This window comes from Bacillus rossius, chromosome 1, assembly GCF_032445375.1.
Source record: "Bacillus rossius redtenbacheri isolate Brsri chromosome 1, Brsri_v3, whole genome shotgun sequence".
In the NCBI taxonomy this organism is placed as follows: domain Eukaryota; kingdom Metazoa; phylum Arthropoda; class Insecta; order Phasmatodea; family Bacillidae; genus Bacillus; species Bacillus rossius.
In genome coordinates this window covers 268,405,773-268,632,902 of record NC_086330.1, presented here as the reverse complement: position 1 = coordinate 268,632,902, position 227,130 = coordinate 268,405,773, and the positions used below count along the sequence as shown (strand labels likewise).

Sequence of the window (227,130 nt, the reverse complement as noted above, 5' to 3'; positions counted from 1 at the left end):
CGTTATTTTGAAGTGTTAATAATGTCGGATCAATACGAACAGTTTATTTATTCATATTCGAAAATTCAAATATTTACTCAGGCCTAGTGCACACATATGCAATTAAAAATTCACCACTGTACACAAAAGAATAAAACATAAAAAACAAGTAACTACCAGTCATTCTGGATTACGATCAATACTTAGATGCATGCGAACATAAATAACAAAACATAAGGCTAAAACTATTTATATAAAAACATTGTGGTTACTCTTCGATAAGGAGATAATGCTACCAAAATTGAAATAAGATTTTGCACAAGTGCCATTTTAAAATAAATTACTAAATTTATTAAACTCAAAATGCTACAACAAAGGACACACTGAGAAAAACACACAATATAAAATACTGATCACAGTTTGTCTTGGCCTCTGTCAAAGAAAGTCTCCAGAGTTGCCCCCACAATACAGTTGACCAAGCTTTGTCATTCAATGCAACAGGCATCCTCAAAGCAACACTGGCCTGGTTCCACTTCGACACATCAAGCCAAGATAATATAAAACACTTTTCAATATTTACCTAAGAAATGGCAAATATATCTTGCACACTAAAATCCACATTTTTGATGAGAACAAACTATTCTGTATACACACACACATACAGAGAGAGAACCCTATTATGACATTCATGAAAAGATAAAAAATAAATATTTTGAGACTTTACTTCAATCACCATGTTGAGTTATTGGCATTATTGCATTCTTGCATCATGTTTGTTTTATTTCAATTTTAAAATTACTTTCTCAGTGGAGTTCTCTTTTATGCCAGATACATTATATGAAATATGAAATATATCTTTGTAACAATCTGGAATATGTGTGTGTGTGGCGGGGGGGTGGGGGGGGGGGGGAGAGAGAGAGAGAGAGAGAGAGAGAGAGAGAGAGAGAGAGAGAGAGAGAGAGAGAGAGAGAGAGAGATCCAAAATGATGAGTGAAGCTGAACATAAAAATCTTACAAACAGAAATGTTAGCAGTTCCACGAACAGAGCACCTCATGAAACACAGAGACTCCAAAGCCAAGACATGCACTTAAGCGCTTAACTGAAAAAAATTGAAGAATAAAAAATTGTGACTACAGGTCAGGAGTCACGAGAATGTAAGAAAGCTGGAGAAATTTCAAGGAAGTCATAAAAAAAAGCTCCAAAATAAACAGTAATGGTGCTGGATTGGCACATTCATTCAATTATTTTATCTATTTAGTATTATTAAGTTTAATTTTACTGTGGTCTATACATAAAATTGTTCCTGTATATAAAAGATGTTATTAAAAAGACTCTAAAAAAAAAAAATCTTGAAATTAGTTTATGAGGTATTTGTATATTCCTTGAACGAAGAGCAGCAAGTTTTAATGACATAAAAATTCACACTGAAAATTCTTCACTTTTTAGTAACTTTTGTGACCCAGGAAACATATTTCTATAAAAAACAGTAAGATATGTGCAAATGTCAGGTTTTTTTATAGTTTGGATCCATTTACAATATAAATATCAAAATATTCTTGAAACTCAAATATCAAAAATACAACTATGCATAAAAGAAGTATGAGTTCAAATTTGGAGGGATTAAACTGCAGTGGTTAAAAACTGCTTCATTTCAGGGTGGCCACATTATGAAAAGTCTAATAAAATCTTCTCATGATAGTATTTCGATAAGGAAAATCATTCCCTGCATTCACGCAGCCTGTGAAAGCATTACTTTTTTTTTATAGATGGTATGGTAGTGCATAACAAAATCATACACACAAAATGTAGGCAAGGATCTGTTTTAACCAGACCAACCATAGGAATGGTAGAGGCTGTATTTTATTTCTTTCAGAAAATTGCAAAATAAGTTAATTATTTTTTTTAAAAAATTTGTGCATGGAGTCCATACACAACAGAGGTGAAACTTCTTGCATATTATATTATTAGGTATCAGAAACACAATTCTCTTTCGCTGAGGTTGCAGTAAATAAAATGTAATTATGTGAGCACTAAATTATGCCGTGTAAATATGCAAGTGGGAAAGTAAGCTGTGTCATTTATACCTCTTCCCCTGCCGTCTCCTCCATCAGTTGCATAAAATGTACCACGTACCTAACTATTCCCCTCCTGCAATCGCAATCTTCGTAACGCTTGAAAACTGTAGCAAAAATGTTTCACTTAAAAAAAAGTCAGGGATATTTTATTACAGATTTGTGTGGACATTAGCTACATTGCAGATTGTTCCACAGTCTGAACTAAGGTGGTTCTGCTGTTACCTGTGCACCTTTTAATACAAAGTATGGCTAGTTAACATTGAGACCATCCATTTATGTATTGAATCTAGGTATCCACGCATTTATATTATGTAAACACTTACACAAAGTAACTGCAACAACTTCTCTTCACATTGGATCTAATCAAATATTCATCATCCAATTTGTTGCAGGAATAGAAAAATTATCAATGAGTAAAAACCTGAAAATTTAACATTATTACAAAGGCTAGAATGTATTAGTGATGGTCTGATAATGAAAACACCAGATTCCGATACGCATAATATTTTATCAATCCGATAACCGATAACCAATATTTTTTATTGTTTTAAAAAAATTGGTCACTAAATGCACTGAAAAAACTAGTGCCAATGTATTTCTTACAACTAATGTGTCAAACAAATTTAAAGAGCTCTTGAAAAATCTATTTTCATCATTTTCATGTTTCCATTGTAAGCTCTCAACTCTGAAAACTTTACTGGACTGCATATATGTCTGGTAAATAGCATTTATAGATAAGATTTTATTACTAGTATTTTTAATATTTTCTCACCATACATTACTGTTTACAAAATATCTGAACATCAATGGTATAGTTAAAACTAAGAAACAATTTGTTGGGACACTATATTTTGTCTATTTAGATCACTATGATACTATTTGTGCATATTAGTATAAAATTCATTCGTTTAGTAAAATAAATAAATCTACATACGCCAAGGTAAATTCAAAAAGAGAGGAGCCATTTTGTTAGAGAGAAAGAGAAAAGCAGCAAGAAAGATAGAGGGATATAGAAAAAATAATAGGGGGTTGGGGGAATAATCATTTTCCGGTTGGAAGGAACAGCTGAATAAAATTGTATCATGTACTAGCTGTACCGTGCCACGCTTCGCTGTGGCACATTGTGATTGAATAGTTGAGAAATAAGAAACAAAACAAAGACTACATTTCATATAAGTTTAATTTTGCAATACTTGTGGATATACAATATTTTTTGTTTTTCCACTGTATGCGTAGATATAAAGACTATCTGGTTTTCCGACTCGGGAACACGCAACATACAGTTGTCCATGTGAAAAACAATCCGCATCTAAATCTAAACCACACAATTCTAAACATTGACCTTGAGCTTTATTGATTGTGATTGCAAATGCCAATCAAATTGGGAATTGCAATCTTTTAAATTGAAATGGTGTATCGGTCGGGATCATGGGTATTCGAGAAATGAGGACTTCTTCACCTTTAAAAGGCCCCGTTAAAATCGTTGCTTCCACTACGTTATTCATTAATTTCTTAACTGAAAGTCGCGTGTCGTTGCAGAGTTTTGGCTGATTAATATTCCGCAAGAGGATAATTGGCATACCTATCATGTAATTGGAAACGAATATTGTTTGTCATGTGACTGCGCCATTACTATTGCCGTTGTCAGCGAGTGTTTTCCTCGATTACGGCAGATGGCGCGGTCACTGGTGCACAGCTAATAGGTAAAAATCTGTATTTTCGCACTTGTGCTATGAATGTGATGCAATTGTTGTTATTGGCGATATAACATTTTAATTTAAATTAAAAATTTAAAAAAAAATGGTATAGGGTGTACGGAGTTCAAAAAATGAATCGCCTAGTACCATCTACACGCAATCCCACATCAAGTGGTGATAGACCCATACAAAACATAACCTCTACTTACGATTGATGCAATTGTTGTTATTGGCGATAGAACATATTAATTAAATAAAAAATAAAAAAAGGTATAGGGTCTAAGGAGTTCAAAAAATGAATAGCCTAGAACCATCTACATGCAATCCCACATCAAGTGGTGATAGACCCATACAAAACATAACCTCTACTTACGATTGATGCAATTGTTGTTATTGGTGATAGAACATATTAATTTAATTAAAAATTAAAAAAAAAGGTATAGGGTCTAAGGAGTTCAAAAAATGAATAGCCTAGAACCATCTACATGTGGTGATAGACCCATACAAAACATAACCTCTACTTACGATTTGGATAACGGCGCAGCTCAATCGAGACACGATCACACTAAAGTACCTCATTCATATTGTATAATTAGTTCCATACCGGTACGCTTAGTCATTTTTTAATTATTGCACCTCACAATAAAAGCATTCTCATTGTATATAGCCATTTCCCGCTCGCTTCACTTGACGTAGTTTTTTCCATTGCTAAGAGAAATCCTTTGGCATGGAGAAACGTTTCCATAACAGAAAATGCTTGTTTTTTTTTTGTTTTTATTGGTGAGAAAACACATTAATAAAATGGCACAGTTACTTTTTCGCGGTCGCGGGTATGTTGCTGACGTGAAAAGTAGATAAAAACAATCCTTGATGCGGGTTGTATATAATGGTAAAATTTCAGCTTGATCGGTGCAGAACTTTTTGAGATTTTGAAGCGTACACAAACCAACATAACATTTTTATATATATAGATATAATACAATTTACGTGTGTTATTTATTACCAAGGTATTTTTGCCCCACAGTGCCAAGACGACCCTTTATTTCTCTCAGTCAGGCAAAAAGATGATAACTGCCAGAGCTGTCACAACAGGATGCAGTTACTAGTTACTACACCAGGGGGGTGAGGGCAGGCTAGCATTCGGTCGGTCACTGTGTATAATCTTGCCATAAAAGTTGTCAAAGCATGTCAGGATAACCAAGGTCTTATTCCTTACATTTGTAACCAAATGTATTTTGCCAGATCTACAGAAGTTTCATTTTCTTCACCACATTTTTAATGAAACCCTATTTGTTACTGTTTCAAATGTAAGTCTCGTGTTGTGCATTTTTTTAATTACATTTTTACAAAAGAGCTGACAGTTGTAATCTATTTTTATCAACAAACGTATTTACCTGCGTGCAGGTCGCACATTTTATGCCGATTTTTTTGTTTAATAACATGTCATGCAAACCTTATGCAAGTTTTTTTTTTCATTTTGGGTAAAAAAAATATAACATTGCATTGAGTGGTTGAATATTTCCTTAAAAAACTAGCCTGTGTTGGTTTCTAGTACGTAAATAGGTCACAGGTAAGAATAAATTGTTTAAATAAAATATCTCAGCTGTGTGTGTAAATATCCATGAACTGTGCCGTTACGCTGCGTTTGCATCTGCAGCTTGTTGGGTGGCTACCTGTCTGCTGGAATTCGGCAAGAGGGGAATATCTAAAAATAAACCAGCCAGAGATGAGAAAGAGGAGGGGAAAGAAGTGTGTGCGTGCGTGTTTGAGTGCGTGTGGCCAGGCAGCAGTGTATGGTTCTCCCTCCCTTTCTCATCATAAACGTCCATGAACTGGCACCGTACACAATCACCATGTCTATCTCGACAGGTTTTTATGATGCAATTGAAATTGTATCCAAACACTGTTTTCGTGTGAGATTAGGGCGTGTTTGTTTTTATTGAAAGAACTGACAAAAAAAAATTGACAAATATTAGCATGCCGTCATTTCTCGCTTGGGTAAGAATTTGGGTAAAAAAAATATATATACAACAGACAGGAAGGAAAACATTGGTATAAAAAATAGTATTCTTTTGATTTGTATTATTTGTTATATAATGGAACGAAGAGCCATAAAAAATGAAAAGGGGGGGAGATGAAAGAACAAGGGTCAACATCAGTGCCAAGTTTCTTGCATGGCAATAAGCTGATACAAGGACCATAAACTCTTCAATTGTCTTCTACTGGAGACAGATATATGGTGCTACCCATATTCAAAGGTGACACTTATAATGAAAATATTAGATTTTTATTCCAAAAATTATAGATGCTACCCATACACAGGGGCAACTCTTCTGCGTGTAAATACAGTAGGTATCTTCCTGTAAAATGCAAACGTGTTTGTCAAAAGCAAGGTGTTATAAATGTTTCCTGAACAACTGATTTAGTTTGTAGTGCCTGAATGTTAAGGGTCCTTCCTCTTATTACAGCATAGTATGTATGGTAAGTTGATAGCCAACATCGGAAAATGTACCAATAATTCGTTAACGGTTATCAGACATCGGGACATTACCAGATCACATGTTTGAATGGAATTTTCATTACTACCATTCAGTAGTTTTGACACACACCGGAAGAAAAGAAAGCAATATTAAAAAATGCAAAATTAATTTGAACCAAAAATATGCAATCTGGACAAAAATTAATGTGTGGCGGCAGCCAATGAACAAAAGACAATGACCTGTTTGTGTACAAGCGTGTAGAGTTTAGCCTGGTAAAATAAAATAAAGTGAATTTTGCGAGTGTCTAAAAATGAGGCACTAAAATAGTATATACAATAAGAATAGTACAGACTTAAAAGTGAAAGCACACTAAAAAAACCAGACAAAACACAACAACTGGTTTTTTGGTGTCCTGCAGTATTCAAAGTATGCACTATTGTTATCATACACGCCTGTCAACAACTGGTTGTGTCCAACAGAACCAGACAGCCAGTCAGGACAGCGGACCACGCGGAGCGCGACGGTGATTGTGCGCTGTGCACGGGGAGGCAGCGGCCATGGCCTACTCGGGAGGCTTCTTGTGGGGCCCCCAGCCGTGGAAGCACTTGGTGAAGCGACGCGACTCCTTGTTCTTGAGCGTGAGGAACAGCTTGCGCGGCCGTTCTGGCTGCTTGGCACGCAGGTGCTGGATGTACACCTGCAAGAAGCCCACTCACCACTGAACACCTGCTGCCGAGACTCCTCCTGCTCGCAAGGCTTCATCTCTCTGTAGCACACTGAAACTCACTACACACCTTACTTTAAAGGATCACTTAAAGTACACATGTTTAGATTCCTACAAAATGTTTCACATTCAGTAACAGTTTAGTGTAATATATTTTTTTCCAATACATATTAAGCACCAATTTTTATATTTTTTTTACAGTACATCCATCAAAGTAATTCTGTTCAACTTGTGCAGTGTTGAAGTGTTGAGGAATGATTTGAAGTAGCACAGTCGGAGATTCAAAAGTTACACTCTTAGTCTTTTTCATCTAAGAGAATTTTTTTATTTTTGTGCATGCACTTTTGCAAAAGCATTTGTATAACATAAACACAATGTAACTAATTAGTAATTAATAATATGACTAATTTTAAAACCATATTTTACCCATTCTTTATTAGTAGAGGCAAGATTTTATGATTTTATTTCTAGGACTATTTCACTTTTAAAAGAGGCTATTTCAGCGTTATTTTTATTTTTTAAATATTTTCTTTAGTACCTTAAAAAAATGTGTATTATTCAACAAATATGAAAATAAAATATTTCTAAATACTTATTTTACTAAATCCGTCTCATTTTGATTGACACCAGATGAACTTATAAACAGTATAATCAGTAATAGGCATGTCTAGAACAGAACTACTCAGAAAAATAAAAATTAATCAGAAATTTTTGTGTTTTAAACATGTGCCATCATTACTGTAAAAACATGTCACTAATTTAGGACAAGCAAGAAGAAACAATATACAGTAGAACCTTGTTATAATGTTTTTCAAGGGAGCACAAGAAAAATACATTATAAGCAGGAAAACATTATAAGGAGGAAATCTCAATTTAGCACTTAACAATGTTTGAGCTTTGTACCAATGGACTCACCAAGCTATGTAAACATCTTTAATGTTAAAACCCAAAATAGTATACTTGATACATGAATTTTCTGAAACAAGCCAACAATTTTTCAACTTCGTCTTGTTCCGTGGTTAAATTTTGTTTGTCTTTAAAGATACACTGCCATATTTTTTTGTAAAATTGTCTTACGATTCATGATGGCAACATTAAGAGTGAGAACATCTACTCCTTCGCCACCTGAAAATGTTTAATTTTGGGATTCCTACGTATGAATGGAAAAAAAAATTATTTGTAAGCAATAGAAAACACTTTTAGTTATGCCCTCGCTCAATGGTTGGCAACTTAAATATCGTAGGACTATGTACGTGCATCTGAATACCCACTGGAATGGCAAGGAAGAGAAGAGTTAACTAAGGGTACCAACTGACACGTAACTATGAACATTGTGTACCTTCAGTATATTGCATAAAATTGTATTTTAACAAACTTAATGTATTGTATGGCAGTGATTGTAAACATAAACATACATAAAGGAAACTTTTTATCATAAGTGTTGGAATAATTTGGTTTTAAAACATTTTTTTCCCATTTATTGAATGTTAGAAAGCAAACATTATAAGCAGGAAATACACTACTTATGAACGTTATATGCAGGAAATAAATACATTGTCCTTATGGGGGAAATATTGGGACTTTAAAAATATGACACTATAAGCAGGAAAACTATATATGCAGGAACATTATAACAGGGTTCTACTGTAGTATTATTTTTGCTAATTCATTTAGTTCATACATTTGAGTACAACATTCATGCTAAATAAATTGCAATCTTCAATGATTTTACCCTGATAAAACACAAAAACTTTTGTTATTTGAGTTAAGTTTTGTCAAAAGGCAGATTGATTGAATGTTTTTAGTTAAATTTCGGTGCTAAATGGTAAATTGACTTGCACGTCTGTGTTATATGTTGCATTGAAAAGTTTTGCAGTATTATTTTGGTTTTATCGCAATTCACCATATAATCTTGTCCCTATTTATTAGCTATTTACTTCCTTCATTTTTTAAGCACAACCCAAAAATATTTCTTTGAATGCTCTAAACTGTCTAGGGGGTGACATTATTACTTCGGTATCTGAAATTATTTTTCTTCTATTATTTAGTGTTTATTGCATATAACTTTAAATAAGTTCATAATATAACCATATTTAATTGTTGATAAAAAGGTTTTTTTTTTATTTCCCTAATCAAAAATAAAGTTTTACTATGTACTATTTTCTCTTTGTTTCCTTGCATTTTCTGATCAATGAAAATAAAATTACTTCTACTTAATATACATTTACATTTTCATTTTCAAATGCCACATCACATGATTGGCATTAAATTAAGTTGTAAAATACATAATAGCATTTTTTATATACTAAACAAAGCACATCTCACAATGTGACTAAATAAGCAAAGATACACTTTCATGATACTACAGGCAGCTGAAGGAGCACAATATCATGATATGTCATACTACCAGGGACCGGAAAGTTACTTTTAAAAAGTAACTCAGTTCCAGTTACAAATACTCCATTGGAAATGTAACCCTGTTACAACTACAAGTTACGCTACTGAAAATTAACCAGTTACAGTTCTGAGAAAAGTAACTGTAAGTTACTTTAACAGTTACTTTGTGAAAAACTAAAAATGTGATACGTAATATTAATATAGTTATAATTAAAAGATAATAAAACATATTGTGTTTAGTAAATATTAGGCATGTGCGAGAAAGACTTTTTTGAATTCGAGACGAGATCGAGAAAAAATTTAAAAATTCTCGAGAATCGAGTCGAGATCGAGAAATCTGTACTTTAGTTAACAGGATAATATGATCCAAAAAAGTAAAACTCAATAATCTGACAAACAAACATAATTATTCAATAATTTTATCAAGTATCCACAATTGCAATTGAAATTACAACTTTACCTTTACACTCAAGTTTATTTGCCTACTGTCGTATGTAAACATACGTTATTGACTTCATAGTCTATACAGTTTCCTTGAGCCATGGACGGTACTTGATCATGAAAGTCTGAACATTCACCACTATCGATATGTCACTATCGATACGGACCGCAATTTAAACATCATGTTGCTTGTTATATACTGCTGGCCGTGTGTATAACCTAAGGCCATAAAACAAAATGCAATCGCGGAAGAATTCTGCAGTCATGTTTATATTTTTATTTTTTACCGTACCGTTTTACGTTGATACTTGATATTGATACCGAAAATGATTTATTTTTAACTTTAATGTTGGTTTTATTAACGGAAAATAATCATTTTCTTCTGTAATTTAATGTGATAACCACAGCACAATTCATTGTTTACGTTTACCGTTTCATGTAGTGACTTGTGAACGGAAGTTGTTCGTTTTTAACTTTTTAATAATTTATCGTGTATACTAGCGTAACAAGTATATTTTATTTTATTCGATCTACGTTACGTTGAAGATATGTTAATTATTTCAACACGCAACACAAAATGCTGCCTCAATATATTATATTACCTAACCTATTTCTTGTTTACAAAATTCTCGAAAATTCCGAGCCAAAAAAATTATCTCGAGACGAGATCGAGAAAATTTCTGTCTCGACTCGTTCTCGATGATGCCGAGACTCGCACATCACTAATAAATATATATGTTTATTTAAACTGAAAAAATTTAAATAGGTCTTAAATTACATTGAGTAATTAGTTCACACTACAAAATTGTTCGCAGAACCACACAACAAGCACTTCACAATAAGGTTATTTTTATCACTCGACCGAACTTCGAAAAAATTAGAATATGAAGGCCACGGCAACGAAAATTCTGGACTGCTTTCTCGGCTTATCGCTTCATTAGAGTCTGTCATTGCTTTCGCGCATGAGCACAGGTAGGTTAATTAATTAAACAGCACAGCAGTAAACCCGCATGTCGCAAATATTAAATAAATTACAGTCAAAACAAAATACCATCGCAAATAATATGCTTGTCGGGATTTTCGTTCTGGGATTGAAAAAATCAACAATTCGTTGTTCGTTCAATAAAAAATACACTTAAGAAATGTAACGCAAGAAGTAATGACAATTATCGTTACTTTAAGGCAGAAAAATGTAATTCAGTTACAGTTACAGTTACTGAAAACTTAATATATTGCGTTACCACGATCGTTACCATAAAAAGTAACTGTTACAAATAACGTTGTTACAAGTAGCGCGTTACTTCCAGTCCCTGCATACTACTGATTGGTGCTGTAGTAAAAGAAAAGTAAATTTGAGATATTAAAATATATTATCCTTTTGTAATTTGTATGCTGTGTTACAAATCTATATCACACTATGAGACATCCACTTAAAATGGCATCTTTTTTCAAATGTTAGGTTTTTGGGCAGATATGGACTTTAACCGGAACCAAACATTTTGGGTATTTGCACATCTTTACTTATTAAAGTAGCCATCAATTCCATCTACCAAATGATAAGTTGTTAAAGGTGGTACTCAAAAGTTTTTTTTTCATCTCGCCGCCAGCTATCCATTGTCATGTTCACGTAAATTTACTCTCAGTAACGCACTGTGACATTTCTTTTGAAGGCCAATGTAAAATGTCGTTAGTCCGCGCCACTATCTCCCCCACTGTAACACCCTACGTGCGCACAGAGCCTTAACGGTGCCTGGAGGTTGGCAACCTGCCGCACAGCCAGCTGCCCACCACCCCTCTTGTGCCTTGAGAACCACCGCCACTTACCCTACACTCCCTCCGGCTAAGACGCATAAAAGGCCGCACTAGGGCAGTAAACGTTTAGTGTTTCTGGGGCAGAAAGTCCTACAACACCCCTTGTACTCGCACCAACCGCTTGCTGACGCCTGCTGCCTCCAGACGCAGCTGCCACTGATGTCACCCGAACATGAGTTAGGGCCAGTTTTGAGCAGTTTTGAGCAGTTTTGGGCACTTTAGGGCAAATCTCCAAGACTAAATCAGAGGGAGGCAATTGTCTCTTATTGTTATAAACCCAAACCGTGGACTTTACATCTTCACTGTTCTGTAAGGTATTACCTACATCTACCACTATCTGTTGGCTGTCTCTCACCCACCTAGGCCTTTCGCCAGCGCTCCGCCGACCCTGAGGGAGGGGACAAGTAAAATGGCTTGGTGACCTGTTCAACCCTTGAGCATTGCCTCATCCTTTTCAGACACAGCAACAGGGTCGTTAATCAATGGCTGGAGTAATCTGTAAAATTGGCCTGCTGGGAGAACAATCACACCTGAGGACAGGTCGGTCGGTCGGTCGGCCGATCGGTCGGTCAGTTAGGAACGACCACCACAGTACACCACACCACCGCAAGCTTCTATCCATCTAACCCCCCTCTTCCTTATTCCTACCCCACCCGGCCTTGTACCCTACCACAATAGAAGGGAAGTAAAGAGGCGGGAAGCCCTCCTAGCCTAGCTGCCAATGTACGGACGAAGAACCAGGTGGTCACTCAGCAGCAACGAGTAGGTCCGGTGGCACCCCCGCAACCCTCGAGGTCTTTGTTCGAGATGCCACATTGGCTCAGAGCCTGGGAGAAAACCCCTCCCCCCGCCTCACGGGAGTTTACATGAATTCCCAATCCGGTGACCCGACTATCACCAATGCCGCCCAAGAGGTACTCAGAAGACTTGCCGAGCCTCTACGCCATCCTGCTGGGGGAGGACCCGCCCTTGTGACCCCCTGCCGCCCATGCCTCCCAAGCAGTCCCAGGAGCCGTGATCCTCCACTGTAGGGAGCAGTGTCCTGTCAGCACAGTGAGCCATGGCCTGACCTTCTGCCCGGCCCATGATCCCACTAGGCCAGTCGCTAGAGCCCTGGTCCCCCGGCCAGTTGAGCCTGACGTTCTAGTCTGAGCCACCCAGCTGCCCTGTAAAGGGACGGCGTCCCACCACCCTCAATGTACTGCATCCGACCTTTCACAACGTAAGTGCTCTTATCGAAACATGGTGGAAGTTGCTAAGGCAAAAAAGCAAGAGGTAGCCTAGCCCAGACTAGCAAGGTCTCGCTACAATTCACACTGAGGCTGATATCAATTTACACAATGCAGTGATAAACCTCAAAGTGAAACAACATTGTTACCTGAGCCGATTTGTATGCTAGTTTAATCTCTACTTCGCTGCAGCGAGCACCCAGCCACAGGAATACTTGCTCTCCGTTGTCGAGGATCATTATGTCGTCGTCTGCAAGATCGTCCTGTCAAACAAAGAACACAAGAAAGTAAAACACCTAGTACGCATTACTGCATGCTAAAAATATCTGTCTAATATGCCACGTTGGTTATGGTACTCAGAGAACATCATCTTTCTTCAAAAAATGTCTTTAAGATGTGGTTTCACCCACCATGTTTCAAAAATGACATCAAGGAAAATATTTTGTATGCTTTACCTAGCTTAGTAAACATAGAAAATGAATTTATAGTATGTGGCCATGATGCAATTAGTAGTCAGGATATAAGGTATTTAAGAACATTTGACTGACTCTTTACTAATAACGGATTAAACTTAGCACACACACATATATATACATACATATAAACAACATTTGCTACAAAACACAAAATGTAGTAACACATACATGAAAATAGTCATAGGAAGAAAATGATGGCATAAAAATGAAAAAAAAAAAAAAAAAACCCAACATGGCACAATGAAGAAATAAATTAACCCAAAATGTCCATGTATTATAGTATGAAAACAATGGAACCAAACTGAATGATACCTCCTGCAGAACAGAATGGTGCTGAATGTTTACTTGACAGTGAATCCTACTGGAACCTAGGGTAAGTCCAACTAATAAGGACTATCTAAACTAGGGAAGGGTAGAAGAACACTCTACCTGGCAGAAGTCGGAGCACTTCTCCGACACGGTGAAGTAGCCCTTATCGTTGGAGCAACGGAACAGTCGGGCATAGCCCATAAAGTCGGCGTCCGTGTCGTACGGCTTACGCCCGCCCAGCGCCACCCAGAAGAAGTTGTCCGGCTCCTCGCCCTCGTTCAACGTTTGGAACCCAATCCAAGGCTGCCAACAGAAACAACAGTCATTGACAGACTCTGAAACAGAGCGCTACCTTCCATTTACTGTAACAGTGCTACCAACTTCTCGGCACACCCATCAGTAATCCTACCTATGCATGCAATACACGTGCAAAAAAAAACATGAAGAAGTCTACACCAAATAACAGGCTCTACAAAATATATAGCACTCACTCCTATACAGTAAATAGCTCATCCATCCATTTATAGGCTGTCCAGTAAAACACTCAACATTCCCAGACTTTTTCCTGACTTCTTGAGGATGTTTACAATTTTCACTGCCCACACACCTGTAATATTTCCTTTGAAAACAACCAGTATCATTGTTTAGCAATGACCTAACACTTCACAATGTACTTACGAATTATTCAAATTCATGAATCCCAGAAACAACACCAAGACACCATAGCACGTGGAATTTAGCCTCACGTGCAATAAAATACAATGCTGCTCAAAAATACTTAGCACACAAGTATCGCAACATACTAAAAACTAGAACACAGTTACTGCATTAGTGATACAGGATAAGCCTAAGTCGAACCATTTCATTTAAAATCCCTGACTTAAGATGTATTTCTTCAACTATTCCCAGATTTTTTAGAAATTTAAAATTCCCTCACAATTCCAGGTTTTCCCAGTTCACCCTGATACTGAACATCACGTGTTACTACCCCTACAAAATAAAATTTACCTAAGCTAATATCAGCAAAAACTCTTATGTATAGATCAAGTATAAATTATCTAATTTTAATTTAAAACTTTATACAATTTGTCAGGGTGTCTACAGAGTTTCAGCAATAAAACAAAGTGAATTTTGATAAGACTATTTCATATTTTCTCATAATCATACCAAAGAGATGCAAACATAGCAAATATCTACCATTAATTTCATTTTTCCTCCTTGTTAAAATATTTTATTGTGCTTTACATTACTGTGTTTTTCAAAACCCTTTCCTACAATTCATGAATTTTTTGGAGCATAATTAACTTTTTTGACCACATAAACGCCAAGTAAAGCATTTTTACATTCTTTTAAAATATATGTTAATGATACCTGAAAAATCTAATCCATAATGCATAAGATAAAACCAAACAAAAACATAAATAATAAGATTGATTTTATGTATGCAATGTTCAGTTATCTGTCAATACATTTTCCATTTTTGATATAAAAGTGGCATTGAATGAGAGGAAAAAAATATTTTAACATAGCAAAATCCTATTACCTAAACCTGTGTTGCATTACATTATGATTCTACAGTATTTGCAGTATATCTTAAACTTGGAAAACTATGGAACCACTCTCAAATAACAGACCACCTTTAAAGGAAAAAAAATTATTTATTTTTAAAATGCTTGGGGTTTCATAACTTTTACGCAAAAATTACTACCCTGGACTAGTATTATTTGTCTTTGTTCAAGACCAAATTCAACAGTCACCAAGCCTTCAAATATCCTGCAACTGCTGCACTTTTTAAAAAAATTCTAAAAACATAAATTAAATAAAAATGATAATATCTTTAGTATTGTTTTCAAACTTTAACACTTGTTCATAAATGTGTTGATTTTATGTTTCTATGATTGTATTTGTGTTTTTATTTAAATCATGTATTCCTTTGTTCATTATAATGTTCTTGTCATTGATGTTTCTTTGTCCTGCAGTGACTGTCGTGTATGTTGTAGTCCCTGCACATATGTAGTGCCTGCTTGTTTGTAGTGTTGGCAGTGCCTGCCCGCATTGACACTGGTGTATGTTGTGCCCACCTAAAAGATACCCAATTGTTGGTCGGCATGTTACAAATAAAAATAAGTAACTAAACAAATAAATAAATAATAAAAACTAAAATATTTACATTGTTGAACATTTCTTCAGCGATTTCCACCACGAGTTTAGCTTCCTCAGGGTCGGACTTCGAGCCAATCCACACGTACACCATGCCTGATGACTCCTCTTGATCGAAAGGCACTTTGAGGATGTAGCTATCGGAAGGGAACCATACGTCAAGTTAAATAAGCACAACACCATATGTGCCAGTAACAAGAAATGACAAAATATTCTAACAACTACTCACGATGAGTGCTCTAGAATAGAAAACAGTTAATAAAGGCTGTTCACACTGTAACCTGCATAACTGTACTGGCACTTGAAACTACACATGAATACCAGCTCGGGGATCAGGTTGCGTTGATTCAAGTCTGAGTGGCACCATGACAGGAAAATGCCACCTGACAGCTCATGCACAGTAGGCAATAACTCGGCACGGATGAAGCATACCAACCCAGGAGTTGGATGGGGTAGGGTTGTGAGTTCCTTTCCCCTCCATTGCCTGCACTGCCATTAGGTGATGTGTTACAGTAACCAGTAACATTTTAGTACTCTGGGTGTCTAAAAATACCTGGTTAACAATGACTGGACATTACCGTTCCGGATCTTTAAAAAAATTAATATTTTACAACACTTTAGATCATAAGGTCATTGTTTGTACATAATATTAAAAATTATAAATTAAACTTAGTAGATCTATGATTTGCAGTTAATGTCAGAAACCTAGAACATTTTTCGAGATAGTTTGCTTATGATCAACAGCATCCAAATATTTATATTGAATGTGTTAACTACAAACTCAAATGACACATAAAAATAATGCAAGTTCGCATAGAGCTCCTCAAAATAAAAGTTTTATAACTTCCTGCACAGTTGTTGTTTATTTCGGGATTTTTTCATGACTTACATAACCACTAACCAGTCCAGTTTCATTACTTATTCGTGATGTTATTGACCTGTTGACTACTACAGCATTAATCTACCTTAATCATTGACAGGCCGATAATAGTGGGCCATACATTATTAAAGAAGTCAGTGACTAAATGATGGTGTACACAGAATAGAATAGGTTAAACTGGTCTTTACCAGCTATTGAAACTTTTTGGTTCTAAGTGGCACTGAACTTTCAAAGGGATAGTTACCAGGCACCAAGTGATGATTCCAGTTTCTTTATTAGTAACGAAACATGGTGAGAGTAGGTTGTAATGTTGCAAGACCTCTGCCCTCCTAGCTAAATATTTTTCTTTTAAACTGTTTTCATGCATGGAAATATATATTAATAAGACTATGTTTTCGGCTGTGTTTACATTTTGAAATAGTATAGTCAGACGTTAATGTGTATTTATCATTATTAATATGTTTTGTAAACGATGGTTGGTGGGTGTTTACATTTCTTAAAAAGTCTCTCTAAGAATATTTTACAGTTTTTATGTATTTTAGGGTTGATATTTGCACTTGCTGTGTGTTTTAAGAATGTACTTTGTATTTTAACAGACATTTTAAATCAAAACTATTTTTTATGTAATTGTTCACAAATAAGCCATTGTACTGGATTTTTGCCTGTTTTGGCCTACTTTTTCAGGTTTTTCTAAATAAGTTTAATTTTGTCAAGTAATTTGTATTATGATTGCTGTTACCTAATGTTCTAGAACAATGGACTTGGTGTGGTATGTATTAGAAAGATGCAGGTATGAGACCTATGAGTGTGAGTGAGATAGAAACGGTGATTCCCCACCAAGAGAGAGACAGAAACGATATCTCGTCACTGCGTGGGAACTGGAGGAGAACTACTCTCCCACAGTGTTGGAGAGAGAAGGAGAAAGTGAATCCCCTGTTTCTATGTGTGGAAATGGTTTTCAGAGTATATGTTCTGTGTTCTGATTGGCCTGTAATTGTTAGTGTGAATGAAGAGTGTATGTGATTGGTCGGTGAGGTCATGTGACTGCCCTTCCTGCGTGGAGGAACCAGTGCCACGATTTCACCAGTTGTCTGTCGATCGCTGCACCAGGAGGGCGCTTTCGGTGGCTTCTCACCAAATATGCAGGAATTTTGAGAAGGATAAATTTAACGTCGGTAGCTAGAGCCATGCCGAAGACAGTAAACTAATCATTTGTTGTTTTGGAACTTTTTGGACACTTTTAACTATAAATTGCTCCTGCAGAAGTCGGCTTCTGGCTCATGGCCAAATTCGTTTTCGCAGGGTGCGGCCAAATATTTGGTGCGGCCATGTTTTGAGGCCGCACTGATTTCGTGTACTTACAGTAAAATGTTACTGAAGGATTTAACCTACGTTAATTTATAATTTTCGTTATTTCTCATCGCATGAATGAGTGAGAAAAATTTTGAAAGTGATTGGATTTGTCTGTGCAGCATTCTATTTTGAAAAATAAAACAAAAACTACAATTGGCGCATAACATCTCTCTTTTTATTATTTTTTTATATAATGAACCGTTATAAGGTAATGGGCAATAGCGTTGCTAAGGGTAATGGGTATGCCGTGCATGCAATTCTAATTGTAGTACGAGGGTTGTCTAGTTTCCAACCTCAACATGAAGATGACAGCACTAATCAACAAAAATTGGGGAATGTGCTTGCTCATGCTTCAGAACATAGCCTCTGAAATTTCAGCCATTTTGTACGTGCATTTGTTTTTTAATAATCTTTTGCGTGAGTCTCTGCAAAATAGTAGTTAATGAAGGTGAATGCCTCTTCATTCGACAAAAATCTCTGTTTTCAGAGGGCAATTTTTAGCCTAGGGAACAAAAAAAATGTCAATGGGTTTATATCTCTGGAGTAAGGAGGGTGGTCAAACCGTAATTCGTAGATTTTCGTACTGGCAGCCGCTAAGGTGTGAGCTGATACATTGATGCATTGTCTTGGTGAAACAAATTTTTTTGTTTCTGCAAATGTGACCTTTTTCTGCAATTTCTGCCTTCATCTTGTCAAGTATTGATGGGTAGTATGTTTCAGCCACATTTTTCCTCTTTTAAGATGATTGATTTAGAACGATTCCATGACTATACTAGAAAACAATCACCACCACTTTCCTGGCCATATCAAATCCTACAATCCTATAATTTGAAGCACAACAGAAACATGTGTAATATCCCAGGGTTTGATGTAAGAGAAACACATAACCTGTTGCAGGGTTATTGACAGCCTATGTCTTTTAAAAATGTAGTATTTAGTTGCATAATGTGCCATTTTAAAACTGATAGTAAATAAGCTTGAATTTGGAAATGTTATGGTGTTTGGGGGTAAATGGAAAAGGCGTGGGGCTAATGTTTATCTGTCCAGAGTGCTAGCTACCGGAAATCGGGGCCTGTTTCCAGGTGCTCTTGGAGGTATCTTTTAATAAAAAATACAATAGTCGAGCCTAGTTGGCCAACTGCTGTATACACCCATTTACATTGATCTATTACTTTCAAAGGATTAATGTACATGCGTAAAAATTAAATAGTAACCGAAAATAGGGTGTAAAAGTACGTTAACCCAAAAAATTGACTGCCAAAAAAATAATTATTTATAGAAAACCAGGTTTTGATAACATAAAAAAAATTAGGATATCCTTTGACTGCTAGTTTCTCACTGAATTCAGCCTTTAAAGTAATGGATCCTTTGGTTATGACTGCATCAGTAAAGGAATAATCCTCACTATTTAGAAAGAGCCTAAATTTCCAATTTTGGGAGAGGGGGACAAACCCACACACCTTCAGTGACATGAATAGAGGGTCTCAACTCGTTTGGTCTCTTGTAGACCTCAACTACTCTACTACTCTACTGCAACACACTATATTTTATAAACGTGCATACACAGTGATGTGTGACGTGCCCCGCACACCTTTGGTCACCAAGTCACCAGCCCCTCTCTTCCTAAACATGAGTATGGGCCGTGGCAGATGGGCAAGACACCAGGGAAACCATACCCATGTCTCCGGGCAACCACGCCAAGGGTCAACGAGACAGCCTAAGCCCACTCGACCGGCCGCTACCCCTGGCCCATCCCTCTCCCACCAGGCAAGCAAGGGCACACAGCACCCAGTGGCCTGGAATTCTCAGAAGCGGCTGGCGATTCCAAGAAACCCACCTTTTTGTACATCATACACTAGACCTCAGTAATAACTAATGATACATAAGGCTGGTCCTGGGCCCTGCAGAGCCAGTTGTTATTTGGGAGACATCACGAGACAGTAGAGACCTGCGAGTACTTGAATTTCGAGTTCGAGTAAAGTTTTTAATTAGTGCTCGGACTCGGCACGGCCGTTCACGACTCATGAGTCGAGTTCGAGTTTAATGATGTCTTTTCAGACTTTTTTGGTTAGTCCCAAGTATAAAAATATTTAAAATTACGTGTTAACTAACCTTGTTTGCGCATGTAAATAAAAGAAACCCATTAGTTGAAGTTTGAGCACAACGGAGAATAACATGTAACGATTTATTTGTTCTGATTCAAGTACGATTTTGTTACATGCAATCACGTCATAATACTACACTTTAAACTCGTCCAATGATTCAATCTACAACTGGAACGTCCACTTTTTTAAACATTTCAAAACTGTTGAACCACTTTATGCACAAATTTGCTCGATACAAAATCTGCCCAGTATTCAACGCTAGTTGGCACTCGGCACCATTCGTGTTTACTGTTTGGTTACGTTGATGACAGCATAGAGTCCACGCACGTAGTTGAATTTCGATATTGGTAGCTCGCCGATTGGTACATCGGTAAATACGGTATGTTGGTCATGCTGGTTCGTGACCATAGCACGTATAGTTTACAAAGTTTGGAACCCAGTTCAACAGCATAAAATACGTTAGTTTTTTCGTTTTATGGGTTCTTAATTTCTTACATAATGAGCAGTTTGCAAGCAGTGGAACCACTGCCAGGTGGGTCTTCAAAGACTGTCGTGTGGAGTTTTTATGACAAAGTGGACAGTTTAAATGCCACGTGCAAACATTGTGGAAAGAATTTGAAGACACCATCATCATCAACCAGTGCTTTAATTCGTCATCTCAGTTTGCACGAAACCGAATTAGCTTTGTACAAAAAGTTGAGTCACGAAAAAGAAAAACAACGAAGTGAACAAAATAAAAAAAAAAATCGAGGTGTTAAGAGGAAAACAGGAAGTGGACTGAAGCAGTTGACTTAAGGTGATTCCTTTTCTAAGGCATTAGTTTTCCCGAAGGATCACCCTCGTGCACAAGAAATTATGAAAAGTGTAGGGAAAATGATTGCTATGGACTTGCAACCCTAATCAATTGTCCAAGATAGAGGGTTTACGAAACTGTGCTCAGTACTGGAACCTAAGTATCAGCTACCACATGCCTTGAAATTTTTGAGGTGATAATACCTGTCTTGTATAATGAGGAGATAAGCAGTTTGCAAACTGAACTTTCTAATGACAAACAGTGTGGCTTACATTCAATTTCTTTCACCACTGACATGTGGTCATCTCGAGCTGGTGATGGGTATATTTCCCTCACTTGTCACTACATATCAGAGTCATTTGAAATGAAGAAACATATTTAGGATATATCACACTTCCCAGGCAGCCACACAGGAAGTGCAATCAAGGGGAAACTTACACTACTTCTGGAGACATGGGGACTCGACAATTTGTGTGTTCCTTTGTATGTACATAGTGTCCGACAATGCTCGAAACATTATAAATGCTCTATCAAATGGACAGTTTAACCACATCTTTTGTTTCGCACATACTCTCCAACTGGCCATTCAAGATGCTAAGAAAGGACTAGGTGTGGTGGAACTCTTAGCATCAGCTTGTGAATTTGTGTCATATTACAACCACAGCAATGCTGCAAGAGAGCGACTGCACAGCAAACAAAGGCAAATGGGATTCCCAGAACATACCCTTCTTAAGATGGCTGATACAAGGTGGAATATTGAGTTTATAATGCTGTCAAGACTGTTAGAACAGAAAGAACCTGTAATGGCAGATCTGATACAACATGGAAGAGATGGTTTGTCTGCCAAACAGTGGAAAATGGTTGCTGGTATCATAACAGTACTACAGCCTATAAACCATGCTACCAATGAAATGTGTGTCGACAAACAACCTACAATGTCTCTGAGAATTCCAGTTCTGCATGGAATATTGAATGTAATCAACAAGCATATTGCAGCAGGAGAAAGTGGGGAAGGCCTTATGTTTGCAAAACAGCTGAAAAACAGTATCATGTCAAGATTTCCAGACTACAAACGCTGTAAGCTGTCTAGAAATGCTATGCTGCTAGACCCTAGGTTTAAGTCTGTGTTGCTCGCGAGCCATGAAGTTACTCTTGGATTGCATGAGATTTCAAAAGAAATTCAAGAATTGAACAACACTATGTAGTTCTGCTCATACAACACAGTCCGTCAGTGAACAGCAGCCCAGTTCTTCATCTACCATTGACAAAGACAACCACAATCTTTGGTCTGCATTTGACACGATGAAGCAGATACATTCATATGCTTAAGCAGGTACTAAATGTCCAATAAAACTCCTATACATTTAGTCACACTATCTTAGTTTAGATATTGTTCACGTAAAATTCAATGAATTGCCAACAAAAAAATCTGACTCAAGATAATTTTCTTATTTTAAATTACCTTTTGTCAAAATTTAACCCATATTTCATACCACTTTAAAAAGTGGAAATGTTTTATGTATAGCAGCATAAATCCAATATAACTAAAAAAAGAGATAAATTTTATTTGATATTTTGTTCTTTTACAGGGACACTTTATGATGAAGCAGAACATCAGCTTAAAACTTAATTTATGAACCAGTAATTGACCGAAGTGACAATGTCTGTCAATGGTGGCACAGCAACCAGCAACGATTTAATTTATTGAAAGGTGTAGCAAAGCATTATCTGGCTATACCTGCCACACAAGTGGCCAGTGAAAGACTGTTTTCATGTGATGGAAATACTGTATCCACACGCCGAGAAAACCTTGCTCCAGAGCACATTGAATAGCTGGTGTTTCTCCATGAAAGACTTTTACAAAAATGTTGATTATGATCATTCCTATAGTAAATTGTTGATGTTTTTTTTTTTTTAATATAAATATTGACTTATGTTCAGGTTTAAGCATGTATATTAAAATATATACAGTATAACTATGATAACTATTCTAAAAAAAGTTGATGATATTTATTGTATGGCTACAAAAATTTCCTGGAACAGTGGAAATCCTTAATATACCCTGCAGCTACGTGACTGGTAAGAATGTTGACAAATACTTTTCCACTTATGCTATGGTTTCGAATAAAAGTTTGCTCGGTGTCTGTGATTAAAACATGCCTTTATACTATTTTTTTTTGGTTAACAAGTAAATTTTAATAATACTCTGCATTTTCAAAAGAAACAAAATTATTAAAGACCATGGAAATATTTGCAGCAATGAGAATCCTCATAATCGAGATTTGTATAGGGCCTTGATATTTGCTGGTCTTTAAACATGACAGTTATATATAAATAATGAATATTTATGGATTTTACTACTGGACTCCAATTTAACTCGAACTCGAAACATTTCTTGAATACTCGCTCGAACTCGACTCGACCTAAAAAGCCTATACTCGCATGACTACGAGACAGCCAAGCTAGCTCACCATGCCACTTCCAGCTTGCAGCAGAGTCATCAGGACTGACGTCCGACTGCTCACAGCAGACCCAGCATGAAGAGCATCAAGAGTTTGTACGAACCGAGTCGCGATGAGAGATTACAGCCAGACCTAGGACCTGCTTAGCTACGGCTATATTAGATGGGGAAGTGATTGGTTTCAAACCAGTGTGTAAGAGGCTATCGTCCCATGCATGTGCACCATGTGAATAAACTAAGGTTATTTAAATCTCGAGTGCTCATTTTGGGGCCGGGGAAATCCTACCCTGAATGACATCTGCACCTGCACCATCCCACAAAAAGAGACTTATAATCCGAGGCGACATTCAGAGTGAGTAGTTTCACACCAATGTCATTCTGGCACCAAAATAGGAGCAAGAAACCACCCAGGCCCACCCCTGTAAACAGAAATTACCCAGACCAGGCCCCGTGGGTCCACAAGAAAGCTCGAGACCATGCCTTAGCAAAGCGGAAACGGAGCATGGCTATCCCTAGTCCACCCTCCAGCACCACTTCGTATTCAGCCACTTCCAGCCCTGGGGAAGCAACCAGAAAACTAACACAGTAAAGGTAAAATACATCCCCATTCCACGAGAGCAACCCGACAGCCACCTATACAGGATCCTCCGCTGGGGATGCCCCTCTGAGATAATTTTCTCTTTTCCTCCGATAATACCTCCAGTAAGACAGGACCAATAGCTATCCCTCATCAACAATGACCTTTTGTAAAAGGCAGCCCCAATGTACTAAGACACCAGTGACTCTATACACCAGGAAACGAAAGGAGCGTCAAGCAGTAACAATAGTAGTGGGCCTGATGCATTGGCAAGATGTATAGATTTTACAGATTTTCACTAGATCTGAAACATATAAAATAATTTATGTTTTAAAAATTGGCTGATATCATGTTGTGAAGAAAATTCCCAGCACCAATTCTCATGTTTTCGTTTATTCATACTTTTGATCTGTTCAGGGGCTCACATATAATTTTATTTACCTATTTTTAATCCTATGCTGCCCTTATTATTTAAGCTTTAGGTAGTCTGTCCACCTGCTGCTAGCACTACTATGACACGAGGTTGGTAGTGCCACGTATATGTGTTGGATTTTCCCCACCTGCCATCACGTATGGCTAAAAGCGTACGGGGCAGGCACCGTCTCCCGTTAAATCTGGGCTCCCGTTCCTGTCGCGCCATCCACGCACGGCGCCATGCATCCAGGCTGCGCAAGCAGCCACTCTGAGATTTTCTTTCCCTCCCCACCCGACTAATCTCTTCTCGCCACGACGTCGGCATGATTTCCCTCTCCTCTCCCTGCGCTCTAGGTTCTCCTGCCCTGCTGTCGCCAGCACTCCCCCCTCCCCTTCCTTTCCACATGCCAGCGCATGTCGTGCTGCCCTGTGCGACACCTGCCGGATGGTTCACAAACTAAATGAAAGCACTCTGTAGTTTCTCTGTATGTCCCCAGGCAGCGCCACTAACAGAGACGTTTCTCCTCTCAGTGCCTCTAGTCCATCCCATTGGATGCCCTTTTCCAGTCTCTCCTGTTATCCAATTGGAGTGCACGCTTCTGGGACAGCTTCGTAGTTACCTCTATTCAAACCCCTCTCCCCCTTTTGCACTCCATTCATCCCTTAGGCGGGACATTAACCATGCTCGGTATTTGACAACCTTTACAGTAGTTGTATTGGGACTTCCGATCGAGACTCTTTAACTTCTGGGTGCCTTTACATAAAGCACAGTATCGGAGCCATAAGTATAGAATGTAGTCACGTAAATTTGGGAATTTTATTCCCAAAATCTCCTTCCACGTTTCGTGTGATAATGTTGTGTTTTAGTTTTTCGTATGTCTTCGCCAATGCTTATTATTTGGTTTTTAGATCTTACTTCAGTCATTTCTGCAAGGATGTAGCTTGAGATATCCCTCCCCATGATCAAGTGGTAAGTGGGACTCTACAACCTGCATTCGACTTCCCCATAAATTTTCAGACCCTACTTGATCGCATCCTTGTTCTACTAACATTTCTATTTTAATTTTTACCACTGCTCCATTTTGCTGCAGTGGGTCTCAGTTTGGGGGCCCAGAGGGCTACTTCCAGCCCTGTCTTTCGGCCCCAATCTTTCCGGAGATGTTGCTGAACCCAGGAGCTGGCATGCTTCAGTAATGGCCGGTGAAGCATGTTTTTTCAGTATCCCCGAACGATGCATTGTCATGGTGGGCACAAGGAAGATAAGTAAAAAAGGGATGTAAGTCTGCTCCATGTTACCTTCTAAACAAGTCAATGCCAGCAGTACAACTAATTTCGGACCTATGAACCCTTAAAACATGTGACAACTAAACATTAATTGTACGATGTATCAATGGCTAAAACATTTGAAGTTCATGGTAGCTTTATAACTTGAACTCAATAATGTAATAAATTCATAATGCATTTTATGTAAGTTGGCCAATGTATTATCATTTTGCTTGTTAAATCTATTATCAATAATATTTTTTTTGTCTCTCTTATCCAAAGCAAAATAAAAAGAAAAAGTTATCAGTAATAAAGGTGAAATGAAACTTACGTTTTTCTCTTTTAGTTTATTACCTGGAAGTGACAACGATTCATTCTATATAGGAATTATTGTTGAGCCCACTCTATATAGCAATTACTTTTGAGCCTGTATAGAATTTAAATTTAAGTGTGTCTCTGTGGTTAACCACTGGTGATTTCTGCCCTATGGGTTTATTACAACCCGGCATGTCTTCCTCAATTTCATTAATTTCTAAGTTTATAATTATTGATCATAAACCGCCATCAGAACAACATCAACATCAAGGTCCTCAGAGACTAAACACAAATACACAGGCCTGGGTTATTGGGGAAGGAGTAAAGTGCCTTATAGTCAGAAACCATCCCATTATTTCACAGAATGATTCCAAAAAAACATGGAAACCAAACCCAGAAAGGTCGGACCGGGATTCGAACCTGAGTCCTTGGAATACAAGTCTAGTATCCTACCACTGCGCGGCCTTGCTCCGTGGAATTTATAAAAATCGGGAAATAGACTTATTTGTTCAGATGACCATTTTTTGTAATTTTTTGCTGTTTTTGACCTTTAACATGACATATTTTTATATGTTGCGTAGATAGTTTTAGAAAGAAAAATTTAATTAAATTCCACTAATTTACAGTGATGAATTTAAAAAAAAATTTAATGGTAAATTTCTGGATTGGGAATCAAAATCGGAATCATCTTTCAAATGAATCGGAACTAGTAAATTTCTAGAGCAGAGTTACAAAACTGGAAAAAAATAAATAAATTAATCGGAACTGGTAAATTTCTAAACCAGCTGTTTGAATCCCAATGAGCATATTTCTGGCCTGGCAATTAAAAAATTGGAACCAGCTTGCCTCTAAGCTCCAGACGGTTCAAATGGGACGGAACCCACCAGAAGGCGGAGTTGAGCAGGCTCGCGTCGGGCCGGACCTGCACCAGGCGGGTGCACAGCGCGCTGCCGTTGGATCGCAGGTGGTAGAACTGGACCAGAGGGGGGCGGCCCTCCGCCACCGCCTCCTTGCGCCGGCCCTGGTGGATCACGAACTTGCGCTTGAAGTGCGCCATGAACTTGAGGTTCTCCTGTTGCTGGTGCGTGCGCACCACCTCCAGCTTCTCGCCAAACAGCGCCTGGAACTTCTTCTGCAGGCTGGAACACCGGTTCCCTGATTTCACCAAGAGCTGGCACAACACATCCTTTCAATACTCCACGTGGTGGAAACTATTTTACTCATTACAAATATAGGACAGTGAACATGGTTTGATTTCACAAAACTTTTTCTTTTAGAGGTATGGAATTTTGTTTTTCTTACACTGTTCAGCAATTTTTGCCATCATAAAATATGAAATAATTTTAAATTATTTGAAAAATATAGAACAAGTTAACTGAGCACATTAAACCTATTAACATTGTCTCAAGGAATGGATAATCATTCAAAATCAAAAATATTAAATGTTTTTACACATTTGTGAACAATATCACATTTTTCTACATTTTCAGATCCCCACAACATGATTAACATTCAGTAAAAATTCAGAAAGTAGTTATTTCATTAATCAGTGCCATAATATTTGTGGTTTTTGAATTTGTCGTAGTGATATTTTACTCTTCTTGTTACTTGCAGATAATACTTTATGGTTTTTCTCACAGTCAATATCATTTTTATAATAGGAGATTTTGGGCTTATGGTTTTTGTTTTCACAAATTTTCTTTACTTAAAATATAGTAGGTGTTTAAACAAATATGATACCAAGATTTTAAGTACCTTACCAAGCTTTTGTGTCTCGCTAAATCTTGATTTTTACTAACATGCTATAGTCTAGAACCACAAGGAGACAATAAGAAAGGACTTCATGGGGGAGATACAACTGTCTTCCTCATAAGTACAGAACCAATTCTAGAAATTTGAATCCCAATTAGTTTTCGTACCTAGGTTCTATGCCGCAAATTATACAGAGTTTTATCTCATAATTGTAGTATATTTTATACTAAAATAAAGTTTGAAAAGTAAGGACGCGATTTTTATGTGAAAAAAGCATTTTTTTTAGGTAAAGTTATTTGTAAAAACAAAACCTATGCTTGGAAAGTAATTTTATTTGAAAAGTAGAGTATACAAATGCACGCCAAACCATTTAAATTAATAAATCATGCAACAAAAACATTTTGTTCAACTTTAAATAGAAAAACCAAAACTGTGACGCAAATATGAGTCTGAACGCATAACTAGGGACCCCAGAAAATGGTAAATAAAACTGGCTCATTTCGTTGTAAAAAAATGACAAAAGCGGTGCAAAAAATCGGTGTAAAAATAAGCAAGCGGTGCAAAATATCGGTGTAAAAATAAGCAAACGGTAGAGACCCCAAAAAATGGTGAAAAAATTATGCCATTGGCGGTGTAAAAAAAACCTCATAGCGGATATGCACTACAAAGTAGAAGACTCAGCCTTATATCGGCCCACTTTGTCTGTCGTTTCATCACACAAGAATACAATCTGTTTGTCTTCTACAGTGTGCCTTACTGCTTCCTTATTTGCCTGGCCAATTTTTGGGACATAAGTTTCTCCAAGTCTTGGCTGATGGCAAATCCCCTGCACCTTAAATGTATACATAACTTACAATATACTTATAAATAGGTAGCATTTATAAGGTTATCTCTGAAAATATTAATGGGCTAATTTACTCAAAACAATTCTAAGCCAAGCCAAACCTAACCTAACATTTTCAAGATTACTGCTGGATTACAGAGTCAAACCATCAATCAATCAGTCAAAAATATCTTGTGGTGTGCTCACCATTTCACAAAGCAATCCATCCTATTTAAGAGTTTGTTAATCTGAGGTACTTGCATATTTATTTGAAGTAAAGGTAAGTTGGGCCTAAAGGTAAGTTAATTGATAATATTGTAGGCCTACATATGCTTATGAACTTTTATTAGAGGGGGAAAACATTTCTAAATAAATAAGGCTAACCTTCAACATGGGTGTTAAAACATTCCCTAATAGCTGGATGATCAGCTTTTTCCAAAGGAATGTTAACCTACAGCATCATATTAACAAAATCAGAGACAAATTCTTGTTTTCTGCACTTTCAAGCTTGTTTGCTTTATTCACGCTGTCGCCTATCAAGATTTGTTTGGACACGGTAGAATTCACGCTGTCGCCTATCGAGATTTGTTTAGACACGGTAGAATTTTCTTGACAAAATAATTGTCCTTTCTGTTTTGTTTTGTGTGTGTCATTTGCCACATGCTTTTTGCACGTGACTTTGTGTGTCCAATCAACCCGCACGTTGCAGAACTTGCACATCATAATTTTGTCCCGCTGATCAAAAATATAAAATCCATCCGATTTCATCTCTCTTTCGCGATAAAACATTGTCTAAGTTTTCGGCATCTTAGCCATAAATTCAATTGTATCACAAAACTTACAAAATGTGGACGGTATTTGTAAACACTCATAGATATGTGCACGCAAAAATGACTGCCATCTTAGCTCCATGCGATTAAATTAGGTTAGAAAAATCGACACTAGTGCGCCTTGCGGCAGAAACGACCATTATTCAAAACACGAAAACTGTGGACAGTCAATTTGTTATGTTGGTAGTGCGCACATATTGATTGACATTTGTTACATTTTGTTTTCATTTGCGATGGCAACATTTACTGCTTGTAAACAGAGTAATAAAAATACGTGGATTTCAGTAACGTGTCAAAACGAAGATAATATCACGGCACGTAAATAAATATAACTTGCGACATAAGGACATTATTTTGTGCGAAAAAGTGTGAATTTTGCGCGAAAATGTGTGAATTTCGTGCGAAAATTCATGAATTTCACGACTATGTCGAAATCATAGGAAAGTCGCAAAATTCGTTTAAAGTATCACATTTTCGCGTTATTTCGTGAATTTCGCGCTTCACCATTTTTCGGGGTCTCTACGCATAACTATCCCCGTAGTACACACCACGAGAAAGTGTGGGCTATCAAATGTAGTTAACTGGGCACTAGAGAGAGAGCGCGCTTGTTGCATATAAGGGAATCAACATTATCAAACATGAATGATGCCAACTCGCACTGGCTACATTTTTATAATCGGTAAACAGCTGCGACAAAGACAAAAAGATAAAGGTTATAACGTTTGAAAATGCCTTCAAAAGAAAATTTACACATCAGACAACTTTGTATTTCTGTTAATTAAATAATTAAGTGGTAATATCCGAATGAATATTAGATTTCAACTTTCTAATACATTGTTTTATACTGGAAAACTACCTACACAAAGCTCTCGGAATCTAAAAACACCATGCAACGTTTATGCGAGAAATTTTTCTCTCCAAATTTTGATCTCCTAAAATAACTGTGCGACAATTACGCTCGTGCGACGATTATGCGATAAAACACGGTAATACAGAAGCTGTTCTGTAAGCTGTTGCTTAATATCTGATAAACCAATATGATGAGGCTTCATTCCTTTTAAGGTGAACCCCAAAGTCATTTTCTGCCAATAAATTTGTTACCATCTACATAGTCACCAGCCTTGGCATTTTGGAGACCTACGAGCGAGCAACATGCGGGGCTAGAAGCCAAGATCTCCAGATCTGATCAGTGCTGACAAACTGCGCACCTGAAGGTAAAGGTGAGCCAGCCCATGTTGGAGGCCTCGCGGCCCTGCCAGAAGTAGACCACGCACTGGAAGTCGTCCTCTAGGGGCTCTGCACCCTCATCATTCTCCCCGGGCCCCTCATCCGGCAAGTCGCCAGGCACCCAGTAGCGGCAAAGGAACACGTAGCAGTCCTTGCTGTAGAAGTGCCCTGTGTAACACATTCACCACAATTCCCACACTCTCTCTCCTGCCAATTTGTCCTGTATCATAACTGTCTCTCACACTTGCAAGATAACATACCTTTAATTGAATAAGGAAAACTTCTTAAACTTCTAAAGACTAATTTCATACGAGAGAAAAAAAATCCTAAACTTAACTCCAACCTTACCAATGGTTGTAAACAATATGCATATCTCATTATTTTCCATTTTTTTAGTTTCAGGTCAGAACATAACTACACTAGACACCTGATTTTATGTATGTTCAAGGTTCCACAGATTACATTCGTAAAACCACTACCTTTGTAGAATCAAGGGTGGCCCATTTTGAACCACCAAACCTACTCCAGAAGAAAAATATTCTGCATTATTCTGCGTAATAAACAGATTGAGGATAAAAAGCCATTTACTTTAACTTGATAAAAATAATTTCAATAAATGCTTAGTTAAATTTTGAATTTCACTATCAGTCTCACGTTCAATGGTCCCACTGTCTCTCTCACACTGACTACTTTTACCGGCAGACGTCTGTGCATGGAGTCCCCTCCTACCTACTTGACTGAAGTTCATCATGGTCCGATCAGTGACCAGACGACAACCTTACGGCCTGGTGGCAAATGCGCACACCTAAAAACATTTGTTTTTTGTTTTTGAGTGACAACAGCAAACATTAGTATACAATACGACATGGAGGCATTTATTAGTTACAACATATAACAGTGTTCTTGTTTTGTGTCATATCTGTTATATAAATTTTGTTAAGTGTATGCATATGCATACAAATATTGTAATGGTAAGCATCACTTTAAAATATTGTAAGAAAGAACAACTGCACTTATAGGAAAGTATGTACAGTAACCGAATATAATCAAATGAAAATTAAGAATAATGGTTTTGAACAATTAAACACATGCATAAAATTTTCTCTGAACATAAAACAATATATACTAAAAATGTACAGTTAGAGGCACAGATTAACATGTATAACCACTCTTTCGTACCAATAAATAATACAACTTGTACAAACTGTTCTAAATTCAAGCAACCACAATATTTCCAATGCTTGAATATATTTAAATGGGTTTAATAGAGTACAACAATATAACTATTTAAAATCTAGTGAAAATACTTAACTGACTGAAATATAATTATAATTCCAAATACTCTTTCAATGTTAAACAAACAATTAAGAATACTTACAATCAATATACGTGTTCACTGCTATGAATAACTTTCCCGTACCGCTGTGACCGTGCTTTACCCTCCATAGCCTTCCATGCAACTGAACTCGTACCTAATGTTTTTAGAACAACTGATAACATAGCCTTAACTGCGCGTGCATCTCTTCCCCCCTTGGGTTTCTTACCCTGCTTCCCCCCAAACAGGCATGCACAAATGTCTGCCAGCAACAGTAACTGAAATTGAGCTTTGAATATTATTTATTGCCTTATCTACCACAGTGCGAAAATAATTTTGAAATTTAATCTACTTGCCAAAAAAAATGTATATTATTATTTTAAGAAGTGGTCAGTGTTGTACCATTTTGAAATTTTGTTTGGATGAGACATCTTTTAAAATAACTTGCCAAGTAAACTATTTGTTACAGTATGAATAGTCAATGTTACCTGATAAAATTTTTTTTGCCACATAAGCCATGCAAAAAAATTTTTTGTGCCAAGAGTATTGTATGTTTGACTTTAGTTTGAACTATTATCAAAAGTAGGGTTATTAAGGATTGCATTGTAAAAATTATAATATATAATTGTAACATTGCAAGACACCTGCCCTCCTAGCTAAATATTTTTCTTTTAAACTATTTTCATGAATGTAAACATTACTTAAAAATTCTCTCTAAGAATATTTTACCGTTTTTATGTATTTACAGGTTGATATTTGCACTTGCTGTATGCTTTAAGAATGTACTTTGGATTTTAACAGACATTTTAAATCATTACTATTTTTTTATGTAATTATTCACAAATAAATCGTTGTACTGGAATTTTGCCTGTTTTGGCCTACTTTTGCAGGTTTTTCTAAATACGTTGAATTTTGTCAAGTAATTTGTATAATGATTGCTGTTTTTAACTTTCATTAACATATTGCATAATGGTTCTAGAATAAGGAACTGTGTCTGTGGTGGATGTAAATAGAGAAAAAGAGGGATATGAGATCTGTAAGTAAGAATGAGACAGACACTGGGATTCCCTGCCAACAGAGATAAAAGCTGGAATTCCCCAATGGTGATGGGAACTGAATGATAACTGTTGTCACAGTGTGGGAGAGAGAACGAGAATGTAAAGTGCCTGTTTCTATGAGTGGAAATGGTTTTCAGTGTATATGTTCTGTGTTCTGATTGGCTTGTAATTGTTAGTGTGAATGATGAGTGTATGTGATTGGTCAGTGAGGTTATGTGACTGCCCTTCCTGCAGGGAAGAACAAGTGCCATGATCTCACCAGTCGTCTGTCGATCGCTGCACGAGAAGGGCGTGTTCGGTGGCTTCTCACAAAATATGTAGTAATTGTGGAATAGAAAATTTAACGTCGGTAGCTAGAGCCAAGCCAAAGATAGTAATTTAATCATTTGTTGTTTTTGGACATTTTTTAAATTAGAAATTGCGGCTACCGATGTCGGCGTTTTGGCTCATGGCGAAATTCATTTTCGCTGGGTGCGGCCACGTTTGAGGTCGCACTGATTTCGTGTACTTACAGTAAGATTTTACTGAAGGACTTAACCTACGTTATTTTTTGTTAATCCTCATCGCCCGAGCTGCGAGCAATTCTCAACAGGCGGATGTACGAGTTGAATGCGTGAGCAAAACATTGAAAGTGATTGGATGCGGTTGTTTCGTCTTTCGGACAATAAAACTCTCAAATGAAAAAGAAAGAAAATCTTTTTATTTCATTAAACGAACTGTCACATAATATAGAAAATTGCAATCACGGTATCTAATAATTCGTGCATGGTGCATATTTGATAACATGAAGGAAAAAATGCCTATAACTCAAACACTAGGTCATTTTTTAAATTGTTTTATTTATGAACAATCATTGGCGTATCAACTGTTCTCAACTTGATATAAGGTAACATGTATACTTACTTTAGTCTTACATTTTTATTCCATTAATTACAGAAAACTTTTTATTCTTTTGCAATCTAGCAATAGGAAAATATAATACTGTACAGGCAATTTGTTTCTTCCCACAATGTGCCTTTTATAAGGGTGTAGAGCACTATTAACAAAGGAAATCCTTGGGCTTCAAGTATTTTTTTTATATTACATACAGTAGAACCATTTTTCACGTACCCGGGATTTGCGTTTTCCCGTAGTTAACGTATTTTTTTATTTGCACCATCATTTCCCCTATAGTATTAATGCATTATTTTCCCGCTATATGCGGAAGCATTTCCCGTAATTTACGTTGCAACAGCGCAGCATCTGAGAGAATATCATCAGGAAAAGTTCAGAAAGAACACTATAAAATAAAGTGAATATTATTATGATTAGAACATATTTCTAATACGTCCATGCACGTACTCGCGACACCTTCATTTGCCATTGGCCCATTGTAAACAACCCTCACTTCAAAATTTTATTCTGTGCCACGGTAAACTATACGGCCATACATCTAAATATTCTGTGATATGCGGAAACGATAGGTAAAGTTAAAACAATATGTGCCATTCGTTTAAATATTTATACATAAATTTATATACACACTTTAAATTAAAAGTTATAGACGCGATTACTGAGCGTATACTAAAATTAATTAAAGAAAATTAATTTCAGCAAAAATGGCGTCTTCGAGTGTGTGGTCAAGCTCATTTCACTTCAATGGTTAATTCGTTAATTGAAGGTAAGTTTTTCTTGGCGACTTAATATTAGTGATTTAAAATTATAAAATGGCAGTTTGTGTTAGCAATATAAATAAAATTCGTAAATCATTTATAAAAATATAAATGGTATTTTATATTTTAATAAATGATTTTGTGTTAACAAATTCCCAAAAAAAAAAAAAGTTTCTGGAAGCAGTTGGCAGCAGTGAATTCCGAACATGGCAATGATAGTGCTAAGTTTTTTTCCAATTCATAATAATTATACCCATCCTTATGAAATTTCTTTCTACACACCGACATATTCTTCGGTTGGTTCGAAAGCAGCTCCACCTCACAGGAGCTCTTGGATACTCTAAATTCCTTACCCGATTTACGACGCATATTCACGGATGCATCCAAAGAGGGGGACAATGTTGGTGCGGCATATTATCTGCCGCATACGCATCAGTCAGGCCTATTCAAACTACCTTCCCACTCTACGATCTTCAAAGCCGAAACATTTGCCATCTATAAAGCCATATTATATAGTGTTAGAGAGAAGCTGGGGAACACCGTTATTCTCACAGATTCATATAGCTTTATTCAAGCTCTATCCTCGCTTTCTCACCCCTCGGAGCCCCTGATATGGGAGATTCGCACCATCTGTTTTCAACAAGAAAGTGATGGATTTCAGATTCACTTTGTATGGATTACGGGCCATATCGGCATAGGGGGCCAAGGTCGCTCCACATGAGGGTACTTTGGTGACCAAAATTTCGTCATTAGGACTATATCCACTTTTATACAAGATCCACCGGGAAACGTGGGACTCAAGTATGGCACATCCATCCACTTATACATCCCTTCATCCCGATATAAATGCTTAACTATTGAGAGGATTCCACTCATTCGATCGACGTAAGTATGTAACCTCATTTAGGATACGTTCTAATCATAATGCCTCTCCCGCGCATCTTCACAAACTACGGATTTTAGAGACCCCCAATTGTAGCTGCGGAGCGTTATTAGGCAACATTAACCATATTTTACTGGTGTCCACAATTAAATGGCAGATCGGGAAACATTTCTCAAGAGGTTACACAATTTGCCATTGCCTCTCCCACTCAAATTTCCGGAAATATTGATAGATAATTTTTCACACGATTGCCAACTTCCTCGCCCGTAATAATGTCTCTTTGTGACAATGTCCATCAACTTCCTCGCCTTCAGGTTATTGACATACTAACATTTACAGCATCCTGAGTTTTGCATTTCCTGAGTTTTGAATCTTACAAAATTGTTATTACGTATTTTCATTCTCAAACTTTGGTCATTGGCGTCCCGCTGGAGACCAGAAAAAAAAAACAAGAAAGAAAGAAAAAAGAAAAAAACAACAACATAACAAGTGATGGGTTAGTTTTATCTAAATATTTGCCCAAAATCTGAAATAAATAATTTGCTAGTGCGGGAGTATTCATGATGTCCGAAAAAAGTGTAAGAAAAACTCTCACAATAAAAGAAAAATTGGACATTTTGAGATGCTATGATGCACACGTGGGTACCCAAGTTTCTCTTGCTAACGAACTTCAGATTTTGTGTTCAACACTGAACTCGATTTTGAGAAACCACAAGACAGTGGAAGAAAATTCTGTTAAATGTGGGGCAGCGACCGCGATAATGCGAAAGTATGTACGGTCATCATCTTACGAGAAGCTGGAAGAGATTTTGAAAAAGTGGTTTACTGAAGCACGATCTGCAAACATTCACGTCAGTGGTGTTTTACTTCGTGAGAAAGCATGGAAAATAGTTGATAGGTTAGGAATCAAAGATTTCACTACATCTAACGGCTGAATTTGCAGATTCAAAGAAAGAAATAATGTTGTGTTCAGTTCTACCTGTGGCGAAAGTAATAGTGTGAACACTCAAACTGTTGAAACCTGGAAAACTGAGCTGTTACGTCATCATCTCTTGGACTACAAATCAAAGGATGTATTTAATGCAGACGAAACTGGACTATTCTATGGTGTGATGCCAAGCAAAACACTCAGTTTTAAAGGAGAACGCTGCCATGGAGGAAAAAACAGTAAATTACGACTTACTGTTCTTCTTGTGACAAATGCAGATGGCAGTAAAAAGCTGCCACCATTTGTAATGGGTAAAAGTAAGAATCCCAGATGTTTTAGGAACATAAAAACACTGCCCACAAAGTATTCATCAAAATTGAAGGCTTGGGATGACTAGTAGCATTTTTGAGTCTCCGCTACATGTACTGGATGCGAAAATGGGAAGCCAAAACCGTAAAATTGTCCTTTTTATTGACCAGTGTCCAGCACATCCACATCACATAGAGCTGAGGAACGTAAAGTTGGTCTTTTTTCCTGCTAACTGCACCAGCCACCTGCAGCCTTTAGACTTGGGCATAATTCATGTGTTCAAGGTAAACTACAGGAAAAGGTTGGTGCAGAAAGCTCTGTGCATGCTGGAATCTGGAAAAGACCCCACCACCTTGAAGTTCAATGTTCTTGATGCACTTCATAACATTGCTTATTCGTGGAACAAGGTACAGCCAGAAACTATAGCTAACTGTTTCAAGAAAGCTGGATTCTTTTCTTCTGGAGTGACTGTTGTTGAAGAGTTATCCCATAATGACCAACTTGTTGAAGAAGTGGCAAAACTGCAAGCTGGTGTGTCATTTAGTGACTTTGTAGAAGTAGACAGTGATGTTGTAACAACAGAAATTGAAGACTTAAAAGACATCGTCGACAACCATCTGACAGAAAATGCTTCTGTTGACTGTCAAGAAAGCGAAGAAAACGAAGATGGTGAAGAACCTATTCCAACGCAGGCAGAAGCAACTCAGGCAGTATGTACTTTAAAAAAATTTGTTTTTAGTTTCAATAATGCTAAAGACCTTATTCCGACCCTGCACAAACTTGAGGTGGACATTGAGCACTTGTGCAGACTCCGTTAAAAACAATCGCACATTTCAGACTTCTTCAAAAAGCTTTAAGTAAGATTGATTGTATTTGACTAAGTGTGATATTGAAGGTAATTATTGTATAGTAACAATTTTTATTAACAATTTTGTGTAAAGTGCTGTTAAGGTTGTCTTTGTTTTACTGTCTGAGATAATGAAGAGCTTATTATTGTGTAAAACTTGAGAATATGTAACATTTGACTTTGTTTAGTGCATACTATCTGCTAATAATGGTATTTATAACGGTTAAATATTAATTTTAAAAAATTTAGCATTTCCCACTTTTTACATATTCCTTCATTTTACATATATTTTTTCGAGTCCCTTGAAATATGTAAAAATGAGGATCTACTGTACATCAATATATCATATTTGTTAAAATTAAATTGCATTCTCACAATATATGTAGTGCAGAGTAAGATTCTACTAAGTGCATGTAAATGTTAAAATTGTTTGGTTTATTTAAGCTGTACATACACATAGCAGGAGAGAAAGAGAGAGTAAAATGAATTGTAACAAATTTTAAGACTTATTTATGTTTAGTGGGTGTTGCATTCTTATAAATTTAACAGAAATAGCATCTTGACATTGTATTTATTTAAATTTGGCAATTTGCACAAAATGTTTTCAAGATACTTGAAAAAATGCTTGTTTTTATGCAATAATTGTAGTGTGTTCAGGTTTTAAATGAACTTCATAACGTTATCTTGCTATTGCGCAAATAATTTTATCTAACAATTTTTGTTTTTTATTAACAAGCAGTGGCAGTTTAGCTTGTTAAATGTTTCCTTCATTGTTGTTATTCAGAGTATGGTACAGTCAAACCTCTATCTATCGTTTTTCAGGGGACCAACAAAAAAATTCAGTAGATGCGGACATTCAATAGATGTGGACTTCACTCTAAGAATTTTTAAAAAATATTTCAACCTCAAAATTAGTGTCAGAAATATATCAGTTACTTGTCATTAAAGTTAAATCAGTTGAAAAATAAATAAAAATGGAAGTATTTTACTTAATTCAATTTACACTTGCAAAAAAAAAACATACACACAATAAATCTACATGGAAATTAAAGTCTTTTTCAATATCCTGAGGTCTGAAATATGTTTACTGTCATCAAATGTAGAGCTGTACTGAAGAAGCTGATTTTGCCAATATTTAGTTGATTCGGCATTTCTGCCGACTTCCGATACGCTTGTTAAATTTTCGGCCGATATTACTGAAAAACGAGAGACTGCCATAACCTAAAAATCCACGATTACCCTTTTTGCTTTTCGTAGTAGTACTGTATTTTTTCAGATCGCATTATTTCTTCGCAACATGTGCCAAACGTACATATAAAAATTTAACATCCTATTTTTCAATAATGTTCTTTATTTTTAATATGTCATAAATAAATACATTACCGTCACGGTAAATATACATCTCGGTTGTTACGGTAACTGTAGTGCAAATGTGGTAGCTATCGTGCTTCTGTAGTAATTATGGTATCAACAAAGAATCTTTAAATCTTTTTATGGTAATTATCTTAGGATAACAATTGGGTTTGTACTGTAGTTATGGTACATCATCCATATTTCTTCGTAAGTTGTTGTTCATTTGTCTTTTCTTCATATTTACGTTCCTCATTACTTGGCTGCAGATTTTAGTTGATTTTTACTACTGTATACTATCGTTACTGTTTTTATGACGGTTTCTTTCTAAGAAATGGTTATTTCTGCAAAATCTTTATGGTTAAACGATCATCTATTATAATTTATAGTGATGGGACCACATATTTTGTACGATCAATGCGGACAAAACAATAATTCGAACATCGGTACAAGCGGACTTTTTTAACCTTAGTTGTATGGCAATTTTGCCGGGACCGTAGAAAGTATACGATAAACACGGACAATCGATACATGCAAGTTCGATAGATAGAGGTTTGACTGTATTCAGGATGTACTGATTAAACACCAATTCAAGCATTCATAGTTGTATCTATGGATCTTTATTAAATTAGAAAGATATTTAAGTGACCTTTGGCTTAGAATTAGATTCGAATTGAAAAAAAAAAGGCCTTAGCACACACTTATTTCAGGGTGTCTACAAATACCTAATAAACCAATTTCAGGAATTATTTTTAGGGATGGGCCGGTCGAATCCTCGAATCCTCGAATCCCACCGAATCTCTAGTATTCGAAAGATTCGAAATTCAAAGGAAAAGATTCGGGATTCGAGGAAAAATATTGATGTAAATGTAGTACTTTAAAAACTTTGCTTACAATTTACTTGGCCTGTTTACATTTTCCTTGGAACACATCCTATTGAGGTACAGTAGAACCTCGTTAATACGTGATGGTCAGGACCAAGATAATCACGGATAACCGAATTTCACGGACTAGCGATTAAAAGCCCGAAAGGTCTTGTCAAGCTTCTCAGATACCGGCGTGCAGCTGGGTTAAGGCCGTTCACGGTAAGGGCCGGCCGTCTTCGAATTAGTGTCTCGGCTTTAAAAAATACAGCACTGCCTAGCCATTAGTTCACGGTCATTTACAACAGCCAAAGAGAGAAAGATAATATCGTGCTGACCTTGCAACCCCCCCCCTCCTTCCCCTCATACAGCTGAATGCCAGCCAGACACGTCACTCGCCAGGCGCCTGCCCTGTGTTAACATTGGCGGGTGGAAACAAACAAAGGGAGACGGGAAGCAGAAGTCAGGACATCCCTCTCAAGTTTAAAGAGTGACAAATGTGACAGCTGAAAGGGAGGCGACACAAACGGTCGGTACAAACAGCCTTGCAGAGTTTGGCGGCCCAAGCGATGGCTTGTAGTGTTTTCCGGCCGCCGGCCCGCGTGACGTTAATTTTAAGTGCTGACAATTTTTACTTCTCTTTTTTTTCTTCTCTTTTAAATCGTCCCGGATTATCCGATTCCCGAATTAGCGCATCACGGATTAACGAGGTTTTACTGTATTGTACTTTTAATTCGTTAGTATATAAAAAAAATTATGAAGCATGTACTGATTTGGGAAACTTACTTTATATTCATGAACATGGATGCATTGTCGCTACATTGGCATTAAATAAGGCATAAATCACATATGTATTCTCAGAATATGCTAAAAAAATAAAATAAAGCACATTTAGGATCTAGACTAAATATGAATCTTGTTTTTTTTAAAATAACTTTACCGAGAAATCTGTTACTTAGTAATACAATAATAATGCCGACTTTCATCACAAGTTACGGTCGCACATGTAGTAATAACAATGAAATAATGAATGACAAAAATTAATACATTATACAATTATTATTTTAATCGCAATTCAATTTTAAATATTCTGATACACGTTCTATTTATGAATTTTTTTAGGACCAAGTTTGGTTTTGTGTAGACTACCAACGTTAAAATATGTATTATCTCAGAATTCCATGATGGCCAACCAATGAATTTGTTAGCCAATCATTTTGAGCAACATAAAAAATATCTAATAATAATATAAAAAATTTTAATGGGTAAACTAGAGAAAACACCCCGTCACTTTTAACTTCGGTCATATTAATCACTATGCTTTAGTGAGGCTTAATTTTAAAAGACGCACAACAATATTTCTTATGGCCTAAAACCATTGAAGCCAAGATGGCGCCTTTCAGTTTCCATTAAATTTTTCAGGAAAGCGTTTACCTTCATTTGGGACTTTAAACAAATGTCAAGTTGGTAACTACAAAATATTGTTCCGTCGGATGTTGAATTTCGTTTTCCGATTTCCGTGGATACATGAATCACTGTACTCACAGATAATGCCTGAATGCCTTAAATCCACCAAGTCGGATTCTACAGCAATTGATGAAGTGACCAGATTCTTACGTGATCCTACAGTTAACCCAGAAATAAATATTCTCGAATACTCGAAAACTCAGTCTGCTTGTTCACCCAGGCTACATAAACTGTCCAAAAAATATTTGTGTTCACCACCTGCGACAGTGTTCTCTGAACGTTTGTTCAGCACTGCAGGAAACATTTATGTGACCAAAAACGGAATCGTCTTGATCCAGACCGTGTCAAAATCCTTGTTTTTTTAAATAAAAATTTAAAGGGTTAAATAATTCTGCATAATGTTTAATTTTTTCTCTTAACTTATAAATTATTTTATAACTAACTCTTGAGAACTGGATTCGGATTCGAGGGGTGGATTCGAGGTACTGTTTGGGATTCGGATTCGAGATTCGGATTCGAGAAAAATGGGATTCGAACCATCACTAATTATTTTAGTTAAATTTCCTACCAACATTTTTATATCTTGAGGGCTGATCGCGCATTGCCGGTGATTTCGAGATGTTAACTATGGGCGCCACCACGTGGAAGGGCACGTGGACCCGGCGGAGTCTCTCACTCAGGGCGTGACGTAGCCCAAGTGGGGACGAGTTACCAGCCCTTTCTATCCTAGCTACCCAGACCTGGCCCGCTCTAGGCGTCGGGCACGCCACACTCCTAGACTCACTCACCACGTGATTAAATAAGTACTCACTTTATATTTATTCTCCAGATTTAATTTCACTAACACGTCTCTCTACACGCCCGTTACACGTTACACATTACACGGTTAAAAAGCCTGAGGCACGAATCGGTTTAGGTGAAGGCATGGTCCGCACACGTGGCCATGCTGCAAAGTTTACTTATTACCCGGTGATGAAAGAAACTCGACTGAGACAATTAATTAATTAAACAGTCCGCTGACCGAGAGCTGTCCCGAGGATGACGAGCGAAAGAGATTCAGAAATACTTAACGAGACAGAATTACTTGGTCAGTGCAGAACAAAGGTTGAAGTCCCCGGGGTGCTGGCGCGTCTGCTCTCGGTCAGTGATGAAGATCGACTGGGCTGAGCTCATCGCTCGCAGGTGGCAACATGGCGCCCTTCGCGCCAACACAATTACCGTTACTATATTCTACGACTCCGTGCCCCGGCGAAAGTTGAGTAAATTACAGATAAACATTAAAAATATATAAAAATTACTGACAATGGAAAGTTTGTTACTATTTACTTATTTAATGACAATTTATGTAAAAGCATTCCTACCCTCGTCCAAGTCCGTGCCTGTTCGGGTCCGCCCGGGCAACGTCTATAGTTATTTAAGGTAACCTATTTAAATTAAAGAAAACACAAGTAAATTGCACAACACTGGGGCAAAGACGAATGAAAACAAAAAGGGTTTACAAATAATATTAAAACGTAGCAAATTAGGGGTGCGGCGCACTGCAGCTAAGCGCCCTCTTGCCGGGCTAGACACACACGCACACACGCACGCACGAGCGGGAGGTTTGAACTGAAACGGTGGTTGGGCGGTGTCATATCGGGCTCAAAGGGGCCGCAGGCCCGGACGACGTCAATTGCCCCCTCCGAAAGTAGGCCGATATGACAGCGCCGTTTGACAGATGGTTGGGGGGCGTTGCCTGTGGTGTTTACGTCGCGCACTCCCACGTGGCAATGTTGATGTTTATGTTTGTGCGGGCAGGTGGCAATGTTGACATGACGGACGGACAAGCAATGTTTACACGATGGAAGGGCGAGCAATGTTTACATGATGGCGGCGAGCAATGTTTACAAAATGACAGTTGAGCAATATTTACACTATGGAGGACGATACACACGGACAGAATGGGCGCTGGCTGACTAACCTTGTGGGTGGTGACCCACCAGTTGTCCCGAGCCCCAAATCTGCGTCAGCTGCGGCTGCGGCGGCTGCTGCGTGTGATAGCGTGGCGGTGGCCAGGGCGCCGGCCGGCAGGGACGGCGGCGGCCAAGGTCAGGCGGCTCGTGGCAGGCGGGCAGCAAGCGCGGGCGGCGCTCGGCACGGCCCGGCTCAGCCTCGCAGACAGGCGGGCGCTTCGCGGCCCGTCGTGACAGACGGGTGACAGGTGTCGAAGTCCGGGTGGTGGTCACGTTCGGTGGTGGGACGGTCGGGCGTCCCGGCGTCGTGGCGTCGACCTGCATCGCGACAGGCGGATGTAGGGAGCTCAGGCGACTCTTCACGGTGCGGCGTCCCAATGTTGCCAACTTGCGACATTTTTGTGGCGTCTCGGGCGGCAGGGCACTTGACCGGTGTTCCGGTACTGCGGCGATCGGCGTCGGAATCGGGCGTCGTGGCGCCTCGGTCGATTCTGGCGTCGTGTCAGGTGGGCATGTAGGCGGCGTCAGCGTCGGCGTCGCGCGCGTCCGTCTCTTTCGGTCCGGTTCATCCGTCTGTGCCTCGAAGCCAGGCGGGCACAGAGGAGCAAATCCAGGCGGCGGGGCGGCGCTCAGGCGTCTCGGCGTCATGGCCCTGGACATCGTGTCGCAAAGCGTCCTGTTTGCGACTGCGCACTCTGGTAGCGGTGACGACGGCCGGATGACGTCGAAGCCAGGTGGTGGCGACAAGGTGACACGAAGCGTCGGCGTCGAGTCTGGTGGCGTCCGTGGCGAGTCGTGTGGCGGAGACGATGCGGGTTTCGCCGGAAATGACCTTGGTGGCGTCGGGACAGCGGTTCGGTGCGGTGGCGAGGTCATTCCGGCGTCGGGAGGTGTCTCCGACACGAGGCGGGTGCTGGACGGCGTATCAGACTGCGGCGGGCCGGTCGTTGTCGGGCGTCGCTCGGTTGGCTTCAGCGAGTCAGGCGTCATCATAGTCGGGATGAGTGGCGTCAGGTCGGCGAAACGAGTTCTTGCTGGCGATGATGCGTTTGGACCAGCGTCGGGAGACGTCAGGTCGACGAGAGGTGCCGAGGTTGGCGGCTCCAGGACAGGAGGTGGCGGAAGCGGAATTGTCGGCGTCGGGACGGCGAGCGTCGGCGTCGGGATAAGTGGCGTCGGGTCGACGAAACGCAGTGTGGCAGGCGGCGGCGGGATCGGACTTGTGTCGGGAGACGTCAAGTCGATGAGCGTCGGCACGGCGGGCGTCGGGACGGCGGGCGTCGGCGTCGGGACGACGGGCGTGGGCGTCAGGACGACGGGCGTCTTTGTCAGAGCGGTAGGCGTCGGTAACGTAACACGTGGCGGTGCGGGTGACGTCAGGACGTACCTTCGTGGTGCTGGGGTCGGCGTCGTGCGTGAGGAGTCGGCTTGGTGCGGCGGTGACGTTCCGGCAACGGGCGGCGTCCTTGGCACGGGCTGCGTCAGCGAGTCGAGCAGCGTCTTTTCCGGCGTGGTTGGCGTCGGCGTGAGCGGAGTCGTTTTCGGCGTGGTTGGCGTCGGCGTGAGCGGCGTCTTTTTCGGCGTGAGTGGTGTCGGCGTGATCGGAGTCGGTGTCGGCGTGAGCGGCGTCGGCGTTTCGGGAAGCGTCGAGGCGTGTCGTGGAGGATTTTCCAGCGTCTCTGCCTCGTACTGCGCCTGGGTGGCTAGGTAGGCAGTGCACCGTGCGCACGTGAAGGTAAAAAACTTGCGCAGTACGGTCCATTCACGCTCGCCGATACAGCCACGATGCCACAGGCCGGCACATTCCTGGCAGCGGTAGCCCTCGCTACTACCTCCGGGACACGACCTCGCTCCACACTTCGTCACGCCGTGTATGCGGTACTCCGTACAGTAGCCACACTCATATCCGGCGGCGGTCCTGCCATACAAGTCCCAACTCGGGCAGGGAAAGTAACACCCGATACACTCGTCCGGATACGGATACATGTCTACGCACGTGGTACTCTACACGCGAACAGTCCTCACGAACACATCAGCACTGTGTTACTTACTGCGCTCGGAGTCCGTTGTTTGTGCGCGGATTCCTGGAAGCGTGCGCTTGGCTGATCACGTGGCTGGCGCGCCAGAGTCCCGCTATGCGCTCCGCGCGAACAATAGTTCCAGCGCGAACTTTAGTTCCGCGCGCTCCGCGTAACAACCGCCTATCTCACACGCTCGTACAGGTCTGGTTTTCGCGGAAGATGTAACTCGCCCCACGTTCTTGGGCGCCATTTGAGGGCTGATCGCGCATTGCCGGTGATTTCGAGATGTTAACTATGGGCGCCACCACGTGGAAGGGCACGTGGACCCGGCGGAGTCTCTCACTCAGGGCGTGACGTAGCCCAAGTGGGGACGAGTTACCAGCCCTTTCTATCCTAGCTACCCAGACCTGGCCCGCTCTAGGCGTCGGGCACGCCACACTCCTAGACTCACTCACCACGTGATTAAATAAGTACTCACTTTATATTTATTCTCCAGATTTAATTTCACTAACACGTCTCTCTACACGCCCGTTACACGTTACACATTACACGGTTAAAAAGCCTGAGGCACGAATCGGTTTAGGTGAAGGCATGGTCCGCACACGTGGCCATGCTGCAAAGTTTACTTATTACCCGGTGATGAAAGAAACTCGACTGAGACAATTAATTAATTAAACAGTCCGCTGACCGAGAGCTGTCCCGAGGATGACGAGCGAAAGAGATTCAGAAATACTTAACGAGACAGAATTACTTGGTCAGTGCAGAACAAAGGTTGAAGTCCCCGGGGTGCTGGCGCGTCTGCTCTCGGTCAGTGATGAAGATCGACTGGGCTGAGCTCATCGCTCGCAGGTGGCAACATGGCGCCCTTCGCGCCAACACAATTACCGTTACTATATTCTACGACTCCGTGCCCCGGCGAAAGTTGAGTAAATTACAGATAAACATTAAAAATATATAAAAATTACTGACAATGGAAAGTTTGTTACTATTTACTTATTTAATGACAATTTATGTAAAAGCATTCCTACCCTCGTCCAAGTCCGTGCCTGTTCGGGTCCGCCCGGGCAACGTCTATAGTTATTTAAGGTAACCTATTTAAATTAAAGAAAACACAAGTAAATTGCACAACACTGGGGCAAAGACGAATGAAAACAAAAAGGGTTTACAAATAATATTAAAACGTAGCAAATTAGGGGTGCGGCGCACTGCAGCTAAGCGCCCTCTTGCCGGGCTAGACACACACGCACACACGCACGCACGAGCGGGAGGTTTGAACTGAAACGGTGGTTGGGCGGTGTCATATCGGGCTCAAAGGGGCCGCAGGCCCGGACGACGTCAATCTTAGTGTCATTCTTAGATATACACATAATAGGATAAATTTTACATAACACTAAATACATCTACTATTCAAAGGATCATCACATTTTTTTGTTAGAAAGCAAAAATATTTCCCGGAATAATTTCCGCATAATTTTAGTCTCGAGGTATTCATATTTAATGTGGGACCATATACTGAAGTTAGCAAAAGATTGCTGGATTTCACTGACTTTAGTGACCAGTGTTTCAGTTCCCTGACATTCGCCACCTGTAGGCACCCTGTAGGAGCAGGTGGCCACGGCGCGGGGTCTCACCCAGCTCCTCGTCTGGCAGCCGCACGAACTTCCTGCCCTCCAGCACGAAGGCCTCCATCGCCTCCAGGTCCTCGTTCCACTCCTCGGCCAGCTGCTGGGCCTCCGCCGGCGACATGGGCGGCTGGCGCGGCGTGAACAGGGCCGCCAGGTCCGCCTGCGCACGCACCGTCCATCCAGCTTAGCGTCCCATCCATGTCCGCTCGCAACAAATACAAGTTTGAAGCCGGCCTTGGATCGAACCCGGATTACCTCGGTGGGAGGCGTGTTTCCTGACCGTCAAACCACCGTGGTTCTTCCACAGCTACAAGCAGATCCAATGAATAGATGGTTTCCTGTGAGCCCCAATTGTGTCTGTGTTGTACGGTGGTCATACCTATTCACTTCTGCAATGAATTTCAGTTCGCAGGGACATTGCCAAACCACTGGGATGGAAGTTAGCATTGCACCAGGAGTGACCGGGGAGGAAATAACTAACTATGCTACACATCATCTCTAATGCTATGATTCATCTCTCATCACCACCATCATCCCAGAAGCCAACAAATGGCAGTGCTGTCACCCAGGTCAACATCTGCCGATCTCCGGTGCCGCGTTCTACTGGTCACATTAACCCAAGGCTTGAAGGGTTAAAGGACCCCTTACTCACTTTCTCACTGGAATGTGCACAGGACCAAATTAAGTTTTTATGGAGAAGCTAGGAAAACCAATAGTTTCTGAACATGAGCACCCTCTCAGTTCACAATCTTCTGGATCCATGTACATACACAGAAACCAACCTGTAGAGTCACTCATTTGTTCACTTCTTTGATTCATCATTCATTATTCAATTTATAAATGAATTTGGTCTTTTTTCCCCCTAGACCTCGAGGTCATTAGAGATGACAGCAAGGCGAGGTGTGATGACGAGAGAATCGGGTGTTGAAGTAATGAAAAGGACAAGGGAAGATGCGAGTACCATGAGAAAACCCCACTGCTCACAGCGAAGTCAGCCACATTTCCCTATCAGTGAAAATGATTGCATTACACCCTGCAGGGAATTGAACCTGGATAATTTCTGTAGGAGGAGACTGATCTGACCGTGACCTCCTACCTTGGTCTCCTGCTGGCGGGCCCACTTGCCGAGGTCCGCTCCGGTTTTCTGTACGGACTCCGCAGTCCTGGTGAAGTCCACAGCTATCACCTCATCCCAGCCGATGAACTTGCTCTTGAAGATCTGCAGCACATAAAATGAGTAGCCCACAGTGTTTAGTACACATTTCCGCTGAATTTCTACCTTATTTGTGTATGAGAATAGTTGGTAGATTCTTGGTATTTTATGTTGGCATTTCCAGCACGAACATGTTGGAGTCAGTTAAGAGCAAGGAAAGCATGTCATCAGACACATCTATTGCATGTCACACGAAGATTTTTAAAAGCAAGTTAGAATATTGCTTTCTTATTCCTTCGAGTCGTCCTTTCATTTTCTTGTGTTCCGACGTTTTGCCTGTCACAAGAGATAACACTGGCATTGTTTGTGTTTGTTCTTTGTATACAGAGTTTCACAAATGCAACACCAACCGTGTGAATGACAACACCCTCTAAGTGTTTGCGTTCACTGTCATCAAAACACAAAAATTCTAGAGTATCCTCAAAAAGCTCACATCTCTAAATCAGGTGTTTAGAGCATAGCTGATGACAACCACATATTGGCGCAAATTTTTAAAGTGGCGAATGAGTTCAGTTGTAACAATACTAAAAAAAAACTATAGTTATAAATATAAGACTCAACCGCAAACTGTTGGAAAATAATTATATACTAAAACTGAAGCTGTCAAAAGAGAGAGATAAAAACTGAAATACTTCACATAGGTTTTTAAAGTTTTTATCAAATTGCAATTTTTTTTGTATTTAATATTGAAAATTAACCTTTGTTAAGACAGAGATTTCATATTACAAGGGATTTATCAAGATTATATATAACATAAGAATGCAGTGACAGTATTATTACAGCTGTAGGCATGCACTAAAATTAAATCAATAATAAATGCACATAACTTCACAGGAAAAACTATTTGCAGAAGCCAGTCCCTAATACCATCAGGCATTATACTACATAATATACTATGCTTTAACGATGCCAACATTTAAAAGAAATTTATAAAAAAATTGTTATGGCTCAAAAAACTGTTGAAACCAAGTTGGCACCTTTAGATTCCTTTCTCGTCCCCTTAAAATTAAGCTCAAGAGATGCTCTCATTGAAATATCACTTCACTTGCAAGTTGTTGGCCTTGCTTTTCACATTTAAATGAACAAAGTATGTCAAGTAATACTATAAAATTACAGTAAAACTTGCTTTTATTGAGTAGTTTATAGTGAAGATTAATATAATAATTTTTATTATTATATTTGACTAAGTTATGTTCTTGGACAGAGATTTCTGAGTCATTTGCTCTGTCCTAACATAACTATACTGTAACTTTTAAGGCAAAAACTACATTCTAAGCCCCTTTCAAAATATTAGTTTCAAATCAATTACTAATTGCTTGCCCGTGCCTCAACCAAAGGGCACCGACGTCAGTTCCCTAGCTGCCACACCCTCAGTGCACACAGGACCGAGCCAGCGCCTGATGGCTGGCAACCCACCACATGCCCAGCTGCTTGCCACCCCTCTCGTGCCTTGAGAAGAGGGGTAGGCCGAGCAGTGCCTACGTGCTTCATCCCTCCTCCTTCGCGCTCGCCCTACCATCCCTCCGGCTAGGACCACACAAAAGACTGATCAGGCAGAAGTGAGCAGAGTTGCTAGTCCTGAAATCCTTCCGAGCCTCCTGCAATCCTACCTGCGTGTACATGCTTCACAGCGTCTCCAGATGCCTGCCACTGCCATAAGTCGAGAGTTGGGGCAGTTGACAGTAAAAGACAAACCACCAAGGCAAAACAAGGGGCAGGTGTGATACTGTATAGTGTAATAAACCAGTCGTCACAGACTTTATGGTGTTTTCTATTTGGCAGAGATTTATCCTTCTTGCTACGTACCTCACTAAATGTCAACTATTTTTACCACACCAGGGTCCTTCGCCGGTACCCCACCAACACCCAGGGAAGGGTCTCATCTATTACACCCTGCCTCGTTCCCTACTAAAAGAACAGTGCTAGTGGCTGGAGTACTCCCAAAATTGGCCTATTGGGAAACAGCAATGTGGATACATTGCACACAACTGCCACACCCTTAGCACTCAGGCGGGACTCTGAGTACCCCACAAAATTGGCCTGCGGAAAAAACAGTAACAATTGAGCATGGGTTGTCAATCGGGGACGCCAACACAGTACAACGTACCACTGCAGGCGTGTTCTGCCAGGCATCAGCCACCACTAGCTACCTATCTAACCCCCTTCTCCCTTGCTCCTGCCCCGCCCAGCCTCATGCCCTACAGCAATAGGCAGGGAGTAATGCGGCAGGAATCCCTGGGTGCCTGGCTAGCTGAGGAGGGGCCCAGCCACTTAGATCGCAGGATGGTACCGCCAAACGGGGGGGGGGGGGGGGGGGGGGGGGGGGGTGCGTGTGCGTGTGCGTGTGCGTGTGCGTGTGCGTGTGTGTGTGTGTGTGTGTGTGTGAGAGAGAGAGTGAGTGAGAGAGAGAGAGAGAGAGAGAGAGAGAGAGAGAGAAAGAGAGATAATTTGCTAAAAATTATATAGCGCCGGTGATTTTTGGTTTTAATTTCTTTTTCAAGTATTTAAGAATCTTAATCTTTTTTGTGTTGAAGGAAATTTGACTAAATAAAAATTAATTAATAATCATGAACTATTAAAATTATTACTCACTTCAAAATAACTGGTCAGGATATCAAAAATTAATGATCGTTCAATAATGATTAACAATAAATTCTTACGGGAGCACTCGTTGCGGGGGCCGTAGTCTCTGATATTTACTGACTGAATTTTAATGCGTGCTCGGGTTTCATGGGCGCCACCGTGCCACGTGCACGGACCTATGTGAGACTCTTTCCCAGGGTCGTGACGTCGCCCATGTGAGGCGTGATTTTAATTCCCCCCTGAAAACACCTAGCACTAATTCCTGCCCGCTCTCAGCGTCGGGCACGCTATTATCTACGCAGTGGGCTCTCAGGCGTCCCACACGCCGTCACACTCCACGTGGTCAAACAGATTTAAATAAGAAAATAATACATTTGATTTACACACCTGATTTATTCGGTGAATGCAACTTACACACGTACACGATTGAAACTGTTTGAAATGCCCGCGGCACGAATCGGTTTAGGTGTGAAGACTCCCACGTGGTCACATCTCACATTACGTAGTACAAAAGAGAAAAGACCGTTACTGGTCGTAAGACAATTAGTTATGCAGTCCCCTGACCGAGAGGAGCTCGGAGGACGAAAAGAAAACGATTTAGACGGAATTAAATTGAAACAGAATTACTTGGCGGTGAAACAAGCAGTGAGGTCCCCGGAGTGCTGGCGCGTCTACTCTCGGTCGTTGATGGCGGCGGACTGGGCTGAGATCATGGCTCGGCTCGACTAACATGGGGTCCTCCCGCCGAAACAATTGCCATTAAAGATATTTATGAATTCGTGCCACGGGAAATTAATTAACATGACAAGAATGAATTAAAAATTACGTGACATTTTTTGAATAAAGAGAAAGGATTGTACAAATCATAATTATTAAGATTTAAATTTAATTATTGTCTGGCTTCGGGTTTCCTCAGGAATGTCTGGAAACGCTATTCTATTTTGTTACCTTATTTCAATTAAAAGTACATAAAACCCTCCCGGCCGATCTGCCGTCACGTTGCACTTAGAGAATATAAAAACAAATAACACAATTATATTTACTTATGTTTTAGGGGTGCGGCGCACTGACTTGACAGCGCCCTCTTGCCGGGCGAACACACACGCACGCACACGTATGCACGGGTAGGCGGGAGGTTTGAATGGAGGGTGGGTGGTGTTTGGGCGGTGGCATATCGGACTTAAAAAGGGGCCGCAGGCCCGGACGATGTCAAAATATTACTCACTGTTGAAATACATCATGCAGAAAAACTGTGCATTTTACTGTTTCTTCAAACAATTTTGCCATTTGCAAAATGCTAAATCTTTGAACGAAATATGAATTCCTGACAGGTAGCTTTGTGCGGAAAATGCAGGGACTGTCTCAACAGCGCTCTCGGAGGAACATGAGCACACTGGTAGCAAATACAAAATTCAAGGCAATCACAGCTGACTCTATAAGATACCTATATCTATTCTGTGAAACAAGAACATGTGCACTCTGTCTCATTCTTTAGTTCATCTATCTTTCTCAGTTATTTTTTTTTCATCGCACAAAGAGCCCAGCAATGTATTAGTGTCCTCTTTATATCTCTTGGCCTAATACCAATTCTCTTTCATTTTCGCGTCAGAAACATTTCACATGTTTCACAAAAACGTACCATTAAAATTTGGCCTTTAAATTTTACTCTCATTATGCCCAAATAAGTTTCACTGCAAAAAGTAGATCTTGAAGCATATCTAATTAAACAAATGTAATGTTTTAATAATATGTATCAGTTAATTTATGAATCAAATAAATTAGAAAAAATCTTGGTATTCATTGTTTTGTTTGGAACAATGCTCTCTAGTTAATATTCTTTTTTAAATTGAGTTTCATACATAATCCAAAAAATAATAATTTTTTACAAAATCATTTTTCTAATATTATCAATAAATATAAAAGCATTAAAAAAAATAGTTTTATTTTAACAGTAAAGCTCTAATCCCAGTTTCAATTAGTACACAAATTTATTCAAACAGTATGGAAATTTATTTAATCTCCATGTGTGTATGTTTGATTTTCATTGAACTCAATGAATCTCAATGTCTTGTATTATAAAAATAAAATACATAAGGCAAAAAATGAAAAAATAAAACAATATTTTGCAAGAAAAAACATATATGCTTCTCAAGTGAACTGCTAATATAGTTATTAGTCCTGTGTGAATACTAAAATTTTCAAATTTATTCGTATTTGATTCGACCTCAAATACTAACACTTCAAAATAACGAATATTCGTTACCTTACACATATTTGACATAGCATACCTCATGCATTTATTTGGCTGCTCTAATCTTAAATTAGAGGCTGTCCTTTGAAGACTTAATTATTTAGTTTTTTCTGGAAAAAACCAGAGACTCACTTAAAAATGATGCATTAGTGAGCATAAGCATTTGATTTTTAATCACAATTAAGGCTACATCATGGATTAAATTACTTAAAAAACTGCTATACTTATATTCATTTCAAAAACAAGTGTTTAGTTAGTATTGCAAGCCAAGATGCCATTTATTTTATGATGCAACCAACTTTCCAAACTCAATAAGTCACAAAAACGTTTTTCTTATAATTGAGTAAAACTCGGGGCCATGGTGAAGCGAAACTCACCAAACCCCACCCTATCCCTTCCATCCCCCCGCGAAAACCCGCCCCATCAGCCTTACCTGGTTTTCCGTTCCCTCCTGCACCCTGGTAACCAGTGCGTACTCTGGCCTCTGAATCATTGAGAACAGCTCGTGGGACAACTTCACAGCCGCAGCACGCACCAGGCGGGTGGACTTCTTGCCGAACCTGCACCCAAAACCCTTATTTATAGTCACCATTTCCTGTTTAAAACAGAATATTTCAGTGTAAATGATTTGAATTTAATAACTACAGTTTATTATAAAGGAAGTGTTTAATTCAACAAATTAACACTTAAATGTTTACTAATACTGCCACAAAGCATATGGCCAGCCCAGCAGCGGCCTTCTGTGAAGGACCACACCCTTCTTTCAAGACCAGTGTGTGCATGTCACACATGACTCGACAGGAATGCGGTGTGCCTTCATCTGCAGCCTGTCAATCAACCCCCATCACTCACTAACAATTGGTGCGTGCGTTAGAAGTGGCATCATGTGCCACAACACCTGACCTGTAGTATGTGACTCATGTGTAACTGGCTTGCTCATGATGCCAATAGATGTTTAGAAAGTTTTAGGCCGCCACACTCGTTGCACAATGCAATCAGTAGGCTTTCGGGGAGGATACATAAGGGCACGACCAACCAGCAAGGCAAAAGTTGGAGTTTTGAGTTGCTGGTTGTGATGCCAGCAAGATGCGGTTGGGACAGTAGCGAGCAGACAATTCCTCCGAAAACAAGTGACCATATGGCGAGTTCCTAGGTGAAAAGGAAAACCCAACGTGACATTGGCGAGGTCGAGTTAGCAAAGTGGTAATCAGAGTGAGTAGCAGGAACAGTGGTGCACAAACATAAAGAACAAGAGGCATCTGCTTTTAGTAAATTAAATTGTACAATTTTGTAGGCAGAAACTGATGTAAATTTTAGTATAATAAAATACAAGACGTTTTAATAAATCCTCTCGAACCCCGTTTCCACTTCACCAAAATAGTATAATTTTAACTGTGATACATGATGAGGTTTTATGGTAATAATAATCGACAACAAGCATTTTTAGAATATTTATTACTCGGAACAATGAAATTAAATCAGCAAGCATTTGTGTGTTTGAAAAATGAAGCAATGTCTGGGACATAAAAAAAAAATCACCAATATAGATATTTTTCTGCCTTTTTGGTTGCTATAGTTTGGTACAATTTTCATGCTAAATTAAATTACAGCTTTGAATTTCTAATATTAAAAGATTAAATTTTGCTATTTAAATTATGTTTTGTTAAAATTCTGAATAATTTCAATTTTATAGTTGTTCTCTGTGTTCACATGCTTTTATGTGTTTTCCATTACATTGCAATCCACCAAATAATCTTTTTCAAAATAATCTTATTCAATTTATTCCCAATTCACCATAAAATCTTGTACCCAAATTATTGCTATTACACTCTAAGCTAAGATGACACGATACAATGACAGTTATAGCAAGGAAAATTCAGACTTCGTGGGCTGAATATTTGAAGCAATTAACAAAAATACATAGGTTTATGCAGCAAGAGACTAGTTATTCATGTACCAATAATAAGTATGTTGTTATTGTAACAGCCCTCCCCACTTATTAAATAGTTTAGCTAATGATTTATTATGTTGTTTCATCATGTTCAGTACATTGGTTAGGGTTCTGTTATTATTTATATAACCATTTTTATTTTTTTAAGAAGTATTCATATGTTTGCTATATATTTTATAATAATAATTTACTTTGTTTCCTGCTTTGAAGTTATTCTAACGCTTTGTCTATAGAAAATACGTTCCTAGGCCCTGTTTTTACCGGTTTGGTTGTAAATTTACGTTTTTTAAGTGATTTAATATATTTTTTAAGTATGGTTTTTGTTTGTTTTGTTTGAAATAGCATGTTAAAGTAACTTTATTTTATATTTTATTTCCTCACAATGATTCTTTGTCTGAAGGTAAACTAATGCAAAAGTTTGGCCAGTTGCGTAATAATTAGAGAAAGAAGAAGAGTTTTTAGCAGTGAGAAAAAAAAATTGGAGTATGTTGGGCAGCTGTTGCTGTGCGCCAGTATTGGCTGGTAATTTGTCAAGGTATTTTTGTGACTGGTTAAAAATGATATCAGAATATGTAATTTTTTTTCTTGTCTTAATTCTTTCGGAAAATGCCTCGTTACGAGAGATCAGAAATTGTATACTGCTATGGGTTTGATGAGTGCTGTGCTGTGATTGAAGGAAAGGTCATGCACCTGCAATGTCCGTCTGGCATGTGCGGCTGCGTAGCCTCGTTCTTTCAGCCTTTGTCTGAACGAGGTACCCAGAGGTTTGCAGTTGGGTTGTAACATTGCAAGACCCCTCCCCTCCTAGCTAAATATTTTTCTTTTCCACTTTTTTTATCCATGTAAATATTTCTTAAAAAAGTCTTGCTAAGCATATTTTACCATTTTTATGTATTCTAGGGTTGATATTTGTACTTGCTGTGTGTTTTAAGAATGTACTTTGTATTTTAACAAACATTTTAAATCATTACTATTTTTTATGCAATTGTTCACAAATAAGTCATTGTACTGGATTTTTGCCTGTTTTGGCCTACTTCTTCAGGTTTTTCAAATAAGTTTAATTTTGTCAAGTAATTTGTATAATGATTGCTGTTTTTAATTTTCATTAACGTGTTGCATAATAGTTCTAGAACAAGGAATTGTGTCCGTGGCGGATGTAAATAGAGAGAAAGAGGGATATGAGATTTGTATGTAAGAATGAGACGGACACTGGGAGTCCCTGCCAACAGAGACAAAAGCTGGGATTCCCCACTGGTCGTGGGAACTGAGTGATAACTGCTGTCTCACGGTGTGGGAGAGAGAACGAGAATGTAAGATTAATACAGTAAAAGTGTGTTTTTACGACCCCTCACATTTCACTGAATAGGGTTCAAAATTGGGGGCAGTGTTGTGTCCTGTTTTACGGATACATATAAAGCTTGTATCAGTTTACTGACAAATGTAATATATTTTTACTCTCATCTTGGTAAAATTAAGTAAGCAGATAACACAATTGACAACAAGTCCAAGCATCAAAGACCGGCTGCAGAGCAGAGGAGGGCGGGCTGGCGAGGGGAGTCAGCATACATTTCATGTTCGCACGTTACTGGAGGTTACATTTTTCATTGTATTAATAGTACCTCATATTTATTATATTTTATTTACTATAACCAAATACTCACAAATAATGAACGTAGCAATTTCACAAATATAATCCGTGAAACCGTGAGCATACGTAAAATCGGGGTTCTAGTGTATCACAGCACCCTCTTAGAAAAGGACTCTAAAATATGTCATGAAGCAAAAACCATAATAATTTTGAATTTATAAGACCTTTTTAAACAATTATTTCCCTGACAATGATTTTTGTTTTAAAGAAACCAGCCTATTTAAAAAAAATGCCATTTGCAGCATAATATAGCCACATTTGTTCTAAAATATGTATACATTTTCTGGAATTTTCTTAAATTTTTCTCCAAAAAACCCTTGAGTTTTTTTAATGTCATTAAATTGACATGCAAAAATCATACTCATAAGTAAAACCTTACTTGAACAAAAAATGTACAAAAACTGAAAATTAACTTGGTATTATTTCCTTTTATTATTTAATTTTCTAGTCAGAAACAAATGTTCAGACTTAAAAAACAGCAACAAATAAACAATTCTATACAACACATCAAAAATGTTTTTTTTTAAATGGCATTAAAATATGTATGAAATATGCAATAACTTTTATTGTTGGCAAAAATAATTACAAAGTGGCATCATCTCCAGTGTTTTGAAATGTAAATAGCTTAAGAAAAAGTCTACCTTTTTCGGTCAGTGTAGTTATGTAAAATTAACCATAATTAAAGAAAACTACACAAACATAAATTGAAATTACATTGAGAAGTGTTTGCAAAATAATGGTATGTGATTTTATGCTGGTTGCAAATGTCAAATATGTAACGAGTTATAAAAAAAGATAGTATAGTGTCCAGTCTCCTACTGTCAAGTATAAAAAACTCGACTGTGAAGTTGAGTTTTGGCTACTCGCTCAAGTTGGTTCAAGTTATCCAGTAATGGCCAATCACTAACAAGAATAATTTAAAATCAGAAACTACAGTGAAACCTCGTTAATATTATCCCGCTTATTACGAATGACTCGTTAATATTACCTATTACTATTTGCCAGTGAAATATGCCCATTAAACACAATGAAGATTTGTTTGGTTAATACGAAATTCTCGTTATTATGTATAGCGAACAATAACAATTCCCTTCCGTATAAACAAACAGTCATGTTTACCGTTTAATACGAACCAAAGATTACCACAAAGATACAGCCCCGCCTGAGTGTCCAAAGTGTGTTTTTAACTCTTATGTTTTCAAAATCACTCGTTCGTGTGTTCGATATGTTCAGAAATCACTCGCGTTTGTACAATATTCGATATATCGAACTTCACGTGGGATTGTATTTAAGTTCGATTTTGTACTTCCTTTGCATACATGAATCTGTGCCGGACCAATAAAATCAAAATATATATTACGCCTAACCCGTTTATTATTTGTGTACGTTGTAATGAAAGTTTAAGTGAATTATCTCGTGAGAATTTTATTAAACTTTAGAATTTGTACGTACACACATAAAAATGGAGGCAAAACGTAAACGCAAGGAAATTGCATTGAAGACGAAAATTAAGATAGAAAATTCAGTTCGTCAGGGTGAAAAAACGAAAACAGAACTTTCTGAAGAGTTTGGTATATCAAAATCAACCTTAAGTACAATTCTAAAGCAAGCAGATAAAATAGAAGAAGCGGTCAGGAAAGGTAGTAATCAAACTAAGAAAAGGATGCGCGTCAGTAAACATTCCGAATTAGAGGCCAAACTGCTGGAGTGGTTTCATCAGATAGAGTTCCAATTTCCGGGCCTATTATCCAAGAAAAGGCTGATCAGCTGGCACTGCGACTCAGAATTGATGATTTCCATTGCAGCAACGGATGGCTTCAACGCTTCAAAGATAGGCATAATTTGGCCACAAAAACCATTTGTGGCGAATCTGCAGCTGTCGACCAAACAGCAACGAGTGACTGGCTTCAGTCAGTACAGACCATCGTAAGTAAATTTGCACCACATGATGTGTTTAATATGGATGAAACAGGGCTTTTTTACAATCTGTTTCCCAATAAAACTCTAACCGTAAAAGGTGAAAACTGCCATGGCGGTAAACACAGTAAAGTTCGTCTTACAGTTTTACTATGTTGTAATCAAGATGGCAGTACTAAACTTCGACCCTTGGTTATTGGCAAGTCTGCCAAGCCAAGATGTTTCAAAGATGTTGCAGCAAAAAACCTGCCAGTAGATTACGAGGCAAACAGTAAGGCTTGGGTCACCACAAAAATTTTCCAGTTGTGGTTGTTAAAATTAGACAGGAAAATGGCGACTCTAAATCGCAAAATTTTGTTATTGTTGGATAACTGTGCTGCACATACTGCTCATGGTATGAAGTTGGAAAACATTACCTTACTCTTCTTGCTACCAAATACAACAAGTGTGACACAACCACTCGACCAAGGTATAATACAGTGCTTCAAAAGAAACTACAGACAGCGCTTGGTGAAATACCTTATCAGGCAGTGTGAAAAAGGAAAGACTGAGCTTCCTAGATGGTCAGTTTTGGATGCTATCCGCAATATAGCCATGTCGTGGGACAGCATCAGCCAAAAGACAATTGTGCATTGCTTTGCAAAAAGTGGTTTTGGCCAGCAAACTGTTGAAGAACCTGACTGTGATCAACCTTTAGAGGATTGGCAAGAGTTAAAAGAACATGTGCAAGTTGATAATGACTTCAATGAGTTTGTTCATATTGATGACAGTGTGTACACCAGTGCAAGATTAACTGCAGAAGATCTTGTTGGTTCACGAGGATTACAGGAAACACCAAGGGCTGACACTGTACAGTCACTTTGTGAGGGTGGTACAAGTCAGGATAATGATGGTGATGACGACAATGGTGAGGTAGTGCAAAAACTTCCAAGCAAAAGTGACACAATCAGTGCTTTGCGTACACTGGAAAATGTACTTGCTGCAAGTGATGTGCTTATTGACTTGATTGCAGGATTTGAGAAGATATGTTCTGCTGTAAATGATAAGTGTGTCCAGAAAAAAATTAATAATTTTTTTAAACCTATGTAAATATATCTTGCATACTTTGCATAAGAATTGCTATACACTCAACAGCAATTAACTGTACGGTAAATGTTAATCATTTTTGTCAAAACTTTGGAAACATATTAAATAAGAATACATACATACGTATATGTATACTAATTATCAGTCTGTTATAGTGTATTTTATTAAAACTATTAAAATTGCTTCTAAGTGTATTTTGTTAGTGTGCATGTCAATATCTGGCTTCTATTACAATAATAATATTCCACATTTTTAGTGCTCTGACATGTAGGAATTCAATATTTCTTATCGAGTTCTTATTCTACCTATTGGCTCAAGAACCTCATTAATATGAACCTCGTTATTACAAACTGAAATATTTTACTCCCCTTCAGGTTTGTATTAATGAGGTTTCACTGTATTACAAAAATATTTTTGTCAATACAGTAAAAATACAAGATTTGGTCACCATGACCATTTTTCACTAATGTTTCATATCAGCTGACATAAAACATTACTGAAAAATATTATATGTCATCAGAATACTCTATAAAATTGGGAATGGCAGTGGCCCGCAATGCTAAAAACTGTGAACATCCGAGTCACATTTTGCTGCTATCAGATAGCATTTAGTTAATATCTGTTGAGAAAATTTGAGACAAAATGTGAAATGCAAGAAAGCTATCGTGACAACCATAGGAGGGAAGGTCCACCCACCAAACGAAGAGGTCCAGGAAGCAGTCGAGGATATACACGTTCTTGCTGTTGAGGAGCGAGTTTTCCAGTCTGCCGTGCGGGACCTCGACCTGAGGCAGCTCCAGGTAGCCCATGCCCAGCCGCACCTGGTAGAGTCGCGGCACGGCCGGCGCAAACTCTGCATCCACGTGCTCCTGCACAGAACATGCGCCGCGCTCCATGGGCTGCCAACACCCAACACCATATTACGTATTAATCAACATTTGATTCAATTCTTAATGCCTACACTTCAAAATAAAAAAATAATAAATTGTTTCAGTAATGTAGAGGAACTCTTGTTTATAAAGATATTGGTAGATGCCAAACAAACAGAACCTCTAACAGGCAATGACCAGAATGATATATTCCCAATACAGCAGTCATGAGATACACTCAATTCTTTCTTAAGGACAAAAAAAAAAAAGAGCCAGTGTAACTCAGTACCCAAGGTGAAACTTCTTTGGCAATTCAAACCTCGACTCGTAAGTATATCGTCGGGGATAAAACGGCAAAGAAAGAGAAAGAAGACAATTTTCTAAATAAACATGAATTAACAAATTATTACTCACTTCAAAATAACTGCCCAGGATATCAATCAATAATGATTAATGATTAATCATTTAATTAAATAATAAATATTACTCACTGTTGAAATACACCAGAACAAAAATTTGTTTTGTTAATATCAAAACTATGATTGATTATAATAAATTAGTTTTTAATTTAATTTTAAATTATGTACAGTTTAGAAGTAATGAGCATTTTTCTAGACTGATTTTGTAGTTCTGCAAATACTTATCATTGAGTTATACAGTTATAATGTAACAGATTCTGCCAAAAGGCTACATAGATGGACTACAATACATTCACAGTAGTGTTGTGCGAAATCTCGAACCTCGAGAAAAATTTAGAGAAATATTGCATTCTCGAACAGCGAACGAGAAAAATAATTTCTCGAAAAAAAAATGAGAATTTTTTTTGGTACCGGTAACAACTCAATTTGGTATGGAAACTAAATTTGATATTGATAGTTGTATTTTTATATTTTGAACATTACACACACACTGCCATTATTTTAGTTTAAATGTTTTAAAAATACCAAACGTGTCTGCCTGTTTGGACGAAAAATGATTCGGCGGAACACAAAGCAAACATGATGCAATCATTAAGAGATATTAGACTAGCCGATAGTCAACCATCCAAAACCTTTATCAATAACCGAAACTGTGAATAAAAACTGTCATATGAAATTCCAATTTATCCTGAAAGAAAAACAGCCGTATTTAATTTTTAAATTACGTAAGCGTAATACATAATAAAATACGTTCGAACCTAACCTACAAAATCGGTTTTGTTTACATACATGTTATTACGGTAAAGTTATTAAAAGCATTACCTTTAATGTAGTCATAATATTTTGTTCGGTAATGTTTAATAGCATACTGAAATGTTGATTATTACGGCAAAATACAAAATTTACTTTTTAACGAACAAAAGGGAATGGTGGTCATGCTGCCAGACCGAGTCTGCTTCGCTGTTCCGTTTCTTATTTCATTTCCAATAAGACTGTGCAAGTCAAGTGATTTTAAATGGACTGGAATGTAAAGGAATGGATTGAACACGCAGAACAATTCACGCCCTTGTATTACGTAAAATTACGTGAATGTGTGTGTTCAAACCCGTTGAAAAGGCAGAATAAATAGTATGTTTATCCCATTTCCTTTTCTACCTTTGTTTCACTCAGTTGTAAGACGTCACGAGTAATGAATCCCGCCAAAGCCTCCCTAGTATCAATTTCTTTGTTTTCATTACAGAACCAGAGTTTCCCGTTTACGCGAGCTACTCTGCGGGTATGAATAAATAATGTGACGCCTGTAAAATGTTATTAGGAATATGAGAATAATTTCCTAATACTGCTTTATCTCTAACTGCGGTGTAACCAAGTGGAAAAAAAAGTGTTGCGGGAATATAACAGTTTAACAGAAGTAAACTTTGTTGTCAAATTAAACTTTGATTTTACGGTAAAATGGAAGATGTGGACATATCAGTGTGGCAGTATTACACAAAAAGTGGCGATAAGTCAACGGGAACCACAATTAACATGTTAGCTACTAGACTTTTACCTAAGTGAGTGAATGTTTATTTATAATTTAGTGTAGGCTTACATAACGTGTGGTGCATGTCAGTTGTACACAGGCAACTAAATTGACATTATATATGATAAACAACAGTTTTATGTACAGAACAATATATTTTGAAAGTGATATCTACAGTAAATCTTCATTATTTAAAAATTTCTCGTTCTCGTCTCGTTTCTCGCGAGAAAAATATTTTCTTTCTCGAAAATTTCTCGAGGCCTTAAATCTCATTCTCGCACAACCCTAATTCACAGGCATTGATAATGTTCTACCATTGAATGAATGAACAATGACAACATGTCCGCTGCTTCGCTACACGTAAACTAAATATGTAACGAGTTATAATAAATGTAAAAAAATTCCTCACAGTAATTCTTTGCAATATAAACATATTGCCACAAAGTAAAAATAAAAACAATATCACAAGCATGGGGGTTCTTTAAACTTTTTTTAAATAGAATATTCTTAGTTGGACTTAACATATTTACATGCTCATGGGCTCATAGTTACAATACAGTAAGTGACTTAGTTAATCAAATAATAATATGTGGGAAATAATTATGCTGTCAAACTAAAGCATGAACAGCATTTCACAAGTACAATATTTAGTTACACAGCCTAAATAATACTCGTACAACACTGTTTAACAACAATGATTTACACAAGTAATTAAAATAATATGTACTTTAACACTATTTTCTTGCTAATATGGCCTGTGGCGCGGTGCACAATAGCCTCAAACCCCATTCCGTTGCCCTCTGCCCAAAAACTCCCTTACTAGATGCCAGCAAGTCGGATGGCATCAGGTGCAGGCGGGTCCCTACCGCCGCGACCCGCCTATCCCTGCAGCATGGCAGGGTTCAACCTGAGTCGCACGCCGCCCATGGAGCCCGCTCAAGGAAACGAGGCCCAGGAATTCGCTGATTCTCTGCACCGTCCGCAACATTTTAGCGTCAGAAATCGATCCACAAAAACGTTTCAAGACCAAAAAAGTTTCACTACAAAATATTAAAATTTTTTTGAAAAAGTTCCTCCTTTCCCACCCTATTTGCCAACAACCCAGCTTTATGAATGAACTATCAAACAAATGTTTAAAGCTTAATGTCTCAATATCAATATCATCACGATGATAAGGGGTGACGTAAAGTGGATATAGTGGTGATGAAACATGTATGTTTCAGTAATTAGTAGAGACATGATTTTATGGTTTTATTTTCAGGCCAATCATGTTTTTAAAACAGGAGATTTCAGTGTTATTGGTTTTATTTTTTATGAAATCTTGTTTATTAAAAAACGATAGTAGATTATAAGTCACATATGACACTTAAATAGTTCATGATTTCTCCAAAACCGTGTAATTTTAACTGATACATGATGCACTTTTACAATATGATGATTCGTAAAAAGAATGTCTAACTACATATTAGGAACAAATAAAATAAATTTGATAAATGTTTTTGTGTTTGAAAACTTGTACTAACGTCGTAATTTAAAATGAGTGATTAATTACAGTTGCAATATTAAAAAGTAAACTTTATTTCCAATTTTTTTTTGCATAAAACATGGTACAAATTTCATGTTAAATAAATTACTTACATTGAAATTAATATTTAAAAAATAACTTATTTGACATTAGAGCTAAGTTTTGATTGAAAATGTTTATTAGTTTAATGAATTTAATAAATTCTGGTACTTTGTGGTGTATTGACAAGCTTGTCTGTGTTACTTCAGTTTTATCGCAACTCACCACATAATCTTGTCCCTAGTCATTACTAATTTAGCTACTCCCTGCTTCAGGAGACATTTTCAATACTGGCTTGCTATTAAACGACTCGAGGCAAAGGAAAGTATTTCAATAGGCGCTCTTTCATTGGTCAAGGCACAATCTGCACTCTAACTCCGATCAAGTTGTTATTTTTTTTTTTTTTTTGCGGGTGGTTTCATGCATTTGTTGATGGATAAAATACATGTGAAACATTCTTTGAAGAGAAACACTTGTGTATTTTTTCTTGCCACAGTGCAGCACATTAAAACTTGTTTGAAATCTCAATGAATTGTACATTAATTTTTCTTTGGCATACTAGATTCACCGTTTAATAATCCAACAAAATTGCTAATTAGGCATCAAAATAATCCCAAACATACCAGATTAAAAAGTCCTAACTGTACTCTATTTGATTCGACCGCGACACTTTTGTTTGAATTTTTTTTAAGTGACTGACAGATAATTCAAGTGCCTCTAAGACTCACTTACCACTGTCGGTTCTTCTGGCGGGAGACCATCAATGCTTCCGAGATTCTTCCAGAAGTCTGCGCTTTCATCACCTGGCATCTCAGTCAGTATTTCTGCCTTGTTTTTACGCTCATTCTTATTAATTTTTTCAGCTATGAGCCTGCAAAAAAAATGTAGTTTCTAAAATTTACATCACAAACATTCATGTCACGTTACATGTGATATGACAGAGCACTGATACAATTCGAACCGTAGACTGTATCGTACTTGACAAACACCTACAATGGTTCATAACACGCGTGCACTTTAATTAACACAGTTATGACATGGTTGCCCTGTTGAACAGGAACTCTTCATTTCGCAAACAACACCATTAGGTTTAGAAGTAAAGGGTACCAACTAGCCTAATACCAATTTTATCGAATCAAAATCTTGAATTCGAATCCTAAAGAGTACCCAAATATACCCCTCTAATCCGAGTCTAGTTGTCAAGGATCAAAAATAAAATAGTATACAAGACATTAAAAATATTAAAAATGGTGTTGAAACATTCAACCCTTTCACAAACAAGTTTCCACAATCAATTCAATTGTATTTTATTTATATTACATATTAATTCCTATAAAAAAAAAGTGTGCGTGGAGTCCACGTGCAACAGAAGTGAAACTTCTTGCTTACTATATTATTAGGAATAGGAAATATAATTCTCTTCGGCTGAGATCACAAATCAAACATAATATATGCAAGTATGTGAGCACTAAATTACACTATTGCGCAAGTATGCAAGTGTGCAAGCATGCAAGTGTGCCCGTATGCTGCATCATTTCTACCTGTCTCCTGCCGGCTCCTCCTCTACCGGTTCCCCCACCATTTAACTATTTTCCCTCATCTTCCGGTTCTCTCAAAACGTGCCTAACTATTCTCCTCGTGCGATTGCGATTTTTATAATGTTCGAAAATCGTAGCCTCCTCAGCAAAAAGTTTCAATTCAAAAAGTTCATCAGTCCACACTGGGACACATGTAACAATGCAGTGCATGAGGAGTGTTCACCTGGCCTTGGACTTGAAGGTGTTCTTGGACTTCTTGCCATACCACATGAAGATCTTGAGGCCGGCGTCGAGCACGAACACGTAGCGAGGGTCCAGGGACCGCACGGCCACCGTCACTGGCTCCAGGTGGATGGACGAGGAGCCCGCCGCATGCACGCGGTACAGTCGCTTCACGTACATCTACACACATGCACACTCTCGCGTCATTCTACTACTTAGGTATTAGGGCCATGGGTCATTTTGCGTTGGTATATGTTTTGAGGGGTCAACACGATCTGTAGGCAGCAGGCTTAGTAACTTGCTAAACAAAAAAAAAATGTTAATGTACTCCGTGCCACACTCCCCTAATCCTGAACATTACTAGAAAGAAGATTTGTCAATGCTAACAAAGTTTTCTGTTATGCATGAAAGGGCGCCGCAGTTCCGTTAACAGCTTTGTTGCAGCCTCTCATCACACTTTCAACATCATGTGTGGATCTTGAATTCGACTGTGTCACGTCATTTCCTCATGGTGTTGAGGCTCGCAGATTTGTGGCATGCAGTATACACATTGAACAATTAAATTACTGTTTATCATTTGCACTCTAGCTTCATGGAGTGCACAAATAATCAAATTAAGGAAAATTTAGTCTGGACAGTAAAAGTATAACTTTTCTGTATATTCTCTAGTGTCACACTGGAAAAAAAATTAATTATTTCTACCTTTTGGTTTTTATAGTATTTTGGTACAAAATTTATGCTAAATTAATTACATTATTTTAATTTATTTTGTTAAAAGAGTACATTTCTCTATTTAAGTCTTATATATATTAATTAAATATCAATATTATTAATTAATAATAGTTTTGTTAAAATTCTGAATAATTTAACTATTTTTAGTTGTTTTTCTGTATTTCATTGTGTAATAACATGCTGTTTAGTGTTTTCCATTTTATTACAACTTACCATTAAATATTGTCCAAACTTATAACTATTACACTCTAAGATTAGCTGAGACACTGACCACTCAAGCAAGAAACATTCACACTTTTGTCAAGAGAATATTATTAAGTATAAACCAAAAAAACATAGATTTATGTAGGAAACTACTAGCTATTGATGTATCAATAATAACATCCTTAATTTTATAAGAATATTTAACTGCCAAAGTACAAATAATGTTCCTTACAGCAACTGTCTTAATCACCAGCCCACCCACCCACAACAAATCCATGTACGTATTGTCATGTTGGAAATATACTTATAATATGAAACTCAGACACAAAATTTGATGTAGAAGTCTTTCAAATAATGCTGAATATGATAAATATACACAAATTATATTGTCAACTACATTTCTGTTCCCAAATCACAAGTACTTTCGGCACCCACTGCTAGAATTCATTGCCGGAGCAGCTAAGTCAACTATTGAATCATTCTATTTGAGGGAAAAAATTTCAAATATATAATGAAATGGCTTTGATAAAAATGAAAAAGACATGCATTATTCTAAACCCTAGCTTTTGACCTGATTTTCGGAAAGGAATTTTATTAAAATACTGTCCATCTCGTTAAAATTCATTAAACAGTTAAACTATAAAGTTTTCCTATGTCTTCGTGAACTTTGGTTCGTTCCATCCACCACAGATGGCTGCACCATGGTTGTTGCACATTTCTGTTCCTTTACTTATGTCACATTCATGAAATCGCTCCCACCAAATGCTGTACACGAAGAGTTAAGATGTTACACATCAAAAATATAAATAAATATAAATGAGTTCCTGAAAATTTATTCCCCAGCAGAAAAATGGAAAGTGCAGTCTGTATAAACTTCTTTAGAAATGAGGCAGGCTGCAAAACAACGCTTGAGGGACACAATAGGCCCCCTAGCTGGCAGTTCGACACACCTGCTCTACAAGGCCATAACAAGGAGATGCGTGACCATCGGCGGACACTGCGAGGGTACAGAGGGGAATGAGACTCGCAAAAACAGAGCGAGGAAGGCACAGCGGTAAAATGTTGGCCTGTGTAAAAAGTAGTTTCTTGATGCGAAGCAAATATCAAATTGAATATTTAAAATATTTGCTAAGTCGAATCGAATTGCAAATATGGTTCTCGGCAAAGTTGTATTCTTGTATTACACTTAGTTTATAAAATTCAAGATGAAGTAAAAAAAAATACTCATTTAACATTTGTAATGTTTGATTTGAACAAATTTTGTGATTAACTAATTGGGCCTTATGTATATAACATCATAAAAAAATATATAAAATAACTGGTATTCACAATTTTAATATTGAGCATTTATAAATGCAAATGGGTTGCCACATTTTTTTTTTTTTAAGTTGACGTGCGACGTGCCGCGGATGTCTATAATCACGAAGCCGTCAGCCCCTCTCTTCTTAAACACGTGTACGAGCCACCGCCACCGCCGGCCGCGACAGCTGACACCGCCGCATCGCCGTTGCCAGGACAACCACGCCGCGTCCTTGGTTGCCATGCCAACCACCCGAATGCGCGCGCACACTCCTACCGGCCGCCACCCCTAGCCTACCCCTCTCTCGCCAGGCCAGCCGAGTGCGCGTGCAGCTTCCCCCTCCTCACCCACCACCGCCTACTGGCCACCATAGAGTAAATAAAGTACTAGTACAGAGTGGACACAATGCTATTGCAGTTCTACGTTTTTTGAAATTCAGAAATGCCCTAGTTGCTATACAAAAACGCAAAATTGACAAACATTAAAACGAAGTTGTAATGGCTTAAAACCGAGATAAAGTAACTTCTGGAGTAAGACTTACGTTTCAAATTATAAGTAAATTTTAATTTAAATAATTCTAGAAAGTACAATTTGCAGTTAATATGCTTAAAACACTAATTTGAATAGTAGGGAAATTTGCAGCTTCAACTGAATGTTGGCGAGCTTGTGACTTGTTTCGTGCATGCATTAATATTTAAAAAAAAATTGATTTTTTTTTTCCCCTTATAAGCAAATCATTTAACTAAATATCGGTAAATGTAACATATAATGATTTAGGAGAGCAATATTTTTAAAACAATAAGTAAATTTCTTACCTTCCGGACAGTGTTTGCCTTAACCTCATTTCCGTTAAAAATGTTTTGTTTTACGTAGCATAACATTTGTTAAAATGCATAACATGTAACATATTTTCGGATTATAATAAATTGCTGCCTTTTTTTATGTCCAAGAAATAATTTCTGTTCTAGTACAAACACGTTGGTTGAAGTTAAGGTTAGGATTTTCGTAGGTACCTACCGAATTGCATTACAAATCGCAAACAAAACTAATGCATAAAAAAACCTGCAGAAGTATTTAATCATTAACACAGGCAATGTGTATTTCTGCCAAATTTAACTGCCTAAGATGTACAATTTTTCCACAAAAACTGAAATGAAGCTGTTACCAATGGCATCTAATTCTTTATGGATTAGGTGAAAGTACAAATCTTTCTCGTATCTTCACTTCTTGAAGACAGGTGTATAGCAGTAAATTGTTAAGGGAAAAAAAAACCTTAATTTCAACATAAAAATTTAAAAGACACTTTATTTTTTCGCAACCCTCACCTCGGTAATTGTTCCGTATCACATATCCAAGTTTATCCCTTGATCCTGATGGCATGATCATGTATGATTTATCCGGTGGCACATGATGCTTGCTGTTTTAATTAATGTTAAAACAGCAAGCATCATTACCACAGGATAAATGTATTCAGGATCATGCCATTAGTATCAAGGGATAGACTTGGATACGTAATACAAAATTTTTACCCACACCTCCCTCTCGACCTAAAAATAAAATTCATAAAAACATTTAGACTAATTAAAGTACATCAGCAGCAAGTTTGAGCAGAATTTGAGACTCATTGACATTTAGAACAGTACCTAAGTATTTATGTATTGTGTGCTTGTCCTCAATGTGCGACTACACACTACCTAAAAAGAGGAAATTCTGTAGGGCATGAAAACAAAATGCTCATCACTATTTTAATTACACAAAACTTTTATTTTGTTTCGTTTTAATAATTTACACATACCTAGTTTCGTCAAGCGGAAACTTAAAGTTAATTATTATTATCTCTTCTCTTGTTGTAGCAGTAGTTAACACAACACGTAGCTGAATCAGGCATGTTTCATAACAGTGATTTATAAAGCAGTTCATGAAATCATTGATATTATTTAACGAGATTACTATTTCAACATGATTGAAACTAAATTTCCTTAGAAATTTTTTATTAAACCTAATATTGCTTAATTAATTCAACGCCGACGCCATTAATTTTTTAATTATGGTGTTGTTGGATAAACAAGTGGTTCAATGTGCCAACGAAAACTCGTTTATTTTCTTTAAATATATTATTTTCATTTCAACAATACCAATTTATGCCATAAATTTGATAAAATGTTAAAACAAATGTAATAATTATTTAATCAACGTGGTATTTTGATTATAATTTTTGTGCTCAGATGTTGGATAAAGCTGTATAGCAACTAGAAAAATGTGATTGCTATACCCTATGAAGTGTCCCCCCCCCCCCTGCTGGCCACCACCCCTCGCCCACCCCTCTCTCGAAAGGCCGAGCAGGTGCGCGCGCAGCCTCCCCCTCCTCACTCACCTCCGCCTGCCCGGCCGCCTCCTCCCGCCTTCCCCTCTCCCACCAAGCCGAGGCCGTCCAAGTCACGTCGGCCCGGCTGGAATTCCTGGAAGCGCCCGCGATTCCTGGAACCCCCAGCCCTTCCTACGTCACGCCCTGGCCCTCAGGCGGAGTATAAAAGGCCGGCCCTTGGCCCAGGAGGGCAGAGCGAGTTATGGGAACATAATAGATCCTGGTATCGCTGTCTCACGCTCTCGGCCGAGCATATGAGGAAACGGCGGCAGGAGGGCAGTTGTCTATCCCCTAGGCAGGAGGTAAAGGTCCAGTGGACCAGGTACTCCAAATCAAACTGCAAGAGTCTCTGGGCGGCACTCTACACGAGAGCTGGCACAGGACTCAAGCAAAGTAAAGTAAAGTAAAGTAAAGTAAAGTAAAGTAAAGTAAAAAAAAAAAAAAAAAAAACAGGAGGGCAGTTGGTGTCCTGGAGGCACCAAGGCTACCGAGCTTGCTCACCGCGCCACTCCAGCCAGCTAGCTGACGAGCTCCGGCTCACCTTGCTAACCAAGAACTCCAGCCAAGATTCCGAGCAACCGCGCCGGCCATCGGGAGTCTGTCTTTCGCGTCGCTCGCGAGTTGGAGACCAGACGAGTCGAGTGTATATAGGGCGAAAGTGATAGGATCTGCCTACCTATAGGCCGCAGATAAATAAGAGATAGTTTGTAGAGGGAAGGCTGTCCGCCCGTGCCAGTACCGAATAAACTGGTGTTTCTCCAAACCGAGTGACTTGTGCTTTCGGGGAGAAGGACCATCCCAGGGGAAACCTCACTGCCGCCATCACCTGGACAACGACCTTCAACGCCCGGAGGAGGTCATCGCCGACGCAGCAGCCATCTCAGCTACTCCTGGTAAGATGACCATCGCCAGTGCCCTACTCCCGGAGAGGATCCCAGAAGAGCTCCCGGAAATTTCCAGGAAATAGCTCGATACCCGCGTGCTACCCCAGGTACATTCCTGTGGAGGGCGACTCCCGTGACAAGGCACCCTGGGTCTACGAGAAGGCTCAAGACCGAGCAGCGGCGGCCTGCCGCCAGAGCATTGCAGCCCCTTTCCAGCCAGTACCTCCGCACCACACCCCAGTTGGTAGTAACCCCACTCCGACTGGCCAGGGAAATAGTCCCACAACTAGGTTGCAGCCCCAGAAAGAGACATCACGAGCCACCGTGGACCATCTGAAGGGAATCCTCCGATGGGGATATCCACCTGAAATAATCAGGCCCTTCCCTCCGACACCCCTGCGGAACATCCATTAGCTTGAGCAACCAGACCCATCCACCCGAGTAGGCAGTCTCGGTTATTATTTGGACGTAGAGTGAAGTCTCGTCTCACTAGGGAACATCTCTATGCAACCCTGCCGGGGCCAAAAGGAGACCTAGGAGAGAACACTACTAGAACTGCGACAAAGTTAACAACTTTATTCAAGCAAAATATAAACAAAACAAAACAAAAAATTACTTTCATGAGCGAATCTGAGGCTTCCGATGTTTCAAAGCGTTGCAACAAATATGAAGCTTCTCATCACACGCAAAGCTTTGCATCACAACCAAAGCTTCAAATAAAATGAATAGCAAATTTTCTGGCAAAGTCAAATTGAATATTAAAAAGAGCTTTGATTGATTCGCTTAGTTGAAGCTTCACACAGACCTAGTAAAATGTTTGGATCACATTCCAAGGATAAAGATTTCCCTATGGTTTTATGAAATCATTTAAGAATTGGCTCATTGCTTCAAGGTCATTGCCAATTCCTCTCTCCAATTTCCTTGAATTTAATGGTATGCTTCCATCTTTAATGACCTCATGGATAACTGAAATTAAAAAATTTACAACATTTTCCACACACTGCACATAGACAATTACACATGAAGATTCTTGCAGCAGCAGTTTTAAAGGCGGCCGGAATATGAGAACAAAGCCCAAGCAGAACATTCACCACCCGCTTCCCAGAAGTCCATAAAATACACTACCTTATATTGCAATACGACAAGAAACAAAAGAGCCTTCTCAGTTCTCTCCGGCACACCGACTACCTTCCCCTCCCGCAGTGAGCCAGGAGAGGGGTGGAAGCCAACCATTGCACTTAGGCTTGTCTTACACGGGCAGCAATGAGTACTTCAGGAATTGATTTGATCACTCGTTTGGTAAAAATTAAGTATCAGCTTTATAAAATTGTTGTCCAAACATGTCTCTTGCGGTTCTGTGTAATTTTTTTTATTGTTTAATATAAAGATGTTAATGGAAACTAAATATTTATTGTTTATATAAAAATACTTATACAAACTTCTTTCAGACATGCATAAATTTGAAGGTCCTTACAAATACTTGTAATGAACAAAGTCTTATTTATGGCATAGAAAAAAAATAACTGCACCAATATATTACCGAAGTGCTTCAGGTCAATTTAACTCATATATTTCACTTCAAAACAATGAAACCGGAGTGTAATGTTACTGCCATGAGTGAACAAGTAAAATAATAAATTATTTTTTCTTTGCACAATCTTTAATTAAAACAAAAAGATCACTTTTGTCATTGTTGCTGGTCAGCCAGTTTTTAATGCCTTGCTTAGGTATGATGCTGTAGGCTTTTTTTCAACTAAACAATATATACCAATTTTTAAAAGAATTCTGGCAGTAAATTACTTTTAACACACTACATTTAAATTTTTCAAAATTAAAATCATTGAGGTTATCTTCAGACTTATGTTTTGACTTAAAAATACCTAAGCTAACCATTCAAAACAAAGCCTTTCCTTCACATGCATGAACAGTAATTAATTGTTTACCTTTCCCTATTGTTTTTGTGATGCCAATTTTTGTACTTGACTGCAGACAAATTATGTTGTTTGAAGTATGAACATGATTTTGTCACCAATAACTATGCTTCCGCCAATCTTATGAAATTCATGCTTTTGTTCGAGAAAGCGCCCTCTCCCAACAACTAGTGCAGGCTTTTCAACCAAAATAATTCTCTTCGATTCGACAATTTTCCTGGCAAAAACCTTGCAACAAATTTCTCAAGTATTTTTCTGCAGTTCAAATAGTTGTCTTCGTGCAAAGCCTTATTTAACTTTTTTAATGTTGGGACCGATTCTTTTAGAGAATAATACTTGATTATTTTTTGTCTACTTTAATTACTTTCCTGTGCTCTGTTTATTTTACCTGATGCTGTAAAATAATCAAGCTGGTTTTGCTGTTTCCCTTTCTCTTGCTCAGAATTAGTTCTAGTGTTGATATTGAAACCCATATTGCAACACTAGATGTTTCAATAACACTCAGACCTGCCAACATTCAAATTTAAAAAATCATGAGGTCCTCGATAAAAATTTTCAGGCCCATAAATACAGGTTAGATATAAAAAACAACAAATGAGAATCTTTAAATTTAAGTGACATGCCTGTACATATGTTACATGGTCTCTGCTTCAAAATTTATTTTAACAAATTATAGGTTGCAGATTTAATTTAGTTGAACATAATTTAGCGCTGTTGTGTAGTGATCATGCACGGCCGCAACTAAAAAAGATGTAAAATAACATTCTGCTCGTGTAACACTATTATCATTGTTCACAGCAAAATTAATTTTTTTATTGGAAGCAATACACTTCACGTGTTAGTTGTGTTTTTTTGTAGCGACATGTTTCACAATGTCTCCTCTTCCACTATGCGAGACAGAAAAATCAGCACGGCACACGCTACAAAACGCAAAATTGCTTCCTTTACGTGACTCGAGTATTGATGGAAACTCGTTACTATAAGCTTTTGTAAAACTTGTTTTGTAACTTTTACAAACAAAATCTTGTGGCCCCGAAAAATCGTGAGGAAACACTATTTTGGCGTGAGGGCGTGAGATGGACCAAAAAATCGTGAGCCTCACACCAAAATCGTGAGAGTTGGCAGGTCTGAACATACTGTATATCAAAATTTCACTGAACTGTGTAGCAGCATTGTAAACTACATCACCCGCGCAGGTGTTCAGTAACCAGGATTGCGTAACACGGACAACGTGTGATTGATGTTCTCAGCTTGCTGGCCGCAGCTTGACTGGCCCACTACACTTTCTGATGCACTCATGTGACTGCCCGGTGACAGAGGGGTCTGCGCAGGGTTCTTTTGCTTCCTGTCGCGTTATAACTATATATATCTAAATTTATATTTTGTGACAGCAAAACCCAACCTGATTTGACAAGTGCCACGTATATAATCTATCAGTAAAACTACTTATTTATGAAGATTTTTTTTTTGTTGTCAGAGTTAACTGTTTGATCACCACAGAGAGTGCTGTTTTGCTGAACACTCAGTAGCAGGGCTCCTAAAGACAGTATGGGACCAAGCAGTGGTGGATCCAGGATTTTTGTTTGGGAGGGGCTTGACCCAGCTGAGGCTAGGCTTTATCAAGGCAAACACTAAAACAATGGTGGACCCAGATGCTTTTGGAGGGGGCTTGAGCCCCTTAGCCCCCCCTCTGGATCCGCTACTGGGAATTGAATAACATACATAGCTTTTTTTTTGTTGCAATGGGCCTCATGCCGGAAAGTGACTCACCGTGTCCTCGACGGTGAAGAAGCCGCTGGAAGTGCGACCACCCTCAATGTAGGTGACGTCCGAGTCGAACAGTGCCAGGAACTCCTCCGACTCCTCCGACTGCTCCTCGCGGACCGTTCGGCACTGCGCCCCGAGGAAGTTGCGCAGGTTCACCGCGTGTATGGCCGCGCACGCACGCTTGTCCAGCTGCCACCATTAAACACAGGTACTAATTACAATGAAATGGAATAACCAACACAGTGTGTGAAACCAAGCCTCATGACATGAGGAACATCTGTTACTCTGTTTCATCTGCTAGATTTTCATATTTGATGCGTATGGTTTTTATAATTGAACAACAGTACAGTTATTTATTCAACTTTCTTAATGTCAGTTGTGAAAATCACTGAGGATGCTGTGTGTCTGGATATACTGCCAACAAACACTGTCACCTGGTATGCCAAAGCAAATAGCATACATTAGTTCAGTTTAAAATATATATATATATATACAAAACATACAAGGTAAAATATTGCTGTTTTACTTCAAAAGCCTCAATGTCAATTAATAGAACTTAATTTTGTAAAAGATTCAGTTCAAAAATAAGTACTATCATTGCCCCTTACAAGCATTGGCTACTGATTTGATGTGTGAAAAATTTTGTAAATTTTTATTAAAAAGGAAAAAAAAAAACAGTAAACCCTTTAGAGTAGTTTTTTCTTGCCTGGAGTTTTTGTGGCTTAAAGATAATATTGCTTTAAGAGCATTTAAATGAAAAAACTACAGTCTCACACCTGAACCTCTAATTAGTCTCTTATGTTATAAATCAGAATTTGCAGCACTCTAGTTAGTCTCTTATGTTATAAATGAGAATTTGCAGCACATTGAGAAGTGTTGTATCGAGCTTCAACTGTACATAATTCCGCAGAAGCGTGACCTCTCCTCACCGTGGCCTTCAAGCCGATCCAGAAGTATATCTCCCAGGTGAGAGAGCCGGCATCGTCGACAGACGTCTTCAGCACGATGTAGCAGTCTCCCTCGTAGAACTTGCCGTGGGCCGCCTCCTCCACCTGGTTCGGCAGGAAGTTCTCTATCTCCCAGATGGTGAGTCCCGGGATCTGGCCTGCATCCTCGTCAAAGATCTCCGAGTAGTCCAGGGGCGGCTTCTCCAGCGACTCGTCCCAACGCTTTGGCCTGGGACGCGAACCCAACAGGCAGTCACAAGCTCTGACAGCTTTAATTTTAAAAATTTGGCTTTGTTAAAGCACAGTGGAATGCCTAAAGTTAACAGTGTCTAGCTACTACCAAAAGTTTTATCTGTGAAGTCATTGGCATTTAGTACTTACTTCATTTTTGAGAATGACTACAATTGTAATACAGACTTTGTTGTCTTTGAAATTCACTTGAATTCAAGATCTCTGTCTTAAAGAACGTAAACTTTTTACACACAACATTTAAAAATTGTAATGGAGCAAAAACTGTTGAAATTAATGTCTTTTGATTTCCATCTCTCACTGCCTAGCTTATAGGTCTGTGCCAATACTAGTTTTATTTATTCGAAGCGAATAATAAATTGAATGTTTACAATATTCGCAAAGTTGAATCAAATTGGGAATATAGTTCTCAACGAAGTATTAAACTTATTTTTAAAATACAAGATTGAAGTAAAAAAAAAAAGTTTAATGTTTGTAATGTTTGAACTGATTCAGTGATTAACCGATTGGGCCATACAACATTATCCAATAACAATTTTAAAATTACCATTCTTAATTTTAATATTCAGCATTCATAAAAGCAAACGGGTTGCCATCTTTTGATTTTTTTTAAGTTACCCAATTTTATTCAAGCAAAACATATACCATTCATAAAAAAAAAAAAACTAAAAATTTTTAATGAGAGAACCTAAGGCTTCCAATGTTTTAAAGCTTTGCAACAAATGAAAAGTTTCACATCAGACATAAAGGTTTGCATCACATCTGAAACTTCAATTAAAACAAATAGCAAATTTCCTGGAGAAGTCAAATTGAATATTAAGAAGAGCTTCAATTGATTTGCATAGTCAAAGCTTTGCACAAGCCTACTAGCTGGGTGCACAAACTCTAAGATTGCGGGGCAGCTTAGAGCAACACTGACTTTCGCATCACATGCTTCTTTGTCTCTATGCATTACACAACGAACTGGCGAGCAGTCTTCGTGTCTGTATCACTCCCCTATCAGACTTTGAGCAGTGATCCTATAAGTTCATGGTTCACATATCTATACTACTTACTATGGTGCATGACCCTACACTAATTATAATAGTAAGTACCAAAGTTTTATAGTATCATTAAAACACCATTTATAGATATTGAAAAATAAAGACTAGTAGCAGAAATATAAAACTTATGTTGAAGGTGATAAAAAAAAAGGAAAGAGAGAGCAAGAGTATGAGGTAAACACTTTAGTATATATAGCATGCATCTAATGTATGGTAAAATTAATAGGTTTTATTTTATGTCTGAATCAAAGTATAAGAAAATAAAAACTGCAATGGCTTAGCAGTTCCCTTTCTTTCATCCTCCCAACCAACACCTTACTTGTGTTAAAGGCACCTAATATGTGTTTTGGCATGAAGGACCCTTTTTTGTCAGTCAGGAAAAAGAAAATAAAAGATGAAATTTGCCGGTAGTTACTATGGAAGGGGCTGGTGAGGATGGGAGTGCATCTGGTCAGTCGCAGTACATTACCTACCGGCGGAACGAGTCAAGCTCGGCATGGCTTCCGAGTCCTAATGTTGTTACGTCTGTAGCCTCAAATGTTTTTTATCAGATGTATACAAGTTTCCTTCTTTTTGCCACACTTTGAACGAATATTACCACCAGGAGGCACCTCCTTACAAAAGTGTCAGTATACCTTGTTTCTACTCTCTCAACAACTAAACATGATACAAAATAATAAACCTCATAAAACTTCTTAGTTTCCAACAACATGGGACTGTGGATGCCTGAAAACAGCCAACTTAATCACCCCCGTTTGTGTGCTAATTTAAAGACACATGTTAATATTATGAGTATGCTGACAGTTGAAATATATTTTCAATTACTAAACTAGTTTTCTTCCCAATAAAAACACAGTTATCTGAAACCAAGGGTTTTGTTATTGGCTCCAAACAAATGTATTAAATCCAACTTTTACTACTTTCTAATCTAAAAAATCTTCTGGATCTTTTAAGTAGGTATGTGAATATTTCTAAAGTAAAAAAAAATTAGTATTTCACATGACTATTTTTCGAAGATCTGCAAAACCCTACTACTTACGTAATTTTCTTCCTATGACCGTATAAATTTTTACTTCACGTTTCCTGGTTTTCCTTCAGCACTCAGAAAATCCCAGACTTTACAAGGATTCTCTGATCTATAGTAACCCAGAGGTTTATGTATACACAGCCTTTACCCACCACAAGAACACAATTTTTCATTTCTCCCATGATGAATATAAATTTTTTGGTTCAAATTGAATTAGAATACAAATACCAAACATTCTTAAACACCTACATAAAATTTAAATGAGGCAGTCAGAATCAAAGTGATTTAAGTGAATACAGGATAGTTTTGAGAAAACTAGTCTCAAAGCCTCCAAAGAGCATTAAAATTTTGTTAAGTACGTAGTTGAAAACTTGCTACATGGCAGCACAAATCTTAAAGTGGACACATATACAGTCAAGTCTCATTAATACAAACCTGAGGGGACCAAAAAATTTGCACTTTGTAATAACGAGATTTGTATTAATCATATTTTATGCCTTCGAGAAAAATTACCTAACCAGGTACGTAGCGGAAAAAAATAAGTCGCATAAATATTACGATAAGGGATTTTTTTTTAATTTGAGAACATATTAACATACAGCATGCAATGTTAACCATTTTGTTACAGTAAATAAGGTATGCTAAATCAGATTGTTTTACAAAATAAACTTATTTATTTACATTATGTACATATTTGGTCATAAGTTAGACACTTCCATTACCAAAACAAGTTAATGATGCAATTATGTACAGGCCTAAGTACTATGTACTGTGATTTAGAAAAAGCCTTTGATTTTTAGTCATCACAATATACATACATGAATTACGTAATGCTCTTACAACAGAAACAAATGGGATAAATGCTGCAATAATTATACCGAGGGTTTAAAAAAGCTGTCAATTTTTGTCTGAACAATATTTTTTGACTTATAAGCACTTATTACAACAGAGCTTAATTTGTCAAATGCTGCCAGAGTTTCTTTACTTGCATCAATGCTTGATAACACATTTTCAAGTGTAGTTAATGCATTGCTGGCATCTTGTTTTGTGGGCAATACACACACATGCTCTTCTTCTTCTTCCTCTTCTTCATTCTCTATATTTTCTGCGACAGATTGAGAAGAACCAGCACACATTAAATCTTCATTTGATGGCAAGGCAAATGTTGCAACATTGTCGTCCACATGGAGGAAGTCATTGTATGTCTCCTGGAACTGAAAGTGTTCTTGAAGATGATCCCATCCTTCAATATTAGCCTCATCTTCTTCTCCAACTACATCACCTTCTTTTTCACCAAATCCAGCTTTCCTGAAGCTATTGGAAATGGTTGTGGTGCTCACCTCATCCCATGCCATGGAGATATTGCGAATTGCATACAACACATTCCATTTCATGTTGAAATTTCTTTGCAGTTCAAGCTGTCGAACCAAATGTCTAACAAGGCGTGCTTTGTACTTTGGTTTAAAACTCTGAATAATGCCCTGATCCAGAGGCTGAAGAAAACTTGTGTTTGGTGGTAGGAACATCAGTTTACATTCTTCAACTCCATCCCTTCAGCAGAATGTGCAGCACACCTATCAAGCATAAGCAAAATCTTTTTGTTTGCATAGGCCATCTTTCGATACAGTTTGATTAGCCATGCTTGAAAAATTTTTATTGTTACCCAAGCAACGAGTTTGCTTCATAGTCACATGGCAAGTGATTGATATTTTTGAAGCATCTGGGTTTGAGAAATTTACCCACAAGTGGGCTAAGTTTCTTGGTTCCATCTTGGTTACAGCACAAAAGTACCGTTACACGCTCTTTGCTGTTTTTCCTCCCATGACAATGTTCTGTTGGGCAAAAGGTTATAAAACACTCCAGTCTCATCAATATTATAAATGTCCTCAGGGCTGTATTGATCAAGTAATGACTTCACAGATTCCAACCAACCTCCTACATGTATCTTGTCAACTGCTGCAGACTCACCACACACACTTTTGGAGACTAAATTATTGCGGTCTTTGAAGCGTTGCAACCAACCACAACTACACTTGAAGTCGTCTATTCCTAATCGTAGAGCGATGTAATCAGCTTTTTGCTTCATCATAGGCCCTGATATAGAAAGATTTGCAGCACGCATTTCATAGTACCACTCGAGAAGTTTTTCCTCCATTTCACCATATTTAGGGCCACGAAGTCTTTTTCTACCCCTTAGAGCAATTGCAGCATCACGAGCACCAACAATGTTGTTCCAATGTTTTAGTATCGTCAACAACGAAGAAAGAGGAAGATCAAATTCTTTCACGATTTCAGTTCTTGTTTTCTTGCAGCTGTCCACTTCATTTATGATTTTAAGCTTTTCCGCTAACGTTAACTCGTTTCGTTTGCGTTTTGTATTCATTGATACAAATAAATGCAAATCTGCCACGCACAAAGAACAATAATTAGTTATTCGTGCACAGTTTCAGATAAATCACTGTATGCAACGTAATATAAACAATGGCAGTGACAATGTCATAGACTTACGTATTTCGGTTATACCATAAAAAAATAATACACAACCCAACGAAAAACAATATACTTATAGGCATATTGCATTCCGTAGTTCCACATTTCGCCACCAGAGGCGTGAAAATTTTAAATATCTGAAGTGCATTGACGCAGAGAACCAAACATTATCCGTTGCATGTTTACACAAATCGATGCTAGAGGCGTGCCCGTGATGTATATATTTCTTTACTTCAGCTCCAGCGCGAGTATTGCTGCTGTCACTGTGTTCATCTCTGATTTTTCGGTGTGTTTATTTTCATTTCTTACAATGGCAAAGAGCGATAAATTTGCTACGTTCCGCAAACGTTTTTGGCATTCCGAGAGAAGTAATTAAAATTCGTATTAACTAGGGAGGTGCCGGTCGAATCCTCCAATCCTCAAATCCCACCGAATCTCTAGTATTCGAAAGATTCAAAATTCGAGGGATAAGATTCGGGATTCGAGGAAAAATATTTAAAAACTTAAATGCTTACAATTTATTGGCCTGTTCACGTTTTCCTTGGAACACATCCTATTGAGGTACAGTAGAACGTCGTTAATACGTGATGGTCGGGACCGAGATAATCATGGATTACAGAATTTCACGGACTAGCAACTAAAAGCCTGGAAGGTCTTGTCAAGCTTCTCAGAGACCGGCAAAACAAAAAAAACGGATAATCCGTTCAAGGTAAGGGCCGGCCGTCTTCGAATTAGTGTCTCGGCTTAAAAAAGTACAGCACTGCCTAGCCATTAGTTCACGGTCATTTACAACAGTGAAGAGAGAAAGATAAGATCCTGCTGACCTTGCACACCACCACCCACACTCCCCCCCACAATCTTCGTACAGCGGAATGCCAGCCAGACGCATCACTCGCCAGGCGCCTGCCGTGCGTTGGCGGGTGGAAACAAACAAAGGGAGACAGGAAGCAGAAGTCAGGACATCCCCCTCAAGTTTAAAGAGTGACAAATATGACAGCTGAAAGGGGGGCGACACAAAGGGTCGGTACAAACAGCGTGGCAGAGTTTGGCGGCCCACGAGATGGCTTGCAGTGTTTGCCGGCCGCCGGCCCGCGTGACGTTAATTTTAAGGGCTGACAATTTTTACTTCTTTTTTTTTCTGCTCTTTTAAATCATCCCGGATTATCCCATTCCCGAATTAGCACGTCACGGATTAACGAGGTTCTACTGTAACGTACTTTTAATTCTTTATTATATAAAAAAATTTTGAAGCATGTACTGATTGGGAAACTTACTTTATATTCATGAACATGGATGCATTGTTGCTACATTGGCATTAAATAAGGCATAAATCACAGCTGTATTCTCAGAATATGCTAAAAAATAAAATAAAGCACATTTAGGATCTAGACTAGTAATATGAATCTTGTTTTTTTTTAATAACATTACCGAGAAATCTGTTACTTAGTAATACAACAATAATGCCGACTTTCATCACAAGTTACGGTCACACATGTAGTAATACAATGAAATAATGAATGACAAAAATTAATACATTATACAATTATTATTTTAATTGCGATTCAATTTTAAATATTCTGATACACGTTCTATTTATGAATTTTTTTAGGACCAAGTTTGGTTTGTGTAGACTACCAACGTTAAAATATGTATTAATTGAGAATTCCACGATGGCCAACCAATGAATTAGTTAGCCAATCATTTTGAGCAACACAAAAAATAACTAATATTAATATAAAGAATTTTAATGGGTAAACTTTTAACTTCGGGCATATTAATCACTATGCTTTAGTGAGGCTTAATTTTAAAAGACGCACGACAATATTTCTTATGGCCTAAAATCATTGAAGCCAAGATGGCACCTTTCAGTTTCCATTAAATATTTCAGGAAAGCGTTTATCTTCATTTGGGACTTTAAACAAATGTCAAGTTGGTAACTACAAAATATTGTTCCGTCGGATGTTGAATTTCGTTTTTCGATTTCCGTGGATACATGAATCACTGTACCCACAGATAATGCCTGAATGCCTTAAATCCACCAAGTCTGATTCTACAGCAATTGATGAAGTGACCAGATTCTTACGTGATCCTATAAAATAATTAACTCAGAAATAAACATCCTCGAATACTGGAAAACTCAGTCTGCATGTTCACCCAGGCTACATAAACTGTCCAAAAAATATTTGTGTTCACCACCTGCGACAGTGTTCTCTGAACGTTTGTTCAGCACTGCAGGAAACATATGTGACCAAAAGCGGAATCATCTTGATCCAGACCATGTCAAAATCCTTGTTTTTTTTAAATAAAAATTTGAAGGGTTAAATAATTCTGCATAATGTTTAATTTTTTCTCTTAACTTATAAATTATTTTATAATTAACCCTTGAGATCTGGATTCGGATTCGAGGGGTGGATTCGAGGTACTGTTTGAGATTCGAATTCGAGATTCGGATTCGGGAAAAATGGGATTCGACCCATCGCTAGTATTAACCATTATAATTATATGTACAAATACTTCTGTGTGGGACGAAAACCAACTTTGAATTACATATTAACCGTATTTCGTATAAAACGAAGTCTGTACCATTTAAAAGCATATTCTGTTTGCCGGAACCAGAAAATTGTTTCATATAAACAGGAACTTCATATTAAACGGGTTCGTATTAATGAGACTTGACTGTATCCTTTTGGGACAACAGTTTCACTATGCCTACAAAAATAGGTTTCATACTATCATTCAACTAAATATCATATCTCTATTGTATTAATTACACCACTTGTCTTCTAGCCACATCATATAATAAATGTAAGAAATTTTTTTTAAACATGTTTTGATAATTTCTGGATTACAGTTTAACCCCTGTCTCAACTAGCAGTTCTACTGTTCACTTTGCACATGTTGAAATAAAATGATCAAAAATGTTGGGAGGAAGCAGGAAACAAACAAAAATTACCAAGTTACTGGATTAAGTAATTTATACCAAGTATATACTGATGTACTGTATCCATAAAAATATAATTTTAACCTTAATAAAGAACACAAGTGAAACCTACAAAGAGAGTTTTGAATTTGTTCACCTTCAAAACATTTCAAAATTACATACTGTAATTAGATCAATTTTGTAATGCGGTAAATATTTATAGCTTAACAAAAACAAATGATATCTAAAGTAGAGCTGGGCCGATCACCTATTTTGCCGATCATGCCGATGCCGATCATCTGCTGCCGATCTTGCCGATCTTCTGAGCCGATTAGAGCCTTTCAAGTACCTCTGATTACACGTTGCTTTTGACGGATCACTATAAACGGTGAAATATTCCCATTCAAAACGACTTTTCATTGACATGATTACTTATAAATCACCACACACACAATTAACTGCGTTAAAATGTAATAAGGTCAAACCAAATCTTCACGTAATCACAACTCCGTCATTCTGTGATCCGTGTGTGCCGGTAGATGTCAGCGATGATAATTTTATTGCCCTTCCTTCCCCCCAGTGCCGCCAATAAACTTTCAATAATTCCCGATTGTAAGTTAATTTGTGAATACGAAATACAGTAGAACCTCGTTAATTCGTGATGGTCGGGACCAAGATAATTACGGATTACCGAATTTCACGGACTAGCGATTATAAGCCCGGAAGGTCTTGTCAAGCTTCTCAGACACCAGCGTGCAGCTGGGTTAAGGCCAAGGTCATGTGACGTAGCATCTCCCGAGGCTTACTGCGCCTTGGCAGCAAATGGATAAAAATAGTAAACTCCCCATTATTCGTGTTAATTGGGACCCGCCGATGCCCGGATAATTGAAATTCTGTAAAAAAAAATAATAAACCCGGATAATCTGTTAACGGTAAGGGCCGCCTTCGAATTAGTGTCTCGGCTTAAAAAAATACAGCACTGCCTAGCCATTAGTTCACGGTCATTTACAACAGCCGAAGAGAGAAAGATAAGATCGTGCTGACCTTGTACACATAAATTTTGGGTAGCCCCCCGCCCCCCTCCCCTCTTCGTCCAGCCAGACACGTCACTCGCCAGGCGCCTGCCATGCGTTGGCGGGCGGAAAATAACTCAACAGCACGTGAAACAACATTCAAACAAACGGGAGACGGGAAGCAGAAGTCAGGACATCCCCCTCAAGTTTAAAGAGTGACAAATGTGATATCTGAAAGGGGGGCGACACAAAGGGTCGGTACAAACAGCGTTGCAGAGTTTGGCGGCCCACGTGATGGCTTGCAGTGTTTGCCGGCCGCCGGTCCGCGTGACGTTCATTTTAAGCGCTGACAATTTTAGCTTCTCTTTTTTTTTTTTTTTTTGCACTTTTAAATCGTCCCGGATTATCCGATTCCCGAATTAGCGCGTCACGGATTAACGAGGTTCTACTGTACCACTAAATGGAGAACAAAACTCTTCATCAACCAGGTTTTTATACAAAAGAAAGTTAGGCTCTATTTCCTGCTAAACAGGATAAGAATATTAATTTCGCTAAACAAAACTTTCAATAGGCCATATTTAGCGAGAAAAAACTAAATAGATGAATTCCCGAAGAGGTAGGTAGATGTTTACTAACCACGAGACTACTAGCGCCATTAATCCGTACGAATTCCGTCGCGCGACGCGCGTCACTCTAATCTCTGGCATAACATAACCAAACTAAACAACAGTCGCCATTTGCCATTGTGGTACGTAATATTAACCGTAAATGGTAGACAAATACATAGTTTTGGTTCGTAAATGATAAATAACTTTGCAAATAGTATAATGGAAAATTATTTTACCGAAAGTACCGTAAATATACGTATAAATTGATACTTAGGTATGTAACTGTTCAATGTTTAAAAAACTTACGCTGTTTGTTTACTTTATTGGTATTTTTTTTCGTGTGTGGTTAGTTTTAAATTATTAAATCCTATTATTTTTCGATGAATAATTGAATTTTCTTCCCGAAAAGTACCGTAAACAAAAATAGAAAGTTGTTAGGTATAGGTAATTATTCAATGTTATAAGTTTGCAGTAGGAGACCAATGATCGGCTCAAATAATCAGCTACGTTTTGCCGATCATTATGATCGGCAAAATTAACAAAATCGGCCGATTATTACGATCGGGGATCGGCATCGGCCCAGCTCTAATCTAAAGTGGCTCCCCCTCCTTCTCCTTTAGTTCAGTTAACTGGGATTTTATTAGTTATTTTTATGTGTAAGTAATTGAAGCTGAATCAAATATGAATAATATATTACAAATTTTGATATTTGACATTTAAAATATTTGCAGAGCTTGACCACGATACCATGATGTTGGTCTCCTCTAACCTACTACGAGAAGCTCTAAACATGCATGATGTATCGTAGTTACTGAACAACTTACTTCAGGGATTCAGCCTTCACTTCCTCCAAAGTTTTCTGCTTGTTCTTGTCTTTCGCTACGTCTTTCATTCCCTGCACAGCGAATCAACAAGCAAATTTAGACATGCACAGGAGAAGAGAAAAACACACAATTAGACATTTAAGGCAAAATTCCCTGCTGTCTTTGAATTTCAAATTCTAGGTCACAGCTCTCATATCAAGTTTTTTTTGCTTGACACCGTATAGATTCTGGCTTCAGGCACTTTATGAAGTCAACTTTTGTAGACTGGAGTAATTATAACAGCTGTAGTCATCAGCATAAAATAAGTTAGTATTTCATCTCTGCATTTTCAGACAAAAGCCTTAATAGTACACTGCCCCTCAACATAACACCCTAATTTGTTACAGGCCAAAAGAGTTTTCATCAAAATAGCAATCATTGAATATATTTTTTCCATAACAGTGTATGTTAATAAAAAAATTGTTTTCCCAACCACAGAAATGTGTTTTTGGACTACCATTTCAATCAAGACACTGCTGCCAATGAAATCTGTTTACCATATTAACTATTAATTTAAATACATTTATATAAACAATTGAATTACATTTTGGTTTTGAGAATACAATTTTAAAAAAAAATAACATGATTTTTCCTTTAAATAGGAGCAAGGACAACCACCTCCACCTCCAAGGCATACCCCGCTGGGGATACCAACACAAACACCCCCTTTTCGATTTGATTATTCCCCTCTACCCCACCCATGAACTTGCACTAAGGCAAAATCTGTGCATAAACCAAACAGGCAGCAATGGAGACACTGTTAAGCAGAATGTGCATGTGTCTATAACTAGTACATGAAGGTGCCATGCAAATATTTTTTGAACAGGTATATTGGGATGAAAATTATGTTTTTTGAGAGAAACACTTCTTAAAATGCTGTTAAAACTCATTTAATTTCGACCTATTTAAACAGCATGTTGAAATTACTTGAAGGTTTTCAGTCAATTGATTTCTTTAAGTAGTGAGGGAGTAGAAAAGATGTGATTAATAGGAAGGGAGCCCAATAAAATTATTTGCCTCCCTAAGTCCTTAATTTTTCTCAATGGCCCTGATCATGACCAATTGGAAAAGGGTTTAAAAGTGATGGAAAAAAGATCTCTAAAAAATGAGAAATGAGAGAAACTGTTAAAAGTAACAGTCCTCAACTATGACCTTGTTGTGTCATAAGTTATAAGGCTTGCAAGCAAGAGCAAGATGACAGAACAAAGGCAGTTTTTGTTCTGGCCGCAGAATCAACAAGCCCCTCCTCCCCTCCCGAGATATTTGGTAACTTTATTTCTTGCTTAGTGGCATCTGCCATGAACAGCTATAGCTAGATGCGTGGAGTCGCCCATATATTTGAATAATTTTTGAAAATGTTCCGTTGCTTATCTAACAACACGTTTTTATAAGCACATGTATAATCTTACAGATAAACACATTCGTGAACAAAAGTCTGAAATTTTATTTTTCAAGTGCAAGTTGTCTGAAATTAAGATGATTGTATCATCTTTGACTCCCATTACCATCCAAATCACACTGACGTTTTACCGCTACAGTAATAATCTTTTACTGCCATGCCACTATGTTTGCGCTCATCTGTTTCATGATTAAAAAACTAACTACACAAATACAAAAAAAAATTTGACAATACTGGTAAATGGATACAAATATTTTTTGAAAACAATCATTTACAAAGAAATGTGCATGTAATTCGAAGGTAAAAAAAAAAATCTGACAGCCTATTTAACTTGCATTTGAAAGTCATTTCCAATTATGAAAAAGGGTTTGGTAATTTTTTGCTAATTCTCTAGTTAAGATTTTTTGGGGTCTCTGCTTATCACACCTAAAACTTGGATAGACAATTCAAAATTAAAATGATGGAAACTGAAAATTCTCCAAGCAGGTAGGGACTACTGCCCCCTAACGGCCGGTCCAAACCAATGCACCTTCAGGATCTTGGCTTGGTCTTGATCCGCCTCCTCTTGGTCCCTGCGGCCCCTGCGCAGCCTCATTTTCCGTGCTATTGGGTCTTTGCTAGCATCTGCAACAGTAAACAAGCAAACAAAACAACGCTTCATGTCTCGCCCACATCGGAAAGATTCAAAACTAAAGGTGATAATGTGAGAATGGATAACTAATGGAACTAACAGGCCGGTACAAAACGGAGTGTTCCAAGAAAGACCTCTCTGCAATGTCCGCTGTTTACCGATTGAGAAAAATCGGCGTTCGACCCCGCCGGGAGTCAAATCCAGAGTATCTCAACCACCACTAACACTTTAACGATACTTACTTGAAAACTCGACATTGGTGTCAATCACCTAGCTTATACTTAATCCATTGTAAATAGTACCTTGTAATCACAAACGGGACTGGAACATAAAACCCAAACTTCAAAGCACTAACGATAGTTGAAGTTTGTCATGGAATGTTGGGAGCTGAAAGCATGGGAAAAAGCTCACACAAAAACAACAATTTTGGGACAAAGTATCATCATGAAAACCTGTCAAGATAGACACGTGAAGATTGTGTAGGGTGCCAGTTCACGGACATTTAAAACAGTGTGAAAGGGAGGGAGAACCATCAACACTGCTACTGGGCCAAACCTACACGCATTCACAGAAGCAAACACGACTGGTTTAGTTTTAGATCTTTCCTCTCCTACAGCTTGTTTGTGACCGTGTGTCATATATGTTAGACTTTAACATTACATTAAAGCCGCACACACACTGGGTACCAACTTATGTGCAGCATCGTATTGTACTCTACATTTACACTGTTGGATGCAATGTGCATTATATACAGGCTGGTTAAGCTGGTTGACGTTGGGTGAAATATATATAAAGCAATCACTATGCTGAAAATGTAAATAAAAGGTAGCATTCAATCCCCAAATCTGTGCAAAACATCTTAATTAGCCAGCATTCAAAAATAACGGGTGCTATCCTGAGCTTACAGTGTACATGGAGGAAATGAATAAAATAAATGATAAATTAGAGATTACTACAAATTTTATATATATAAGATGCAAAAACACAAATAATTATACAATTTGTTAAATCAGGAATAATGATAGCATAACACTCAGAATAACTAACCAATATATCATAGATAAAGTTTCCCTGAAACCCAATAATATTAAAAATATATCTGAATAAAAATTGGATATAAAAAATGTAGTATTCAGAGGTCTGATAATGTACCAGTTAATAAAATTTCCTAATACACTTATTACACGGATAGATCCAAATTTATATAAATGCACAAAATAATTGTTTGAATAGGGTTTTATCTAGCTCCGACACAATATCTTTCCCCCTGAATCCCTGGATCCACAAATGTTCTCTCTCCAAACTTTGAATAAATTATTAAAAATAGAAACTTAACTTTCAGTTTTCAAAGTTAAGTGTCAATAATAGACGAGACACTCTATTTTATGAAAATATGTATTTTGTTGTTTCATTTGAAATTGTTCAAAACTTCAAAGTTTTGAAATGTTGTTTCTCACTGCTGCTCTGCCATGCTGACATCACAGCGACAGATGCAGGAGACACACAAATCAAAACGTAAACAATAGAATCAAAGTTCTGAAATACCACTGTTTTTCTTTTAAATTAGTATCAATGTTCACATTTTAAATATAACAGTAGGTATTAATCACATAAAATACATCAATGCTCCTTTAGAGGGGTAGCAGCAATTGCATTATAAGCGGGACACTAGTCAAATCGAAGACTATGTTCAAAATAGAATAAAAATATATTGAACACGAAAGTGTAGAAAATGTCTTAATATTCATGAATAAGAAATAAAATAATGATTAATAGTCTTCACATGATGTGTGTCTGTTACTGCACAAGCTGAACGCCCGCGCAGTAGCCAGCCACGTCACTTACTGACGCCGTTCGGCCTGACCAGCCAGAGGGCGGCAAACACAACAAAACAGTGCAGTTACTAGTTCTTTATCCGCACTGCTCATATATTTTAATTATACAATTTATACTTACTCGTGACATTTATTAAGAACCAACACAGGCTAGTTATTTAAGCACATATTCAACCACACACTGCAATTTTTAACCACAGTGAAAAGCTCAAATTAGAGTTGCACTAAAAGTTTTTAAACAAACAATCAGCGTAAAATATGCAAAACATTCAGAAGTAAATAAGTTATTTATAATAGATCTTAAATTTTACTTAACTCTTTTATCCTCGGAGCCTGCCTCAGGAGGACAACTGCTTTATTTTATTTTATTGGAACTCTACACGGGACTTTGACAATAACCAATGTGGATGCATTGGACTTCAGTTAAACCAATTTGTGTTGCAGGAAGTGTTATCCGTTTAAATATTATTTTTGTTTTGATGTTAACTGCCGTGAAGTACGGAAGCCAGAAGAGTGTAATAAACGAATCTTGCTAGAACCATGTGTTTCTCTTAGACACGTGGGAATTCATGAAAGTGTTGAGGCATGTGAAACGCCTTAAGAGACCATATGTTTAGTCTAATGTGTCGGACACCGAGAGTGAACCAGGTTTTTACATAAGGTGTTACTATAAGAGTCATGTTTTACTTTTTACCACAATTGGGCTACGCATGCCCTGAGTCAGAGTTTTAGCTGGGTGCCTGTTGCCATTAACCACACGACCACATGGTGGCGCCCATAGCAATATGTCGCCACAGTCTCACCAACAAACTCTCATGACCCCAGTGTCTACACTATTACAGGAATTTTGCATTGTTTTATTTTTTTTTCCTGTTAAATTTATAAGTATAAAAACTCAATAAACATAAAAAATCTTATATTCTGGTACAATAATCTTGCTACCACTATCCTGCTTTAAGTATTTATAACTTAAATTAATAAACAATACAATTTTAACAGTACTTTGTAGTCTAGCACATTAACACTCATCTTTCAAATGTAGCCACATTTTAACTAATTAAAGTGAAATAACTAAAATAGATGTAGTAATACTAGTCTCATTTGTTAATAAACCCTCAGAACAGCATCTGTTTGGGAAAAGGCTGGAAAAAATAGTTGTAACCCTGGTTAGAAGAAACGGTTGTTTTTCTAGGATAAACAGCTAGACATGATAGGAACGGAATACTTATTCTATAATTGATACAATTAGGGAGAAAATTAAAAAAAAACAGTGAGACTAATCCAAAAAAAAAAGGTGAATCACGTAGTTACTCCTGCATCCTGTAGTATGAGGGTGTGCCAGCACTCACTGTTTGACTGCGGGGGGACGGGCACGTTGGCGCCGGCCAGACGCAGTTGGTGCTGCAGCGAGAAGTCGATGTTGTAGAACTCCACCCCAGCACCCCGCTGTGCCTCGAGGGGCTTGGGCGGCATCACGAGGTCCGGGTTGTCTCGCAGGTCCAGAGTCTCCAGGTCCGTCAGCAGGTGGATGGCATCGGGCAGCGTGATGAGGCGGTTCCCTGTCAGGATCAGCTTCTTCAGGGACCCGCACCTGGGAGGAGAGCCTTCAACTTTCCATACTATTTACTTGACAGTATTTTCTGCTTGATAGTCATTTACACTTATTAGTTTCTACATATTTTTATGCATAAAACATTAGTGTTCATTATTAATTTTAATTGTTTTACACAATTATGAATGTCCTTAACATTTTTGCACTTATTATTTAATCAAACATGGTATAAAATAAGTACAGATTGTTTTCATGAATATGATTAGTATACATTAAAATCACCAATGAAGAAAAACTATTTACAGCATGATATGCTAAAAAAAGTCCACAAATTTACCTATAATGAAAAAAAAAAACTAGCATTCCTACTAATGATGTTGGTTATAAGAATAAGCTATTCCTTGTTCTTGGTAAATTTTTGTTTCTTTCGGTCTTCAGATTTAGGTTAACCTCCACACAATTTCCAGTCACACCAAGACACAGTATAAAAAGTTGGGATGGTCACGTCGAAAAACATAAAATCTCTAGTATTTTAAAGATTTGATATAAAAAATATATCACACAAATATATTGGAGGGAACTTACTAAATTAAAAAATCCTAAACTGACGACTCTGAGTTTATATTATCTTTTTGTGTTTTTCTTCTTAGCTAGCCAATTATAGATTCCCAAGATATTGTACTTTTAATTTAATTTATTATAATTGCAACATGCCTACCTACAGATAGATGCCTTAGATGGTAGGCACAATACCAAAACACTATTATAAATATAGACATTCGCATAAAGATACATAACAGCACATAAAAAAAAAGGTACGACATTAATGATTAATAACGCTAAACAATACTGGACAACACACATAGCTGTACAGACATTAATTAGATCATGTAATTGCATATCATTGAATAAGGGAATAGAATTAGGGAATAGTAAAGGTCTCGTTACAGTAATTTTACTATTTAATATAGAAAGGAAACCATCATACTTAGTATTTCAGTTTTTAATGATTATATATATAAAATACAATTTTTACTCTACATACTTAAGGCTGTTATGGACTGTTGAAAGAGGGAACTTTAATTCCAGTGTTTACCAGAAGAAAATTACTCTTAGGGTATATTTGCATAGCAGTTTCTTACAACTATGTAACTATGTAAATATTAGGGATGGGACGATTTCAAAATTTTCGATTCCGATACCCGATTATCGATACCTTAAAAAATCCTTCGATTCTCAATACTCAATACTCACCTAGTTAACTTAATATTAAATAATTCAAATTCTATTTGCAACATTTTTTTTCAGCTTTCAATACATATATGATGTAGCATACATCATAAATTCATATTTATCAAATTTGAGTACACAAATAAGTTATTAACATTACCTCATATAAATGTTTACATCATTAGAAGTTAATGGCTCATATGTCAAAGGAGTCAAACTAATCTAAAATTTGTTTTGTAATACAGAATAAACTATAAAAAAAATGTTAGGCTTTCCTTGAGCAGTATAAATTATTTTTGTTCATACAACTTGCCTAACTTAGAGAAGGGTACAAATTAACTAAAAAATTTGTGAAATGAAACAGTAACAAAATTAAGCAACAACTAGAGAACTAGCAAATTAAAGTGTTGTACTTGATTGTGGTATTTCAGCGTTAAGTTACATTTAAGAAACACACACAAATTCATTCGTTGTTATTTCGGCGTTGGGGTCAATTTTGACATTCGGCGTTATGGTATTTCGGCGTTGTGGTAACGACCCAACAAAATCTATAAAGCACTGTTGACCAACTAATCATCATCGTCACGCCATTTGAAAATGAATGTTTGTTTACATTTTTCCACTTTTTGGCGCGATTTAAAATGCTTGTGCTGCCCTGTACGGGTGGGAGACGAAGTAAAGATAGTTCCCAAGGTCCCCTTTAAGAGTTTCCAGAGCCTGGTACCTGGTTCGCCCGATAATCTGCTTGATACTACGACGCTGTTCCAACTATATGCCAGTGCACCCGGCTGACGTGGTATGGCCACTCACGTAAGGCTGTTCCAAACATCATTCGCCCAATCATCTGCTTGCTTTTGTATTTATCCGGTGTTGCTGTTCCAAGCTGAGGTCAGTGCCCCGAGCGGTGTGCGTAGGCTTTAAAACTTTGTCTGTTTGTCTTATCTATCCAAAGATTATGCTGGAAAGGAAAATAAATGCCGTAGTTTTGCATATTTTTACAGAATATTTTTGGGTTTAACATCATAACGTGAGAGTGTGTAAGCTTTTTGTTTGCTTTAGTGCATTTATGATTAATGTTCAGTGGCGGCCATGTTGCGGTAATTGTTTACCAGTGACGAGACAAGTCTTTTACCCAGTTTTTAAATTTCGCGTAAAAACACTGCGATTTTGCGTTTTAATACTAAATTTCGTGTAAAAACGCTGTGTTGTGGCGATTTCGCGTAAAAACTGTATTTTACGGTGATTTCGCATTTATCGTCGTTTTCGCGTTAATCGTCGTTTAATCGCGATCGCAGTGACAATTTTTTTATAAATAATAATTTTGTACTTTGACTTGTGTATAACATCGACCCAAGTTTTAGATATAGTTTATTTGGGGAAATATGACTGTGTTATATATGCGTCTAGTCAGTCATAACCCCACTCAAAGAGTCGTTAAATAATTGTATCTGACAGATTTGCAATGTTGTGAAATGATTTTTTTTTTGCTGTATGTGGGAATCGACTTTTATCACCGATTCTCGATTCTCGATTATTAAAGTAGAATTGGTAGGTATTGATGAAATTAGGAATCGGTTTTCCCAACCCTAGTAAATATAATTTTGAATTGTATTAATCCTGGAAACCTAGTTTGTAAAACAAACATTCAAGGGTTGAATGATTTTACAACAGTCATATTTTTCACTTACTGTAAATTATTTAATTTTTAATACTTGAAACCTATACAATGAAATCTCATTAGGAAAAATCGAGTTTATACAAAACTCCCATTTATACAAAGTGTTTTCACAGTCCCTCGAAATTACATAAGCATTACAGTGCTACAGTATTATGTAATAAAAAGTTATTTTAATTTCAAAGGTAAACAACTGCATGAAATAAAGATAGTTAATGTGAATTTTGAAATACAATAATACTGATGCCTTTACTTGGTTTCCAAGTAGGTTGGGTAAAAAGTTTAAATACTTTATTCTTCCAAAATGATGGCAATAATTTATTTCTTTTTGGAGGTATTTTCTAAACCTTCGCTTTATCGTTCTGTCTTAAATCAATTAAAAAGTAGTACAGTACAAAAAAAATTTTTAAGCTACAGGTGTTGCCTTTCTAAAATTGTGTGCAAGTTTTCTTGGGAGTTTATTCATTTGGATGTATTATACTTGTACTAAAATAGAAAAAAAAATAATTTGAATTTAATTAATTATACAAAAATGTGATTAAATTTTGTAATAATATGGTTAATACAAAACTCATTATTGCGAAGTGACAAAATTATGGTCTCTTCATGTTTGTATTATTGAGGTTTGTCCGTATTTGGGTTCTAGTAGATTCTAGGCGCTCTTAAATCATTTGAATTATCCTGAGACGAGAAAATTACGATTTGAGGCACCATTTTTGAAAAGCGATGATAACATGACAAGTGGGTCCCACGACGCACCTGCACAGCCCCTCCGGGATCATCTCCAGCTGGTTGTGGGCGGCCGAGAACACCTCCAGGCTGCCCAGCTTGCCGATGCCCGACGGGATGCCCTCGAAGTCGAGGTGGTTGTCGTTCACGTAGAGGCGGCGCAGGGCGGACAGCCGGCACAGCGATGCGGGAAGGGCCGTCAGCTGGTTGCGGGACAGCTTCAGGCTCTCCAGCCGCTGCCACTGGTCTGCCAAGACCAGCATTTTACATTCATGTGCAGAGGCAGTCCCCTTGCTAGTAGGACACTACTAGTTTGTTCATACAATCACTTGAATACTTTTCTAGATACAATCATATTTTTTTTCCCATAAAAGTATAAACTATTATTAATTGAACTACTGATTAGTATTATTTCTAAACTAATCATAAATAATAAAAAAAAAAACATGGTGATAAAGCTTAATATTGCCCGTGATTTTCAGTTAACTGGAAAAAAGCTATGCATTTTAAGATAAAACCACGGTAGATATCTACATAAGATAGTCTTAAAGTGATCAGATTTCCCACATTATGTGAGTGAGCTTCAAACCGCCTGGGTACCAACTTGGTGCTCATGAAGATGAATCATACTGGGCAGTTGGGATTGAATCATTGACTCTCACCATGAGTGTGTGCTGCACTAGGGAACACAGCCATCAAGGTGCGCTTGGGTCCCAGCATCTTGGTAAGAATCAAATTTAAGAGCACAGAGTCCCATTTCTTTATGCCTTTGTGAATAAATGTGAGACATAAACTCTATACGAGGCAAACATATTATTTGGTTTGCAGTTATATTTGAATTACTGTCAAGCCCACTTGTGAGAAATATCTCAACCAGTGACTGAACATAATTGGAGATATGCTGTTCCTGATAACAGAGAATTAGTCACCATAAAGACAGAAAATAAATGAATTTGGATTTAATGTCTAGTCAACACAGAAGTCATTAGTGATGATGAAGGGTGAAGAGATGTGAAAATGGTATTGGCAAAATGTTTAACTCAGGAGAACTAAGAATACCCAAAAAAAAAACCAAGGGCTAACTGCCATGTGCGTCACATTTCCCATGTTCAACCCTGCCAAGAATCAAATATGGTTCACCCTGGTGAGGAACGAGAGATCTGACCACTCTACCACCACCACCACCCAACATTACTAATGAACTATAGTATATTGTTTATTTGGGGTGATTTCATAGGTGTCATCACATATCCCTACAAACATTGCATGTAGAATGATATCATACCACCATTTCCATCACCACACAGAGAAAAAAAGAGTTATTATACTTTTCATTTATGAATTTTATCTCTCATTGACAGGAAGGTCATTGGAGCTAGCAACGTACAGTGGCACAGACCAAATATACTGGGAAAGGAATTGTCCATGGCCTAAAGCAGCCCCATTTCTCCAGCACTTGCCTGGAAAGACTTAGGGAAACCAGAAATCAGGGTGGACGGACCTAGTTTGGAATGGAGAGCGGTACCTATTGACTGGGAGAGCTCCGTGATGCAGTTGTCGCTCAAGTCGAGGCGACGTAGGCCTGGCAGGGAGTACAGCGCCTCTGGGACTTTGGGCAGCGAGTTGACGGACAAGTCGAGGTCTGCCAGGTTGACAAGAGCTTCCAGGTTGCCCGGGATGTTGGCAAGCGTGCGCTGAGTGTCCTTCATGTGCAGTGTCTCCAGGTTCACCAAGGATGGCAACTGCCTGCAACCCATTTCCCTGTTCTCTCTACGGCACTTTTTGTTGCAAATTCTCTTGCCAAGTATAAGTTGCACGTTATCCATCTCGATAACAGCGATGTTATTGTACACTAACAAACAAGCAATTTTTTCATGTGAATTGGCTATTGCAAAAATACAGAGTTGCTATTTTAAAGGTTGCGAAATTGATCTACTTAGATCCCAAATGTGGAAAAAATTGTTTTAGTTCCTTTTTTTTTTAAGTATTGAAATATACAAATGCATCTGTGAGGGAAAAAAAAGTATATATGTATGTATATTTTTTCTCTCAAATTTGAAGTATTCACAAGTAGTACAAGTGGCACCCATTTTTCAAATGTAGCTTGCAAAACAAACCACACATGATGTTTGTTTACGATAACTAATAATCAACCACATAGGTTATTTAAAAACATTGTTGTTAGAACAACAATGGCAGAAGGATACACAGACCATTGGCACAACTCTTCAGAAGTGTCAAATTCGAGACAACGTAACATGGCACAGATTATAATAATGCCTTCAGTCATTGGGCCTCCTCAAGTTCCACTTGCTGCGAGTGAAGCTCAGTCATCCACACACTCGACTCGAACTCAGCGAGCCAGCACACCTGAACTGGAACAGGCTGAGGGGGTTGTGGTCCAACACGAGCGTCTGCAGGTTGGTGAGGCGCCGCAGCTGCGGGGGCAGTGTCTCCAGGCTGTTGGAGCCCAGGTCCAGGAACAGCAGGTCCGTCAGATGCATGAACAGGGCGTTTGGGATACTCTCCACCCTGCACAGTCAGTGCCCAAAATAACATCTATTTTACAATTTATAAATTATGTTTTAAAACAGCACAACTACTCGACCCAAGTCTATAACATACATGTTGTTTCAAAATTCACAACTATAGTGCCTAAAGGGGTGAAAAAGGGGTAAGTATGATTTTAAGATTAATGATTATATCTCTGAATTTAATTAATTGCAATAAATGATTTTGGGTACCAGTAATAGACACAGGAAAACTACCAACAACAATTTTTATATTTTCCGTAATTCAACCCATGAGGAATGAAAAAGGGGTTGGTATTTTTTTAGGATTAATAATTATATCTCCAAATTAAATTTTAAAAAATAAATATTATTGCTTACCAATAATGAAAATATGAACACTACCAACAACAATTTTTATATATTGTGAAATTCAAACCCTAAGGTGTAAAAAAGAAGTGAGTTTTTAAGATAAATAATTGAATCTCAGAATTTAACTGGGTGTTTTAAAAGAAATTGTGTGGTACGTGTATGCCTCTAACCTCCAAGCTGAACAAAATGTCAAGCATAAATATCAATACAGCAAAACCATATTTTACAATTGTTGTGCTTTTTTAAAATGTTTGTTCTTGAAAACTAATTTATTTGTTTTGAACAACAGTATTAAAACACACCTGACAAAAACATTAGGAATGGACGTATGTCAACAATTTACTTAATAAAACTCTAGCACTGACTGACAGACAATGCACAGCCTAAACCGGTGGACCTAGAGATTTGAAATTTGGAGGAAATTTTTGTAAATATTCCTTGAGTACCCTAAGAGTGCTTTAAGGAAACATTTTCTGAAATTCCAACCCTGTAAGGGTGAAAGGGGTGGTAATAAAAAATGCAATAAATGCTGTGCAAGCCACAAAAATATATGTCCCTTTCAGCACTGGCAAACTGTGATTTTCCTAGCAGCAGAACAAAACTATACAGCAGAAGAGTGCAAATCAGGAAAAGACAAATTAACTTGTAGGGTAAATAATATGAATGAAAAGCAACCTCACGTTGAGTGTGAGTCAGGGTGCAAAAATAAAAGTATAATTAAGAGCAAGTATAATTAAGGGAAAAATGTACAACAGGCTATGTGCATAGTTGATTTTGTTTAGCGGTGAATGCACTGATGCCAAAATGGTCTGAAATCTTAGCAACATAAAATACTCATAATAAAATGGATGTATAAAAATATTGTAGACGTTTAGATCAATAAATATGATTAGGGATAATCCTTTAAGAAAATGGAGCACTGACAAATTCATTGGTCGAGAAATAGGAGTACCACAAGAAAACCCATAGCACACAACACCTGTCACGTTGCTCAGTTGTGAAAAAACAGTGTATGACCATGCTGGGAATTGAACCCGAATAGCCTAAAGAGGAGGCAAGTGATTTGACACCGCGAACCTAACAGAATTAAATCTTATCCACAACATAAAGCAGACATTAAAAATAAATATAAAATACGAGCATTGCATAAGAGTTTCATTGCAAGGCAAAATAATTCTCAATTACCTTCTAGTTCCCAGCACATTTTCATATTTTTGACTCACTTAAGTTACATTCAGTATAAAAAAAATATAAAGATAACAAACCAATCCAAATACCATTTCTGGCCTTAATACTAATACTTAGAACATGACGTTGACTGGGTCTGCGCCCTCCTTTTAAGCCCGATGTGCCTCACTTCTCACCCGGCCCCTCTCCTCCCACCATCTCCCTGTTCAAACCGCCCGCCAACGAGGGTGTGTGCGCGTGCGTGCAGGTTTGTCCGCCCTGCAAGTAGGGTTACCAGACACTGATAACAGAAAAGGAGGACATTCACCTCGCAAAAGGAGGACATTTCACTAAAAAGGAGGACAATATATATATTTTTTTAAAAAAAGCCATGAATTAATTACAATGGAGTACGATATTTGACAATGTTTTGGCATTTAATACAGTTTCAGTACAAAGAATCAAACAAACTACGCATATACAGCATATTAAAAACACGTGCTTCTGCATGTGCTGCTACCTGTCAAGCTGTCATAGAACTACTTACTAGTGGGATGACTCTGCGGACAGCGTGCGCTTTGCCCAGAGTGTAACTGCAGGAATTATCTCACTTCATAAAAAAGCCGGACATTTTGGAGCATTAAGAAAAATCCGGCCGGACGCAAAAAAATACATAAAAAGGAGGACATGTCCTCCTTTTGCCGGACGTCTGGTAACCCTACCTGCAAGAGGCGATTGAAGTCTGTGCCACGCACCCCTAAAATAATACTTTAATCAAAATAGTTTGTAATTTTACTTATATTTTATTCCCTGAGTGTTTTTTTTTTTTCAGCTTAAGTAAGGATGGAGCAGCTCGATGCGCAAACACTTTCAGAACACACCCAGACGCGGGCAGTTTATGTTTTGAACTTAATTAATAATCGCCAATACAAGTAAATGTTATTATTCTGTAATAAGTAATTGTAATTTATTATTCAGTGCTAGAGGTGTTCTGTTGTGTTATCTGTTTCGTCACATAAATATGAACCGGCTAACGGTAATTAAACTCCTCCCTGCCGCCATGACACCTAGACGACCACCAGTCTATCTCGATCACCACCTGGAGCAGGACGCAGCGACCACGTGATTCCTTCCCGTCCTCCGACGTGTGTGGACACATAGAGACCACTCTGGTTACTTCTCATGAGTTAAGGAACGTGGTTAGGCCAGATTTGAGTAGTTAGGGGGTTGTGAGCCTCGTCGCCCTCAGCCTGTGTCATGACCCTGAGAGGTGATAGCCGGGTCCATGTGCCCTTAAACCACGTGGTGGCGCCCAAAGTAAAACCTTTTTGTTGCGCCCCATTTATTGCGACCACCTCTCTATTACAACCCGATTTCGAGGAACCGTGAAAAAATTGCTGAAAATCCGAAGAAAATCGGACAGAAAATAAGTTTCTGGTGGCGAGTAGCATGTTACTGCGTTTCTCTTGCCCAGTGCTGTACTGCCTTAGGCAACGCATATCTAAAAATAGATACCACTTCCTGTCGACCGCTGCACATAGGGGTATTTCAACGATCCAAGCGGCCAAAAGTCCAGTTATCAAAACAATACACATTTCTACAAAAATTACTACCTGTGGTGCAGGACACTTTCGAGAACTAAACCCAGCCCCTCCCGCTCCCCGCTCACGCTTTACGCACCGTTACCGTCAGTCGGAATCTGATCGTATCGCTTCGTGTACGTTTTCTGTTCTCAGTGCTCTTACAAAAGCTACATTTCAAAAGTGAAATTTAATGTTTTTAAGTTGATCAGTATTGGGAAAAATCATGGATTCTCAAACAACAAGTTATTAACTTATGATATATATTTTAAATTTTATAATTTATTTGTTTAGGAGTTCATTTTTAAGCTCTAAAAGTAGACCCTTCCCTAGACTATTTTTTTCCATAAAAATATATTATATAGGCATATTTTCATACTATCGGGATAGATCGGGCTAAGATTTTGTTTGCAGTTCATTTTCCAATGTATTTTCTTTTAATAAACCCAGGATTTGGCCCCGGATAAGCCTGGATAAACAGAAACTTAGTGTTTTGAAAATTGTTCAGTAAATTATATGAAAATATTCTCCTTCATTTTTTGGCTTTAAATGAGGTGTTTATTTGTTTTAGGTTTTATGGGTACATCGAGAATGAGGATCGTAACCAGGAATTACTTGTTTGACCGCATGAACAGCGAGAGAAGCAAAAGAAGAAAAACTGAGTATCTTCGCTCTAACTTTGACGAGGACATCATAGTGCCTTTTGCTCAAGTAGAGTTAAGAAAAACTGGAAAGTGAGACGCTTCGAATGTACTCAAAGAAATCACCCGTTCGCCAACTCGCGCAACAAAGTACAAAAAGGCATAAAATAGCACAAAGTCATCAAAAGATAAAATTAGCCCTTTGACTGTCCAGGAAGCAAATCAAATGTTCATCGATGCAGACCTAACACGAGAGCAATATGATATTATAAGAAGCATGAATAAGAAATTATTTCCGTGTTAGTCTTTTACAATAAAAAAAAGGTGTTTATCCGCCACAAGAAGCATGCACTGTAACTAGCATTAGTGCAGAAGCTCAATTGCAGCCTTTGGCCGACCTTACCGTTAGGCGATTATCGGAGTATCTGGAAGATGTATTGATAACATTAAAGGATCAAGAATGCGAATCCCTAAAATTAATCTGCAAATGCGGCTGCGATGGGTCCCAGCAATCCCAGTACAAACAAAAGTTAGACAGTGATGCGGACAGTGATATGAACATATTCCAGAGCTGCTTCCTGCCTTTAAAATTAGTGTGTGGACAAAAAATGAAAATACTGTATGGAGAAATCCAACAACCTCTTCTCCTAGATTTTGTCGGCCTACAAGATTTATATTCGTCAAAGAAACTACTGATGTTACGCAAGAAAAAATCAATCATGTCAATACTTCTATAAACTCGCTCATTGCAACTGATTTAGATTTGTGCGGCAAAAAATTGACCGTGAAACATGAGTTCATAATGACAATGGTTGACGGGAAGGTGTGTAATGCCGCCACAGGAACAACATCGAACAGTCGATGCTATATTTGCGGTGCAACTTCAAAGGATTTTAACACATTGGATGAAATAAAAGATGTTAATTTGAGGCTATCCAATCTGGCCTCTGTACTACATGCCAGGATAAGATTATTTGAAAGTATTCTCCATTTAGCGTATAAATTGCCAGTGAAAAAATATAGGGAAAGGAAAACAGAAGCAGAAAAACACCTCAAGAAAGAAAGGAAACAAGAAATCCAGGCGAGGTTTCGTAACGAAACTGGATTATTAATAGACATGCCAAAGGCAAATTTCGGCAACACGAATGATGGCAATACAAGCCGAAGATTTTTTGAGGATCACAAATTGGCATCAGAAATTACGGGCATTAGTTACGAGCTGATATATATAGATTAAAAGTAATTTTAGAGACTATCTCAAGTGGCCACAAAATCAATCCGGAAAAATATGATTGTTACGCGAAAGAAACTGCTCGTTTATATGTTGACCTATATCCTTGGCCAGTGGCGTAGCGTGGGTGGGGCGGAGGGGGCGGCCCGCCCCGGGCGGCAGCCCGCGGGGGCGGGTCGCCGGTGAAGCGGGTTGTGACCTGATCTATGATTCATTCATTACATGTGTCAGACACACTATAATGTTACATTTTTATCTAAAATTTTGCGCACCAACTATTTTTTAATATTTATTTAAAATAAAAACTGCGAAATCACTGACAGAGCTCTTTATAACGTTTGTTTGTTTACATACGAACGGCAACATCGCATCACGCCGAGCCGCCCGGCGCGCGCGAGCCGAGTTGAGCGGCACTCCTTATTATGTTAATTACTCATACAAAATCTTTTGTTTCACGCGTCGGCCCGTGTCAATGCCTCTCTTTCGCACTCATTGAATTTAGTACTACGCATTGTACTGTAAAGTTTGACATTATCAAAGGTAGCAGCTGTAGCACACATGCTACAGTACTGATCTTTGTTTGTTTTAGTGCATCGCGAAGTACCGTTACGCAATCACGCTTTACTCGTATGTTTGTTTCGCGAGAGTTTCGGATACGGAACGAAAGTCATTTTGATTGTGTTTCGATCTTTTAAATACTGTTGAATCTTCTAAAACTAAACATTTAGAACTTTACCCAATCTTTGAACTAGTTTTTGAAAATGAAAAGGAGTCAAAGAAAGCGGTGCGGAATTCCGCAAAAAAAAAAGGCTAAGAAAGAATCAAATGCGAAGAAGTCTCAAGGTGCATTACTGAAATATTTTAGTTCCAGTTCTGGTTCGAAAGCCACGTTAACGTCTTCGGTGGCATCCTGCAGCAGCGGAAGTGATTACAGTGTAAGTAGGTATATGATTCCTCCATCTAGAATCATGCATGGCCTAGAATTACTCCAGTTATTTATTATTATTATTTATTTATTGTTTACAAAAGTTACAATATTTCTTACATTAGTCTCGCAAAACCTATTCACCTAGGTTTGTCTGCGAGTACGGAGTCACACTCGTTCATTAAATCTTATTTTACAATACACTTAAATATTTCTAATAGCTGTTTGAACATTGATTATTGTTTAAAAAGTATGGAGCATATTAACATAAATTACATTGAGTTAAGGTACATCTTTTTAAGTTTACGACTGAATTTTGTCCTGCTACTTGAATTTAAAACTTCAATAGGGGATGTTTTGTAAATCTAGTAGTAGTCTAGGAATTTTTTTTTTGTTTTTGGATAACTTGATTATTTATGGTACCTGTCACAAAGAAAACATAATTTTTCATTTAGCTCAAAAATGGCGCCAACGATTTTTCTCAAATTTCTCGTCATTTTATCTTTTAATAACATCTATAACATGGCTTACTCAGTCAGTTTTTACCAGGAAACTAAAAAAGGTAGCTGCCATACAAATTCAATTTTGTTTGTAAATTTTCCTATAAGCCCGGCAAACCGCGCCGTCACCAAAACCACTTTTGTTTTGTGATAGATTAAATACTTATTTGAAATTCTAACGTGTCCTCCGGCCAATATTCATGGGAATACATAACTTATTTTACAGGTACAAGAAGAAGACGTACCTGCCGTCGCAGTTGGAAGTAGTTCTGGTCCCACCACAGAGCAGGGTCAAGACGAAGTCGACTCATCAAAAGTACCTCAAGCATCTAGTCATAAGCCTGCATAAAAAGTGAATGTTGCCAAAGAAGACATAATTGAAATCGTGCCTTCTGCTCCTGCCGAAATCAAAGATGTGAATCTCGACGATGTAGGTTGCTGGCCTTCTCCTATGACCGACGAAGTAAGAACGCTTCTAGTACGTCGCGGATCTGACTCAGTACAGCACATCGATTCCAAATTTGCCGATGTTGTTCGCTCAGGGACTTCAACGAAAGGCGGTACCCGAAAACTAACCAAAGAGTGGTTCTACAAACCATTATCTAACGGCGAAAAGGTTCTCCGAACATGGATGGTGTACTCGCCTTTGAAGCAATCCTTGTATTGTTTTTCTTGCAAGCTGTTTGGCAATTCCGGCTCTAACTTCGCATCTGAAGAAGGATTCAACAAATGGTAGAAGCTAAATCCAAGAATAGGAGACCATTAAAATAGCCTGGGCCATGAACAGAGCTTCTTGAAATGGAAGGAGTTGGAAGTTCGCCTGAACTGTAAAGCAACCATCGATCAGAAACAACAAGAAGTTTTCGAAAGTGAGGAGAAGAAGTGAAGGGATGTACTGTACAGGTTGCTGAATATTATCCAGTTCTTAGCCAAACAGAATCTGGCCTTCAGAGGACATCGAGAAGACATTCGAGGAGATGATAGTGGCAATCGTGGGAACTTTCTGGAGTTAGTGCACCTCCTAGCTAAATACGACCCTCTTCTAATGGAACACCTGATAAAGATAAAGCTGGGAGCAAGAGTCTCAGTTTCGTATCTATCTCCAGAAACCCAGAATGAATTTATAAACTTACTGGGACAGCAAGTTCGATCCACCATCATCCGTCGTATTCAAGAAGCTAAATATTATTGCGTAATCTTCGACAGTACACCAGACATCTCCCAGAATGACCAAATGAGCCAAGTTCTGCGATATGTACATATCGAAGGAGAAAAAGTCGCCGTGGTGGAATCTTTCATTGACTTCTTCGAACCAAAAGGAAAAAATGCAGAAGATGTCAGCAACGATATAATCGCGAAGATAACATCAGACGGACTGGACATACAGAATCTGAGAGGACAGGCTTATGACAATGCTGCCACAATGTCAGGGATCCACAATGGAGTTCAAGCCCGGACTAAAACACTGAATCCGAAAGCTATATTCGTTGCATGCACAAACCACTCACTAAACTTGGCTGGGGTACACACTGCTTCTGAATCAGTGGATTCCGTGACGTTTTTTGTAACTCTGGAGAAGCTGTTTGCCTTCTTTTCCGCATCAACTGTTCGATTGAACGCTTTGGTTGCCATCACAGGTCAAGCAGTAAAACGAGTCACTGAAACGCGCTGGAGCGCTAGACATGTAGCTGTCAAGATGATTAAAAATAAGTTTGAGGTAGTTCTTGAGGTACTGGAACAATTAACAGATTCATCTGAAACTTCCAAAACAAGATCGGTAGCCAGTCTTCTCCTGACAGCCATGCAGTCATTTAACTTCCTAACTTTTCTTGGCTTTTGGGCTGCAGTGCTACCTGAAGTAGATGACGCACAGATTTACCTGCAGCAACGAGGACTAAGTGTGGATAAGTGTGCTCAGAAACTCTGCGCTTTGAAAACCCTCTTAGTGGAAAGTAGAGACCGTTTCGTGCAAGAAGCAATTGACTTTGCTAAGAATCTCTGCGAAAAACTCGGAATCGAACTCAATACGAGAATTCGCAGGAAAAAACGCATGCATGGCGATGAATCTTCTGAAGATGCAGCTTTGTCTCACGAACAGGAAATCCGTCGAGAGATTATCGCATCATTCGACAAGATCATTCAAGAAATGACGACTCGATTCAAGCAAATTCAAGAAATATCGGACAAGTTCGGATTTTTGATGCCAGCGAAACTTTTGGACAGCAAGTTCGAGTGTGATCTTTCCCATGTATTAGAAGACATCGACAAGGACGAGTTTCAGATGGAGCGGAAGCGTCTTCAGCAGTTTGTTGTTTTTGCCTGTTCTGAATCAGAGGAAGATATAAGTGGTAAAGGACCACTGGAGCTCCTCCAGTTCATTCAAAAACTGAATCTCGGAATTTCGGTTCCAAATATAGTCATCTTGATTCGTATATAAGTATTTGAATTTGGCGATTAGTGTTGCAAGTTGTGAGAGAAGTTTTTCGAAGTTGAAGCTAATAAAAAATTACCTCAGATCTACTATGAGCTCCGCTAGACTATCAAACTTGGCTATATTGTCGATTGAACAAGAATTGGCTGCTAATATTGATTTTGACAAAGTTATTTCTGACTTCGCTGTTCATAAGGCCCGTAGAATCCGCTTGTAAAACCACTCATCCTATTTTAACTTCAATAAAAGGTACCTCATTGCATGTGAAATTTAATTTTAATTAAGCACCTATAGAATGGGGGCGGCAAAATTGGTCTCCCGCCCCAGGCGCCGAGATGGCACGCTACGCCACTGTCCTTGGCATCCCATGACACCCACGATGCACAAAATTCTCGTTCATGGCGCAGTAATTATAAAAAATGCATTGTTACCAATTGGATAACTTTCTGAAGAAGCCGCAGAAGCACGCAACAAGCACTTCCGGTCATATCGACAAGATTTCGCACGAAAATTTTCTCGAGAAAACTGCAATAGAGACATCTTTAACCGCCTACTTTTAAGTTCGGACCCGTTAATGAGTTGTAGAAGGAGAATAAAAAAGAGGAAGCTAAATTCTTAGCTACCTGAAACCCTAGAAATGCTGTTGCCTGCCGATCCAAACCCAAAGTGTTCTTCAGGAAGTGACTAAGAAAACTTGTTTTTGGATAATAGTGTTTGATTATTATTATTTGTATTAAGTATTACCTAGGGCTTATATTAACTGTATCTTTTTATAATTTGTTTTTCATCTACCTACTTTGTGACTGCAGAACATGTTCATCTATCTATCTATTATTCATAGGGCCAAAACCACATTATATAGTGATTAAAAAAATATATATTAATATAATTCTTTATATTTTTAAAAAAAAAAAAATCATGGTTTCATTTATAATAAAAAAATAATTAAAAATATAAATAAAAAATATAATATATTATATATATAATAAAAATAATATATATAATATAAAAATTGAGGCAACACTTTCTTACTATGTTGTAGATAAAAATAACCCTTGAAATGCATTTGCTATCTTTCTTCAGAAAACTATTAAATCTAGGTTTCCGTTGTACACAACAGTAAAAGAAGTCATTATTGCAACGGTACTTGACCCACGCTTCAAAAACATTTATTGCAAGATAATGAAAAACCAATTTTCATTTATTATTTATTTATTATTTTTATTATAATTAAATTCAGGTTTTATTTAGTTTATTTATAATTTGATATATATTTCATTTATTATTTAATTAATTATTTTATATGAAAATTCATTTAATTTTGTTATACATGCATACATTTATTTAAGTGATCAATTGGCTTATATACCCTATATTGTTTTAATTATTTTTTTTTTCATTAAAACTTTGGTTTTGTTTAAAAAAACATTTTTTAATCATAAATACAATTGGTTTGACTTAGTAACATTTTTTAGAGTACATTAAAACAAAAAAATAATTTTGGCCGTGTAGATCGTTGAAATACCCGTATGTGCGCTGTCAGCGCTTGACAACCCCCATTCCACGTCCCTTTGCCGGCAGGGTGCAGATAAAGGTTTATGTGGCAATGTGTTTACGTTTAGCTTTTTGCGAGTGTCTAGTGTGGTACGCAGTTCAGGCAATGCTACCAGCTGGATTTCTCTTGATTTTTATTACTATCGGTTGACAATGTTTGCTTAGATTTTGAAGTCCGATTTGGTATATTTTCTGGCTTGAATTTGTGAACTAATATAATGAAGGAAAAACCCTCCGACCTCAGCGTTTGAACATGGTAGTCGGCTCACCCTCTCCCCGTACCGTGCGCTGTGGCTGATCTCGGATCCTGCTTGTACTTTTTAACAATCACGTTATCTGCTTCATTTTAACAAGAGTAAAAATATATTAAAACTGTCAGCAAATTGATTAAAACCTTTATTTGTCCGCAAAACAGGGCACAACACTGGCCCGCCAGTTGTTTTCATTCAAAACGTGGCTAAAGAACTTGTATGGATCAGGCTGAAAACATCCGGCAATACGTGTAGGTTATAAGGAATCTTGCTATGAATTGAGATGTTATGTTTTTCGAGTAGATATACACAGCGACCGCCCGCCTCGACTTGTTTTAACTGCCGCAGCGATGTTTATTTTGACAGCTCAAGCAATTATCTTTTCCCGTGGGTTGACAGAAAAAGGTTGCTTCACCCAGCATAAAAAAAAAGCTACGCCACTTATTCCCCACGCAGGAAACACACTGGCTGCCGTCTGTCATCCCCCGCATTTCCCCCTTCTTTTTTTCTAACATTCCATGTCTCGCCTCTCGCGCGAACAATAACGAAGCGACCATGCATTGGGCCGTTTTATGCTTTGTTTGGTGACAGCAGCTTGATTTTATTCGGTATATTCCTTTTCATATGACCCTTGCTATTAAAATACATTTATATTTAAGTTTGAAAGCTTGTAAATTCCTTGCCAGAGATGACTGAACTCGAACTTGGTGTGAAAAGTGCCATATTTTGACATACTCTTTTTTGGGCGTGTTTGTTGGGGAGGGAGGGGTCCGAAAATATTTACAACGATCTTACCCCTCCCTCACCGCTTTAGTACCCCATTCATAAGAAACCAATTTTACGGGAGAAAGGAGGGTGAAATGAGCATTTTCTCACTGAAGGTTTTTCAAAGGAGAGCGAAGTTGGGGTGTTATAAGGGAGGACACTAGATGGTTTGTGTCTGGGAGGGTTGAGCTAGCCTTGAAGAATGTTATCGAGGGGAGGGAGGGGTGAGCTTATGCGTCATGAAGCCGCTGCCGCCAGCCAGCCGGGCGAGCTTAGTGTGCGCCCACTCGCGTTGCAGAACCTACCGCTGCCATATTTTTAAAGGAAATGTCCCATTTTTTTTTTTGTTATTTTTACATGAACATTATTGGAATTATTAAAGCCGACACAAAAATACGCTGTGTGTTAAAACTAACAGATTTTAATGATCTTTCATTTCATTTTTTTTTTCCTTCTGATTTTCACATTTTGGTAAAAATGTCCAAGCTTTTGACGGTTCCCGAGAATGTTTTCGTAAAATCACTGCTTCGTTAAATCCAGGGTTCTAGTGTATTTAACTACGGCAAGCAGAAAACGTACATGTAAACTAAACAGTACAAATAAATTGTCTTTTGACATATTTTCTTGAGAGGTGGCCTGTAGGGCGGCGGACTTGTCATGAAGGTTGAAGTGGGTTTAAAGCAAAGCCGTCTAGCATTGTGAGTGACAGCATCCTGCCATTGTACGGCTGGTTTCTTAGCGAGTAGCGGTTTTAAAGGGGGAGGGGGGGTTGAAATCAACTGAAATATCAGAAAACATCTATTACGACCCCCCCTCTATTAAGACCCTATTCCTGGGAACCGTGAGGGGTCGTTTCAGAGAGGTTTGACTGTATTTAGTCGACGCTCACACACCGCGTGCTGTTTCAACCCCAGTGTGATAGCAAACAGAATAAACTATAATTTTTCAGCACGAATGAAAGGATGCTTCACCAATTTTAATTTCTTATTACACTTCAAAAGTACTTGCTAGTTTGAACCACTAACATGACTCAACACTTTCACAATTTTATATTTTTAAGGAAGTCACACAACTCAAACAAGTTTACTTCACCAAGGATCTGAATTCAATTCCAGAGTCCTTAAAAACTGGCATAGTAATGTTTTTTAAGTTGAAACTTACATCAGTTTAAGATCATAACTAGATAGGAAAAGATTTCTTTGTCAGGGCAACTATGGTCAATCTGTCATCACTCATCCAAGAGAATCTGCATTTTTTTTTCTAACTGAGCTAACAGCCCAATATTTTACAATGACAGTTAAGCCAGAGAGTTTTCTTGCAGTGGTCTATTTTTATTGCATTCAGTTATTATTCATTAACAACTTGTCTATAAGTTCTGAATCTTTAATAGTTCATTGGATCAGATTTCTCGAAATATAAAAGATGGTGATAAATGTGCAAGCTGGGGAGAAGTGAGGCTCAACACGTGCAAGCTGGGCAGAAGTGAGGCTCAACACGTGCAAGCTTGTTTAGAGACTGTGCAGTTGACCGACCGGTTGTGGCTGAGGTTGAGCACGAGCAGGGCCCGCGCCCGCTCCAGCCCCTCGGGAACCTCCTTCAGGTTGTTGTGGCTCAGGTCGAGCGTCGTCAGCTCCTCCAGCTGGAACAGCTCCGCCGGCACGCCCGAGCTCTTCACCCGGTTGTGGCGCACGTTCAGCGTGCGCAAGCACGTCAGCTCCGTCAGCTCGCCGTGCAGCCGCTCCAGGTCGTTGCGTGTCAACGACAGGTGTTCCTGGCCGGCACACATCGGAATTGATGGATGAATTAGGGCTTAATTTCTGGTAGATTTCAGAGTCAACAGAATGAATGGCTAAAGTGGGGAAACAGGAGTGCACTCAAAAAACTTACTAGCTCAGGACAACATTCACTATGTTCCTCACTTGCCAAAAATCTGGGTGTGACACCACCGGGTATTGACCTGGATGATCTTGGTGAGTGGCAAAGTGATCTGACCACTTTAATATTTTGACAGGCATTGGAAGAAATCAATTACTAAATATGAATGAATGGAATACAGCTTTTTTAAAATTAAATTAGCAATTTTCGGAAGATTTGCTCAGAATCTATTGTCACCAATCTACCAAAAGCTTAAACAACATTGTCACAAATTTGGTGACTTAATAGCCATGAATCAAGCAAGGCAAAAAAATTATGTTGATGAAAACACAAAAATGTTGCCATGATGCAAAATATGTTTTTAACATACAAAAACAAAAAAAGTTTAGAAGTCACCAATTTCAAATTCATAACTTTTAGTAAGACATTCCATATGGAAACAACTTTTCTTGTTTACTGTCAATCTACACTGACTGTAGTTCATAATTCACTAGTGGTGAATTTTCTAAGCAGTTGATTTTAAAGATGAACATTATATTAATCATCTGTAAGTTTTAATGTCTTGGAATTTGGGTCATTAGAGATGATGAGAGAAGTGAATTGATGGAGAGACCGGACAGGGGAAAACCACACTAGCTCAATACGTGCTCCACATTTACCACTGGCAAAATATCTGGCTTCGTTCCCGCTGGAAATCCAACTGTGAGGCGAGTGACATGACCACTCGACCGCAGTGACCCTGGCAGATATTGGACTGGCAACGAAGAGAAGCTGGTTTAAGTCCTGGTCCAGCCACCCTCATTTCTCCCCTTCTCAAGGAACAAGTAGGTACTGCATTAGTGTTTTCAGGAATCCATGGCAAACTAAATCAGGATTGATGGACCATGATCCACACAAGAGCCCTCTTGAGTGTGAGTGCAGTGTTTAACCACTTTGCTCAGTTTGAAAACTTGATAGTTTAACTAAAGTCTCTGTATCGTATGCCATTTTGATGTTTTTTTTGCCATTACTTTTATAAAGGCCTATTTAAAACTCTAATTCTCTACCTTCCTTGCATTTGTTGTTCTGACACAAATATTTTCCTCATTCACTTAGTGTCATATTATAGGTGTAAAAAGTTGCACAAGTGATGATAATTACACAACTACCCATGATATACCCATGTATAAGATGTTTGTGGCAAAACATCAAATGCAATGTCATATCAAGTAAATTTTATAACTGCCCTTTATAAAAATAATGATGAAAAAATTAAAAATTCAACATGCTGTGCAAAGCCAAGCCTAAAATGGTCTTGGAACATGCCTGTTTGTGATACCATAGCATTAGGAAGCAATTGTTTTGACACTTATAAGGATTTGGCAGTGTTTTGATCTACCATATGCTAAAGCTACTCACAAATAAACCTAAAACCTTTTTGTTTATGTTTCATTCGAGTTCTATTCTAATTAATTGCAGTTTAATTGTGTAAGCAAATGCAGTTCATTCATAACTTTTAATTTTCAAGACAGCGAAAAAAAAATAGACCCCTGGAGTTGGAGGATGCATTAAAGGAAAAATTTGGATTATTTGGTTTACGATGTTCAAGTCATCAAGTAGAAATGCTATTCCAATGTTATGCACCACAGTATTCGAGTTTGTACCTGATTAAAACAATTTAATCACGTGGAGTGCTACGAATAAACGTATTTTTGAAATATTCTTCGTTCATTTGTATGGTCAATACAATATGGCAGCGAGTGTAGGTGTGCGTCGATGTCGGTGGAGTTAAATTTTAAAAAAAAATGTTTTAACTAAACTAGCATCATTGTAGGGTGGAGATTGTAGTAGTGTGTGTACTTGAAAAGTATAGGCAGTGGGACAAATAAAGGCGAGGCAGGCATAAGGAGTGGAAGTGCGTGAAAGGTAAAACTTAGTAGCAAGCAAGTAGGAAACTAGGTTAGGGATGTGTGGGGTGAACTGTAAGGGTTGCAGGAAAGTGTGGAGGAAGAGGAATAGTGGTATTCAATGTGATATGTGCAACGAGTGGTTTCACTTTGCTTGTGGAGGTGTGACGGAGGGGGTAGAAGGTCTTGAGAATGACGAATGGGTTTACAAGAAGTGTTGCGCATGAAAGTAAGGTAGGTAAAATGCTGAATGTGCGAAGGATGGGGGGAGTCAATTGCAGGTGATGGGAAGGGAGTCAAGGCAGTCGGATGTAACACAGGGTAGGGAATGGTTGTGGAATATATTCTGTGAGATGTTAGTTAAAGGAGGGGAGATGCAGAAAGAGGAGGAAGCTAAGAGAAAGAAATGGAGAGAGGAAATCTTACAGCATGTGGAACAAAAAGAAAATGGAAAATTGAAAAGATTATAAGAGTATAGGACAGATAGAAAAGTAATAGACAAGAGTTAATAAACTTGAGCAGAAAGTTGAGAACTTAAAAAGGGCCCTAGCTGAAACGGAGGCCAGGTATACTAGGAGCAAAGTGTAGGTGTCTGAGGAAAGGAAATAGATGGGGAGGTGGTGGGATGATCAGACAAGGATGGGGACCTACAAAATGAAGTAAACCAGCTGAGAGCAGAGTTGAAGGTGAATAAAATGAGAGAAAATGCTATGTTGAGGTAGCATACGGATATGGTGAGGAAGCTAGAGTGAGAGATCAGCAGATTGAAGAGAATAAATGGCACTTTAGAAGAGGAAGTGAAGGTATAGAAGCATAGAGAAAGGTTGGGGAGGGGGGGGGGGGGGGGGCAAAAAACAACATTAGTCAGGAAGAAAGGGTAGAAGAGGTTGAAATACGGAGTAGAGTTTGCGATAAAGTGGAGGCAAACAAAAAAAGTTGGGCTGAGGTGGCTACTAAGCAGAGTGTATACAGGCGGACAGAAAATGTCAGGGTACAAGAAGAGACCAACAAAGGGGACGGAACTGGCAGGGAGACGGGAGCACTGTTCGGGGTCTCGCTCCAGTATGTAGAGGTTCATGGGGCCTACAAGGCAGTCAGAAGTGGAGAGACAATTGCGGATGTACAGGGAAGGGCAAAGGAGTGCAATGTGGAAGGTGTGAAGAGGGTGGTGGTGCATGCAGGTAAAAATGACAACAGGGATGGAGGGCTACAAAAATTCATAAATAATATGAGAGAAATGCTACCTGAAATCAGGCGAAAAACCAGTAGTAGTGAGTGAGGTGTTACCCAGAAGGGGAAATGATCTAGGAAAACTGAATGCTGCAGAGGCCATCATGAAGAGACAGTCCCAGATATGGGGAGCAGATTTTGTGAGTGCCAGGAGCAAGATAAACAGGTGGTATATGGCTAAATACCAGGTCCATCAAAACAGAGAAGGTGTGGGAATATTAACACAGGTGTTCGAGGAGGGGCTGAAAACAAGAAGTAGAGAGCACAGAAACTGGCAAAGCGGGAGGTCACAGGCAGGACACAGATAGGAGTAGAGTTGTAGGGGAGTAAAGAGGAGGAGGCAGGGGGGAACGGTTGTAATGAGGTGGATTGGTGGGAAAGAGAGTAGGATATGGGGTAGAAAAGTTGAACAGGGCAGAAGAGGGGCTGGCAAAGGTAGGATTATGTGGGAAAGGAACGCATAATGGTTGGAAAGGAACAGAGTCATGAAGGGGAAAATAAAAAAAATGTGAAGTAGCAACAATAAATTGTAGGAGTATATATAGGAAGGTTGACATGTTCTGGAGCAAGGTAGAAGCATATGGGGCTGATATTATTGTAGCGGTTGAGACGTGGTTGGATGAATAAATAGGGTATGGGGAACCGCAGAGGGCTAATTATGAGTTATTTAGAGGGGACAGAAACAAATGAGGGAGGGATAATGGCAATTGTGTGGGCGGGACTGATTGGAAAGGTTGAATGGGTGCGGGAGTTAGTGCAAGTATTGGAATTACGAATTCGAGGCTGGGAAAGGAAAGATGAGAGAAAGTGGGGAAAGCATTGGGTAGAGCAGACAGAGCAGGGGCAGAGACATTCTTAATGGCAGAGTATCACAGGTCAAACCCCGTCAATCTTTACGGGGTTCAAAGAAAAATGGATGGACCTCAGAAACATACTGGGGTGGATTATGCGGAGATGCAGGAGGCTGCATGCTAGGGCCCAGATGTTATGAAGGGAAGGGCTAAAAGCAGAGATGGAGCTGGGGAAGGAAATGACAAAGGAGGCAAGGAATGCATACAGGGAAAGGCTGATGGATGAAGGGGGTGGGGGGAATTGGCCAGATCTGTATCACTATGTCAGAAGAGTAAAGGGGGAGGAGGGGCTACAAGTAATGAGGGGGAGAGACGGGCAGGAGTGTGTGAGGGATCTGGAAAAGGTGAAATTACTACAGGAGCAATACCTGTCTGTTTTTGTGGAGGGGGAGGTATGGTATGGAGCACAGGGTGAGAAGCCAAGGGGAGAGAGAGACCTGGAAATAAAGATAGAAAAAGTGATAAGGGGGGTGGGTAGGCTAAAGGGGAGGAAGGCAGCTGGTCCCAATGGTATAGGAAACAGCCATCTCAAATTAGAGGGGAAGGAGGTATGTAGATACTTGCATGTACTATACACGCAGTCACTGAGGGAGGCACAGCTGCCAAGGCAATGGAAAAAAACAGAGGTGGTGCCTATTTTCAAGGGAGGTGGAGATGAGACAAAACTAGAAATTTACAGACCTGTCAGCTTAACATCGAGAGGAGAAAGGTGATGGAAATACTGATAGTGAGGTATATGGTGGGAATAATTGGAGAGCTGGAATGGATGGATGAGATGCAACATGGCTTAAGGAATGGTTCTTCTGAGAGATGCAGATGGCTAGACTACTGGAGGACTTGGTGGAAGCAATAGATAAGGGCAAACAGGTAGACACAATCTTTATTGATTTTGAAAAGGTGCATTCGATAGGGTGCCACACAAGGTGATGGGGAAGGTGATAGATTGATGGAGGAGAGTAGGGTGGTGAATTGGACAGGGGACTGCCTGAGGGATAGGAAACAGTGGGTGAAGGTGGAAATGAAATGGTCAGAAGAGGGGGGTGTGACATCATGGGTACCACAGGGGAACATTATGGGATCCCTACTATTCCTAATCATGATGAACGATGTTGGGGAGGAATTGGATAGCAAACTGAGAATGTTCGCTGATGACTGCATGATCTATGAAACTGTGGGGGAAGCTGCACACCTGCAGAAAAACTTGAAGAAGCTGGAAGTTTTGTCAAGAGAAAATGGAATGGAGATAAATAACAAAAAAATGAAGGTAGTCATATATACAAAAAGAAAGTTTGTTAAGCAAATATATAGTTGGAAGGGGCAAGAGATTCAGGAGGTAGGAGAATACAAGTACCTGAGAGTAACCCTATAGTGACCTAGGTTGGGGAAAGCAAGTGCAGCAGGTGGTAAAGAAGGGGAGGAAAGGGCTGGGACTGATTGCTAGGTCACTGAAGGGGACACGACGGAGAGTAGAGGAGAAGGCGTATTCAATGTTGGTGATGCCAATGCTTGAATATGCAGCGGCAATTTGGGACCCATACCTAGCGATAGAAATTAAGGAACTGGAAAGGGTGCAATGTAGTGCAGTTAGATGGGGGATCGGTATGTGGTGGAGGAGGGAAAGGGCGAAGGGTGAGACGCAAAGGCCATCTGTGATGATGAAAGAGCTGGGGTGGGACATACTTCATAGCAGGAGAAAAGTAGAGGGATTGGTGAAGTTTTTAGGTTAATCATAAAATTAATTAGGTAAAGTAAAAAGTCTAGTTTTCCTAGGGCAGTTTAGTATTACAATCATTGTAAGAACAACAAAGCAAAAGGTTTGGAAAAGATAGGTCACGTAAATAACAATTTTTTTTTGTTTAAATTGCTTTATGGTAGGAATATTGAAGAAGTTGTCAAGAGGAATAGGGTGATTTGGACAGTAAGATTCACATGCTTGTCTAGCAAAAGATATGTTTCATGAGGAAATTACATTAGGGTAGGTAGGTACAGAAAGTAATATATCTTCGGTATCGTGTCCAATACTATAATAGGTAGAGTCAAAAGTGGATCCAGAAGGGGGGGGGGGGGGGGGGGGGGCCACGGGGGCACGTGCCCCCCCCCCCCCCCCCCCCCCCCAGAAGTTTAAAAGACGCACTGGATAAATGAGTGCATGAAATAAATTTTTATGTAATTTAATGAAAATATGTTTATGTAGTTTACATTTTACGGTACTTATTCATTAGAGCCGCACATCAAAGTTTCTTCTAATAATCAATAATCTCGATTCAAGGTAGTACAAGTAGTTCCAGCTAACGCCGCCAGGGATTGCTAGGAACTGTTGGGAATGGCCAAGAATGTTCCAGGATCCAGGCAGAAGGGATAGTATCTACAACCTAGGGCAGGTTATGTGGCTTATTGAGTTACCATCTCGCCCAACAGCATTTTAGTATTTTTATTTATGCGTTAGTTTATATTTAGTGCTTTAATTCATTGCTGTCAAGATGAATAATAAGAACAAGAGGAGACAACTGGGCTTGGATTCTTTTTTCTGCAAAAAATTGAAGGTAAGTGAATCCCAAAATTTTATAGGGCTGTGTATGTACTTATTTTCATTGTGAGACTTTGCAATAACAATAATTACTATCTAAGTTCATACCCACGAAAGGTAATCACTATGATGAACGGAAAATTAATTCCAAAATACACAAGCCCCTCGAAGTAAAGCGGTTTGATTAGCGGTTTTAAAGTAACTACGCCAATTAATTAGGGCATAATTTTAAGTAGCGCAACTATAGATTCAAAGTAGTGCTGTTTTCTTTTATGATAATGTTTATTTCTGTGCGCACAAAATAGCAAAATCATGTGTGTAGTTAATACAATGCAACGAATAAATGTGACGAATCAACTAACAATATTTTGCTCTTTCCTTTGTAGCTATTCGCTTCCTTAATTTTCATTCCGTGTTTAGCCAATGTTTACAGTACGCCACTCCATCTACCACATCAGTAACAGCTCTGGTGAGAAAAACAAGAAGCTTTCAGTGCTATTTTACCTCACGCTACCAGATCGCTGTCATTTCATTTCAGATACGTACACATTTAGAAAGCAGATGCGGGAATTACATTAACAGGTGTATTAATTAATTAAAGTAAACAGAAGTAAATTAATAAAGCAATTATTTTTTACTTTATATTGCTTCTTTATTAAAATATGTTATTTTGAATTCGGTTATTTTTTGTTAAAATATTATTTATTTTGCGCCTACTTAGGAATGTTGGCCCAAAACCCAAGTGGCCCAAGCCGTTATTATGTGAACAATGTGATACGCGAATATTTTTAAATTTAATTTCAGGCTATTCAAAATTTAATTTAATGTCATTAACATGTCTTTCGATATAAATTAGTTTTGTAAATTGGTTTAAACGGGGAAAAGTGTTTTGATTTAAATGGTAGTCAGTTATCATTTACCTAATAGAAAAACGAATTATTTTGATTAACATGCAATCTTATTGGAAAACATATTTGATTAGAGCCGTTTTAATGAGTGCTCTGTTTTCTTGAAATGGATTAGAATTAGAGCGTTACTTCGAGAGGCGGTTGTATACAAAAATCAAGCCATTTCATTGAAACATTTTGTAAACTGTGGTTAGCCTTAAAATGCTTTGTACCACATTTTGATTCTTGGTTCAAAACTAAACTTAAATTTCATTGTTGTGTTTTATTTTTAGGGCATAGTAGAAGAATCAGAGAAGCACGAAGTTAATGGCAGAACCAATTTCCTCCAAACCCTCGAATAAAGAGGATGGGATTAAGCCTACAACTTCCTCTTCTTTGTTTACTAGTTCTCAATCTACTTTAAGTAAAACAGACCTGATTAGTAGTGAGGTGCCAGTGCCAGCAATTTCGTGGCAAGATCGTGACTTTGGATATCTTTTGGACAGTAAAGTGTTTCAATTTCACTATCAAATAAAGACATATACCAATGGATGAAGAACTCGTGGGTACCTCCAACTGACTACAACTTTCCTTTGATTCTTAAGGAAAAAAAGAATAGGTCATTTCAGTATAACTGGTTGAAACTCTATCCATGGCTCGCGTATAGCAAAAAGCTTAACGGAGGATTGTGTAAAAGTTGCGTACTCTTTGGACGATCTGAGGGTGGTACGAATGATGTTCATTTAGGTAAACTGGTTGTAGAGCCTTTAAGTACTTTCAAAAAGGCAACAGAAACTTTAAAACATCATTCGAACCCCAAATACCATAAAGCAAATGTAGTAGCAGCCAAAATTTTGTAATGGTGATGGAGGGAAAATCTCATGATGTGATTTGTCAAATCAGAAGTGCAGAAAAGGCTCTTGTCGAAGAAAACAAAAAGAAATTGATACCTATCATAAAAAGGTAATATTTTGTGGTGTACAAAATATTCCACTTAGAGGACACAGGGATGATGGAGACTTAAAAACAGAGGAGTCATCCTATGGAGAAGGGAATTATAGGGCTTTATTGAAGTTTCGAGTAGATGCTGGAGGAAAGGACCTATTGTCACATATAGAGTCATGTAGAAAAAACAGCACGTATATAAGAAAGACCACTCAAAACGATATAATCCAGTGTTGTGGTGAGGTAATAACAGACAAAATTGCAGCTAACATTAAGAATGCAGTATATTTGAGCTTGATTGTTGATGAAACAACAGATAATTCTATTAAGGAACAAGTGTCTGTCTGTATTCGCTATTACGATCTTGCTATTATTCCATTAAAGAAGACTTTATAAGGTTTGTTGACGTTGTAGACCTCACTGGCGAAAACATTTGCAGTACAGTATTAAGATAACTTGCCAAATTGAACCTGGACATTCGTAACTGTCGTGGACAGGCATTTCGGTGGGTCAAATATGAGTGGAAAGTTTAAAGGCGTTCAGGCTAGAATAATGCAGCTAGAGACGCTGGCCCTCTACACTCACTGTGCTAATCACAGACTTAATTTGGCTGTAAGTAAAGCTTGTACGGTGCCCAGCATAAGGAATGCTGTAGGGGTGATTTCTTCAGTAGCAAACTTTTTTCGTAAATCCGCTGGGAGAATTCATGTATTAGACCAAGAAATGGGAGACAGGCTGAAGAAAGGGAAACATACTCTTAAGGAACTGTGTGAAACAAGATGGATTGAACGGCATGATGCTGTACTTACCTTTCTAGAGGCTCTCCCTGTCCTACCGTCAGTACTACAAGCAATAGCCCAAAAATCTTCTGAAGGGAGCAATGCATTTGCATTGTTACATTGCATGCTATCATCGGAGTTTATCATCTCTGTTGTTGTTCGAGGCGATATTTTAGGGATCACTTTACCCCTGTCTCGAAAATTACAGGCTGAGTACATGGACGTATTCAGAGCAATGCAACTAGTCAATGACACAATATCAAGCATCCTAGAGCACCGATATCACAGCAACAAAAAGTTTAAAACTGTCTTCGAAAAATGTCAAGAGCTAGCTCATGATCTAGGGACTAATATTAAAAAGCCAAGGGTAGTGAAATTGCAAAGAAACCGATCAAATGTTGAGGCAGAGTCTGATGAAGAGTATTTTCGAATCAGTATTTACGTACCATTCTTAGATTATCTAATCTGCGAACTCACTTCCAGATTTCCAAAATCACAAATGACGCGAATTTCCGATCTAAACAAACTTATGTCACCAGACTTTGGAGAGGACTTCGAAGATTCTGTTCTGCGTGGAGTTCAGCTTTACCGGGGTGATTTACCTTGTTTTTCTGCTGTGAAGGGAGAGCTGAATATTTGGAAACAAATGTGGTTATCTAAGCCCGATGATATGCCAAAACATCCTGCTCAAGCATACAAACTGGCAACAGATTTGCCAAATCTAAGAGTACTTTTTCAGATCATCTGCACTCACCCAGTCACATCCAGTACAGCAGAACGTTCATTCTCAACACTTAGACGACTTAAAACTTACCAAAGAGCCACAATGACTGAAGAGAGGTTAAACGGACTAGCACTACTACACATACACCAAGATCTTGTATCTTTGAAGACAGCTGAGGAATTTCTAGAGGTGTTTGCCAGAAAGCATAAAAGAAAACTATCCCTAAGACTAGATTAAATTTGTATGTAACAATTAAACTACTCTTGTATAATTTATTGATGTCCTTATCATTTTATTAAACATATAAGTTTTATAAAACTGTAAATGGTATTTATATGGCTACCCGTTAACATTAAAAGAAAATTCTGTTGGAGCTTCACCGGACGCTGTTTTTTTTTTTTGGGGGGGGGGGGGGGGGGGATAATTCCAGACTCCAAGTGCCCCCCCCCCTCCCTGAAGTAAATCATGTATCCGCCCCTGGGTACAGTTGAAGTATACAACTTTATGATACCAGAGTTTCAATATAAGTTAAAAATAAATAACATAAATGTGGTATTGCAAAATAAAAACCATGTAGGATTTTAGTGTAGAATATTATATGTTATGTAATGTATGAATACTATCATGTCCTATATTAGAATACCCGTGACATTACAATAATATTAGAAAATTAATATTTTGGTTATAAAAAGTGATATTGCCAAATATACTAAACTGGATGGGATTGTAGTATATTGTGAGTATATTACAATACTTTGGGTAATATCTCTTCAGTAATATGTTGTATAGTAGAATAGGTAGGGCTGTAGTGTAATTATAACATGATACCAGAAAATTAGTTTCAAAGAAAAGTATTTTGTGCAAAACAAGCATGTGAATATTACCCACCCATAAACCCTCATATTTGTGCGCTTTTCCTTAAGAGTGTAGATGTGGTAATGGCATCAGTGCCACCATCATCAATATTGTTAAGGTATTACACTGTTCACTACTCCCAATTTCTAAAACTAAAATTATTTTAAAAAAATGGAAAGAACGATGAAGCAAACATTTATATGTATTTATATTTATGCTATAAAATTTACACATAAATATTTAGAAAAGGTAATACTGTATTAAAAATTTCTCAATGTAATTGAAATTCCACTTAAAAAAACAGTTGAAAAGGTAATTCTAAAAAAAATCTGAAACAAAAAAAAACTGTTTTGCAAAAAAAAAAAAAAACACCCAAAATGCTTTAATTTACCTCCTGGCATGTTTTCAAATCAATCTCTTAAGAGAGAATATACCAATATTATAATGTTTCAACTAGTGGTTAGGTTAGATGTATAAATTACAAATACTTCATATTGTGAAAATGGTCAGTTGAGTACGGTAAGAAACATTTAAAATTCTTCAAAAAGTGTGGATAGTTGGTTTGGTTAGGTAGGTTACATTAAAATTTCTGTAAAATCATTGCCATTTTTTTAATATAGCTAACTTAACCTTTCCAATTGTTCTCATAATTTTACGGTGTTTATAATGTACCTAGCTAAACCTTATCACTTGTTAAAATGGTAAACTACTGAAAAAAACCATTTGAACCATCACAATGCTCGGTAAATATGTAGTGTATGGATTAGCGTCAAAAAATTTTTTAAAAATTTGAAATAACTTTCATTATATGCTCTTTTACGTCCTCTTTTCATTACAGCCTGCGGAGATAAGAAATTCCAATTACTTTTGGAGATATCGCCGTTCTTATTTTGCAATACAAGACCTATGTAATCATTCGACAGTTGCATTTTATATTTTGCCGTGTGTGCGTGAATGCCTAAATAACAGAAAAATTTCCATTACGTAAGGTTAGTTACATTATAAATACTTCAGAATAAATGGAAATTAAAAATAATATCAATTAATTTTACTTGTATAGTTTTAAGTATAATGTAACTGACCTGACCTAACAAAACAGGAAAAAGGTAGATTAGGTCAGGTCAGCTACATTATAAATACTTTGAAACTGAACGGACATTAAAAATAATAAAATTAATTTTAATGGTTGTTTAGTTTTAAAGTATTTATAATGTAGCTGACCTAACCTAACAAACCGGGACAAAGGATGAACAGTAGGAACTCACGTAATTTTCTTTTTACATGATGTAGTCGTTCAAGTGGGAGACTTAAGATGCACATAAAGTTCTGCCATTCCAGATTACACCCGAACAATTCACCTTCAGCCAACTTCGGGATTTGTTTTATTTTAGCGCAGGAAAAATGAATTCAAACATTAAAAGTGGTCGGTTAGGTTAGCTACATTAAAACACTTTAAAACATTATGGATGGTTAGTAAGGTAAGTATAGCTACATTAAAATAAACAGAGAAAAATAAATATTAATAAATAAACCCGAGGTTGGCCGAAGTTGAATTGTTCGGGTGTAATCGGGAATGTCAGAACTTTATGTACATCTTAGGTTTCCCCGTTCACGTACGTCGCAAAAAAAAAAAATCATACTTGTAAATAAGCAACAATAAACGCCGTACGAGTGCACAGGATGAAAATTAAAAAATTCAATATCTCCTCAAGTATTTGGAATTTCTTATCTCCGCCGGGTTTAATGAAATGAGGAAGTTAAAGAGCACAGAATAAAAGTATTTTCGGAATTTTAAATTTTTTTTAACAAATTTCGCCCAAATATGAAAATTAAAAAATTCAATATCTCCTAAAGTATTTGGAATTTCTTATCTACGCAGGCTGTAATGAAAAGAGGACGAAAAAGAGCATATAATGAAAGTTGTTTCAGATTTTTAAAAAAAAATTTGACGCTAATTCGTACACTACATATTTACCCAATGCTCTCTTAAAGATTGATTTGAAAATACTTCAGGAAGTAAAAACAAGCATTTCGGGATATTTACTTTTGGAAAAGAGACTCTCCTTCTGAATGACAGTTTTAAAATCCTTAGCTGGATTTCACTGTATGTCACTTAAAATTAAGAAACAACTCACCTCTATTCACCATTAACAAAAAGTTACTAAGCAAGATAACTTACCAATTTGAGTAGTTTCCCCAACTCCTCCGGTATATTCACCAAGCCTGTCCGGTCGAGTTTGAACCATTGTACGCCTGTCATGAGCCGAACAGCCTCCGGAAATCTCCCATCCTATCAAGACACACACCCACCTCTGCTCCGTCATTATGATAAAAACAAATACATTACCATAACACTCTCCCTGACTGCCATGAGCAGGTGTGTAAAAGCATTCACACAATACTGCATAAACCCTTAAATGTACAGTTCCTTGTGAACAATTGTACACACTCACCTAGGACAGGGACAGGAATCGGCAATGGCTTGTAGTAAGGAACTATTCCAGCACTGGTCCAGTGTGATATATGAAAACCATGGAAAACTAAACTCACTATGGCCGGATCCAAATTTTAACCCAGGTCACTTGTTATAACAATAAATCTTACCATCATCACGTCACTTTATTACAATTGTATTTACTGAAACGCATGTCACAATTGTACAACACACGACTCTTAATCGGGAAGACTCAGTTTTTAATCTTGTTCCATTATTATTTTTGATTCCATCAAAATAAGGGAAGTAAAGGTAATTCTTCCCACCAGGTATTTTGTGCATTCACAGCAATAAATATAATAATAAATAATAATAAATAATAATAATAATGAATAATAATAATTATAACAACAATAATAATAATAGGTATATGTTTGATAGAAATGTGTTGTATGCCTTACAGTGCAGTGGTATGAGGCATATTTGGGCAAAATAAGGGGCGAAAGAAATATTTTGTAAATTCATTTATATTTTTACACAACACAACTTTTGTAAAAATTATTTTTAATTACAGAACACCAAAAGAAAACGAATTATAACAACAACTTTATACATTATTTAGCATAGGTATGTATTAAATTACCAAAAATAACATAACAAAATTTACCAAGAGTGTAAACATATATTAGATTATAATTTTATGGCAAATAGCTATACTAGACAATTACCAAGCGACGCTGAAACCTGTGGGGTTTTCGAGGTTGAATTGAACTGAACTGACTATTACGCTCACAACTGGGCTTTCACCCGGTAGCATGAAGTCCTCCCTTTTCACTCACTTCCCCCCCCCCCCCTCCCATAGCATTCTCCTTAGATCCTTTGCATCTTTCACCTCTAGCATCTCTTCATCCAACCCATTCCACTCCCTTCCTGTCCTGCCAAGAAAAGCATTCCTACCCCTTTCCGTTCACCTACAGTCCCTCTTGAGCTTCCAACCGTGATCTCTCGGCCCTTTATACCCACCTTTGTGTAGCCTAGTCACCAACTGCTCCCAGCCCCCTTCTCCCTTTAACACCTTATACAGTCTGACTGACCTTCCCACCCTAGCTTCTTTATCCTATCAGTCGGACTATGCATTTCCCCCTCTTGCCCTTCCCTTCTCTTTCACATACCCATCAACCACCTCGCTGCTCCACGCTGCACTTTCTCCAGCTTCCTTACCTCAGTCACTAAGTAGGGGTTCCCGATCACAGCTTCATACGCCATCATGGCCTCATCGATGTGGAGTATGCCTTCTCCCTTACCCTCCTCCCTGCCCCTGTAGGATCCTTCCAAGCAGCCCCAGTGACCTCCTACCCTTACTCACACCTGCTGAACCTGTTTTGCCGCCCATCCCAGGTTATTTTCAGTGTTGTTAAGTAACGAATTACAAGTAATCGGATTACTTGTAACGATTACTTTTCAAGTAATTTATACTTGTAACGAATTACATTTAAAAAAAGTAATTCGTACTTGTAATCGGAATACATAAAATTAATTGTAATCGATACATTAAGGTAATCGATACTTTATATTTACTTGCCGTTACTTTAATTCTCGGAACGTATAATGAATACAATTAAGAACAAGAAGTTCATACACTTTTGTATTAGTAAAGTTTATAATTTTACGCTTGTAGTGCTACGATCGTATGTACAACATCTATGATCAAAATTGAAGATCCATAGTGACTTGCAGTGTCTCCAACATTACCCTATCCTAAAATCTGATTTCTTTAAAATTTAACACATAGCTACCGTCAAGTGCTCCTGTTGAGCGTCTTATTAGTGTTGGTAAAGATGTTTTTACCATCAAGAGAGGGAATCTATCTGATGAGAACTTTAAAATGCAATTGTTTCGTAAGGTCAATTCCAAAATTTAAATAGTGTTACTTTTATTACATGTAGCTACTTGTATGAAGACTTTTGACGTTATTCAAACAAGTTTGTACTCAAATATTAATTTAATTAAAGATAATAAATTTGATCATTACATGAAATCATTTTTTTAACAAAACATATATGTATGTATGTTTATTAATGTATCAAAGTGTAAAAACATTGAATCGTAGGTCAGTTTTAAAATGGTAGCGGAAAGTAATTGTAATTGTAATTGTAATTTTACTGATTACTTCTATATAAAGTAATTTTTACTTGTAATTAGTTACATTATCACCACAGTAATTGTAATTGAGCCCAATTACTTTTTCCGAGTACTTTTAACAACACTGGTTATTTTGTAGGATCACCCCCAGGTACTTATACTCTTTGGCCTCCTTTATCTACTGCCCCTTCCATATATACATTTCCCTTGTTACGTTCCTCTTCCTCGTGAACATTACCACCTTCGTCTTTTCAACATTCAGCGACATCCCATTCTGCTCCATCCATTGTTCCAGTCTGTTCAAGTCACCTTGCAGATATACCCCTTCCCCCACCATCTCATACACCATGCAATCATCCACAAATACTCTCAACCTGGTCTCCATCTCCTCTTCAATATTATTAATCATTACTGTGAACAACTGGGGGCCCAACACACTGCGTTGCGGATGTCACTTCCCCCTCTTCAGACCTTTCCTTAACACACCCCCCCCCCCCCCCCCCTCTCACTCTACCCGTCAGGAAGTATCCTAACCACTCTCTCATCCTTCACCATCATCTCTACCTTCTCCATTTGCCTCTTGTGAGGTACTCTATCGAATGCCTTTCCAAGTCTACGAAAATTGCATCTATCTGCTTCCCCCGTCCCCCATTTCCACCAGATCCTCCAGCAACGCCGTCATCTGTGTTTCACTCGAGAACCCTCTCCTGAACCCATGCTGTCTATTGTCCTGCCAACCTAGGTCATTCATTACTCCCACCATATAACTGCCTAGCAGCCTCTCCATTACTTTCCCTACACAGGACGTCAGGCTGACTGGTCTGTAATTACTTGCTAAATTTACGTCCGAAATACTAATTGTCAGTCAGCTCATTCAATTGGTTAATTTCCAAAGAGTGTTAAGGTACATAACTTTTACTGACATGGCTGAAAATTACTCACGCTAAAATCATTTCGAGTAAAATCAACACCTCGTACAAAAGGAAGAACACCTGTATTCGCCATTTTTTATGACAGTTCTCACAAGTTGAATTAACAACACAAACACACTACGCTTTCCGAAATTTAGTTCATTTCGCTCAATTGCTGGGCAACTTACTCAATGCATGTGTGATCAGTATTCAAAACAGTTTTTAACACATTAAAGAAGCATAAAGAATTTTCATAAATATTAAAATTAGGTTTTGTATTATATTTATGAACAATAAATTTTGTTTAATTAATAATTTTACAAAAACAAATGTACCTCTTACAGACATTTCTTGTTGCATAATTGGCGACACTGATTCTTTCTTGACCCTAGAGGTGTCGTTAATTGCTAGGATCTTTTCCTCGGGCAGGGGTTTTACCAGTATTAAAATTTAGCAGCTTTCATGTCTGTGTAAGTAGGTGCATTATTTTTGTTTGTGAGTTGTACATTGTTAACATTAAATTATCATTCTAGTTAACGATGTGGCAGTCATTGTGGGAATCGGCTAAGAATAATCCCTTCGGATCGCCATTCAATACGGCTCGCTGCGAACCTCTGAAGGCTGGAGAGAAGTTGCTGGTTGCACGCAGAAATGTGGACGCAGCGAATGCAGTTACAACCCCAGAAGATAGCTGTGAGTTTGGTTCCAATAAGTACTTTATGTTATGTGGAGTCGGTGGTATTTTGTCTTGCGGTATTACACACACGCTTGTGGTCCCCCTCGACTTGGTGAAATGTAGAATTCAAGTTAACCCCGAAAAGTACAAAGGAGTGTTCAACGGCTTCAAAGTCACGTTAAATGAAGATGGCTCCAGAGGCTTGGCCAAGGGCTGGGCACCCACATTCATTGGGTATTCCATGCAAGGGTTATGCAAGTTCGGTTTGTATGAGTTTTTCAAAGTGTTGTACTCAGACATGCTGGGTGAAGAGAACAGCTACCTCTGGAGGACATCGCTTTACCTCGCCGCATCTGCATCGGCGGAGTTCTTTGCAGACATTGCTCTCAGTCCGATGGAAGCAGCCAAAGTCCAGATCCAAACCAAGCCAAACTTCGTGAGCACGCTGCGCGAGGCCGTGCCCATCATGCTGAAAGACGAAGGCGTGTACGGCTTCTACAAGAGCTTGGTGCCGTTGTGGATGCGGCAGATCCCCTACACAATGATGAAGTTTGCGTGCTTCGAGCGGACGATCGAGCTGCTGTACAAGTACGTGGTGCCCAAGCCACGCGCTGAGTGCACCAAAGGGGAGCAGCTGGTGGTGACGTTCGCTGCAGGCTACATCGCCGGCGTGTTCTGCGCTATCGTGTCGCACCCGGCCGACACGGTCGTGTCCAAGCTGAACCAGGAGAAGGGCATCAGTGCGATGGGCGCGGCAAAAAAGCTGGGCTTTGGGGGCCTGTGGAAGGGTCTTGGCCCCAGGATCGTGATGATCGGCACGCTCACGGCTGCGCAATGGTTCATCTACGATGCTGTGAAGGTGTGGCTGCGTCTTCCGCGGCCGCCCCCGCCCGAGATGCCGGAGTCCCTCAAGCAGAAGCTCGCGGCCAAGGAACAGTGAAGCATGTCGCAGACCATCAAACATTGCTTCAGGGACGTAGTAAACCTGTTAATTTCGGGCCGTTAACATTTTAGGACAAGTTCTATTTACAGCACTCTTCCCAAGGAATTCTCAACATTGAATTTATCTAAGTTCAGTGTTGTAAGTCACTTGGCTGTAGTTCTACTGCATTTCTGATGGTATTTTGTTTCGGAAATGTTCTGTGTAATTTCAGGCATGTTTACTCATTTAGAAACCAGTTTTCTAATTGCATTTTTCAATCTTCTGCATTCTTGTTAGCTGGAGGTAAGTGTCTACCTGCAGTAGCCATAGGCAATCATTTCTTGGAAGGAAGGGTAGAATATTGGTTGGGCGAGCATAGTTTTGGCTGATTATTAAACTGGAAGCTGGTAACTTCATGAAATGGTGTGTGTTTCTCAACTTTGCTACCATGGGACATTTACAGGAATCCAGATAGTGTACTCTGTTTGCTCCTAGCTTACCAATGCAGGTTGTACAAATTTGTACGCTACATCAAATTTGTCAAGTATTTATTTTTCAATTATATAAAAAAATTATTACACTTATTATAACTGATTCAAAATTCATTTGGAACAGTTTTAATTTTTGTTACCAGCTGCTAAGGAGGATGAAGATACATAATAATATAATAATGTGAATTTAACATAAATTGTACATCTATAATCAAGCTTAATGATTTTATAATTTTATGTAGCAATGCTACTATGCAAGCTGTAACTTAACGTTTTCTTCTGATGAAGTTGCAAGTAGAGCATAATGAGATTTGAGTAGATGTCAAATGTTCTATAGTTAAGTACTAAACAGTTGATCAAATGCTCTTATGAGATTGGGTTTTTTTTGTGCTGTTCTTTAATTGTAAGGGTGTATTCTTTGTCAATACAATAAGGGTCAGTTATTTATTAAAAGATAGTACCATAACTCCTCAAATACTTCAAGGCTGGATGAAAGTGACTAGTCTTTTCATGAAAGGTGGCTATGGCGATCCTGCATTGTTCTTTGCAGCAATTTGAAGTTCAATAAATAAATGCACTTTTCAAGGGTCCTTTAGGCTAAAGGGCCTTATGTATTCTGAAACAGCCTTGATGTAAACGTATGCATTCCTTTTTCTTGCATTTATTTTGCGCTATTAATTTGTTAACTTTTCTTCCATGTATAAAAACACATTTACTTACATTCCAATTTCTTTTTGATTCTGTGATGGTTTATTTATTAAATTCATCCTTTCATTGAGATGTTTGATGGTTGATACGCATTGTTGTTACTTAGGGATTAGTGTGTATGCTTGTTGAGAGATGTAAATAAAATAATTCACCTCTTAAGTGTCAGTCCTCATTTCTTTAATAGAAAATCCAATGCTTATGTGGCTTCCTGATTTAGTTTAGTTTATGCAACCATTTTATCTTAAGTAGTTTGTTGCTCAGAGATATTGGCCAAGTTATTTAAACAAAAAACTATAATACAGTGACAAAAAATTCATATATTTTAAATAATTACATAAGGGTAAAAGTTTTTCATCATGTATCCATTTATTCTTGAGCCTCATGGCCTGGTCCTGTATATATTAATCCTTTACTATATTACGCTTGCGGTTTTAAATTAGTACGCACACATAAATTTAATATCACAATACAAACACATTATGTTGGGTCTTGTGAAAATATTTTCATTTGTGTTAAAGTTGCAATCATAATTAATTTGGCATATGAGAAGTTTTTGTGTTAATTTAGATCTACCAAATTAAAACAGCAAGCATCATGTATCATAAAATCAAGGGATAAACTTGGATACATGATATGGAACTTTACCTGATTGAACACTCACAAACACCCTAGATAGAGGGGTAAACCCTCTGTCTTTGCTCTGATCCTGCTTAGAATCAGAGGTTTAGTTTTATGATAAATAAAAAATATATATACATTTATTGAAAACCAGTTCTTATACAAGAACATGAAATCTTAAATTTTAGGATTTTTTTGTAATGAAAGCCCAATAATTACATAGTTTTACAGATTATTTGTTGATGACAACCTTTCACAAGGTAGGTTTTGATTTGATAGTGTTTTGCTTATCACAACTATGATGAGTGATACAAGCACACTTGCACAAGGCAGGTAAGTGAAATTCAAGCAAAAACCTTGGCAAGTTAATCAAATGGAAGAATACTTTTACTTTGTTCTCAATTGGCCGTTGAAGCCACTTGGACCTGCAAACTGTGGTGGGTGCCAACTTCATTCTCATAAATATGAGTAGTGCTGAGAACAAAGCTACAACCCTCGCTACATGAGTGTGATGAGTAAGCGATCTGTCAGAGGACTACATACAAATAGCACATATTCTAATAGATGATGCATATCCTTGACACGGCTGTGTACTAGTGCTATGCAAAGATTGCTGATGAAGTTCATGAGCCTCGTTTATGCACTCAAATGTATTTTCACATTTTCAGGAAATTAAGTAGGATTGTTCAGTTATCTGTTTACATTTGTATGACTACTTGACCTTGCAGTTAATGATGGCTTGTTGTAGATTAAATTGTGTACAAATACTGTCTGCCCCAAATATTTTGGTGGCTGGCTTCCATGCTTGTGCGCTGGCGTATCGTAATCTAGTCTGCTCGGGCAGCTGATATTCCAGATGTTTTGCTGTATGCTGTCTGTTACAAAGATATTAGATATTGACTGTTGATCACTCCAAACATTTCCTGCAGCAATACGCGGTAGCATTTGCGAATATTGCTTTGATGTATGGATACTTGTGTTTGAGCACGGTTAACCCAGGTAATGCCGTTGAGGGTTGAGCAATGGTTGAACAATTCAGGACGGCCAGGAATCAATGTGGACCACTGGCTCACCACCCAGGAGCTTGACAAATTAGCTAACGGGCCAGATGTTACCACATAAGGTAATTAAATATTAGCAACTGGACTAAAATTGTATCTTTATTCTTAGGTATCACACTTCATTGCTTTTTGACAGATGATAGTTTTAATGTTATAATTTTTAATTAGATAATAACCATTTTTAATTTATTTTCACATTTTCCCTTATAAGAATTTATTTGGGTCATTTAATTAGCATAACAGCCATAATTTTAAAAATCATAATTTGTCTTAACTTTTCTCTAAATCCAGTACAAGCCATGCTTAAGTGTGTTAAACAAAACTCTATGCATTGTGATTTGATGTAACAAGTGTAACGTATATGAATTAAGTCAATGGTGGTGATGAGGGGTGATAAGATTAGAATGGAGTAGTGGCATCACTGGTGAAGGGAGAGGAACCAGCTCGCCGGGAAAGAAACCTGGACCTTTTGTGCGAGCGTAAACAATTTTTCTTGCAACTGCCTTAAGTTAAGCGAAAAAGTGCTTTTCTTCTCGGAGCCTGTACCTTTTTCCCCACGTTTTCATCCACACAGTGTTACTTGGTTGATTATATTGGAGATCAACTACTCTTCAAATAGTGTAAATGTAATAAAGTAGGGTCATAGCTTCTGCAAAATGCATAAGGAATAGCAACTTAAGTGCAAGGTTAACTAGGTTAGATAAATTTAAAATTCATAAATTTCAGTCAACATGTATTTTGCAAACATTAATGTAGCTGACCTAACCAACCTTTCACTTAAGTTGCTTTTCAACTAATTCTCAGATGCAGTGACTTTGAATTCACCAATTACTGTAAGTATTATCACAAGAATTATTAATTTCAGGAGTATTATTTATATTATTAAGCTAGACATGGTGCAGTGGTCAAACACATGGCCTGTCAATCTGCAGGCTCGGGTTCAATATCTACTGGTACCTTTTTTTTACATTCTTTATTCTATTTCTCACAATAATAAACTGTTAATTACAGGAATTAAATATATTTAAACAGATGTACTTTTTTAAAATTTATAAATTCAATTTAGTAAAGTTAACTAATTTATAGTTAATTTATTTAAACCGTAATCATTTTAAATTAAAGTTTTGTTTTGAATTTACTTAACAACGTGGTTTGAGATTTTATTTAAAACCTCAACCAATAATGTAATTTAAAAGTTTAAACATATTTAATTTCTGTAAAATAGTTTAAAATTGCAAGAAATGAAAAGAAATCAAAATTAAAAAAGTACTATTGGGTATCAAACTCCTGCTGGCAGATTGCCAGATCTTATGCTTAACCACTGCCTTGACAAGTAGTAAAATAATATCTGTCAAAACACTAAAATCCTTAAGAGATTTTTCTCACTTCCTAGGGCCCACTCAGGCAAGATATTTTAGGATATTGAAAGGGTCATATTTTAGGATATTAAAAGGGTCACTACCCACTTAAACTCGCACAGTTTAAACCAAATTGGTGAGCACTGACTGGGACCCTTAGATTTAAAAAATTTACTGAATTAAAATCATTTTGAAAGAATGACACCTGTTTTGAAGTATAATGTATAGCAAACAAATATTCTTGATTTAAATATGCACTTAACATTTAAAACATGCTTTCTTTTGGGAGATTCCAGTTAAAGTGACAATTACGGCAAAGTACTACAAAGCTCCCAAATAAATTTAAAATCCTAAAATTTACCAGAAGGTTAGACTTTTTTAAAAATATGCCCACTTTTATATGAAACTCCCATTTATGACAGTGGTAATTAAGGGTTCCACTACTACTAGTGCTGATAGTTGGCAGGCCGCTGCGAGCTTCACCTAGCTGCTGGAGATTAAAGGGAAGTTGCCAGACCTATCTATATGACCGCAGTTTAGGATCAATAAAGATCCACTAGGCATTGGGTTAGCTTTATGTTAGCCATGTCCATTTTGCTATGAAATAGTTGGCACAATTCAAAAAACTGTATAATATTTAGTTTTTTGTCAAAAAAAAAATACCAAAAATGTGTTAAAAGATTCATAAAACTATTTCTATTACTAGCGAAGAAACCTGAAAAAAAATTTGAAACATTAGAAAATAGATCTAATAAATGAAATTTTTTTGACATGGTGTATTTTACCACTGGGGTACTGAAATTCAGTCATAGGCGTGCCCAGACATTTCCATTAGGGGGGGCCCTGCTAAATTTTTAAATCAGAAGCTGAATTTAGAATGTTAAATAGCCTAAATACATTCACTCATCGCCGTGTTTATATTTTTGTGCAGTATCAACGAGATATGTTTACTAGTTAATATTTATATCCGTATAATTTTAAAGATCTTGAAAATATGTTTTTTTTTTTTTTTTTTTTCATAGACAATGTTTAAAGGGTACTTACACATTTTTCTACTTCAAATTTTCCAATAGCTTGGTCCAGATCTACCTTTGAAATGAACTTCTTTTTAGTGAATTAAAACACAGCAATTCAGACAACAGAACTTTAACAAACCTCTTAAAATACTTTTTTTTGTTTGGCCATTTTAAGGGACCACGTGTTTTAAAAAAACTAAGGCGGCTGTATTTCCAGAACGATAAAATGTTTAAAAATATTGTTAATTAGCACGCTGCAACACTGAAAAACAGTTTGAGTGTCAAAGTGCCAGAAATATACGAATATTAACGAACGCATTAGAGAAAATGCCTATATGAGTGATTACATTAGGGGGGGCCATGGCCCACCTGGCCCCCCCTGTAGGCACGCCTATGAATTCAGTTAAACTGGGCTAAATCTGTTTTCAGACAAGTAGAATAACCTATGTTTTGCCCTCACTGAATTTTGTATAGAAATTTTCCTTGACAGGAATTTTGTATCTCAAGGGAAGTTTTGAAATACAGTAGAACCAGTGTGAAAAAAAAATTTTATTTGAGGAAAATTTTGTGGAGTAGTTAGTTATGTATGTAAGGTAATATTTTTGTAAACTTTGTCTAGTTATTACACCAATTATTTATTACAGTAATCTACTCAATATACAGAATGACTACAGGCTACATGGGTCATGAGAAAGTTCAACATTTAAATGTAATGATATCAAATACAAGATAGGTGGAAGAAAATATTTTTAATATAAAAGTTCTGATGGATTATCAGGTCTTTGTTTAACACAGTGGTGCAATTATTTTTCATCATCTTGCTGCCAACATTACTGAATAAGAATATGTATATGTGCAAAACAAAACATTTTTATTTGATTTTAGTTCACTCCAGTGATGATATTAAAAAGTTAATTTTGAAGTATTCAATTTTGACCAGAAGGACTGAACATGACAATTTTTATTAATTCATATTTTTGTTTCCAATGGGTAACTTTCAGAGTAATAGACATAATTCATGCAGGAAAATATCACACAATGTCAAGCAAAATACTTTCTTTTTTTTTGGGCTCGTTACAGATAACTACCAACGTTTATCTTATCTGATAGTAACTGTGATGTCACAGTGTCTCAAGCTGTAATTAAGTCTTGTGTAAGCAATGCCTTTGATAATGTTAAGAATCCTAATCACGAAGTTGTATAGTGACTGATTATGGAATTTGAGCACATCTCATATCCACTGTAGGCACCATTCCTTCTGTTACAAGGATCTGTCTTGCAAAGTGTGTTGATTATTTCTTGTTATAGTTATTACCAATGGTTTTTTGCATTTGTTTTGCCACCAAACATTTATAGACCATCATTTGCAAGATGCAAAATATCATGCAAGTGATCATAACTACCTATTAATGCTTATGTAAATTTTTGCTCATCTTAAATATTAGAATGCAAAATTTTTGCAAAAATGCAAGAGAGCAATAAATTTACATAATTTGCCCTTAATTAAAAGTAATGACAAGAAAATGAAATTACCAACATATCATGTGAAGCAGTGTCTTGAGAAAACAAAACAGCCATTTTCCTTACAGGTTTCAAGTTTGTGAAAATGTTAAAACACAAAAAATATTCCTGTTGAAAGTGTGAAATAAGAATGTCATAGTACAGTCAAACCTCTCTGAAACGACCCCTCACGGTTGCCAGGAATAGGTTAGCAATAGAGGGGGGTTCGTAATAGATGTTTTCCGAAATTTTCAGTTGATTTCAACCCCCCCCCCTCCCCCTTCCCAAACCGCTACTCGCTAAGAAACCAGCCGTACAATGGCAGGATGCTGTCACTCACAATGCTAGACGGCTTTGCTTTAAACCCACTTCAACCTTCATGACAAGTCTGTCGCCCTACAGGCCACCTCTAAAGAAAATATGTCAAAAGACAGTTTATTTTTACTGGTTAGTTTACATGTACGTTTTCTGCTTGCCATAGTTAAATACACTAGAACCCCGATGTCACGAACCCCGGATTTAACGAAGCAGTGATTTTACAGATACATTCTCGGGAACCATCAAAAAATTGGATATTTTGACCAAAATGTGAAAACCAGAAAAAAAAATTTAAAAAAATAACCAAATGAAAAGATCATTAAAATCTGTTCATTTTAGCACACAGCGTATTTTTGTGTAGGCTTTAATACTTCCAATAATGTTCATGTAAGAATAACAAAAAAATAATGGGACATTTCCTTTAAAAATATGGCAGCAGTATGTTTTGCAACGCGAGTGGGCGCACACGAAGCTCGCCCGGCTGGCTGGCGGCAGCGGCTTCATGATGCCCTCTCCTCTGTAACATTCTTCAAGGCTAGCTCACACAAACCATCTAATGTCCTCCCTTATAACACCCCGACTTCCCTCCCCTTTGAAAAACCTTCAGTGAGAAAATGCTCTTCTCCCCTCCCTTCTCCCATAAAATTTGGCTATTATGAATGGGGTACTAAAGCGGTGAGATCGTTGTAAATATTTTCGGACCCCTCCCTCCGCACCAAACACGCCCAAAAAAAAGTATGTCAAAATATGGCACTTTTAACACCAAGTTTGAGTTCAGTCATCTCTGGCAAGGAATTTACAAGCTTTCAAACTTAAATATAAATGTATTTTAATAACAAGGGTCCTATGAAAAGGAATATACCGAATAAAATCAAGCTACTGTCATCAAACAAAGCATAAAATGGCCCAATGCATGGTCGCTTCGTTATTGCTCGCGCGAGAGATGGAATGTTAGAAGAAAGATAAATGCGGGGGAGACAGACGGCAGCCAGTGTGTTTCCTGAGTGGGGAATAAGTGGTGTAGCCTTTTTTTTATGCTGTGTGAAGCGACCTTTTTCTATCAACCAACGGGAAAAGATAATTGCTTGAGCTGTCAAAATAAACATCGCTGCAAAGTTAAAACAAGTCGAGGCGGGCGTGCATCCAGTCGGTCGCTGTGTATATCTACTCAAAAAACATAAAATCTCAATTCATAACAAGATTCCTTATAACCTACATGTATTGCCGGATGTTTTCAGCCTTATCCATGCAAGTTCTTTAGCCACGTTTTGAATGAAAACCACTGGCTAGCCAATGTTGTGTCCTGTTTTGCAGACACATAAAGCTTTTATCAATTTGCTAACAGTTTTAATATATTTTTACTCTTGTTAAAATGAAGCAGATAACGTGATTGTTAACAAGTACAAGCAGCATCCGAGATTGGCCCAGCGCACGGTAGGTACGGGGAGAGGGTGAGCAAGGGCGAGCGAGCAGCTGACTAGTATGTTCACACTCTGTGGTCGGAGGGTTTTTCCTGCGTTGTATTAATAGTAATTAATATTTAATGGTATTTTATTTATTGTCATAACACACAATATCGGAAAAAAAAGAAAAAACCTGCATAAGTCATCAACAATAGTTCACAAATTCAAGCCAGAAAATATACCAAATCGGACTTAAAAAACTAAGCAAAAATTGTCAACCAATAGTAATCAAAATCAAGAGAAATTCAGCAGGTAGCTTTGCCTTACACTGCCCGCAGGATAACTTGATGCTTGGGTGACGTCACGAACGTTCAGAAAGCTTGTAGGGGAAAGGGGAGCAAGCTGGCGTAGTATACACAAACCAAAAACATTAGGTCTGTATTATAGATTAATAAAATCACTTAAAAAAAACAGAAATTCCAAGTTCTTCGATTAAAAAAAAGAGTAGTGTACACAACCAAAAAACATTAACTTACAGTCTATTATTGATTAATAATAATAAATTCACCAATTTACTCGCTCTCCTCAAGAATTACAATTCCTTCCATTTCATCTTCGGTAGAGTTTGAATCTTCACTGCTACTGTCTACACCGCCAAGTGTAATAGTTATTTTGTCGATTTCAATGTCAAAACGAACATCCCGGCTGTAATACTCCTGCTCTAATTTTTCAACATGATTACAATTTGGAACCCAATCTTCTTTTCCCATGCTCTCAAATTGTTCTTCGCAAAGTCTTTTCACGTCATTTATTTTGAAGGACACCAGCTTTTTTGTTGCACATGCGAGGATAGCACATACGATTCATCTACATAGATTATATTCCTGTTTTCATTTCTGAAACGCATAATGCTCTGTATATAGTTAATTCTTTTCTGCCTGATATCATGCTTTTCGATAAGAACGAGGCGGTGAGATTTCGTTTTACGCCACTGAAAGCCTAACTTTTTCAGAATTTTACGAAGGGTGCTATCGCAACCTTGAAACCCTATCTCTATCTTCAACTTCTCCCTAAACTTTGGCACTGTTGGCGCACATTTTTCTGTGATATAAAAGTTATAAGAACTACTGCTTCGTCAAACCCATCCAGTTCGTATTTTGAAGACTTTTTTCTTTTCTTGTTAGGCGTCTCGAACAATCCTTCACCATCTTCGTTTATATGTTGACCTTCTTTCTTTATACGTTGTACAGTAGCACGAGAAACTCCCGTTGCTTGCGCCGTGCGCAGTTGTACACGTTCAAGAGGAATAGATAACGACATCACACCATTCCGAGCTTCATTTTCCATAAAATTTAGCACATTAAACACTACCTCTCGCGCCTGCGAATGAAGTTTTTTCTGTTTAATTTTAGATAACGTAGGCTGCATTTTTATATTCAGAACGTGGGGTAAAAAACATCGCGAGAGAACACTTTACAAAAAATTACTAGTATTTTATACATTACAACAAAGAACCACTACTGTGAACTTGATGATAGCTTACATTTAATATGTATTCAGTTTACTATTCTCTGTTTAGCTATAAATATTAAACACGTCACAATAGCACGTAGCGGACTGGTCAATGTTTTCATTCAGGGTGGTATGCGAAGTGTAAGTCTCCGAATACGTTGTCTGCGCATGCGCGCTGGGCCTCCCTCTCTCTTCTATACTCCCCGCCCCTCTCAGGCAAGGCTACCGTAACGATCACTCAGGCATCATCTTATTCTGCGGGCGGTGTAACTGAGTACCAGACACTCGCAAAAAGCTAAACGTAAACACGTTGCCACAAAAACCTTTATCTGCACCCTGCCGGCAAAGTGACGTGGAATGGGGGTTGTCATGCGCTGACAGCGGTCGACAGGAAGTGGTATCTATTTTTAGATATGCGCTGCATAAGGCAGTACAGCACTGGGCAAGAGAAACGCAGTAACACGCTACTCACCACAAGAAACTCATTTTCTGTCCGATTTTCTTCGGATTTTCGGCAATTTTTTCATGGTTCCTCGAAATCGGGTTGTAATAGAGAGGTGGTCGCAATAAATGGGGTCGCAACAAAAAGGTTTTACTGTAATTATACCTGCCATATTTTTTTTCAATGACATTAACTTAATCTTCTTAATCTATCTGGAATGGTATTAAGTTGCTGCCCACATGTAATCGACTAACAAGTTAACAAAATTTATTTTCATTTTTCTTAGAAATCAGTGTAGAATGGAATTAGCAGTTGTTAAAAAATAGAGTTGCACCACACATTGCGCCGTTGTTTATGCCCATTTTGTTGACAGTAGGTGTGCCAATATGCTTTTCTCGAGTATCTTTACTTTTCAGAAAAACTCTGCTAATAATATAAATGGGTCAGTCGGTCAAAAATGTTATTTACAACTTCCCCCCCCCCCCCTTTCTCCACTATTACGACTATATTCCAGAAACCACGAGGGGTCATGTATGTATACAGTTAAAAATAAAATACTGTCATGTCTCATACGGTTGAGTTTAATGAACTCTACTTTCGAGCTGATCAATCTGAAGCACTCCCTAAACTCGGCTCAAGTTTTAGTCTCTAGTCACAAAGTTTACTTGAATTTAAAGTGTTATGGACATGACTAGTTCATACTAGTACGTAGGTATTCTTAACTAAAGTTTTTTACCGTCACTATGATTGAAGCTACTAAAAATTTTAAATAATCTGACTACACAGTAATTTCAGATTTTTATTTTATACCAAAATCATCATTTGTGTAAAAATTCAACCCACAAATTTCACATGAATGTCAAGAGAACTTAGATGCAAAAACAGCTCACATTTCAATTAATTATATCTTTATATAATCATTTCTGCTTTTTTGATTTAGTTAACAACACAAACAATATTAAACACAAATTACTAGATGTATAAGAAGCATTGCAAATCATGTACGTGTAAACATCAAAATTAGTTTTAAAAATTACCATATTTTTTATTATTTCGAGCAGTATGTCACATATACAAAGACATTGGTTATGCTTCACAAAATACTTTAAAATGAAAGAAAAAACTAAAAACATAAAACTTTAATGAGCAAGTGCATATGTGCCAAAGGAATTGGCACCACCCATGGACAAAATACAAAATCATTTTTACAAAAATTGTGAAATAACAACCTGTACATGGTAAAAATAATACATAAATAAAACATATAAGCTGTATATATTTAGTAACAAGGCTAGAAACAGATATTTTCAAAACATGAAGCTTTACTTATTGTACACTGAATTACCGTTCATGTCCAAATTTGGTGCACCAATGGTCTAAGGATCCGAAAATCTATAAAACAAATTTATTCAATCATTCGACACTGCTCGTGACGGGGACCAGGGCGAGAACACGAACTGTCCGGCCCGTGGCAGCTTCCTCTATTATAAGACTTGGGATTTGCATTGCTCTTTAACGAGTCGAACTAATGTACACTGCGCGTGGGGAAGGGCGGGCGGGACTTATCGCGTGGGTGGCGGGGGTTTGAGAGTGCCGCCCATGCTCCCCGCCATCGCAGAGTTGGGCCCCAGCAGCACCTGCACACAAGCACACACATCTTAAATTATCATGGTTGGCAAAAAGTCACTAAACCTGTGCAAATATCAGTTTGTTTAGTTCAAATGAAATATGAATACCAAATTACGTAGTCACTATTTATTAAAAACTTTTTGAATACTTGCAGATCTGTGACAAAAATATGTTTTAAATCAACATTTATAACTACAGTGGAAATTTTATAGGAACATTTAAAGTTTTCCACAGTAACTTTACCATGTTGCCCATGCCTGCGGCAACCCCGAAGAAGCATAGAAACAAAAATCAGCAAACGAACGAGCAACATAGTCGAGCAACATCTCACCTGTTTCTGCTGGCTGCGCTGGGCTTCCTCCATCTGGGCTCGCTCCACTTCAAAAATCAGTGGAGCAAACAGGATGATGGACGAACTGAATACCACCCATGCCGCAGAGCATGCAAACCCATAGAACGCTGGAATAACAAGAATTGACATTGGAATAATTATCCAATTCACCAATTTTAATTATATGGAAATATATATATATTATGTCTAGGCCTATGCTTTCAATTCATTAAAGGCTATAACCATCTATAGTGTCTTTCATGCTTAGATTGTAGTACAGAATATGTGGCACCCACTTTTGCCAAGATTACATTACCCTATTATTGAATATCTTATTTTGCATATAACTGTTAATTAATTTTCAGTTTTAATATATTTTTAACTTTATACCATTTAAAGAGACCAAAAATTATGTCAGTCCAAAATGCTCTGATTAACAACAGAGGCAAGTGAAATGTGCAGAGTTGCAAGTACATAGCTGTGTACTTAATTTCACACACTTCCTCAGAAACACACGTATCAACTGTTCCACAAAGTAAATAATTAAAAATATGACATTTTATTCTAAAACATTTTAATGTCTTGAAAAAAAAATATGGTCTTCCCTATAGATAGATAAGTATTGAAATGGACACAATACAAAATCGTTAAGATTTTCAATTATAATAGCTAACTTTTCACCAAATAAAAATATAAAAATTGAAATGCCTTAAAAAACTTGGGATTAGGAGAACAAGATATAACGGTTAGTTATATACAAAATAAAACAGTTCAACGCCGATTGCAAATTTTGTTGTTTTATTTTTCAAATAGAATATTGCACAGACAATTCCAAACACTTTCAATGGTTCATTCACTCGTTTCATTCATACATCTGCCCGTCGAAAAACTGCTGGTAGCTCGCATGATGAGAAATTACCGAAAAATAATAGCGTAGATTAAGTCCTTCAGTAATGTTTTGCTGCAAATACATGAAGTCAGTGCAGCCTCAAACGTGGCCGCACCCAGCGAAACCGAATTTCGCCCCGAGCCAAATGCCGACGAAGGTGGCCGCAATCTCTAATTATTGTCCGAAAAAAATATTAAAAAAAATTAGTTTAACTTAATATTCGGCCTGACTCTGACCACCAACGTGAAATTATCCATTAGTAAATTACATTATAATTTAGCGAGAAGCCACCGAACGCGACCTACTGGTGCAGCAGTCGGCAGACAACTGGTGATCTCATGAACTCGTCTCCTCCACACAGGGAGTAGACGTCACATGACCTCACCGACCAATCACACGCACGCTTCATTCACGCTTACAGATACAAGCCAATCACAGAACAAGTTACAATACATGAAAAATTCTTTTACATACAGAACTCTGGGCTTCCCCTGATCTGTCTCTTTTCAATTTCACATCGAAATCGGGGACTTCCATTCTCGTTTTCTCTCCCACACCATGAGAGAGCAGTTATCACTCAGTTCCCATGCAGGGGGGAATTACCGTCTTTATCTCGGTCGGCAGGGAAGCACTGTTTCTTTCTCACTCCCACTTACAGGCCTCTCATGCCTCTCTTTCTAACCATCACACAAGCCCAGACACAGTCCCGTGATTTATAATTATTAGGGATGGGCCGGTCGAATCCTCGAATCCTCGAATCCCACCGAATCTCTAGTATTCGAAAGATTCGAAATTCGAGGGAAAAGATTCGGGATTCGAGGAAAAACATTGATGTACTTTAAAAACCTAAATGCTTACAATTTACTTGGCCTGTTTACGTTTTCCTTGGAACACATCCTATTGAGGTACAGTAGAACCTCGTTAATACGTGGTCAGGACCGAGATAATCACGGATTACCGAATTTCACGGACTAGCGATTAAAAGCCCGGAAGGTCTTGTCAAGCTTCTCAGACACCGGCGTGCAGCTGGGTTAAGGCCGTTCATGGTAAGGGCCGGCCGTCTTCGAATTAGTTTCTCGGCTTAAAAATGTCTAGCCATTAGTTCACGGTCATTTACAACAGCCGAAGAGAGAAAGATAAGATCGTGCTGACCTTGCACCCCCCCCCCCCCCCCCCCTATCCATCGTACAGCCGAATGCCAGCCAGACACGTCACTCGCCAGGCGCCTGCCGTGCGTTGGCGGGTGGAAACAAACAAAGGGAGACGGGAAGCAGACGTCAGGACATCCCCCTCAAGTTTGAAGAGTGACAAATGTGACAGCTGAAAAGGGGGCGACACAAAGGGTCGGTACAAACAGCGTTGCAGAGTTTGGCGGCCCACGCGATGGCTTGTAGTGTTTGCCGGCCGCCTGCCCGCATGACATTAATTTTAAGCGCTGACAATTTTTACTTCTCTTTTTTTTCTTCTCTTTTAAATCGTCCCGGATTATCCGATTCCCGAATTAGCGCATCACGGATTAACAAGGTTCTACTGTATTGTACTTTTAATTCGTTATTATATAAAAAAAAAATTATGAAGCATGTACTGATTTGGGAAACTTACTTTATATTCATGAACATGGATGCATTGTCGCTACATTGGCATTAAATAAGGCATAAATCACATATGTATTCTCAGAATATGCTAAAAAATAAAATAAAGCACATTTAGGATCTAGACTAAATATGAATCTTGTTTTTTTTTTAAATAACTTTACCGAGAAATGTTACTTAGTAATACAACAATAATGCCAACTTTCATCACAAGTTACGGTCGCACATGTAGTAATAACAATGAAATAATGAATGACAAAAATTAATACATTATACAATTATTATTTTAATCGCAATTCAATTTTAAATATTCTGATGCGTTCTATTTATGAATTTTTTTAGGACCAAGTTTGGTTTGTGTAGACTACCAACGTTAAAATATGTATTATCTGAGAATTCCATGATGGCCAACCAATGAATTTGTTAGCCAATCATTTTGAGCAACATAAAAAATAACTAATATTAATATAAAAAATTTTAATGGGTAAACTAGAGAAAACACCCCGTCACTTTTAACTTCGGGCATATTAATCATTATGCTTTATTGAGGCTTAATTTTAAAAGACGCACAACAATATTTCTTATGGCCTAAAACCATTGAAGCCAAGATGGCGCCTTTTAGTTTCCATTAAATATTTCAGGAATGCATTTACCTTCATTTGGGACTTTAAATAAATTTCAAGTTGGTAACTACAAAATATTGTTCCGTCGGATGTTGAATTTTGTTTTCCGATTTCCGTGGATACATGAATCACTGTACTCACAGATAATGCCTGAATGCCTTAAATCCACCAAGTCGGATTCTAGATCAATTGATGAAATAAACAATAAACCCAGAAATAAACATTCTCGAATACTGGAAAACTCAGTCTGCGTGTTCACCCAGGCTACATAAACTGTCCAAAAAATATTTGTGTTCACCACCTGCGACAGTGTTCTCTGAACGTTTGTTCAGCACTGCAGGAAACATATGTGACCAAAAACGGAATCGTCTTGATCCAGACCGTGTCAAATACTTGTTTTTTTGTAAATAAAAATTTAAAGGGTTAAATAATTCTGCATAATGTTTTATTTTTTCTCTTAACTTATAAATTATTTTATAATTAACCCTTGAGAACTGGATTCGGATTCGAGGGGTGGATTCGAGGTAATGTTTGGGATTCGGATTCGAGATTCGGATTCGAGAAAAATGGGATTCGAACCATCACTAATAATTATATTACAACACGTTAATAAAAATTAAGAATAATAATTATAATACGAATTACTTTACAAAATTAAACTTATTGTAAAAATCTAGAACAGCGACTTCTTTGTGAATAATTACATAAAAATTAGTAATGATTAGAGATGTCTAATAAAATACAAAATACCTTCTTAAAACACAAAGCAAATGCAAACATCAACCCTAAAATACATGAAAACAGTAAAATATAATTAGAAAGATTTTTTTAAGAATTATTTACATTCATGAAAATAGTTTAAAAGAAAAATTATTTAATTAGGAGGGCAGGGTTCTGCAACATTACAAAGATGACATTCATGAAACAAAGTTTAATGATGCAAAACTGCCCAAAATCATTAGTCACTACTGAAACATTGGCCAGAGATAGCCACAACTGGAAAAACTAAATTCTACTTTAAATCAAGCAGAAATACATCACTAAATTGACACACCCGACACAAAAACACAAAAGAAAAACACCAACACATGAACGATTTAAGACAACATTTTGTCCACATCGGGATCATTAGACAATGAGATATAAGGTGCTAATGGAGCATTGATGTATTGAATCGGGTGGGTGAAATAGAAGTACCCCGAGAAAAACCCATGTTTCCCACTTGCAAAAAACGACGATTGACCCCAATGGGAATTGAACATGGATCGCCCTGGCTGAAGGCAAATGATTTGAACACTAAACTACCGTGACTACCTAACCCCAACACATCACTGCACAACATTAATATTCGTATTATGCCATACCTCCGTACCTCACACAACCAGAATGCCAAAACCATACCTACTTACATTTTATACCTTTGCACGTCGTGGTGGCTATGATGTGTGTCGCGTCACGTACACGAGGCGGGAACATCTCGCCTAGTCCCACCAGTCGCTCCACAAGTGTCTCATCCTCATCTTCCTGGAACACAACCGCAGACACGTTTGCCACAACCATGGCATCCTTACAAAGTTCCAGGCTGAGGTTTTTTGACAAATTTGAATGTTGGGAGCATTAGCATCATCTGACTTTTTTAAGTTTTTATGGTTTTATATAGTGATGTAATCATTGCTACATCACTCTCTGATAGTTATTGGTTTACTTTTATGGTTGGTTATTAATTTTATTTCATTATGCAACTTATTAAGGCTATAAGATTTATTTCTATTTTGAATTTTACTGGGTAAGAAATTTCCAGTGGTGCATTTATGCCAAAGTTGGTACGAACTGTGAAGCTCGACCGAGAATGTACTAGAAGCTTTGCGACTGTAAAAAACCTAAACTGTGATGTCACATTTCACAGCGTATCTTTTCTTTGGTAATTTTAAGCTTTAGATATTTTTATATGTCATTTTAGTTTGTTTATGGGTGTACAATTAGTTATATAGTTAGTAGTATTATTTAGTGTGTTAACAGTGTGATAGTCTGTCAGAACTATTTCCCGTTGGTGGCATGCTGATAGTGAGTGCACGGAAGAAGAGAGGGAGACAGACAAGAAGTCCGTCGGTGATGGCTTGAGAGGCCAGGTGAAGGCATGAGTGCTGTGCTTATACGTGGGTGGTTTCCGTGAGTGTTTGCTGCGACACACAGTACTATATGTTTTTCAAAGCGAATGGGCAATAAACGCGAGCACACTGAACTGCACAGAACATGGACGCACTGATACGAAGGGCAGTTGAATTTATCCTTAAATATTCCATAAATTTGATTTCGTCCTCACTGGCAACTGCTTCATCCAATAAATTCTTCAATTTCTTTTGTTTTTAAATTATATTTCAGAACCAATTTCTTTTTAAGTTCACATACTGAGAGCCAGAAAAATATCATTGGAATCATCACTCCCAATCCCACGGCGTGTGTCTCTCTTAAATTGTGAACTAGACTATCTCGTCTGGCCACCTGGCGCGGCTAAAATAACGAAAATAGCATAGCTTTCTGTGTGGCCTCAGTGTAACTAGCATGGGCAGTGATGCAGCCAACACCACGTCATGCTTCATTTTTAATAGTCTAACAGAGAATGCTTTACACGAGATTGGCCTTATCGCCGGTGCTATCGTGACGTAAATTTATGTTGTGCTTTATTAGTGGAGCCAGGACTGTTCCAGAGATCCTTAGGAAAACAGCGTAGCCAAGGCTGTTTTCAAAAAAAAAAAAAAAAAAAAAGCAGGGCTTTATAATGTCTGAAAATTCAGTAACTAGGCACGATTAGGGTGGAAAACGAATTAGGGTTGATAACAGTCTTGGCACCGGCGGTAACGTCGCTGCACAGGCTAACAATGCAACATGTAAACGATAATTTCTAAGCAAACAGTAAAACAGTAGAAATTTTGAAACGCTGTTTTCCGGGTAAATAAAGTACGTCTATAGTGTAAAAAAAAACACATTTGAAATTTCATAATTTTTCTTACGGAAAATATTTTTGTTGTGATATAATGTGATGCCGCTGAAATGTGCTATCGCGAATTTGCCCAACCGTTACTAACCTCGTCATCTTCGAAGTCATCATCGCTCTTAACCTTTTCTGGGGTTAAATCCTTGCTGCTTGTAGTCAGAGACGCCATCCCACTGTCGATACTGTCTTCTCCACGAGCCATATGAGATTTAATTCAACAGACAGTTAGGGAACAGATTCCAGACAATTCACTGGAAACTCTTACCCTGAAGTACTCTGGGGTCCACACGCTGCGACAAAAAAAGAGTTTAAAAATGCCATGAACATGTACCCTGGGAATAAACACAACAAAAAAACATAGGATTTTAAAAACTCGTTAGTTACCCTTAAAAAAACACTTCCTTCAAAAACGAATTATCATATAATTTTATTTACATCATTGATTCCATCCCCATTTTCAGTAAAAATCCATAGAGACCAACGACAACGACTGTATATCTCAGACAAGTTTTTTTTTTTCTTTTACAAATGTATGATACATATACACACTCAAACAATCGATTACCTATAAAAACGAATCAACATTAGCGTAGATCACAAATATTTAATATTGGATATTGTTGTAAGAGCAAAATGTAACATTATTAACACATCAAGTAAGACACAAGGATGACCAATGAAAGTATTTTCCAAGGGCTTCTTTCGAAGTATAATTTTTCTCGGGGTACTTACGAGATAAAAAATAGGGTATATTCACTAACTTTTTAAGGCCGTCCCTGGTTCGGCGACTTGATAGGGAATTGTAGGTTAAAAAGTGTTTTCTACATCTTCTACAATTTTTAAGATAAGAATTTCGTACTTGGCTTGTTTGCTGCAGTTTTACAACAGAAATCATCTGTCAGATTAATATTGTAGAAAAAATATTGATAAGTATTTTATTTTACGTTTTTAAAATTAAGGAAAACCGAAAAAGTGGTCTAAAAAACAGGCTGTAAGATATACAAATATTTAGAGTCTGCAACATTTTTCCTTTTAAAGTAAAGAATAAAAAAGTAAGCGGTGGCATACTGCTAAATTTATTAGAACAAGAAATATTTCGTATTTTGCATTTTCAGCTATTTTTTCTGGCCGCGAGTAGGTTCACTTGCGCCTGTCTTGCGCGCGGGAGCGTGCAGCCGGCTGCCGTGTTGCCATCACTTCGGACCCATCCTCGGCTAACGGAATCTGACCCCACTTCCTCCGTGCCAGTAAATAATCAGCAAGGTGCGGAGTACTGTGTCAACGACGAGAAGAAAGCTAAGAACAGTGCTATCAATTCAGAGACGCATGGATGTACTGCGAAAAGCGAAAGGTTTGAAGAGAATGTGAACCCAAATTTTTTATAGTTTTAATTATTTCTTCCATTTACTGTAAAGTGTTTTTGGGCAAAAAATATTTTGTGCCATAATGTGGTTTACATGAACTTCCAATTTTTTCAATTTGAAATGTGATTAAGTGACACTTTGCAAACTAAACTATCCTGATTCAAGAAATGCGTTTATTTTTATGTAAGTATAAGTTAGGCAAAAAATCCTCAGCTTAAGTTAATTTCAACCGACTTAAAAAAAGGAGGTTCTCAATTCGGTTGTATTGTTTTCATTCACTTGAGTATTATACTGTCCAAGCCAAATTGTTAGTTACAATTAGCCAACTTTTAAATTAATTGCTGCTTATAAAAAATATTGTGCCTTACAATTAAATATATATTATTTCAGTTCCTATGTGTAAGACTTAAAAAATTAACATGGCTACGTTGGGGAATTCAACCCATATTCAGCGGCAAACTTAATTTCTTAGCACCATTCGTTACTCCGTCAATAATTTTTACTTAATTCGTCTACCCTGAGAATCTCAGTGCACTAGCTCTGAGATCTCTCTCTCTCTCTCTCCCCCCCCCCCCCCCCCCCCCCCCATTTTGTTGGAGTTCAAGACAATGTGAACCAAAAGTGGAAACTTGAAACTTTTACCTTAGATAGGGGTTAAATATATTTTACATATTATGGAACAGCTTAGATCCGCTGTGCGAAAAGTTTCATAATGGATTTCATACTTGCATGCTAAGGTTTACATTAAATAAAAGGCTCAGTAAATTAAGCAGCCGGTAGGTACATATACCATTGTATTATTACATAACATTTTAAGTTTTTCTGTTCTTCGGAGGAGAAAGAATAATAATTGTAAATTTTTAGACGACTTTCTGAATGTAACTTAAAGATAAATCAGGCATTATTTTGTTTTTACTTAGGAAGCTACATTGAATGAATCCACATAGCAATGAGACAACAGTTTGAAAATCTTATTAGTTGCCTAAAAATGAGTATTTTATTTAATTTTAGAATACCAATATTAGTCACAAAAAATGGAAAATGTATTGGGGTGTGCGGATATTCGTAAACACGAATAGTTGCGCAGTTATTTATGAACTATTCACATTCGGAAGTCGAATATCAAAGATTAAAATTGCTAATATTTACAGGCACATCTGTAGTTGCTGGTTGTTACTCAGGTGAAGCCAAACTTCTCTTTTTTTCATAAGATATTTTAGTCGTCATTGCTTATTTGTCGATATACAGTAGACTCTTAATCATACGACACTTCACGATTCCAGGTAAAAGCATCGTTATTGTCATTTGGACTAGTTTTGACCATCCCCGATCTAACCTAATAAAAACATTTTTTTTTCTCTTGAATCCGTATTAAACCTTCTCTAGCACGAAAATAATACACTGTTATATCTAACTATTTATTTCCCTTAATAGATGGCTGTCTTATGAGAAAAAAACTGATAACCTACAAGTACATGTAGGACCTGAATTGATACCAAAACAAGCCGTGACACGTGACCGTTCGTCTGGCAGCTAGCATCTACAGGAACAATATCAGCATTCAAATAATGGAAGGTATATTTCACGAAATGTTACCTCACACACTGTGTGTACGGCAGTCCTCACCGCCGCTATGTGCCCAGTCGTATTGTGACGCTCCGCAAAAACGGTTGCTTTTTTCGTTATGATAATAATACGTGGAAGTAAAAATGGCAGTTACAGTTATAGACTCTGGTTTCTACCTACTGATTGCTTTTTGGTAACCAATGAACGTTTTAAGATAAATACGTTTTAAATAGCGAAACTAAACAGATTTACATACAAACACATTTATAAATATACGCGTTACAAGATGATAACTCCATCTCTTAGCACTCGCCGCCCACGACCGTGCTACCACATTCGTGAAATGTCAGCCTTCACGTGACACTCCTGGAAAGAGATCTACAGAACTATCAGGAGATTGCCGCTACTTTCGGGCAGCTGGAGGAATGTCTGCCTCAAGTGGTGTGGGTATGTACGTGTGAGGACGCCCAGTGACAACACGAAACGAAGCGCTGGGTAGCTAACACAAGCTGGCTGGTAGTATAGTTCTCTTGAAGAGGATCTCAACACGTGGCACCCATGAGTGCAACAAGTTATTTTCCAGCCTACTTCCTTCAAATTTTACAAATTCTCAACTCCCCTCCACCCCTCCGTTATTCATTGCGGTCATGGAATTTGGATTTTAATTTTAAAAAGTACAACACTGCACTTTTTAATATTTCTATCTGAGAAATGTGCATATTAATGATGTTTACATTGCTTCAATAGTTAATAAACATGGTACAATTTTTACTTTGTCTGCAAAAGTTAATATAGTATTACTTTTTCACTACATGTGTTCTGTATTGTTATGTATCTATCTAAGTGAAAATATAATATAATTTTTGACCTTGAAATTATTCGCAATAAATTAAAAAAAAATTCCTGTTCGATTCAAAATTTTCGACCACCAAAATACACTATTCGCACAACCCTATAATGTGATAGGTTTGTGTAGTGAAATATGTGTACATGTGATTTGAATAAGTTTTCTTAACGCTACTACTACGATGATTTTTTTATTTAGTTTCGGCAAAGACAACTTTCCAAGAAAATGATAGAGAATGGAAAAAAAAAACTAGCTATTGCCATAGGGAACGTAGAAAATAATATACCACATATTAGTGTCGTAGGGGACGGCGCGGCGGCTGGAATAAGACTGACTGACATAGTTTCAATTCAAGTGGAGTGGTGAGTTATCTTCCTGTTTACACCAATGCTTACTCTATAGTCTGTTCATAAAATAAAATTTTTCAGTACTTACAAAATCCAGTCAAAATGTGCATGTTAACTTTTTTTTCTTTTGAAGAATTGCATTATCAGAGCCGAAACAAACCAACTCTTGTACCTGGGAGTGAAAACAAAGTATCGCTTCGCATGCCCATTTGCAAGACTCAAAGACAAAAAGGTGAATGAACATCTTTGCTTTAAAAACTATAGTGGTCCAAGCACTGTAATGGAACAAACTATAATAGTAGAAGGGTTCTGCGGGAGTGTTGAGCAGCACTTGTTAAAATACTTATTTTGGTGACGGAGATTCAGTGTTTACTTTAGAATAAAGCAGCGAGTTCCTTACGGAAGGGAAGTCATAAAAATTGAGTGTGCAAACCACATTTAAAAAAAACCATTTTCACAAACTTTCCAGAAATATGTCATTTCCACCATCTGCGCGTCATTTGCTTGAATCAACAATAGTAAGATTAAAATCCGGCGCTAGAAAAGCAATCGAAATTGCTGGAATATCTCTTGTTGGTACATATATCGTTCGATTGAAACTTGACATAAAAAATGGTCCTCATCATGTATTCGGTTGTCACGAAAACTGCCGTGTAGAATACTGAAAAAGAAAAAATACCAATGAAAATTTTGTGACATTTGTGAAAGAGTCGGGGATTATGGAAGCTATTGAAAAGGCTCTTGATCCTATGGTAATGAAATCTGATAGACTCGTACTTAACAAAACTAAAAATTAGGTTGAGCGATATATGAGTATGTTAGCTAAGTTTTCAGGTGGAAAACGGGTACACTTTGCTAAAAGAGGCTCTTATCACGCTCGTTGTATGGGAGCTGGACTGGCCCATGTCAGAGGTCCATGTTGAAAGAATTTTGTTCGACAAAGAAATTTGGGAAAAACTCATGCTGTCAAAGCTACAACAGTTTTTTGCGGAGTGCTTACTGCCAGAGATAGCAGATCCATTAAATACCCGAAGACTAAATGCGCGAGAGCCTGACTTTGTAAAAGAAGCTCAAAAATCACTAAAGAAAAACATAAAACAGATTACTTCAGTTTTGGTTTCCTAAATGTTATGCATGTTTTCTTCTGTTTTTGACACAGTCCTAATATAACAGTGTAGATAATATTATGATCATATTTTGATTGTAATACCAATACGATTTTTTTTAGAGTTTGGGTTATCAAACACATAATTTATGTTTATTTGTAGATTAAATTAGAACTTATTATAAATTTATATAGACACCTCTTTTACTAAAGTAATATTATGTGTATAGTAGCAGTGAATGTGCTTGAAAGACTATAATTTCTCTGTTTAAAAACGTATGTCAACATGTTCATTTCAATCTTTAATGTTATGCTAAATTATATGTAATTAATATATTTATTTAAATAGTGCACATATTGTATTAATGTACATACATAAAAACTATCTTTGTGAACTCTCTGTAAAATTACACAAAAAAAATCTGGCCAGAGTATCATTGTTTAATACAGCATTAAATTTTGTATAGTTTTGTTCCTGTACATTTCAGGAAGTATTTCAGACATCACTTTATTAAAACATTTAGTACAATTAAATTACGTTATTTCTTATCGAGTGAAAGGTTTTTTAATCGATTAGAGTTATAAGACTGGGAATTATTTTTTTATTGTTTTCGGTTTATACTCAAAATTAGACCACAAAATCATACCCGGGCCGAGATTATACATCAGAATCTCTCGCTATAAGCCACTCTTCAAATAGTAACTAAATCCCAAATAAAAAAAATTGTTTCAGCAAAGAAATTGTAGTTGACAACTGATTCATTGAAAAGGTATGTAAAATAGCACGTGCACAGCATGTGAAGGCCGTGGATCCCGGCGGAGCTGGTGTCTGGCCGCGAGGAAACATATCGGGTGGCAGGGAGGCAGATAACCAAGGCACTGAGACAGCGGCCAGCGCGCGACTGACTACTTGGCAACCCCGCGCGCGGAGTAAGCCTCGCCGCAGCCGAGCGCTGCACATTCGCGACACCCGCGCGCTCTATCGGATAACGACTGACAGGACTGGCTCTTGTATCCCGTTAAGGTAGTATTATCTTGAAAGTAAGGTTATTTAAGGGTTGAAAACGTGGTAGACGGGCGCCGTCTCCTTGCTGATGATAGAACGGTTGTTTATGCTCAGCACTAGCTCAATGGCAGAGCAGTCTCACACTTTGAAGTGGAAGTGGACCTTCTGGCTCAGTGACTAAAAGAGGTCGCACCCACATCAGAGAACTCTTTGGTGGCAATTTATAGGACTACTCGTTAGTAGGTGTGTTGCGGGTATGTGGACACGCCCCTGCAAAGACCAGCTTCGTCACCCTAGTACTAGGTATTTAACTATGTCCTTGCTTCTGGCTCTGTCACTAAACTAATAATGCACAAAGCAACTACAGAAATGAATAGGTATATGAAAATAAAATCAAAAGAAATTGATGCTAACCATTGGTGCTCCTCTCATTCTCACAGACCGCTATGACACTGACGCCGCCGTCGGTGCTCCCTCTGAGAGCACAGGCCATTATATGTTGCCGTCACCCGACCTCTGTGAAAGGCACGGGGGTTACCTGACGGGCGCTATGGGCGTCACGATGCTGTTGTTGTCCGGAGGGGCACCAGGCTAGCGGGCTGCTAGGCCATTGATGTCGGTTCGTGGGTACTCTGCCCCCGCGTGCCCCGCCAGGTACACAGCTTGAAATATAACCTGAACGGTTTTCTCTTGGCTGTGAAGGCCGCTTGGCCGTGTGGAGGACGGAAGACTACGGAAATGATTGTACACAAGTTTGTGAGAATTACCTTTAATTTAAGAGCTTCATCGGGGGTCCGTGGGGGTAAACAGTACGCTCTACACGTTCGCTCCGTGGTTCAGTCCCGCTACAAAAACACCCACCAACACTTGGCAGCATATAGCGGTTACACAATTACAGTCACAAAACAATCAAAAACAAAAAAACACAACACTACGCGACACTGAAATGATTACCGCGGCAGTCTCGCGGGACGTGAGTCGATGCTCGCTGGAGACGGCCAGTGCCGATAGTTAATGGGTGCAGGGGGGGCTCGATGAGCGGGCTCCTAAGTTCGAAGAAACACTTACGTGAGTGCAGCCGGCAGGCATATGCACGACGTCCTTAATTAAAATACTCTCGCTGGAGTCGGCCAGTACTGTAAGTTCCGTGATCCGATACGCAGCGTGGTATCACAATGAAGACTGTTGGGATAGGCCGGTTCTACAAAATACGCGCCGAGTCGACATGGGCAGTGATGAATTAATGAAAGGATTTAGTTATGAAGGTATCGTGCAGAATAAAAATGAATCAGTGAAACTAACTTGAATGTTGTCCATGGACACACGTCTGTTCCTGGCGCGGAGTGGTTGGAGACTGCCCAAAGATGGCCGCTTCGCAAGGGAGGCAACTTTCATCTCCTTTGTGAGTCGGTGCCAAAAACTTATAATAACTTAATTTGTTATACGATGAGTAAAGAACATACTCCATGTGCTTGATTATAACTTTGCACCTGGTAAATAGTTGCCTAAGGCTTAGCAGTTGTTTTAATTGATTTACTAATTTAAAAAGCGGCACCAAGTTGGCGACTGTAAATTTAACTATAAATTGTCTCAACATGCACTGTTTGGGTTTGAATTCCCTTAGTTTGGCTAGACCACTATCACAGGCCAATTAATCAAGGCCAGTAGCCGCTGTGGCTATTAATGAGGTTTGCTTTCTGTTCCGTGCGTGCCGCGCATGCACGGAGCCTCTACGACGCACTTGCTCACTGCTTGTGATTAATTAACTTTGTCTTAATGCCTCGTTTTGGAATTGTTTTGCATAGTTGAGGCCCCGGGGTTTTGTGTCCTGATGTTTAATTCAGTTAATAGAGGTCACACCCGGTGCACTCGCTTGACTCATTCCGGCTGGGCTAGAGATGCGCTCCGAAAACGGGATACGGTACTGGCGGTGCGGAGCACGGGCTTAACGGCCAGGGTCGGTACGACGTCAGTGTCCTCAACACCTGAATTAGGACAAGTGTAACAAACAAGCCCGCGCATGCCAGGTAGAGTAGGTTAGGGCAGTGCACTGAATGACGTGACGCTAGTCACGGCCGGCTGTGTTGTGCGAAGCGCCCGGCCGGGTGTGGCAATGCGCAATCTAAACATAGTGTACATGCAATTATTATTAAGAGACGTAACTAAAACTTTTTATGTATTGAATATTCTTAAATAATTAATTAATGTTAATATAAATGCTTTTGTATCATCTTCCCGCGCTCTGTAACTTTCCACGGGAAATCGATCCCTCCCTGGCCGGGTTGCCAGGGAGAGAAGTCAGTCGCCTTCCAGCACTCACCAGGGCCGGCAGCTCCACGCACGTGGAGCTTTCACTTCTCGCGCTAAAACCAGCATGTAGCTTCCATAGGTAATAATCTAAATCCGTTTTCATCCGCTCCACGGCCGGCCCTAAATCAACCATCTGAAGTGTCGCGCGGTCCGTTAATAATTGTGTGTGGCTCAGTCATGAGCAATTTCCTTATAATACGTAATTGATATTGTTAAGGGCAGCACACCGATGCGCCCGCGCTTCATGCCATAAGATCTCCACCAGGAGTTTTGAAATTTGCCCACACGGGGCGGCTTAGAGCTAAACACGTACATGAGACTTAGTAACGCATCAGTTCCTGGGACGTGCCGCGGTCGTGTGCGAGTTTTCCGTGCTCCGGCACCGCCGCGCCCGCGCCCAGCATTCGTGGCCCCCACGCCACTACGAGGACGGACTCTTGGTAATTAAGTAATCTAACCTGAACTGTAATTTTGCATCAGATTCATCCCGACCTACGGGACTTCTCAATGCTAGACTTTATCCCACATTATTAATGTTAGCCTTAGTTTCAGCGATCAGCCACGTATAGTTTTGTAATTCCAATGTTTCACCTAGGTCTCTTAGGTCAGTATTCCAAAACATCCAGGTAAGGTAGCGAATAAGCACTACATTGTTGGGATACAACTGTAACCTATCTCGCAGACTGTATTCCAGAACTCGTCCCTATCCAATTCCTGTTAGGAAACGAAAAAGCAACTGTTTTAATAAACTGTGCCCTGTACGAGGCTAGAAACTGATTTCAATGCATTCTAGCTGATGTTTGGCAACTATCGATGGATTTGTTACGCCAAAATCCTACAGATAGCAGCACTATCGTGCGAATTAATTGGCGTAATTTTAATTTTCTCAGGTAATTTTAAAGTTGATGATTATTTGTTTTTATGACCATTAAACTATTCAAATATATTCCAGAATAGTTTTTGCTATTATAAAGTTTTATTTGACACACTAGGTAATTTTAAAGTTGTTGATTATTTGTTTTTATGACCATTAAAGTAATCAAATATATTTCAGAATAGTTTTTGCTATTATAAAGTTTTATTTGACACACTAAAACACATTATACATCCCCCGATTATAATTAAAATGACTATATATGAGTTAATGGCGCCAGATGCGATTCAGCCATCTGGGAGAAATCAACGAAAAAGTGAGCTCTGCGCATGCGCGTGGCTTTGGCAACGAAACGGCAACAGATAGGACACCAAAAATCAGTGCCCTAAAAATAAGGTACTGGCCGTGTCCTATCGTGCACTTGGAATATGGTTAGGGTACAGGTATCGCATATTCAACACCTAAACCCTTATTTTTGTGTCTTGGAATACGGCCCTTAGTGATTAATTAGTTGAATTATTCCGTTGTTTCGCCATCCGGTGTACCGTTACTCGCAGCATCCAGACGCGCTACGCGCCTTCATCGCCACTAATGCTAGTCTCAGGATAGCCTGCAACCCTCGATGGGGTATTTTCAGGGAATTCCGCAAGTCGTGAATCAGTACCGCCATTCGAGGGCTGTGTGTGCGGAGATTAGAAGGTAGACGATACGGCCAGTTGCGTGACGGCGTACTGTACCAGGTGACGTAATATACCGTGCGACGTGCTAATAAATCCACTTATAATTACGTGTTCTTTTAATTGTTACGGCATCCTGGGTGGCCTAAACAGCCCGGGGAGTCCTTGTCGACGCGTCTCTGCCTGCAGCCACGAGGCAAAGAACCCCACCCTCGAGTCAAAATTCTAGCTTTCACAATTTAAATGCACTAATTTTAAAACAGGCAGCGGGGACGGCGTCAACACATCGCCGCCTCGCTGCGACCCAACTCACCTCCCCCTCCCTCACCAAACAATACAATGCAAGGTAAGCAAGTGTAATGCTATGAGCGTAAGCCGCAACCGGCATATCAATTGTCACCCGATCGGCAATCGACCAGTGTTGTTACTATTACTTTGCTCCTCATTGATACCTACTGTCCAAAATTAAACCAAGCTTTTATTAGATAATATTACAATTCCAATAAATATTTAATAAATAATGATCAATATCTGTCTTAGGACGATTAGGCTGAGAGAATGGCATGCATTACTCTTTTGCACACAGCACATTTTCGCGGGAACGAAGCTGGGGAGCCATGTGGAATCCACAACCTCAGCAGTTGACTATCACTCTTGAAGCAGACCAGGCACATATCACCCTGTAGGGCCTATCAACCTTTGTTCTCGAAATTAACCACTGCAATAGCATAAGTTTAGAATCCTTCTGCATCTTACCCCGCAGGCAGTCTGCATGGCCAGCAGAAACTCACCAGTCACATAACTTAATATGTGTGCTATCATGTGGGGCATTTTATATTATACCTACCTAATTTTTTGCATTTATGTCTGGGTGCATGTCGCGACCCAGACTTTCACGATTAGGACTCAGTCATCACGACATTCTCAGTTTTATCCACACAGGGCTGCTGATTAGGTGAAACTCAGCATTGACTCTTTTAAATTAATATGGGCCGAGGTCTTTCGGGGCCCTTTATTTACTTCTACCCACATGGTGTCAGAGCTCTTGCCAGCTCTAGTTATCTGAGACAAGACTCAATTGGTCCACAGAATGTTGCATGGATGTGAATGTATAGCCTCTCCTCACTCAGTGCAATCCTCTGCCTCCTTGTGGCACTGCTGATGTGGGTGTGGTGGTGGCTGTGTTGGGATGGGCATCCTCAGGCCCTGGTCACAGCTGCATCCTTGAATAAAATGAACCCTGCGGGGAACACCCTTTCCGCAGGCATCCTCAGGTTGTCTGATGAGTTACCAGAAATGGTCTCCTGAATCTACAGGCAACAGCACATGCGACTGAAAACTTTCTGGGGTGTTCAACTACTGAGCCCTCATGATGAATCCCAATGGCCTGGTTCACTGTGAAGAACCAAGGCTAATGAAATGTAGTCTCTGCACTTTTGGTGGTGCCAGGAGAACCCAGACCCAAGTCAGCTGTAAACCCCCGGGCTTCGTCACAGGTGGTCTGGGGAGTGACCAAGATAAATTATAGATCCTTCAGCTAGATTTGGGAATCGAACCAGTGGTTAGCCCTAGGGCATCACCGAAATTGGTAGGAGTACGGGAGGATCCTCATATGGATGGATATTCCTGCTGATGTTCCATTTGACAGCTCAAGTTTCGTACTAAGTGGTGGTACTCCGATCGCTTTAAGCAGACTCTAATGTTTGTCTTTCTCGATTATGAGTTGATGCAGCTCCGGTTACTAACCTGGACAGCTAAGAGAGGTTGGGTAGGTCTACACCGGACCACGGGTTCATTGGGTGACTGAGGGGTCTCAGTGTGATGTGGTAGATCGGGGTAGGTGCCAGCAGTGCTGACACAGGACTGACACAGCCAACTGTTTGCTTACTACCATTGAGGCAGTTGCCGAGGTTGTGACCAAGCTGGGATGGTCAGCCTCAGTCTCTAGTCATAGCTGGAGCCCTAACACCTTTACTGATTCACGTATATGGCGTCTCTGTATCTATGCCCGTGGGGCCTCTGGGACCGAAAGGCTAATGTTAAGAGTGCTGAGCTACCAAAGAAAGCAGGGAGAATCTCCTTGGACTGGTCTACATGGCGTAGTTCTTAGCTTACAGTGTTATGCCACAGCTATCTTTCTGCTTAATACTAGTAGCCCACATATCCAGTGATAGTTTTGAATGTCATTAGTACTCATATATTTGTATTGGTTGTAGCATAATCATTGGGGAATGGCTGCTATGTGTAAATTATAGTGTATTTTGCAATTGTCTTGTTAGTTATGTGTAGTGTTGCAAAGATGCACTATGTGCATGAGCATTTACATTTAAAGTCACTGCAGGACACCGAGTGCACCTGCCCTATCAATTTTTAGATGAATGCTAGAGAGCCCGTAAATAAACATTCACCAATTAACACTTAACTCCAAAATGTCACATTAACGTGACCATACTAAGCATGTCATATCGAGCTCTGGATCTCGAAGTAACCAAGCCATGCATTGAGCAGTGCATGTAATAGTGTCTCTGTTTAATAAAGACTGACGCCGACCGCCGGTGCTCCCTCCAGCCGGGTGTGGCAATGCGCCGAATTAAATATGTAATTATTCTGTTCTAATCAAAAACAACCAATTTAATAACAATTTAAAAGATAATTTATTCAAGGGAAATCATGTCTAATTGTTTTATAATCATATATTGTGTAACATGTCTTAAGCCCAAAACTGGCCAGATCTGTTTTCCCGCGCTCCACGCGTTTAGGCGCGAGGCCGCAGGGCGGTCTCGAACTCAGTTACCGTCGGGCGCTCGCAGGGGTCGGACGCTCCGCGAACGCAGAGCCATCAACTTTCGCGCTACATCCATATATCAGCAATAGTGTAAGTTTTAAAATCCTTTTACCAGCTCTGCGCCGATCCACCCAGTCGCACGATATTTCGTGCGACTCGTAACTAATTAATTTTATCCCAACAGGGAACTTTACATTTTCTACGTAATTTCGTGTCCAGAGATTAAGGACAGCGTCATTGAGTTACGCAGTTTCGGCTTCACAGCCACTTAATTGTTATCAACGAAGACTCTTAGCAACGTGTGTCGAGTTCTTACTCGCTAACTTTCGCCTTCTAACTTTCATTGTCTGCAAATGTGTAACTTGTAATGTGCAATCTAACCGAGTAATTTCCAATTAGATAAATGACTGTAACGTGTATGATTCCAACGTACCGGGTTATGTACTTTTCGGGACCTCAATATTTCGCCACAGGTTAGATTGCAAATTAACTTTGGAACGTCCGTTTGTATGTGCTGTTTTCCATGTTAACGTAACTGCCTGTAGAAGCTCTTGCAGCACAGGAGATCTGTGACTATCCGCCGCACCTTTCACATTTATAATCGGCCACTGTATAAGTCCGTGTACACCACTTTGCAACCTATCCTGGTTGCGCGTACCATTTACGTAGAGAGATACGCGTGTCGCAGCGGTCAGACAACAGAAGCGGCCAGTACCTGGACCAATAAGTGTATCGGTACTGAATAAAGTGCAGTGTCGTATGAAATCGTTTACCAGTTATTTATAAGGCGTCCTGGGTGGCCTGAACAGCCCGGGTAGGTTTCGAACCGCGATGCGCTCCTGCCTGCAGCCACGAGGCCCAACCCCCGTTAAAACCCCTGGGATCACTTTTAACATTAATAATCAATTTAAAAAACTTAGACAGGCAGCGGGAGTGGCGTCAAGACAATCTTACCATTGTGCCGAACATCTGATTTCCTAATGGACTATACCATAATTTAGCAAAATGTCCCTGGTGGCTAAAACAGTCGAGGGTATTTCTGTTGGTGTAAACACCTTCTGCCTGCTGGCCATGTGGGGACATCACAACCTTTAAAAGTAATTTCTAATGATCTGTAAACTAGTGCACAAGCATAACTGCTAGTTGATGCCTACAGCAAGCAATGTGTTCTCGATCATAATTTCAGCTGCAAAAGGCAGCAGGTCGACAAATCAATAGATGGTGGAGCACCTCGTGACTGCATTGGACTTCGTTGGTGACTTAGAGCTCAGCAAGCTGATGGGGCAGCGATTTTGTGGGAAGATTGGGTTCTTGCCTGGTTTAGGCAGTGTAATGACGTGGGCCTCCACTCCTTTCAGGAACGCCTTAATACCCCAATGGGCAGTACCATGTTCAAAACCCACACCAAGGACTCCACCGCACAGGGCAGAAGTTTCTTAAGCATCAGGTCCACCCCTGGGGCTCTCTGAGCTGGAAGATTCCGCATTACTTGCCTAACTTCGGTGTCCATAACATGCTCTTGGGGTTCGAGTTCAGGCGAGTCTGTTGTGCGGGAATATTGGCGCACAGTGTTCACCACCTCATCCATGAAGTCGTCATCCTAGGGGTTCTCGTTCGGCTCGAACTGACGCTCGAGTGATTCAGCAACAGCTTCTGCCTTTGCTTCGGCCGTGTATGCCATTCTGTGCAAGCCATGGATTGCAGGGATGGCACACCATGCCTTAGCGCTGTGCAGTGTGCTCGCCAGCTTCCACAATCGAGCGTCAGTACACTCCGCCTCCAGAATATGGTCCTTCCACTGGCTGATTTTGAGTCACTGTGTTATGCGTCTCAGTTGTGCTTTGAGCCTGTTATAGGCCGTCTTGGCTGCGGGCGCGCGAGTGCGCTGGTACTCCCGTCGTGCTGCATTCTTCACCACAATGCGGTAGTCCAGGTCAGGTTATTGGGTGCGCTGGGCATCGCGCTTAGGGAGGCTGTGTGAAGTGTGTTTGTGAAACACTCCACAGCCGCCTCTACGTCATCTGGGGTCTCAAGGCCAATGTCTGGGAACAGTATGTCCTCTAGTGTGTAAGTGTATTCTGTCCAGTTTGTCAGTGACTATTTTATTTCGACCCTTGGTTGCACGTCAGTTCGAAGCCGCATCTCGCACAGCACAGCATCGTGGTCCTAGTCTAGTTCAACTAGTGACATCAGAGTAAAATGGTGTCTAGTGTCACTCGTCAGAACCACATCCAGTTTGTCCCCCCCCCCCCCCCCCGAATATGGGAAGTGCGTCGGGAGTTCCGAGGCTTGAATTAAGTAGTTTTTTCCAGCTGCATAGGTCGCTAGTCAACTGCCGACTGGAGAGAGAATGCGCGAGTGCCAATCAATGTGTTTGCATTTAAGTCGTCTGCCATAAAAAATTAAAGGCAGTTACTTGCGACCATGTCAAGGTCGTCATCGTAGAAACGTTAATGGGGGGACCTGTATGCCACGGCCACTAAGAAACCCCTTTCCCTGTGTAGGCAACACAATCGCGAGGCTTTCTAGTGTTTGTAAATTTGTAAATGTGACGGATAATGTTGTAGTCCACGCTTTATGAGCAAAGCTCTACCTCGGCCTGAACCGTGTCTGTAAATTATGTAGTCAGGAACGCTCAGGTGCTGTGTGGATGATAGAACAGTTTCGTTAATGATTGCAATTGAAATTTCATATGTTATTAGCACTTGTTTGAACTCATGCATTTGTGGTCGCAATCCATTTGAGTTCCAGTATAGTATGTTGAATGTCTCGTCATTCCCATCAGACGTTTCTGTCATGGAATTAGATAAAGTACTCCAACATGGCCTGCAGAAACACCATCTTGCATTGCATCGGGTCTGTAACCGAGCACATGACAATCAGGTGTGGTTAAAATATATGCAGCAACCTCGGGAGGTCCATCTCTCGCAGACACGCGAACAGCTCTCCCAGGGATGCTGTGGCCGAGTTTTGAAGTGGCTGTGAATTTTCAGCGTGCGTTTGGGAACTGACTTGGTGGTCCGGAGCAGCGGGAACAGCGGGGCTGGGAGTAATGGTTAGGTGCTGTGCGGGCGGGGGAGGGTGATTTCGGCATCCCTGGGCTACCTGCTCCTCGCTCTGCGCTGATATTTGTGTACTGTGGTACGCACTTAGCAAACTTGGGAGCTGGTACATACACTGGCGATTTGTTGCGTTCAAGAACGACTCAGCAGGCTGGCCTGTGACAGCACATGAATACTCTGCACTTGTATCGGCCAAAAAATACTACTTATATAACATTTTTGCATAGTCTCCTGCCAAGACTCTTTCCTGCTCGGATCCTCTCATTCATTTTCAATGCGCACTGGGGCAAGACACATTTTCAAATCGTGGAGCCCCTTAATATTTTTCTTCAACTATTCGTATTATGAGTAGCGTAATTTGCCAAATAATATTTCATTTCAGCTCCGCTGCTATTTTTATGAGTTCTGGATCAGATGCAGACACCTTAACTTATCATTTTATGCCATGAGTAATTTCAATCACCATATACTTAATGCTTTGTTAGGGCTCTGGAGGGTCAATGTATTATTGTGACTCTTTTCCACTTAACCTTCCATATTGTGTCTCTCATCAGGCTAAATTTATAACATTATTTTATAATTGCCTTAAAACGTGCTTATGAATTTTGCTTTCATCAGTTTATCCATCACATATGTAGTCATTAAATTAATTGAGCCATTTCTGCCTCATGTGTATTTATACTTTTACTATTTTTTTACAAATGGTAACATGCGGCCAAGATGCGCATTCCCACCAACTGCTCACCTACCTGTCATTCCATTTATGTAATGGCTATCACAATATGTAGTGTTATTTTGTATGGTACCTAATGCAACCATTTAATGGTGTCCTGCATCGATCTGGTCATTTCCAAATTCGCATTTCATGTCAGGTGGATTGAATTATCCCATTTCTCATAATATTTCCTACAAGTGGTACTTAGGCCCTGAAGGTCACTACAACCTCAACAGTAACTCCTTAGAGCCTCGACTTCACGTAGCTACTGTTCTGGGCAGATTATCTTTTGCCGCCCCCCTTCATTTTCCAGTTCCCTCCAAACATCATAACATTTTACTGTCAATTTTAAAACACCACATTATTACTAAAGTTTTTCAAAGACATAGGCTATTTGGCTTTTTATTATTTAAATTTCATAAATGTTTGTTGCAGTTTTATACCACTGTAATGATCACGTAAGTGGCATTTCCCCCTTATCCCACTTTCATTCCCTAACATACAAATGAGGTCTATCAACCTACAACAGGTCATGTACTTCTCTTATGGCCAGCGCGGGGATGTTTCACGTCTTTCTGTTGTGCTTTAAATTGTACAATTGTACATGTATTTTTGAAAATCAAATCATTACCGTACGATAAAAATATTTTTTTCCCATCCCACAATTTTTTTTTTTCGCACCTCAAATTCTCCCGTCTCTCAAAAAAAAAAAAAACTGGTGCTCTGGGAAAATGCCCGGTTTGCCCGTTTGTAAATTGGGGCCAGCTCCTTGGACCCGCGATGTATCTGTAAAACACTAAAAGTACTTTGTGCCGCACCTGTCAACCACATCACTTTTGATTCGGTGCCTCTTAACTGGGGTTTGCGTGCAACGAAAACCCATCGACGAAACAGTGCATGTAATATATACTGTCTGGTATTCAAGAACACTCATACCAGAAACATCTCGCTTATAATTTAATTTATGGATTTAGCATCCTGGGGGGCTTCAAACCTAGGGTAACCTTGTAGGGATAACAACCCTACTGTCTCACTGCCAGGTGTCGATGCCATGCCCCGAAATAACCAAGAGACCCGTGCTCCATTGGTTGGTGCATGGGTGAACCAGAACTTGAGTTGGCGCCCTGCAAGGACACCTCGCAAATACACACATGATTAGGCAGTAGGTCATCAAATAACTTCCAACATTAGTGCAGTATGTTGTATAGTTTATTTAATGTTGTATGTTGACACAGATTATCTATCCTTCTGCAAATGGTGAAGATGAGGCAGTTTTCAGGTAGTATGTTCCTCTTGCGCTGAAAAACAAAATATATATGCATTAGCCTAAACAAAATGATGTACTGCCACAATCATTTATATATGTCACACCTAGAAGCAAAGATAAATATGAAATATCAATGGATAAGTTATTCCCAAATAAAATTATAACTGTTTCTCTAATTATTAGTTGGAGCACATACACTTATTTGCAGAGGGCCTTACGGATTCTCGCAAATAAATCAATATTTGTGACGTCTTTACTATCTTTTTTAAAATAATTTTTTAAACCACATGTTCTAGGATAACACTAAAGAAAGTGTTTCTAAACATTTTCAAAGGAAAAATACGAAGCGTTAAAACAGATAAAAGGTAAATATAAATTTCAAAAATATTTATAATCCCGAAAGGCTAGGTAAAATAAATTAATTTTTTCAAATAAATTTCAACAAAATATGAAGTAAAGAAAAGCATTCCCATAAAATGTCATTTTCAAGTAGGTAATCTACATGTGTTCTGTAATATATTTAATTTTCCTGATGGGTACTGCTTCAAAAGTTTTGTATTGAAACTTCGGCCATTTAAATGCATGTTTATGTAATATATAGCCTATACGGGTTTTACAGTTTTTAATTTAAGCATACAATAGTCACAGGGAATGGGAAGCACCACATAAAACTCTATCAATTGACAACTGAGTTTAAAATACATTATTTCTGTAGCAAATGCTGGTTCTACTAGTTTTACTTCGCCAGGTCAGTACCTGGTTGATGTCTTATCTCCCATGAGCTCCTTGTCGTTCATGGAGCACATCCCTGTCTGGTACAAGAGCCAGTTTGAGCACTTAACCCCAACAAACCCCTTCTTCGTGGTGATAGACTCAGCGAATAGGGCCGGACATCGGTTGTGACTGCAAGAACCTGGAATTAAAAATACAATGAGACAGAGAGAGCAAAAAAACTCACTAACAATGGGTTTTATATCACGCTGTTACAAGCAGAAGCTTTTCTCAATATCACATGTAATGTTGGATTTTTTGTTTTATTTGCTATTTATATATTTATATGAATATACCGGTTTTCAATAACGTCTTTCCTAATCTACATAAATGTTTTACAAAGAAAATAATTAATTTACAGTTGTAAAACCTGTGATGAAAGAAAAAAACATATAAATTAAGTTTTCAACAAAACAATGGACAGAATCGTAAACTATTTCACCGAATCAATTTAATTTTAAGCGCGAACCATTAGTCACTGCCAGAAATTCAAAAGTATGAGCTTTTGCACCATGTTTTGTACATAATTTATTGAGTTACACCAGAAAAAATTTCATTTGCCATTTTATAAATGGGTCCTGACAAGATACACATGTTGCTAACATAACCACGCAAGAATAAGCCACTATCTCTGTGGACAGATTGTCGGGTCAATAAGCACAATCCTCCTGACAGTGAATATCTCATCTCGAACATATTATTTTTAATATACAACTGTGTGACCTTGTTTGGAGAATCACCTCAGTTGCTAGATACTCAGTTGAGTTGCCACGAATCACTGCATCACATAGAGGTAAATGTACTGTTGGAAAAAAAAAAAAAAAGATCCGACTGCTCTGTCATACATCAAATCGTACCAGATTTTAAATTAAGTGATATCTCTGGTGTTTCCTGTATACATACAGAAATTCTAAACACTCTAAACGTATCTTATGCCTGTGCACTGACCCGGAAATGTAAAAGGTTGTATTATCTAAAAAGCAAACAAGAAAGTATTTATTTACTGTCATCACTGTTACTGCGTAAAACCTAATTTCGAAAGAAACAAGAATATTTTAATCCGGGTGTAGAGCTTGCACTCATTCACTAGTCTACTCATGCAAGTGAAATCTCCTGCATTTGCATTCTAGACTAAGTAAATGCGAGCTCTCGGGACGCATAACAAGATAAGTTGGAAAAACTTCATAGAAATTATGGCTGCACTGCTTCAATTTTCTTTCCAATGAAAGATGGTCACCCTGTTGACGAAACTGTAATCAGGAGATAGCCGTCCGTACACCCTACTAAAATTTTGATTTACGGTAATCGCTGATTTCTCACAGAACTTTCTCCTGCTATATGCCATTCCCAGTTCCAGCGATTTCAGCATTTCCTTTAGCAATTTAACTTTTACATGGACAAAAAACAGAAGTTATTCGTATGGTTTTATTCGTATAAATATAACACTTAAAGTTACTTTGTTATTTATAATTTTTGTAATTTTCAAAGGAGTTTATGGACACCCAGTTTCTACTTAATAAGTAATACTATGAAATATAAGTTGCTATAACTAACCAGCTATGGAAACACAGGAAGTTATCCTTTTTGAGTGACTATTATACAATTAATCAGGCAAACAGCTTTATTTATTAATATTTGCTTGACTTATTATAGACTGTATTCTGCTGGAACTTATCAGTATAGATTGAGAAACAAATAGAATAGGAAAAAATTAATTATAGCTAAAATGTCCCTAGGATATATGTAAAAATTAAACCTTTCCCCAAATTATGCAGTTAAAAACTTGACTACTACTTGGCCACCTACTGTATACCATTAATACTAAGCCAGTTCGCAGGGCAACAACATTTTCACTGTAGCATGTCAATCATTGTTGATGATAGAATAAATATATTATTTAAACCCAGTTTGGTCTTACTGCACATTAGGCTGTCATTAGCATTTAATATTACATCAGAAATGTCAAAATCAGATGCAATTAATACTTAAACATTTGGTTAAACCTATTAAAAGTATAATATTGATTGGACTTTGAACATAAAGTATTTATTATTTAATGCACCAATAATGATTTATGAAACTCTAACTCCACTGAATCTTCTAGAATCAAACGATTAGGGTTTTTTTGGCCCTGAAGAAGTACCAGCCATCTTCCCACAAAAAACTTTTGGCAGTTCTATTGGATGCAAAACGTTTTTCTTGCGAGCTTGCACATGAAGTTTATATTGATATTTAGTCAATGGTGTGGACCAGTGCTGCAGATCGTTCATTGTAGCAGAGGTGCTATCAGACCTACCTAGACCGAGCTCCGCCACGTTGGTATTACATCCCGGCTGAACCATGGTGCCACCGTTGGGATAGAAGTCTGAATGACCCAGCGGGTCGGCCCAACCAAGCACGCCGCCGCATGTGTGGATAACATCCACGTAGGCCGCATCAGTTGAGTCTAGACGGTCGGTGACACTCTCTGCCGAGTACAGCGGCGCTGCCGGGTCCAAACCTGCACAGACAGATCCAGACCTGCACGAACCTGTCGTGACCTGCTAGTCGAGCCGGTTGCAGCCAGTACATTCCTCGGTGCTCTTGAAAGAAAAACTAGGTAAGAGCCTCAGTTACATTGGCAGAACTTAATAGTATTTGGTGGGAAATAGTTTTACTTCTCAGAACAATTCAACTGCTTCATAATCTTTAATATAATGTTTTAATGTGCAACATGTCTATAAATGGATGTTTTTTACTGTCTTAGTTGAGTCTGCAAAAAAAAAAAAGAGACAAGAAAACATTTCTGAACAGAGATCCAAAAGGCAAATATATCATTAACCTTAGATTATAATTCAAATGAAAGCGAAGACACAAATTGTATAGCTAAAGAATTGTAAATTTATTTAAGGCAAAGCTTAAAATATTTCTAATACAAATTTATACTTTAATGATAATTATATATTTGTATGTATTGATTATAACAATTGTATTTGTGACACTTATTGTCAAATTTGGTAGAATTTTCTTTTATATTTTTTTCCTGAAATTTTCATACCTTTTTCATTAATGGTTTTAATGGATTATCTATTTTTTAGGCGTTCGTGTGAAAGATTTCGGCATTACCATGCTTCACGTTTTCTTAAAGGCAGTATTTTTTCGGCGATGGTTTTGTTGTTTTCCGGTAAGCTAGCACTGTTTATAATGTGGCAAATACTTCATGACGACGTAGTTCGTAACTATCTTCCTAAAGTTATGATGTTTATATAAATTTATTTATAAAGGTAAGGGGGTTTATGCATGAGTGGTCTATTTGGTATTGATGGTCCTAAGTCCATTAAAACACAGAGGAAAAGGTTACACCAATAATGTCTTTGCCACAGAAGGTGGTCCAAAGAACGTGATTGTGATGTACTGGAGTCAGAGAGGTGGCTGGTTCCACTCGTATGTGTGTGTAAACATAAATTAATAATTAAAAACCTTTAAACAACACATGCATAGAATTATAATTTTTTTTTAAAACAGGCAATACCATTACAACTATAGACTGCAGCTTAACATACAGTACATGCATCACGGCTGGGTAAAAGTAAAATAGTGTAATCTCAAAAAAGTTAACAATTATGAAATTAATATGGCGTATAAAATAAACAATTAGAAACAGACATGGGGAATAACTGTCCAATAAAATATACAAAGTGTGTAGGTATTGCCTCCTCGATAAAACAACGATACGAGATGGTGAACTGCTGCAAACCGAGTACTCCATGACCATGATTATGTATTTATATAGTAAAGAGAAAGGTAACGAATTGTGGATGAATGATCATATATGCATTGGGGTAGTGGGGGAAAGGGGATGAAGTAATAATGAATAATTAAGAAGAGTATGTCAGTCTGCTGTTGTTAATCATAAGAGAATAATATATTTTTTTAAATTTATCTCTTGTGCTCAAACGGAAGACTCTCAAACCACCGAGAGAAGTAAATTTTTGTGTTTACTAGCTTTTATTATTTTTATAAAACATTTTTACTAGACTTTTTTCATAACCTTTAAAATCTGAAATGAAAGCTGTAATATAATTTAATATGGCTTTAGGTATTTCCTCGAATTAAAAATGGCGTAATTAAAAATTAAAGGATTATCTAGAAACAAAGATAGCGGCCGTAATCAAATTTCAAGGTCACCGGAGTTCAAAGTCATCCAAGAAGTCGATCGGAATAAAGGGCGAAAGTCAAGGTATCCCAAAATGCTGGCCATAACGTCATACAAGATGGCAGTCGTAATCCAAGATGACTGACCTCTGGCTTTTGCTCCATACGCAGAATTCAGGTGCAGGACCTACCAGAATATTATACAACTACTACCATACATACAACACATGCAAATCTCTAACCACACATATATTTACGAATCATATTTTCAAAACAGTTTATTTTAGAGAAGTACTTTTATTCTGGAGGAACATACTTACACTGAGAACTGTGGTAAGTTACAATGTGTAAAAGCTCAATATGAGCAACGTGGAGACCACAAGCAGGCAGACAATATCAAAAGGTTACACCAGTTTACAAACTCATCATATTATTTGAATGCAGTTATTACGTCGTGAGAGTATTTTTAGTACATTAAACCACGAAAAAATATATTTCTCCCCACAATAATGACAGAAGCATGATGCTTCCATAACTTTGCAAAGCTATTATTAGGATAAAAATATCGTAGAAAATATATTTCATATTTGCTGTCCAAGTAAAAACTTTTTAAAAGAGATGTGAGAATAATAATTATGACATTCCTACTTTGAAGGTTTTTAAGTGTTTCTGAAAATTACTATGAACATTTTGAGCAATTTTTTAATTGTCTCTTAATATCTGAAGTCAAGCACTCTGCTTTGCAAGCCAGTTTTTATCTAGGAAGACGGAACAGCAAGTCCTTCGTTATTATAAATAAATGGTCATTTCTGGCTTAATAATAAAGATTTAGGCTGTTATAATTGGTAGCAGGAACTGGCTGATTCTGACACAAGTACTAGGATTTGCAAAATTCTGAATATTATTAGTATTAAAAACTGGCCAATTTGGGGGCTATATGTATAAATTAATTGGTATTGACGATAGTATCTGGGAAAAAAATATTCTGGCCCTTGTAGTATGATTTGGTCGATTATTAATTGGGTCAAGTCTGTCAATGGAAGTCGGTGATCCTGGCTTATTTAGAGGCTGGTCAATGAAAGTTGTTGTTTTGGCACTAGTAGTAGGAACAGGCCGACTCTGGTGCACCAACCTGTAATGCGGCCGACTTTGCCTGACTTCATTCGGTTGCCGGCCACCCCTGCGGCGTGTGCGCCCAGGCTGTGCCCCACCAAGTGGATGTTGGACAGGCCGAGACCCTTGGAGACCAGGAACTCGAGTAGCGCCGCGGTGCGCTCTCCCACCGACACCGCGCGGTCTCTCGCCTCGTTGTACAACAGGTCTTCGGAACCCTTCGACCAGTCCACCATCACGATGTTGCAGTCCTCGCCGGAGGCGATGTAGGCTGTCACAAAACATACCACGTGTATCTAATCCCATACCGCATGCAGTGTTTCAGGTACATTTAGGAAACCCAACTCTTTAGGTTCGGTGTTCCATGCGATAATAATTATTTTTTCATTGAATCATCATAATTATTACTAAAGAGCTTTTTATAACATTTTAACACTATACCTACCTACATTGCATTTGTTGTTCTGTCACTCATTGTTATATCAGCTGTAAAACGTCGTGCAAGTGATAATAGTGTTACGATTTTAATAATCGTTGAATGGGAAGAACTGGGTTCGTATATGGATAGCCCAGTTATTTATTTTTGCATAGTTTTATTGACTGCTGATATTTACAACATTAATACATAATCTTACATTAAGATGCCTCCTAATCAATTACTCGCACTCAGTATCTCAAGTCCTCACGCACCGCACACCTCGCTGGGCCGCACCCCTCGCGCAACTCTCGCCGCAGCGCTCCTCGTGGACCTCCGTCACTGAACTCTCGTCGTACTCCGTCGCCACCGTCGCACTTCATTTCGCCGAGGAGCTCACTCCAACTCGCCGAGCCACTCCGTCGCCGCCACCGCACTTCCCTTTGACCCTGGCGCCCTTCTAGAAGTGACGAGCGTGGCTGGGGCCACTCGCGTCATCCTGTGACGACACGACGCCCGAAGCGTCGAGAAGGGCGTCGGCAGCTCGCGCGATGACTCGCTGAATTACCACAGGCTGTCCGGCGCCGGGGCATGGCGCCGTGCGGGGAGCGGTGTTGAGGAGGGGGGATGGAGTTGGTAGCGACGACCCTTGTAATCCGGGCAGGCACGCGTGGCATGTCTTACGTCAATGGGTGGCGCATGACGTCAGTGGCCGTGCGGGGCCGCCAGCCAGCTCCGAACCTGGCTTCGCGTTCTTGTCTCTCGCGTTTGTAACAATAATTACGAACACTTGCACAATGTTGAAACCCATTACATTACACTTAGTGAATATCTGTTGAAAATATAAGTGGCAGAACAACAAATACAAGAGAAGTATCGAGCTAGAATTTTAGGAAGTGCTTAAATAATAGTAATAACGAAAAAATAAATAATCAACATGGCGTTTGAGACAGAGCCTTAATATTAAGATTTACGTGTTGTAGCAAGATGACACTTAAAATCCTGGACGCATGGCTTTAGTTGTTGACAGTTTTGAACACAGCGCAAAGTTGCGTGCTAGCGAAACTTCTCGTAATTCAGGCATACAGAGCTTATGTGACGTCTTAAACGTGGACACATCTGGGTCTGGCATGGCTTTAGTTGTTGACAGTTTTGAACACAGCGCAAAGTTGCGTGCTAGCGAAACTTCTCGTAATTAAGGCATACAGAGCTTATGTGATGTCTTAAACGTGGACACATCTGGGTCTGGCCTGTGTGATCTATCAGGTCTACTGTTCGCCGAGCTTCGGTTCGAAGGTAGCGAGCCGTGTATGTCAAATGTCACTGACTGGTTCATCTTAGGAGCTACTACAGAGATTGGATTTAACTCATCCTGGTGCTCACTTATTCTAATAAACTATCATTCTGGTATTATTTAAAGCACGTACTTTAAATAATAACTGTTGTTACTTTACTAGGTTCAATTATATGTTATCACTTTCTTAAAATATTTCTTAAAATATAAAACCTCCTCTTCCCCATACTTTTGCACTGTTTGACCACCAGGCACATGGGTAACAGTTACCTTTCTGAGACGTCATAAAGTTTCTTCAATGTTAAAATATTTTATGTAAGATAACAATGTCGTGACTTCCAGTAAAATAGCTAAAAACTTTATTTAGCGAATTGGAAATAAATATTAAATTACTTGTGTCCAGCAAAAAATAAAAATAAATAAAAATTGGTTATCTGTAAAGTCGGTTTACGGACTATAGTTTAACGTGATGTCATAACAAAACATTGATGAAATGATTACATATTTTATGAATAAAATTGAATCATTTTTATTTTAATAATAAAAGAATAAATACTTGAAATTATACTAGTAATCATATTTTTAAAATGTAAGAATAATTAACCTTTATTGCCGAAATTGTTGTTGTAATAAGCAATGAAAACCACATTAACTTTTCACTTCACTTTATAAACAGTCGAGTGGAAGAGAGATAGATTTGGCGCAAGCGTACAATGAGCGTAACGGGACACAGCGTAACGGAACAATGTGCGTAACGTGACAGCGTAACGGAACAATGTTTTTTTTTAACGGGACACTTTTTCGTACGTGCAGCCGGCGTTCATCGATTTATTAGACGTTGTCACGTCAAAAATCAATTTAAGTTGAAAACATAACACTTCCACCCTGTAAAATCGAGCATGGAAAAGCCAAAAGAATATTTATATTTTAGGTTTAAAGAGAAACAGTTACCAAATATAGCAGCAGCAACAGAATGACATACACAGAACATTCTAAACCATAGTCTATAACAGTCTTGCGTGTACATTTTTCTTGTACCAATCACTCATCAGATCATTTTTTTTTAGCGACCTATATGGACAGTGGGTACTATAGCTACTAATATTTTCGTTCTCTTACAAAAAGTTTCTGTCTGAAGTTAAATATAAATGTTTTCAGTATGTGCACTTTCATAAATAAATTTTTTGACGTGACGTCTAATAAATCGATGAACGCCGGCTGCACGCACGAAAAAGTGTACCGTTACGCACATTGTTCCGTTACGCTGTGTCCCGTTACGCTCATTGTACGCTTGCGCTGCACCGACAGAAGTGAAAACTTAAAACTTTGTTTATAAATGTGTTTCTACGTCAAATGTACGTAAGAAAATGAATCTGATTACTAGTATAATTTCAAGTATTTATTCTTTTATTATTAAAAAAAGTAGCATCTGTCGGCGAGTGCAGTAATAATAGGTTATGTTACAATTGACTAAAAAATTATGGTGATACATATCATAATTGATGATAGATATTTGATTACAGTTTATTTATATGAAAACTTGTTCATAATTATATTTAAACTTTATAGCTAAACGCCAGTTTTTAAAATTAATTACAAGTCATCTACACGTGAACTGTTTCGTCGACTGTTTATAAAGTGAAGTGAAAAGTTATTGTGGTTTTCATTGCTTATTACAAAAACAATTTCGGCAATAAAGGTTAATTATTCTTGCATTTTAAAAATATGAATACTAGTATAATTTCAAATATTTATTCTTTTATTATTAAAATAAAAAAAATTCTATTTTATTCATAAAAATATGCAATCATTTCATCAATGTTTTGTTATGACGTTGTCACGTTAAACTATTTTCCGTAAACCGACTTTACAGACAACCAATTTCTTTCAGTTAAAAATCACTGGCATAATTGTCGCAATATCAGCAACAAGGCTGTATCATACAGCAATTTATACTGCAGATAATATTTTAAGCATCTTTCGCTAAAGTATGGAGTCACTCTTACCTTCTCGAATAGCATCGAGGAAATTAGAATTAGCTATCCATCCATGAATGACAAGCTTCAGAGAATTTTTCACGTTGAAATTTCCCAAGGAGGCAGCGTCACCAACTGAAATGTATTCCGGATTTAAGGGGTTTTTCCTATAGACAGAAAACAAACCAAATTTACGATAACAGCAATAATTGAATAAAAAATTACATTTATTTATTAAATGTATTCTTGCACCGCCATTACGGCTTTTAAAATATAAAGCCTTAGCTTATAGTACAGCTTCCTTAAACTATTTAAGGTTCTATTTATATGTTCTATCCTTGGGAAATTATTGATGTAAGAATTGTGGAGTGTTACATTAATTTTGACAGTGAAATAATACGTTTATATCTTTCGGGTGGCGCATAAAAGCTTGGAAAGATATCTTTTATATTTCTAATGTGCCAGAGGTTCTAATAAATACTCAAAATTAAAAAAAGCAAAATATTTATAATTTTAAGATGTTATAGCCTATTCGTCTGTATTATCATTGCTTATTTCCGTACTCAAGTAACGATCTACTCTACTATACTGAATGCTGTGCTTATGACACTCATTTAGTTAAGGCGGCTGCACAAAATCTTGTTGCGGGGAAAGTTGGAAACTCAAACACCCCACGTTGGTTTGAATAGTTTTCAGGCCATAACAATATTTTTGTTTTACATTGAAAATATGCCTTTATTAAAGCAAAGGTTACAGATTTAGAGAATTTAAGAGACCATAGCATAGTGTCTATTGACAGTATTATGACATTTGTAGTCATTCCTAAAAAATGTATTCCTACTAAAGGCCGATGACTTGATATGTCCACAATTTTGGCCTCAGCCAGCGCTTCAACAAATTACTAGGGATAGACATCAAATCCCAGTGTTCCTTCCAGAACTACAGCATCTCTACATCTACGGGAAGTGTAGTAACCACAATCGCTATTAGATGGACGTTAGAGATATTCACAAAGAGCATAGTGAATTGTGCTGTGGCCTAATCTGTTGTTAACTGGAATAATGACTACCTATGAAGAGTCATAGTTGTGTGTTGTATATTATGTGCAATAGGGCATTACGCCGGCACATATTACTGTACATATAGAGATAATTAATGTAAAGGCAGGTCAGGGACCAGAGCATATGTTACTCGAGCGAACCAGCAAACTTCAGAGATCTCAACTCCAGAGAGATCAACGGGGAATAAATCCTAAATATTAATATTTGTTTATACTTTACTTCCCCTCCCGTATTTTCCTCTCCCCCCAGGTAGCAATCTCTCGGAGATCGCGACCACCATCCTTAAGCCCCAAACTCCTTCCATCGTCCCTGGTCGACACTTGGGACACGTCAGACGTCACTTGGAAAATACAGGCATTTAATTAGATTACATATTACATATGCTTAAACAACTCCAAATTTGTCATACTCTAAGGGCGAAGAGGGCTATTTTCGATTGTCATCGCTTAACCTTTATGTTCAGGAAGAGATGATGATGATGGATGATGGTGGTGATGGGGTGGTTATTTTAGATGCTGGATTGTACCCCAGCCATCGCCACGTGGTTGTGGCGACTAGGCGAGGTGAACCTGCGGTGGCCCACCATTGCCTTCCGTCAGTACGGCGGTGAAGGGACGAGCACAACCTTCAGTCCACGAACCCAGTGCTGTGAGCTCCCCCGTCGGCCGCCGGGGCCCAGGCCGGACTCCATAACAGACGAGTATGAGTAGGGAAGACGAAACTACTTATCATACTCCTATAGTATGTAGTCGTTAAAAATAAGTTTTCACAGTTATAATTTAATTTAGGTTATAAATATAATCAGTGGAAACACCCCAAGAACAATATATTTTACTACTCAAAACAAATGGGTAGATTTAAATGAGTGTGCATCACGCCTCTTCGCTCACCCCTCCCACAAGTCTCTTAACAGAATATACTTCTGTAAACAATGTAGGTATGCTGACATGAACATAATTGAATAAATTAAGCCTGACCCTGGGAAATCAAAATTTATCCTTTCAAACAAAAAAAACTGTTTACAAACACTTATACAATTATTAAAAAGAATTGTAAGTTAAAAAAAAGCTGGCATTAACACATTGCTAAAACAAATATTTTAAAGCATTTACACCAAAACATTTTAGCTAAGGACTCTGGCCTTTAAAAAAAAAAACTCTTATTTAATTTTTTAATTTTTTTTTAAAAGAAGTGTGTTTTTAACACATGTACGTTGGCCACATAACAGTGGATGGAATACAATAGACTTACTTGTCAGTATAAATGTGCAGAATTCATTTAACTTTTGAATTGTTAAATGTTGTCAACAATTTAATACGGAAAAATAAATAAATAAAAGTCTCGTAGAAGTTGCTTGGAGTGTTTTCTATAAACCATGGATAACATAAATAACGATGGCTGAACACCGTGTTCAAACCCGAGACCTGTGGAATGAGAGTCAGTTGTCTTTCCTAAGAGCCATATTGACAGGTGAATTGTTGGAATTACCCTATTGAGAAGAGAGATTCATGTTGACGTTCGCTGATATCTAATCAGAACTAAGAGCCCCGTGAGTTTGCAATATTTATTTACTGCAGTTTACGTTTATTTCAGGTGATAACATTAGCTTGGCAACTCAGGGAAAGTGATGTAAAGAATTAGCAACGGTGTCATATGCTTTCTCTTTTGGATAGCAAGGATGTGTCCTTTACCAATGCAGTGTTAATGAAATTATACTTCAGTATAAAGGCTGTATTCAGTGAGATACTATTACATGAAAAATTAATCGAGTCCTTTCGACGATAACACAACTTGGTTTATCAACAAAGAAATACATTTCAGCAGTAATTTGTTTGCATTCAACAATTTTTCCACGCTTTTTTTCAGGTAGTTTTAAATTTTTACACGTCCATGTTAAACGCTTGACAGTAACAGACGAACACAATAAACAGGAAAGGGCTCAGACTGCAGTTGACCGACTAGGCAGGCCTGTTGTTATATTTGCACTAAAGATAGCCCAAGGACGAGAGCTGCTCATCTCACGAAACCCTGCGTCGACAATTCTGTAAGGGCCCGTGGCATAAAGGTTCACTTTTCAAGAATCCTTAAGGCCCGTTCAACAATGGCACGCAAACGGAGAAGGATCTCCGGGAACATTTCATTTGTCGCTTCTGCTGCTTCCACAATGCACGGAAACAGAAGAAAATGGCAACCAACGAGATTACATAACAGTAACAGGATTAAGAAATATTTATTCAAATTAAATATAATACTGTTCTTAGAGTTTATAACACAGGGGGAATTTACTTATATAATTTTAAAATGTAATATTAGAACACTAGATATTCTTGAATTATAAAACGTTTTAAGAACATAAACAAACATGGCTACTACCGCAGCCAAGAAAACTCGGTTTCGTGAGATCCGTCTCCGTTTCCAAGGCCAGTGGTATTCAACACGTGGTCCGCGGACCATGTTTTAGGGAGCGTTGTTTTACTTACAACCTTCACAAGAACGAGGAGAACTACGTATAAGACATCTGGTAGCATTTTACTACTGCTTACTATCTGTTTGATGTGTTTTATAACTTACGCAAGAAATCGTGCCTAAATTCGTTTCATTTATATAAAATATATAAAAATATTATCACAATTTTTAAAAAATAGATTGCTAGCCTAAAAAAAATTGTAGTATCAATTTTGACAAATAAATATATTAACTTTTAATTTTATTTAGTAGATTTTATTCTTAATTTTAGAAATATATATTATAACTTCGAAAAAAATATTGGTTGCTAGATCTAAAGTAAATGATAGAGAACAGTATTTAATAAAACGTCAGCATGTAATTTTATTTTGGTGCTTTTACCATTATGCGGCGAGACAACGACAAATATATTCTAGTAGGGAAAAAAAGCCACCGTAATGATTGTGGGGATAGGATATGTATGGTACTGTGTCGCCCCTACAATATTCTAGTTAAGGAAAAAAACGGACCTCGTTTCAGAAAAGGCTGACGACCACTGAGTCAGGCTGAAGAGTTCATTGAGAAGGTATTCATAAACATAATTTATGTATGGACATCGCAAAATAATTTAACCTTCTAAAAGTTTCTAATTTATTATTGACTGCCAGAAAATATTGAGTTACAAAATTAATACACGTCTTAAGATAAATTAGGTCATTTCTTACTGTGTGTAAAGTAGGAACAGCACATCTTTTTCGGCGTCGAATCGCGTTGCTATTGACTGATTGTTATTTCCATCTTCTTTTACCAGGGATTTGTCGTAGAGATTGTAGGATGTCGCCAAAGCTGAAATATTACAAAATTTATTAATGGAGTCAGAATTATTTCGCTGATTCATTAAGTGTTAAGCAAACTCAAAGCACATATACATCTGCTTCACGTTGTTTATTGAACCACAGAGCTCTTGACACGCCCTTGATGACCCTGAGTCAGTTGTAAACAAGAGGAAGAAGAAGAAGAAGTTGGTATCCAATCACGTGTTTCCCGCCAAAGGATGTGACCTTGTTATCGACCAGCGAGCATTCTAAAGAGGCCAAATTTTATTTGAGACTGCTGAGTGGACACTGAAGTGAAAAGAATCCGCGAAATGATCTTGGTTATCTCATATATATATACATATATATATATATATATACACATATATATATATATATATATATATATATATATATACATACACACACACCAACACACACCAACACACACCTACACACACATACATACATACATACATACATACATACATACACAAACTCTTTGATTTGAATAAAAATTGGTGATTCTCTTAAAATAAATAATAAGTTTAAATTTATGGAATGGTTTTTATATTACGGGAGTTATAACAACATTTTCACAAAAACAAAAACCTACCCCTTTTCTATACTATTTGTCCAATTTTTCCCATTATAACCTCAACCTAGATATTCCATCAATATATTTTATGTGCCAGTCTGGATTTAATGTTTGCAATATTACAGCAATAATTGTGTCCATAATACAGTTGTACGAATATGTCAAAAAAAAATTTGTGTTGAAGACGATGTTTGGATCTGGGGGGCATGAGACGTAAAACTAGGTGGAATATTTTATGGACTCAGCACCATGGTAACGACTGCAAAAATATTTTTGGAAGCAAATGAATCCAGAGAATTGTTTAAAACTAAACAAAATTATATCTGAGGTAGCTTTAAACACATTTTTATTATCAGCTCACATTGCGTTCTATTTACGCTAGTAAGTAAACGAGTATGCATATTTTTTTAAATTTAAAACAAAATATTAACCAAAATAGGTTTCACCTTGCATCTTGGAATTTTAAACTTATTGGGATGTGGGTAGTTTTAGTTTCCAGTTAATTATTATTCAAATTTGTGTCACATAGCAGAGCATAAAATAATTTTCCCAATCCTTAATAGTTCTTTACAGTCTGATGTTTACTAAATACTTTACTACACAGTTAAATTTTCGTTTCTATCTACATTTGAAAACAAAGTTAGAGGTGTATTATTGAAAATAATCTGGCTTTCCAATTCTCCATAAAAAAAGTCGGACACATCACCTCAACTATTTTTCATCCTGTCACACTAACAACGTTTATTATTAGACTGGTCTTACTCAAAATATAAATTTTAATAATATTTTAAAATTAAAATAATGCATCAGTGCTGGATGGAGAATTTGAACGTATGATTTTTGTGCATTTTGAAACTTTTGAAACAGTGTATTTTTCATCACACGCAGGGCCGGGGCAATCAGATCTGCCACACTAGGAAAAAGTCACAGTTGCCTCCCTCCCGTTACTATGGCGACCACCTTTGCGAATCGCCCCTAATATGTTGCCGCCCTGGGCTATCACCTGACTCGCCTAATGCGTTCGCCGGCCATGATCACACTAAATCTCTTTTCGTAACCAAATCTTTAGAAGCTACACGCATACAATTTGCCTTTTGAAAGTAAATTAACTTATAACCTCTTTATTTTCACACGTGTTCTTCGCCGTTTTGAAGATTCTTTGTGACGGGAACGCAAGCCATTTCCGTATTAACTGGGCATGGCTCTGTGGTTGATTCCGTCAAACGTCAACATTTTTTACATCCAGTCCTATGTACAATGTATTTTATGGAAACTCGTGCCATTGAACTCGTCAAGAAAACTTGGCTGCGTTAGTGACGTATTCTGTGTCGCCACAACTATTCGACATTATTTGACCAACTTTATTTGAAGGTGTTGGAAGCGAAAGTTTGACAGCGGGACAAGACCTTAACATGTTACGGTTTCGAACGGCTGGGAAAACATAACTGATTACTTCATGGCGGCAACTAAAGCTGTCACTTACATTACGACATTTTACAAATGTTAACACTAACAAGAGTCTTAAGTTTGGTTTCATGTCCCATCGAGACCTAAAATGCGACCGTGTCTAAATTCAAGTACACGGCCATGTTCATGTACTTGCAACCCGCACTATTTACTTATTCTTATGTTGGAATCGCAATAGCGAGACGGCGCGATGTAAGGATGGCAATGCGACAGAAAGTATAGCGATATTTTGAACATACGGTTTCTACCCGCGCCACAACCAAAAATAAACGAAGTTTCTTTCAGTCACACACGCCTCAAAAATACGACAGCTAGTAATGCTTGCAGGTTATTTTATCGATATATTGAGAAAATTTTTGTTTGTTTTGATTTTTACATTCAATTGTAAAATAGTTGTTTGAAAACGCATTTCAGAAATATCATATAAATGTAATACATTTTTTTTTTTTAAATAAAAGAGAAATAATAGAATTACCAATGCACCAGTTTAACCCAATTTCTAAACCATAATTCTGATTTGCATTTCAGTAACGCAGCGCCAGCAACGCGATGGAACTAAGAAAGTATTTCTAATCGGTAAGTCTGTTGCGTACACCATTGTTGTTACGCTTGCGTCATAGATGTGTCGAACGTGATTGGTTAGAAATCTTCACATCGCAACGGTCGCGCTTTTGTGATTCCAACATAATGCTGTATGTACTAGAGAAATTCGGACGTGTACAATTTTTGGCTCCTTCAAGCAGTATCAGTCAGCCAAGCCGGTAGTAAGCATTACAATTTTTTGTAAATTAATTTAATTCCAACAAAAAATGGTTAGCCGAAGTTACTAATTTGAACGCTGCTTATTCACTGTTTCACGAATTTTCTGCAACGAACTTCAAGATTGTAACATTGTTTCGTAAGATATTAGCTATTGGTAAATAATGGCACGTTTTTTTTAAATTCACGTGTAAACATGTTTAAATATTATTATTTTTTGTTCAATTTGTTAAAATGTAAAATTAAAATGATTTTACAAATTTTAAAATACTATAATTTTCTGTTAAAATAGCTACGTTTCTTCACCTGGAAGTACGCGAGAAGTTACATGTTCGTTTACTGACACACCTGTATACTTTACTTTCAGTTCGTACAGCACTTGTGATGTCACAAGTACTTATATGTATTTACTTCAGGTAAATCTGGACTCGGCCTACTAGACGGAAGCTGCTTTGCAATTTGCGGCTTGAAGAACCAATCTGGTGGAGCCTTATTCTCCTTAATATAAGTATAATCCGGTAAGGAAAATAAGCTGAATTTTCATGAGTTTGTTTTAGAGAATATCTAGAAACTATATACCTCCAAGCAGTTTCTATAAAGAACATAAACATTTATAATACTTACTTACGAAAACCCCACACACAAGAAAATAAATCGCACTTTTCATTATTATATCACCGTTCTATTCGCTGTACTTCTGAAACTTTCAATGAAAAAAAATTAAGAATAGCGTTCTTTTTATACCTATAGTAGTGTCAATTCTTATCTCTAACACTCAGATAAATCATGATTTGCGAGATATAGTTTCTACATACACCATGGTTATCTCCAAGTCCAGATTTTGCAGTCGGGGAGTCCATTTATAACAGCGTAAAGGGCGCGACGTAATGGACTAGGCACAACATTTTTCTAACAAATTTTTATAACCTACTGTGCTACTAGTGCGACAAATTTGCAGGTGTGATAGAATTTCCATTTAGAACGCACCGTTTCCGAAATGAGTGGCAGAATTTATTTTTTGAATTTTAGTCAAACTGTTGCATTGGTACTACAATTTATTTCGTGTATTTACGACTTTTACTCTCTTAGTTCGTATGTAAAATATTTTTAATACATTCAAGTACAATTATTTTTTTTTCGAAAGAATATTATAATTTTGATCTAACAGTTTTTTCAAAAGGAAAGTTAAAACTAACAAGTAAACATTAATGAATTTTGATAATGTAGTGCGAATGTAATGAATGAAATATAAATTTTAAAACTATTTGCTTGTTTCGGTTCGCTGCGCTGTTTAAAACCGCATGCTCACAATAACCCGATAGTTGCTCTCGCTTAGTGTCCTCCAAATCGCGTCTGTACAACATGGTGAGGTCTGAGTTAGGGGAGGGACCTAGGTGCATCTCAGGCCGAAGCCTATACGCCTAGTCATGCTGGGATTAGCCACGCAGGGAGAGGGTCGCATGCATCGTTCTGATTTGTACGAGGATTGGCCAGCCATGGCAGCAATTGGCGCCATGATTATCTCCCCTATATTAAAACTAACCTAAAACTATGCTGCGTTGGGCCCAGGTCAAACCTGCACAGACAATGGGAAAACCCTAGCAAAGACATGTGGGATGCCAGGGCATGCATTTATAGCGTATCAGTGTACAGGAGACAGAGGATGGTCTAGAGAGTTGGACAGAGTAATAAGAGTCTATCATGCGGGGAGTTGGAAGCTTAGACGCGTAGTTCGGTTACATAATTTTTTATCCATTGCTGTATTTATGACCAGAGGTGCTTAAACCCCTGGTGGTGATTGGCTATAACCCAGAAGCCAAGTTCCTTCAGACAATGACCGCGAAAACGTGCGATCTTTATTATAAGTTTATTTTTATTTGAACTTTCTGCAGACGATGACCGAAATGATTGTCAGAATGAGATAAAATGTTCATATTTGCTGGAATGCATTATAATTTATAAGAGTCTCATTAAAATATTTTTCATTATTAATTTAAATAAATTAATGATCATTTTAATTTAAATAATACTTAGCAGTTTTAATGTACAAATATTTATCTTAGGAACTCAAAAAATCTGAATGTCAATGGTGCTTGGTGTCAATAAGGTTTTAATATACAATTAAATCCATTAAAATAAAAAAAATTAAAACGGTTAAATTATATTCATATTCTTCTCTTTATGAAGCTCTCATATAAATAGTTAAAACTACAATAAATATATTCAGACAGTTTTGGACCAAAATTTTGTAACATTGTTTGGATTTCTAAATTGAAGTTAAAATAACTTTTAAACTAAATATGAATTCATTATTCTAATATTTTCATTAAGTTTAATGTAAAGGTAAAACCAAAAGTTAAATATTTGAGGGAAAATATTTTTTTCATTCACTTGCTCAATCTACGGGAGATAAAGTGCATAAAATGTTTACGCTAATGATAGTCGAAAAATGAGCATGGTAATGTAGGCCTACGCATCGTGCGGCACCAAATGCAAAATTTGCTTACCATCTTGAATGCTCTTTCGTGAGTCTCTCCATTAAGCGGCTCAGGTTTACCGTAAGTTCATTCCAGCCACAAATAATATATCAATACTTCTTCCAGCTGGTTTACTATATATTTCTAATAACCAGCCAGAAATGTTTTTCGATTGAAAGACCCGTTTAGGTAATACGTAGGCGTATCAAAATAAACAATGCACGTGTAGATTTTTTAAGTGGAAAATAATTAGTAAAAATGAAATTATTTACTAAAAATGGAACTAGAGGGCGTTACAGACTGAGCGAATGCAAGACTCGTGATTCCACGTACTGATAGCTTTCGTCAGTCAGCGTTAAAATAACGTTAGTGTTTACATCGTCAATTGTGGAAGAGCAACGGCTGTGATAAAATTTCTCTGTGCAAAAAGAAAGAAGAAGAATGTTAGAGAGTTCAACTCGGAGATGGTGGAAGTTTACGAGAAAATACTGCATTGACCATACCAGTGTGTCTCACCCAGTTCGTGAAAAAATTCAGGGACACGGTTGGGAAGTTTTGGAGTAGCCGCCGTACAGCCTGAACCTGGTACTCTCCGATTGCCATCTGTTTGGACCATGAAGAAGCTCCTCGGCGGTGAGTAGTGTGACTGACCACGAACTCCAACGGGCCGCGCCGACGGAGTTCTATGAGACAGGAATTTTCAAACTGATCCCATCGTTGGAACTAATGTTACAAAGTGTAAAAGTAATAAATGGGGTAATACATTAATTTCTATTTCAAGATAGTAGCAAATGGAGTATGACCAAGCGGTTTCTCAATTAGATAGCTAAAATACCTTTACTGCAAACCCACGCCGGAGTCGCATTGAAACCGACAGAAAAGGAACAAGCCTTCGCGAAATCTCTCGTTTAAGCCTTTCAACCTAATCTCAAACCCTTCGATCCGCAGATACTTAAGAATTAAACTTAATCAGGTTTTAGTTTCAGAACCTTACTTATCACAAGAAGTTAAACAAATTATCGAGCTTATGAAACCACGTAATGCACCGGAAAACGATGGCATTCAGGCAGTAGTCCTTAAGAAACTGCATAACAAATTTAATAATAACTAGCTAAATTAATAAATGCCATGATTAAATTACATAATTTCTATCGCAGTGGAAAGAAGCGAATGTGATAGTTTTTCGGAAAAGACCCATTAGTTTGCTTAGCATAGTGTCAAAAGTAGCAGAATACATAATTCTAAGCGACATAATACTTAAATCAAGAAAATAATATATGGGCAAACGACAAATTTTGTTTTCGCAGCGCCCATTCAACAACACATCACTTGATCCGTATTACAACAGATAATGAATGCATTTTCTAAGAATAGCTATAATTTAGAAACGTTTATGAACATAGAAAAGGCATTTATAAAGTATTTCATGCAGACCTAATTTCTAAATTATCTCATTCTGGCTTCCCTGGCCTCGTGTTTAGACTAACGATCGTTTTGAGTCACGACAGAAAATGGTAGGCACGGTATGATTCACAAATAATTAAAGCACGAGTCTACAAGGCAGAAAATTAGGGCCGGTTTTATTAAATGTTTATATTCATGATATGCTTAAAACCGCACATCTATCAGTCCAGTTTGGCTGCTACGCGGACGATAAAACATTGTTTAGCTCATTTTGCATTTTAGAACTCGCAAAAGTCTCATTGTAAACCGTGTTAAATTCAATAGAAGAGTGGTGCACAAAATGCCGAATCAAGGTCAAACCTATTAAATAAGAAGCTAAAGTATTTACGCTTTAACATCTTACACCATTCGATAATAGGCCAAGATAAACACTATTCAAAGAACAAATCCCTCATAAAATTGTTTTTAAATATCTAGGCGTCTACATGGATAGGAAACTAATATGGCGCGATCACATAGACGCAAAAAGAAAATCTGTTTTCACTAGACTCATGATCCTTTACCCCATCATGAGTAGACGATTAGGTAGCTTTGTTAAAAACGATAGAGTAATTTATAACGCGCTAATAAAACCAGTAATAATGTATGCGACACCAGTGGCCTCATAGTCTCTTAGACTCGTAGAATTCTAGCCAAATATATTTGGAGTTAATGAGACAAAAGACAGTTGGAGCCAATGACTGTAGGAGCCACTGAATATTGGAGCCAATGACAAATGTGCGGCCTTTTCGATGATGGTGCTGCCTTTTCGTTGTCGGTGCTTCCAAATGTGCTGCCTTTACGTTGTTGGTTCTTCCAAATGTGCTACCTTTTCGTTGGCGGTGCTTCCAAATGTGCTGCCTTTTCGTTGTCGGTGCTTCCAAATGTGCTACCTTTTCGTTGTCGGTGCTTCCAAATGTGCTGCCTTTTCGTTGTCGGTGCTTCCAAATGTGCTACCTTTTCGTTGTCGGTGCTTCCAAATGTGCTGCCTTTTCGTTGTCGGTGCTTCCAAATGTGCTGCATTTTCGTTGTCGGTGCTTCCAAAATGTGCTTCCTTTTCGTTGATGGTGCTTCCAAATGTGCTGTCTTTTTATTGTGCTTCCAGAATGTGCATCCTTTTTGTTGATGGTGCTTCTATTTTTAATGTAGTTTTGACTCTAGTATTATAATAAATTGTTCTTGATTTGACTAGCGTATTATTCCATCCGGTGCATGTATATAAGCGAGTCCTAGACAGCAGGTCACTCAGTTGTTACTGTCGTCGACGGTGTACGGATCACCTAGTTTGTTTCTTCTGGTGCATTAGTCACGTAATTACCTGTTCTTGCGAACTCACTGGCATCTTTACGGACTTTAACGACGAACTCGATGGAGGTTGTACCATCGTCTACGGGAACCTTGACGACAGCTACGACGGAGAAGGAGCAGATCCCGTTGGCAACGACGACGTCATAACTGGAGGAGACTTCAACAGACGTGATACCACCAGCAGAAGAGACTTTAATGCCGGTAGTGCTGGCTGTACAGGAAACCCCGACGAACGCTGTTTCTAAACATTGTTTAGCTCATCTTGCATTTTAGAACTCGCAAAAGTCTCATTGTAAACCGTGTTAAATTCAATAGAAGAGTGGTGCACAAAATGCCGAATTAAGGTCAAACCTACTAAATAAGAAGCTAAAGTATTTACGCTTTAACATCTTACACCATTCGATAATAGGCCAAGATAAACACTATTCAAAGAACAAATCCCTCATAAAATTGTTTTTAAATATCTAGGCGTCTACATGGATTGGAAACTAATATGGCGCGATCACATAGACGCAAAAAAAAATATCTGTTTTCACTAGACTCATGATCCTTTACCCCATCATGAGTAGACGATTAGGTAGCTTTGTTAAAAACGATAGAGTAATTTATAACGCGCTAATAAAACCAGTAATAATTTATGCGGCACCAGTGTGGGCAACAGCAACCGAATCTCATTTAATAAAGTTGCAGAGAATTCAAAATAACAGCATTCGTTTCGCGGCAGATGCACCTCTGTATTGCCCCGTCAGGGCCATGTACAGAGAGATTCAACTAGAAATTCGAAGAATTATTGCATCTGAACTGCTCACAAATTTTATAATAAATGTGCAATAAGTAGAAATCCTCTTATTATGCTTTGGGGGAACACGATACAGATTTACAGCGTAAATATAAAATGCCGATTACGATTATTCGACATAAATCTCTGTAGACGTGCTGTGGTTGGCCGGCTTGTCCACCACTCAGAGCGCAGCGTAAAATTCGAGAGCAGACACCAGTAGGTCCGTTGCTGACTGGAGATAAAATTTGACAATGATCTTTACATTGCGTAGTGCAGGAAGCACCTTTAACTTATAACATTGTTACAGGTGGTTCTTGTGGCCTGTAACAATCTTCCTTCTCTCCCGGATTTGTACGTGTATGCCGCATGTTAGCAGACTACCCGCTGAACACGGCATCTTCTGTATTTGTTCTTTTCCTTTCTCCCGAGTGTTTAGGATTCACTGCTATACTCCACGTCATATGCTTATAGGAAACTGTTTGGTTTGGAAACCAAGCTTCTTTTAAGACTTTTCACCATATTTTATTGTTATCATTATTTTTTACATAAAATTAAATTTTTTGCATCGCCCAGAGATCGAACCAAGTACAAGAACTGAGCGAATTAATCTGTATATTAATTACAAATTTATTTAATTAATTTTGGAATTTTTCCAGAATTTATAGCTAAATAATTACGAATTTCCAAGATGGCACCCAAATGTCAAGATGGTGGGTGCCACCGTAAAATAAATGTTTACTGCACTCTAGCGGGTAATAATTTAACTAAAATTATGGTAATGCACTCTAGCAGATGGCACGTGTACTACATGTCACTAGCACTCCTTGTATCGATTACTGAAAACAATATGGCGACAGTACTCTCTAGCAGACGCCATGTGTGTTAACTAGCGCTCCTGGTAGCAAGCATTGAAAATAAATATTGTGGCTCGGTCTCGAACAGACGATGCTATTATACCTTTAATTAAAAAGAAAAGCCATATCCGAATATTTGTGTTATTATTTATATACCTTATTTAATTCTCAGCATAGTAAATGGTTGATGGCCGTGCGGTCAAATGAGTATGTTTTCTAACCTAGAGGTCAGAGTTGCGATGGTTCGAATCACAGCGCTTCCAATGTATTTTACATAAAAAATTAAATTAAAATTGTCGATAAGGGCCAAAATAGCTCTGGTAGGAAATGAAACTTCAACTTTATGTGATGAGACAGAGCAACACTGGCGCTCTCTAGGAGGAAACAGAGGAAACAAAGACGTCGGTATCCAAGATGGCGGCCTCCATCGGAACAGAAAAACCAAGATGGTGGATGTGTCGTCATCCAAGATGGAAGCCTCCAGCAAACTAAAACAAAATGGCGGACCTATCATAATCGAAAAAAATGGCTTCGAAATCAAATTCAAGATGATGGACATGTTATTATAATTCAAGATGGCGACCGTAAAGAATATTAAAAATAATATAATCCAATATGGCGGCTGCAATGAAAAGTGCAACGGTGACGTCATACACGTCCAAGATGGCGGGCGTAACGAAAAGTGAAGCATTAGTGAGCAGGGTGCTCGATTTAAAGTTGGCGGATCCAAAATGGCCACCGGATTCAAGGTCAAGGTCATCCCAGATGGCCGCCTTGACGTCGGGATGGACAGAAAGAATCTCGGCACCAAGCACCACACTCTGCACTCTGGCGCAGGAAATACACTTGTACACTACTGTCTCATACGTAGCAGGGAGAGTTAAGTCACTTCTAGGACTTTTCAAGCTACCGTCAGGTGTGAGAAACCTAACGTAAAACTTTCCCTCGAAAAGGGAATTTTTCTTCTAAATTGGGTAAATGTATGGGTTTTTGAGGAATTTTGAGTTAATTTGGAAGGTCTAAATCAGCAGACTGATAGATTGTTTATATCGGACTCATGATCATGGTCAAATCTCAATGATCTAAATACTTTTATAAAATAGATTTTAAAACAAATCGATTTTATTTTAATGTTTAAAACTATTATTTGTTTACTATAGCGGAAATACATATTGGTTGTGTTACTTAAACTTGTAAATAATCAAATAAATGCCAAAAGAAAATAAGACAGTACACACTGATAAAGATCCAACACTTGAAGTTGGACTGTAGAGCTGTAAGAAGCATTGCATCGAACTATATATAAACCTCCGGTGCCGTTGGTTCGCATCAGACCAAAATACGTTTTTTTTTAAACTTATAAGTAATTTTAAGGAACCTCTTACATAAGAAGTAGTACCTAATACTAAAATTAAAAAATATATATATATGGTTACTCACGACGATAGATCAACTCGCAGGCGACACTAGCATAACTAGTAAACCATTGAACGGAATAAATTTTTTCATAACCTAACTAAAAACTAAGTGTAATTGTAGGAGAGGTCTGAGTTAGGGGAGGGACCTAGCTGCGTCTCAATCCCGATGGGCTCAGGTAAAACATGCATAGACCAAGGTCACATAGATAAGTCTGGCCACTTACCTTCATTCACCGTCCGTTTAGTGAAGCTCACGAATACCTGCAAACTAATTGCGCTAGTTATTGTGTAACCGATTATTAACATTGCTTAAAATTGGCGTTTCGTATAAAATTGGCATTATTTAAAAATAATATTCTGTTTAGTGTTTAAGTTCAGTTACCGTTTAAAATTTTTAATTTATTTGTTAGCTTTGTTAAATGTATAGCAAAAACCTGTCACTTTTCCGCTGTTGTCAGTTAAAGTTGGAGTGTTTGTTATACATTATAATTTTCAAGTAAGTACATTCTTTCAAATTCAATTTTTAATCCAGTGTTTCTTTTTAATAAAAGTAAGAAATAAATCATTAAGTTCTTGGTTATTCAGCTGGCATTTTTATATTTTAACCGGGTCGTTAAGTAGGTATAAAACTGAAAAAAAAAAATCGATAAGAGCGTGGCATTCTCTCACAACACTTCAACTTTACTGACAAATGCAGAAAAAATTTAAGGTATTTACCAAGCACCCAAACGAATGAAAAAAATAGTGAAAAAATTTCAAACATTGAGACGGAATCAGGAATAAAATCATATTATGTACGAAACTCCTATTTAAAACAATATTAATAATGGGTTCCACTACTACTAGCGCCGTTAGTTCTCAGGTGGCCGCGAGCTTCACCTAGCGGACGAGACACGCCAAAGCAAAGGATAGGAAGTTGCTGGACCTGTGTATCTCTATATGACCGTGGCATAGATACAGGACAGAGACATGCGGGATGCGAGGGCATGCATTATTTGAGTAGGAGCATACATGAGGCAGAGGATGGCCTGGATGAAGAGTTGGATTGAGCAGAAAAGTCTCTCCCATGCGGGGGGGTTGGGAACTTTGACACGTAGTTCGCTGCACTGGCCACTCACTCCACTGCCAGTCAGCACCCAAAACTAGAGAAGAAAGAAAAACAGACAAACTTCCATACTAGACAGTTGACTAATTAGTTTCTATGGCATGCACATCGCACAGTCAAGACGTGGGCGAACATTGCTAGAAATTAGACTTTATATAATATACTAAAACTATATTTGTTATTTTGTTTTTGTATGTTTTGTTTGGTTTATATAATTTTATAATCCTTCTCCTTACGGCTATTACTTAGTAACTAGGGCTTAGATACCACTGCGGATGTAAAAGACGAATGTTACCGAATATAGTTGACGAGGTCCCGATCATAGGCGACGAGCGGCGAACATGGTCGAATGTAATCGAATCCTTACGATTGGCAAGCCAACACTGAATAAGCCACCAAATCGTAGTCCCATAAGAAAAAAATAAAGCTCGTATGCCCTTTTACATACTAATAATAAATAGATTTTTATTTTTATTTTTACCTGATAGGAATTACTTGCAGATCATTAAATACTTAATATGTTTTGCAGTATTATATTTTATGAACATAAATTAATATGGTTATCAGATATTAATTGAAAAGCTTTTTTATAATTCTTTCGCGTTGCAGTAGAATTCTTGTGGAAATTGAATAGCACATTTTTCCTGCAAAATAAGCATTTAAAGTATATAAATTTATAGTTGGTGTTAGCTTGATATTAACTATGAAATATATATGCATATTCAATAAAGAATAATAGAAAAAATTGTAAAATTTTATTCAACTATTAAATATGTCATTTTATGAATCTTAAATATTATATGTGCAGGTTTACAGAACTTTTTTCAATCGACCAATTATTTTTGATATTTTTAAAATCACTGGTCAAATAATATTATTTGGTTCGTACAACACGCTTCTTAGTTCACTCTTCTTCACGACGGAACCAAAAGTAATGAATAAATAGTATTTCCCTCTAGAACTATAGCAGCGGTAGACTGGGAAGTGTAATATTCTTTTGTCTGCACGAAGCTGACTCGCCCAAACTTGTAGCTGGACATAGCTCCCGGGTAAAGATGGTTGACCGATGGAGGGAGAAGGGGGGATAGGAAAGTGATAGCTCTTCCTGGGTCCAAAATTTTCGTTTTTATTCTTTTACATCATTTATTAATGTTGACTTACATACTTTAATTCCTGTCGTAAACGTTTATCTGATCAAGTTTTATGAAAGTATGATGAGCCAGTATTTGAAAACACTTATTTGTAAATATTCCGAGGCCAGTATCTGACTTGTTAAATGTCATGTTCTGCAACTGCATCCTTCCCTTGTGCGACAGCTTCTCCCGTGAATGTGGACAGCCGTAAGCTGCCGCCCGTTGCTGTCTGATTGCAGCGTGACGTCGGCGAGCTCGCGGTGAAAGACGAGCACGCGCTGACCTTTTGTACCCACTACACCTCCGGGTGCAAAAGTTACTAAAAAAACAAACGAAGGCTCTTAGCAGCGTGATTACCGTGTCATGCCATAACCCTACTCGCTGTAACACAAAATGCTGCGTCAATGCGCGTAAACAAATTTGTTCGTAAGTAGTTATCGCAAGAATTATCATCAGGGCCATCGTGTCATACCACAATTTTTTCTTCATAAGATAAAGGTGTGTCTAGTTTTAAGATAACACGACCACTGATGAGAGTGCGATTTCGATGTGCACTCACAAACAAATTGTTTAAGTGCGTGGATGCACAGTTTAGTGGAGTAATAAGGTGGGTTATGATGTGATACTGTCACGTGTTCACTGCACGTCTTAACTTCGTTCAAGATATTTTTTCCTAAAAACTGTGTGTCTATATTATTTTTTTAAAGAGACCTAACACACAACTACAAAGAGCAGGAATGGAAAAAAAATCAACCATTGCCTATAGTTAGGAATCATCCCATAATTTGCTTGAAGTTATTTCAGAAAACCATTGAAGACCAGGATAAGGATGGTGGGACTGGACTCAGCCCTCTGGAAATCGAGTGCAGTGCCTCACCACTGCGCAATCTCGCTCCTGTTCTATCTTACTGGTGGATGCTTGAGGAGTTGTGGTGCGCCTGCCCTAGTATCCGAGATTGCCCTAGCTTGTGCTTCCCTACGAGAAGGATGCCGATGCGACTCCTGTAACCTCTGTCGTCAATCAGCGAGCCTCTGGCTCCACGGGCCACCTCCTGTGTCTCATACAAAGAGGGCTTCGTCGGGCGTACCCCATGCCCACGCCCAATCTCTGGGGTGCTTGCGGGATATATTCCTCTGGTACGCTGGCTAGAGGCACCAATTTACTCTCACGTTGTGGGGCATCAGACTCCCAAGATCTCAGAATAGCAGGGCATAACGCCTGCATCTTCGTGTGGGTGTGCATGTGCCTTGTGATGAAACCATCAGTTCTTAAACCTGGTCTGAAAACTAGGGAGTACCACGGGACCATCTCTGCCCCCCCCCCCCTTGGATTCTCCGCCGTGTGGACGTGAGCAATTGGACACGTGGCGGCAGTGGTGGCAACCCTGTGCTCTGGAGCGGCCTTGAGGGATGCCCACCTCCCAATGATGGGTTTGCGCGAAGGCGGCGAACGTACCTCGTTTATTTCCGTTCAAGATAGAGGGGTGAGAATAGCATCTGGGCCGTAGCTGGCATCATCTGAGCATAGGTTCTCAGGCTAGTGGAGAAGACACAATGCAATGAAGTTCCTGGGTTGGATATACCATCACTACTCTATGCATCATGGGATATCATGCCTGGTTATGCCCAAGGGGTTCAGATACAGTCTTGTTACAAGTACTTGTGACAAGTGCTGTGGTAGCACAAACAATATTTTTCCCGTTGAGAGGCGCTGACCACTCGCACGACGTGACACATTTCGGGGCTCTGGTCCTTGAAACTGAAATAGCCTCGCACCCACACGATCACTATTTGAGAGGCTGAACTCGTTCGGTCCTCCTTCAGTCTTGAGATCCCCCAAGTGAAGTCCCACTGATTTAGAGGAAGAGGCATGTTTTCCAGGCGTCGATCCATGGTACATGGCCAACCGTTATTCATGTCTGGACTGTTATAGGCTCTTGCCGACATGTCTAGCTAGTTGAAGGGCAGGTACAATAAGGGAAGTGGTGCGGAGAGCCGGTCATGTCCCCACTGAGGTTTTCCAAGTTGGCCCTGGATCGGAAATATGGTTGTTTTCGTGGTTGGCAGTGGTGACTCAGCATGGCGCGAGAGGCTCTGAGGGACGGTACCCTCCTCTGAAGGAGCCGTTGTGCGGGCGGGTGTATTCTCCGATGGCACTATCGACGAAGAGCAAGGGGTGAGGATGGAACTCCGTCCAGACCAGGCACTGTCTGAGTGGAGGGTCTAAGGCTGGTAGGGCAGTGAGGTGCTTCACATTGACCAAATGGGCCTCGGTGCAGTCTGAAGATCTTACTAGACGATGGAATATTCCATAGAAGTTTCGGCGAAAGGATATATCTGGACTGTGGTGCAAGCTGCCGTGCAAGTTTTAGCAGACCACTGGCAGTTTTAAAGGAAGGTTCGCACAATGGTCCGGTGAAATTTTCTGTGGAAGATTTGGTTTGTGAGCCAATAAGGTGGTAGCAGTAGGGCGCTCCTAGTGATGCTAGTGGTAGTTATATATATGTTTTTACGAACTGTTTAATTAAAGAGGGAAATATGAGGACTCCTGAAGCTGTTACGGCATTATGCGATAAATATGTAGAGTAAAAATGTTTATGTAACAAAATACTGACAAAATACCACAGTAAAAACCATCCGAAATAGTGCTTTGAAAGATATAACAAAAAATGTGTGTAAATTAATTACGGAAACCACAGTTTTGCAGGTTGAATAAAAACTCGTTTCGTTAAGGACGCAATTTGTCTCAGAAAGAAGGAAACATTACCCACAATTAGATAGGCCTATATCAGTCAAATTCTACATATTATAGCTTCTTCCATAGAATTAGTCTGCATGTAAGGCAACATCAAAGGTTTAGTAAAATATTTTATCACAACCTGTATGAAACCATCCATCGTGTGATATAGGCTTAGCGGTGATGTTAGCGTAATACTACCCGCGTTTGGTTAAGCCGTACCTGCCTCCGTGCTTAGTGGAAGGCAAACCCGGTGTGCTCGTAAAGAGTACCACGTACGGCCGTGTAAAAGTTCTGAGCATCAGGTTTGCTGACCACTTGCTGTGGTTGGTAGGACAACAGTTAACGTGGTGTAGGTAATTTCAGGCGAATAATGACGCTGAGTAGAGCAACCGCACCCTCACTGGCCCAGTCAAGTGCGAGGGGACACAGGAGACATATCCCGACCACAGCCAATATGATATCAAGCTGTGCAAAATATGAACACACTGTTCAACAAAAAATTGAATTCCCCAAAACAAATGTGTATACCTTAAACTTGGTTAACTTAAGTTTTGAACTGTTTTTGGAAAAATGTAGAGTGTAAACAGTAAGTATTTAATTACAGACAGTACTATCGCATGTTACTAGGATGTGTTTGGTGATGCTGATTTTTTTTTTGTATTAGTAAGAGAATGCAGAAGAATGTAAAACTTGTATTTTGACTTTATGTGAAACAGGTTTTCTGAAAATTTTGAAACTTTGAATGACCTTTTACTTGACAAAAAATAAAGAACATTTTAAGACTAACCTGAATAAAAATTACAAACAATTTTAGCAATTAAATAAATTAAAAATTATATTTTCAATTTGAAGGTTGTGATTTATTTTCAACTACTATTTGAATTTCAAGCATTTAAAAGTACGATCTATATTTTAAAGGGTGGAGTCAAAATATTGGAAGCTATAGAGGGATAGCTGGATAATAAATGTGTCATTCTTGCAACAACTCTTTACTTGGGGAATAAACCTTAATATAGAGCACTCGGTAACTTATTTTTAAATCATCGTTTAAATGCTTGGTTTGCGAGATGATGTAAAGCGCATCTTTATACTTAAGTCAATACAGATCACCCGGATATTTAAACTAAATAATTAATTATATGCTTCAGGATGTTTTATGAGAGATAACTCTAAGGCATTGTTAATAATAATTCAACACTAGGGCTTCAAACAATAAAGATTTATTAAAAGTAAACAAAATACTTATATTCACAAATCAAGTCCAAAATCAAGACCAAAATAAACTTTTAGAGAGATTCAAAATCTTTACAGTCTAAGCTCCTTCGTAGTCCTCAGAATTACAACGGAACCACAAAAACAGTTTTGTGCTTAACGTACTCCGTATCTAAGGAGTTAGACTACTTAAAGAGACTTGCACTTGCTCGTTTCCTTGCAACCTGCGATCGCCCTTGGATCCGCATCCCTCATCTGCCGCGTAGCGCCAACTCCACACTTCTGCCGAGTTGCCAAGGCAGCGGCGCTGTGGCATCAGTTCGCGTCCCGGCCGCTAGTCGCCGGCGAGATGGGGACACACGCAGCTAGCCACAGTCCTGGGCGGGGAGGGGCCTGAACGTTCTGGAACGCGCGACAGAGGATTCTGAAGCGGACCTGAGGCTCTCTGGGAGGCTCTGGCTTCCCCGGAAACAAGTCTGTATGGTTTTGCCGTCTACTTTTTCTATTTCTCAATGGAACATACATATTAACGTAAAAATACAGATATATGTCAATTTGTACCTTTTTTTTACATGAAAAGAATCTGTATCACTGCAAAATAGTGTTCGCAGTTATAATTGGGTCCCTTTTATTACCCAGGTATTTTTGCTTGGTGTTGTATTAGTACATCCAATAGGAAAAATAAATTGTAAACCGTTCCCTGGACAGTTTTCCAGTACTAACTGCACACATAATACAACAAAATTAGGTCATATGGTTGAATATTCGATTATCTTCTCTATGGCTTAGAAAAATCATTATGTTTGAATGAAAAATCTATTAATATATAAAATTGTGCGCCGATTCTCGTAAGAAATACACAGTATTATCTCGAAACACGTATTACATGTATGCAAAAATAACCATAGTGTTGTACAAAGTTTAAATATCTTTCCTGTAGCATAACAAAATATCTTGGCAACCGGTTTCCAAAGAAAACTTTTGCGAAAGTAGAGAATTTTTCTCTTATTTGCAGCGCGCGAGAAAAACTAGCCTCGCGTCCACCACGCAGCTGTGCCACCCCCCCCCCCTCCCCTCACACTAAGGACGAACCATGACACATTTAACATTTGAATTAGGTGGTACTAGAATATTCTGATACGTAACGATGTTATTCACGTTTATTCCGACTAGTGGGACCTGAATTTATTATATAATACTTTGCACGGATAACTGTTCATATAATATAAATACTCAAGGCTGAAGTACCCGTGCTTATCTACGGCAGACTACAGGCACTCTCGCACAGCTCATTGTACATACCCATCCTCGTGGGTACGGCACTGCCACGCCTCGAATGGAAAAAAAAAAAAATCAAACGATGCAATGCCAGTTGCCTTGGAGACGCAGAAAGCATCAACAATGCAATAGTCGTTGCCATGGATACGTCAGTACGTTAATGGTAATACGTCAGAAACTTTCGCGAAAGTGCCAACAACAATTGTAAAAAGTTTCAAATGAATCGGATGAACAATGCACGAACGCATAAAAGACGAACGCAAAACCGAACACTCAAACATTAATTTTTATATACTAGATATAAATTATTAAAAAATGTTATAAACATATATGTATATTTTTTTATATACATTTTATTCATGCATATGTGCGATAATATGTACGAAGAAGCAGTTTAAAAACGGTTTACTAAAACAGGATATTTTAAACTTGTTTTGGGGTGGACTGTGGTAATTCGTACATTACTTCAAAAATACAATTTTTTAAACATTGTGAAATTTATATATTTAATAAGTTTGCATATCATCATTGAAACTTAGCCATTTTTATACGTGCAGGTCCATGACTTTTCAAATTTCACGAGCTGTATACTAACATGAAGGAATTACCTGACTTCATAGTTGAATAAGTGTTGTTAATAGTCTCTGAGCTGCCTACTAGCCTGAAGATGGCGGCTGCAGTGTCAACCGAAACGTCAGTAAACCCTTCCCTACGACGTGGCTAGAACTCGAAAACGAAGAAAACTACGTGCTCTATGGTTTGAGCGTTTTGTGAGGATTACATTTAAAACTATATTTAACAACTACCAAGAAGTTCTTTTATTTTGAACGTCAAGGCTTCAAAATTTCATCATAAAAATTCTGATTGAAGGGGTGAGAAGGGAGAAGGGTCTACTTTAATGAAATCAAATTTGGATAGTAATTTTTGTCTAATTTGGATATCAACTGTGCAAAATTGTGTGATGTACCAACATTCTGTTTCAAGGGGCGAGTAAGGGGATGGATGATGTATTTTGAAATCTAATGGATGTGTAAAATTATTTTTCTATTATTTTGAACGTGAATTGTACAAAATTTGAACCAAACAAACAAACATTCTGCTTTAACTGGTAGGAAACATAATGGGTTTATTTTTATTGAAATCAAATGTACATATTATTTTTATGTTATTTTGAAAGTCAAGTGTGCAAGATTTTTTATGTAAAACAAAATTTTACCTTTATAAGGTGTAAAATAGGGCTAAGGGTGGCTTTTTTTTTATAAATGATATGCATATCGAGGAAGGGGGCATTTTTTAAAATTCAGATGCAGACGGTAATTTTTATTTTTATATTGAACGTCAACTGTGAAATAATTTAATCTAAAATAGCAATATTCTACTTAAAGGGGTAGGAATGGTTTAGGGGGTTGTTAGTAAATATTATTCAGAGGTAGTATGGGGGTGTTTATTTTCTCGAAAATAGTAATTTGACAGCAATTTCTCACTTATTTACAATATACATGCAAAATTAAGTATGCAAAAATTCATAAAGGAATGATAAAATTATGCTTTAAGGAGTAAAAAAAAAGGAAAATTGGGTGCTTTTTAGTGTTAATCTTTGAACTGAACTTTGTGTTTATAATGAGGTTAAGCCAATAATTAATTCCTTTTTAGTACGTCAATTGTGGGCTGGGGGTACAGTTTGAAATATTTTTATTCAGTGAACTTCTTTTATACAGATCAAATTTAGACAGTAATTTTCCTCTTCTTTTGAACGTAAAGTATACAAAATTTCATCAACAAATAACCGAAATTCTCTTTTAAGGGGTGAGAAAAGATGATCGGGATGGTTTTCCGTAATCTCACCTAGACAGTGACTTTCCTCTTGTTTTGAAGGTAATGAGTGTAAAGTTTAATCAAAATCGGAATAAAAGATAGATTTTGTAGCTAAAATAAACAACCATACAAATGTTAGTTCCACCTGTATGTATGAATGGACTATGTGATAAAATCTTTCATTCAATTTTGACACACTTTTGAACGTCCGAATGTGTTGAAATTTTGCACTCATATAAAGAACCTCTGACAATACAATATTTTGATAAATTAAAATCTTAGTGTTAAGGGAGAGTGGGGGTCAGAGGTTCAAAAAACCTCTCATTTCGAGCTATGGGTAATAACAAGGCTTTTTGTGTATTCATGAGGTCGGGACATGGTAGGAATTTTCCTCGGGGTCGACTGTTACCCTAGTGGTGTTGGGGGGAGAGGGGTTAGAGACGCACACAATTTCGAAAATTTTAAAACTCAATGCTTTTTCGATTTGGAGTGTTTCCGATCCAAAATACACTCAGTTTGCAGCGAACTGCAGCTATTGTACTGCTGAAAGGCGAATGTTGCCATTAATACTGAGTTGGGCATCGACCGTGCATAAAATGCAAGGCTGCAATGTAGATTATGCAGTTGTTTATTTGGGATCGCGTCTCTTTGCTGCCGGACAGGCTTATGTAGCTCTTAGTCGCGTAAAGTCACTGGATGGTTTCCAAAATAGAAGCACTTAATTGCTCTAAGATAACAAGAAAAGTTCCATGTAATGTTGACGCATTAGTTGAAATGACTAGATTACATGAACATTAGGATTAATTTTAAGTTCATTGTAACAAATAAATACTTTAATCACTCATATTTATTATTTTTGATTTATTTCAATTACTCGTATTCAATATTTTTATTTTATTTTGAGACTTAAAAGAATAAGATTTACTAATACTTAAAAAACTAAAGAAAAAAAAACACTTGTGCGTTTAATGAAAAAAAAATTAATTTAATTTTTTTGTCCAACAGCTAAATAATGTACCAAAACTCTGTATAACTAAAAGCGTGGGGTGATCACTTCTTTCATTTTCGTAATGACTATATTCTAAAAATTAGTGACAGAAAATATATGACAAAAAATATCAAACACTCCCTGAGCGTAAATCCGCGGGGGGGGGGGGGGTGGCAGGGGGTTCCGGGCTCCCCTGTAACTAAGAAGCCCCTCACTGCACTGGCAAAAGCGTGATTGAAGCGTGTTTAATGTCAAAACTATGTCTTATAGAAAACTTTCTGTATATTTGAAAGTTTTCTTCTTATTGCATGCATGTAGTCCAAAATATGGGCCGTGTACAGCATACGGGCACCGCATCCAGATATGACGTGTCGGTTAACCCCACGTGCAAAATTCTCGGGCCGTGCCGCCCCCTCCCCCCATTTTGTACATTTCCGCGGGCTCCCCTTGCAAATCCTACAGTTTTGCACCCCTGAACACCCCATTGCTAATTTTAAATTCATTATTGTTATTAGTTCATATATTAATTTTTATATTAATTTTCGTAATGACTACATATATAGGCCAGTAGCGTTAAACATCCAATTCGGAAATAATTCCTACAAAAGGTTTTTTTGTTTCAATGGCTTCATTTGTGACCCAATATGACTCTCCTAAGTTTTCCCCCTCGGGGGAGTTGTGGAAAAGTGGTGGGGGGTGAAAATGTACCCCCAAAAGGGGTGTTTTTACGGTTTTTTGCTTTTATCTCCCACACTAAACAAAATATTTTACAAGTACATTTCATAAGAGTTATAGAACATTAATCTCTGCGTTGAATGGTACCAAGAACAATTTTTTTGGACAATTCGTTACCAAACTACAGCAGCTGAAAGTTTGACCAATTTTCAATATCAGTGTAAATGGTTGGTTTTAACTACAGGTTTTAGACGGTGTCTTATTCAAAAATGAAAAATTAGCCAACTGGCCCAAATGTCAACATTAATTACAATGGTTGTTTTAACTTCAGGTACAGAATTTGGTCACAAACAGGATAACAATAATACACTATACAAAATTAGTATATTTATATTAACATGAAGATGACCTCGGGAGCAATGTGCCTCTTCATTCTGCGGAGCCGCTCTGCAGATTTGATGCTTTTGGTACGCAGGTCTTCGGGGTAGCCATCAAAAACCACAGTGGTAGCTTTTCTGTTGTAGTGGCGTTTCAAGTAATCAACATACTTGTTGATAATACATTGAAAGGCATCGCCATTCTTCCAAACCACTCGGTGTAATAAAAATCCTCCATCAATGACGTGAGCCGCTCCATCGAGGTTAACTTCTCCTACAGGATCAAAAAAGTCATAAAGTACAAACTTAGGTGCCTTCCTCATTCCAACCTCATCGAATAGAGACAGGGGATATGGCGCCAGCTTGTATTGGAAGAATTACCTTAGCTCTTCATCCGATTTCTTGAGGAGTGCGATACGATGAAATATTGTCTCAGGATTGACTGGTACATCCTCCCCATGAATGGTAAACTTTGACTTGAAACCTTGAATGTTCATGACGCGATTCTTTCTGATAAACTTGATTTGGTCAAAGTTTTGTCCCACCAAGGTAAACATTGACGAATTCCCAATTTCAAAGGCTCTGTGACAGTTTATTGATTCATCTCCCATGACACCTGTACTGATAGACATCATGATGTCGCTTGCTGGAAAGGGATCGTGAGATTGAAACCACTCCACAAACTTCTGTACATCTCCATTATCATGCTGGACTCTAGCATCTCTGGCATCAACATACTGCTCTGAGGTGGTGAATGAAACCCCGCTAAAACCCTCGACCTGTTGTGTCACTGTTGTAACTATTGGCATGGTGATTGCCCATCTGCTGAGAGTACTATCTGAAACACCACGACCATGACTAAGCCTTCCACTACTTTTTAATGAGCGCATGAGGGTCTGCTCAATGGCCATGCCAGACCAAATCCCACTCCAAAATTTGTCAGATCTTCTGATTGTAAAGCATCCATTCAGCTCAAACCTCTCATACTCTTTTTGAGAAAGTTTCTCTTGTAGGTCCATCATGTCTTGCAGATAGAGCTGCGCTGACTTAGCATACAAAAAATGCCCACTTGCATGGAAATAGGGCAACATCTTCTTCACTGTACTCAGATGCAGCTCCCAGTCACCAGTCCTCTGCCTGTATGAACTGCTTCATTAGGGTGGTCATTTTGAAGTAGAGCACCCGTAACTTGGCAGTGGGACCATTATCCTCCATTTCTTCGAGTTTCTCAGTGAACAGCTGCTTCAAATATTCGTGATCAAGTTCTTCCGAGGGAGTCTTTGAATGGGAAGGTTCTTCTTCTGAGTCTTCATTACCCCTCATTTTCGTAAGGATGACATTTGCAAGAGCCAAATTGCAGAGAGTATGTGCATTAACTGCCCTTGAATAAGCCCGCCCAGCCATCATTTGTTCTGTTGATGCGTGGGCATAAGCAATGCTGAATAGCTCTTGCAGCCCACTTACATTCATGATGTAACCTATGGTTCACAGGTACGACATTAAAAGATGAAAAAACCCCAACCGTACAATGACTATGTTCAACTCAGAATCGAGAGTGGAAGATGACACTATCTCACGTGCCTTTAGATGGAGAGGCTGGTCAAATGTGACAAAACAGACATTTTGGTCTAGGATCTTGCATTTTTCAACTGCTGAGAGAAGTGAAGTATAGATGGTGTCATAGTTACTGGGAGGTGCATTGATGAATGGAATGAAAACTGCGAGTGATTTTGAGTAGGGTTTTGAGGACATGAGCTGCTCCATAAAACCATACCAACCTGGGAGTTTATATCCTTTGATTTTCCCACAATCCAGTCGAAATCATCCTGTTGAATGATTACGCTGGAGAAATTTTCCCTCAAGTCCTTAAACACAATGTTTTTGAAAGGTGCTCTGGTTTTTTTAATTGTTGTTATTGGAATCACACCAAATTTTCCTACAATGCTTGCTTTTGGAACAGTACTGACTCTAGCTATAGCTTTACTACTTGAAGATGCAAAAATCGCTGGAGTTACACAGTGGATAACACCCATAGCACGGAAAGTATTTGAGCCATCTATGGTGTCAACATTGAAATCCACATTGTCCCAAACAAATTGGGAAAAAGTGTCTGGATGAACAGAGCTGGGTGGATGGTTCATACATGATACCTCAAAAATTCTGGCTTCCTCATAGGAACAGCAGAACTATAAACCACTGGCTATTTAAATCATATCCCTTGAGCCATATTTCCTGGCCAGGAGGGCCCCGACCCCAACTTGGAGGGGTGAATGGAACGACCTTGGTCTGGTGGCTGATATTACTGTATGGGCGATAGAAGTCACTTTGTTTTTTTTTCTTTTTTAAGTGTTCCTCGTTTGCCTTTCAATATGATAGAACCAAGCAATACCTGCAAGGTTTGTGGAACATCATCCTCGCAGGTTTCAACAAAACGTTGTGGGTCTGGATAGGCATCAAGGGAGTACACTTTTGCACGGATATCTTCACTGATTATGTCAGCTGCAGCTCTAACAATTCGTAGGCATTCTTCCTCCGCATTTGCTTGTTTAGATTCATACCATTGTTAGGTCAAAATTTTGTAGTTAGTATTGCGGAAACAGAGTACTGTCTCTCGGTTTTGACCAACTGATATAATAATGTCACTCCCGTAATGGTCTTCCTACCTTCTCTTCAGTTGTTTATCGGTCGCTTTAGGGCCAGAAAAATCTTTCATGATCTCTTTCATCTAAAACTGGCATTCTTCTTGCATGCTCTCAATGTAATTGCGAACATGTTCAAAATAAGCAGTGATGTTTTCATCTGGTGGCCTACCCTTGGAACTCGTTGGGTGAACAGGTAAAACAAATTTTCTCATGCAGTTCTGATGGTATCTCCCATCACTGGCAACCAAATCACACACTGTAGCCAAGAGTGATTTGACTTCTTCCGCCCACTGGTCTCCCCGGAAAGCTGCAGTTTCTAACACATTGTTCTTGAAATTTATAGTAGTTACTAAACTGACATTTACTCACCGATTAACATTCAGTCTTAGTTGTTGGGAGATGAAATCATCACTGGCACCCTTGTTACAAAAAAAAAGTGTTCTGAAATTAAACCCCGACTGACCTGCTCGGCATTGACATACTCTACTCCCACTTGCTTTCATTGCAGCAGTCACATTCTTCTCCCTGGTGTAAGATTTATGACATGAGATGTGTAGCTTTACAGTCTCACATGTCTGAAAGAGAGTACGCATTCCATCACCTCGTTTCTTACTGCACTCAACCAACGTTCTGATTCCTCTTGCTTTCACTGTCACAGCCTCACCCTTCTCTATTGTCACTTCACACACAGCACACGTATTCGTCATATTGTATCGCGCGGAAACATGTATCATATAACTGCAGGTAACTTTTTTTTGCTAGTTTTGCTTGCATTTGCGTGGTTTGATGCCTTACCTGTGCTCTGTGTGCGCAGTTACACGGCGTCCGAGGCGTAGTTGCTTGAGGCGCCGTGTGATGTCTCTGCATGTCGGGCGCCCTTTGGTGCTAGTGCTAAGGTCGAGTTGTGAGCAGGGATTTTTATTTCGGCGGTTGATACCGTGTAGGAATCTTTTGTTTGGCAGTTAGTGCCGTGACTGTTGTTAGATTGTTACCAATCGAATTTATGCCTTTATGTCTTTGCTTCAAGTGTAGTTGAAACCAACCATTTCTGCTGTTGTTGAAAACTTGTCCAACGTTAACCTGCTGTAGTTTGGTAACGCGTTGGCCGAAAAATTCGCTTTTGATACCATTCGACGCAAAATTTAATTCTTAAAAAATGTTATGTAAAATAATTGTTTCATAAACAGGTTATTCGAAGAAATTTGAGAAAAACTGATATTAAAACGAAAATTATTCGTAAAATTAAAAAATTTATACGACTTTCACCTTTTGTAGTTTAGCAACGGGTGGTCCAAAAAAAATTTCCCTGGTTTTATTTACACAGAATTTAATGCTCTACAACTTTTATAAAAGGCACTTTTCAAAATTGTGTTAAGTTCAGGGGATACAAGTGAAAAACTGCAAGAGTATCCCTTTTGAGGGTACATTTTCACCCCCCACCACTTTTCCACAACTCCCCCGAGGGGGAAAACTTAGGAGAGTCATATTGGGCCATAAATGAAACCACTGACGCAAAAAAACCTTTTGTAGGAAATTACTATATAATAAAGTTTTTGTATTGACTATATCATAAAATTAGCGATAGAAAATATATTACGAATGATATTGTTATTATTTAAGACAAATTATATCAAGCACCCCACAATTTTAGTTATACAGAGTTGTGGTGCATTATTTGGCTGTTAGCCAAACATTTAATTTAAATTTAACTTTTAATTTTTAGTTAATTCAACTAAAAAAGCGAGTTTTTATAGTTTTTTAGCTATAATTTTATTATATATACAGATATTTAGAAGATAACCATACAATTTTGCGGATATGCCTGGCATCAGGCTAAATTTGGTTAATCGGCACTATCTGGTTCACTTACTTTGCTCTATCGAAATTTACTTACATCTAAAGAGAAGTTTATAACTATGTTGGTTATTCGGACATTCCAAATGATAGATATTACTCTATGAATGCAGCAGTACTTCCTGCATGATATTTGTCTAAATAAGAAAGATATCCCATGATATTATAAGTAGAGCCACGATCATTTAAACTTTCCTTTACATAATATAGCCTTTTTAGAGTGCCCATTGGTTGATAACCAGATCACATCCTCTGGTGGGTTACACGTGGCAGAGTAAATACTAATTCTTGTTTTAACTGGCTCAGAGTCGTCAAAGTAACTGTAGTCCAGTCAACAACGTCAGGCAGATTTATACGTGTTTTAAGTCTACTTTGCTACCCAATGAATCTGGAATATTCTAACTCTATTTAATTAAAAATTTCAATCACTAAACATACCTTATTTAAAAATATTAACTTCTGTAGCGATAGCAAAGTCATATGTCCAAACATATGCTAAGACTTAATTTATTTATGCATTGTGCAATCGTACAAGTTCAAGCTATCATGACGGTGATTTAGACAAAATTGAAAAAAAAAAAAAAATTGAAACCGGACCTTGGGAACATTTGCCGTTATAACTTATCTCAATATTGTTTACGGTCGCTGCCAATTTCAAGTATCCCTTCATGTGCGAAAAGAGAATGCGTCTCTTATCTATAATGTTTCTGGAAATTTCAACAAAAGTTCGAGTATTCAAAAACAGATAACAGATATAAGTTATCATTTAATTGGTTTTCTGTGACGTACTTTATCGGAGGATTTTTTTATGTTAGTAAATTGTGGTGATGGTTCAGTTTATATATATATATATATATATATATATATATATATATATAAATGAACTCTTATTTTTCCTGGTCATGCTATAACTTGAGAACGGCTTAACCGATTTCATTCATCTTTTTTTAAAATGTTTTATAATACTTTGTAGAAGTTCTTACATTAAAAAAATTAAGAAAATTGCGCAGAAACTTAGAAAATTTAAGAAAACTTAACAACTACCTTTATTATAAACTTTTTTAATGTAACCTTATCCCCAGCGTTATATACTCTTTGCTAAGCACGTATGAAATAACTGTCAGTTGTTTGCAGTTGTCTGTCAGTTCAGACAGATCACACATTGACAATATCGTTTACAAAGATCGCATAATTCTAACGTAGCGTTATATTCTGTTTGCGTTAGTTAGTTTTATCGGTCGGAATCAAGGACTCCATAATGGAAATCCATGGTCGGCATTAAGAACGAGTTATAACCCTTACCCAGCTCCCTGGTCTGAATGATATCTTTGACGAGGGAAAATTAAACCATTTTACTTTGATTTTGTATATTGTTAATGAATTATGGTTTTAATTTCTTAGTGCACACTGCACAGTCGATTGAATCGGAAAATTTATGAAGTTTTAAGTTTGTTCATTTATAATTTTCAGTTGAAATTTTGATATTAAAAATGCCAAGAAGTAAACGTACAAACATAGGTCGCAGAACTCGCAATGCTGCAAGTCAAAGATATTTAAGAGCAAGTCAAACTGATGAGCAACGCGAAGCGCGAAATGAAGTTGAACGGAATCGATATCAAGAACATAGAAATGTTACATTTGATCCACATCGAGCCACATTCAATTATATCGTGACAATCGATTACAGTTCACAGCAAATCGTTGCTATTGGAACTATGAACGTTGTATGTTCACAATGCAAGGCATTGGAGTTCAAGAATTAAGCCCCTCGATTGTGTTGCGCCAGTGGTCAGGTCAAATTGATGGCATTGGAAGCACCACCAGACCCACTACATTCTTTGGTTTCTGAAAATAGGACCAGATTTCAAACATTTTTTGACTCATATCCAGCAATACAATAATTGAATCGGTCCCTGCAGAAAGGGCCTTAGTCAATCAGACATAGTTTTGAGATAACTAAAAAAAACTGATTTTCAATGAAACTATTAATAATTTAAATGTGGAAATAATCCTATAAAATAAATAAATAAATGTGTGTGCTTGAGCATACATGAAATAATCTCAATGATATTACTTTGACTTGTATGATTTTTCAAAATTTCTTGACTGAGGCCCCTTCTGCATGATAGGACATTTCTGATCATCAAATAACTTGAAATTCTTTAATATTATTAGAAATAATTATGAAAAGTGAATATTATTTACTAATAAATGCACAACACACAGTATTACCAAACATACATAAATGTCAATAAAAATTTGAAAACTTCCTTTTGTAATACATACACATTTCCTCGTGTACTGTTTTTTTTTCACTTATCCATATCTTTTGATTCAGTAGCAGTAGGCCACCGAACGATGCTGTTGTAGAATTCTTGATGTTCGTCAGGTACAAATTGTAAAAGTTTATGTAAATCATTGATTTTTTCCTTTTTCAGAGGAACCATTCCTGATAGGTAAGCTAGTTTTGTAGGAATGGTTAGTATTGGTTTCCCAGGTTGTGCAAGACAGAATGTATGGCTCACTAATCAATTTATAAACTCTTTTGCCAAATGGTACCTCTTAACTCAATGTTGTAGGACAAATGCATCATGTTGCTAATACCAAAGTTGATTTTTGGTCTCGTGGCACACTTTTGCAGGACGTTTCTTCTGAGATACAGTTATTCTTATAGTACAGCTGCCATCAGTTCTTGGAATATAGAATGTCAACAGAAGTAATTTCTTTGACCATAAATTTGTCTGTATTGCTGGATTCTACTATTAACGTTGTGAGTTCATGCACACTGAAAAGTCTATTATGGCGTTTGATGTATCTCTTTATAATACTGAAATCTCTGTCACATGGCAAGAAGGAATAGCCTCTTACAGGGAAGAAGTGTTCGATTTTGCTTAACTGCCGATTGTCAGTCATTGACAAAAGTAGTCTGGATAAAGAATGGTCCTTATTTTGTCCACTGCAGTTGTCTGAGTACAAATGTATCTCAGTAATCTCTGGTGAGACATCCTTCAAGTAGTCATACAAAAAAAGAACAAACTTCGTTTGGACCCTTCTTTGCGATACCTTCATGGTAGATATATATTTTGGCAGTGTTGTTAGTTATATCATGTATGCCAAATACACTTACAGTTAATTGGCGCAGATAGAGTGTTTCCTGAACAGGAACCTGTGGCAACTGTATGTTTTGCATGTAGTCAAAACATAATGCTAGTTCATTAGGCTGGTTTGACGATTCGGCATCTGCTTTCATTTGGTTATAAAATTTCTTGAATCGCCTGTTGTGAACCAAAAGTTCTGCCGCTGCACACCTTTTAGCAGCATCATTGAGATGAGGACTTCGTAATTTCAACTTTAATTCCTTACATTCACAGCAACAATCGACTTGAGGGCGTCCAAACGATAAACAGAAATTATCTTTGAAGAATTTTGCATAGAACTGATAGCTTACATTAGTTTTGGGATTCTTTTCCTTGAATAACTTATACATTATGGTCAAGTTGAGCCTGGAATCTAAATATTTTCTTTCCCTTCCAGAGTAATGACTTTCCTTCACAGGAAAACTTTCAATGTGTTCTTTAATAAGAACCCTCGTCTGTGATGGAATACAATTTACACTGGAATTCTTCCCTCGCATATCTTTGGGACTCTTCCCCAGTATACTCAGGCTCCTGATTCGTTTTACACGCTTCATTGTTATATAATGTAAATATATAAATGCTTGAAGACATAGGTACCTCAATCCTTTCTTCACCAACAATTGTGTGGTACTTAAATGATTTTACATTTCTTCGTGAATCTTCTTTACGAGGACGGCGTTGCTTGTTATCATGAACGTCTATCAGCGATTGAATAAATATGTCCTGCTCATCTTTTGTTGACAGATCATGATATCAGGTTAGAATTTCGTGCTGGTCCTCTTCACTGATTCCCTTAAAACAGTTCTTCCTCTTACACCTAGAAAAAATAATTCACAACATTTTGGTTATGAACACTAAATTTAACAATACCTATGATACTTGGCTATACAATAAGATATTAATACATTACGTATCTATTTTAATTTGTAATAAGCAATATTTACCTGCAAGGTGTTCCTGTTTTTTTGGCTGGCACAAGTTTCCCTTTGTAATCTGTGTATTCTCTGCCCTTAACTTTTGCTAACTTAGTTATATTTCTAGCCCATGAAGAAGGATTACTCTTCCTTTTTTTCCCACCAAAGGGCTTTCTTCCATTTCCATAGTAAGAAAATCGACTCTACCAATGCAATTGTAACAAACTAAATAAATTACAGCCCTGCAGCCTACTGGCAAACATAACCTCTCTTAACTATCAGCTGTTAATTTGGCGCACATCGGTAAGTTGTGCCAACATTCTTTAATATAAATGACACTTCCCTGCAAAAAGGTCTTCAGTCATGGACTGAGGACCTTTCTGCATGGAAATATGTAATTCGGTAGTCGGTTTTTCTGCTTTCTAGTCACTTGACTGAATCCCTTTTATTGTAAAAATACGTAAACCACATATGAAATCATTAATATGAAGTTAACACATTTTCGATGATTTCATGACTGAGGCCCTTTCTGCAGGGGCTGATTTAATTGCTTTAAATGACCTCATTTGGTGCAACATAAATTATTCGAGATAGTTTTATGCCCACTTTCAAGATGCAGGGTCAAATATATCATCAAACAGGTTCCTTATTGCCAACGCCGGACAGTGGCTACAAATTTTTGCAAATTTATTTTATGGGCGATTCAGCAAGACGAGTCAATCAGCGTTGTGCACAAAATAATTCAGTGAAAAGACCAATTGTGGAACAACTCCAAATATTTTTCCATCAGCACAACGAATTGGTTGCATTATTTAAGACCGCATTAGATCGCATGCCATCTGATAACCACGAAATTGTCATCAGAGCTGATAAGACGCCTGTAGGACAACACGCAAGACGTTTTAATGCGCCAACAATTGATGAAGTCGCTATTGTCGTCGTGGGTGAAAATTTAGAAAATCGAGATATTGTTTTACATCGGCGCAGGGGTTAATTTCAGTGGGAACGCAAGGGAACGGCGTTCCCTTACCTCCCAAGAGTGCCGGAACGCAAGGGAACGCACTTAAAACTAAAGGTTTAAAAAACAATTACGTTGGATCAATATTATGCTTTGTTTGCGAGTGACTCGTAAGCAGGTAGGAAGCGCCCGTACAAGCCGTTGTGAGCTGTGTTGTGATGAGTCATGCACAGAATCAGGGAGGAAGGTGACTGGTGAGTCATCCTCGTCCGCGCCTCTCTATAACATAACAATGCCCACCCCTTCCTCCCCTCCATTCTTTCGCCGCGCCACCGCCCCCGTGATCGTTGGAGTTTAGTCAGTTTACAACAGGTGCGTTGACTTGACCTTGACGCCGTTTCGCGTTTAAGTTACAAGTTGCATTGTGTTCGATGATTGTGTTCGTTTTTATACTTATTAGTGCTAGTGCAGCTAAATAGTTTGACTATGACTACCATAAAATTTGTTGATTTTTTTAAACCTAACCCTAAGAAACAAAAAGGTTACGTGAATTCGGAAGCATCAAGTACGACTTCAATTGTTAATCAAGATAAAAAAGAAGACGCAATCGGAATCAAGGAGGATAATTGCGATTACCTTTCCCCTTCGACTTCCTCGTAGGACAAAACAGTATCCAGGTGGAGGGTTTGGGATCTGATACAGACGAAGCTAAGGTTAGTATAGAAAATAATGATTTTGTTGGGGGTGAACAGCCAGTTTGTTGGTCTGTAGAACAAACTGTTGAATTCAAAGCAAAAAATCCATGGTTAATTGTGAACAGAGAACTAGGTTGCAATGTTTGCAGAAGCGTGAGTACTCTAGGTGCCGGGAAAACGAAGGGCCTAAAGATTAGCGAAGAGTGGGTTTTAGGAACTATTACCGCTTCCGGAAACAATAAGAAAGACCAGCAATCCTCTCTTAGGAAAAAGATATTTTTACACCGTGGGTCTCGAGCTCACTCTTTAGCTGAAAAAATACTCAATGAAGCAAAGAAAGATACAATGAAAAAAGCTGTTGCTTCTATGCATCAAGAGCAGCAAATTGTAACTGAGCGCATTTTCCGCATGGCTTATAAGCAAGCCAAATTAAATAGGCCATTCTTTGAGTTTGAAACTGAAATTGATATTCAAATAATGAATGGTTTAGATATGGGCCGAATCCTCCATTCAAATGTCGCTTGCTCCAATATAGTTCATCATATTTCTGATGAAATGAAATCAGACTTAATAAATGGCCTAATCAAGTCAGACTCTAAATTTTCCCTGCTTTTAGATGAAGCCACTTCAGTTTCAAACAAAAATGCTTTGGTGGTTTATATCAGAACTGTTCTAAAAGGAATGCAAAACCCTATGACAGTGTTCTTAACACTTTTTGAACTAAATAGCACAACATCAGCTGGTATATTACAAGAACTTTTAAATCAGTTACAAGCATTAGGTCTAAGCTTTGAATTCATAAAAGACCACATGATTGCTCTAACTTGTGATGGTGCATCAGTGCTACTAGGCAAAAAATCTGGCCTTGCTATGCAGCTTACTGAAACATTCCCCAACTTGTTCATTTGGCATTGTTTGAACCATCGTTTAGAGCTTGCCGTACACGATTCCGTAGAAGAAGTAGCTGGAATCAATCATTTTAAGATCTTCATGGATAAAATTAGAAACATGTTTAGTTGTTCTCCGAAAAATAGCAGGGAGTTGGCAGAAGTTGCTAAAGGACTAGAGGAGGAAATTTTGAAAATCGGCCGTGTTTTAGATACTCGTTGGGTAGCTTCCAGCTTAATGGCGGTGAAAGCAGTTTGGACAGATTTTAAAGCTTTGTACAACCATTTCCTTGAAGCATCTGAAGACAAGCAAAGGGACTCGAAGCAACGTTCGACTTACAAAGGGCTTTGTAGTACATTGTCTTCTACAACTTTCGTACACAACCTTGCATTGATGTACGATGCTCTAGAAGAGTTAGCTGATTTGTCCCTTCAGCTTCAAAAATCAAGCCTCAACCTTATCCAAGCCCACAGTGACATAACACTGTTAATCAAAGTGTTTGAAAACCGAGTTGAAAACATGGGTAGACGTTCAGTGGAAGCTAAAATTGCTATTGACGATTTGATGTTTCAAGATGTTGAACTTTATGTGAGAGCCAAGATACCAAGTATTCCAGAAAAACAGTTCTATCGGAGCCTCGCAAACAACTTGACTTCAAGGTTGCTATCATCTTCAAATGCGTCTGAAAACTACAACACAATCATGAATGACATCAAAGTGATCCACCCCATGTATTGGCCAAAAGACTTATCCATCACCTACGGAGAATGTGAGATCCAGCGAATCTGCGATAGATTTAAGATTAGCAGCTCTCAGGATATAATTAGAGACTTCAGACACTTCAAGCAGGGACTGAAGCCTATGTTAAGTGGAGAGAAACCTACTATTCTTGAGCAGCCGCCGTCGTTTAAGAAACTGATATCCATCATAAATAGCATTGCAGTGTCTAGTGCTGAATGTGAACGTGGATTTTCTGCAATGAATTTAATTATGACTCCTCTTAGATCTTCACTCTACATTAGCACGGTTTGCGATTTATTGCGGATCAGGCTCCTAGGACCTCCTGTGGCTAGATACAATCCCGAGCGACACGTCAAAACTTGGCTGGCGAAGGGACACCATTCTGCACTTGACACCAAGTCAAAACAACGAAGGCAGAAAACGTACAATGAAGACAGCATTGCATTGTGGGAACTTTTTTCCTAAACCCGTTCTTTTTTAATATCTTTTAGAATTTCAGAACATTAAGTTTTCATAAAAATAACTAGGCCTAACTTGTAGTTGTGTTCTAAACTTAAGTTTTCTTAGTTTTCTTTTTGTATTTACAGTTAGTTGTGTATTGATGTTTTTTTGCAGTTTTCACTTCAAAAAATTAACAAACAACTAATTTTACCAACTAGGCATTGCCTTACAATATTAGACTACAATGACTACAAACCGTACATTGTCATAATAAGTAGATTAAATAACACCTTAACTTTTTAAAATTTCATTAAATTTTTAAAATGAAACCGTGTTACTTCTTTGTGTCATTTATTTTGTGTGTAATTAAACACTTCCTTTTATTTTCCAAGAAGTTGGTCTATTTTGAATGTATGAATATTGTTTTTTTACCCATAAGGTAGGCCAAATTTTCTTTGTAAAATATGCAAAATTGTAGTTCAAGCAAGCTGTTATATTCAAAAACATCTATTTACATATGGATATGTATTATTACAACTGTACTGTATATCAATAAAATTATAAATAAGGCTTTATTTGTTTTTATTTTACCATTCATTAAAAAAGTAATATTGGTAAGCTTCATTGCTTCAAACAAAATGGTCAGTGAAAGTAGTCAACAAGATGTTAATGGAGCAAAGGGTGAACTCAATTTAAATTCATGTTTTTATTTTCTTACATCATAATCAAGCACTTTAAAAAGTAATCACCATTAAAATATCAATTTTTTATAAAAATAATTGTAGTATTATGTCTGGATGGCCTAAAAACGCGGGTTTACAGTTATAATTTTCAAAACCTTTTCCCGGGGGAGGGCCCCCGGACTTTCCTCCTTCCTGGGGGGTATTCCAGACCCCCCGGTCTGAGCATCCCGCTTTAGAGTTCCCACACCTAAAACTTTAGAAATTAAGCACTGCATCGGCGGAACGATCAACTGCAGCGTGCCTCCAAAACACATCGATCATATGATGCGTTACAATATCCTATCTTATTTTGGCAAGGTGAAGATGGGTATCATTTTCCAATGAAGATGATTAATCCAATTACAGGCGCCGAAACTAACAAAAAAAATAGTTCAATGAATCATTATTAATACCGACTGATGGTTCGGCTATATTAGGACAACCACATCTTAAAATGTCGGCGTCTATTTCACCAATATGCTGTGGATATGTACGTGAAAGTTGAGACAGAGCGATTGACTTATATCAGGTTGAACCAGGCAAAACTCTGTTCTGAGTAATACGTTCATCTGCGGGATGGAGTTAATGCTAACGGAAATGCACAGAATGTCGGCAGAACAACTATTCTCCCAGCAACATGCGTAGGAAGTTCTCGGCATATGCATGAATACGCTCAAGATGCTATGTCGTATGTACGTCATTATGGCACACCAGATTTGTTTATCACGTTCACGTGCAATCCTTAGTGGACAGAAATTCGACAAGAATTATTACCTGGCCAATCACCCATCGATCGCCACGACATCACTGCAAGGGTGTTAAAAAGAAAATTAAAATCAATCATGGATTTTATTGTCAAGCATCGCGTGTTCGGAGAGACGCGTTGTTGGATGTATTCAGTCGAGTGGCAATAGCGCGGATTGCCACATGCACATATCCTCATTTGGTTGGTTGAGAGGATAAGACAGAATGAAATCGAAAATGATGAAGATTCACTATTACGTGAGGTGATTACAAAAAAATATTTTTCATGGTCCCTGTATAATATTAAATCCTATTTCTCAGTGTATGGTTGAAGGAAAATGTTCAAAACGCTACCCAAGACAATTAGTATCAGAAACAATTACTGGAAATGATGGTTATCTACTATATCGCCGCAGATATACAGATGACAATGTAAGGTCAACATTAGTCAAAGTGAATCAACAGGACATTAAAGTTGATAATCGTTGGGTTGTTTCGTCTTCGCCGTTACTCTCAAAGACATTTAAAGCACACATAAACGTCGAATTTTGCCAGTCTGTGAAATCTATTAAGTATATTTGCAAATACGTGAACAAAGGTATTGTGTTCGGAGTTGCTGCCAAAAATTCAAACGATGAAGTCACTCAATTTCAAATGGGCCGCTATGTTAGCAGTAACGAAGCAATGTGGCTTTTTTTTTTCATTTGAAATACATGAAAGACACCCCACAGTTGTTCACTTGGCAGTACATTTGTTAATAGGTTATATTAAAAACTCGGCATCTTTCTTAATATTGTGTAATTTCCTCTTTCTATTACACATATTTCTCACACCCCAGCCATACATATTTTATTACTCACACTATTACAGTCGTACCAACATAAGTTATTCAAACCAACACCAAAGTTACCTAATGATTTTATTGTTTCCAACAGCTCCCCTCAATAAACTTTATCTAGGTAGACTTTGAGAAACAACTACGTAAAGAATACAAGTGAACAGCCAAAAAAATTTAATCAATAATTTGCATTATTCTAGCCCTATACTTGTACTGTTGCATTTAGTACAGAAAATTATTGAGATTTTTATTTAAATGATTTATTTTATATGCATAGGGACTATGAACATTTTTGTACAATTATGACCCTGTGTAAATTCTCTATGAACTTTATTTCTTGTTTGTTTTGCGAAGAGAAGTATCTGTTTTGATGTATGCTTTGGATTTTTATAAGGAGGGTTGGAGATTAAAATTAAGGGAATATGAGCCTCCATGTTAAAGGTTTGTCATATTGAGAAGGACAAGTTATTGTGTGGTATTGATGAATTGAAGTCCATATTTGCAGCTGGAGCTGGAGCATGAATGTTTGAAATTACAACTTGTCTCATAATGTGAATATTATTTCAGTATGTATATGGTCACGAGGGTAACACTTATTATACTGTGACTATGTATCAAAATATGGTGAGTTTGCGAATATTTATGTTAGACCTTGAAAAGCCAGAAATGACCATAGCTGTGCAGCTGGTTTCTGCTATGAAGAACATTTAATGCAGAAATTTTGCTGAATTGAACAGAAAGCTGAAGTTCATTAATATTTATTGATATAAGCAATATCCTGTAGCGTACAAACCAGTGGTAATACCGAGTTAAGAACCTTGTGTTCGAACTAGTTGAAATATTTGTTTAGCTTGGAAAATAACTATTGACAATTTGATGCGCACACATAATAAATTAGTCCGGGTATTTAATTATATTTCTTTGCTTTTCCATTTTCATTGAAATGTATTGAATGCATTGATAGATTATACTGATAAATTGTGAACATTCAGATATGCACTAAAATCATATACATACAATATTTGGTTTATACATGAGTACATACATGGTGTATACACCATACATACTTCTTATACATTTCAAGAGTGTGATCTTATTCACTGCTTTAGTGAACATGTCAGCTATTTGATCTTGAGTACACACATAAGTAGTATATAATAGGGGCTCCTGAAACAGGATGCAGGATGTGGTGCTTGGTGCCGAGCCACATCTCTGACGTCACGTCTATCTGTGTCGACACGGCGGCCATCTTGGTTGAGTGTAACGGGACACCGCGTAACGTGACACTTTTTCGTGCATGCAGCCGGCGTTCGGGACACAGCGTAACGGGACATAACGTAACGGGACATAACGTAACGGGACAAGTAGATCACGGCAGCCATCTTGGTTCCGCCATCTTGGATCCGCCATCTTGGATGACGTCATTTTGTTTTCTCGAACATTCCAGCATTTTGTTTTCCGCCATTTTGAATTATGACGTCACCGTTGCAATTTCCGTTACGTCCGCCATCTTTAACTTTTTTATTTATTATCCGATTTTAATGAAAAAAATTTTAAAATTTATAAAAAAATTCAATTAATAAAATTTTAATATATTTTTTTTTAAAAAACGTACTTTTTAGACACGGAGTTCGGAGTCCTCGGTTCGAACCCGACGGGTGTAAAAAAAATTAAAAATGGCGACTGATCCTTCCCCTGTGGTGGCTGCAGGCAGACTGACCCCCACCACTTTTTTCAAAGCATATATATCGACAGTGAGCATGACGTCATGTCCGCCATCTTGTCTTCGATGTTGGAAACCATCATCATCTTGTTATCGGCAGCGAGAGTGCGCTGACGCCTAGTTAGTTTGATTCTTACCCGCTAGAGTGCAGTAATCATTTATTACTGTGGCACCCGCCATCTTGAAATTTGGCAGCCATCTTGAAAATCCGTAATTTTAATGCTAGAGATACGGGGAAAAGTTCAAAATCCATTAAATAAATTTGTAATCTATATACTGATTGATTAGATCGACTAAGGTCCTTGGTTTGATCCCTGGCCGATACAAAACAACTTTAATTTTAAAAAATACTAAAAAAGTGACAGGATTGAGAAAATAAAAAACACCGCAAGTACTTTTAAAAACTTTTATTACATAAATTCAATACACTACTACAAGTACAAAAAATAATACACAGACATAGAACTAAAGTCTTGTGGATTTCTCGATGTCTGCATCTGCCACCCACGAATTAAAGCGAGGTGGAAAGCCCCACCACTTGACGTAGGACAGTCCGTTTCTTCGTTTTATAATCTTCTCCACCAAGTACATATCAGGATACAACGTAGGCTGAATCTCTTCGGCATAGAAGCCGCCACGGATAGGTTTGTGGTCCAAATCTTCGAGGTAGTAGGTCCTAGGCTCTGATTCACGAACATGTGTCACACGGAAAAGTTCGGGACTCCAGTTCGCAGTGAAACCTTTCTCGAAGATACCTTTCTGCTTGGAGATTCGCACAATGTCACCGACGTTAGCTTTACGCTTTCGTGGATCTTTCTTCTTCATGTTGGAAAACACTGTTCGAAGCAGGCGATTGTCCCTTACGTCCTTTGGCTTCATTTTCGTGGTAGAATGCACCGCGGAATTATACTCGTTTATTAGTTTCGGCAAGATGTCAAGCCACTTGTAATTTCCGTTAGCCGTGAACTGCCGCCACATCTTGGAACGCAAAGTTCTGTTAAACCTTTCGACAACAGAGGCTTTGACGTTACTAAATGTAGAGTAGTGTTTGATGCCATACTTCTTCATCAAAGCCTTGAAGGTTGCATTGTAGAATTCTTTCCCGAGGTCCGTTTGCAGGTGCGACGGTACACGTCCATCACGCAAAATATTGTTCATGGCCTTGGCTACTTCAGTTGCAGTCTTTGATTTGACAGGTCTCGCCCAAGCGAACTTGCTATAAACATCGATGACTGTCAACATGTACTTGAAACCTTTATTCAATCGGGAATACGGTATCATCTCAACAAGGTCCGCCTGGAATAAATCATCAATTCCACGAACTATGACTTTGCGACGAAGGTATTTTCGTCTATCAGGAGCATGAAGTTCGTGAGCGATTCCGGTTCGACTCATTGTATGTAGCCGGCTTCCTTCAGTTCTTCAAGTATGGAGACTATTTCGTTGATGTGCGAATAGTTTCCTACGCTAAGCGAAGCATGTAGAATTCTAAGGCGATCAACTAATTCATTAGGATCGTCCCAATATACATAGTCAAATATCTGACCACTTTCTAGCTTTTTTAAACCTTCGCCATGTATTGTTAGTTCACTGAAGAGATTAGCGAGAATGTCGATTTTTTCATGATCTACGTCTTTATATACACCACTATCTGGATCGTTATCGCGAAAATGTGCATTGGTTAGCTCTAGCAGTTTTTTGTACTCTTGTAAGTCTTTGTGAGAATATCCTTTCGGCTCCCTGCGAAACAGCAATTCGTACAGACCAGGAGTCCCGCGCGTTTTGAACTCTTCTACGCGAACGATATTTCCTGGTAGAAAGTCTATTTCTTTAGCACCGAGGAACCACTTATTATGTTTTCTGTACACTCCGTAGGTCGTGTCATTATTCCGACTCGTAAACGATATCAGGTATGGTCGGACCATTGCATTCACTTGATGTCCCTTTTTCGGTATTTTTTTCTTGTGCATGGTCTCTGTACTTGTTAAGTCTTCTTCTTCTCGATCTGGTTCATACTTTCTCTTCTTTACAGTTGGCATTTCATCTTCAACTTCTGTCTTCACAATGATAGCTGGTTCTTCCATGTTTTTAAGTTCGTCGAGGCGACTAGTGATTGGTTTAAATATCTCCTCATTTTCCATCTCACGTGCAAGTCTGGTTCGTCTAGCAAGTAAATATTTTTCACGAACAGACTGTATAGCTCGATGAAGGTCACTGGCCAGGTCTGACATTGTACTGGCTGAAAACTTATTGCAAGTCCTCTTTATATACTTTTTTATTCATTCGCAGAAACTTCTTTCTTGTGTGTGGCAAAATCTTAATTAGTTGTCAAGTGAGATAGTGATGCTTTCAGACTACTGTGAAAAGTCCTCAAATCGTCACGTCTTTGTGCATTCGATACTTCGATCATGTCGCGAATGCGAGAATCCGAGGCTTCCACACGCAGGTCGATGGCAACGAGATACTCTATTATTTCGTTTTTCACACTTTCTACTTTTTGAGACAGTAGTATAATGTATTTGCGGATATCAGAGTCGGGGCATACAGTATGTCTGCTGCTACGACCGAATTTCGAAATGCTATGACTCATGTTTGACGATAAACTGATCGAAACCTCGTCTGTACCTGCCCTTATATAGAGGCCAGTCCTTTACGATGACTATGAATCCGTGCTCGTCTTTCCAACACAAGGAACACATGTCTTTGAATTCCTGAAACGACATGTCGGTGTTTACGTGGTCGTCGTAGGCGTGACGTAAATTAAGTTCGTCCATGCGAAAAAGCACTATAACATTCGCATTATCTCGTAGGAGATGTTTGGGTATTCTACTGTACGTCTGACACAGGTATACGCAGTCTACCTTGGCGTGCCTGCCCATGGAAAAGTACTCTTGTATAATACCCTGCTTCTCGCACATTACGTCGTCGAACACAAACACGGAATTAGGCTTTGCTTCGTCGGTAGACACCACATCGGTATTATCGCTAAACGGAAAATACTCCAGTCCTTCCACCGAGCATAGAACAGTTGCTAGGCGCTGGTACTTTGGCTGTTGCAACGACTTGGAATACAAGTAAACGTTCTCGAACCGAAGACCGTTTGGCTCCTCCAGTAAACTCAGTAGAACGCACGTCTTGCCACAGTTTGACGGTCCCGCCATTATGCATCGTACAGCAGAAGGCAACAGTAAGCCATGTCGCGATTCGCGACCGCTAGTTTCATCGTTTTGCGTAATGCGCACGGGCAAACAAACATCTTGCTTGACGACCTGCATTGTACTAAATAAATTGTATATAATCAAACACATTTATACTTTCTGGTCAGTTGCGCGTAATGACTCGAAGAGGTAAGAACAAAAAACACAGTGGTGCAGGACTCGTGAACTCGCTGATAAACAATCTGCCATTCGAGCTACACATTCCCGGATACAGATTTTGCGGCCCCGGCACTAAACTAGCGAAAAGGTTAGCTCGCGGTGACGTGGGCATTAATTCTCTCGACGATCAGTGCAAGCAGCACGATATTGCCTACTCGCTCAGCAAGGATCTGGAATCCAGGCACCGGGCCGACGAGATATTGGCACAGGAAGCTGAAGAAATAAGTAAATCGACGCACGCGGGTCTAGGAGAAAAAATCGCGGCCTGGGGCGTATCTAAAATCATGAAGGCAAAGTCCAAATTAGGAATGGGTGCTCGTCAAGCCAGCTCCATCAAGTCAAAGACTAACTCACGCAAGACCAAACGCAAGACTGGAGCAGGCATACAAAAAGCCAAGCAAAAATTACAGACTCTCGACAAGAAGATTATAGGAGGATTTCTTCCTTTGCTTTTGCCTGCATTGGGTGCTCTCGGCGGCCTCATCGGTGCAACGAGCGGTATAGTGCGGGCAGTCAACACTTCGAAGAATGAGCGAAAGCAGTTAAAAGAAGCACAGCGACATAATGCAAGCATGGAAGCCATTGCCATGGGTAAAAAAAACGGCGCAGGGCTGTACTTACGTCCTCACAAATCAGGCCGAGGCATGAAAAAGAAACGAAAATCCTAAGTTCTCTGCCGAAACGACCGCTCACCAACGTAGATTTAATAAAGTACGCACGCAAATTGAAAATACCAAATTTCTGCGGCGTGTTTATGCGAGACACTTTACCCAGCAAACCAAAAACCAACGAACGCGCCATAATTAATTTAGACACGACTGCAGGTCGCGGCACGCACTGGGTAGCGTATATAAAGTCTGGAAAAAAAGCTACTTACTACGACAGTTTCGGTAATTTGAGACCTCCGCCTGAACTTAGGCGGTACCTGGGCCGGACCACTACACTGTTCTACAATTACGAAACGGAACAGAGGCCTAATCAAACAAACTGCGGACACTTGTGTCTTCGCTTTTTAACTAAAAAAATAATTTAGCTGACAAATAAAAATTGCTACTTAAATGTTGTGCAGTGATGATAATTTATTAGTCATGTCGATAACACTTACCTTGACAGGTCACGCATCTGAGCTGCGGGCGGTTCATTTCCCGCCTCTGGATTTAGACGGAGAATGGTGTATCGGACTCGTAGATTTTCAAACGTATAATGCCATACCGAATATCGACGAAGAAAACTGCAAGATCTGCTTCCTGAAAAGCGATGGGACCGCTCATGAAATACAGTTACCTGTTGGATCTTACGAAATTGACGACATTGCAAATTACATCAGGGATATGTTACCACAGGATGTAGACTTTCAACTGCGTGGAAATCCAAACACTCAAAAAAGCATTCTAACATGCAGTGAAATTGTCGACTTTACGAAACCTGGGACCATAGGTTCGATGTTAGGATTCGAATCAAAGGTGTATGATGCAGGAAGAACGTACGAATCTACGCGCGCAGTAAACATTTTGCCTGTGAATGTCATAAGAATAAACTGTAATTTGGCAAGTGGAACGTATCTCAACGGAAGACTAAGCAACATGCTGCACGAATTTTCGCCGATGGTCCCGCCAGGATATAAACTGGTCGAAGTACCGCAAAGTATCATTTACGTTCCAGTCGTCGTGAAGTGCGCACACGAAGTCGTCGTCAGAATCGTTGACCAGCGAGGACGATTGGTGAATTTTCAAGACGAAGAAATTACATTACGGCTGCACTTGAAGCTATGGGCATAAAGTTCGTAACACCGAACAGTTATAAAAGAAGTCGTATTGACGTGAATAAGAACAGTTCTCTACCAGACATCGGTGCATTAACATCTGACAACATAAAGTATCTTCTTAGTATTGGACAAGTGCCGAATAAATATGGAAGACGAAATCCTCAACGTGGAAGATCCGGTCATTTTTGATGACAGCATTACGAAAATGGAATTGCACGAGTACCAGCCTTTCCTGCTCGGACCGTACGCACTTCCATCGGAAGTACGCATTGCTGTACAGCACCAAGATATTTGTACTTTACCTTCTCAGTCATTTCTACGCATAAGAGGCATGCTTACAAAAGCGGATGGTACGCATCCGACAACGACGACAATATCCTGCAATGGTATTCTTCACCTCATCGAGCGCATTACTTATGTACTCAATGGCGTCGAGGTAGACCAGACGAGAGATGTAGGCATAACATCTGCTATGAAAAATTACCTTTCGCTCACGCCAAATGAACTGACTGCTGCAAAGATGGCTGGTTGGGCTCTCGAGGATGAATATAAGCTTCCGGTTTATGCCGAAGGAAAGTTCGAAGTTTGTGTTCCTCTGTCCATGCTTCTTGGATTCGCTGAGGACTACAGACATATAATCATTAATTCGAAACAAGAGCTCGTACTGCTTCTAGCCAACACGCACATTAATGCAATTGTCGTCGCTGCAGAAAACCCTCAAGATGTCTCGCTAACACTACAGTCTATCGAGTGGATGCTGCCCCACATCCAAGTGAGCACCGTTGAACGAGTCAAGATGTTGAAGAACATAGAAAATGGCAAGAACTTCGATGTGCCATTCCGATCCTGGAGCCTGGAAACTTATCCTGGCTTGCCTCATAGTCAGCGTATCAATTGGATAGTAAAGTCCAGCTTCGCTACGGAAAAACCAAGATACATCATCGTCGGGCTTCAGACCGGAAGACAGCTCAATGCAGGAGTAAGTCGTTCCTTATTCGATAACTGTCAATTACGTAATGTAAAAATATTTTTAAACAGCGAAAGTTATCCGTACGTTGATATGAACATGGACTTTGAAAGTGGAAGATTTCTTCTCGCATATCAAATGTATGCCAAGTTTCAGCAAGCTTACTATGGGCGGAGACAGTCACCGATACTGAGTCCCGACAGTTTCAAGAACAAGGCTCCGTTAATGGTGTTTGACGTTTCCAAACAGGATGATCGATTAAATTCAAACATCATCGACTGTAGGATCGAGATAACGACTAGCGGAAATATTCCACCAAACACCTATGCTTTTTGTCTGATACTTCACGATCGGCTTGCATCATACAATTGTCGAGACAAACTTGTGAAAATTCTGACTTAAATACTGTTTCGTTTCCGATAATAATTCAGTTACGATCGAGCATTGCTAGCGACAAGATGTACTGCAACCTGCAAGGTTTTCAGAGCCAAAACGGCTTTGTTCTCAAAGAAATTGCCGTCACCTCCGGAGACAAGACTCGAACCCGCAGCTTCCGACCTCCGTATCCTTGGAAACTACTAGACGAAAAAAGTAAACGTTCGAACGAATGGCTATGCAAATATTATCACGGACTAGAGTGGGACGAAGGAAAAATCCCATACCACCAAGTGAAAAACACACTTCAAGATTTACTAGTTCAAAACGAAACAATATACGTTGCCGGACCTGAACAGAAAAAATGGCTGAGCAAGTTGTGTGACGACGGAGCAGCTGAAATTGTAGACTTACAGACCGACTATGGCTGTCCTTCCCTGCGCAAGCTTAGTGCAATATACGACGTGCAGCCACGTGACAAGTTTGAACGTGTCTGTGCCTGTACAAACTCGCAGTTAATGCAGAAATGGCACACACAGTGTTAGTAGGAGCCTGCATATATAAATGACGTACCTACGTACGTGACTTCAGTTGACGTTCGACCTGCAAGAAGATGTTTACGTTTCATCCTGCTAACGTGTACGTGAGCACAAGACCTAGCTTCAGCAGTGTCGAGTACAGCTACTGGGATTCCGGGTATCTACGTACATATACAGAAACCTGTGATGGAGGTGCTCAGCATTGGCGGTTTGCGCACTTTCCTGTGTCCTACGAACCGACCCAGCAGCTATTAGACTGTTGCGAACCTGGAAATTGTGCCGTCTATCACATGAGACCGCACACAATCCTTCCTGCTAGCATCGCTGAGGTAGTCGCCTCGTCTGCACGTGCAACATCAAACATAAGCGTGTTGCAACCTGTTGCTACCTGTGATGCTTCTACGCAGACGTCCAAACGGCGTGCGTCACGTCGTCGAAGTTCAGACAGTGAATCTGTCCCAACTAGCACTGCAGTAGAGCCAAGGCGCAGACGTGGTCACAGACGCCATCGACCAAGTCTCGCTCGAGATGACGACATCGCAGAAGATGACCAGCTGGAAACCTGTGTTCCTGATCCCGTGACCTGCGAACCAGTTGGAACCGGAGTCGAAGAGGCAGTTCGTGCGGCATTAAAGACTTTGCTTGCGAAAATGCTTAATTCCTTAACCTAACATGCATTTGTGTAATTTTTTTATAAATAAATGTGTAAAACCTGAACTTGTGTTTGTTTTTTATTTCTACAATTTTTAGGTACCCAATAAAAATTAATTTTAAATACAGACAATATTTTGACTAATGTAGTATTCCAGTAGACTGCGGGTATATAAGCGAAGTTCAGACGAGTGGAGCCTCAGTATACCTCTGGCCGCGGTGCAGTACGGACCTGCTCTCTTCAGTCAATTTCGTGAGATTTAGTTACTGCTCCAATGTCGACCGGGATAGAAAGTTTACCGTCAGCAGCGGGGACCTCGATGACAGCAATGATGATGGAGACGGAGATTCCGATACCAGATGCAGAGGGGACCACGACAGCGGAGAGCTCAGTGGCTGCGGTGTCGACAGCTGCGGAGATCCCGATACCGACTGCAGAGGAGACTTCAATTAATGAAGAGCGTACTTCGAATCAGTGCAAATACTGTGGCGCATCATTTACTAGCACTTCAAGCACTCGCAGACATGAAAGAAGCAGTTGTCCGAATAATTTACTGAAACGAATACAATTTCAGTGCAATAAGTGTAAAAAACTAATTTCACGTCTCGACAGCTTACATCGTCATTATATAAAATGCTCCGAGACAGTTAAGTGCAAGTATAATGAACATGGTTATTGTTTTGACTCATGTGTTGTACCAGGTGATGAGAATATATAAGTGAGACCCTGGTGATATGACTTTAGTCCGTCTCTGGCTGCGGTGATGAACGCATCGGGTAGTCAGACTTGAATAATATACCAGTATCTATCTGTTCTTGAGACCTCGATGGCGTCTTTACCAGTATCAACATCGACCTGGATCGAAGGTCTACCATCATCAGTGCAGAGCACGATGACTACGTCGTCTACAGCTACACCTGCTCTCTCAGCACAACAGGGGATTTCGACGCGTGCAACATCTTCCGCAGAGCAGACCTCAAAGGCTTCCGAAGTTAACATGACAGCAGTGTTACAATGGTTGACAACAGTTCCAGTGTCATTGTTAAAGGAAGGAGCATCCAACGGTGTTCCATCGCCCAACTGTACATACTGTGAGAAGATCAAAAACTTGAAATTACGTGATTATGTAATACACAATTGTAATAATAACTCTGAACGTATTAAATATCAGTGCAACAGGTGTTTAAGCAAGTTTATACACTATGGAAGATTAAAACGACACCTCAGGAATTGTAATAGACTGGCTGTACATTCATCAGAATCAAGCTGTATATTCTGTAACAAAACATTTACAACTATTCGAAGTGCTAAACAACACGAAATATATCACTGTCCTTTTAATGAAGTCGATAATTCGGTTTTGTGTGAAAAATGTAGTGTACCAATATGTCGACCTGATAGACTGAATAGACATTTACGAACATGTAAAGGACTTAGTCCATACAATAAGAAGACTGTTTGAATCGAGAAATCCACAAGACTTTAGTTCTATGTCTGTGTATTATTTTTTGTACTTGTAGTAGTGTATTGAATTTATGTAATAAAAGTTTTTAAAAGTACTTGCGGTGTTTTTTATTTTCTCAATCCTGTCATTTTTTAGTATTTTTTTAAATTAAAGTTGTTTTGTATCGGCCAGGGATCAAACCAAGGACCTTAGTCGATCTAATCAATCAGTATATAGATTACAAATTTATTTAATGGATT

General features: G+C 38.3%; 4 protein-coding genes across 7 annotated transcripts; 1 reads left to right on the top strand and 3 right to left on the bottom strand.

Moving 5' to 3' along the window:
• Positions 1–307: 307 nt before the first annotated feature.
• Positions 308–127,173, bottom strand: LOC134527588 (protein flightless-1). Its single transcript, XM_063360405.1, has 23 exons — positions 127,025–127,173; positions 123,686–123,796; positions 110,480–110,718; positions 97,391–97,552; positions 96,546–96,766; positions 95,051–95,267; positions 91,184–91,425; positions 87,898–87,992; positions 85,931–86,001; positions 75,739–75,985; positions 74,813–74,998; positions 65,628–65,806; positions 64,599–64,737; positions 60,189–60,361; positions 53,324–53,450; positions 47,940–48,062; positions 46,850–47,003; positions 30,555–30,741; positions 26,826–27,080; positions 15,791–15,917; positions 13,741–13,923; positions 12,985–13,098; positions 308–6,929 (listed from the first exon to the last, which is right to left on the bottom strand). Exons 1-23 carry the CDS (start codon positions 127,085–127,087, stop codon positions 6,795–6,797), a joined length of 3,750 nt encoding a protein of 1,249 aa, XP_063216475.1. The 5' UTR covers positions 127,088–127,173; the 3' UTR covers positions 308–6,794.
• Positions 127,174–127,363: 190 nt separating this feature from the next.
• LOC134527586 (solute carrier family 25 member 3-like) lies at positions 127,364–129,949 on the top strand. Its single transcript, XM_063360404.1, has one exon. The coding sequence runs from the start codon at positions 127,533–127,535 to the stop codon at positions 128,607–128,609; it is 1,077 nt and encodes a 358-aa protein (XP_063216474.1). The 5' UTR covers positions 127,364–127,532; the 3' UTR covers positions 128,610–129,949.
• Positions 129,950–140,142: 10,193 nt separating this feature from the next.
• On the bottom strand, positions 140,143–147,661 carry LOC134527585 (mitochondrial import receptor subunit TOM22 homolog). Of its 4 annotated transcripts, none has more exons than XM_063360400.1 (5): positions 147,462–147,661; positions 147,169–147,367; positions 145,492–145,606; positions 140,979–141,106; positions 140,143–140,655 (listed from the first exon to the last, which is right to left on the bottom strand). In XM_063360400.1, exons 2-5 carry the CDS (start codon positions 147,277–147,279, stop codon positions 140,581–140,583), a joined length of 429 nt encoding a protein of 142 aa, XP_063216470.1. In that variant the 5' UTR covers positions 147,280–147,367; positions 147,462–147,661; the 3' UTR covers positions 140,143–140,580. The 4 variants fall into 4 exon arrangements, with proteins under 4 accessions (XP_063216470.1, XP_063216472.1, XP_063216471.1 ...); XM_063360402.1 differs by having other exon boundaries at positions 145,501–145,606; positions 147,462–147,585; XM_063360401.1 differs by having other exon boundaries at positions 147,513–147,566.
• Positions 147,662–164,926: 17,265 nt separating this feature from the next.
• LOC134530071 (lipase member H-B-like) lies at positions 164,927–182,561 on the bottom strand. Its single transcript, XM_063364631.1, has 7 exons — positions 182,475–182,561; positions 178,937–179,057; positions 174,736–174,872; positions 171,040–171,291; positions 168,070–168,273; positions 165,759–165,915; positions 164,927–165,033 (listed from the first exon to the last, which is right to left on the bottom strand). Exons 1-7 carry the CDS (start codon positions 182,515–182,517, stop codon positions 164,976–164,978), a joined length of 972 nt encoding a protein of 323 aa, XP_063220701.1. The 5' UTR covers positions 182,518–182,561; the 3' UTR covers positions 164,927–164,975.
• Positions 182,562–227,130: the final 44,569 nt, after the last annotated feature.

What these genes read in the sequence shown, in the direction of transcription:
- LOC134527585 (XM_063360400.1), bottom strand. Translation starts at nt 147,279, where the DNA reads ATGGCTCGTGGAGAAGACAGTATCGACAGTGGGATGGCGTCTCTGACT. An exon ending in ATGACTTCGAAGATGACGAG is followed by an intron (nt 145,607 to 147,168) that starts GTTAGTAACGGT and finishes GTTGTGTTCCAG; the next exon opens with GAAGATGAGGATGAGACACT. An exon ending in GACGTGCAAAGGTATAAAAT is followed by an intron (nt 141,107 to 145,491) that starts GTAAGTAGGTAT and finishes TTGTTATTCCAG; the next exon opens with CGTTCTATGGGTTTGCATGC.
- LOC134527586 (XM_063360404.1), top strand. Translation starts at nt 127,533, where the DNA reads ATGTGGCAGTCATTGTGGGAATCGGCTAAGAATAATCCCTTCGGATCG.
- LOC134527588 (XM_063360405.1), bottom strand. Translation starts at nt 127,087, where the DNA reads ATGGCGAATACAGGTGTTCTTCCTTTTGTACGAGGTGTTGATTTTACT. An exon ending in CGCCAGAAGAACCGACAGTG is followed by an intron (nt 60,362 to 64,598) that starts GTAAGTGAGTCT and finishes TGTTCTGTGCAG; the next exon opens with GAGCACGTGGATGCAGAGTT. An exon ending in AGGAGGGAACGGAAAACCAG is followed by an intron (nt 48,063 to 53,323) that starts GTAAGGCTGATG and finishes TATGTGCTGCAG; the next exon opens with ATCTTCAAGAGCAAGTTCAT.
- LOC134530071 (XM_063364631.1), bottom strand. Translation starts at nt 182,517, where the DNA reads ATGAAAAGTGCGATTTATTTTCTTGTGTGTGGGGTTTTCGTAA. An exon ending in TGTGTGTGGGGTTTTCGTAA is followed by an intron (nt 179,058 to 182,474) that starts GTAAGTATTATA and finishes GTAATATTTCAG; the next exon opens with CTTTGGCGACATCCTACAAT. An exon ending in CGTGGCGGAGCTCGGTCTAG is followed by an intron (nt 165,916 to 168,069) that starts GTAGGTCTGATA and finishes TTTTAATTCCAG; the next exon opens with GTTCTTGCAGTCACAACCGA.